This window comes from Ranitomeya variabilis, chromosome 3 (assembly GCF_051348905.1).
Source record: "Ranitomeya variabilis isolate aRanVar5 chromosome 3, aRanVar5.hap1, whole genome shotgun sequence".
Classification (NCBI taxonomy): Eukaryota; Metazoa; Chordata; class Amphibia; order Anura; family Dendrobatidae; genus Ranitomeya; species Ranitomeya variabilis.
In genome coordinates this window covers 443,539,898-443,785,805 of record NC_135234.1, presented here as the reverse complement: position 1 = coordinate 443,785,805, position 245,908 = coordinate 443,539,898, and the positions used below count along the sequence as shown (strand labels likewise).

The following is a 245,908-nucleotide window of genomic DNA, read 5'->3' as shown; positions in this document are numbered from 1 at the left end:
GATACTCTCAATAAATTGTGCTTTTTCTGGGACCAGAAGAAAATGGATTTACTTAGAGTTTTGTTTTCAATGTCGTTTTTTTTAATTCTATGGTTATCACACAATCATGGTTAGCAAACAAATCAATAAATACTAGAGAGTATACAGCAACTTTCTAAAACATTTTAGATTATTTTAGCATCTCAAACCAAAGTTTCCACACTGTATTATGTTGAATAAAATGCGCATGCAAAGCACTTTGCCTAGTATAAGAACAATGACACTTATCGGATGCCTAAGTTTAGTGAATGTGTTTTAAGTAGTTAATTGTTTCCAGTAATTCCTGAATATAATGCCCAAACTATGCCACTAAATCCATGGAATTTCCTGAGTTTAATAATCCAGGAACTCTTTCAAATGTGGAGACCTCTGAAGTGTAATTTGTTGCAGTTGTCTAATTGTGAGAATGGGTGGATGAGGCTGACCTGGAGGCAAACTGCCATATTTTGTATCTATAGAAAGAAAGTAATGAGTATACAAGCAAAACATCTGTGAACTTGGAGTTCATATCTGTATAACACTGTAAGGGGTGATCAGGCCCATTATTGCATGTGTGCCAACAGATGCCCATTACATGCTATTGCGTGGGAACTGAATATTATTCTTTTTATGCACTGTTTGTTAATACTAGTGAAGCTAACTGGACAGTGCTGATACATAAAGTGTTATGCAGAGAGGACACAATCGGTGCAACCAGGCTCCCAAGAGGTAATGGGTCATAAAGTGGTTCAAAATGATGAACTATTGAATTGCAAAGAAAACATGATATAAAATTCGATTTAGTACCTCAACTTACTATTGTCTAAACAGCAAACATATTGTCCCTGATTCATGAAAGCAATTAAGCCAGAGTAATGGCATAAAATGCTGAAAAAATTTGGCGCATCTCACTCTTGGTATCTGACTCAGGACTCCTTGACTGCCCTGTCTCAAGGCTTGTCCGTGAGTAGTGACTCAGTATCACAGTTTATTTTTCACCAGTGTGGATCCTATTTGTATAATGTGCGATCAGGTGATGAATTTGACCCAAGTGGTTCAGGATCTGACCAGGGACGCTAGAAATGTCACAGTCTCAATTGCATGGTGAGTTTTCTAGCAAGATGGGTGTGTTAGGGATCAAGTTCCCACCTCTGCACAGGGGGAATCTCTAACCATCTCCGCTGCGGTCTCCCATTCTTCTACAGCCACAGTGGAGCCTGCTCAGCAGAGACATCTGTCCCAGTGTCTGGCTCAGCCTGATATGGTGCTGATGGTTACTGCTGCCTCTCCAGGTTCAGTAATTGTAGCCAGTACTGGTCAGCGGTGAGCAGGGATCGCTGGGACTAAGTCCTGCTTTTCCCCTTCTGAGCATGCCCAGTGTAAGTCCTCTCATTGGAGGTCGGGGGTCACATGCTCAGGTACTACAGCAGCTCCCATTGGTCCTCTAGGAAGGTCCTGAAGTGGCTCAGGTACTGTAGCAGCTCCCATTGGTCCTCTAGGAAGGTCCTGTAGCTGCTGCAGCTATAAAAGGTTTGCATGGCCGCAACTAAATAATGTGTTCTGCGCCAGTGTGGTCATAAGTATGTGGTTTCAGGGTTCGGCTGAAATAAGCCCCTAGAATACCGGCACCACTGGTGAGGAGTTTTGTGTGAGTGGATTCAGGGCCCAGCTGAAATAAGCCCCTAGAATACCGGCACCTCCGGTGAGGAGTTTTGTGGGTGCTATTCTGACTGCATGACTACTGTTCGCTCTATTTGTCAGCTGTGTTCCTCTGTGAGGTTAACAGGGCACAGCGTTCTCTTGTCTTAAGTGACTCTGTGAAGTAACAGAGTTCACTCATACCGCCATATAGTACCGTCACTTACTAGCAGTGGGTTTTACTCCTGCACGGTGGACCCCGGGTTGCGAACGCACCTATTACTCTATAAACATATATTTGGTGAGTTCCGCCAAACCTTAACAGGGTGCTTCCCTGAACCCTCTGCTGCCAGCAGTAGCTTTGACACCTGAATCTTCTAATCTGCACTTGGTTTCTCCCAGTAATGGTAAATTTCCCCTGATACATTTTGAGGAGAAAGACCAGTTTAGGGTGCATAGGCAGAGCCGCAGGCTCTTTTTTACCCTGCAACCCTTGTCATCAGGGAATGAGTCCCAGCGGGTGGGAATAATGATGTCCTTTCTTTATCCCCACAAACCCCAGAACGGTAAATTGTTGACATCTTTTTTACACCCTAGTGTTAATCTACGATGAACCTGACAGAATCCAGGTTGTGGAGGCAAAGATCATGAACCTAACACAAGGGGGTGCACTGCTGAGGACTATAGTACCAAGTTCTGACAATGGTCCACTGAAGTTCTGAGGAATGATGCTGCTCTCAGCTGTCAGTTCTGCCAATTGCTTTTGGATTCTCTTAAAATTGCAGTGGCTTGGCATACTCCACTATGCGTTTTGTCCATTATTCTCCATATTATCAAGGACTGCTCGATACGGCCTCAAGCACCCAAGCCTTCACCTAAGTCTGGGTGATTGTCAAGGCGGTCACCCAGACTTCCAGGTACTTTTTTACTCTTCAGACAAAGTACTGCTAAACATGGAGCTACTTTTCCAGAACCATTCATTATCAGCATTAGCTTTTATTGACTGTGGGTCTGCAGCCAACTTCAACGATTCAGGACTGGTTCTGAGATTAGGATTAGGGACAGTTAGGTTGGATGGACCCATTCAAATTTTTGCCATTGACAGGAAAATATTACTCCACAATCTTGTACAGCCGGTAATGGTGGAATTCACACTTAGAGTGGCAACTCTTCACACTGAATCCATCTCCTTTTATGTTCTGGACAATTTACCTGCTGGGTTGGTATTGGGGTTTCCATGCCAAAAATGGAAGGCTGATAGGAATCCTTTGATGGGTCCCAGCTTCAAAAAAGGAGATAAGGTTTTTTTATATCATCCAAAAATATTAAGTTCAAAGTACCGCCAGGGAAGTTGTGATCTAAATTTATTGGCCCATCTGAAACTCTGGAAATAGTTAATCTGGTGGCCTTTAGATTAAACTCTTTGAATCCCAAATGTATTCCACAGATCCCTGTTGAGTTTGTTTCGTAAGTGCTGTCTACCTCATTCCCACCTCCTCCTGTTTCTGCCAACAGAGGTTTGGAGTACAAGGTACAGAGGATCGTGGATTCTCGGAGTGTCCAGAACTCTCTTCAATATCTCGTTCATTGGAGGGGATACAGACCCGAGGATAGATCCTACATTCCGGCTCGTTCCGTGAAGACTGATCGACTGGTCAGGGTCTTCCATCGTAGGTTTTCTTTTCAAACCAGTGGGGTCCGTTCGCCCCCTAGAAAAGGGGGTCTATCTAGGTTCCTCCTGTTGGTGTGTCTGGATGCAGTGAGTGAAAGTTTAGCTGTCCAATCTAGGGCAGGGGCATGCTGAGCTGTCAGTATGGTGATGGAGATCCAATTGGAAGCTGGGGTGTGCTCAGCTGTCAGTGTTGTTGAGCGACAGTTCAGCTGTCCAATCAAGGACAGGGCATGTGGGGTTTCCTTCATGTGTCTCATGTTTGGAATGATTATCTGGCTGACTCTCTGCTTCTAATTAGTGCCAGTTGTAGCTTATCTCAAGTGGTGTGTTTGCTCTGAGTTCCTGTATTCTCTTGTTTGTTGCCTGACCTTTGTTGCCCAGCTACTCTTTTGCTTAGCCCCTTTTGTCTTGATCTGATACCTTCTTGGAATTTTGACCCCAGACTCTGACTTGACAGCACCTTTGTAAACACCCCTCTGTTTATGATGATCTCTCTTGATCTCTGACCCTAGACCTCTTGACTAGAAATGAGCGAATATGTTCGGAAAATGATTGCCAAACATACATTTGGCATGAATATAGCACATTCGGATTCATGATTGGAAACAAAGGCATTTTTCTTAAAATTGGAAACAGTGGGTAAAATTCTGTGAAAGTGCAGGAAAATAATTGCGTTGCCACTAAAGTATTTTAAAGTAGATAGATAGATAAAAGGCCGGCAATTCATCTGCCGCATACAGTAATATCACAGCAGGACCAAACAGGAAAGAATAGATGGATTACATACAGTATATACATGTACACATAAAATAGATAGTTATACAGATGTCAGTGACATACAGTTGTGCTCAAAGTTTACATTCCCCGGCAGAATTTTTGCTTTCTTGGCATTTTTTCAGAGAATATGAATGATAACACCAAAATTTTTTCTCCACTCATGGTTAGTGGTTGGGTGAAGCCACTTATTGTCAAAGTGTAAGGAGGAAGACCAGACCGCAGGTACCTGTACTAAACCGGCTCCGGGAACTGTAGAGGCTGCATCCCATGTTGTCCGGGGGAAGGCAAAAGGGCTCGGACAGGTGTCCTGACCCGGAAGCTGGGTCCACAGTTAAAAGTAAAAGTGCGCTCAGCATCAGCCAGTTTCTCGTCAGCAGTGACAGAGGCAAGGTGTGTGCACAGCATGCACCGTGGTGTGCGCAGCCGGGCCGTAGTGACGCACGGCCGACCCATCGCCAGAACACTGCCGGTGCCCACCGCAGTAACAGGCAGAGAGCCCTGTACAGCTTATCACTGCACGTAAGCCTGGGGGCCAGAGAAGGGTGCAGGACTGTACGCTGCTGCTCTTGTTGCCGGACTTTGCCATGGGTTTGAATGGCTACTAAAGGTAAAATCCTCACCTGTGACCTGTTTGCTTGTAATCTGTGTGTGCATAAAAGTTGAGTGAGTTTCTGGGATCCAGACAAACTCTCCCATCTTTCATCCAGCCACTGACATTTCTGGATTGTGAGTCTGGGGGAAAGCAAAAGAATTGTCAATGGATTTACAGGAAAAGGTAGTTGAACTGTATAAAACAGGAAAGGGATGCAAAAAGATATTCAAGGAATTGATAATGCCAGTCAGCAGCGTGCAAACTGTGATCAACAAATGGAAAATCAGGAGCTCTGTAAAAACACAACCACAGTCAGGTATACCAACAAAAATGTTGTCCACAACTGCCAGGAAAATTGTTTGGGATGCAAAGAAAAACCCACAAATAACATCAGCTGAAATACAAGGCTCTCTGAAAACTAGCGGTGTGGCTGTTTCACGATGCACAATAAAGAGACACTTGGAGAAAAATGGGCTGCATGGTTGAGTTGCCAGAAGAAAGCCATTACTGCGCAAATGCCACAAAGTATCTCACCTACAATACGCAAAACAGCACAGAGACAAGCCTCAAAACCTCTGGAACAAGGTAATTTGGAGTGATGAGACCAAAATTGAACTTTTTAGCCACAACCATGACATTTGGAGAGAGAGGTCAACAAGGACTATGATGAAAGGAACACCATTCCTACTGTAAAGTACGGATGTGGATTGCTGATGTTTTGGGGATCTGTGAGCTACAAAAGAACAGCAAACTTGGTCAGAGTTGAAGGAAAGATGAATACAGCATGTTATCCGTAAATACTGGAGGCAAATTTGCACTCATCAGCCTGGAAGCTGCGCATGGAACGTACGTGAACGTTCCAACATGACAATGATCCAAAACACAAGTCCAAGTTGACCTGTCATTCGCTACAGCAGAACAAAGTGACGGATCTGGAGTGACCATCTCAGTCTCCTAACCGCAATATCATTGAGCCACTTTGGGGAGATCTCAAGCGCGCAGTTCATGCTAGACAGCCCAGGTATTTACAGGAACTTGAGGCTTTTTGCCAAGAAGAGTGGGCAGCTTTACCAGCTGAGAAAATAAAGAACCTTATCCACAACTACCACAAAAGACTTCAAGCTGTCATTGATGTTAGAGGGGGCAATACACAGTATTAAGAAATGGGGTACGTAAACTTTTGATCAGGGTCATTTGGATGTTTTGGGTTGGCATTATGATTTAAAAAGAGAAAACACAGTAGTTTGACAATAAATGGCTTCACTCAACCACTAACCGTGAGTGGAGAAAAAGTTTTGGTGTTATCATTCATATTCTCTGAAAAAAGGCCAAGAAAGCAAAAATTCTGCTGGGGTATGTAAACGTTTGAGCACAACTGTATACAATTAGTACAGTGTGTGTGCAGCTTTCTGTATATGTATTTAATTATTAAAAGATGATTTTTCTGAAGAAAAAAAATGGTGTGGGATCCCGCACAATTTTCATAACCAGCAGAGGGAAAGCCGATAGCTGGGGGCAGATGTTTATAGCCTGGGAAAGAGGCAATAACCATGGAGCTTCCCAGGCTATTAATAACAGCTCACAGCTGTATACTTAGCCTTTACGAGCTATTAAAATTGGGGACGCCCTAAAAAAATTAAGTAGGTTCCCCCTATAATTAATAACCAGCAAGGACTAGGCAGACAGCTTCGGGCTGATACTAATAGCCCAAGAATATTGTCCCCTCCCAGACTAAAAACATCAGCTCTCAGCCGCCCCAGAAAAAGTGTATCTATAGGATGCGTCAAATCAGGTGCTTAGCCTTGCTCTTTCCACTTGCCCTGTAGCGGTGGCAAGTGGGGTAATAGTTGGGGGGGTTGATGTCACCTTAGTATTGTCAGGTGACATCAAGCCCACAGGTTAGTAATGGAAAGGCGTCTATAAGTCGCCCTCATTACTAACCCCATAATGATATTATAAAAAAAACACACACCCAGAATAAAGTCTTTTAATTGAAATAATGACACATCCTTTATTCAAACTAAATTTAACCATATTCACCGATGCCTAATCCACTGAAGCCAATGTCTCCTGTAACAAAAATAAAATAATAAACCACAATACTCTTCACCTGTCCGCCGAGAAGATAATAATCCACAATGATCTTGACGACTGATGTGACTGCTCTCAACGACAGCTGGCTACACACTGACACAGGAAGTAATCGCTCCTGTAGTGTATAGCACTGATCTGCTGTGAGAAAGTTCACTTGAGTTCATCAGCTGATCAGCTCAGGTTATCTCCCTTACGGCACCACCGCTGTGTAAGAAAGTTCAACCTGTGTGAACTCTCTCACAGCTGCGCAGCGCTCTACACTCTTGGGGCGATGATGCTCCTGTCAGTGTATCGCCTGCAGCCGGTTAGAGCAGTGACATCTCCCAATGTGATTGTTCTATACGTGAGATCGCCATGGGACACGGAATTAAGTGGACTACGGGACAGGTGAGTATATGGTGGTTTTCTATTTTTTATAGAAGACATGGACATCGGGAATTGGGCATTAAGGTGAGTATATGTTGTTTTTTTTTACTTTTTTATAGGAGACAAGGGCATCAGAGATTTGGTGTTAGGTGAGTATAATGTGTTTCTAATATGTATTTATTTATTTTACATGTTGTTTTTTTTTTAAGTTTGAGCACAGGCATCGCCTGACGAAATACTACTTCTCCCATCTGTGGCTCCAGCTATCGCTGTTATCAGTGAGAGCAGACGTAGCCTGATGGGAGGAGTAGTCTCATCAGCCGACTCCTGCTGACTTGCGGTAAGCTTGGGTCACCGCTGTGGGTCACAGTATCTCTGCATGGTCATGCTGACTTCTGACAGCAAGACCCCGCAGCGCTCTGATGGCGGTAACCCTGAGAAAAAAACGCATACGTGTGAACATACCCTTATAGTTTTGATTAAGGTATTAAACCCATTGTATGTTAAGTACAAGGCTAAATTTGCCAGACACTATTATTAATGAGCAATAAGAAATACTCTTTGTTCTTCTCTTCTATATTGTCATCTTCTTATCTACTATATAATTGTCTAAGGGTCACTTCCGTCTGTCTGTCCTTCTGTCTGTCTGTCTGTCGCGGTTATTCGTTCGCTGATTGGTCTCGCCAGCTGCCTGTCATGGCTACCGCGACCAATCAGCGACTCGCACAGTCCGGAAGAAGATGGCCACACCTTACTCCCCGCACTCACTGCCCGGCACCCGCATACACCCCTCCGCTCACCGCTCACACAGGGTTAATGCCGGTGGTAACGGACCGCGTTATGCCGCGAGTAACGCACTCCGTTACCGCTGCTATTAACCCTGTGTGACCAAGTTTTTTACTATTGACGCAGCCTATGCAGCGCCAATAGTAAAAACATCTAATGTTAAAAATAATTAAAAAAATACAAAATGATTATATACTCACCTACGCCGCCTTTCCCGCTCCTCGCGATGCAACCGGCACGTTCCGTTGTCACGGATGGTCTGGCAGAAGGACCTGCCATGACATCACGGTCATGTGACCGCGACGTCATCGCAAGTCCTACGCGCCTGCGCGGAAAGGACCTGCCGTGACGTCACGGTCATGTGACCGCGACGTCATCACAGGGCCTGCACGAGCAGGACCTGCCGTGACGTCACGGTCATGTGACTGCGACGTCATCACAGGCCCTGCGCGCCTGCGCGAGCAGGCTGGGACCGGAAGCTGCCGCCTGTACCTCGCACAGGCGACAGAACTACAAGTATGGTGAGTATGTTAGAACTACAAGGGGCCCTCGAATCAGAAGGTGAGTATGTTTATTTTTTATTTTTTAACCTGTGACATACGTGGCTGGGCAATATACTATGCGGCTGGGCAATATACTACGTGGCTCTGTGCTGTATACTACGTCACTGGGCAATATACTACGTCACTGGGCAATATACTACATGGCTGGGCTATATCCTACTTGGCTGGGCAATATACTACGTGGCTGGGCAATATACTACATGGCTCTGTGCTGTATACTACGTCACTGGGCAATACACTGTGTTCCAAATTATTATGCAAATAATATTTCCTCATATTTTCTCTAAATTACCTATCTGAATTGCAGTCATTGTTATTTTCCAGTCATCTACTATTCTAGTATAATTGCAATGTTTTGGAAAAAACTGCCTATGAAAACAGTATCTTTAAAAAAAAAAAAATAAACACTCAAAATGCATGTTCCAAATTATTATGCACAGCAGAGTTTTCAACCTTTTTTTTTATTTTGAACAAAAAAATGGTCAATTGTGAAGTTATAAGCATTATCAGCTTATTACAAAATGAAATCAAACAGTTTTCAAGTGAAAACTTTATTCTAGGTGATGTTACATTTGCACATAGGACCCCTTGTTCAAAAGAAGCTTCTGAACTCTCTCCTCCATTGAATTTGTCAGTTTTTGGATGTTTTCTGCTTCAATTGTTTTGCATGTGGACAGAATACCCTCCCAGAGCTGTTGCTTAGATGTGAAGTGCCTCCCGCCATCATAGACACTCCTTTTGATGATGCTCCAGAGGTTCTCAATGGGGTTGAGGCCAGGGGAAGATGGTGGCCACACCATAAGTTTGTCCTCTTTTATGCCCATAGCAGCCAGAGATGCAGATGTGTTTTTTGCAGCATGAGACAGTGCATTATCATGCATGAAAATGATCTTGCTGCGGAAAGCACGGTTCTTCCTCTTGAACCATGGCAGGAAGTGTTGTTTTAGAAACTCCACATAGATTATGGAGTTCATCTTTACCCCTTCAGGGATCATAAAGGGACCGACAATCTCTCTCCCCATGATTCCAGCCCAAAACATTTCTCCACCTCCTCCTTGTTGGCGCCTTAGCCGTGTTTTCATGGGGTGTCCATCCTCCACTCCATCCATCTGGACCATCGAGCGTTGCATGGCACTCATCGGTGAACAAAACAGTTTGGAAATCAGTCTTCATGTATCGTTTGGCCCACTGGAGTCGTTTCTGCTTGCTGCAGTGGATAGAGGTGGTCGACAGGATGGCTTACGCACAGCTGCAAACCTCTGAAGGACCCTGCATCTTGTTGTTCTGGGGACGTTGGAGGCACCAGCAGCTTCAAAAACTTGTCTGCTGCTATGACAAGGCATTTTTGCAGCTGCTCTTTTAACCTTACGCAATTGCCTGTTGGAAAGAGTCCTCAATTTTTCCTTATCAGCACGCACACGTGTGTGCTGGGAATCAGCTACATACTTCTTGATTTCAGTGATATAAAGAGCCCTGACACACATCAACATCAATGAGTTTAAATGACAAACAAAAAAATTCTAACCTTATCACTCCTAAACTCTATGTGCATAATAATTTGGAACACAGTGTATACTACATCGCTGGGCAATATACTACGTCACTGGGCAATATACTACATCACTGGGCAATATACTATGTGGCTGACCAATATACTACGTGGGCTGTGCTATATACTACGTGGACATGCATATTCTAGAATACCCGATGCGTTAGAATCGGGCCACCATCTAGTGTTATTTAATCTTCAATAAAATGTATATATTTTTTTAAAAAGCAAGTAAAATAATGAGACCCTGACAGCTGCTCGAGCACTACTCCCCAAACTGACAGATCTCTCACTACTTGTGTGTATATGGAATGCTTTTGTCTTACAGTATTATAGTGTTTTGTTCTAAACACTACAGCATTTTTTCCAGAGTAAAACACACAGAGATACAATAGAGCCAGAGGCGTAGCTAGGGTTTTGGTTAGGGGGGTGAAGCTTCTGAGTGGGCCCCTAACCAGGTAACCTTGATTACAATTCGGTGACGCGCCCTAGTAGTGGAGGAGAACCTCAGCAGATGACCGCGCTATTACTGAAGATAATCTCTTTATAAAGGCCAACATTGATATTACCGCCATATGGTCAGTTGGAGATACCAGTCCTACAGAACATGTAAGAGATTACAGCACAGTTACAGATAATGACTTACCTCTGACGTTCTCTGATGGAATTGTCACTTTTCCTGTCTTTTCCATCTGGCCCAGACCGACATGACAACTTCTTCAAGCCAGGATTCGTCTGCAGAGAATACAACAAAGACACATTTCACTTCTCATATTCCAGCCATCACCATCTATTCCCAACCTACACAAACTCCTCATCCTGCTGATACCCCGATACTGAGCCGCTGCTGCCGTATGTGTCCCTATTACTACACCTGATACCCCAATACTGAGCCGCTGCTGCTGTATGTGTCCCTATTACTGCACCTGATACCACAATACTGAGCCGCTGCTGCCATATGTGTCCCTATTACTGCACCTGATACCCCGATACTGAGCCGCTGCTGCTGTATGTGTCCCTATTACTGCACCTGATACCCCAATAATGAGCCGCTGCTGCCGTATGTGTCCCTGTTACTGCACCTGCTGTGTAAATTCTAAAGCACCCCTCTATAATATAGTAATGCCGGGTGCAAGTGCCCTAGAAAACAGTGCCCATATTTTGCCCGCTAGAAAGTAATATTGTCCTGTGTGCCCCTTTGATAGTCACAGTAACCCAAGTTCCCCTATAACAATAAGTGCCCACTTTACATTTAATAATGTCCCGAATCTCCCCCTGTACAGCTCCCCTATACACAGTATGATGCTGTATTATACACAGTATAATGCCCTCTCACTGTATAGTACCACCCACATAGTATACTGACCCCTTAGTAGACTCCAAACTGTTTGATGGCTCCAACACTGTATGATGGCCCCTTCACTGTAATCCCCACACTGTATGATGGCCCCATAGATAACCTCCATATAGTATAATGTGCCAGATAGTCCTCAATATAGTACAGGACAGTACCCCTATAGGCAGACCCTGTAGTATAAGACAGTACCCCTACAGGCAGACCCTGTAGTATAAGGCAGTACCCCTATAGGCAGACTCTGTACTATAAGGCAGCACCCCCCATAGGCAGACTCTGTAGTATAAGGCAGCACCCCCCATAGGCAGACTGTAGTTTAAGGCAGCACCCCCCATAGGCAGACTCTGTAGTATAAGGCAGTATCCCCCCATAGGCAGATCCTGTAGTATAAGGCAGCACCCCCCATAGGCAGATCCTGTAGTATAAGGCAGCACTCCCCCATAGGCAGATCCTGTAGTATAAGACAGCACCCCCCATAGGCAGATCCTGTAGTGTATAAGGCAGCACCCCCTATAGGCAGATCCAGTAGTGTATAAGGCAGCACCCCCATAGGCAGATCCTGTAGTGTATAAAGCCCCCCATGGGCAGATCCTGCAGTGTATAAGGCAGCACCCCATAGGCAGATCCTGTAGTGTATAAGGCAGCCCCCCAATAGGCAGATCCTGTAGTGTATAAGGCAGCACCCCCCATAGGCAGATCCTGTAGTGTATAAGGCAGCACCCCCCATAGGCAGATCCTGTAGTGCATAAGGCAGCACCCCCCATAGGCAGATCCTGTAGTGTATAAGGCAGCCCCCCATAGGTAGATCCTGTAGTGTATAAGGCAGCACCCCCATAGGCAGATCCTGTAGTGTATAAGGCAGTGACGTCAGACGCTGACAGGGGAATGATGGGAGAAGGAGCGCAGCGCTCCTTCCCTCACCATTGCAGTGAGCTGTATCGGCTAGATGCCGATACAGCTCACCATGCGATGACTGCTGGCACTGGGCCCCCCGCCTGCTCAGGGGCCCCATAGCGCCGATGCAGTTACAGTAGCGTAGCTCTGGGTGGGACCCCTCAGAGCGCGGGGCTCTGTGCGACTGCCCCCTCTGTCCCCCCGGTAACTACGCTACTGAATAGAGCATCTGGTCTCTGAATCATGCCGGCCGGGATTCAGACAGCATGAATCTCCTGTCAGATTCCCTTTAGAAACAATATCACCTTTATATGTAACATATATTGTCAAATTGAATCTACTGTTGAGTTTTGTAATATGTCATGGCATTTACTAAGTTATTTTAGTTTATTTAAGTTTATACTTTTTTTACTTATTTGAATATGTTACAAATATGAGAATTACCGGCTTTATATAGGAATGATAAAATAATTAATATGTGAGCAGATTCAGCTGTATTGGGACTATTTTTTATCCTTTCCTCTAAGTTAATGAATCATATTGATTCACATAAAACCGAGCCTTTGTTGTTAATATTGTAGACACATTTTCCCATTGTTACACTTTCTTATATTTGGGCCACCTTATTAAGATTCAATAGGATGATCCTAATGTTTGCATAAATTTGGAATCATTTGCATTTCAAAGGCTCATCACTTGGGGTGATGCATGTGATGTTGAGGTGGTATAAAATCCTGAAAACATCCTCACATTTGTTCTTTCATTTTTTGTTTGATGATTAGCATGGTTCCTGTACACAGGTATATGGTATTTTCTGGAGGAAGAGCCCACAGTCCTGTTTGGGAGGCATTAGAAGTCAGTTAAAGTCCCTCTAAACTTTAGATAACTGTTGGACGAACCTTTCGCTTGTAGCTCACCCGGTTCTAGGATGTTTCGCCCCCAGCAGTTTGCCCCCAGCAGTTTGCCCCCAGCAGTTCGCCCCCAGCAGTTCGCCCCTGGGTACATTTTGCCCCCGCACATTTCGTCCCCAGCCTTTGGCCCTCAGGATGTTTCGCCCCCACACATTTCACCCCCGCACATTTCGCCCACAGCAGTTCGCCCCCAGCACTTCACCCCCAGCAGTTCGCCCCCAGCAGTTCGCCCCCAGCAGTTCGTCCCTGGGTAAATTTGGCCCCGCACATTTCGTCCCCAGCATTTGGCCCCTGGATGTTTTGCCCCCGGCAGTTCGCCTCAGATGTTTGCACCCTTGTGGTTCATGAATTCCCATCCGTCATCAATGTTTCCCCAGCATTTGGCCCCCGGATGTTTCGCCCCCAGCAGTTCGCCTCCTGATGTTTATACCCTTGTGGTTCATGAATTCCCATCAGTCATCAATGTTTCCCCAGCATTTGGCCCCCGGATGTTTCACACCCAGCAGTTCGCCCCCAGATGTTTGTACCCTTGTGGTTCATGAATTCCTTTCCGTCATCAATGTTTCACCCCCAGAAGTTTGCCCTCGGCAGTTCGCCATCAGATGTTTGTACCCTTGTGGTTCATGAATTCCCGTCCATCATCAATGTTTCGCCCCCAGCAGTTTGCCCCCGGCAGTTCACCCCCGGATGTTTGTAACCTTGTGGTTCATGAATTCCTGTCCGTCATCAATGTTTCGCCCCCAGCAGTTTGCCCCCGGCAGTTCGCCCCTGGATGTTTGTACCCTTGTGGTTCATGAATTCCCGTCCGTCATCAATGTTTCGCCCCCAACAGTTCGCCTCCGGATGTTTCACCCCCGAATGTTTCTCCTACAGCATTTTGTCCCTGGATGTGTTGCCATCTGGTGTTTCGCACCTAACATTTTGACCCCAGATGTTTCACCCTCAACTTTGGGGGTCAGCATGCAGGGATCAAAACATCTAGGGCTGAACATACCTGGGGGTAAAATATACAGGAGCCTAATTGCTGGGGATTCCTGTGGCTGCCTTTTCAGCAGCTCACCCAGTGTCTCTTCTGGCTGGCCTTAAAGGAGTAGTATCACCCTAGAACAAAAAAATGGACATACTTACCTGTCGCAGCTGCAGCTCCTTGGGTCATGGAGTGCAGTCTAGCAGTTCTCCATGATGTCTTCTCCTGCTTCTGGCTGTCTTTTCATCTTCCCTGGATCACTGATCCATGAAGCATGATGAATGCTGCAGCAGTGAGGCCTGAATGTCTTCAGGCCACTCACTGACATGACCTCACTCCTGCCCCATTCATCAGTCAATCCAGGGGGCAGGATGCCTCTCCTGTCACCAAGGAATTGCATATATAGATCAATAGTTGGCGGTTTGTAAGTAGAGCACTGGCAGTAGTCCCAGGAAGGGGAAGGTAGACAGCCGAGTCCCCGCAGCTCCAGCTGGGCACCCCCAATAGAGGATATAATAACAGGTTATAGAAGAAAAAGCCGGTCCTAGGAGGACAGAAAAAAGGGCTCTGACACCAGGTTGAGTTGAGCCACAACGCGTTTCAACGGCTCTTCATACTAATTGAAACTAGATTGTGACTTTTTTTATAATCTGTATTTCTGATTACAGATTATTGTATTCTGTTTCCTGTACATTTATGGAAGCTGTCGGTGGATATCAGTCTGTGCTCGGACTGCAGTGCATGGACTGGCCGCGGGACTTCAGACTTAAACTCAGCAGCTTCACAGCATGTATGAGGATGTGGGCCTGGAGATCAGCGCCCAGTCCATGGACTGCAGTGCAAGTGCAGATCAATTTCACCTTTCCAATAATTATACTGCCATAAAAATAAATAAATGTGTTTCCCAATCATAGTGTATATAGCCACTTTTTATTTTTTCATCAATATGGCCATGTGAGGGCTTGTTTTTTGTGGGACAAGTTGTACTTTTGAATGACATGATTGGTTTTACCAAATAGTGTACTGGAAAACCAGGAAAAAAAATCAAAGTGCGGTGAAATTGCAAAGAAAGTGCAATTCTACAATTATTATTATTTTTTTTACCATGTTCACTGAATGCTAAAACTAACCTAACGTTATGATTCTCTACGTCATTACAAGTTCATAGATACCAAACATGTATAGGTTCTTTTCTATTTAAGTCGTGTCATGTGTCAGAAAAGGTGTGGGCTCATCGCTGTAGCCCGCTCCAAACCTGGAGGCATCCAATGATGGACACTGCACGACATTGGGTTAATAAATGTAAACAGTGTATGTTATTGCATATAAATTCACCTATTATACACTTCCAAAAAATCTCTTTATTGGTATTCATTAAAAACCTATAAATTCTAGAATATACTGTAAATACACTACAAAACATGAGAACTCAAAAAGTGATAATAGAAAGAAAATATCAAGTAGTCAAGCATAAAGGGGGATCACCCTATTTGTCAACTACTCTTGTTCCTACCTGTCCGCAGAGGTTGGCACCCTTTTAAAATGCAATTGACGCCGCCGCTCCTTGTCGACTAGCCTTGGTCATCCCCACCACCTCCTCAGCTTCACCCTGTCGGACTCACACTCCCCTCATCAGCTTCCCCCTGCTGGACGCAGACTTCCCTCAGCAGCATCTCCTCACTCCCAGGCAAGCAGCCTCCCTCTGCCAGATGCAGCCTCCCCTCACTAGCCTCCCCCTGCCAGATAAGAGAGTCCAGCTCACAACATAGCCAGACCCAAAAGCATCACAGCAGAGAATATTTTAGAATATATATATTTATTTATTTAGTGGTGATTGTCAAACCATAAAAATATACAAAAAATATATAAAATCAGGATTGTTCAATATGTATGTACTTAAAATATTTGTGCACATATCAAATTATATGTTACATATGGCAGGTACCATTATATTATATACTGTATCTTATACCCATAAGGACTCACTACATATCCAGAAAACACCTAATTTTGCATATAAACAAAGAGTGCTATTAATAAAAGCAAAAAATAATTTTTATAAAAACGTGCATACAATGTGCATACAACTGTATTCAATCTGGTGTAAGGAAGGACAATGAAAGTGCATTCAGTGCAAAAAGTGCAAACTATAAGGTGCTATGTGTGGGTAATATCCGGAGTCACTTACTTCTAAATGTAAGGGAGTTGTTCCAAGGACCGCCAAATATTTGATACAGTGCACCCAGACGCACGTTTCAGAGGCACTGTTCCTTCGTCAGGTGAGTATAATATAACTTGTTTGTCTCATCTTTCAGGTTACATCGGGGGGCTTATCTACAGCATTACAGAATGCTGTAGATAAGCCCTCGATGGAGGTGGCCGAAGCTTATATACGAAAAATGAGGTGACAGATTGTATTATATATGGCAATCCTTTCTTCAGATCATTATACAGGGGAACAATACTTTGAAACTTTTTATATTAGGCAAATCTAAGAGCCATTGCTAAAAAAAAGCTTCTGCTCTGCTAAACGTTGTCATGTATCAACTGTAGCCCATCATTTTAGCTGAATTCTTCGTAATACTATATTTCCAAATTGCGGAACCAGACAGGATTTTGTTTTTGAGGGACAAGTAGTTGATTTGGTATGATGGTGCTATTATGGGAATTTAGGGGTGTTGAGGTATTTATTGTGCTCTATATTACTGTATTAGTCTATTTATATTTGAATTTAATTAAGATTTAGGCTATATTTTGTGCCTTCTGCCATTCATTCAACTATGTTGCTTAACCTTTAATCTGGTCTACATGTATAGTATTATAAATATGGTAAATATAATGCTATGCAGCTTACAGAGAGAAGGAAGTAGTGCCACCTAGTGGAATTATGTTAGAGTAACCTAAATGTACACTATAGGTTATTATTATTATTATTATTTATTGTTATAGCGCCATTTATTCCATGGCGCTTTACAAGTGAGGAGGGGTATACATAACAAAAACAAGTACAATAATCTTGAACAATACAAGTCATAACTGGTACAGTAGGAGAGAGGACCCTGCCCGCGAGGGCTCACAATCCACAAGGGATGGGTGAGGATACAGTAGGTGAGGATAGAGCTGGTCATGCAGCGGTTTGGTTGATTGGTGGTTACTGCAGGTTGTAGGCTTGTCGGAAGAGGTGGGTCTTCAGATTCTTTTTGAAGGTTTCGATGGTAGGTGAGAGTCTGATGTGTTGTGGTAGAGAGTTCCAGAGTAGGGGTGATACGCGAGAGAAGTCTTGTATACGATTGTGGGAAGAGGAGATAAGAGGGGAGTAGAGAAGGAGGTCTTGTGAGGATCAGAGGTTGCGTGTAGGAAAGTACCGGGAGATGAGGTCACAGATGTAAGGAGGAGACAGGTTGTGGATGGCTTTGTACGTCATGGTTAGGGTTTTGTACTGGAGTCTCTGGGCAATGAGGAGCCAGTAAAGGGATTGACAGAGGGGAGAGGCCGGAGAATAGCGGGGGGACAGGTGGATTAGTCGGGCAGCAGAGTTTAGAATAGATTGGAGGGGTGCGAGAGTGTTTGAGGGGAGGCCACAGAGCAGGAGGTTGCAGTAGTCAAGGCGAGAGATGATGAGGGCATGGACTAGGGTTTTTGCAGATTCTTGGTTGAGGAATGAACGGATTCGTGAAATATTTTTGAGTTGAAGTCGGCAGGAAGTGGAAAGGGCTTGGATATGTGGTTTGAAGGAGAGATCAGCATCAAGGATAACCCCGAGGCAGCGAGCTTGTGGGACTGGGGAGAGTGGGCAGCCATTTACTGTAATGAATAGGTTCGTTGGGGGGGTCACGTGAGATGGGGGAAAGATGATGAATTCTGTTTTGTCCATGTTAAGTTTCAGAAATCTAGCGGAGAAGAAGGATGAAATAGTGGACAGACATTGAGGGATTCTGGTTAGTAGGGAGGTGATATCTGGTCCAGAGATGTAGATCTGTGTGTCATCAGCGTAGAGGTGATACTGAAAGCCATGAGATTCTATGAGCTGTCCCAGGCCAAAGGTGTAAATGGAGAAGAGCAGGGGCCCAAGGACTGAACCTTGTGGGACTCCGACAGATAGGGGGCGAGGTGAGGAGGTGGTGTGTGAGTGGGAGACGCCGAATGTCTGGTCTGTTAGGTATGATCAGATCCAGGATAGGGCCAAGTCTGTGATGCCAAGGGATGAGAGGGTCTGTCATAATAGGGAATGGTCCACTGTGTCAAAGGCAGCCGACAGGTCGAGGAGGAGGAGAACAGAGTAGTGTCGCTTGCTCTTGGCGGTTAAGAGGTCATTGGTGACCTTAGTTAGGGCAGTTTCAGTGGAATGGTGTGACCGGAAGCCAGATTGTAAGCGGTCAAAGAGGGAGCAAGAAGAGAGATGGGAGGACAGTTCAAGGTAGACGTGTTGTTCCAGTAGTTTTGAGGCATAGGGGAGAAGTGATATAGGGCGATAGCTAGATACAGAGGATGGGTCGAGAGAGGGCTTTTTGAGGATAGGTGTGATGGAGGCATGTTTAAAGCTTGAGGGGAAAACACCAGTTGTTAGTGATAGGTTGAAGAGATGGGTTAGGGTTGGGATGAAGATTGTGGTGAGGTTTGGGATGAGGTGGGATGGGAGCGGGTCAAGAGCACAGGTGGTGAGATGCGATCTTGAGAGTAGAGTGGCGAGTTGATCTTCTGTAATGGTGGAGAAGTTGGTTTTGGAGGTGGAGGGTAGGGAAGTTGGGAGGAAGGGCTCTGGGGCTTGTTGACCAAAACTGTCTCTGATGTTATCAATCTTCTGCTTGAAGAATGAGGCAAAGTCTTCTGCAGAGATAAGGGGAGGGAGGAGGTGCTCGGGGACGGAGGAGAGAATTGAAGGTGTTGAATAACTGTTTAGGGTTGTGAGACAGGGAGGATATGAGAGATGAGAAGTAGGTTTGCTTAGTTGTGGCGAGTGTGGTCTTGAAAGTAGTGAGGGACTGTTTGAATGCGATGAAGTGGTCGTTGGAGTGGGATCTTTTGCATCTGCGCTCAGCAGCCCTGGAAGCTCGCCTCAGTTCTTTGGTCAGGCTGGTGTGCCAGGGCTGTCTGTTGATTTTGCGAGCTTTGGTATGTGTAAGTGGGGCAGCAGATTCCAAAGCTACAGCTATTGTGGTGTTATATAGAGCGGCAGCGTCATCCGCATTGTGTATGGAACTTATGTCTGTGAGAGGGAGGAGGGATTCAGAGAATGAATGTAGGTCAAGATGTTTAACCCCTTCCCGACATGTGACGGAATAGTACATCACATGTCGGGACCCCCGCTTTGATGTGCGCTCCGGCGGTGAGCGCACATCAAAGTCGCGACATGTCAGCTGTTTTTTTACAGCTGACATGTGCGCGCAATAGCGGCGGGTGAAATCGCGATCACCCGCCGCTATTAACTAGTTAAATGCCGCTGTCAAACGCAGACAGCGGCATTTAACTACCGCATCCGGCCGTGCGGCCGGATATGAGCGCATCGCCGACCCCCGTCACATGATCGGGGGTCGGCGATGCTCCTCCATTGTAACCATAGAGGTCCTTGAGACCTCTATGGTTACTGATCGCCGGTGGCTGTGAGCGCCACCCTGTGGTCGGCGCTCACAGCACACCTGCAATTCTCCTACATAACAGCGATCTGATGATCGCTGTTATGTAGCAGAGCCGATCGGGCTGTGCCTGCTTCTAGCCTCCCATGGAGGCTATAGAAGCATGGCAAAAGTAAAAAAAAAAAGTTTTTAAAAATGTGAAAAAAATAAAAAAAATATAAAAGTTTAAATCACCCCCCTTTCGCCCCAATCAAAATAAATCAATAAAAAAAAACCCCAACCTACACATATTTGGTATCGCCGCGTTCAGAATCGCCCGATCTATCAATAAAAAAAAAGCATTAACCTGATCGCTAAATGGCGTAATGAGAAAAAAATTAAAATGCAATAACAGGCGATCAAAAGAACGTATCTACACCAAAATGCTGTCATTAAAAACGCCAGCTCGGCACGCAAAAAATAAGCCCTCACCTGACCCCAGATCACGAAAAATGGAGACGCTACGAGTATCGGAAAATGGCGCAATTTTGTTTTGTTTTGTTTTTTGCAAAGTTTGGAATTTTTTTTCACCACTTAGGTGAAAAATAACGTAGTCATGTTAGGTGTCTATGAACTCGTAGTGACCTGGAGAATCATAATGGCAGGTCAGTTATAGCATTTAGTGAACCTAGCAAAATAGGCAAGCAAAAAACAAGTGTGGGATTGCACTTTTTTTGCAATTTCACTGCACTTGGAATTTTTTTCCCGTTTTCTAGTACACGACATGCTAAAACCAATGATGTCGTTCAAAAGTACAACTCGTCCCGCAAAAAATAAGCCCTCACATGGCCAAATTGACGGAAAAATAAAAAAGTTATGGCTCTGGGAAGGAGGGGAGCGAAAAACGAAAACGGAAAAACGGAAAAAGCTCCGGGGGTGAAGGGGTTAAGATTTCTGCGAGGGTGTGAAAGTTTGTGGGGTGGGGATTCTAGACATGGAGTGGAGAGAGATGAGAATGTGAGAAGGTTGTGGTCAGAGAGAGGAAGAGGTGAGTTAGAGAGGTTAGATAGGGAGCAGAGGCGGGTGAAGATGAGGTCCAGTGTGTGACCATCTTTGTGAGTGGCTGCAGAAGACCATTGAGTGAGGCCGAAGGAGGAAGAGAGAGATAGTAGTTTAGTGGTAGCTGAGAGGGAAGTGTCAATGGGGATGTTGAAATCGCCCATGATAATAGTGGGGATGTCTGCAGAAAGGAAATGAAGTAGCCAGGTGGTGAAGTGGTCAAAGAAGATGGTGGCTGGCCCTGGGGGGCGGTAAATGACAGCCAGTTGGAGGTTGGAGGGGGAGTAGATGCGCACAGAGTGCACCTCAAAGGAAGGGAGAGTAACAGAGGGTGGCAGTGGGATTGGGGTGAAGGAGCAGTTATCTGACAGGAGAAAACCAACTCCTCCGCCATGCTTGCTGCTGGGGCGGGGTGTGTGAGAAAGGTGGAAGCCACCGTAAGAGAGTGCAGCAGGGGAGGCTGTGTCAGAAGGGGTGAGCCAGGTTTCGGTGATGGCGAGGAAGGAAAGTTTGGTAGTAACAAAAAGATCATGAATGTAGGAAAGCTTGTTACAGACAGAGCGAGCATTCCACAGAGCTCCTGTTAGTGGGACTGGGGACTAGGGGACTGGGGACTGGGGACTAGGTTACAGTATGTTACATTTTTTATTAAAACATTTCATATATTGAGAAAGTATACATTAAAAATGTAAACAAAATGGCTAATGGCTCTTGTAACAAAGCAATTATCAAAGGTTATTCCTTGGACAAATTTTTTCTTTAGCGTTGTTTTAGTCTACATCACACCAAATAACCTGTTGAACGAATTCTTCAGGTTGTTACAATTGTTTGGATACCTTATATGCATAGGTTTTTGTTTGTTATATGTTATGTAATATATTTTTTTTTATAGGAAAATAAATCAGATTATAATTCATCCGACAAGTGATAAGAGAAACCATGAAAGATCTGTGGGGATTTTTTTTCTTTATTATTTCTACTGTAATCAAGGCATCAATGAGCCCCAGTTACAGGAGAAGACAGACAATCACAGTGATAACAGTGACCTGCAGTTCTGATTTCTGTCTGCCTAGACCCAGTAGCTCTGCTATGCTGGACAGACACACGGCGATGCTGCTCCTATACACTGCTTAGCATTCAATGAACACTATGTAGCGGGCACGTGAGATAACTGTGACGGGTTCCCTGGCTGTGTCCGACGGTTGGAAGCCTGACCTACCTACTCCTGCAAGAACTTTATCCCTGAACCATAAATGTAATATAGGAAATTAAAGTCCAGAATCAATTTCGGTAAATTTACGTCGTTTTATTCATTATTATCAGTTTAAACAAAATAATGGTATATAAAAATTAATTTGGTTAGGAAAGACTTATACATTTACCATTATTTAACCTAATTTCCAATTTTTGTATTCCCATTTAAGGAGATTGAAACTGCAGTTAATTGATAGCAAACATTTTGCTTTGGCATTCCTGCAGCTCCAAAGCATCATGGCTTGTCATGTATTACAACTGACGGAACAACTTTTACACCATGCCCATGGCAGAATTAGGAAAATAAAACGAAACACGGCACTCTGCTGAGTGTGGGTATTGGTGCTCAAGTAGGGTATCCCACCCTTAATAGCAAACATCCAAAATAACTCGGCACTCAATCATGAAGAGATGAAAATTGAATTCATTTTGCGTCCAGACATAGAACCAATTGTTTTGTTAAACGTTTTCGGTCCGATTTTGGACCTTTCTCAGAACAGTTCAATGTTATCTGGAATATTGTGTATGGTCAGAAGGGAATTGCCCTTGTGGTTTAAAATTTGTTCCCAATTTGGTGTGCAGTATAATGACCCGGGGCTGGTAGCGTGCTATGTTGCCGGGTGATCCGGTGGTCAGCACTCGCTGTGGAGCTGCAGCGCTGGCGGGGTTCTATGTCGCCTGGGGAAGCGCGAAGCCACCAGCGCTGGAGCTCCACAGCGAGTGCTGACCACCGGATCACCCAGCGACATAGCACATTACCAGCCCCGGGTCATTATACTGCACACGAAATAAAAATGGGAAAATGGCCGCGGGATTCCGTGCGTGCGCAGATGGAGATCGCGGCGGCGTGAGTGACAGCAGAAAACGGCGACTTTACAAAGGTATTTCGGCAGCATAGGTGGGTAATAAAGGCACACAAAGACACTAATGTAACGCCCAGCTCTGCCCCTATTTAACGCTATTTTTAGCTCATCTTCAAAAAACGGGGTGACAGGTTCCCTTTAAATTAAAATAAAATATTAAAGTAGTAAAGTATTCTGTTTTTGGGAACATTGGGATTTGGGTTTAGATCATTTAAGTTGAGACCATTTGTCTATGTTTTATTCTATGGAATTACTATGGTACATATTCATGTTATTTGAAAAATGGAAATTCTGTATTTTCAATAAAAATGATTTGATTTAAAACAAATTAAAATAAAAAAGTATTCTAATTGTGATAAAGTTTTTTTTTTAAGAATATGTCTTATGCTACTTTTCTTCTGTTTTTATTTTGATTTTTGCATCTTAATTTGTTACAGGTTTGTGACAACCTAGTTCTTTTTGTCATAAAAGGTGCGTTTTAGTAAAAAAAAAGAAAAAAAAAAGACTTTGATTTTATTATTATTTTTTCAATATACTCTCTGTATCACTTGGTTTTCAAGACCTGTTATTGCATTTATTCAATTGGATCCTCCATTATCAGGGATTATTAAGCAGGGTCAGAAGAAGAGCTCATTCCACACAGTGCAGATGCTCACTATATTAAATAGGTGACATTTGCCTCTAACAGCAGTGATCAGTGGCCTGCTGATCGCTGCTACTAATCTCTTAAATGCTGCTGTCAATCGCTTCCAACCACTGGTGGAGACAGACAGAAAAGGGCTCCTGTGCAAGAACAATATATGGTCCTATTGCAGCCCAAGAGCTCCTAAAAATGCAAATTGCACCTGCTTTAGAGGTAGAAATGGGCCCCTTACCTCTAAGACCCCTGTGCGACTGCACAGGTTGCACCAATGATATGTCCGCCCCTGCTTCCAACGTTTTTTAAGTGCATGATCTGGCCCGCATGTGTGTACAGGTGCCTATTCCCTCCGCAATGTGATTGCAGCGAGTTGATAGGTTGCCTCAAACATCTGTGTTTGAATCATCCCCCTTTTTTCCAGATAACAATAATGAAATGGATAACATAAAGAAAGATAAACATATTTGGTATCACTGTGTCCAGAATAGCCTGATCTGTCAAATTTTTAAATTAATTAATCCGTTCAGAAAGACACTGTAAAAAGGAAAAAAATCTAAATCACAATTACATAAAAAATTGCAATAAGAAGTCATCAAAACATAACGTGTAACCCAAAATGCTATGAATAAAAAGGTCACTTTGGATTGCAAAACGCAAGCCTCCACACAGCTCCACGGTAATATAAGAAAGTTCCGAACCTCAGAAAATGGCGAAACCAACCAATTTTTTTTCACAAAATTTAGAATTTTTTAAGCTAATAAAATAATAAAGAAACGATACATGCTCGTTATCTATAAAATTGTACTGACCTGGAGAATCATATCTCCATTTCATTTTTACTGCACAAATAATGGCGTAAAAAGAGAAATAGAACCAAAAACTCACCCAATTTGGAATTCTTTTTACATTTTCCCTCACCCTATATGGTAAAATGAAGGATGGGATTCAAAACTACAACCCCTCTAGCAAAAAAAAAACAATATGTCTATGTCAGTGCAAACATAGGAAGTTATGACTACTTAAAAAAGAAGCGGAAAAATGAAAACAAGCACAAAAATGACACATTATGATGAACTATTGGACTGCAAACATCCCCTATACTGTTCTTGCACAGGGGCGCTCCTGTGTTTGTGTCCACCAGTGGATAATATAGAATAGTTATCAGAGCTATTTCTCAAGTCAAATTGTACCAAACAATGACATTAAAGGACATCAAATATATGTTGTAAAGGACGGAATCTTGAAAGTCATAAATATTAAGATCACATTTTCATATTATAATATTTTATTATACAATGAATATGTTTGATTTGCTAAAACTGCATTGCCCATTGACAACTACTACTTAATCTTTTATACTTTGTACTGAAATACACAAATTGTATCTGAAATACCATGAGTACAAAATGTTGAGTCTTATATCATTATTTTAAGAAATACATGGTATATAAATATAAAGCATAACACAGGTATGCAAAATTTGGGTTTATGAATTGTTTCAAATCCAATGACTGATGCTTATGTTTTCTTAGCCCTGATTTTCAAAAACACTTCTATTTTTAACCATCACATAGGACTTTGTACAAAACACGCGTAAAATTACATACAAGTGAGATGAATAAGAAAAATCTTTACTGTGACCAAAAATGTACTCAATATTATATTTAAAAATGTATTGAACATTCATTCTGCAACTTTATTGTCAATTAATTTGGTCAGCTTTTCCTTTTCTCTTCAAATCTTCTCTTGATCCATTTTCTTTTAGGCCGGTGTCACACCGGTGTCACCGTATGGAAGATCAGTCCGAGTCTCCCTGCCGAGAGTCGCAGGAGTGTTCTCCATATGGTCATCCGTGTGTAATGTGTTTGCAATGTGATGATGCGATTTCCTCGCATCTATGTATCCGTATGACATCCGTATGGCATCTGTACGTCATGCGTATGGCTTTACTTTTCTCACTGACTTTCCACATTAAAATAAATGGCTCAATGGCCTGAAATGAATAAAAACCTAATCAAGGAGCCTATTTAATGGCTCTGCAACAAGTTCCCCCTCCTCCAATCTTTGCATTAGAGTCCGTGCTGGTGTATTGGTTTTGCTGCTTTGTGTCAAACATGTGTGACAGGCTAACCTTCAACACAACTGAGAGGGTTCTTTTCCACTGGGTTTTGTCCAAACGTTTTTGGGAGCCTTACCCAGTGATTGTGGATCTGAGGAGGCGGAGACGAATGTGGGTACATCCGCTTTTGAGGCGACGGCTGACTAAAAGACATTTCCACTGACTGTATGCTTCTCTATGCAGCCATCCTGACAAGTTCTACCAGTACTGTCAGATGAGCGTGCCTACATTTGACATTCTTCTGGAGAATGTGTGCCCTGGTATCACCTTCAAGGACACCAAGATGTGCAAATGTATTTCGGCAAAGGAGCGTCTTTTACTTACATTACGGTATGTATTCATCCTACCGTATATTTCACTGATATTAAATGTCTTTTGCTTTTTGAAATACACTCTTCCCTTCCTTTTGGTATAAATATTTTCTTTTTCCCTCATCTTAACTTAAATTGCTTTATCACATTTTGTCCTTTCCATTCCTTGCTGTTTGTTAGTATGATCTGTTCCTTAGGCATAGGAATAGTGTTGTCTCTTGTTGAGGCAGGGCTTAGCTTGCTATGTTGATTACTTTTATGTTGTCCTACACTGTTAACATGATGTATGGTTATGTCTTTTTCTAATTTTTTTTTTTATTATTTGTAGCTTCCTATCCACTGGTCTCTCCTATGCAGCCCTTCATCTGGAGTTTTTGATTGGGAAATCCACCATCTCAGGCATTGTACGTTCTACTTGTTCGGAAATATGGTCCCACCTGCATAATTCTGTAATGCCTGAGCCCAAAAAAGAAGACTGGCTGTGGATAGCCCGTGGCTTCGAGAATGTGCCAGTTTCCCAACTGCATAGGATCCCTGGATGGGAAGCACATCCGTGTTCGTAAGCCGCCAAACTCAGGGTCCCAATATTACAATTATAAATAATTTTTTTGTGTAGTGCTGTTGGCCCTGGTTGACAGCACATACAGGTTTATAATTGTAGATATTGGGGACTATGAAAGAACTGGAGACTCCAGAGTCTTCAATTCTTCCATAATGGGTCATCGGCTGCGAACTAATGACTTAGACCTCCCACCCCCATGCCAGCTACCAGGGTCTACTATGAAAGTGGTGCCTTATGTCATGGTTGCTGATGAGGCCTTTCAATTGAACAGCAATGTCATGAGGCCATTTCCACTTAGAGCCTTGGACCACCTACGCAGAATATACTCTGTGCAAAATGGCGGGTCCTGATGTCAGCCATACAACTTAGAAAAGGGAATGTGAATTTGGTAATTAAAGCCTGTGTCATACTTCACAACTTCACGAGGATTCATGACTGTACATCAAATGATGGTGATGATGTAAAGGATGGAAATAATGGCATGGCAACAACACATGTACATCATCCACGTCGTCAGCCCCCTGGCCTTAAAGTGCGGGACATGTTTACTAATTATTTTGTTTTACTAGAGGGATATACTCCATGGCAGGACAATGCCATGCCTATGTTATGATGCAGTTTTTTTTTCAAAATAAACTCATGTTAGTGAATTAAATGTGTGATGTTTTTTAATAATAATATAAAAAAGGGAAATTAAACACATAATCAATATATTGTTCAAAACAGAAATCACACATTGAATTAACATTTTTATTTCCTAACACTTTTTTCTCCCAAAAAAACGTATTCAAAACATATGGCAACTTAGGCTACTATTAGAGTGCAACCTTTAACTTAAAACAAAACAGTTTAGTCATTAGGAGACTTTTTATAACAAATTCTGGTATGAAGGTGGAGGTGATGGCGGGAGGCCAGCATGAGTGGCTTGTGTATTTTGCAGTCCTACCTGATTGTGACCCTGAGAGGTGGATGAGGCTGGATTACGGATGAAGGGAGGGCCCTCTTGTGGAACATGGTACTGCCCACTAGGGTAAGGATTTACATAATCATGTGGATTGGCGTTTGCCATTTGTGTAAACCCCCCAGAATGGCCATGTCAAGCATACCCATGTTATGACCATTCTCCTACAGTGGGTATGTTCAAATGGCCATATTGGGCAGGTGCAGCTGGAGTTGTAAATTGCACATGTTGTGGGCGGTGTTGGTATGGGGCTTGATGTGGCTGTGGTCAGGGCTGGAGTTGCCATCGAGCATTTCTGTCAAATGCCAGAAGGGCTGGTGGCAGTCGTGGGCCGCTCGCCAGGGCCGACTCCCCCCCGACGCCGACTCACCCCCGCCAGCGCCGCCACATTCAACTATACCGGCGTCTATTACACCGATACAGTTAAATGCAATGATGGAGGAGAGAGCGTCTGCACTCTGCTGTCGCTCCCTCTCCCATCATTCCCCGTTCTGCCTCTGACACTGCGGGTGCGTGATGACGTCGTATCATCGCACACCTGCTGTGTGTCGGGCAGACTGCGGCCGCTGAGACCGAAGTCAGGAGCAGCGCGGGCACAAGGAGAGGTAAGGAGAGTGTTTTTTTTAAATATATGAATGACTGATAACTGGATTGTGGGGCTATTGGGGGGGCTGTATTACATTCTATGTGGGGATTTATTACATTCTATGGGGGCTGGCTGCATTACATTCTATGGGAGCTGTGCTGTATTACATTCTATGGGGGGGATTTATTACATTCTGTGGGGGCTGGCTGCATTACATTCTATGGGGGCTGTGCTGCATTACATTCTATGGGGGCTGTGCTGCATTACATTCTATGGGGGCTGTGCTGCATTACATTCTATGGGGCTGTGCTGCATTACATTCTATGGGGGCTGGCTGCATTACATCCTATGGGGGCTGTGCTGCATTAAATTCTATGGGGAGGGCTGTATTACATTCTATGGGGGCTACATTATATTCCATGGGGGTTGTATTATGTTCTAATAGGGCCACCTTGGACAACATCTGCAAGGAGTTTGTATGTTCTCCCCGTGTTTGCGTGGGTTTCCTCCGGGTACTCCGGTTTCCTCCCACATACCAAAGACATACTGAAAGGGAATTTAGATTGTGAGCCCCATCGGGGACAGTGATGATAATGTGTGTGCAAACTGTAAAGCGCTGTGGAATATGTTAGCGCTATATAAAAAATAAAGATTATTATAAAAAAATAAAGATTATTATGGGGAGATGGGCTGTATTACATTCTATGGGGGCTGTATTCCATTCTATGGGGTGCTGTATTATATTCTATGGAGGGGCTACATTATATTCTATGGGGGGTTGCATTATGCTCTATGAGGGGGCTACCATATATTATATATGCAGGGGCTGCATTATACTATATGAGGGGGCTGCATTATATTCTCTGGGGGGTTACATTATACTCAGGGGGCTACAATATATTCTGTGGGGTGGCTGCAGTATACTCTGGGGTGGCATCATTATAATATATGTGGGACTGCATTAGACTGTATCGAGGACTATGGGGAATACATTATACTATATGAAGAACTGTGGGGTGCATTATACTATGGAAAGTGAATTGTACTACATGGATGACAATGGCGGGGCATTATACTATATGGAGCACTATGAGGAATGTATTATACTATTTGGAGGATTGAGGAGTGTATTATACTATATGGAGGACTGTGGCAGTACATTACACTATATGGAGGACTGAGGAGTGTATTATACTATATGGAGGACTGAGAAGTGTATTTTAATATATGGAGGACTATGAGGAGTGTATTATACTATTTGGAGGACTATGGGGTGTGTATTATACTATATGGAGGACTGAGGAGTGTATTATACTATATGGAGGACTGATTAGTGTATTATACTATATGGAGGACTGAGGAGTGTATTATACTATATGGAGGACTGAGGTGCACATTATAATATATGGAGGACTATGGGGTGTATTATACTAAACAAGCAAAATGCTGCCTATTCATCAAGTGATTGGATTGTTTATGTGGGAACAGAAATCCTTGTTCTCAGCAGCACATCACCGGTGTAAGGGTACTGTCACACTAAACGATTTACCAACGATCACGACCAGCGATACGACCTGGCCGTGATCGTTGGTAAGTGGTTGTGTGGTCGCTGGGGAGCTGTCACACAGTCAGCTCTCCAGCGACCAACGATGCCGAGGGCCCCGGGTAACCAGGGTAAACATCGGGTTACTAAGCGCAGGGCCGCGCTTAGTAACCCGATGTTTACCGTGGTTACCAGCGTAATAGTAAAAAAAAAAAACAGTACATACTTACATTCCGGTGTCTGTCCCCCGGCGTTCTGCTTCTCTGCATTGTGTCTGCGCCAGCCGGAAACCACCGCTGTGCTCGCTTTCCGGCTGGCCGGCGCTCACAGTGCAGAGACGCAGAACGCTGGGGGACAGACACCGGAATGTAAGTATGTACTGTTTGTTTTTTTTTACTTTTACGCTGGTAACCACGGTAAACATCGGGTTACTAAGCGCGGCCCTGCGCTTAGTAACCCGATGTTTACTCTGGTTACAAGCGAACGCATCACTGGATCGCTGTCACACACAACGATCCAGCGATGACAGCGGGAGATCCAGCGACGAAAGAAAGTTCCAAACGATCTGCTACGACGTACGATTCTCAGCAGGGTCCCTGATCGCTGCTGCGTGTCAGACACAGCGATATCGTATGGATATCGCTGGAACGTCACGGATTGTACCGTCGTAGCGACAAAAGTGCCACTGTGTGACAGTACCCTTAACTGTAGTTGTGCTGCTGATAACATGATACTGTATGGGGACAGATTGATCTAATTGTGATTGTTCTGTTCCCTTCATTCTTTCTCAGTTGGTGAAAAGAGGCCGGGAAACAAGCGAACGACTTCAGTATTGTAGATCACACTCGTTTAGCGACCTGAGATTAGCGCATGTAAATACAGCAGAAATACTTCGCAGGGAGACCAGGCAAGGATGATAACAGTTGTAGTTAGCACCCGGCGCCTGGGAATAGCGCTAACTCTACTGCTTTTCCCAGCTGCCAGAGCATTTAATTCTGGTATGTGTAATGATTTTTAGGGTTGATGTCAGCTGTGTAATACCAGCTGCTATCAATCCCTGGTGTAAGTAATGGAGAGGTGTCTATCAGACACCCCCACTACTAGCCCAGACCTGGCGAGACCCAGCGACTCTGAAGAGCGGTGACGGTAGTAACAATACCGCTCTTCACAGTCGCCGAGCTCAGCGCAAGACCCGGAATATCTGAAGAGCAGTGACGTTACTGAGTTTCTGATGTCACCGCTCTTCAGAGTCACCGGGTCTCATGCTGCGCAGCAGAACCAAAAGTGGCTGTAGGCAACGTTTATGGAGCATCAGAATGAGGTTACGTAGCCTTTGGTCATCTCAATCCCCCTAAATTATCCACGAGATCCAGTTATGTAGGTAATGTAGCGGCTTTTCTTGGTACTGCAACTAAAAGCAATAAATAGGACTGAGCTGTAATGCTGGATACCGCTGTAATTATATGTTATATAGTCGTGTTACACTCCCCTCACTTCTTGTAACCTACAAGTGTACAAAAATTTTATACAGTCACCATGTGACAAGTGGGCCTGTGTAACTTCAAATGCCAGGGCTGAATTTTAGTCCCAGTCCGGCCCTGGCTGTTGTGATGGGATACGTGGTAGAGGTGGTTCTGTGAGTGCTATTGTATGCTCATCCTGGCTTCCAGGCATGAGTAGGTGGACATCTGCCATCTTTCTAGGTACAAGAAAACCAGAGTAGGATTATTAGGTTCGGTGCATGAATCAATCAAAATTTGTATGGCACCTCTGGCACGCAGCCTCACCTCACACAGAATTGTGTGCAGATACTGTGCAAGACTCCGAGCATTTGCCTCCTCACCATCATCATTAACAGTGTGTGATAGATAGTCCAAAACGCTAGTGTCTACTGGTCGTGCTGGTGGTGGTGGTGGTTGGTTTGCTGATGATGCTGCAGAAGAAGGTCCAGCCACATCTTCAACTTCGCTAGCAGGGTCCAAGTTGACCTCGGAGTCAGATGCTGTTTCTCGTTCAGTAAGGTTGGAGTCAGTTCTGTTTATTTTAACAATGTAAAAAAAAAATTAATTCATGTACTTTAAGGCCATGTCTAAAACGTGGGGTTATGCATGCACTTACGAACGTAGACCCATAATGGGAGCAAGGAAATTCAACCTGTCATAATAGATATATTTGGCCTTTTTAGTGGCCGCTGCACCACTCCTGGTCCCCTGCTGCTGCTCACGGTGGTACTGATCACGGCAGCTGCGCCACTGTCTGGTGACATCACACACTGCAAAGTAGCACAATAAATGTTTCAAAATATGATCACCGTGTTTGCATTTAGAAATATAGGTTAGGCTAGTTTTACACTAGCGTTTTGAGGAGCTGCGGAGGGCTGCGGACTTCCTCCGTGAAGCCTCGCCCTCGGCTGCACCTCCGCCGCTAGCTCCACCTACATTTATATGTCTGGCCATGTTGCTGGTATCCGTGGAGGAGTGTTCCTGGCTTTATTGAGAGGCTGCCATGGAAATTTGCATGCTTAAGTTTCTGGATAATGCATGAGGCAATTTCCTGTCACCTGGAAAATGTTTCCGTATTACACGCAAGCTACACTGATGGTCCGTGTGGTGTCCAATTTTTTTTTGCACCCATAGACTTGCATTGGCGAGACACGGCCAATATACACTGTGTTCCAAATTATTATGCAAATTGGATTTAAGGGTCATAAAGATTTAATTGTTTTGTTTTTCAAACAAACTCGTAGATGGTATTGTGTCTCAGGGCTCAATGGATCACTGAAATCAATCTTAAACACATGTGATAATTGGTTTTCCAGGTGATTCTAATTAAAGGAAAACTACTTAAAAATGATGTTCCACGTTATTAAGCAGGTCACAGTTTTCAAGTAACATGGGAAAGAAAAAGGATCTCTCTGCTGCTGAAAAGCATCAAATAGTGCAATGCCTTGGTGAAGGGATGAAAACATTATAAATTTTCCCAAAATATAAGCGTGATCATCGTACTGTTAAGAGATTTGTGGCTGTATCTGAGCACAAATGTGTTTGTGCTGATAAAGGCATAATGAGGAAGATTTCTGCCAGGCAAGTTCATCGGATTAAGAGAGCAGCTGCTAAAAAGCCATTACAAAGCAGCAAACAGATATTTGAAGCTGATAGTGCCTCTGGAGTCCCTCGAACCTCAAGGTGTAGGCTCCTTCAAAGGCTTGCTGTGGTGCATAAACCTACTATTCCGCCACCCTTAAACAGTGTTCACAAGCAGAAATGGTTGTATTGGGCCCACACATACATGAAGACTAATTTCCAAACAGTCTTGTTTACTGATAAGTGTTGAGCAACTCTGGATGGTCCAGATGGATGGAGTAGTGGATGGTTGGTGGATGGCCACCATGTCCCAACAAGGCTGCAACCTCAGCGAGGAGGTGGAGGAGTCATGTTTTGGGCCAGAATCATGGGAAACAGCTGGTAAGGCCCTTTAAGGTTCCTGACGGTGTGAAAATGACCTCTGCAAAGTATATAGAGTTTCTGACTGACAACTTTCTTCTATGGTCTAAAAAGCAGAAACGTGCCTTCAGGAGCAAAATCATCTTCATGCTGACAATGCCCCATCTCATGCTGCAAAGAATACCTCTGAGTCATTGGCTGCTATGGGCATAAAAGGAGATAAACTCATGGTGTGGCCACCATCTTCCCCTGACCTCAACCCTATAGAGAACCTTTAGAGGATCATTAAGCAAAAGATCTATGAGGGTGGGAGGCAGTTCACATCCAAACAGCAGCTCTGGGAGGCTATTCCAACTTCATGCAAAGAAATACAAGCAGAAACTCTCCAAAATCTCACAAGTTCAATGGATGCAAAAAGTGTGAAGGTGACATCAAAGAAGGGTCTTATGTTAACATGTAACTTGGCCTGTTGGGATGTTTTGGCGTTAAATAACTTTTTTGTTCAGTGAATGTGACCTCCTAATGCTGCAAATTCCACAAATTAACATTTTCAGTTCTTTAAAACACATCAAATGTTTAGAAATTCTACTGTGCATAATAATTTGGAACAGTGTTTTTATTCATTTTGGAGATTATACTGTTATCATTGGGAGGTTTCTTCAATAAAATTTGATGTATAATCTAACGGGTGATGACTTTTATTAGACTGACTGTCATTTGCACCGACCATTTAGGAAAATCTGATAAAAATGTAATTTGCATAATAATTTGGAACATAGTGTATGTGTAAAATGGCAGCCTCCTGCGATTTTACGCGCACGCTGAATACGCCCGAGAAAATAAACGGTAATGTGAGCTACCCCATAGATTAACAGTGGTCCGAGTGCTATGTGATGTTTTCTCACTTAGCACTCGTCTGTATTCTATGCTAGTGTGACCCCGGCCTTATAGAAAGCCAGCGGTTATACTCTGTGAGGCATCCAACAGTAGTCCACCATCACGATCAGGTTCCATCTACCTTGGGATCATCGTTCCATCTCTTTGATATCCTGATGAAATGTCTCTCCTTGCTCTTTGCCAACAGCACCAAGGTTTTCAGGAAAGTAGTCTAAATAGGAATGTAAAAAGTGTAACTTCAAATTCATCAGAGAACCCAAGGCTTTCAAACATTTCAGCATGTTCTCCACGATGGATTTAAATTTTGGATCTTTGTTGTTACCTAGAAATTTCTTCACGACTTCTTTAAAAGAATCTCAAGCCTTATTCTCAACAGCTTTTATTTTGTTTCGAACACTACGTCCTTCATGAGTTTCCAAATATCTGGACCCATAATAATCATCCACCAAAGATCAAGCAAAGAGGACAAAGTATGGTGCAAGAAAAAGCCTATGGAGTCAGTGTTTGTGAAAATTCTGTACGTGATGGATTTTTTTCTATATTTTTACTGAGTTCAGCTATCAACAACATATAAAAATCGCCTTACTTTATAAATAAAAGCCCATGTCAGGCTTTCCTAAATATGATGGTCAAAAAGTTTGACCAAATCCATACTTTTTGTTTTGCTTTGTAAACATAGCTGTGGCTGTAATTACAATGCTCTCAAATCGATGCCTTCTTCTGTACGCGCGGTGATTCCGGATGTGTTCATTGCACACATCCGGAATCTCCGCACCCTATACATAGGGCCCTGTTATTTACCTTGCGGCGACGGAGCGTCGACGCAAGGTAAACAGACATGCTGCGTTCTGAAAATACGCACCGCATGTCTGTAAACGCAGGGCCGCCAGATGCGTGTTCGCATGCAATGTGGAGACGGGATTTCATAAAATCCCCTCCACTATCCTGTAACATCTGGATGCTGTGGGTTGTATGCAGCCTTCAGTCCACAGCTAATCCGGATGTAATCCGGACAGTGGATACGCACCCTTATTGCCTCACATACTCCTCTCTGTTCAAACTTGGGAGGTTGAACACCTGTTACCATACAAGGTCCCCGTGACAGGGTATCTGCCTTTCCTTGGGTCTTCCCAGTTCCATGTTCCACTGAGAAACTAAAGATTTGCAATGACAGAAATCATTTGGTGACTCGAGCATTCCTCTCCTTGGCATTTCCCATCCAGACCAAGGGTGAATGGTCCGTTACCATGCAAATAAAACCTTTTTAGAAGTTGAGGCTGGTGAGGACTGGCTTTCAGCACAACGCCAACTTCATGGATTGGAATAATTCCTCCGCCTGAGTGTTTAACTGAACCATAACCGATCTCTTTCCTTTGACATTGGTCAAGGGTGCCGATCTCCCAGAAAAATTAAGTTTAAATAGTCAGTAGTACCCACCGCATGGACCAGGGAAAAGTGGGTACTAAAGATTATAATATCATCCAAATATGCAGACCCATACTTCTAATGGGACTCTAACACTATGTCCATTAGTCTCTGGAACGTGGCTGTGTAACCCAAAAGACAGGATGATATAGTGATAGAGACCCTCTGGTGTAACAAAGGCGGTCTTCTCTTTCGCTGCCTCTGTCAGAGGCACCTGCTAATAACCCATGGTCAGATCAAGGGCCATGAAGTACTGGGCCTGCCCGAGTCTCTAAATCAGCTCATGCACCCGGGGCATTGGATAAAGGTCAAATATTGACACTTCATTCAATTTCCGGAAACTGTTACAAAATTGTAACGATCTGTTCGGCTTTGAAATCAGTACAATGAGACCAGTGCACTCATTCTTGGACTCCTCAATAACTCTTAGCTGGAACATTCATTTCACCTCAGCCATTATGGCTTGCCTCCAGTACACGGTACGGTTTCATTTGCACCCTTACCTGAGGCTCTGTGACAATGTCATGGTGGATCACAGATGTATGGCCAGGCAGTTCTAAAAATGCAACCGTAGTCTGCTGCACTAATTTTCTGAGTTTCTCATTTCTGCTGTTTGGAGCTAGCGTAGCTTATGTTTACCTTGTTCCAGGCCTCCTCTCGGGCCGGTGGCGGAGGAATCGGATCCACAGTCGACCATACATTCCCAGTCTTTTCACGCCTTTAACAGATTGACATTATATAGTTGCTCAGGTTTCCTTTTCCCCACCTGTCTGTGGCCTTTCTATTGTACGGTTGGCTCTGCGCCACTGGGGCATCCACAAGATGGTCCTGCATATTCGCCAAGTGCTCTATTATGCTTTTATGGGGAGTAGGCTCCTGTTCTCACGCCTCTTTGGCTATATCCAGCAGGCCACTGGGATGACTACTGTATAACAGTTTGAATGGAGAGAACCCTGTTGAGGACAGCAGTACCACTTGGACAGCAAACATTAAATAGGGCAGTAACATATCCAAATCCTTCCCATCTTTCTTTTAGCACAGAATTAAAAGTTTGTTAAATCTTTCCACTAAACCATCTTTCTGTGAGTGGTGCACCAACACGTGCAATTGTTTTATTTGGAGCAGTTTACACAATTCCTTTATAATCTTTGACATAAAAGGAGTCCTCTTATCTGGAAATATCTCTTTAGGTAGCCCAAGGCAACAGAACATGGAAAACAGATGCTGGGCAATAAGTTTAGCCTAGGTGTGACGTAGCGGAATTGCCTCTGTGTAACGAGTAGAGAAGTCTACTACTACAATGTGTTGGTGGCCACGGGCTGACTTTACTATGGGCCCTTCCAGATTCATAGCAATCTGCTCAAAAGGTACCTCTGCTTATCGTACAGAGGATTAAAAAAACTTGCAGTGGGTGTGGTCAGCTGACACTCTAGGCATCACTCACAAAACCTTTGAACCTCGGCATAATTCACGGGCTAAAAGAACCTTTGAAGAATACGCTCTTGCATCTTTTTAGACCACCAAGCACATGTTTGTGGGCCATCTCAAGCACTGCCCGGCGGTAAGATTGGTGTGCTGCCAGCCGATCCACTACTTCGTCCCGGACTTTGTCAACCTGATATAGCAAATACTGGTTGCCCACCATACACAAAAAAAATGCTTCTGCCCCTAGTTGCACACCAATTAGGGTATGTGCACACATTGCGGATTTGGCTGTGGATCCGCAGCGGAGTTGACGCTGTGTATCTGCAGCAGTTTTCCATGTGTTTTACAGTGGCATGTTAACCTATGGAAAACCAAATCTGCTGTGCACATACTGCGGAAAATTCCGCGCAGAAACGCTGCGGATTATTTTCCGCAGCATGTCAATTCTTTGTGTGGATTTGTGAGGAGCGTTTTACACCTATTGCTTAATAGGAATCCACAGGTTTAAAAACGCAGGTGAAATCCGCACAAAAACTGCAGTAAATCCATGGCGTTTTGCCTGCGGATTCTGCAGAATCCGCACTCAAAAATCCACAATGGAATCTGCAACGTGTGCACATACCCTTACCTCTATCACCCTTTCCCATCCCAGGTCAGAGTGCAATTCTGGAGCTCAACTTCCCTTGCCAACACCTCTAGGGGAAACTTGTCAAGTTTACACTCTTTCCCTATAAGGGTGACCCTTACGGCAGGTATCCCAGACTCAGGATCTTCAGGTTCCACTCCCGGACAGACGTTTACACTGGGAGGGTTAATTTTACACTACCACAGAGACCAGAACAGGGACAAGTCCCTTCCCAAAATAGTCCTGTAAGGAAGGGTCTTCACCACTCCAACCACGTTTAACCTCCACGCACGGAGTGAAAAAGGTAACCACTGCCATTGGATATTCGCAGAGTTCACCATGTATACATATGACCCTGACTTTTCCCCCAGTGGGTTCTAAGCCAGATATCAATGACACATGTGTCCTACGAGGAACGGTTAAAGGATCTGGGAATGTTTAGATTCCAAAAAGAAGGCCAAGAAGAGACTTAATAGCTGTCTATAAATATCTGAAGGGATGCCACAGTGTAGAGGGATCATCGTTCTCATTTGCACATGGAAACACGAGAAGCAATGGAATGAAACTGAAAGGGAGAAGATACAGATGTTAGAAAAAACGTTTTGACTGTGAGGGTGATTAATGAGTGGAACAGGCTGCCACAAGAGGTTGTAAGTTCTCCTTCAGTAGAAGTCTTCAAACAGAGGCTGGACAGACATCTGTCTGAGATGGTTTAGTGAATCCTGCTTTGAGCAGGGGGTTGGACCCGATGATCCAGGAGGTCACTTCCAACTCTAACATTCTATGACTCCAAATTTTAGCACAAGAAACCATTATTTCTCCAGATTGCAGTCTAGCCACTGGATTTTGAGAAGTGTTAGATGATCCTTGCCAGATTACACATTACAACACCTGCCCATACATTGTATAAAGCTAAAGACAGGATTGTCAGAACCATGGTGAGACTCTTACTGGATATATGCCACATGTAGGGAATAGTAACTCATTTTGTATTTTTATAATTATTAAACTACGGGAGCAATATTTAAGGTTTTCACCTTATAGGGGTTGGCCACTACTTTTTAATTGATGACCTACCCCTGCCAATCAGCTGTTAATGCCGGCGAAGTTACACTGCAGCTCTATCATTTCTATAGTGGAAGTGACTGGGTACTGTAGAGCCACTAATTATTCAAATGACAGCCTCTATAGCTATGACGGAGCTGCCCTGTTCTGGCAGCATCCAAGAACATCTGTCCGCTGCCAGTAACGGATGATCGGCGGAGGTGCCGGGTGTCACACCCTCACTGATCAGATAATCAATGAAACATATTGGCCAACCACTTTAATTGATATATACTGATACACTTTTGCTATTTAGCAGATAAGAAAATATTTTTTTTGCCCCGATATCATTTCTTGATACCATATTGTTGACAGTGATGTCTTACTATAAATCATTTATCAACAGTTGCCCTCCTGAAGCATATTCATAGAGATTTATAAATTATATTATCCTCTTGTGCTTTAAAACTTAGACTTAAAGACTGCTGATTTTAGCTTTATTGATTCTGTAATAGTAAAAAAAGACATAATCAAACTTATAAAAGCAATATGATGTAGTGTTTTATCGCAAGCTTTTGTAATGACCTGCTGTTTCACCCTGGTAAAGTAAGGTAATATAGTCATTTTCTGTGTTAAGATAAATAAGGAATTACATTTATTTAAAAAGGCATATCTTACACTTTTATTTATTGAACTCTGGCATTTCTCTAACATAAAATATTCTTGGTCAAAAGTTCTATATGCAACATAAAATCAGAAAGACTTAAACCCAAAGACATAATTTAACACAAAGTACCTTAAAACTGTCCATGATTAATCGGCAATATATTCCATATCATTTAGTCATAAATCCATATCCATCATTAGATTAGAACCAAGTTAGCTAATTGCATTTGCCTATTTGTTTATGAACAGCCTTGATTATAACATACATGGCGAAGCATTTTGTATGTGTGGTTAGACAGTGGCCATTGTAACAATAAAATATTTACAAAAAAAAGAAATATAAGTACCTCTTTAATTAAACAATGGCTTTATCTAATAAAACATATGCATGAAGAATTGTAGTCCATGATAAAAGGAAACTTTCATCAATAAAATTTACCTGCAGTTATAGCAGTAAGTTGCAGGAAAATTACATTTTAAACATGTGGAGCACTCTTATTGGTGTGTATCAAAGAAAAAGTTGAGGGTGGCACTCACCGTCCTATAAAATCTGTAATTTATTCAGACAATTAAAACATCTTCAGCAGAGGAGTAATGTGGAGGATACACAGACAATGGCCGTTTCGCGCAATTGCGCGTCTACGGGTCCTGTAATGTGTATTCCAAACATTACTCCCCTGCTGAAAATGTTTTAATTGTCTGAATAAATTATGGATTTTACAGGACGGTGAGTGCCACCCTCATCTTTTTCTTTGATACGGATTTTTGGCTATGTTTCTTCCCTGGGTGAGCACCCGTAAGTCCAGGCATACAAGCCTACAGCGTTTATGACCCTGGAGCTGGGCAGACTAACTTGAGTGGTGCAGCAGTGCGAATTGCTTGTTCCTATGTATGGACTCTTATTGGTGTGGCTGCAGGGGAGAATTGAAGTTATAATCTCCCTGCATCAGCTTGCTTCCAGTTATCGGGGCGGCACTGGAACCATGATCAGTCAGCCATTACTACTCAGTAAGCACACACTAATTTCTCCTTGACTGATGTCCTGCCCTGTACACATGCTACACAGCAGGATATCAGACAAGGATCTGGGGAAGCGTTTACAGCGTGTTCATTGTGTAGTTGTGACACTAGTCACTACGTACGGACAAGATGTGAGGCTGGGTAGTCAAGAGGTCCGGGGTAGATACCAAAGGGGCTGGTTATAAACAAAGGGGTAAGGCAAAGGCATTGTCAGGACACAGTCCGAGTTCAGAATTCTGGGAAGGTAGCATAAAAGAAAAAAGGGCAAGGCAAATGGATGGTCAAAGGCAAGGTTGTGCAACAAAGATCAAATACAGGAACACATAATACACTGCAAGTGCGCACCACTTGAGCTAAGCTCCTACTGGCACTAATTGGAGGCAGAGAGCCAGTTAATTAGCCAGATAATCACTCGAATAGTAGGCACATGGAGGAAGTCCACATCCCTGTCCTAGATTAGACAGCTGAACTGTCACTCACTGCTTCCAGGCACAAGATAGGTGGAATCAAGATAGTAGTAAGCAAAGACTGTTCACAGCCACTGTGACTGAAAGCAAGCAGCTAGAGTGAGAAAATTAACTAATTTTCTCCCTGCAGCCACTCCAATAAGATTGCTACACTTGTTTTAAATGGTATCTACATGTAAATTAGTTCTATGGCTGCAGGTAAATACATATTTTGATAGGTTTCCTTTAAAAAGCAGTACCAAAGAGCCGAAGGACAATCCAGAGTGGCCACAGGAGTGTGCTCCTGGTATTGTTAAGTATAATCTTTTAACATTTATAACATTCATCCATTGCAATATTTTATTGGTCATGGATAGTTGTGGTTAATGTAGCCGAGAAGGTCCGATTCATTATTGCATTTGCTCCTTCTTTTTGCCTAGTTTCTTTTTGTTTTAATCTTTTTCTTGATTTATGCCAATTTCATCTTTTAATTCGTGCCTGTTTTGAACTCTATTTTATATGTGTTTGCTTCATTTTCCTTTTCACATTCGCCATTGTCGACCTTGTTTTTATTTTCCAGATGTTTGCAGCTGATTCACCAAGTGAGAGTTTTTAAAAAGTAGCAACATTTTTGTGCAAATGTACTCCAGTCCCCATTGAAGTGATTTATTTTTGTGCGTCTCCAGATATTTTGCGCACTATTTTTTTATACATTTTAGCGGATCATGTGCCTGCTCAACAAAAGTGCAAAAAATGGTTAAAGACAAAAAAAAGAGCTTTTTTAATTCACAAAGTTAATGAACCATGTGTGCTATGTTGAAGAATGTGGTGCAAAATAAAAAAAATCCCACAAGACAAAAAGAGAAACCTTGACTTAAAAAAATGCAAATGATGAATCAGGCCCTTAGTGTTTAAGCGTCATGTGAATTTCAAAACAGTTTATATAATCCCAACAAGTAGAGAAAATCATTGCGGTGGGGACTTCACACAAAACTGGAAGTTTCCAGTCAGCTCTGTTAGCCAGCCTATGAAGGCCACCGGCAAGATTCTGAGTAAGGATATTATGGTTCCGGGTCTTCCAGACTACAGCTTTTTCCAGAATATAACAGCAGTGACCAGCAGATGATTGTCCTAGGAGGATCTATCAATACAGTTCAACACTGTTCACAAAGGAATACCGCACAAGACTTTCTGATATGTCAGTCCCACTACAGAGAAGATTCTTACAAAAACTTAGAAAGTATATAGTCAGTATTCTTTCTGGACTTCAATGGTTTTCCTAGAAGAAAATAAAAAACATACAAAAAATAAATAATTAATACAAAATCTATTAAATGTCTTGTGTAGCATAGCCATTACAAAAATGCCTTTTTTGATACTTCAGGAGCAACCAAAATCAATTGAAGTTAGTGAAAATCAATTGATTTTAATGGGAGCTGTGCAATAACCGTGCGTAAAGGACGGTGTATGGGTTCAATAGTAAGTCTGTGTGTTTATGCACCTGTTGAAGGCCCCAATGGCTGCCATTGTGAAGCTTCTGTGAGCCTTTATAGGAGAATATTATTTTTACCATATACTGCGATACAAAATGCCAGAAATCCTATTATTCTATCATTATAATCCACTTAAAAAACATCATATGTATAGGACCCCAAAATGATATCAATAAGCCCTCACACGGCTACGTCAACATGGAGTTACTATTATTTATTATTATTATAGCGCCATTTATTCCATGGCGCTTTACATGTGAGGAGGGGTATACATAATAAAAACAAGTACAATAATCTTGAACAATACAAGTCACAACTGGAACAGGAGGAGATGGGTGAGGATAGAGCTGGTCATGCAGTGGTTTGGTCGATCGGTGGTTACTGCAGATTGTAGGCTTGTCGGAAGAGGTAGGTATAGTTATAGTTGTCTTTCACATTTTTTCAGACAGTTTCGAGGTTCCTAGAACTGACACATTTTTATTCTTGCAACTCCGTCATGCACTACTCTGTTTAGTACTGTCATTTTGGATAGGTCAGCAGTTCCCAAAAGTTCCTTGAGCTTCAAGATCCCAACAAACTCCTTACCCATACACGTTCAATGCTGACATATCTGTTTTGACTGAGGAATGGAATGAGATGGAGAGCACCTTCTGCTCTTCATTGGTAAATGCTAGAGTTTGTTTAATCCAGTCTATATTTCTTAATAAGGTTTATTACACCTCTGAAAGACTTAAAAAAAATTGGTGTATTGTCATGTGATTTATGTTTTCGGTGCAAGGCAGCAGAAGGATCCTTTTTGCAATGTTTGGTTATGTCTCAGGATGTCCCCCTTTTGGCCGGAGGAGAGTACCTTGGGGTCCTGCCCTCTCTGGTGTGCTTGTTGGGAGTTTTGGATGATCTTATCACCAGTAAGGTGATGGGTCACCATCATGGAGTATAAATCTATGGATCTCCCATCCCTTTGTCACTGGATTCAACTGGTATATAAAGATTTTCCAATGTACAATGTTTTGTACATTGATAGACACTGTTGTAAAATGTACTGGTTGAATTTAGGGTTGTGAACTGGTTATTTGGGCTATGGGTGCTCTTTATATACATATTGTGCTTGGAGGTTGTGGGGGAGGGGATTTTGGACAGTATGGTTGCTAATGGTGTTGATGTGTGAATGGTGCGACTGTGTGATTGTTCCTATGGATGGAGCGCAGATTTTTCTGATCTATGCACATATGTTGGCATCTATATTTCAATTATATAACCATGTGATTGCTTTACCAAAGGATATTGTATACTAAACTACTACTTTTTGAGTTTTATAATTACTTATTGTAAAACCTGTGATGAAACTGAGCACATGCCAAAATGTTTAACCGTTGTTTTATTGTCATGTATAAATACAAAAAAAGTTTATTACTTTAACTCAAAGTTAATAAAAGATTTAAAAGAAATAACATCCATTGTATATTTATTGCTATCTGAAAATTGGAATACCTCTTGTTTATGTGCTTTGTCTTGCTGATGGATACCATTGGCAGAACCTGAGTTTCCAGTCATCTAACAGAAATTAATAAATAAATAAAATACACAAATTCTGTTAATGCAATAAAAAAGTATAAGCATACAAAAAATCTACTATGAACATTCATAAGAAGGCAATGATATGACAGAATAACCAGGATTGTCATACAGCTTTATAAGGTTTTGAGCGGGCACAGTAAACCAGTCATTTAATTTCTGAAAATGCAAATCACACAAGTTATTTCCTAATCTATGATGAAGAAGAGATGTCTGCTTAAAAACTGTCATTCTGATACTTCTAGCTCATATTATGGTGGTAAAAAAATAAATAATTTCACCATATGATATTCAGAGCCCATATTTTGCTGCTCCAAAATAGTATCACTTTGACCTTTATTAAGTAGGTGTTCCTTATTTTTCAGTAATTTTACAATATAATTGAAGCCAATTAGCTACAAAACCAACTATATCCTTATACAATGTTATGTGAATAGAGTCGATATGTAATTTCGGCTACTGTTTTCTAGCCATAACCATAGTTTACATTTTCTATGCAGAAAAAATAACATAAAACGGTGTGTAGTCATACTCTTAATACACTGATTTTCTTTACTAATGAACTCAAATAAGATTTTATTACTTCAGGGTTTACCTGAAACTTTTCAGCATTGCTTCTCATGGCCTCCATTAACTTCTCCGTTTGTTGACCTTGGTCAAGAGCTATTCGAAGCGCATCTTCAGTACTGACTAGGCGATGCTGCAGCCTTAGCACCTCTGATTCTGTAGCTGGATCGATTAATGAATATCTTCTCTGATCTCCCACCGACTTCTCTTTATCCTGATGTATAGAAATAAACTAAATTACAACAAAGAGCTATTGCGTGAAATATTAAAAAAATCATTCCCCAGATAGTAAGTTATCCTCCATCCAAAAGAGGATCCAGAGCCCCATTATTTGGGATCCCCAGCAGTAGGATCCCCAGAGATCCTGAGAATAGGGCTCTGTAACCTGGGAACTGGACATTACAGAAACCAGTCTTGAATTGACTAGAGATGCGCATGTTTGACCTCCGCTTCAGGCATTGTCTATATGACATTACCTGTCTGACTGGGTCTTAGGTACCAGAACCCTATTTTCAGGATCGCTCAAGTAGTGATCAGTAAGTTATTCCCTTTCCTTTGAATAGAGGTTAACTTGCTATCTTGGGAATAGCCTTTTAAGATGTATTATGGATATTTTGGTTCATTCGAAAGTTAAAAAAATAAATATAAAATCAAATATCAAAATGGAACATTTTTGTTTTTACTCACTAAAACCATCAACTTTTCTCTAAGTGCTTTGATTTCTTCTTTTAATTTCTGTTCTTTTGATCTCCAGTCTGCCTTATGTACCTCTCGGCTCAGGTCTTTCTCTGGTCCCGGAGAATGCCGATTGGCTTCAAGTAGCAAAGCTCGTAGTTCGTTTAGGCTCCTGGTTTGTCAGTGACAAGTAAAAAGTACAAGACCTTCAAAATACTATCAACTGGTGCATTTGCATCCATTTTCTATGAAAACCATAGGCCATACTACTCCACATTTCTTTTACTTATTACTCAGACCTAATACAATATACAAGACTCCCACTGTTTGGTTGGCAAAATAAAGGGACCACTGTGCCACGAGACTACAAAAGTCCCCCAAAACAATGAAAACCTTTTCTACCTGTAACAAGTGCATGCATTATATAGATTCATAAAGCTGTTGATAACTTAAAGGGGTGGTCTCACTTTCAATCTTAAGGAGGAAGTCACTTCTCTGGCTCACTGCTTCCTGCTTGCCGGGGGTGCGGTGCGCTCCTTATGATTGCCACTGCATGATTGGAGGAGCACAGGACCACTGAAGCTTATCCAGCCATCAAGTCAGCTTCAGATCAGCGTTTACAAGCTATATAGCCAACAGTTTGTAAGTACACACTCCCTGCCTAGGAAACCGGCCACTTCTGAGGTGGCCAGTAACCTTCTCAATGACCTGTAAACTATAGGATTAATAAATCCTCCATTCTTTAGAACAGACAGGGTTTTCAAGAAGAAGTAAATAGCAAAGTTGATTATTTTACACAAATATTGTTTACAGATAAATCAATGAAAAATGTGCTATAGATCTGCGTAGTGACCCATGAGAGTGAGGTTGCACTCAGAATATAATTATGAGAATCTGATGTCATAGCCTGGTTCCTCTTACCTCTCTTTCTTGAGTAACTCTTGACTGATCATGACAAATTGACCTGATGCCTCCTGGGACTTTCTGGAAAAAGTCTCAAGTTCCACCTCCAGTTTTTTATTATCTTTTACTAATGAATCCACCTTCTTGTCCCCTGATTTACATTTGCTCTCAAGCGCTGTTGGTTATATAAAAATTTACTAATAAATATAATATCTTCCAGCATTTGCAGATATTTTTTATCCAATAATAACTATATGACAATAGAACGCTATGGGTTGTCTTAGATGACTGTTAGAGGCTATTGCATAGTGTAAACTTTCAAGAAAGTGGCCTTGAAATGCTCTACCTAGTACAACAAACAGAGCAGGTTCTCCCCAGGTTCATCCACTGCTACGGTCTTGGCGTTTTGGCTGCAATGGTGATGTCACACCAACAGCACACATCACCATTGTAGCCAATCATGAAGCTCAGTAGCTGTGCCTAGGTACACAACAGGAGTCACCGGGGTCACTGATTGGTTGCAATGTTAATGAGATGTCACTGCCACAGCAAAAACACTTAGACCCGAGCAGCGGTGGGGAAGCTGGTGCTGGACCCGTGGACAGGGAGTCCCACTCTGCTTGTCGTTTTACAGCGTTTGGAATCCATTTTCCTGAAAGTGTCAAATCCCTTAATGTTCACAATTAACTGGAACCAGTTCAAAGCGACATCCCACATCTCAAAACTTAGTTTGCACCCTCCATATATACTGTGCACTTTAAATAAGGGGAGATCTTCAGACTACTGAAACTCGCCTATTTGTAATACAAGCTATCATCAGAAAATGACCTTTTATTAAATCAGGTTTTTGTGTGAAATATATTTTTTAAAAGTTTTGGCAATGTTTGTTTTTTTTTTTGCTTTTTTACATATCACAGTCTGTGTTAAAAATTAGAAATCTTGCAATTTTCTAACAATACATGTACATTAGCCACAATGGAACAAACTCTGAGCTCACCTTTTGTATTGAAGCAGGTAATAAGGGTGTGCAAAGGTGATTATGAAGGGAGGGGGAGCCGGGTCAGCTGTGATAGCACCTATTGTGACTGCTGGATCCTGTGTTATCAGTTGTGTATAGAGGTGGCATCTGTCTGTGTAATCCTAAAGACTCCTGTAAATGCTTCCTCAAAGGACAGGAAGTACGAGTCTAAAATAGTCCCATTGGCCATTGTGAACATTACAAAATTACGCATTTTGTTCTTTTAATAAAGCTTATGATGTGAACATTTTCTCTCTAAATTACATGTAACACAAAAACCTTATTTAAACAATAAACAATTTTGATGATAGCTTCCCTTTAAATGATTACTCAATTGCATATAAAAAACATAATGGATCTATACATAAAAAAAAAGTTACTGTACTCAAAACTGCTATGTCTCTTTGATAGAAGCCAAAGATAAAAGCTTACCATTTATTTGCGCCCTTAAAGATTCAATATGAACTGACATAGATGATACTTCTTTGTCTCTTTTATTAAGTTTGAGCTGCAGATCTAAATACAGAAAACAAATATTATAAATGAAGGTATGCTACTTAGATAAATGTGCCTGCAAAATACAAAAAATACACATTTTAAATATTGCATACTGCACTTGCTGACTACACATCTCAGCCTATCCAAAATTACGCGGCAGCTGCAAGCTGTGCCACATTCTGCCAAGTCTAGATTGTCACTGTCTATTAGTGTCGCTATACAAGTCCAGTGTCATTGAATTTGCTCACGGTCTTGTGTTTTGTGCACACATCTTTTATGCCAAATATTGTTTACATTATGCCTTCTAAAATTAAAAATGTCTTATGCGAAACTGCATTTCAGTTTATCCAAGCCAATAAAATTTTTTAGCAAGGGTAAAATGTCCTAAATTTTAATGCTTCTCAATAAACATAATAGAGGAAAAAATGTAAACGATTCCTCCAGTATGTAGTGGTGGTCAAGCTGTGGATCACAGGTTACCTGTATATTAAAAAATTCTCCTGGGGTTCTACAGGATTAGCTCCAAGTGTTACTGTACAGTATATAGACGCCGAGGCAACTGAACATTGTTGATTACTTATGTATGTGCTCGCAATTAGCTTTTGATGGCAAGAACAGTGTAGTGTTCACAGTTATTCTTGCTGTCAGAAACTTGCAGATCAAACAGAATTCAATTAGATCCATCAGGATTAGTTGTGATCTGTTTAAAAGTAATGGATATTATGGATCTGTTATAAAGGACCTTTCACCAAATTTTTCAGGTTGAACAGAACACACAATGTAATAGTGGTTTCAGAACGGAATAAAATATTTTCGTTTTTTTAAATCTCACCTTTCTATTGCGGATATATTAGCAATCAAAGCAGTTGGCACCTAATGAGTTAAGTTTTGTTTAAGTCCAAATGGGTGTTATCAACTATTATTCTCTGGTGGCGTGTCCTTTTTCTCCCTGTATGAGATGCCCAACACAGCAGAAAAAAGAATACACCTCAACAATAGCTTAGGTTTCTCAGTGTGTGAGATGTAAGGATATAAGTCTGATCTCTTGGTCTAACCTCCTGCATGATTTGAAAGGGCTGGGAGATTAAAGCACAGATTACATATACCATTCAGATAAGGGCCCTGATCGTTGCAGCAGCACAGCTGAGTTTAACTGTCACATTACAAACCCTTTCATCAGTTTGTTTCCTACTCATACCACTGTCAGCTCTGCTTCATCCACATATAGGCTGTCTGGAGCTGTGTCTGCAATTCTGTTGTGCTCAAAAGTTGTTTTAAGCACAAGAGAAAAAGTGTAACTCCTCTCCGGACAGGTAGTTGCTGCCTGCTTATGATTGGGCAACTTGCGACCAATCACTGAAGCGGTGTTTAAATCCCGTGCCAATATCGCTGATTGGTCGCAGCCGGCCGGGCGCGACCAATCAGCGAAGTGTGGTTTAAATCCTGCGTCAATTCATGGCTGGACTGCGTCTGTCGCTGATTGGTGGCAGGATGTCGGGAGTTCGGGGAGCTGGATGTCGGGGGTTCGGGGTGCAGGATATAGTTCAGCCACGTAGTATATAACACAGCCACGTAGTATATAGCACAGCCACGTAGTATGTAGTATATAGCACAGCCACGTAGTATATAGCACAGCCACATAGTATATAGCACAGCCACGTAGTATATAGCAGCCACGTAGTATATAGCACAGCCCATAGTATACAGCACAGCCACGTAGTATATAGCACAGCCACGTAGTATATAACACAGCCCATGTACTATATAACAGACAGCCACATAGTATATAGCAGAGCCACGTAGTATATAGCACAGCCACGTAGTATATAGCAGCCACGTAGTATGTAGCAGCCACATAGTATATATCAGCCACATAGTATATAGCACAGCCACGTGGTGTATAGCAGCCACGTAGTATATAGCAGCACATAGAATATAGCAGCCACGCAGTAAATAACACAGCCCACGCAGTATATAACACTGCCCACATAGTATATATCAGTCACGCAGTATATGACACAGCCCACGTAGTATCTAGCAGTGTGGGCACTGTATCTCTGTTAAAAAAAAACAATTAAAATAAAAAATAGTTATATACTCACCCTCCGGCGTCCACCGAAGTTGTTCCGATGCGTGTGAGGCTGCCGCTAGCTTCCGTTCCCAGTGATGCATTGCGAAATTACCCAGATGACTTAGCGGTCTCGCGAGACCGCTAAGTCATCTGGGTAATTTTGCAATGCATCACTGGGAAAGGAAGCTGGCGGCAGCCTCGCCACTCGCGCGCATCAGTGGACAGCAGAAGGTGAGAATGGCACCATTTTTTTATTTTTTTTAATTATTTTTAACATTAATTTTTTTTTACTATTGATGCTGCATAGGCAGCATCAATAGTAAAAAGTTTGTCACACAGTGTTAATAGCAGTGTTAACAGACTGCGTTACACCGCATTATGCCGCGGTGTAACGCAGTCAGTTTAATGGACTGCTAAAACGCTATGTGGGCGGCGGACGCTGACTGGGGAGGGAGTATGGAGGGGGCACTAACTGCAAAGGAGTAGGGAGCGGCCATTTCGCGGCCGGACTGTGCCCAATCAGCGACTTGGGATTTCCGTGACAGACAGACAAACAGACGGAAGTGCCCCTTAGACAATTATATATATATAGATACTTGAGATTATTGCAAAGCAATGGCCGTTTGTGTAACAAAAACATTCATTCAGTGGGTAAAAACACTGAATATTTAAAATAAATTAAGGTGAAAAAATACCTTCAACAGTCTTTCTCATTTTAATTTTTTCTTCTGAAATATCATTTGTTTCAATCATCTGCAACACAAAAAAAATACAACTATGTTCAATTGAAATGAACTTCTATTTTTCTCCTGAAGTTCAGCTTAACATTTTAATAACACAAACCATTTCAAATGTTCTGATTTAATTTGACATTTAGGCCCAGATTCATCATTTGCGATTTTGAAAATCACTTATTTTTTTTTAACTTATGGTATTCGTTGACATTTTTTGTGCCAAATTTTCCACACAGTTCATGAATAAGACACAAGATCAAAAATGAAATGCTCTTTTTTTGTTTTTAACCAGTTTTTGCCACATTTTAGCACCAAACGTCACTAACTTTTGAAAAAGTTGCACATTTGTCTAAAAATGCGTCAGCCTTAAAACTTTGCCAGAGTCCTTACACCAGGCTTACACTAGAATGAAATGCATCAAAAAACAACATTTGGTAAAAGTTGTATTTCATCAATCTAAAACATCTGGATAAACAAAGTTGTAGAGGAAAAATGAAAAAAACGTAAAAAGTGGAGCAAAATGAAGAGAGAATAAGGCAATAATACTAAAGCCACTAGTAAGGAGCTAATTACTCCAGAAAAGTGAACAAACAGCAATGATGAACCGATGCCTTCATGTTTAATGGCAGTTGCTGTTTAGAGGTGATATTACAGTTAGTACACATAATGACAAATTGTTAGTTCAAGATCAATTTTATGCTGGCAAACAAATCTTTTTATCTGGTTGCTGATAGTACATACTATGAGGCTCTCACTAAAAACTGAAAGGGATGTAAGGGATTGAGCCCAAATACCTAAAAGATACATCGTGAAATTTCATAGTTACATAGTTACGTAGGTTGGAAAAAAACCTAGATTCTTCAAGTTCTATTATAGCTTTTAAAATTGGAGGTGTACCCACTGAGGTTCAATCCTTTACATCACCTGTGCTGGATTTGTAAGCGTTATATAGCTAAACATGGTTGATAGATGGACCATGGTGTTCTAAAGTCCCCCTCAAATACAATAAATGTCTGCCAAATGATTGGCCGATCATTCCACTGACAGCTATGTCCCCCCTCTCTCCCTTATACATGATCACTTGCCCATAGGCTCATGTGTTCTCTATAAAACAGTCATTACATAGTCATCTGGCAGCAGCCTACATCTCAAAGAACAAAAGGATCAGTGCTCCAAAATCCGACTTGCTGGACCCTTCTTTCCTCTGACTTCATCTGTCAGACAAGAGTCAGGAGGTACCCATATACATTAGACAATTGGCCGATAACATCAAGATCAATGGATTTGGGACCCTTTAGTTAACTAATTTTCCTTTTTTACCACATCTCATCCTGATACATGTTATAATATAAACTGCTTTACTAATGTTAATGCTTAGTCTATGTAAAATTAGGAGAAAATCATAGTATCCTACATTAGGATTTTGTGAAGAGTGAAGAGCCTCTATGGACTGCAATTTGTTTTCCAAGACCAAAATTTTCTCCTGTAGTCTGTGGATCTCTTGGTTATTTTTAGCGTCTGCTTTCTGAAGCATGTCGTAGTCCTTCATTTTCTTTTCAGCAGCAGAAATCTGTTCTTTTAAGAAGGCAATGGCTTGTGTCTGGTCATTATATTCAGCTTGCAGGTGCTCTGACTCTCGATATTTGTCCTTAATATCCTGAAGTTCTTTGAGGTGTTGATTGGTTTTTGATTCTAGCTGTGTCTTCCAGTTGGTATTTCCTTCCTCAAATTCATCCCTAATTTCCTGAAGTTTACTTTTGAGAGTTTCCCTCTCTTTGATATGGACTGCTATTTCAATCTCATTTTTAGTCTTCAGGTTTTCTATTTCAAGCTGATGTTCCATTTTTAGGCTTTCCACACTAGCTTTAAGCTCTACTATTTCTTTGTGTTGAGAGTCAGGACTGGTAACCAAGGAACCTTTCAAATCTTCTAGAGATCTCTGATGGTCAGAAACTAAACTGTCCAATTTAGACTTCCAACTGTCCATCATTCCTATATTCTCTTTTGTGGCCTGCTCTAGCTTTTTCTTCAGCTCTCCAATCTCCTGCACATGCTTCTCATTGGAAGCCTTCAGTTTTTCAACTTCTTGCTGATATCTTTTCATTTTTTCTTCATACTTATCTCTTTGCTGACTACTCTCTTTTTGATGTTCCTTGCTAGCAGAGAGAAGCTGGTCTCGTAATCGCAAGGCTTCAGTTTGAAGCCCAATTTTATGTTCTGGTACATCTGATTGACTAGAGTTTAGTAAACAGTGCTGAAGGTCTTCAATCTCATTGCGTCTGAGGTTAAGCTCCTCTTCCAGCTGCTGAATCCTTGTCTGCTCTTCTACCGTTGTCTGCTGCAGAAAAACATAAATTAGAATAAATAGTTTTAACTTATGGCAGATATCCTAACAATTAAAATGTCTAACTGTTATGGTAAAGTTATATACTTTTAAACATCACATTTTAGAGATTTATTTTACACCAAGGTTAAATGTTGTACTTAAGATTATAAATGTTTTAATTAGTTTTACTGTCTTATATTTTAGCCACATAGTAGTTTTATGAAACTTAGCTATTACACAAAATTTATTTTATTGCAAAAGACAATATGCCCTGGTGTAAAAAGAGATCAACATTGCATGAAGCTTAGGTGTTAGAAGGTGTTTGTTAAGATATGAAGAATATAATCAGTGATCTGCAGTGAATGGCAATTTAAATATTAGCTAGATCTTGACAGAAAGTGGGAAAATACAGAATCACAGAAGTCTCAGTTTTCTCATAAAATGTAGCTTTTTCAACCAAGACTTTTCATAAAGCAGATGGGGTAAGTTCCTAGGCACTGAACTTTAAGTTCAGTCTAATTTTGAATCAGACACTGTTCTAAAATTGTCTATTCCTATATGTACCCAAGATACTAACATGCCTAAAAAATTTAGAAGTTGAAACCAAGCTAATTTATGAAACCAATAGGACTACTCAGCCCTTCTCTGACAGCATCCCATACACCGTAATTAATATTTATGTCTGGGGGGGGATGCAAGCTAGTGATGTTATGAAAAATCAATGACCTATCTTACTAGCCTTATTTCCTTAATTCCTCCCTACGCACTTTAAAGCAGAAAACTAAAGTCAAAACTAAAGGTCATTAACTTGTAGAAGTATTTTGCATATGATATGATTGTTATAAGTCAGAAAATAAATCCTTGTAGCAAAATCTGTTGGAGCTTGCTGGAACACATCTTATTGTTAATATCATGAAAAAGCTGAACTTACAGTTGTATGAACTGAGCCATTCTGTAACTAAAAATGTGCATACATCAAAAAGTTGAATATTTACAACTAAGTCAAGTCACAAGAATATGCACAAAAGCAGAAACATAGAATCACATAGAATGACTACAGAAATGTATGTGGTGCCCAGAAAACCCCTTAAACTGAACCTGTTTAACCAGGTTCAGATTACCGATTGGTTTTATAGTATTACTGAATTATTATAATATAACACAGAGTTATAACGTTTAACCCATAGACATTTTGTTATCTAATAATCTTGTGATCCATTATTCTTATCTGCTAACTTGATTTTTTAATGAACTTTCTTGGCTAAACCAATGAAAATATCTCCTGCAAAGAACATCTTAATGTCTGACTTTTATAACCTACAGATGTGGGTCTTGTGCTGGTTCATCAATAATGTGTCAAAATGAGGGTATAGTAAGCAACATAGATTTGCAAAGTTCTGTTGAGTAACTATCAATGAACTATTAGGGATTATGCATGCGGTAAAGCCATATATAAAGGTTATACAGAAGTGGACAAGGGCCATTAGGCTCCCTAGTATGAAGACCGTGTTGGTCCCAAGTACAGAACAGCATAACCCACATGGTTTCTGAGTCTTAATTTCTTAAGTGATCTAATGTGGGCAGATGGAATTGATCTGGCCTAGCCAGAGCTGCATTAACACCAACTGCATCTAGGGAGTTATACCATTACATTGTGCTTTGGATTCTCATTTTTGTTTTGCCATGAAATACTGGAATAGTTATGGTAAAAAATAGAGGTTGTAGTTCTAACTGGCCCCCAACTGATCAGGTGTAGTGCTTGACTAAAGATGCATAGGTGGGCACTGTCCTAATGACTGACCTATCAAGCCAAATGCATGTTCATTTTATACAGAGCTTCCACACTATAACAATTAATATTGATAACCAGATTCACACACATTTTTTGCCACATATATATTTTCTCAGCACGATCAAGTGAGAATCCAGTCTGATTACACTTTTTCCAGCATACCCTAATCACATTCAGAAGGACAAAATGTAGGCACGTATTATGCTTTATTTAAAGTTCAGGTTTTTATTATTTTAATCTCATAACATATCTTAAAGTGCTTTTCCACAGACTTAGGCTCCTTTCACACATCCGATTTTCTTGTATGTATTCAATCTCAATCTTTCATGAGTTGAACATGTACAAATTATAGTCTATGGGGCTGTTCACTGTCCAAAAAATGGAAACATGTTCAATTTTGATCTTAGTTACAAACATGCAAATCCATGGTCAGTGAAAAACTCTGACAGCACACAGCATCCTAGTTGTATCCTAGTCATGTCCATTTTTCACTGACTGATACAAGAAGCTAAGAAACCTCCATAAGTTTTTTTGCCTGCTAGAAAAACTGTTGAATGACTGGTGATAGAGTACTCTAACTAAACTGATGAAAATCTGATTCAAAAACACTTATGAAACTTGGGATTTTTTTTTCACGTATGAAAAAAACTGTTATGATGCCGGCCTTACTGTAAGTGGCTCCTTTCTGTTCTTTTGGAGAATGGCCATATGACCCACACTCTCCTGTTGTGATCCCGCTGATATTACATCACGTCAGTTAATAACATAATTGTGAGAGCTTTGCAGGCTTCCAACCCTGCCCTGTCGATAGGATGACATCCCGTTTCGAGACGGGCTACAGCGCTATATGTAAAACATATGAACAAAAGAAACAGCTAGCACCTTATTCTGTGGACGTTATTGATGAGGTCCAGAATACCGAAAAGAGGGGGTGCATGGAGGGAGCTAACAAAGGGTACAAGTCTAATGGAGGAAAAAAAAACCTTTAAAATATCACAGTATTCAACTTGGAAAAAATGTAAACCTGATGGAGCCATTACAAATAAAAAGTATAGAAAATCATAACAAAATATAATGAATCCTTCAACAGGATAATAAAGATCTATTGTATCTGTTATGGATCCTGTAAGAAATTGTATCAGACTCCAGTGTGATCAAAGCATTAGGGAAAGCATTTCCAATAGGGCCCCAACTAAACCACACTTCTGCTGCCATGTTTATTAATGTTAGAGACGGTCAAGCATTGGTTTTCATTAACCTGTAATAGAATTTATGCTTGACTGATCTTGGATAGATGAGAATATGTTACTGTGTTACCATCATTTATGATGCAGATATGATAAGGCTGATAAATAGCTATGTAATTCAATTGGTATTAATGCAGTAATGGAAAAAATGTAAAAATGCTTATGCAAAATCCCAATGATTCCATGTGCTTCGTAACAAACTAAAAGCAGCAGTACTGGGTATATTAGCCTGTGTGTTAACTCAAATATATGCAGCATTTGGAATTACACCAAATGTTTATATTTATTCTATGATATATGTATATAAGATTTTACAACAATTTAAAAAATACCAAAAAAAAGTAACTCGATAGAAATGAGCAAATTAAAAGACTACTGCTTTAAGTCTGAAAACAGTCGGCAAATAATAATTTATTTAGGGTGCAAAAAAGTGAATGCAAAAATAAAATGTTTCCAAGCCAAATATGGGAAGAAACATGTGAAGCAAAAAAAAAAAAACAGTCAGGCCAAGGGGGTGTAAATGAAGCTGACAAGCACACTGGACTTCAGGCATGGGTCACTGATTCCATTTTACTGTACCCTCTTGTCCTCTAATTCTTTGAGAAGCTTTGCAGTTTTTGCCTTCTCAAACAGTAGATTCTGCTCGAGCTCCCGAATTCGGGCATGCTCCAACTGCGTCTGTGTCTGCACACGCGGGATAGGAAAGAGAGAGAGCAGAAGTGAAAAGTTGCAGCATCATCCAACATCTACAAGAAAGGATAATGTTGACAGGCTAAAGACTCAGCTGTAAAGTAATTGCCGGCAACTTGCATTGGTATAGAACCAGATGAAATTCTTGTTCATTTCAGTGCAAGCAGTGCTGTTTTATGAAGAACTTACCCTCCTAGCTTGTTTTATAACCCTCAACCACTGGCAAGCAACTAACTAGTTGTGTATGGGAGTATCAAAGTGCTTGTCCACTAATTTTATGTTCATCGATCTTCATGATACATCATCATTATAAAGTTCATGGTGGTCCAACATGCAGCACCCCCCTCTGATTAGTTGTGTGAACACTGTGTAGTGGCCGCTGCCGAAAACTGCAGCTCAGCTCCTTGTCTCTTCATTTTCTACAGTGATCTTTGCTGTAGAAAAGCAAAGATTAGGACTGGTATATCAGCACAGCAGTGAAATAACCTTGAAATGATCCTTCCAACATCTCTCAGTCCTAGAATTGGCACAAACTTACCTTTTTTCAACCACTAGCCTAAACATAATGATATTGATATATCTATAGTTTTGTCTTTCTGCAGAGTCGCGTCATACTGCCAGACTGCAATAATAGCAAATCCTCAGTGGCGGACTATCATCGATCTGTAGACGGTACAGCAGATCAGTTGCTGTCAGCATCAAAGATACAGGGAATATTATGATTTTGGGCTTTAATAAACACAATATTTTGCCATCTGTACATTATCTTTCAAACAATGTGATTTGTTTTTTTAACTTTGTGACCCTGGAATTACTAGAATAAAAATATCTTATTTAGTAAAGTATCTCACTTCTTCAATTAGAAATATGATCATGGTGCCCGGGAACTTTCTTCAGAAAGGCACATGAATGTCATTCCACAATGTGTTCCTATTCAAGTGAATGTCAATGGAAGGGGCCATTGGGGAGGATGAACTACAAAGAATGGGGACATTGTGACAAAGAGCTAATGTGCTGGAATTTTGTGACTAGAAGACCATGATTATAATGCCAAAAAATGTACAGATAAAAGAGTTACTAAGTGCATGGTCCCAAGAACAGAGTAATACATGTTTTACAAGCAGCAATTTTGCGTTGTGATTTACTGTAAGTCTACAATGCAAACAAGCAGTCAAAATAAAATTATATATTAACAAGTCCATTCTTATAATAACTAAAGGAAATCTCCACAGAAATAGAGATGAATGAAATAAGCCATAGTGTGACATAACGGAATATATTGTTACAATGTGGAGTTGATTTTATCTGCCTGCATTCCACTAGCACACCCCAGGAGGTATGAGGTCAAAGCGAACCAGTCACTCGATTAATGTTGCCCAAACTATGTGGAACATGACTCAGAGCCTGGCGGAACAATTGCAGTCAGGTATGTTGTTGGCGTTTCAAAGGAAACAGAGTTTGAAGACCTGGCCAGGTTCCATAGGCAGAGACGAGATTATTCAGGTGCCACCCCCCCCCCCGGCTTCTCCCTACTCTGCACCGGGTGATTGACTGGTTTCTTGGGTCTTAAAAGGGTTGTTCATTTTATTTTTATTTTATTAAATCTGTTGGGAACATTATTTTATTTCACTTACTAATATATAAGTTTTACAGGATCTTCTCCTTTGTGAAATGTCACCTCTTTGTTAGTGCAGCTGTCGTAACAGACTGTAATGCAGGATTGTTTTTAGAATGGCAGTTGACGGATGATCATGTGACCAGAGCAGTCCAATAGCCTCCTCCAATCTAAAAACACGGCACAAGGGAAAGCTCTTTACAAAGAAGCGGGTGGGGAGTAACTCATAACACTTACATATTAGTAAGTGCCACAAAGTCATGTCACCAACATATCTGTCCAAATAAAGATAAGGTGGACAACCCTTTTAATGAGTTAGTCATCCTGTTATGGCCCCTCCACTGTGATTCTTCTACTCATACAAATGAGGCACATAAAAAGCAGTTATCCTACGTTGAATGAGAAATAAATGAGGATCATAAATGTCATATCAATAAAATTGATCTAATGTTCTAACTAGACATATAATAAAGAATCAGGAAGAAAACCAAATGGAGGGTAGATACATCCTTTACATAGGAAGCTTGGAAAGGTCGGTAACCCAGTACAAGTTACAGACATCGTACAGTTGAAAATAAAAAGGAATCCACTGAGGGACAAAATAAGAAACGTATTACTAAGGGATCATCTAGAGTTAAAAAAAGGCCAGCTTTTTTCCCCAAAAAATAGCACCAAACTTCTAATGGAGTTGAGATGCACTGTCTCATACAACCCATAAAAAGATGTGAAATATTTCTGGTAACTGGACAACCCCTTTGTAATATATTACATTAATTTTACCCAAAAGCCTAAAAGATTTTTTTCTCCATTGTTTCACATTTTTTATTGTAAAATACACAAATAATTTTAATGTGTTTATACCACAGAAATGCACTCCTAGCAGAACTCTATGCCTATCCTAATATTGCCAGATATATATTGTTCCTAATGTATACAGGAGAATCTACTCAACAACAACAAAACAATACATTTGTACAGTAACAGAATCCACTTTACTGATCAATCCATGGGTTTAGGTATTTATAGGCAGCTTATGTACTCATACACAGTAATGAATTATCATTATCTGAGGACCTCAAACACTGTAAAGAGTATACAAGTCAATTGTCTATATAACTACAGAATATGAAGGTTCCACAATGTGTTGATGTAGTTAAAATAAGCTGCCGATGGTTTATGTCACTAGATCACTAGAAGAACTGACATATAATATACCGTATATACTCGAGTATAAGCCGAGATTTTCAGCCCAAATTTTTGGGCTGAAAGTGCCCCTCTCGGCTTATACTCGAGTCATGATCGGTGGTGGGGTCGGCGGGTGAGCACTGTCATATACTTACCTGCTTCCGGGGCTCCTGGCGCCCCCCCTGCACGTCCCACTGTCTCCGGGTGCTGCAGCCTCTTCCCCTGAGCGGTCACGTGGGACCGCTCATTAGAGAAATGAATATGGACTCCACCTCCCATAGGGGCGGAGCCGCCTATTCATTTCTCTAATGAAGCGGTGCCGGTGACCGCTGATAGAGGAAGAGGCTGCGGCACCGAAGACCAGCTGTCTGGGGGAAGGAGCGGGACGCCGGGAGCAGGTAAGTATGTCATATTCACCTGTCCTCGTTCCACACGCCGGGCGCCGCGCCATCTTCCCGGCGTCTCTCTGCACTGACTGTGCAGGTCAGAGGGCGCGATGACGCATATAGTGTGCGCGCCGCCCTCTGCCTGATCAGTCAGTGCAGGGAGACGCCGGGACGGGACGCTGAGGAGCTGTAAGCAAGAGAGGTGAGTATGTGTTTTTTTTTTTGTTTTTTTTTATTGCAGCAGCAGCAGCACAGATTTATGTGGAGCATCTATGGGGCAATGGTGCAGAGCACTATATGGCACAGCTATGGGGCAACGGTGCAGAGCACTATATGGCACAGCTATGGGGCAACGGTGCAGAGCACTATATGGCAAAGCTATGGGGCAACGGTGCAGAGCACTATATGGCAAAGCTATGGGGCAACGGTGCAGAGCACTATATGGCACAGCTATGGGGCAACGGTGCAGAGCACTATATGGCACAGCTATGGGGCAATGGTGCAGAGCACTATATGGCACAGCTATGGGGCAACGGTGCAGAGCACTATATGGCACAGCTATGGGGCAACGGTGCAGAGCACTATATGGCAAAGCTATGGGGCAACGGTGCAGAGCACTATATGGCACAGCTATGGGGCAACGGTGCAGAGCACTATATGGCACAGCTATGGGGCAACGGTGCAGAGCACTATATGGCACAGCTATGGGGCAATGGTGCAGAGCACTATATGGCACAGCTATGGGGCAACGGTGCAGAGCACTATATGGCACAGCTATGAGGCAACGGTGCAGAGCACTATATGGCACAGCTATGGGGCAACGGTGCAGAGCACTATATGGCACAGCTATGAGGCAACGGTGCAGAGCACTATATGGCACAGCTATGGGGCAACGGTGCAGAGCACTATATGGCACAGCTATGGGGCAACGGTGCAGAGCACTATATGGCAAAGCTATGGGGCAACGGTGCAGAGCACTATATGGCACAGCTATGGGGCAACGGTGCAGAGCACTATATGGCACAGCTATGGGGCAACGGTGCAGAGCACTATATGGCACAGCTATGAGGCAACTGTGCAGAGCACTATATGGCAGAGCTATGGGGCAACGGTGCAGAGCACTATATGGCACAGCTATGGGGCAATGGTGCAGAGCACTATATGGCACAGCTATGGGGCAACGGTGCAGAGCATTATATATATGGCACAGCTATCTATGGGGCAACGGTGCAGAGCATTGTATATATGGCACAGCTTTATGTGGAGTATCTATGGGGCAACGGTGCAGAGCATTGTATATATGGCACAGCTTTATGTGGAGTATCTATGGGGCCATAATGAACGGTGCAGAGCATTATATATGGCACAGCTTTATGTGGAGCATCTATGGGGCCATAATGAACGGTGCAGAGCATTATATATGGCACAGCTTTATGTGGAGCATCTATGGGGCCATAATGAATGGTATGGAGTATCTATTTCTAATTTTGAAATTCACCGGTACCTGCTGCATTTTCCACCCTAGGCTTATACTCGAGTCAATACGTTTTCCCAGTTTTTTGTGGCAAAATTAGGGGGGTCGGCTTATACTCGTGTCGGCTTATACTCGAGTATATACAGTATGTATAATTGTTGCTTCATAGTGATTCTAAGTTATAAAAAAAACTCTTCCACCAGATTCTAGCCAAGTAACATGTCAGAGTCATAATTCTTTTAACATTACAAAAGAACTGTCGAAAATGCAAGCTACAAACAATACCTCTAAGTCTCCCTTTGTGATAGACTCTTCTTCCACTCTGAACTGAAGATCTTCAACTTTCCTACATTGTGAAAAAGATTATTCGTTATTTCTCCTAATACAGAGATCAGAAATTAAATTAAAATAGTCAATTATTGTTATATGTATTACTGTATTGTTGTTATTATTATTATTATTATTATTATTAATAATAATATTATTAGGGCTATAACCAATTCTGAATTGAAGTGAATGAACCCCTAAATGTTAAAATAATAATTCCATGCAAACAATTTGCTTAATCTTGGTAATAATGATACTAATATTTTCACTGAGCTGTTTTTCAATTACTAACTACCTAACTTCATTGATCTGAATGATAAAGGTCTCAGACCTCTGATTTGATCCTGCTGATTTTGATGAGGAGATGGCCTTGAGTCAGACGATCATGATTCATGAAGAGGAATACGCCTCTTCATGAATCAGAAGCGTCAGACGAGTGGTGTGCACCTCGCCACACATCCTATTCCAGTCCCTGCTGTAGTAAGATTTGTTACTTAGCGAACACCGCCATTTTTCATGAACTTGACGACCAGCAGTAACCATGCTCCTGTCCTCCTGAGCTCCACCGATTTTGTCCATGCTGGGTAAAAGGCATAGAACGTCAAAATTAACAAAATTGTGGACAGTCCTCAAGTTGCGACTTTCTAAAGGTTTTTACACCAGAATATTGGCGCAAAAGCTTTGATGAATAAAACATATTTATTTAAATAATATGTGTGTTCAGCCAAGCCATGGGTGAACTTGTCCCCAGGTTTGTCGCATGTGATATAAGGCCACCACCTTTCTGCCCTGATAGACAGCATTCTAATATGCTGTGTATGTACACTCATTCTGGCCTGCAAGACAAGAAAAAGGCCTTTTATTATATTCACTTACTTGGCAGTCAGGTCCGATGGGTGTCGCAGTCTCGGTCCGGTACCTCACCTCTTCTTGTAATGCTGGCCTCCTTCTATGCTTCATATGGATGGTGTGTCGTACGTCATCCACACAGTTGTCTCTCCGACATTGCGCTCTTGTGCAGGCATACTACTTTGCCCTGACTAGGGCAGAATAAAGAACTGCAGTGCGCATGCGCCTGGGCTCTCTGACCTTTCCCAACCCATGCGCACCGCAGTTCTTTGCTCTGGCCTTGACAGGGCAGAGAGAAGTACGCCTACGCAGGAGTGTGATGCCCAGGGACGCTGTGTGGATGATTTAGAACTCATCATCCATATAAAGCAAGAATGAGAACGGCATCAAAAGAAGAAGGGAGGTGCTGGACCAAGACCAACGATGCCCATCGGACAAGACCGCCCTGCAGGTGAGTATGATAAAAGGTCTTTTTGTGGTCTTGCAGGTTGAGTTGAAGGCAGATATAACAGCATTATAAAATGCTAAATATCAGGGCTGACAGGTTCTGGGACAAACCTGGTGACAGATCTTTAAATTTACTTTAGCAAATATATTTTCTGTGTTTTATTTGCATTGAAATTTTTGGACTTTTGAATATTTTTCTGAGTATCCATCTTTAATGTACAGTGCTATCTCTATGTACTGGATATATCTTTTTTTTACTAAATGAATCTACTATATATATATATATATATATATATATATATATATATATATATATATATAGGAGTCAACTTGCTCATTTAGTTGATATATTTCTTTGTGTGTAAATATTTTTTTTTTTTTCATATATTCTAAACATGTATTAATAAAGAGTAGTTTTTATTTATATTAATTGGTGACTGCACTTTTTTGTACAAGAATTTTGACATTTTGTGCATATCGAATGGTATACTTAGCTGAGAGATACGTATATAGGTTTGAATATAAATTATTGCCTACTACGAATAAAGCAATATCTGATTTTACCTTCTTTCCTCTTCAAGCTGATTAAGTAGCTCAACTTTCTCTTTCTGGGTACTCGCCACCATGGTCCCAGCCCTCTGAAGATTGCCCTCTGCTTCTGCAATGTACTAAAAGACAAAAATATAATAATAATGAAGCTTGCAAGGCAAGCTGAATCTGCTGCGATCGACCAATTATCTCATTGGAACCTCTAATTAAACAGTAAACATGCTTATTTCCTTGCAGGAGGTAGGCTGTCCTTTGTTATATCTGGAAGCAGTCTAATACCCTCTTTCAATGGACATTCAGCTGATCGGTAATTTGTTCAACCCAGAGCTACCTCTTCTGGCAGGTTAGCTGATGGGCACACGGACATGAACGAATAGATGGACCCGACAGAACATCCACCTAAATCAAGCAGGCCAACAACGTATGAAACTCTGTGCTATCCAAAATGCTGTTTCTCAAACAAAACCACTTTGCACCTCCCTGTCCCTTTGCATATAATCTGTAGCCCTGAAACTTGAATTCACCCACAAACAGATTATCATGCCATTCAATTCTTTTTGGACTATTTACTGGTGCCACAGTGTTGGGGTAATCCAGATGACCTGATGTCTTAATAACTATTTTAAGAGTGCTATGTGGCTTTTGAAGAACCGCCTCACCATGCAAAGCAAAGGAAGAGTATGTTCACCCTGCACTGAAGAAGACTGACCAGAGCCTACTCAGAGATTATTTCATCTTGGGCAGTTCAGAAATCAGTGAAGAAAAAGAGACGCACCACTACTCTACAACCCACGCTTCCGTCAAGGGTATATCAGTGGAGGTCAGACTCTCAGTTGCTCCCATCGATCAGCTTTTTGAGATGGCTGCAATGTGTCCCCTTCATAGTGTATCAGGCGCATCTCCATACTTTTAGAAGTAGCGTTACCTTGTATTACAGCCCGCTACATCTCTGTTCTATTGAAATGATCAGGACCAAGCTGTAAAACCAGGCAAAGTTGATATTAAAAGTGCTGATCTGTGTGAGAGGTGTTTTTATTGTCTGGATTTTTGTTGGAATTTTAACTTTCTGAAGACTAAAGCCACATGTTATTTTTATGCCGCTCAAGTGTGCAGGCCTTTGCTTCATAGTTATATCAGCTGTTCTTCGGTAGCCAAATCTGATCTGTGCACCATCGGGAAGCATTCTGTCCATACATTACCAGCTACTATTAAAAGTACAAAGCTGTGTCTGGTAAACAATGAAAGAGATGTGTCACTCAATAGAGAACAATGGTTTCCTCAACCAGCTAATCGCCAAGAGGCACAACGGCGTTCATCTAATATTGATGGCCTATCTTGAGATTGGCCGTTAATTTAAAAGTCCCGGATAACCCCTTTAAGAAATCAGAAAAGTGAACATGTGGTGTGATATACGTGTAGGGAAACCTGTGCTGTATATAGCACAATCATGCCGTGTAATATTTATTCTGTGCAATGTAAAACCAGCTCTGCTCTGCAGTAACGTCAATTTATGTTTTCCACAATTTATCGTAAGAAACTTCAATAGTAGAAAAGTAGGCTATAGGCTCCATGTGATTATTGTATACATATAAAAAGAATATGGTACAAAAAATAATTAAAAATGTACAAAAAACACAAATAAAATGCATTGATTTCTGTATTAGAACCGAATGAAATAGGCTAAAGGCGTAACTTTATCTGGTGCCAAGGATTAGTTTGATGAAAAGCAGCTGTTTGAATGGCCTTAAAAAAAGTCACCAAGATCTACAAAAAGAACATCTGGTGTAGGATATAAACATCAAAAGCTTATATGAGATCTCATGTGACCAGTATAGAAGCTTTCATACTGCAAAAAACTAGTGGACGTTGCTGATCAACAGCACAGTATTTTGTGAGCTGTGAATGTGTCCTTGTAGCAGCAGCATTTCATGACATTCGAAATACTAGATCAAAAAGTTTTGCATAAAATACTTTTTTTTTTAAACCATGTGATATATCAGTCCACATAAAATTGCATAATATAGCGAAGGGACGGAGAAAATAGATGTGGCTGATGTACCATATTCTTATTACATTTAGCATCTTATTTCTGTTAAGAGAAATGACACCTTAAAAATAGCACCAGAAATATTTCTGCTCCTAGAAAATATATTTAACTGAATCAAGGATATGTATTTTTAGGCCTGCTCAGAGAGGTGTAGTATTGCACCTCCTATGTACTTTTGGAGATCCATTTGAAGTTCCACAAACCTTCTCATGTTGAGTTTTCAAATGTGTTAACTCCTTTTCCACTTCACAGATATGACTGGTGGCTTTTGCTACCTCTGCTCGCTCCAGATCTCTCTCAGCCAATAACTGCTCAATATGTTGCTGTTTTTCCTTTAGCGCTTCCTGTAAGGCGGTTGTTCCGGAGATTTTCCGTGCGTAACGTGATGATGTTTCTGTAAGCTAAGGGGTGTTAAAAAACAAAGTTACAAAAAGGAAAAATCAAATGTGTACAATGTCTTTTAGAAACATACAAATCAAAGTAACCCTCCCTAAAATCTCACATAGTAAAGCCCACAAAAGTGCGTTGCTGTCTCATAAAATAGTTTAGTACATGAGCACAAAAAATTGAATCGTGTAAGGATGGATTTGTTTCTATGGCAAGTGGAAGACCCCACACATATTACCACCAATCAGTGGCTTCTGCAGGGGGCGCTCAGAAGGTGATTTCTAAAGCATCCATCATGTACCTTAAGGCTTTGATCTGTCTTTTTAAATAACTAAGGGTAATTAATCAACTTGTCTGAGATCTAAAGGGTTATTCTCAAGTTGTCTCTTGAGCAGCTTAGAGCTATGCAGTCTCCTTCACATCTTGGTTTCTGGCAGGGCAGGCTCTCTTCTTTGAGTTATGGTTAGAAGCAGAGCCGTAGTATTAGTAGAACATATAAAGCTCAGCACAAGTTCTGCTGTAACACATGCAGAGATTTGTTCAGAGTCTCCACTGCTATCACTGTATTTTTATATATATATATATATATATATATATATATATATATATATATAGAGAGAGAGAGAGAGAGAGAGAGAGAGAGAGAGAGAGAGATAACAGGGCATTTGAACAAGCAACAGTTCAGGAAAGTGAGAGCTATGATTAGGAAACCTCCACTGATAGCAGTCAATGGTGGGATCTGGTGATTTTGGAAGATTTATAACCGTAGTTTGTCAGGAGCTGAGAGAAGGGAAGGAAAGTGAGCAGCTAACTGCTGCACAGAAATAAGGACTGGAGAAAGCTGATTGATATGTTAGGAGTTAACCTCTCTTCTCGAATGTAACTGCTGCCAGAGTCTGGGCAGGCACTTGTAGCCAAACTCCTTGTTAACAAGCTGTGCAGTGTGAGAGATAAAAGTTTTCAGAGCTGGAGAATGACAGCAGATAGAAAAAGCAAGTCAATTGCAAACTTGCTTATTTTCATACAGTTTTACTAATTAATGCATTTTAATAATTTAAGAATACCCCTTTAAGATTAGACAATTATATATCTTGACTTCCCCATACACAAAAGTTTGGCTCATTCAAACATTCATGTTTGATCAAAAGAGGTTGTATCTGGTAGCGGTTTATTTACTGAATAACAACAGAATCAGTCATTAAAATTCAAACCTCCCAAATCTTATCCCCCTCCGAGATCATCTGTTGAGATATAATCGGAGGTATCCATGCACCATAAACAGTCGTCCGTTCTTAACAATTCAGTGGGTTCTGCCAACTTAACCTAATGTGTATGGGGACCCTTAGTAGTAGTCTTATACCCTGTTATCATATTTTAAGCACCTTATATTGATTTTGGCACCTGGGGTTCACTGTGTTCCTTTTTGCTTTTTTGGATGACTTGTTCGCAGTTGTTATTGCCTTTTGCCTTCCACAATAAAGCAATTTTATGTGTTATAGACCTCATGTTGTTGTGTTGGATCCGTCCTTCCCCCCAGTTTAGTTACCTGCTATCATACTGCAGTTTTGTTACAGCAATGACAAAAAATAGCCAATTACGACTACTTCTGCGCCATTTCACCTATCTTCAAGATCATTTTCTTCACATATTAGATTATACTAGCAATATGGTTAAGTAGGCACAAACTGAAAGATAATATTGTATATCACAATTTTAATTTAATAGACACAACTGAATAACCTCTTTTTTACAGTTTATCTATACTCTGTTGTGTAGAAAGAAATCTAACAATACACAAAGCATAGTTATAAAAATATAAAGCGGTCAGCAGCCGATAGAATGTTTGTCTCATTGATTACAAACACAGAGAAATCCATAAGGCCATGCTGAATCTGTTGTATGGTAAATCAACATGTCACTGGATACACCTAAATTACTTATAATTGAGTCAATCAAGGTATATTTAATTTATATGGCAATAATATATAACGCAGTGCTATTCATGCTCTCAAGTGACAATACTACTGACAACCCTGGTGTAAAGAAGTGTAAACAGACGCCTATCAACAGAGGATTTTTCTTTCCATACAGAGTAAGAACAAACTGAAAAATAACAAAAAAAACAGAGAAACTGTTATATAGATAAATTGCAAAGATGTTACGTTCCAGGACTACAGAGCCAATGGTAATAGTTGGTGGACCCTCATTTTCATAAACTCAACCCAAGAACATGTTCTTACCAATCCGCTTCTGCTGGGTCTGCCTCCTACAGAGGATGCGACTGAGCTCACTGAACTTATAGAAGAACTGCTAGGACTGTGAGTTAGCGCTGACACTCCCATGGCCATTCTCTTGCTTTTCTTAGCTTTAGCTGGACTGGTTGATGGGAACCCAATGCGGATCACCTTGTGAATTGGGGCAAAAAGACCATATTTTGGTGGGCACTGGAAATATCTAAAAAGAAAAATAAACATAAATTATGTGACAGTTTAAATTAGTAGATATTTCATGTTGTCAAAGTCAGATTTGTTAAGGTGATTGACATCAATAAACAGCAAAAGCTGGGGCATCCTAAATGTAAAAAACATTTGCTTCCTACTTCTCGTAAATATATAGGAACAAATTCATTTAAGATTTTACGCCAGAAATCTGGTGTAAAATGTTTTAAAAAGATGGAACCTGGAGTGGTACAATAATTTTGTGGCTTTTGGCACTTTCATGGCGGTTTGAAGCAGCTCCACCAAAATGAGCAGAAGAGCCTGTGTGGGACAACGTGTGTCCATCAAATTCAGCAAAAGTGTCGGTGTTTCGTACATCAGAAAGGCTGACCGCAGTATCATTTCCGGTGAGACTTATGCCATTGAAAAATACACCTAAAGTGACTTGCTCCTCATTATTCGGAGCATCATACTCCATCGACCACTTCATTAAGACTGACATGTGCAAGGCCAGGGTGAATGAATCGGCCCCATAATATATATCACCTTGTCTTGAATCATTATTTCTTTATAGATTTGTATATTAGGGAAGAGATTTGCTTACATTAGGTATAACAATTTTGTGTTTATAGTAAGGCCTAAAATCGAAATACACGCGCACACACATAGGTACCCACATTTCTTGAGAAAATAAAAAAATGTTTCTACTATTCAGCCAGTAGGTAAAGAAGATTACAAATAAGACTGATTTATCAAAAATGGTGTTCTGTACTCCAATCTTGGTGAAGAGTGTGCTGGGGTCAGATGGGTCACATTAAGAGGTTTACACCTCCTAAATGAATTTGAACCACCTTATAACTGCCATGCCATGTGCTACTTCAAGACTTTTACTTCAGTCATTGATTGGAGTACACGTTTCTAATAACACTGGTATACAGTGATTTTAGTGCCAACGATGTCGGAATGGTTTATATTAAATTTATGGTGCTGATAAAGAACATGACTTCGGTTTTGCCTGATTGACTCTGAGATATTTAATAGTTAATTGATTACGGTAGAATTCTGACTTCAAAAAGTCGCTTTTATAGCATAGTAAGCCTACACATTGAAATACAAAATAATTATATGGGATATTTCATTACCTAAGACACTATTAAATAGTCAAAAGTCCAAAAGCTGTTGCATATGTTATCCCACACAATTCGCATTGGGGGAATGCATTATATTCATGGATGAATTATCTCAAAAACTAGAACCAATTCAGAAAAAGTAACGGGATTTTTTTTAATTCAACGCCCTCAAAATACCCTAAATCCATTAGAAAACCTTGGCACCTGAAAAAAAAATACTTTTTAAAGACCTGTGAAATGTATGCCACTTTTCTGAGGTAAATTATAATGAATTTGTTGTCTGTATTCAGCCATGACCCTCCCAGCTAAGCACCACACAGTTTTCAAAGAGTTGTCGGAGCTAGCTAGGACTAAGTGTAAAAACACTAATGAATTATGAACAAAAGGTTTGCACAACTTACAAAAAGTTTGAGACAGAATTCTGGTGATAAGTGTTTGATGAATCAGGGACTAAGACTAGTTGCTATTTTTAAAGGATTAACTGAAATGATGATGACAAATTGTTAGGCGTCGGGATTTTCCCACTACGCAGGACAGATCCCGAGCATCTGCTCGTGTGGTCTCCCATTCAGGTCCAGCCGAGGGAGGTGCTGCTCAGCACAGACGTCGGTTCCAGCATCTTGCTCAGGCTCATGGTATATGCTGGGTTACTGCTGGGTCTCCAGCCAAGTTTATGGTAACCAGTGATATTCTGGTGCAGCCTTGCGCTCTGGAGTCTAAGTCCAGAGATCACCTTACTGAGCATGTCCGTGATGTGGCGTCTTCTCATTGGTGGTCGGACACTAGCTGCTCTGGTGATGTGGCAGCTCAAGATTGGTCCGCAGGCGATGCCTCGATCGACTGGGCGTGAGTGTTTGGGGTGGAGCCAAGCATTTAAAAAGCTCTCAGCGGCGCCGGTGTGTATGGGTGGATACTCTACCACTCTGTCTACACATTCATGTGGTTTCGTTCCCTTGGCTCAACGCCAGAGTCACTAGTCTGCTACATGCTTTGGGTGGTGGTTAGGTACAGGATCAGTGTGTCAGGACTGGGGCAATTAGCCTCTTGGCTCTGCATCTGTTTCATTCATGTGTGCGGTTAGCACAGTTTAGATATGGAGCAAACTCAACCCTTACGCTTTACTTCTCAGCGGAGGCAACAGGGAATCTTATCTAGCGTCATCATAGTTCTATCTGTTGGCTTAGCATCTGCTTCATTCATGTGTGCGATTGACACAGTTTAGTTGCAGAGCAAGTCTATTCCATGTGCTTAAGTCTCTGTGTTGTGAACAGGGTTTAGCACTTTGCGTTCTTAATGTGGTACCTCTCAGTGAAGAAACTGAGCTTGGTACTCAGTGTTCCGAACACACTGTGTGGCATTAACTCAGTGTGTCTAAGGTATACACTCGCTGCTTGGGTCCGTCATTGTTCACACTAGCAGCAGGTTACATCTCTACACGGTGGACCCCGGGTTGTGATTGTACTTAAATTTATATTTTATTTTGGGCAATCCGCCAACCCTAACAGTAATACCAAAGACCAAGTAATGTAATTTCTTTGAATATGATAGGTTTTGGAAATGACAATTAGAATTTTACCCTAATATACAAACATTGTACAATCAGCACCAGAAATGTCATACCATGCACCACCCCTTAGGATCCATACTAAGCATTACATGGAGTTTTAGTTTTCCGTGGCATGTCCAAATGATAACATATTACACTTACATATTTACTGAGCTTTCCTGCAAAAATAAACAGCTGTTTTTTTGTAAACTGAGCATGTCTAGCTCACAAACTAAGCCAATTTATGAGTCTGCTGTAGTCACAAGCATAAATCTGCCCAATTGTTTCCTCAACCCCTCAAAACAGTATCATGCCAGCTCCTAGATCATTGTCTATAGAAAGGCTGCCGTCTCTCAGACTTGGGATGGTGGCATCAGCGCCAGCCTCACGGATATTGTAGATTCATAAACTTACTCTGCTTCTAAACTATAAAGGCTACAGAAGAGTTTTAGAAGATTAATCTACCAATAGTAATTCCTAAGTGGTGCTCCACATTCTTAATCTTTGTGTAATTCTGTGATAAGGTGCAATGAACACGATAAAAGTGAACGTTTCTTCATACATCAAGACTGCAGGTGTTAGTCTGCTGGCTATATGTAGCCAATGTTACAGGACTTCTAAATAGCATTTATATACTTTCTATTTTTCCCAAAACTTTAAGAAAATTAAATATTCAGATTTCAATTTATACATGAATCTGCCAGAATAAACTTCATCACGTGCGGAACCTCTCGCCAAGTCTGCTAGGCAGCTGTAACATTCAACATCTGCACATTACAGCATTTACTTTCCATTCACCCTGGCCATGACTGTCCTGTAAAATCTATGAGCAGAAAACAAGTCAAGGATGTCTTGGTAATAAGAATGTAACATAATGTTTATAAACAAGAGCCCTTCTCTCAATCAGTGCTTGGTTTAATCCCATCTGCATTGGCTTTCTAGCTGAAGCAACTGTATTTTGTCCTCCCTGTTATCCTTCACTATTGCACTGGCTTTATCTAATACTATGAAAATAAGCCAAATAGCTGAGCACAAATGTTCCAATCCTTGTTCTCTTTCCAGACTTCAGGAATGTAAGCTGGACAAGTGTAATAAGTTAAGAAAGTCTTGGAAAATCCCAACATAGGAAGCAGGTGTTTGACCACAAAATCTTATACTACATAGAAAAAAATGTATTAAGAGAAACCATGATATTTAAAGAAGTCCTGTCATCTTTCCAAACAAGTATGTTTTTGTCACGAGGGTGTCACATCCCCCTGGAAGACCTGGAGTTAGACTGTCATGTCGGGTAATGAATTGCAGGTCTTCATTAGCGATGCTGTGATTTGTGTCCCATATTAAATTTAGTTTCCTCTGGTGCTGAAGAGATTAACGACCCTTTTTATTCAGCTGCTTCTGATCTGATAATTACCTCTTCCTATATAAACTGGTCAGACCTTCTTGTCCCTGCTGGTGAAAGATTTGTCTTCATGTGCTGTGTGCTAAAGCTAAGTGGTTGTAGGAGAGTTGTTCTAGCAGTGTTCTGTGGTTTGCTGTTGTACGAGTGTATTTATCTCCTGGTCCCTGCTCCCATTTAGTTTATTCCTCCCTGTCCCAATCCTCCTCCCTTTTGTTAGTTAGTGCTATTTTATGATATAGGTTTTCTGTTATCCCCATTTTGTCTTTGTGCCTCGTTTACATTACATTTCTGTCCCATGGCTAATGGGGTAGGGGAGGGGACAGATCAGGATTTAACAGGGTTTAACATAGTAAGGTCGGAGACTTGGGCCTCTCTACCTTCAATAGTACCCCCAGGACAGGGATAGTTAAAGTCCCAGTTCCTGGGACAGTTTGAGGCCCCCTTTCCTTCTCAAAAATCGCCACATGGTGACAGTTTTAGTATATACTGCTTTTCTCATAAATTAATAATTCTGGGACTTTTTTTTCTTATAACTCTGCATTGTGCCATTTCTGCTAGAAATGAATTAATAAATTGCCAATTGGTTGGACCAGTTGGGGAGGTGTCCCTATACAATCTGACACTAACCAATTAATACAGAAGGTGCTAGATTATGTAGGGAAACACCCTACTGACAAAGGGAATGGAAACACCCAGTTGGCAGTTTTTTTTGTACATTTCCAGGTAGAATAACAGAAATGGCACACTACTGGTTTCTCAGAAAAGAAGCTTCAAAGATGTTATGTCAATTGAAATATAATCAAACATGTCAGGAAAGATGGCAGTTTATCTATACATTTTATAGCATGACAAGGTTAATCGACCCAGCGCCATTCACAAAAGGCCCATAATGAATTATATTAGTGGCCAGAGGCTATCATTATGCATTTGAAAATGTAGTGCCCAAAGAACATAGTCAAAAAGGGGCAAACTATGCTAAGTGTCATCATTAAAAGGTTATTACCACCCTGAAAAAAAAGTTATCCCTTATCTATAATATATATATATATATATATATATATATATATATATATATATATATTATAAGGAATAACAGTGCTCTGGAACATGAGAGCTGCAGCCCCATCTTGAATGAAACAGAGGTGCATATTCTTGACCTCCATTCATTGTCTATGGGGCCTCTGAAGATATCAAAGTTATCTCTGATTCGGGCCGTTGCCAGTTTATAATGCTTCTGAGATTTGGGCCTGAGGTAATGACACAGTGTGGACAGAGGGCACATTGTTGTAATTTCTGCATATACTTCTAGTTTGCATCCTGAAAGATGAGAAAAAGAGGTTATATTATACTCACCCCGGGGCGGTCCCGCTGCGGTCCGGGTCCAATGGGCGTCGCAGGTCTGGTCCGGGGCCTCCTATCTTCATAGGATGACGTCCTCTTCTTCTCTTCACGCTGCGGCTCCGGCGCAGGTGTACTTTGTCTGCCCTGTTGATGGCAGAGCAAAGTACTGCAGTGCACAGGTGCCGGGACTCTCTGACCTTTTCCTGTGCACTGCAGCACTTTGCTCTGCCCTCAACGGGCAAAGTACGCCTGCGCCAGAGCCGCAGCAAGAAGACAAGAAGAGGACGTCATGGAATGAAGATAGGAGGCGCTGGACCCGAATCATGACGCCCATCAGACCGGACCGCAGCGGGACCGCCCCTGGGTGAGTATAATATAACCTCTTTTTCTCATCTTTCAGGATACATCAGGGGCTTATCTACAGCATTCCAGAATGCTGTAGATAAGCCCCTGATGGCGGTGGGCTTACCTCATCTTCGATTTTGGGGGTGACAGGTTCCCTTTAAAAAATATTAAAAACTGAATCTGATCCTAGTATTAGCATTATGTTACAGAGCATGAGGAGCTTTCTTATTTTATTCATATAAAAGTGTGATCGTTTGGCTTCACTTCTGCTATGTCCATCAATCTGTTCAGCTCCTTCTCCAGATCAAACAACTTATTCAGTGTAAGGCTAGGTTCACATTGCGTTAGGGCAATCCGTTAAGCGCATAGCGCTAGCGAATTGCGCTAACGCAATGCTTCTCTAGGGTCCGCGTTCGGCGTCCCCGCTAGCGCAGATCCCCGATCTGCACTAGCGAGGAACGGACCTCGGGCGCGCCACGGACGCTGCAAGCAGCGTCCGAGGTCCGTCACTCAAATGACGGCACATCGCTAGCGCCCGCCCAATGTGGGCGGGCGCTAGCGACGCGTTCGTCATTACAGGCTATGGCGGCGTTAACGGACTACGTTAACACCGCGTTATGCCGCGGTGTAACGTAGTCCGTTAAACGCGGTCACATAACGCAATGTGACCCTAGCCTAACAGATCGCCTTTAAATGAATTTTTCACCTGGATGCCAGACAAAGAATACAGCTCCCAAACACTTTCAATGGTTTAGAGGGCTTTTTCTATTCATTTTTTTTTTGTTTGTTTTTAAATCTATAATTTTTTTTATTTGGTTTTAACATTTGTATTCAACAAATAGGATCATTACATATAAAAAGGTGAAATACTGAAAACTTTCATACAAAGGATTAGTTTTAACAATACCAAAAATGTATCAGAAACAACATGGTTGAACAGCAACAATACTCGGGGTTTTTGACTATTTACTTCAAGCTCAAAAAGTTACATCTGGATCATATTTTTTGGATTATGGAGCCATAATTTCCAAGTTCTGAGGAAGGCTTATACTCTATTATTTTTAAAAGCATTTTTTTCAAAGGAGCACATTTTGTTAATAGCCAAGGTAACTTCCTCTATGTTGGGAGAGCTAGGTTTATTCCATATTTTGGTGATAGCCATTTTGGTAGCAAATAATATTTGTACAGTAATCACTCGCCCTCTTATAAGCGCTGAATGAATGTTTAATAACACTAAGGCTAAGGAGTGTTAAGATGTTATTCTAACATGGATAAGGGGTAAGATCAGTTGGAAAATGGAGGTCCAAGTGTCGGTTATCACCGGGCAATCCCAGATGATATATACAGTAGCAAAGTACCTTTGTTACCGCAGCCGCACCAAAACAGATGGGAAGTATCAGGGAACATGTGTTTTCATGCAGACATCGTAGTATGCAACACATGTGAAAGTGCGGTTGACAAATGTTAAAGCAGCGTCCATTCTAGGCATGAGATTGTTTTGTTTAGGCCCTTTTTCCATGATGAAAAAGGGGTGGATTTAACAGAGATGTTTCTTCTACCCAACAATGAGTATATGGATTTTAAGCCTTTTTGGGAAGGTGCTGAGTTAGACATTATCTGAAGTAGGTCCATACTAACTTTAATATGGGAGAAGGATGTTTTTTGTAGAAAATTTTCTAATTGTTTTTAATTACATTTTTGTTGGTAGATTTTACAATTTTATTTCCTATATATGATTGTGGCATTTACAGATATGTTTTACAGCAGCCATGTGAACCATAAATTACAATATTCTGGAAATGACTCATTAACTACATCAGGAGAATGTATAAAGCATGTTCTGTGATCTGTGAGGAGGTCAATGTGCGGGAAGGAAAGAAAGTGAGCTGCGACTTTCACCTATAGTATTGTAAATAGTGGATTTATCTATGTAAAGGGGCCATCTCTCATTGTAATTCTGCCTGTGATGATAATGAGAAGACTTTTGAGAACTTATCTCAACAGAAAAAGGAAGTTATAGTCTCTGGAACTGAAAGACTTTAAAGTCTTAATACAAAAAGGACATTTTAAGGATGACAGGGAAAGAAAGATTTAGGAAGTCAAACTGATAAAGATGTTCAAATCTTTGACACTAGGACTCAATTTAACACCTGCATTTATGAGTCACTACATGGATACAATTCACACCTCCACCTTGCGTCTCCGCAAGATAAATAGAGATGCTGCGGTCTGGAAAGACGCACTGCATGTCCGGTTACGCAGGGTCGCCGGATGCGGCCCTGTACACATAGTGGAGACGGGATTTCATAAAATCCCCTCCACTATGCTGTATCATCTGAACGCTGCGGATTGGACGCTGCGGCTGTATGCAGCGTCCAATCCGCAGCAAATCCAGAACGAATCCTTAACGTGGAAACATACCCTAAGAAGTACATTCCCACCACCTCTCCATTTGGAACAAAATGCCTAATTTGATTTCCTTGGCTTATCTTTAGGAGGCATCACACCTCCCACATCGTGAACAAATGTCCTACTGTAGTATCATTTAAATGTTGTGCCTTTTTCTTATTAATCTATTTGTAGTTTTGCCTGAAGGAGCCACTGTGCTCTGACAGCTGCAAACATTATTTTCTTGTTAGCCAATAAAGGTATCACTCCGTGAATACTTTTGTCATCATTGGGCAGATATCTTTATTGCCAGAATTCATAGGCTACGTTCACATTAGCGTTGTGCGACGCAGCGTCGGGCGCCGCAGCGGCGACGCATGCGTCATGCGCCCCTATATTTAACATGGGGGCGCATGGACATGCGTTGCACTTGCGTTTTGTGACGCATGCGTCACTGCGGCGCACGCGTCAGGGCGCAGAGGACGCAGCAAGTTGCATTTTTTGTGCGTGCAAAATCAAGCAAAAAAAGGACGCATGCGTCACAAAACAATGCGTTTTGCATGCGTTGTGCGTTGCGTCGCCGATGCGTCGCCGACGCAACACACAACAATGCAAATGTGAACGTAGCCATAATTTGTCTTGTATATATGCATATGACTGGAGCAGTAAATAGAGATATAGTAAAGCATAGATAAAGAAAGGGGTGTCTTGATTATTGGAATTATTAGTCATCTGGAACCTTGCTGATTTCCACAAGATTTTAGCGGGGCTCAAGAAATTTGCAGACTCTCCCAGGAATGAGGAAACTCTCCATTTTCTAGGAACCTCAGGGATGTTCTAGGAGAGTTGGTTTGAACCAAAAAAACAGACAAACTGTTAGACTAAAAATTTAAAAAGTTTTAACACACTCAAAATGAATAAGTAGATGTTCCCATACATACCAGGATTGTTTGGTTCAGTAATTGGCATATACTGATTATGGGAGATTTTAACTATCCAGATATTTGGTGGTAATCTTTCTCAGGCCAAAGTAATGGGTCCAGAAAATTCTTATCTTCTCTTACTGACAACTTTATCTTTCAAAAGGTAGAAGAGATAACAAGAGGATCTGTGATCTTGTACCTAATTCTTATCAACAGGGAGGAAATGGTTGAGGAAGTAAAGGTGCTTGGGAATTTAGTAGCCTGCGATCATACAATCATCAAATTTTGGATTACAAGAGGAAGAAGTCCAACAAGGACACAGACTTTAAGGTCGGACTTCAGAAAGGCAGATTTTAATGGGCTCAGAAAGAGGGTAGGAAATGTCCAATGGTTGGATGTTCTAAAGCACAGAAATGTCCAAGAAGGATAGGAGATTTTGGTAAATGAAATTCTCATTGCACAATTGGTAAAAATCCCGAAAAGAAGGAAGAATTGAAAGCATTTAAAGAGACCAGGGTAGATGAACACAACTTATACTCTTGTTAAAAAGGAAAACAAAATGTATATTAACCCCTTCATGACCCAGCCTATTTTGGCCTTAATGACCTTGCCGTTTTTTGCAATTCTGACCAGTGTCCCTTTATGAGGTAATAACTCAGGAACGCTTCAACGGATCCTAGCGATTCTGAGATTGTTTTTTCGTGACATATTGGGTTTCATGTTAGTGGTAAATTTAGGTCGATAATTTCTGAGTTTATTTGTGAAAAAAATGGAAATTTGGCAAAAATTTTGAAAATTTTGCAATTTTCACATTTTGAATTTTTATTCTGTTAAACCAGAGAGTTATGTGACACAAAATAGTTAATAAATAACATTTCCCACATGTCTACTTTACATCAGCACAATTTTGGAAACAAATTTTTTTTTTTGCTAGGAAGTTATAAGGGTTAAAATTTGACCAGTGATTTCTCATTTTTACAACAAAATTTACAAAACCATTTTTTTTAGGAACCACCTCACATTTGAAGTCAGTTTGAGGGTTCTATATGGCTGAAAATACCCAAAAGTGACACCATTCTAAAAACTGCACCCCTCAAGGTGCTCAAAACCACATTCAAGAAGTTTATTAACCCTTCAGGTGTTTCACAGCAGCAGAAGCAACATGGAAGTAAAAAATGAACATTTAACTTTTTAGTCACAAAAATGATCTTTTAGCGAAAAATTTTTTATTTTCCCAAGGGTAAAAGGAGAAACTGGACCACGAACGTTGTTGTGCAATTTATCCTGAGTACGCTGATACCTCATATGTGGGGGTAAACCACTGTTTGGGCGCACGGCAGGGCTCGGAAGGGAAGGAGCGCCATTTGACTTTTTCAATTAAAAATTGGCTCCAATCTTTAGCGGACACCATGTCGCGTTTGGAGAGCCCCCGTGTGCCTAAACATTGGAGCTCCCCCACAAGTGACCCCATTTTGTTAACTAGACCCCCCAATGAACTTATCTAGAAGCATAGTGAGCACTTTAAACCCCCAGGTGCTTCACAAATTGATCCGTAAAAATGAAACAGTACTTTTTTTTCACAAAAAAATTATTTTAGCCTCAATTTTTTCATTTTCACATGGGCAACAGGATAAAATGGATCCTAAAATTTGTTGGACAATTTCTCCTGAGTACACCGATACCTCACATGTGGGGGTAAACCACTGTTTGGGCACATGGTAAGGCTCGGAAGGGAAGGAGCGCCATTTGACTTTTTGAATAAAAAATTATCTCCATCGCTAGCAGACACCATGTCACGTTTGGAGAGCCCATGTGTGCCTAAACATTGGAGCGCTCCCACAAGTGACCCCATTTTGGAAACTAGACCCCCCAAGGAACTTATCTAGAAGCATAGTGAGCACTTTTAACTCTCAGGTGCTTCATAAATTGATCCGTAAAAATGAAAAAGTACTTTTTTTTCACACAAAATTTCTTTTAGCCTCAATTTTTTCATTTTCACATGGGCAACAGGATAAAATGGATCCTAAAATTTGTTGGGCAATTTCTGCTGAGTACGTTGATACCTCATATGTGGGGGTAAACCACTGTTTGGGGGCACGGCAAGGCTCGGAAGGGGAGGCGTGCCATTTGACTTTTTGAATGGAAAATTAGCTCCAATCGTTAGCGGACACCATGTCGCGTTTGGAGAGCCCCTGTGTGCCGAAACATTGGAGCTCCCCTACAAGTGACCCCATTTTGGAAACTAGACCCCCCAAGGAACTTATCTAGATGCATAGTGAGCACTTATAACCCCCAGGTGCTTCACAGAAGTTTATAACGCAGAGCTGTGAAAATAAAAAATAATTTTTCTTTCCTCAAAAATGATTTTTAGCCCAGAATTTTTTATTTTCCCAAGGGTAATAGGAGAAATTGGACCCCAAATGTTGTTGTCCAGTTTGTCCTGAGTACGATGATACCCCATATGTGGGGGTAAACCACTGTTTGGGCGCACGGCAGGGCTCGGAAGGGAAGGCATGCCATTTGGCTTTTTGAATGGAAAATTAGCGCCAATCATTAGCGGACACCATGTCACATTTGGAGAGCCCCTGTGTGCCTAAACATTGGAGCTCCCGCACAAGTGACCCCATTTTGGAAACTAGACCTCCCAAGGAACTAATCTAGATGTGTGGTGAGCACTTTGAACCCCCAAGTGCTTCGCAGAAGTTTATAACGCAGAGCCGTGAAAATAAAAAATAATTTTTCTTTTCTCAAAAATGATTTTTTAGCCCACAATTTTTTATTTTCCCAAGGGTAACAGGAGAAATTGGACCCCAAAAGTTGTTGTCCAGTTTCTCCTGAGTACGCTGATACCCCATATGTGGGGGTAAACCACTGTTTTGGCACACGTCGGGGTTCGGAAGGGAAGTAGTGATGTTTTGAAATGCAGACTTTGATGGAATGGTCTGCGGGCGTCACGTTGCATTTGCAGAGCCCCTGATGTGCCTAAACAGTAGAAACACCCCACAAGTGACCCCATTTTGGAAACTAGACCCCCCAAGGAACTTATCTAGATGTGTGATGAGCACGTTCAACCCCCAAGTGCTTCACAGAAGTTTACAACGCAGAGCCGTGAAAATAAAAAATAATTGTTCTTTCCTCAAAAATTATGTCTTAGCAAGTAATTTTTTATTTTTGCAAGGGTAACAGGAGAAATTGGACCCCAACAGTTGTTGCCCAGTTTGTCCTGAGTACGCTGGTACCCCAAATGTGGGGGTAAACCACTGTTTGGGCGCACGTCGGGGCTTGGAAGGGAGGGAGCACCATTTGACTTTTTGAATGCAAGATTGGCTGGAATCAATGGTGGCGCCATGTTGCGTTTGGAGACCCCTGATGTGCCTAAACAGTGGAAACCCCTCAATTCTAACTTCAACACTAACCCCAACACACCCCTAATCCTAATCCCAACTGTAGCCATAACCCTAATCCCAACCCTAACCCCAACACACCCCTAACCACAACCCTAACCCCAACACACCCGTAACCCTAATTCCAACCCTAATCCCAATCCTAACCCTAATCTCAACCCTAACCACAACTGTAACCCCAACACACCCCTAACCCTATCCGTAACCCTAACCACAAGCCTAATCTTAACCCTATTTCCAACCCTAACTCTAATTCCAACCCTAACCCTAAGGGTATGTTCCCACGTTGCGGATTCGTGTGAGATTTTTCCACACGATTTTTGAAAAATCTGCAAGTAAAAGGCACTGCGTTTTACCTGCGGATTTACAGCAGATTTCCAGTGTTTTTTTGTGCGGATTTCACCTGCGGATTCCTATTGAGGAACAGGTGTAAAAACGCTGCGGAATCCGCACAAAGAATTGACATGCTGCGGAAAATACAACGCAGCGTTTCTGCACGGAATTTTCCGCACCATGGGCACAGCGGATTTGGTTTTCCATAGGTGTACACGGCGGCCAATCCGCTGCGGATCCGCGGCCAATCCGCTGCGGATCCGCGGCCAATCCGCTGCGGATCCGCAGCCAAATCCGCACATGCCATAACCCTAACCCTACCCCTAACCCTAACTCTACCTGTAACCCTAACACTACCCCTAACCCTAACCCTACCCGTAACCCTAACCCTAGTTCTAACCCTAACCCTAGTGGAAAAAGAAAAAAAAATATTTTCTTTATTTTATTATTGTCCCTACCTATGGGGGTGATAAAGGGGGGGGTTTATTTATTATTTTTTTTATTTTGATCGCTGTGATAGAACCTACCACAGCGATCAAAATGTACTTGTAATGAATCTGCCGGCTGGCAGATTCGGCGGGCGCACTGAGCATGCGCCCGCCATTTTGGAAGATGGCGGCGCCCAGCGAGGAGACGGACCGACGCCGGGAGCCTCGGTAAGTATAAGGGGGGGGAGATCGGGGCACGGGGGGGGGGGGCGTCGGAGCACCGGGGGGTGACATAGGAGCAGGGGGGGAGCGGGCAGGAGGACGGGGGAGCGGAGCACAGGACGGAGGGGACCGGACCCCATAACGGAGGACTGGGGGGGCGATCGGTGGGGTGGGGGGGGTCACTTCAGGTTTTCCAGCCATGGCCGATGATATTGCAGCATCAGCCATGGCTGGATTGTAATATTTCACCAGTTTTTTAGGTGAAATATTACAAATCGCTCTGATTGGCAGTTTCACTTTCAACAGCCAATCAGAGCGATCGTAGCCACGGGGGGGGGGGGGGGTGAAGCCACCCCCCCTGGGCTGAAGTACCACTCCCCCTGTCTCTGCAGATCGGGTAAAATGGGAGTTAACCCCTTCACCCGATCTGCAGGGACGCGATCATTCCATGACGCCACATAGGCGTCATGGGTCGGATTGGCACGGGTTTTCATGACGCCTACGTGGCGTCATGGGTCGGGAAGGGGTTAAATGGAAAGAATGTCATTGTTGAATCGCATGGAAAATATCATCCAAAGATAACATCCAAATACATAGCTAGATTGCCACTGAGCCTTCAGAAAAGGGCTAGGAAACATTCTGTTTGGCTATCTTTATTTAAACATTAGACATATTTTAAACTTTTGTCAAGAGGCCTTACACTATGGCTGGTCCAAATAACTAAAGCAATTGTTACCATCCACCTCTCGTGTCTCCCCTTTTCCTCGTAGGTTGTAAGCTTGCGAGCAGGGCCCTCATTCCTCCTGGTATCTGTTTTGAACTGTGATTTCTGTTATGCTGTAATGTCTATTGTCTGTACAAGTCCCCTCTATAAGTTGTAAAGCGTTGCGGAATATGTTGGCGCTTTATAAATAAAAATTATTATTATTATTATTATTATTATTAGAGGTGAGAAGGTTGAGAAATGTAGTTCAGTTATATTTTGCAGACACTTACCGTATACTATTATTGAGCTAACTGTTTCACGTAAATGGAATCTGTCACCAGGTTTTTGCTACCTAAGCATGATGTAGGCAAAGAGATGCTGAATCCAACAACTTATCACTTAGTTTACTGGGTGCAGTGGTTGTGGCACAATCAGAGTTCTTAGATGTACCATGAAGCAGAGCTGAGAAAGTTAACCTCCCTACACCACGCTGTGTACATTGACTATTAATAGAGAGCTGCTTATTACAGGAGGGGGCAGATTTAGACCAGGAGGCACGTGCCAGCTATTCACAGCAATGATAATGTCCTGGTGATAAAACCTTTAGTGTAAGTAAACAACAGCCTGATAAGTGACACATCATTGAAATCTGTGGTTTAACCCCTACCTCATGCTGTCCTCAGATTACATAGCAAAACATGCTGACAGATTCCCTTTAAATACAACAGAAACAGTTCAGCCTCCATTGTCCTACGTGCAATATATCCAGAGAGAAAATTAGTAATTTTTTAATCATTATTCATCCTTGATCTTAATTACTCAAGAAGTACTTGCACCAGTGTTTACATAAATAAGAGTTATTCACTGAAAATGTGCACATATTCTAAATGTTAGTCATTTGCAGCAAAACACAATGAAATGTTAGGAAAAACCAGAGAAAAATGCAAATGTATAATAATGAAATTTGAAAGGACAATTTAAATGATACATGACCTATAAATATGAAGAAAGAAACAGGAAGCATAGAATAACAATATCATTTTCATCTGCAAATGACAGCCATGATTATTTTATGAGATTAGATTCATTTTTGATGAAGGTGGCCTGTTACATGTTATTTTAACTCCACAGCTACAACAAAGCTGTTTCCTTACGTGAGTAAATCCAGATACAGTATATACAGAAGGTCATAGCTGCACATCTCAGTCTATTGTTAGAAGTCAATTTTACTACTGTTTAGATTAAAAGAGGAACACAATTATAAATGAGTTAAAAATAACTAAAGCTTTCCTTATTCGGAATTTCATTATTTTAATGCTATTAATAATTTGAAAGTATAATCTAGTGCAGTGCTTCTGAAACTGTAAGCAGGGGTCGCTGGGGAGGTACCCCTGTTATTGGTGACGGACAGCTGGGAAGGCACTCTTGACAAAAGTAGTAAGGGCACAGGCTTTCTCCTGTTGTGCTTATTTTATGTTACAGTGGGTCCAGAAAACATAATACAAAACAAACTGAGATCATTTTTCAAAAACATGTTGGCATTTGTACAAGCAATGGCAAGGTCCAAGCATCACCTTATTCTGGTTGATGAGTGCTCAGTAGAAACAGATTTAGATGCCATGATCCATTGTACTCCAAATACGCTCGTTACCTGAGAGTGCGGCTCTCTACATCTTGACATCGTTTGGAAGCAGAATGTTCATATTCAAGTATTTTAATAGTATCTCAATGTATTTTATTAAACATTAAAGGGGTGGTCCAGGCTGCTCCCGATGCCGTCAGCGGCCAGATATGATCAGTTGCAGAGCGGAACAGCACAGCTCCGTTAACTCTGTAGTGGCCATAGCGGGGTACTGCAGATCCACCCCTTTTTATTGGAATAGGGGTGAATATGCAGGACCCGGCCACAGCCACTCTACCTCTAATTCCTCAACTAATTACATTTGGCCGCCGCCGTCACCAAGAACAACTGATTGGTGGGGATGTCAGGTGTTGCACCATCACCAATCTGATAGTGATGACCTATCCTAAGGATAAGCCATCAATATAAAAGTACTGGACAACCCCTTTAACAGAACTACTTAAAGAGTACCTATCACCAATATGGGGATGCCCTTTTAATTCAATAAAAGAGTGGGAAGTCCCAGACTGGCGATTTTTCGAATAGTTTACCAAGCAGTTACTGAATGACAATATGTTTAGAGTGGTTCTCGTTCAGTCACCATTTTGTAAATGATGCGGCAGCGCTGGGTTAGTGCAAAGAGCCACATAGATTCGTGCAAGAGTTTTGCAAGAAAATTGGGCCCTTTCAGGGGACTTTAAGAAATGTTCTACACACTTTTGTGTGCAACGTTAGTCCACCTCCACGTGGTGCACCCTGGGTAACGCTAAAGGACTAACAATTTTGACAACCAAACAATCAAATTACATCTAGATCTCTTGGTCAATATATTTTACATCATTTTGACTCTGATTTCTGTTTATTCTTATATGATGTTAAAATATATGTTCATACGATTAAATAACCAATCTAGGGCTGCCTATTCTTTTATTAAATAAGAAAGGTAGCCCCAGATTGCTGATAGTTTCTCTTTGACGGGAATCTGTCACCACACTTGCATTAGCTAAACAATTAATATGGGCATACAGGTTATAGACCACTGAAAAAAGTCCTGCCTGTGTGCCACATATCAGATGCCTTGTTATTGGTAAATCATCTTTTATCTCTTTATATACAGTTATATGAAAAAGTTTGGGCACCCCTATTAATCTTAAGCTTAATGTTTTATAAAAATTGTTTTTTTTGCAACAGCTATTTCAGTTTCATATATCTAATAACTGTTGGACACAGTAATGTTTCTGCCTTGAAATTAGGTTTATTGTACTAACAGAAAATGTGCAATCTGCATTCAAACAAAATTTGACAGGTGCATAAGTATGGGCACCCTTATCATTTTCTTGTTTTAAATACTCCTACCTACTTTTTTACTGACTTACTAAAGCACTTTTTTTGGTTTTGTAACCTCATTGAGCTTTGAACTTCATAGCCAGGTGTATGCAATCATGAGAAAAGCTACTTAAAGTGGCCACTTGCAAGTTGTTCTCCTGTTTGAATCTCCTCTGAAGAGTGGCATCATGGGCTCCTCAAAACAACTGTCAAATGATCTGAAAACAAAGATTATTCAACATAGTTGTTCAGGGGAAGGATACAAAAAGCTGTCTAAGAGATTTAACCTGTCAGTTTCCACTGTGAGGAACATAGCAAGGAAATGGAAGAACACAGGTACAGTTCTTGTTAAGGCCAGAAGTGGCAGGCCAAGAAAAACATCAGAAAGGCAGAGAAGAATGGTGAGATCAGTCAAGGACAATCCTCAGACCACCTCCAGAGAGCGGCAGCATCAACTTACTGCAGATGGTGTCACTGTGCATCGGTCAACTATACAACGCACTTTGCACAAGGAGAAGCTGTATGGGAGAGTGATGCGAAAGAAGCCGTTTCTGCAAGCACGCCACAAACAGAGTCAGCTGAGGTATGCAAAAGCACATTTGGAGAAGCCAATTTCTTTTTGGAAGAAGGTCCTGTGGACTGATGAAACCAAGATTGAGTTGTTTGGTCATACAAAAAGGCGTTATGCATGGCGGCAAAAAAAACACAGCATTCCAAGAAAAACACTTGCTACCCACAGTAAAATTTGGTGGAGGTTCCATCATGCTTTGGGGCTGTGTGGCCAATGCCGGCACCGGGAATCTTGTTAAAGTCGAGGGACGCATGGATTCCTCTCAGTATCAGCAGATTCTTGACAATAATGTTCAGGAATCAGTGACAAAGTTGAAGTTACGCAGGGGATGGATCTTTCAGCTAGACAATGATCCAAAACACCGCTCCAAATCTACTCAGGCATTCATGCAGAGGAACAATTACACTGTTCTGGAATGGCCATCCCAGTCCCCAGACCTTAATATCATTGAACATCTGTGGGATCATTTGAAGAGGGCTGTCCATGCTCAGCGACCATCAAACTTAACTGAACTGTATTTGTTTTGTAAAGAGGAATGGTCAAAAATACCTTCATCCAGGATCCAGGAACTCATTAAAAGCTACAGGAAGCGACTAGAGGCTGTTATTTTTGCAAAAGGAGGATCTACTAAATATTAATGTCACTTTTCTGGTGAGGTGCCCATACTTATGCACCTGTCAAATTTTGTTTGAATGCAGATTGCACATTTTCTGTTAGTACAATAAACCTCATTTCAAGGCAGAAACATTACTGTGTCCAACAGTTATTAGATATATGAAACTGAAATAGCTGTTGCAAAAAAAAACTATTTTTATAAAACATTAAGCTTAAGAATAATAGGGGTGCCCAAACTTTTTCATATAACTGTAAATGACCTCTTCCAGGCTGTGGGAAGGACGCTGCCTGGAAGATAACTCTGCCTCCAGAGCTTAGGAAGGGGAAGTTACCAGACAAGTAACTAACACAGAACAGGAAAAATTTAATTTGACTTCTTGCAAACACATTTTTGCAGCTCTCTGAGTACTGCTGTATTGTAACAGCATTGCACCCTGTCTGCCTGTGAGATGGATGCTGAACCTGCAGAGTTCTGCAGTGAGATCAGGAGAGCAGAGAGCGGCCGTTACACATCACACTGGTAACTCCCCTTCATGTATAATGAGCTCTGGAGGCAGAGTTATCTTCCAGGCAGCGTCTCACGATAGCCCGGAAGAGGTAATTTACATAAAGTGATAAAAGATGACTTCTTAACAACAAGGTATCACATATGAGACATAAAGCCATCACTCTAATCAGCAGTCTATAACCTGTATGCCCATATTAATAGTTTAGGTAGGTCAAATGTGATGACAGATTCCCTTTAAAGGTAATGTATTATGATTAATGTATAATGTTATAGTGTATAGGGAAAGTCTAGGGTTCAATTTAGATTACATTAAGCATAGCATAGGATTTTGGGATTAAGTTAGAAAAGGTGAAGATTTAGTTGGGGGCACAGAACTCCCTACAACCATTTCTGCAACGTCTGGAACCTAAAGCTCGAGTCAGGGGCTATGGCGAGCACAGATAACTCTTCTGTACAGTGGAAGATGACCATGGAACCGTGTGAGGGAAATGTTGCAGATCTTGGGCATAATTTGGAGCTAGATTCGGAAACCCTGGGGCTGACAGGAGGATCATGTGTAGGGGTGATTGTGAGAACAAGAGTGAGATGTTCCGTGTGGAGGAAGCAAGTGACGGAAGGTGCTGTGCCCGATACTGCGTGTTAAAGATGGATGTACTTGAACTGTTAAGTAAAGACGAACTTGTTAAAACTCTTTGTCCCCTATTGAATGTGCATCTGGGATCGTGGACACAGAGGAAGCCTGTGGCCAAAATAAGAGTGAACTGCACTACACTTACAGAACATTGGAACTGGGACACCATTTATTTGTGAGGTGCCAGGGTGTGGGAGAACAACAGCCTGTTGCCCATGACCACTTCCCTACGCACGTTACACTGTCTGGCAAAACAAAATTCCATCTTGCGGTGTGTTAATTCTCGGCAAAGAGTTAACCCTTAAAAATAGTGACAAATGGGTATATGTAACTAAATCTTATTGTTATGACTGAGCTCTAACACTAACACAGGGATGAACAAACCAGGGAAGATGTAAAACCTACAAACTACAGGTTCATATATAAACTGGGCAAATCCCTAACCTGACCCTGATTTGTCCCTGTCTGACCGCGGAGGTTGGCTCCCTAAAGTTACACAATGGCGCCTCCAGTCAATGTTGGCACTGACCCTCAGTATCCTTAGCTACGCCCTCGACTATACACAGAGTTTAACCCAAAACCACAACAACAGAACGGAGTGACTCAGACAGAGGGTGCCGCACAGAGCGAAAAAAGACATGTTCACACATTCATACATGACAGACGGAAGGAAAAGAAAGGAACCCAAAAAGACCTTAGGTTTGTATGAATTAAACAAAATAGGAAAAGAGCTCAGAAGGGGGAACACGCAAAGAAACTTCAGGAGAAGCAATAGAGAAAACCTAAGCAAGATAATGCTGAAATGGGAAGCTGGGACTCCAAACATCCATCTAACTTAAAATATAGAGATTAAAGACTGCATATTTCAGGATATTATAAATAAGCCCTCCCAAGATGTGAAACGACAAACCAAAATGAGAAAGTGAAAACACATGCATAGAGGCAACACAGCAAAACAAGGACAAGAGACTTGGAAAGAGACAACACAGGCTGTGGTCAAACAGGGAGGGAAACCCATCCACAGCCAGAGATCACCGGATCGAGTCCCGGAGTTAACCATGACACTTATCAAACAAGTATACACTCACCGGCCACTTTATTAGGTACACCTGTCCAACTTCTTGTTAACACTTAATTTCTAATCAGCCAATCACATGGCGGCAACTCAGTGCATTTAGGCATGTAGACATGGTCAAGACAATCTCCTGCAGTTCAAACCGAGCATCAGTATGGGGAAGAAAGGTGATTTGAGTGCCTTTGAACGTGGAAGGTTGTTGGTGCCAGAAGGGCTGGTCTGAGTATTTCAGAAACTGCTGATCTACTGGGATTTTCACGCACAACCATCTCTAGGGTTTACAGAGAATGGTCCGAAAAAGAAAAAAAATCCAGTGAGCGGCAGTTCTGTGGGCGGAAATGCCTTGTTGATGCCAGAGGTCAGAGGAGAATGGGCAGACTGGTTTGAGCTGATAGAAAGGCAACAGTGACTCAAATCGCCACCTGTTACAACCAAGGTAGGCCTAAGAGCATCTCTGAACGCACAGTGCGTCGAACTTTGAGGCAGATGGGCTACAGCAGCAGAAGACCACACCGGGTACCACTCCTTTCAGCTAAGAACAGGAAACTGAGGCTACAATTTGTACAAGCTCATCGAAATTGGACAGTAGAAGATTGGAAAAACGTTGCTTGGTCTGATGAGTCTCGATTTCTGCTGCGACATTCGGATAGTAGGGTCAGAATTTGGCGTAAACAACATGAAAGCATGGATCCATCCTGCCTTGTATGGAGCATCTTTGGGATGTGCAGCCGACAAATCTGCGGCAACTGTGTGATGCCATCATGTCAATATGGACCAAAATCTCTGAGGAATGCTTCCAGCACCTTGTTGAATCTATGCCACGAAGAATTGAGGCAGTTCTGAAGGCAAAAGGGGGTCCAACCCGTTACTAGCATGGTGTACCTAATAAAGTGGCCGGTGAGTGTATATAACAATACAATGAGGCATCAGTGATACCTATTATTTACACTACCTCAGGTGCATGGTGCCTGACTATTGGTACTCATCATCATCATTGTTGTCCCTTTTGCTGTTGGTTTTTATTAATAAAGTTGTTCATTAACTGTACTTTGAGGTCTTTCTTGTGCAATTTATTATAGGTGTATAACGTTTATCTGTACGGGACCGTTAGGTATAATTGTTTCCTTACGGACACAGGTGTTGATATACCCTGTGTATTGTTCGTCCTATTGGTAATAACAATACAAGAAAGTATACATAAATGTATATGATCAAAATAGAAGAAATGCCTTGTTTATATAATGTAATCATTCCACACAGATAAGGCGATCATAAATAATGGAGAAATATAATGTCACAGTTTACCACTATAGAGAGGGGCCAGAAGACCCCAGCGTCTTATTTCACGTAATCCTCCACTGATTAGAAGTAGTGATGAGCGAGTATACTGTACTCAATGCTCGGGTTTCCCGAGCACGCTCGGGTGGTATCTGAGAATTTGTGACTGCTCGGAGATTTAGTTTTAGTCGCAGCAGCTGCATGATTTGCAACTGTTAGGCAGCTTGATTACATGTGGGGATTCCCTAGCAACCAGGCAACCCCCACATGTACTCAGGCTGGCTAGCAGCCGTAAATCATGCACCTGCATCAACAAAAACTAAATCTCCGAGCACTAACAAATACTCGGAGACTACCTAAGCATGCTTGGGAAAACCCGAGCAATGAGTATACTTGCTCATCATTAGAAGCACTTCTCCTTCATATTAAATGGTGCAGGTTTCTGTTGGCGGTGCAGAGGTTAAATTGTTCAGCTTAGCGTCTCCGGAGCTTTCCTACTTAGATAATCTCAGCTGTTCAGTATTGGCCAGTCCTCTCTCTGATATATACTTGCATCTGGCAATCTGGGTTGCCAATGTTCGTCTTAAACTGCCTGGTGTGGAGTGGGTGTCGGTTGTTGGTAGAGGCATTTGGAGTGTTGATCTGTGACTGTTGCTTGGTGTTTCAGCTGTGTGCAAATCCTCATTCTCTACTAATTGGTTTTACTTCCTTTTCTCACCAGTTTTCCTCTCTGTTATATGTGAGTGCATATTTGTATCATAGGTATTTTCATGTATCTCTGTACTTCCTCCTTTGTTAGTCTGGTTTGTCTATATACTTACACTATAACTGCCCACTTCTCTGGGTGGGAGAGGGATATAGGGCTAATTCAGGAGATCAGCAAGGTACGTGGCCCTAGCGTCTTCACCATCAGAAGTAATCCAGAGAGCAGGGATAGCTAAGGCCCCCCTATCTTTAGGGACAGGGAAAGAACCCATGGCCCCGGTTAATCCAACAACAGAGTTGTGACAAATAACATGGTAAGCTACAAGCAAAAAATGCTGCATGTGAACAGTGGCTAGATTTCAATATGATAGGGAATGTTGCAGAGTGAAATTGTGTCACTATGAGCACAACACCTTTTTTAATTAATCTTGGCCCATCGATAAGGCATGTCTGACCGCAAAGATGATTCAAATTAATTGATGGCCATATGATAAATAGATATATCAGATAATTCAGAGTTGTTCTTTATGGGCGGTTTTCTAGACATAGAAGGGTACCATCATGAGACAAGTAATTTAGTGATATGTACTCAGTAAGGTTAATTATATAAAATACATTATTTATTGTAATTATAACATGGGTGCCATATTTATATTCAGACACCATTATAATTTTTTGCCAACAGTCAATACCTGTTGTGGTCATTTGTAAACCTCTATATTCTTGGAGTTCTCAATGTATGATCCACAGTTATTGACTATTATGTCAGAGAAAACTGAAAATCTCTATAGACAATACTCCCAAGCACTGAAATAGGGCTACATCTCAGTAGGCATACTTACTGATACAACTCTGGAGATGTTATTTATTTCTACTTACGTAAGGATATAATGTAGTCTTACCTGGTACCAGCCACAGCTCCATCATTTTTCCCCAGGGGTTCATCCAGCTCTACTCCACACCACTCTCCTTTTGCAAAATCCGTCTCTCCTACATAACGAACAACGCCAGTTTTTGTACCACCAACCTGCAAAGCAATGCAAACAGCATGTAATTCAGAAATGTAACATCACAACTAACACAACCACTATAGCTTAGATGAGTGCAATATAAACCTGACATCTGATACATGCTGCCTGGTCCAAGGTGACTTGCAGCATGTATTAGGCAGTAGCTGCATGATTCCAGCTATATATGTTTTACACTGAAATGCTGTGGCATTTCTGAGTACAACATAGGCTAATAGATGCTGGGGACTGAGCTGGACTGGAGACTAATCGGACAGGCGGGTCCCCAACTGCTTCTCCCTGCCTGCTATCTAGAAGTTACAGGCTTCTCCTTGCGAGAACGTTTCAAAGTTAAACATATCTGGCTGGGATCGTTCCTGTAGATCAGTCAGCATATACAGTGGGTAAAATAAGTATTTGATACGCTGCCGATTTTGCAAGTTTTCCCATCTACAAAGAATGGAGAGGTCTGTAATTTTTATCGTTGGTACACTTCAACTGTGAGAGATAGAATCTTAAAAAAAAAAATCCAGAAAATCACATTGCATGATTTTTACATAATTAATTTGTACTTTATTGCATAAAATAAGTACTTGATACAATAGAAAAACAGAACTTAATATTTGGTACAGATACCTTTGCTTGCAATTACAGATGTCAGACATTTCTTGTAGTTCTCGACCAAATTTGCACACACTGCAGTAGGGATTTTGGCATCCTCCTCCATACAAATTTTCTCCAGACCTTTCAGGTTTCGGGCATGTCGCTGGGCAACATTGAGTTTCAGTTCCCTCCAAAAATTTTCTACTGGGTTCAGTTCTGGAGACTGGATAGGCCACTCCAGGACCTTGAAATACTTCTTGCAGAGCCACCCCTTAGTTGCCCTGGCTGTGTGTTTCGGGTCATTGTCATGCTGGAAGAATCAGCCATGACCCATCTTCATGCTCTTACTGAGGAAAGGAAGTTGTTGGCCAAAATCTTGCGATACATGACCACAATCAATCATCCCTTCAATAAGGTGTAATCTTCCTGTCCCCTTTGCAGAAAAGCAGCCCCAAAGTACGATGTTTATCCCACCATCATGCTTCATTGTTGCGGTGGTGTTTTTCCAGTTGCACTCATCCTTCTTCTTCCTCCAAACACAGTGAGTGGAGTTAATACCAAAAAGTTATATTTTAGTCTCATCGGACCACATGACCGTCTCCTATGCCTCCTCTGAATCATCTAGATGCTCAATGGCAAACTTACAATGAGCCTGGACCCATGCTGTTGTGAGCAGGGGGACCTTGCGTACCCTGCGGGATTTTAATCCATGACAGCGTAGTGTGTTAATAACGGTAATGTTTGAGACTGTGGTCCCAGCTCTCTTCAGGTCATTGACCATGTCCTCCCATGCAGATCTGTGCTGATTCCTGACCTTTCTCAGAATCATCTTTGCCCCAGGATGTGAGATGTTGCATGGAGCACCAGACCAAGGAAGATTTACAGTCATCTTGTGTTTCTCCCATTTTCTAAGAATTGCACCATCAGTGGTTGCCTTCTCACCAAGCAGCTTGCCTATTGTCCTGCACCCATCCCAGCCTTGTCTATGTCTACAATTATGTCCCTGGTGTCCTTAGACAGCTTGGACATGGACTTGGCCATGGTAAAGAGGTTGGAGTGTGTGTGATTGATTGAGTGTGTGGACAGGTGTCTTTCATACAGGTGACGAGTTCAGACAAGTGCAATTAATACAGGTAATGAGTACAGAGTAGGAGGACTTCTTAAAGAAAAACTAACAGGTCTGAGAGAACCAGAATTCTTGCTGGTTGGTAGGTGATCAAATACTTATTTAATGCAATAAAATGCAATTTAATTATTTAAAAATCAAACAATGTGTTTTTCTGTTTGTTTTTTTTAAAATTTTTAGATTCTGTCTCTCACAGTTGAAGTGTACCTATGATAAAAATTACAGACCTCTCCATTCTTTGTAAGTGGGAAAACTTGCAAAATCGTCAGTGTATCAAATACTTATTTTCCGCACTGTATCCTTTTAACAAAGAGGCAGCTATTCAGTATACCGCCTCATTTATTATCATTTGACCTTTTGTTCTAGCTGAATGTTTACATTTATGTGTTATTATCATATCAGAAAAAGAACTGCTGTATTTAAACTTCCTAAACCAGACAGGAACAGACTTTATGGGACACTCAGACATTAATTTGCTATTCTTTTAATCACATACATGACTATATCTACTTACCTGAACCTGTAATGTCCCCAAACACCCAGTCACCTTCAAAATTATATTAACCTGCAGATATGGGGTTAATTTGCAGGTTAGTAGCATTCTGAAGCTGACCAGCCCTCGTACTGAAAAGCCTGGCTACTAGGAGGAAATTAACATTACTCCTCCCGGAAACGTCCAGCTTTCAGTCGTAGAGGTGCAGCCTGTGCAGGAACAGTCACCGCTCAGTACACAGGTGAGTGGCGGCTGTAACCACACCCCAGCACTGCCTGACAGCCAGCTCTGCACACATACATTGCAGAGACAGCTGTCAGTCAATGTGCTAGCGCTTGGTTACATCCGCCACTCACTGTGTACTGATCAATAGTCATGTGTCATATTTTAATGTTGGACTGAAATAAACTTTTGGCATTTTTTACGGAGCTGGAACTCAACTTCCTTCTTTCCTTGGATTGTACTGATCAATGACTGAAGCTGCAGCGGCCGCACCTCTACAACTGAAAGCCGTACTTTCGACTTGGCTGCCCAAAAGCTTTAGAATGCTGTTAACCTGCAGATTAACACCATATCTTCAGGTTAACATGACAGGTTCTCTTTAAAAGAGATACTTTTAGTAAGAATTAATGTGAATATAGATGAAATAGATGTGAAACCCTACTAGACATCTTGATGATGAACGAAACAGAAATAACATGTCCAATACTCTGGATGGTAGTGTCTGCCAGCACTTATATGTACAGTATATTGTCAAAATTATAAGAACAGAATATGCTTTTAAGAAACTACTGTTTTGTCCTATGGAAGGTTTCAGCCTTGATCCTTCTCCAGTTTTAGCATCTATGCCATCTTTGACTGTAAAAACTATGATAGGAGTGCGTCGGGATAGCGGTCACTTCGTGGACAAGAGGAGACATACCATAGGTAATTAACCCTTGATTTATCTATATATATTTTATGCTATTCATGATTGATACATTGTAATGGTTTTAGCACTGCATGTTGGCACTAGACATGGTGGCGGTTACAGGTGGAACTGATTAGTCTCGGTACTGACAAGTGACTGTTTGTTTCACCTGTTTATGTTACATTGCTTGTATGCATTACTTTCCACACATATATGTAATTTTTTAGCATAATATATCGTCCTGATCTACCCTGTGACTGTTGCTTTCTTTTGGGATCACACTATTTTATTACATCCAATTATATATCTATGTGGTAAATGTCTACCTAAAATATTGATATTTTGAGATACATTATTACTCATGTTCTCCTCATATTTGATTTACGCCTATTTTTGTTGTATTCCATAAAAAGGCACTACATGCTCCAGCCGTTCCATGTGTAACAGGAATGTTTCAAGGGCAAAATATTTCTGTACATATGAAGCCTACTGGAGCCCGGAGAGCAATGCAATGCTGTGCAACCTCGGTGCTGGGGTGACTACATAGGGGCAATGAAAAACATGTGGTTGCACTGAACATTATTTACTCTGATTTGTCAAGACAAAAAAATCAACTTTGGTCTGAGAGAGACATACTCCAGATACTTTGATTATACGTGAGGGCCGCACACTGTGTAATTATGGCAGACAAGTCTACTGCTTAACACTACAGGTAAACAAGTGCTTAAACTGATTAAAGGGATAGTTCACTTTTCAGACAACCCCTTGTCGATCACTATGTCAGCACTGGCTCTCCCAGGGCTCATGTGACATTATGTCACACGATCCATGTGGCCAATCAGCGCTGGCTTCACTTTCCCCTCCTTTGGATGTAACTGACATCTGGATAAAATGAGAATTGCAGATGCTTTCTCTCTTCCTCCTGATACCCGATCTGCCAAAGGAGGGGAGAGTGAATGATTGGCAGCAGGAATTGCGGAACATAACAATGTCATGAAAGCCCCGGGAGAGCCCGTGCTGACACAGCTGGAATGGCGTCCACACCGGAAGTGAGTATTCCCCTGTCCCCCAATAAAAATGATACTGTCACGGTGCCACCCCTCAATATTTCTGGGATACAGTTACTTACAGCTCAGCCATCCAATCTGGTACAGGGGCGTTCTGAAGCTGTCAGTACTTTCATTGATAGCTCAGCCATCCTATCTAGTACATGGACGTGCTGAGCTATCAGTGTGTTGCTTGTCAGCTTGACTATCCAATCTGAGACTGGGTGGTTGTTAAATATTAATTAATTGAATGATTCTTAATCTCAATTCAGTACCGAGCACATTGCTTCTTGCTGACATTACCAAAAGCTATTTCTGTGTATGTATAAGTCAACACCATATACAGGGAGCACGTGGTCTGTAGGAAAGATATATAAACATCTCTTAGGAGCGTGGGGGTGGTCTTTTTGTCACGTGGGGGCTGTCACCTCCTGCTTCACCATCATTCTCCATGGACATCAGTCAAGGAAGCAACAGCTGATAGCTGTAGCCATCATGACCTTCAAATTTCACACAGACAGACGGCTTTTACCATTCAAACTTTGGGAAAGATGAGTATCAAGTGCTGATATCTACACATGGACAATCTATTCGTAACTATTTCATCGATTTTTATGTTTCACTGTTATGTGGTTTTTCTGTGGACAGTTCAATAAACCACTACCTTTTTTATGAGAATATCATGACATTTTTTTCTTTAAGAGTAACGCACCTGGTGAATAGTCTTGATTAAATAAATGTGCAAAATAAGCATATTTAACAGTGGTGCTGGCTGTCTCCAAGTGTTCATAATCCCAGGTGATTGCCATGCTACTTAATTGAGCTGTTTCTCCCAGACCTCTGCCAGACATACAATCAGCTTGATCTTTTGTTGCCTGACCTTGGATTTTATTCTGACCATCCGTCTATTTAACAGTTTCTGCTCTGATCCGTTATCTTCCTGTTATTCTGACCTCGGAACATTACTTGACCATGATTTTGTCTTTTCCTTTTGGTTATGACGTACCCTCCTGGCTCCTGACCTTGGACTTCTTGACTATCCTCACAGATACCTTTTTCATAGTGGTATGATGTGCTAGGCATAAAAAATCTAGCGCACAAGTCATATGCAAATGAGTCTGGAAGTGAAGTGGGGTATGTCAATGCACTTGGAAGAAGCAGTCCACATGCACTAACATACTTATAAAAATCTGTTCAATTTGTTAGAAAACTTACGGTTAATTCTTAAGAAAATCAACATTTCATTTAGAGATGCAGTTTTGAAACTCTGACATACAGTAGTTTTGCATCAGGAACATTTCCTGCCTTATGTGCTCCAGCACAGAGTAACCCGTCAAACCTTCATCTTCCACATTGCAACCGGTAAAAAGTACATATGTGAATTCAGTTCTATAAAGTTTAGACTAAAGCCCTTTTATCCATCAAACAGTTTTATCCTCTTAATATATTGCAGGCATTATATTATATAGCACTGTGTACTTACAATTGCTCATTTTGCCTGTCTACCAAGCTAATTCTAGCTCTATTCTAGGTCTATGACATCACATGATTAAAAACTGACTAGCTGAATCCTTCTAAGCTCTATGTAGAAACTGGGGGTCAATTTTCTCTGCATGAGCAAGGAATCACTGAAAAGGTCCCTGGCAGGGGGAAGGCGGGAGCAGCTGAGTCAGGGGGTGAAAAGGTGATGATTTATGCAGGGAAAAGAGACTTCCTGCTTCTACCTAGAGTAGAGAAAAGAGAAGAATTTACTAAGTAGAAAGGAAAAATTATCAATTGTAAGTACACTGTGCTGTATAATATGATTACTGCAATATATTAAAAGGGTAAAAACTATGATAGGAGTGCTTCTTTTAGGAGGAAAACATCCATGAACTACATTTGTTTATGCAGATAATATTTTTATGTCCGAGACACCTAATAGACAAGCAAATTATTATCTCATGTATATATATGTATTATGGCTTTATACAACCTCCAAGAATGGAAATCCAAATGTAATGTTTCAAAGTAGAAGAAAGGACATAATGTACTAGTAGTAACCAAAATGTTATGGTTAAAGACATTGTTCTTTTAAATACAGATATACACTATTACATATACATTTAACAGACATTAGCAGCTGCAGGAGTTAGGTGACCACTGGCTGGTGAAAAGCAGCAGGCATGCCACATTGTAAAATTAACCAGACGTTAAAACAAAAGGGCACAATGTGAAATATGGGAAAATGAAGAACAAAATCCAAGGAGAGAGAAGATTGACTTTATGTTCATTGTAATTGTTCTGAAATGCAGGTTTATTGTAAGACCCTGCACACAATTACATAAGATCTACGTTGTAATTAAATACCTAAAATAGACCCGTGCAAAAAAAGCACAAAAATACTACAGTCTGTAGAGCAATGCCGACTTTGCAGGTTTCACGGTGTTAAATACTCATGTGCTTATTCCAGCAGATTAATTCTCAATGGCTTTTTATCCATTTAATAAGGTTGTGCCAAGAACTTTATTACAATGCTAGAAACAGGATGTATTAAATATAAGCAGCTCCTTGTATATACTCCACATCTAGATCAGCTAAAGGGACACTAGAAATGAATGACAACATAGCCAGGAAGAATACACACAAACTTGTGCAAGACTTACGGTGACTGTTTCTGACTCTTTTTGGGTATGGGGGCGTTTTTTCACCCAATATCCTTTTATTTCAAAAGGGCATAAAAGTCGTAAAATTTTGAACAAATACCACTTGCAACTAACTTTTGATGACAGACATTATAGATGCTGTAGATCTATCTATTTGACTATCTATATATCTATCTATCCATCTACATAGATATTTTTGCATTGTGGAGGATAACCAGTCATCACAATATTTGTGCAACCTTTTGTTCCCTTTTTGAAATGAAAGTACTGTATGTAGAAAAAGATAGGGAGATTAAAAAAAGACGGTGCCGAATTACAGCCTTGGAATTCACAACCGAGATAACATAATACTAATTTATTAAAATTGAAAGACCCACTGTCTATCCATGTTCTGTTCATATAGTACAAATGTTCAAAGTGATTTCCATTGATGGCACAGCAGCAGATGTCTAGGCAGTAGTCCTGCTCTGTCTGATGTGTACCAACATATCCTCGGATATGGAATCCACTATTTCAACTATGCGTTGTTTCAGGTGAATTCACCAATGTTGCACGATGTCATCACCAGATGTAGCACCCTCCGACTTCTTTCTGTAGAGCTACATCATGGAGTCAATGCATCCACCGGTCTAGCTACAGGCTATGAAAGACCTGAGACAACATATCACTAAGGCCATGTGCACACGCTACGGATTCCATTGCGGAATTTTCCGCAGCGTTTTTGATAAATCCGTAGTGCAAAACCGCTGCGGTTTTTACTGCGGATTTATCGCGGTTTTTATTGCGGTTTCCGCTACGGTTTTCCACCTGCAGTTTCCTATTGGAGCAGGTGAAAAACCGCTGCGGATTCCGCACAAAGAATTGACATGCTGCGGAAAATAAACCACAGCGTTTCCGCGTGTTTTTTTCCGCAGCATGTGCACTACGGATTTCATTTCCCATAGCATTACATGGTACTGTAAATGCATGGGAAACCGCTGCGGATCCACAGCAAAATCCACAGCGTGTGGACATACCCTAAAGCAGAGGAGTCCACTTCGGAGGATATGCTGGCACAAGTTTGGACAGAAATGTCCCACCGCCAAGACATTTACCGTGTCACCAATGGAAATCACTTTAAACATTTGCAGTGTTTAGGTAAAACTTTGATAGCTAGTGAGTCTCTGTTAATAAATTTGCGTTGTGTTCTCTCAGTTGTGAATACTGGGGTTATCATTTTTAATCACCCAGTATATTCCCTTGGCTGTGAATAAGCTGGATCACCCTGCATATACAGTAGATCTGTATTTTTATCAGTTTACAAAACTACAAGATCGTTATAAGTAGAGGTAATTGTATTAAAAAGGTCCATTACAGAACATTTTAATAAAAAAAAATAAAGCACGATAAAGAAAAGTAAATAAACTTTGTGACATTTCCTTGAACCATATCATTTCCGCGATGACATGGGTTTTCAGCAAGAATCTGTTTTTGGAAAAGGAAGTGTTCAATAAATTTTATTTTGAGTAAACAGTTCTCACAAAAGTGAGGATGTCCTTCCCTTCCTGTATTATAGAAAATGTCTAAGTGTAATGTATAGAGTTTATGATAAGTCTTTTTACTGAATAACTGAGAAATATACTGTATTTTTCAAACTATTTAAAGCTAGAAAAAAATCTTGCTATAAAGTGTGTGCATCTTATAGACCAGAAGCAGACAGTGTCTTTCCTGAACGCTGAGAGAATGGCTCAGTCTCCTCCTGATTGACACTGATCTATGTGATCGGTGCAGGGCATAAGTGCCAGCTGCATGTCCTGAGCAGCTGAAGGACCTTCAGCCCAACTAGCTCATGGATCTTTGAGATTATGTGATCAACCACATACTTAGAAGAACCTGCAATATGTGGTAATGTATACAGTGTGTGCGTGTGTAGTGAGCTGGCCGGCTGTGGCTGTTCCGTTATCATTGACATAGAATCTGTGACAGACACTGCCCCCTTGTGGCCAGAAGTTATACCTATGCCGAATGTGATTACAGAGAAACAAACTGTATTGGCTAAACTCCCCCCTGTTATGTCATGTGAACAGGAAGGGGAGGGAGAAGAAAAAGAGCCCGGGAAACCAGTCGGTGCAGAGAGAGGTCTGTGTGTGCTGGCGTCCTCCTGTTGATGCGATATAGAAGATTGCCTGGATGACCCCTCTCTCTTGGAAGCTGACATCCAGATTGTTCCCAGCTCCCACACTGCGGAGCACTCAGCGGTGACATCTTCACAGATCCTGGAGCCCATGAACTGTAAGCGGGTCCTCTGTTGAGAGGCCGAACATTCCACCCTTACCTGCTGAACCCCAAGGATTACAGTCTGGACCTGAGAGACAGAGTTTTGTTTACTCCCTGTTGTTTTCTCTTCGGCTGGAGCGTCTCCCTGCAGTGACAGACAGGCCTGCGACGTGGGAAGATAACCTCCTGGAGCAAAGGAACTGGTAACGTGTGGATAGGGACAGTGAGGGAAAGTTTGTTATTACACGTTATTTCTGTGAATAAGCATACTTTGTACTGTCTATTATTGTGTTCTGCTGTGTTAAGGAAAATGTATAACAGTAAAGATACGTTTGTTAAGATGGAATCTGGGTGTGGAGGTTTTGCTGGGCCAGATCATGGATATGCATGGGCGGCCTTGCCCTCGGACACTTCACGTGTATATAGAGATCTGGCAAAAATTAAGAGACCACCACATCAAAACCCTGTCATGGGCAGCCCAATCTCCAGACCTGAACCCCATTGAAAACCTCTGGAATGTAATGGAGAGGATGATAGATAGTCACCAGCCATCAAACAAAGAAGAACTGCTTACATTTTTGCGCCAGGAGCAGTGTGAAAGACTGGTGGAAAGCATGCCAAGGCGCATGAAAGCTGTGATTAAAAATCATGGTTATTCCACACAATATTGATTTCTGAACTCTTCCTGAATTAAAACATTAGGATTGTTGTTTCTAAATGATTATGAACTTGTTTTCTTTGCATTATTTGAGGTCTGAAAGCACTGGCTTTTTTAATTTTGACCATTTCTCCTTTTCAGAAAAAAAATACAAAATGTATTGCTTGGAAATTCAGAGACATGTTGTCAGAAGTTTATAGAATAAATGATCAATTTACATTTTACTCAAAAATATACCTATAAAGAGAAAAATCACACTAACTGAACATTTTGCAGTGGTCTCTTAATTTTTGCCAGAGCTGTATGTGTATATAAATGTGCATGAATAAAATTTGTGTGCATATAAAAAGCTATGTGTGTATATAAATGTGCATGTAGCAGAGCTGTGTGTCTATATAAATATTCATATAGGAAAACTGTGTGTATAAAAATGTACATATAGTAGAGCTGTGTGTATATAAATGTGCATGTAGCAGAGCTGTGTGTGTATACAGATGTGCATGTAGCAGAGCTGTGTGTATACAGATGTGCATGTAGCAGAGCTGTGTGTATACAGATGTGCATGTAGCAGAGCTGTGTGTATACAGATGTGCATGTAGCAGAGCTGTGTGTATACAGATGTGCATGTAGCAGAGCTGTGTGTATACAGATGTGCATGTAGCAGAGCTGTGTGTATACAGATGTGCATGTAGCAGAGCTGTTTGTTGATGTAGCAGTAATTTTATGTAGCAAAACTGATTGTGCATTTACTGTTCATCTAGCAGTGTTGTTTATATGTTTGTACCAAAAGTGTACATATTGTGTTTGCTGTAAAATCATGTGAGTGTAATAAACAAACTGTAGAGAATTCAACCTCAGTGTGTTCAGGTTAGTGATATTGACCCCTCCACTTTACACCACAAGGGACATTTTAACCCCTTAATTCCATATGACGTACTATCCCGTCAAGGTGACCTTTGACTTAATTCCCAGTGACGGGATAGTACGTCATACGCGATTGGCCGCGCTCACGGGGGGAGCGCGGCCGATCACGGCCGGGTGTCAGCTGCCTATCGCAGCTGACATCCGGCACTATGTGCCAGGAGCGGTCACAGACCGCCCCCGGCACATTAACCCCCGGCACACCGCGATCAAACATGATCGCAGTGTACCGGCGGTATAGGGAAGCATCGCGCAGGGAGGGGGCTCCCTGCGGGCTTCCCTGAGACCCCCGGAGCAACGCGATGTGATCGCGTTGCTGCGAGGGTCTCCTACCTCCTTCCTCGCTGCAGGTCCCGGATCCAAGATGGCCGCGGCATCCGGGTCCTGCAGGGAGAAAGGTGGCTTACCGAGTGCCTGCTCAGAGCAGACACTTGGTAAGCCTGCAGCCCTGCACAGCAGATCGCCGATCTGACAGAGTGCTGTGCACACTGTCAGATCATCGATCTGTGATGTCCCCCCCTGGGACAAAGTAAAAAAGTTAAAAAAAAATTTTTCCACATGTGTAAAAAAAAAAAAAAAACTCCTAAATAAATAATAATAAAAAAATATATATTATTCCCATAAATACATTTCTTTATCTAAATAAAAAAAACAAAACAATAAAAGTACACATATTTAGTATCCCCGCGTCCGTAACGACCCAACCTATAAAACTGCCCCACTAGTTAACCCCTTCAGTAAACACCGTAAGAAAAAAAAAAAAAAACGAGGCAAAAAACAACGCTTTATTACCATACCGCCGAACAAAAAGTGGAATAACACGCGATCAAAAAGACGGATATAAATAATCATGGTACCGCTGAAAACGCCATCTTGTACCGCAAAAAACGAGCCGCCATACAGAATCATCAGCAAAAAAATAAAAAAGTTATAGTCCTGAGAATAAAGCGATACCAAAATAATTATTTTTTCTATAAAATAGTTTTTATCGTATACAAGCTCCAAAACATAAAAAAATGATATAAATGAGGTATCGCTGTAATCGTACTGAAGCAACGAATAAAACTGCTTTATCAATTTTACCAAACGCAGAACGGTATAAACGCCTCTCCCAAAAGAAATTCATGAATAGCAGGTTTTTGGTCATTCTGCCTCACAAAAATCGGAATAAAAAGTGATCAAAAACGGTCACGTGTCCGAAAATGTTACCAATAAAAACGTCAACTCGTCCCGCAAAAAACAAGACCTCAAATGACTCTGTGGAGCAAAATGTGGAAAAATTATAGGTCTCAAAATGTGGAGACGCAAAAACTTTTTTGCTATAAAAAGCGTCGCTGGTTTCACACTTGCGTTTTTGTCTGCAGCGTTTTTTTGCGGTTTTTCCCTATATTTAACATTGAAAACGCATGCGTTTTTTGTACGCGTTTGGTCGCGTTTTCAAACGCATGCGTTTTTTTTCTGCATGCGTTCATTTTCAGAAATACAACCTGCAGTATTTTCTTACGGCGTTTTTTTGCCGCGAAAAAATGCATGCGTTTTTTCGCGGCAAAAAAATGCATTGCGGTCTATGTAAACGCATGCGTTTTTAAGCACATGCGTTTGTTTGCGTTAAAAACGCATGCGTTTTTATCGAAAAAAAAACAGAAAACACACTGAAAAGCCACCCACCACCATCAAGGTGATAAAGGGATCCAAACCCTAACCCTAACTCTACCCCTAACCTCACCCCTAACCGTTTAATGAACATTTTCTGACAGTCATAGTGCCACGTATTTAAGTGCCACGTATTTAAGTGCCACGTATTTCAGTGCCACGTATTTCAGTGCCACGTATCACGTATTTCAGTGCCACGTGTTTCAGTGCCACGTATTTAAGTGCCACGTATCACATATTTCAGTGCCACGTATCACGTATTTCAGTGCCACGTATTTAAGTACCACGTATTTCAGTTGCACGTATTTCAGTGCCACGTATTTCAGTGCCACGTATTTCAGTGCCATGTATTTCAGTCACGTTTAGGGTTAGGGTTAGGGGTAGGGTTAGGGTTTTCTTGTTTTTTCTTGTGTTTTTCTATAAAAACGCATGGGTCTAAAAAACGCATGCGTTTTACCGCGTTTACATGCGTTTTTTCACGCATTCATGCAGATAAAAACGCAAGTGTGAAACAAGCCTTAGTGTGTGACAGCTGCCAATCATAAAAATCAGATATAAAAAACGCTATAAAAGTAAATCAAACCCCCCTTCATCACCCCCTTAGCTAGGGAAAAATAATAAAATTAAAAAAATGTATTTATTTCCATTTTCCCATTAGGGCTAGGGTTAGGGTTAGGGCTAGGGTTAGGGTTGGGGCTAAAGTTAGGGTTAGGGCTAGGGTTGGAGGTAAAGTTAGGGTTAGGGTTGGGGCTAAAGTTAGGGTTGGGGCTAAAGTTAGGGTTAGGGTTTGGATTACATTTACGGTTTGGATTAGGGTTGGGATTAGAATTATGGGTGTGTCAGGGCTAGGGGTGTGGTTAGGGTTACCATTGGGATTAGGGTTAGGGGTGTGTTTGGGTTAGGGTTTCAGGTAGAATTGGGGAGTTTCCACTGTCCAGGCACATCAGGGGCTCTCCAAACGCGACATGGCATCCAAACTCAATTCCAGCCAATTCTGCGTTGAAAAAGTAAAACAGTGCTCCTTCCCTTCCGAGCTCTCCCGTGCGCCCAAAAAGGGGTTTACCCCAACATATGGGTTATCAGCGTACTCGGGACAAATTGAACAACAACCTCTGGGTTCCAAGTTCTCTTGTTATCCTTGGGAAAATAAAAATTTGGGGGGCAAAAAAATCATTTTTGTGGGAAAAAAAGATGTTTTATTTTCACGGCTCTGCGTTATAAACTGTAGTGAAACACTTGGGGGTTCAAAGTTCTCACAACACATCTAGATAAGTTCCTTGGGAGGTCTAGTTTCCAATATGGGGTCACTTGTGGGGGGTTTGTACTGTTTGGGTACATCAGGGCTCTGCAAATGCAACGTGACGGCTGCTGACCAATCCATTTAAGTCTGCATTCCAAATGGCGCTCCTTCCCTTCCGAGCTCTGTCATGCGCCCAAACAGTGGTTCCCCCCACATATGGGGTATCAGCGTACTCAGGACAAATTGGACAACAACTTTTGGGGTCTAATTTATCCTGTTACCCTTGTGAAAATACAAAACTGGGGGCTAAAAAATCATTTTTGTGAAAAAAAAAAGGAATTTTTATTTTCACGGCTTTGCGCTATAAACTTTAGTGAAACACTTGGGGGTTCAAAGTTCTCACAACACATCTAGATAAGTTCCTTGGGAGGTCTAGTTTCCAATATGGGGTCACTTGTGGGGGGTTTGTACTGTCTGGGTACATCAGGGGCTCTGCAAATGCAACGTGACGGCTGCTGACCAATCCATTTAAGTCTGCATTCCAAATGGCGCTCCTTCCCTTCCGAGCTCTGTCATGCGCCCAAACAGTGGTTCCCCCCCACATATGGGGTATCAGCGTACTCAGGACAAATTTGAAAACAAATTTTGGGGTCCAATTTATTCTGTTACCCTTGTAAAAATACAAAGCTGGGGGCTAAAAAATCATTTTGAGAAAAAAAAATATATATTTTCACGGCTCTGCGTTATAATCTGTAGTCAGGGCCGGCGTCAGCACCCGGCGCACCCGGGCAAGTGCCGGGGCCCTGGCGAGACGGGGGGGCCCACTCACGCAGTCATAGATTCCAATTTGCGCTGGCACAAGCATCTTCTCAGTCAGTGCAGGGCCAGGCACATCGGGGTTAAGGACACAGCCAGCGTGACATTGTGGGCGGAGAGAGCACGTTCTCCTGCTCTGCTCTCCCGCCGCTGGCTGCGTGCAGTGCTGAACTTATCAGGCACAGGCAGATTCCGGAGGAGCTCCTACCGGCGCCTGAGTGAGTGCCATGCTATATCGCTGTATATTCTGACAGTCTGGGTGACCTGGGGCGGCCATGGGCTGGTCGGCTGCAGCTGACATATATATATATATATATATATATATATATATATATATATATATACACTACAGCAGCCGCCCAGCCCAGGCCCCCAGCACAGCCTGTATAGATACAGTGTATATAATATATATACAGGACAGGTGCTGGGGGCCTGGGCTGGGCGGCTGTTGAAGTATATACACTGCACAGTACCACTCCCCTGTATATACACACCGCACAGTACCTCTCCCCTGTATATATACACTGCACAGTACCACTCCCCTGTATATATACACTGCACAGTACCACTCCTCCTGTATATATACACCGCACAGTACCTCTCCCCTGTATATATACACTGCACAGTACCACTCCCCTGTATATATACACTGCACAGTACCACTCCTCCTGTATATATACACCGCACAGTACCTCTCCCCTGTATATATACACTGCACAGTACCACTCCCCTGTATATATACACCGCACAGTACCACTCCCCTGTATATATACACCGCACAGTACCACTCCCCTGTATGTATACACCGCACAGTACCTCTCCCCTGTATGTATACACCGCACAGTACCTCTCCCCTGTATATATACACCGCACAGTACCTCCTGTATATATACACCGCACAGTACCTCTCTCCTGTATATATACACTGCACAGTACCGCTCCTCATGTATATATACACTGCACAGTACCCCTCCTGTATATATACACTGTACAGTACCACTCCTGTATATATACACTGTACAGTACCACTTCTGTCCTGTATATATACACTGCAGAATTTACAATAGCTACCACTCATGTAAGAAGTGAAATCTGGCATTGTACTATACCTATACTTCTCTGCTGTATCTGGGCATCATGAATCGTGGTATGTGTTAAAGGACGGGGGGCCCACTGAGACTCTTTCGCCTGGGGCCCTCAAAAACCTGGAGCCGGCCCTGTCTGTAGTGAAACACTTGGGGGTTCAAAGCTCTCAAAACACATCTAGATAAGTTCCTTAGGGGGTCTACTTTCCAAAATGGTGTCACTTGTGGGGGGTTTCAATGTTTAGGCACATCAGGGGCTCTCCAAACGCAACATGGCGTCCCATCTCAATTCCAGTCAATTTTGCATTGAAAAGTCAAATGGCGCTCCTTCCCTTCCAAGCTCTGCCATGCGCCCAAACAATGGTTTACACCCACATATGGGGCATCAGCGTACTCAGGACAAATTGCACAACATTTTTTGGGGTCCAATTTCTTCTCTTACCCTTGGGAAAATAAAAAATTGGGGGCGAAAAGATCATTTTTGTGAAAAAAAAAGGATTTTTTATTTTTACGGCTCTGCATTATAAACTTCTGTGAAGCACTTGGTGGGTCAAAGTGCTCACCACACATCTAGATAAGTTCCTTAGGGGGTCTACTTTCCAAAATGGTGTCACTTGTAGGGGGTTTCAGTGTTTAGGCACATCAGGGGCTCTCCAAACGCAACATGGTGTCCCATCTCAATTCCAGTCAATTTTGCATTGAAAAGTCAAATGGCGCACCTTTCCTTCCAAGCTCTGCCATGCGCCCAAACAATGGTTTACACCCACATATGGAGTATCAGCGTACTTAGGACAAATTGCACAACATTTTTTGGGGTCCAATTTCTTCTCTTACCCTTGGGAAAATAAAAAATTGGGGGCGAAAAGATCATTTTTGTGAAAAAATATGATTTTTTATTTTTACGGCTCTGCATTATAAACTTCTGTGAAGCACTTGGTGGGTCAAAGTGCTCACCACACATCTAGATAAGTTCCTTAGGGGGTCTACTTTCCAAAATGGTGTCACTTGTAGGGGGTTTCAGTGTTTAGGCACATCAGGGGCTCTCCAAACGCAACATGGCATTCCATCTCAATTCCACTCAATTTTGCATTGAAAAGTCAAATGGCGCTCCTTCCCTTCCAAGCTCTGCCATGCGCCCAAACAATGGTTTACACCCACATATGGAGTATCAGCGTACTCAGGACAAATTGCACAACATTTTTTGGGGTCCAATTTCTTCTCTTACCCTTGGGAAAATAAAAAATTGGGGGCGAAAAGATCATTTTTGTGAAAAAATATGATTTTTTATTTTTACGGCTCTGCATTATAAACTTCTGTGAAGCACTTGGTGGGTCAAAGTGCTCACCACACATCTAGATAAGTTCCTTAGGGGGTCTACTTTCCAAAATGGTGTCACTTGTAGGGGATTTCAGTGTTTAGGCACATCAGGGGCTCTCCAAACGCAACATGGCGTCCCATCTCAATTCCAGTCAATTTTGCATTGAAAAGTCAAATGGCGCTCCTTCCCTTCCAAGCTCTGCCATGCGCCCAAACAATGGTTTACACCCACATATGGAGTATCAGCGTACTCAGGACAAATTGCACAACATTTTTTAGGGTCCAATTTCTTCTCTTACCCTTGGGAAAATAAAAAATTTGGGGCGAAAAGATCATTTTTGTGAAAAAATATGATTTTTTATTTTTACGGCTCTGTATTATAAACTTCTGTGAAGCACTTGGTGGGTCAAAGTGCTCACCACACATCTAGATCAGTTCCTTAGGGGGTCTACTTTCCAAAATGGTGTCACTTGTAGGGGGTTTCAGTGTTTAGGCACATCAGGGGCTCTCCAAACGCAACATGGCGTCCCATCTCAATTCCAGTCAATTTTGCATTGAAAAGTCAAATGGCGCTCCTTCCCTTCCAAGCTCTGCCATGCGCCCAAAAAATGGTTTACACCCACATATGGGGTATCGGCGTACTCAGGACAAATTGTACAACAACTTTTGGGGTCCAATTTCTCCTGTTACCCTTGGTAAAATAAAACAAATTGGAGCTGAAGTAAATTTTGTGTGAAAAAAAGTTAAATGTTCATTTTTATTTAAACATTCCAAAAATTCCTGTGAAACACCTGAAGGGTTAATAAACTTCTTGAATGTGGTTTTGAGCACCTTGAGGGGTGCAGTTTTTAGAATGGTGTCACACTTGGGTATTTTCTATCATATAGACCCCTCAAAATGACTTCAAATGAGATGTGGTCCCTAAAAAAAAAATGGTGTTGTAAAAATGAGAAATTTCTGGTCAAATTTTAACCCTTATAACTCCCTAACAAAAAAAATTTTGGTTCCAAAATTGTGCTGATGTAAAGTAGACATGTGGGAAATGTTACTTATTAAGTATTTTGCGTGACATATGTCTGTGATTTAAGGGCATAAAAATTTAAAGTTGGAAAATTGCGAAATTTTCAAAATTTTCGCCAAATTTCCATTTTTTTCACAAATAAACGCAAGTTATATCGAATAAATTTTACCACTAACATGAAGTACAATATGTCACGAGAAAACAATGTCAGAATCGCCAAGATCCGTCAAAGCGTTCCAGAGTTATAGCCTCATAAATGGACAGTGGTCAGAATTGTAAAAATTGGCCCGGTCATTAACGTGCAAACCACCCTCGGGGCTTAAGGGGTTAAATATTAAGATTCATTTTTTTGTTATTTTCTGCTGTAAAAACCTGGGGTGTGTCTGATGGTAAGGTGTGTCTCATAGTACGGTATTTGCATACATTCAAAGTAATTTATGCTAAAACCAAAGTTCTGTGACTTATTTATACAACTGTTTTTGCGATCATTGGATGATATGCATCATTTCCTCTCAATGACTGGTCTCCACCATGTCCAGACACATTGCCACATAGCAATACAGGGCTGTAAGTATAAACATCTGCAGTCCACGTTCGCATCTCAAGAATTTTAAGACTGCAAGTATAAAGCACAAACCAACTAGGAGAATGTGTACAGGCAATTGAAAGACTTTCACACCAAAATTCGAATAGTTGGTAAACAATTGAAAGACTTTCACACCAAAATTCGAATAGTTGGTAAAATCTGTTCCTGACAAAATTGAAAACTTAACAGAGTGGTGAAGGCATCAATTCTATTGCCCTTTTGACTCTTCCAAGAAATGCAAACATTTTCTTTCTTGCTGAAAGCTGCAGCAAAGTTGAGCTACCTGTGTCTGAGATGTGATACCATGTCCTCAGCTTCCTCCTTAGTAGTTGGATAACAGGATATATATACGGTATATACAGTGCAAAAGGGCCGGTATGAGGGATAGGCAGGGTAGTCACCTGCCTAGGGTGCTACTTCCTGCCTCTCTGAGGGGGATGCACTGTGCTGAATGTCTGTGTCCACCCAGCGCTTTTCCCAAGTCGCAGGCATTCAGCACAGTGACGGCCGAGATGCGGTCATACAGGGAAGCGGTGTCAGTCACTGACACCGCTCACCCATCTCTGCCTGTGCCCCAGCCATCGCTCCTTCCCTGCATTCAATTGTATTTGTGTCGGTCAGATGCAAATACAATTGAAGTGAGCACCGCCTGGGACAGGAGCAGACGAGCTGTAATTAGCTCCCTGCTCTGCGGGGAATTCCAGCAGTACACAGGCCTCTCCCAGCCTTTGCCTTGTTGGAAACGGCGCACGAAGGGGACGTCAGATGGTGCGACACACTGACGTCATTGCGCCATCCAGCGTCCACTGCAGCACGTCATAGGAGTTGACGGTGTCTGTGCTGGACAGGGAGCTGGGACTAGGTGAGTATAAGCCTTTTGTTATTTTTCTTACACTATTTAACTAATGAATGGGGCCATCAGGGTTTGTGGGGATATTATACTGGGGGATGTTGGCGGTGTGGATATTATACTGGGAATACTGGCTGTGGGGATATTATACAGGAGGATGTTGGCTGTGGTGATATTATACTGGGGGATGCTGGCTGTGGTGATATTATACTGGGGGATGCTGGCTGTGTGGATATTATACTGGGAATACTGGCTGTGGGGATATTATACTGGGGGATGCTGACTGTGGGGATATTATACTGGAGGATGTTGGCTGTGGTGATATTATACAGGAGGATGCTGGCTGTGGGGATATTATACTGGGGGATGCTGGCTGTGGGGATATTATACTGGGGGATGCTGGCTGTGGGGATATTATACTGGGGAATGCTGACTGTGGCGATATTATACTGGGGGATGCTGACTGTGGGGATATTATACTGGAGGATGTTGGCTGTGGTGATATTATACAGGAGGATGCTGGCTGTGGGGATATTATACTGGGGGATGCTGGCTGTGGGGATATTATACTGGGGGATGCTGGCTGTGTGGATATTATACTGGGGATGCTGGCTGTGTGGATATTATACTGGGAAATGCTGGCTGTGGGGATATACTGGGGGATGCTGGCTGTGGGGATATTATACTGGGGGATGCTGGCTGTGGGGATATTATACTGGGGAATGCTGGCTGTGGGGATATTATACTGGGGAATGCTGACTGTGGGGATATTATACTGAGGGATGCTGGCTGTGGGGATATTATACTGGGGGATGCTGGCTGTGGGGATATTATAGTGGGGGACGCTGGCTGTGGGGATATTATACTGGGGAATGCTGGCTGTGGGGATATTATACTGGGGGATGCTGACTGTGAGGATATTATATTGAGGGATGCTGACTGTGAGGATATTATACTGGGGGATGCTGACTGTGAGGATATTATACTGGGGGATGCTGGCTGTGGGGATATTATCCTGGGGAATGCTGGCTGTGTGGATATTATACTGGGGGATGCTGGCTGTGTGGATATTATACTGGGAAATGCTGGCTGTGGGGATATACTGGGGGATGCTGGCTGTGGGGATATACTGGGGGATGCTGGCTGTGGGGATATTATACTGGGGGATGCTGGCTGTTTGGATATTATACTGGGAAATGCTGGCTGTGGGGATATACTGGGGAATGCTGGCTGTGGGGATATACTGGGGGATGCTGGCTGTGGGGATATTATACTGGGGGATGCTGGCTGTAGGGATATTATACTGGGGGATGCTGGCTGTGGAGATATTATACTGGGGGATGCTGACTGTGGGGATATTATACTGGGGAATGCTGGCTGTGGGGATATTATAGTGGGGAATGCTGACTGTGTGGATATTATACTGGGGATGCTGGCTGTGGGGATATTATAGTGGGGAATGCTGACTGTGTGGATATTATACTGGGGATGCTGGCTGTGGGGATATTATACTGGGAAATGCTGGCTGTGTGGATATACTGGGGGATGCTGGCTGTGGGGATATTATAGTGGGGAATGCTGAGTGTGTGGATATTATACTGGGGGATGCTGACTGTGGGGATATTATACTGGGGACTTGCTGGATGTAGGGATATTATACTGGGGGATGCTGGCTGTGAGGATATTATACTGGGGAATGCTGGCTGTGGGGATATTATCCTGGGGAATTCTGGCTGTGGGGATATTATACTGGGGGATGCTGGCTGTGAGGATATTATACTGGAGGATGCTGGCTGTGGGGATATTATAGTGGAGATGCTGGCTGTGGGGATATTATACTGGGGGATGCTGACTGTGAGGATATTATACTGGGGAATGCTGGCTGTGGGGATATTATACTGGGGGATGCTGGCTGTGTGGATATTATACTGGGGGATGCTGGTTGTGTGGATATTATACTGGGAAATGCTGGCTGTGGGGATATACTGGGGGATGCTGGCTGTGGGGATATTATACTGGGGGATGCTGGCTGTGTGAATATTATACTGGGAAATGCTGGCTGTGGGGATATACTGGGGAATGCTGGCTGTGGGGATATACTGGGGGATGCTGGCTGTGGGGATATTATACTGGGGGATGCTGGCTGTAGGGATATTATACTGGGGGATGCTGGCTGTGGAGATATTATACTGGGGGATGCTGACTGTGGGGATATTATACTGGGGAATGCTGGCTGTGGGGATATTATAGTGGGGAATGCTGACTGTGTGGATATTATACTGGGGATGCTGGCTGTGGGGATATTATAGTGGGGAATGCTGACTGTGTGGCTATTATACTGGGGGATGCTGGCTGTGGGGATATTATACTGGGAAATGCTGGCTGTGTGGATATTATACTGGGGGATGCTGGCTGTGGGGATATTATAGTGGGGAATGCTGAGTGTGTGGATATTATACTGGGGGATGCTGACTGTGGGGATATTATACTGGGGACTTGCTGGACGTAGGGATATTATACTGGGGGATGCTGGCTGTGAGGATATTATACTGAAGGATGCTGGCTGTGGGGATATTATAGTGGAGATGCTGGCTGTGGGGATATTATACTGGGGGATGCTGACTGTGAGGATATTATACTGGGGAATGCTGGCTGTGGGGATATTATACTGGGGGATGCTGGCTGTGTGGATATTATACTGGGGGATGCTGGCTGTGTGGATATTATACTGGGAAATGCTGGCTGTGGGGATATATTGGGGGATGCTGGCTGTGGGGATATACTGGGGGATGCTGGCTGTGGGGATATACTGGGGGATGCTGGCTGTGGGGATATTATACTGGGTGATGCTGGCTGTGTGGATATTATACTGGGAAATGCTGGCTGTGGGGATATACTGGGGAATGCTGGCTGTGGGGATATACTGGGGGATGCTGGCTGTGGGGATATTATACTGGGGGATGCTGGCTGTAGGGATATTATACTGGGGGATGCTGGCTGTGGAGATATTATACTGGGGGATGCTGACTGTGGGGATATTATACTGGGGAATGCTGGCTGTGGCGATATTATAGTGGGGAATGCTGACTGTGTGGATATTATACTGGGGATGCTGGCTGTGGGGATATTATACTGGGAAATGCTGACTGTGTGGATATTATACTGGGGATGCTGGCTGTGGGGATATTATAGTGGGGAATGCTGACTGTGTGGATATTATACTGGGGGATGCTGGCTGTGGGGATATTATACTGGGAAATGCTGGCTGTGTGGATATTATACTGGGGGATGCTGGCTGTGGGGATATTATAGTGGGGAATGCTGAGTGTGTGGATATTATACTGGGGGATGCTGACTGTGGGGATATTATAGTGGGGACTTGCTGGACGTAGGGATATTATACTGGGGAATTCTGGCTGTGGAGTACATTATACCTGAGCTGTAAGGGCATCATATTGTATATTGGGGGTGTGTTGCGAATTTCACATTGTATAAGCGGCTGTGGTGACCATCATACTGTGTAGGTGGACAGAGAGAACAACGTGGTGGGCTGGATGAGGGCATATTGTGAAAAGGGGGCACAGAATGGATATGGAAGCAGGCAGTGTGAAGTGGCAACACAATATGGAGAGAGGTTAGCATGGAGGGGGACAGTATGGAGATATAGAAAGTTTAAGAGAAAACAGTGGAGAGGGGACAGCCATGGTGTAGGCTGTGGTTTGGCAAACAGTAGGGTGATTATAGATCATTAAGGTAGACAGTGTGGTGAGTGTAGCTCATAAGGGAAGACAGTGTGAGGTCATATACCAAAGAAGGGATATTTAGGGCATAATATGGAAAGATACTTTTGTAAAGACGGCATTTTAATAACACTCTTATTTTTAAGGGCACCACGTGGGGGTGTGCTGCAGAAGACCAGAGGAGAGCGAAGTATGTAGAAACGAGCTGTGAATGTGAAAAGTCATCATGGAGTCTGAATAAGATGGAGACGAAAAGGAAGAACAGCTCCAATCAGCTCCAATCAACTCCAAACATCTCCTTACTATTGTTAAGGACATACTGAGAGTTGTAGGCTCATGAGACACAAATGTATATGGGTCAGACTTGACAATACACTTGATTGCTGTGCTATGTTTGGTTATGTAGTCTTGTACTTATGGTGATTTTGGTGATGCATGCATGTACTGATGGTGGTTCTGGTGATGTATTCATGCACTGATGATGGTACTGGTGTATTTATTTACTGATGGTGGTTCTAGTGCCATATTTATGTATTTTATGGTGGTTCTGGTGATTTATTCATGTACTGATGGTGATTCTAGTGACCTATTTATTTACTGATAATGGTTCTGGTGCCTTATTTTTATACTATTGATGCCTCTGGCATTCTATTTATGTATGGTTCCATATTCATGTGCTGATGATGGTTCTGGTGATGAATACAGCACTGAAACAACCGTCACTACTTGAATGTCACCAGAACCAAAATCAGTGTAAGAATAGGACACCAGTTTTTTACTTTTGCTGGAATTTTTTGGGTTAAAAAAGGTAACAATTTTCGTGTAAGTGGTAGTTAGAGCTTGTTCACTGACCCATCGGAGGGGGAGGGTGGAGTGCGTTAAGGGGTCCTGTTACCTTAGCTTCTTTAGGGGTCCTGTTACCTTAGCCTCTGACCCATTCCTTTGCTTGGAGGCTGAGGGTTAATTGGGGAGAGCACCATTGGCTTCATCTGCCTAAGGCACCAAAATTCCTTGTCCCGGCCCTGCAGCGCATCATCACAGAAAATATCACAAAAAACAGAATCTCACTTCTAGACAAAATCTGGATTTAGAACTACTAGCACAATATCATGATTCTATTAAGTGGTAAGACTGATAAGATAAAGGTGCTTCTCATTTCCTTTCAATGCTCCTTCCTGACAGCAGTAAGGGTATTACAGAAACTGTGATTCTTTGCTACAAATGACTTTCAAGGAGGTCATCATCACAGGAAAACAATCTTAAATCCCTATAAAAAACATTCCAGAAGATGTATTGTTTTGCTTTTCTTAGGGTATGTTCACACAGTGCTTTTTTTGCAGCATTTTTTTCTGTATGAAAATCACAAGGTGTTGGCAGGAAAAATGCTGCGTACCTTACACACACTTTTGATGCATTTTTCATTATTTCCTTATATATTTTTTATGCATTCAATTGAAAGAGTAAGAAAACGCAGCGTAAAAACTGAAAGTATTGACATGTTGCAGTTTGAAAAAAAAAATGCACTGCAGCTCAAAAAGCACAAAAATGCACTATATGAATAAGATTTTATTTTGAGGTTACTTTAAAACGCAATGATGCCACCTGTGAATGTACTCTAATTGTGTCTTGGAGTGTGAATTTTCAAAACTACACAAACAATATTTTATATATGACAATAATACCTGAAACATATTTAATACTTAAAAAAGTGACTGACCAGAACACGATCTCCAAGGCGCAGATCCTTGTCCCCCTTTTTCACAGATCCACTGTCCGAAAGGTTAGATCCTGACTCATTTCCTGTTTTCATGGTACTGTTTAGCACACTTTCCCGTAATGGCACAATACGGGTGGTCAGAGGCGGCGTGGCGGTTCCAGAATGTAAAGACAAGTTCTGAGTTGTCAAAGACTCCACTGAATGAGAATCGCTCCCTGTACCGTCAGGTTGTCGCGTCAGCTTAGAAGGCCTGGTAAATATTCCTTGTAGTGGTTGACACTCAAAATAACGTACTCCACCTACAGATCCATCATTTTTCCCAACCGGATCATCCAAGACAACTCCTGCCCATTGACCTGGAGCAAATTGGGTTTCTCCTAGATACTGTACAACTCCAGACTTTATTCCATTGACCCACACACGTTCACCAACTACAAAATCTCCTAGAAACTCATCCCCCACTTCAGTGATCTTGGAACTTGATTTTTCAGCACCCACTGATGAAGTAGAACCCTGTTTATGCAAAGGTGAACCTGTAAAAAAAAAAGAAATTTTATGCATTAAATACCTAAAATTGTATTTATCAGAGAATGAATAAAGTTAACTGGACACAATTTCAGGTATTGCAACTATAAAAAATCTATTCCAATGGGGTGGGAAATCCTGCTGACACATTCCCTTTCATACAATATACACTGCTCAAAAAATAAAGGGAACACTAAAATCCCACATCCTAGATGTCACTGAATGAAATATTCCGGTTGCAAATCTTTATTCATTACATAGTGGAATGAGTTGAGAACAATAAAACCTAAAAATTATGAATGTAAATCACAACTAATATCCCATGGAGGTCTGGAGTTGGAATGATGCTCAAAATCAAAGTGGAAAATCAAATTGCAGGCTGATCCAACTTCAGTGGAAATGCCTCAAGACAAAGAAATGATGCACAGTAGTATGTGTGGCCTTCATGTGCCTGTATGACCTCCCTACAATGCCTGGGCATTGTCCTGATGAGGCGGTGGATGTTATCATGAGGGATCTCTTCCCAGACCTGGATTAAGGCATCAGTCAACTCCTGGACAGTCTGTGGTGCAATGCGGCATTGGTGAATAGAATGAGACATAATGTCCCAGATGTGCTTGATTGGATTCAGTGCTGGGGAATGGGCAGGCCAGTCCATAGCTTCAATGCCTTCATCATGCAGGAACTGCTGACACACTTCAGCCACATGAGGCCTAGCATGGTCATGCATTGGATGGAACCCAGGGTCCACTGCACCTGCATATGGTCTCACAATGGGTCTGAGGATCTCATCCTGGTACCTCCTGGCAGTCAGGGTACCTCAGGCTAGCACATGGAGGGCTGTGCGGCTCTCCAAAGAAAGGCCTCCCCACACCATTCCTGACTCACTGCCAAACCTGTCATGCTAGAGGATGTTGCAGGCAGCAGAATGCTCTCCATGGCATCTCCAGACTCTGTCACTTCTGTCACATGTGCTGAACCTGCTCTCATCTGTGAAGACCACAGGGCGCCAGTGTCGAATCTGCCAATCTTGGTGTTCTCTGGCAAATGGCAATCGCCCTGCATGGTGTTGGGCTGTAAGCACAACACCCACTTGTGGATGTCAGGCCCACATAAGACCCTGATGGAGTCGGTTTCTGAAAGTTTGAGCAGACACATGGGTGTTAGTGGCCTGCTGGAGGTCATTTTGCAGGGCTCTGGCACTGCTCATCCTGTTCCTCCTTGCACAAAGGAGGAGGTAGCAGTCCTGCTGCTGGGTTGTTGCCCTCATATGCCCCCTCCATGTCTCCTGGTGTACTGGCCTGTCTCCTGGTATCTGCTCCATGCTCCGGACACTGTGGTGACTGACACGGCTACCCTTATTACCACAGCTTGCATTGATGTGCAATCCTGGATGAGCTGCACTACCTGAGCAACTTCTGTGGGTTGTAGACAATGCCTCATGTTACTGTACAGGACCTTTAGGGGTGAGAGCAATGACAAAATGCAAAAGTGACAAAAACAGCCAAAAATGGATGAGAACAGAGAAATGATCTGTGGTCACCCCCTGTAAAACCACTCGTTTATAGGGGTTGTCTTGCTAATTGCCTATCATTTCTAACTGCTGTCTGATTACACTTGCACAACAGCAGGGGAAATTAATTCACAATCAGTGTTGCTTCATAACTAGTTGGGTTGATTTCACAGAAGTATGATTGACTTGCAGTTACATTGTGATGTTGACGTGTTCCCTTTATTTTTTGAGCAGTGTATATTCTTATATAAAGGTGAAAATGACTTTTGCTCTGGCCTCACCGAGTCCATTACATCAAATTTTAGGAGAAATTCTTGTATCTAGAAAGAAAATGCATTAGTCTTTGCATTATTTTTGCTTTATGTTTCATGATGTTAGGACACCAATTGAGGTGGCAATAATTTAACATCAGAAGGGTCTTAACATGGAGTCTAAATGCCAAATTTTATAATTGACTTCTCCCTTAAGGACAAGTTCACATATTCAGTATTTGGTCAGTATTTTACCTCAGTATTTGTAAGACAAAACAAGGAGTGGAACAATCAGAGGAAAAGTATAATAGAAACATGTCACCACTTCTGTATTTGTCACCCTCCCTTTCTTTTGACTTACAGATACTGAGGTAAAATACTGACCAAATACTGAATGTGTGAACTTGTCCTAAGGGGAACTCACTTGGTGTAGGTTCTGTGTGGTGGCCATTGCTGTTGTGGTGGTGTGCCTGTGGGGTGGTGTGACATGGAGCCATGAGGACTTTGCCTTTCAGCATGGGTGCTGTGGGGAACTAGGTTGCTCCCCCTGCTAATGTGCTGTTGTGTAATCGGTCATCGGCACATGGTCAAGCACCTAGGGACTCACTGAGAGGTTCGCTGTGACGTGGCAATGGGCTTCATACAGTCTCTGATCAGAATGTTAAACTAAAATCCTCATATTCTGTTTAGTAAATTTTCGTTTAGCGGCATTAGATCAAAGTATCATTTTTGCATGTGTGGTCCTTGTCTTTTGTATCTCCCTTAAAGAGAACCTGTCAACAGAACAAAGGTGGCCAATTTTCCCCTTATTTTATTCCCGCTGCTCCCCTAAGTATTACGTTTTTTGGAGTTTATTTTGGCATCTGCCAAACAGTTTGAAATGTAAGCCTTTCCATTCAGTGGTAATTTTGATGGTCTTTACCCAGGAGGCATAAAGCAGAACAGAAGAAATATAAACCAGCTCACCCGTGATTCATAAGCTGAACTTCGGGAGCACGGACCCGCGCTGTGTCCAGGGGTGTAGAATCCAAAAGAAGAAAATGTCCAGCTTCACCGAATCCGTGAATCTCAACGCGTTTCTGGAGACTAAGCTCCCTTAATCATGAAATGTGTTGTTGTCATGATTAAGGGAGCTTAGTCTCCAGAAACGCTTTGAGATTCACTCCCATATGGTTCGTACTGAAGTTTGTATCCTCTATGTTACAAGTTTGTGAATAAAGAAACCTTATTTTCAGGGATTCGGTGAAGCTGGACATTTTCTTCTTTTGGATAAAGCAGAGCAGCCTAAAGAGGCCCTCTAGATAGTCCTTTGAGCCACAGACCCTTGGTAAAAAAACATAAAAATTAACCCTTAAATAAAAAGCACCATATCTCAGGAACCGAAAGGTGGGCTTGCAAAAACAACAAAACGTAATACTCGGGGGAGAAGTAGTAAGAGTAAAAACTGTCCACTTTTGAGGTGGTGACAGATCTTCTTTAAAAGTAATGACTCCAAAATATTTATGTACACTTCTCCTTGTAAAAAGGATGATTTATTTGGCTAACCAAATAGTGTTTTATTTGATAGGAAGGAAGCCTGATACCATACACAATAGGAAGTCTGTTGTTCTCTTTTACACTTTGTTCTCTTTTATATTTGTTTTTATACTAAAGCCAGACTAGCGATCTGTTGTCAATCGATCAGCTGTTCTCACAGCTGAATATACATCTATATAATACATAGACAGACCAGGTGCCCCCAAGCCACAGCCTCTGTCAATATCGACCCCTCTCATTGAAAGCCATGTCTGAGACAGTGACTGGTGTAATTTGTGAAATCAAGCATTATGTAGCATCATTCTACCATACTGCTTCACTACTTCTAGCACCCAACAATACGCTAAACATTACCACGTGACTGCAATACATGATCTACTTGGACACCTATTGTCATGTAGAACATCAGACAAATGACTCTGATGTGCGCTGCTAGTACGGAAAAGCGTTTCTCTGACTGTTACTATGGCAACTAAAAGAATTTAATCCAAGGTCTATAACAAAAAACGTATTCATTCAGAACACACATCGTCTAATGCAGTCAAATACTAGAGCAAACAAAAGGCTTCCCTCTCTAGGAATGGTATAATACATCTAGAAATGTGTCTGCTGAAATAACCAAACGTCATGGCAGTGAAATCAGAAATACTAAATGTGGGATTTTGTTCGTTGTAAGTGAACGGTGACCAATTCTTGAAGTCCATTTTAGTATAAATATAAATTACCAATGAGAAAATTCACTGCCTGAAACATTTCTTCTTGATAGATTTAATTCTGTGTATCTACTACAACGCAATACTTCTTTAAAGGGAAACTGTCATGTTAAACATGCTGTCTGCTCACTTTAGAGAACAGTTTGGTGTAAATACAGTATAAATTTGTATTTCATTCATTCAAATGACTGCGCTTTTTATGCCCAGGAGTCCAGCGGGCGGTCCCATCCCATCCCTGTACGATTGCCCACACAGACATTGTTGTCTAGATGGGACCACTCACTAAGCACAGAAAAAGCTGGGATTGAAATGAATAAAATGCAAATTATACTAAATATAGTAAATATTTTCCACCAAAGTAATCCCCTGCTTTATATGTTACTACCCAAAAGAAGGACTGCATAAACAACGGACAACAGGACAGTTTCCCTTTATACAACTTTAGGTAAGAGTCACTAAAAATAGCAGGACTAAGAGAAGGTCCTTAGTTGTCAAGGAAACTGCGCCAGCAAGAGTCTTCATCCCCCCCGATGAATTAACTTAGAAAATGAAAAAGTACTAAGCGCCACAAAATCTGTTTCTAACTTACAAGGCTGTATTCTCATCTGTTTCTTTCCATTATGTAGTACAGGCTGAGAAGAAGTGGGAAATTCCTAGCCTTTTTACAGAACAGGGGGGATTAGAGACAATGACCGTGGTGTTAAGGCCTCCATGTTCATTAGATTAACCTTGCGCTTTTTACGAGTCAATGCAGAATGTATGCGCCGGCGGGTCCATAGACCGTAATGGTGACGGTGCTCTGATGCTCACTTCTTACAGGACCGTAGAGGAGGCGAATACGCAGTCTACTACACCTGAGTGTCCTCCTCCTGTAGGCACACAATGTCAAAAATGATGTACGTCAGAGTGCATGTTCGCTCTGCCGACACCATTACAGCCTACGGCCCCATCAGCGCATGTGTCCGGACCCCATTTTGCGGGGGAGTTTGCATGGATGCCCCGTTGGGGACACAGAGCGCAACGTGAAAGCACCCTTTCTGAAATTCTTCCACACCATTACTGGCAGCGTTGTAATCAGACTTGCTATTTGCATTTGAACATTAGGCATTGACTCAAATCAAAAGGAACCACATTTTTGGAATATGTTTGTTGTGACATTACACTCTCGCCTTCTGGACATTTGGGCACCACAGCTTTTCCCTGGCCAAATGAGATCTGCACATTAACCCATGTCTGTGTTAACCCTTTCTACTGCTAAAGAATATCTGTGCAGCCTAAGCCTGCGCAATCAACAGGCCTGTATTTAGTGTAGTACATACTATCCATATACAGTGGCATGTAAAAGTTTCGGCACCCTTAGTTAAAATTACTGTTAAGAAAGGTGAAAATGAAATGATCTGTAAAATACCTAAAGAGTGATGTCCCCTCCTGGCAAAAAATTTGGCGATGTAAAGAGGGTACAGTACTCTGTTCTCCCGCAAGGATTACCTACCATTGTGGGATCTGCTTTTTCAGCTTTTTTCTCTATTCTGGTACTAAGCACTTTGAAGCACTGAGGCACCTTTCTGCTCTATGAGAGAGAGCAATGTGGACCTCATGATTCGGTTGTGCAGAATTTTTTCTCCTGATGAAATCTCGAGACTGAGAAAAGAAACGCGTCGGGAGGACTTTTAATTTGAGGACCATACTTGGGTACTGCCCTTGTCAGGGCGGGAGCACCTACAGAAGGCACCACAGGGAGGATAGGTTTATACAGCGGCTCCTGAGCATCCAGATGAATCTGTCCAATATGGTTACCCTCCACCGATTATATGTGTGAGATTGACACTTTTTTTTGCACTTTTTATGCACTATGACACTTTTTATTCTTGTATGTTCTATTTTGTTGTGGTACTCTTCTGCTAGTGTGATCTCGCTCTAAGCGAATATATTATTTTTACCTAGCAGAATCTGTACTTATAGGTCCAGTTACCGTAACTATTAACGTGTGGCCTATTTACACTCACTTATGGACCTAGAATTTGCTATATCCAGGGTTGTGCATTACTAAAGGTTATATTTTAAATGAATCCTTCCATGCTATAAAATATATTGGATTCAGAAGGATAGAATCTGCAGTAACCAAGCTGGTCGTAGAGCTATATTGGTTCATTTCATCTTCAACTTAACAGGAATTTTGACCAGGGATGCCCAAACTTTTACATGCTACTGTATATGTAATAGAAACTTTATTTTTAAATAATTCCACAGTTGCAAAACAAATAGAAACTATAGCCTAAACTCCAACAAAGTTGTCATATATAATGCCATACAAAGCAATCCATATGGGTAAACAGTCCTGCAAGGTTCAAGTGAAGAATCCACGACCAGAAAATGATGACCAAGTTCTACCAGTGACACAGAATTCCATCTGAGAACAAAAAGTCATTCATTCATTGGGAGGCTTTGTTACTGAGCCAAATGCTCGCCTCAGCTCTGGACTTGTTCAGCACCAGACTAACATCAGCAATGGTCCTGTTGTATTACAGACCATAATCTTAATGCACAAACACATTCCTGGTCACCTTTATATGTATTGTGGCAACTGTTATCTCTGGAAATTATTTACAAAGTATGACAGCGCTCAAAACAAATCAAGCTGCATTCAACACATTAGTTCCCATGTATTTCTCTATGGCTGGTTACTGAGTCCAGGCTAAGAATATTTTTTTTTACCAAGAATGCTCTACATTTGTTGATTTCAATATGTGAATGGGGGAGGTTTGCACTGGTGAGAATTCCACCCAAGAATGTCACATTCCAAACCACAAAGATTATTCTTGCCTCCTCTCAGATTATTCTGGGTTTTTTATTGGCCAGTGTGCTATTTCTTTTTATAGTCAATGGTCCCTTACTATTTATTTTCTAATTAAAATAGCCCCAACTAATTTTAATCTGAGAGCCACAAATGTACAGATATTGTAGTAGAGTTTTTGAAACTGTCTTAATTTTTAGAAAATGCAAACTTAGACTGGACAGTTTCTTATTTTTGATGATAAACCTTTAGACTGTCTAGTCTAAGTTTACACCACCTATTATTTAGCTAACTTTGTGCCAAAATGTTATCGTTTTCGCTAGTTTTTTTATGTACAACATTACAATTAGAAAACAGCCTTCATACAAAGCCATACCAACTTTCGACAAAGCCATGCCCCTTACCAGACTAACCACAGAAAGTGGCATGCAACACATGTTTAGAGTATTTTTGGCATATGTAACATAGCAAATCTTCCCCAATGCCTCGCCTTTATCAAGGTTGTTTTCAGGTATACAATGTGAGCTGATTCATTAAGCATCAGTTTTCTGGCATTAACAAGTTTCAAATTTTTGCTCAATTCAGAGTTGCCCCCAAAAAATGTGATTTATGGTGTTTTTATACACCACTATGCAACACTAACTTTTTGTTGTCAGTTGTCAGGGCTTAGCATTCAGGCGTGGTCAGTATAATTTATACCACAAAAGTGGCGTATAATATAGCATAAACGCAGACAAAAAGAATCTAATACAGTACATACAGATATGTATTTACACGTACCTTCTTTAGAGCTGGTGCTGCCAGTAACACCAGATCCGGCTGAAGATCTTCCCACTGGACTCGAGTGTTTTGCTCCCCTTCCTGGGATTTTTAGTCCACTTGGTTTCAGCATATTTGTAGCAATAGTTTTAAACTCTCTGTAGCTTTACTTCTTTTCTCAGAACCCTTTCACTTGGAATTGTTAGGCTTCCATGTAATGGGTACGGATTTCCATGTTTAGTTACCTAAAATATACAAGTCACATTATTTTTTGATTGCAGTAAATTCTCAGTTCAGATGAAGACAATAGCTAATGACATTGCTATATTGTTAAATCAAGACACTAAGTCATAAGGTACATTCCAAAACCTTCAAAATTACAATAAAAGACACTACAAGAGATACTAAGCCCTGTGCAAGAAGGCACATATGCTGAAAATTGTTAAAAAATGGTTGAAACTTTAATCTAAATTTATATCTATAAAACAGGTTTAAAAAGCAAGTAGGGGTTTCCCAAAATGTAGCAAACAGATACCACTGATCTTCAAATAAGGGTGGATGCACCCAAAATGACAAATGGAATGCACACTACAGGGATAGGCAGTTTAGAGCAGAACTATATAGATAAATGGATAAAGTAGACTGCAAGTAGACCTAATGGGCAACAAAATAATTAACTAGGTAGAAGGGCAAAATGAGCAATTGTAAGTACACAGTGCCATATCATATGACGTATGCAATATATTAAGAGGATATCAACTTTGATGTGAGTGCTTCTTTAAGGTTCACTGGATGTCCTGTAATTCCTCACAGAGAGTAGATTCTAAGTGAGCCACTACTTCAACCAAATATGTGTACAATAGTTAGGACAACAGGCCCACTAGTCTGTCCAACACATCTGATATAATCTTCGGGGAAGGTGTGAACTACTTAAATGGGGTATCTGTGAATTTTGGGAATTTTTGGCTATGGGGCTAAGAATTTACAAGCAACTACATGTTTTGCACCGTAATCTTCTGGTTCAAAGCAGTCACGGACCACTCCTACTGGGATTCTCCTGCTTTCGGTGATGTCACATCAACGGAGCAGTTCTTTCACTTCAATCCGGTCTGGTCTGTCAATATTTCTCCACAAGCACCACCTTGATATATAGAGTGCCGATCCAATTTTTGAATTCTATATTTGCTCTGTTAACAGGCCTCCCTGCCGATATCATCCTAACTGAAAGCTTCCAAACTGAGTGAAACCAGCTGTCAATCAGTATGACATTGGCAGTGATGCACTGTCAACAGTAGGGTTGAGCGAAACGGGTCGTTCATTTTCAAAAGTCGCCGACTTTTGGCTAAGTCGGCGTCTCATGAAACCCGATCCGACCCCTGTGCTTGTCGGCCATGCGGTACGCGACTTTCACGCCAAAGTCGCGTTTCAATGACGCAAAAAGCGCCATTTCTCAGCCAATGAAGGTGAACGCAGAGTGTGGGCAGCGTGATGACATAGGTCCTGGTCCCCACCATCTTAGAGAAGGGCATTGCAGTGATTGGCTTGCTGTCTGCGGCGTCACAGGGGCTATAAAGGGGCGTTCCCGCCGACCGCCATCTTACTGCTGCTGATCTGAGCTTAGGGAGAGGTTGCTGCCGCTTCGTCAGAAGCAGGGAGAGCGTTAGGCAGGGTCCACTAACCACCAAACCGCTTGTGCTGTAGCGATTTCCACTGTCCAACACCACCTTCGGTGTGCAGGGACAGTGGAAGCTATTTTTTTTTTTTTTTTATCTCAGCGCTGTAGCTCATTGGGCTGCCCTAGAAGGCTCCGTGATAGCTGTATTGCTGTGTGTACGCCACTGTGGAAACCAGCTGCTTTTTTCAAAGCACATATCCTCTTGTTCCTTCCTTTCTGCACAGCTATCTTTTTTGTTTGTCCACACTTTTTATTTAATTTGTGCATCAGTCCACTCCTATTGCTGCCTGCCATACCTGGCTGAGATTACTGCAGGGGAGATAGTAATTGTAGGACATTTTTTTTTTTTGTGGGAGATTAAGATTGGCATTTCTGCTACAGTGCCATCCCTGTGTGTGCCATCTCTCATTCAGTGACCAATAGAAAGCCTATTTATTTTTTTGGTTTTTTTAATATTATTGGGTTTCTAAAGTCTCCCTGAAAAAAAAAAAAAATACATAAAAAAACAGTGGGAGAGTAATATTGCCCTTTCAGCTTGTGTGCCAGTCTTGACTCCTGGGTGTGCCACCTCTCTCTCTCTCATTCAGTGGGCCATAGAAAGCATATTTATTATTATTATTATTATTTTTTTTAATATTATTGGGTTTCTAAAGTCATATTGAAAAAAAAAAAAAAATACATAAAAAAACAGTGGGAGAGTAATATTGCCCTTTCAGCTTGTGTGCCAGTCTTGACTCCTGGGTGTGCCACCTCTCTCTCTCTCTCATTCAGTGGGCCATAGAAAGCCTATTTATTTTTTATTTTTTTTTAATATTATTGGGTTTCTAAAGTCTCCCTGAAAAAAAAAAAAAAAACATAAAAAAACAGTGGGAGAGTAATATTGCCCTTTCAGCTTGTGTGCCAGTCTTGACTCCTGGGTGTGCCACCTCTCTCTCTCAAATTGTGGGCCATAGAAAGCCTATTTATTTTTTTGCTTGATTTGGGTTCTAAAATCTACGTTTAAAAAAATCACTACATCAATCAGTGGGAGAAAAATATTGGCCTCAGTCAGTGCTTGTGTGCCACTCCTGACTCCTGTGTGTGCCATCTCTCACTCAGTGGGCCATAGAAAGCTTATTATTTTTTGTTTTTTTATTATTTGGTTTCTAAAGTCTCCCTGAAACAAAAAAAAAAAAATTAAAAAAAACAGTGGGAGATTAATATTGCCCTTTCAGCTTGTGTGCCAGTCTTGACTCCTGGGTGTGCCACCTCTCTCTCTCAAATTGTGGGCCATAGAAAGCCTATTTATTTTTTTGCTTGATTTGGGTTCTAAAATCTACCAGAAAAAAAAAATAAAACATCAATCAGTGGGAGATTAATATTGGCCTCAGGGCTTGTGTGCCACTCCTGACTCCTGTGTGTGCTATCTCTCACTCAGTGGGCCATAGAAAGCCTATTTATTTTTTTGCTTGATTTGGGTTCTAAAATCTACCAGAAAAAAAAATAAAACATCAATCAGTGGGAGATTAATATTGGCCTCAGGGCTTGTGTGCCACTCCTGACTCCTGACTCCTGTGTGTGCCATCTCTCACTCAGTGGGCCATAGAAAGCCTATTTATTTTTTTGCTTGATTTGGGTTCTAAAATCTACCAGAAAAAAAATAAAACATCAATCAGTGGGAGATTAATATTGGCCTCAGGGCTTGTGTGCCACTCCTGACTCCTGACTCCTGTGTGTGCCATCTCTCACTCAGTGGGCCATAGAAAGCTTATTATTTTTTGTTTTTTTATTATTTGGTTTCTAAAGTCTCCCTGAAACAAACAAAAAAAAATTAAAAAAACAGTGGGAGATTAATATTGCCCTTTCAGCTTGTGTGCCAGTCTTGACTCCTGGGTGTGCCACCTCTCTCTCTCAAATTGTGGGCCATAGAAAGCCTATTTATTTTTTTGCTTGATTTGGGTTCTAAAATCTACCTTTAAAAAAATCACTACATAAATCAGTGGGAGAAAAATATTGGCCTCAGGGCTTGTGTGCCACTCCTGACTCCTGTGTGTGCCATCTCTCACTCAGTGGGCCATAGAAAGCCTATTTATTTTTTTGCTTGATTTGGGTTCTAAAATCTACCAGAAAAAAAATAAAACATCAATCAGTGGGAGATTAATATTGGCCTCAGGGCTTGTGTGCCACTCCTGACTCCTGACTCCTGTGTGTGCCATCTCTCACTCAGTGGGCCATAGAAAGCCTATTTATTTTTTTGCTTGATTTGGGTTCTAAAATCTACCAGAAAAAAAAATAAAACATCAATCAGTGGGAGATTAATATTGGCCTCAGGGCTTGTGTGCCACTCCTGACTCCTGACTCCTGTGTGTGCCATCTCTCACTCAGTGGGCCATAGAAAGCCTATTTATTTTTTTGCTTGATTTGGGTTCTAAAATCTACCAGAAAAAAAAATAAAACATCAATCAGTGGGAGATTAATATTGGCCTCAGGGCTTGTGTGCCACTCCTGACTCCTGTGTGTGCTATCTCTCACTCAGTGGGCCCTAAAAAGTCTTTTTATTTTTTTAGTATTTGGTTTCTAAATTGTCCCTGAAAGAAATCATTTGATCTTATTTGGTTTCTAAAGTCTCCCTGAGAAAAAAAAACAAAAAAAAAACGTGTGAGATTAATATTGACATTTGTGCTTGAGTGACAGTCCTGCGTGTGTGGCATCTCTCATTCAGTGGGCCATAAAAAGCCTATTTATTTTTTTGGTTTTTTTAATATTATTGGGTTTCTAAAGTCTCCCTGAAAAAAAAAAAAAACATAAAAAAACAGTGGGAGAGTAATATTGCCCTTTCAGCTTGTGTGCCAGTCTTGACTCCTGGGTGTGCCACCTCTCTCTCTCTCATTCAGTGGGCCATAGAAAGCCTATTTATTTTTTATTTTTTTTTAATATTATTGGGTTTCTAAAGTCTCCCTGAAAAAAAAAACAAAAACATAAAAAAACAGTGGGAGAGTAATATTGCCCTTTCAGCTTGTGTGCCAGTCTTGACTCCTGGGTGTGCCACCTCTCTCTCTCTCATTCAGTGGGCCATAGAAAGCCTATTTATTTTTTTTTCCTTTTTTTAATATTATTTGGTTTCTAAAGTCTCCCTGAAAAAAAAAAAATACATAAAAAAACAGTGGGAGAGTAATATTGCCCTTTCAGCTTGTGTGCCAGTCTTGACTCCTGGGTGTGCCACCTCTCTCTCTCTCATTCAGTGGGCCATAGAAAGCCTGTTTATTTTTTTATTTTTATTTTTTTTTTATTAGTATTTGGTTTCTAAATTGTCCCTGAAAAAAACATTTTATCTTATTTGGTTTCTAAAGTCTCCCTGAGGAAAAAAAAAAAAAATTAGGTGGGAGAATAATATTGACATTAGTGCTTGAGTGACAGTCCTGCGTGTGTGTCATCTCTGTGATTTTGTGCCACAGAAAACAGAGTGTGTAACATTGTGCCTGATTTTCCTTGTGGTCTCACCAACCTGTTAAGGGATATAGAAATCATACTGAAGTTATAGCTCACCGTGTAAGTTGTTTGACAGCAACAAATAAAGTTACTTTGGTTAATTTTTTAAAACAATAAGGAAGTCTGGTGCAAGAGGTCGTGGCCGTGGGCGTTCATTGTCAGCTGGTAATGATGGTAGTGGTAGTGGAGCATCAGGTGGTCGTGGGGATAAAAATATTCCACCTAAGTCTGGAGCTGTGGAGCCAGTTTCGTCGTCTGGCTACACAAGGCCTCGAACGCTCTCTTTTCTGGGAGTAGGAAAAACGCTTTTAAAGCCGGAGCAGCAACAGCAAGTTTTGGCTTACATTGCAGACTCAGCCTCTAGCTCTTTTGCCTCCTCTTCTGAAACTGGTAAATGTAAAAGCAGCGCGTCGCTTGTGGATGTTCACGGTCAGGGACAAGTCGCTTCCTTGTCCTCCTCAGCAAAAACTACAACAAGAGAGAAGGATGCAGCAGGCGACACAACGGGTCACTCCATGGAGCTCTTTACACATACCGTCCCTGGCTTAGAAAGTGAAACACTTAACAGGCCATGCCCATTACAAGTAGAATCTGACATGGAGTGCACTGATGCACAGCCACAGCCAGAGTACTATGCTGCTCCTTTGACTCAGACCACCACATTGCCCTCTCAGGGTACAGATCCACAATCAGACCCTGATGAGACTATGTTGCCCCGCCACGAACGCTATACCACAGACCGACACAGTGACACAGACGAAGTTGCACACGAGCTCGAAGAGGAGGTAATAGATGACCCGGTTGTTGACCCCGATTGGCAGCCATTGGGGGAACAGGGTGCAGGCAGCAGTAGTTCAGAAGCGGAGGTGGAGGAGGGGCCGCAGCAGGCATCAACATCGCAACAGGTTCCATCTGCCGGGCCCCTATCTGGCCCAAAACGCGTGTCAAAGCCAAAACCTGTTGGAGCACAGCGTTGCCATCCGTTTAAAGCTCAGTCTGCAATCCCTGAAAAGGGATCCGATGCTAGGAAGAGTGCAGTCTGGCATTTTTTTAAACAACATCCAATTGATCAGCGCAAAGTCATCTGTCAAAAATGTTCAACTAGCTTAAGCAGAGGTCAGAATCTGAAAAGTCTCAATACTAGTTGCATGCATAGACACTTAACCACCATGCATTTTCAAGCCTGGACTAACTACCAAACGTCCCTTAAGGTTGTAGCACCCTCGGCCAATGAAGCTAGTCATCAACGCAACATCCCTTCCGTCACTGTAAGGCCACCATTTTCCGCACCACCGGCAGTATCTGTGCAGGTTTCTTTGACAGCCAAAAGCAGTCAGGGTCAGGGAATCACCAGTTTTGTAGGAGGAAATATTGCATCTAGGGCACTGGCGGAAACAATACCGTCTCCAACCGTCTCTCAGTCTGCCATGTCCACCGGCACACCCGCAAGTTCCACGATCTCCATCTCTCCAGTTCAGCTCACACTACATGAGACTCTGGTTAGAAAAAGGAAGTACTTATCCTCGCATCCGCGTACACAGGCTTTTAACGCCCACATAGCTAGACTAATCTCGTTAGAGATGATGCCCTACCGGTTAGTTGAAAGCGAAGCTTTCAAAGCCCTAATGGAGTACGCTGAACCACGATACGAGCTACCCAGTCGACACTTTTTTTCCAGAAAAGCCATCCCAGCCCTGCACCAGCATGTTAAACAGCGCATCGTCCATGCACTCAGGCAATCTGTGAGTACAAAGGTGCACCTGACTACAGATGCATGGACCAGTAGGCATGGCCAGGGACGTTATGTGTCCATCACGGCACACTGGGTGAATGTGGTGGATGCAGGGTCCACAGGGGACATCAATTTAGGGACAGTTGTGCCTAGCCCACGGTCTAGGAAACAGTTGACTGTAGGCGTTCGCACCCCCTCCTCCTCCTCGTCCTCCTGCAGAAGCTACAGCTCTTCCACAGACCGCAGTCGGCCAACCACTCCATCGGCAGATGACACTGTTGCACACCAGTTGTCCCATTATGGGCCAGCTACTGGCAAGCGTCAGCAGGCTGTATTGGCTATGAAGTGTTTGGGCGACAACAGACACACCGCGGAAGTTCTGTCCGAGTTCTTGCAACAAGAAACGCAGTCGTGGCTGGGCACAGTAGATCTTGAGGCAGGCAAGGTAGTTAGTGATAACGGAAGGAATTTCATGGCTGCCATCTCCCTTTCCCAACTGAAACACATTCCTTGCCTGGCTCACACCTTAAACCTGGTGGTGCAGTGCTTATTGAAAACTTATCCTGGGTTCTCCGACCTGCTCCTCAAAGTGCGTGGACTTTGCTCACATATCCGACGTTCGCCTGTACACGCCAGCCGTATGCAGAAATATCAGCGGTCTTTGAACCTTCCCCAGCATCGCCTAATCATAGACGTTGCAACAAGGTGGAACTCAACACTGCACATGCTTCAGAGACTGTGCCAACAGAGGCGGGCTGTTATGTTTTTGTGGGAGGATACACATACACTGGCAGGCAGTAGGATGGCAGACATGGAGTTGTCAGGTGTGCAGTGGTCGAAGATACAAGACATGTGTCAAGTCCTTCAGTGTTTTGAGGAATGCACACGGCTGGTTAGTGCAGACAACGCCGTAATAAGCATGAGCATCCCCCTAATGCGTCTGCTGATGCAAAGTTTGACGCACATAAAGGAGCAGGCGTCTGCACCAGAGGAAGAGGAAAGCCTTGATGACAGTCAGCCATTGTCTGGTCAGGGCAGTGTACAGGACGAGGTAGCGGGCGAAGAGGAGGTGGAGGACGAGGAGGATGATGGGGATGAGTATATTTTTAATGCGGAACCTTTCCCGGGGGCACTGGAAATTGGTTGCGTGTCAAGGCCGGGTTCTGGTTTTTTGAGGGACACAAGTGACGTAGATTTGCCTGCAACTGCCCCTCACCCAATCACAACCGGAGATTTGACAACTGGAACTTTGGCCCACATGGCGGATTATGCCTTACGTATCCTAAAAAGGGACACACGCATTACAAAAATGATGAACGATGACGATTACTGGTTGGCCTGCCTCCTTGATCCACGCTATAAAGGCAAATTGCAAAATATTATGCCACATGAGAACTTGGAACTAATATTAGCAACCAAACAATCAACTCTTGTTGACCGTTTGCTTCAGGCATTCCCAGCACACAGCGCACGTGATCGTTCTCACACGAGCTCAAGGGGGCAGCAGACTAGGAGTGTTAGGGGTGCACACATCAGAAGTGGCGTTGGACAGAGGGGTTTTCTGACCAGGTTGTGGAGTGATTTTGCTATGACCGCAGACAGGACAGGTACTGCTGCATCAATTGAAAGTGACAGGAGACAACATTTGTCCAGTATGGTTACTAACTATTTTTCATCCCTTATCGATGTTCTCCCTCAACCGTCATTCCCATTTGATTACTGGGCATCAAAATTAGACACCTGGCCAGAATTGGCAGAATATGCATTGCAGGAGCTTGCTTGCCCGGCAGCAAGTGTCCTATCAGAAAGAGTATTCAGTGCTGCAGGTTCAATATTAACCGAAAAAAGGACTCGTCTGGCTACCCAAAATGTTGACGATCTAACATTCATTAAAATGAACCACAACTGGATTTCGAAATCTTTTGCCCCACCTTGCCCGGCCGACACCTAGCTTTCCAATGAAAAGCTCTTGCCTGTGGACTACTGTGAATTACTTTTCTAATGTCTAATTTACTGCAGCTGATTGTCCAGCATACGACATGTTTACACCTCCCTAAATGGCCAAACTCCCCACACGGGGCCGTGGTATCGCGACTTGGCGCAAGCACCCGTGAGACTGCTGTTTGTCTGAAGAGGTGGGTGTACTCGCTTTTGGTCGACGGCATTGCTACTGGGTTCCTCATAGTACAATAAAGTGTCTCTGGCGGTGGTGGTGGCCACCCAACGTCAGACACACTGTTGTAACATGAGGGGCCTTGGGCCTGTAACGCCGGCCACAAGAGAGTTCACCCACCCCCAGGTCAAACATTGCTCTACCACTTCCACAGTTATCTCTCACACTTCCACCAATGTTAAGTCTATGCGCTGACATCCTTCCATACCTGCCACTGACAATACCATTGTGTTGACATGTATGATGGTACTTAACATAGTCAGGGGCAGTGTCCTCTATTTACCACAGTAAATACTTTGCGCAAAATTAGTAGGTCTGAAACAACGCAGAGGATCCCACCCCTGAACCTAATGATTGCACCCTTTAGTGTTTTTGTTTTGTTTTAATGCGAGACATTCACATTTAGTTGTTGTTTTGGACTACTAACTGGCAGACACTCATTACAATCGGCCTCCGTTGACCAGACCACTGCTGCCCGTGTACCCCTGGAACCAATTATAAAGTGCCTACAGCCAGCCCTTTTTATTATGTTAGGCCTTCGAAGCCTGTCTGCGGTCCCTCCTTCCACTAGGCCTCCACTGACCAGACCACTGTTGCCCGTGTACCCCTGGAACCAATAATAAAGTGCCTACAGCCAGCCCATTTTATTATGTTAGGCCTTCGAAACCTGTCTAAGGTCCCTCCTTCCACTAGGCCTCCACTGACCAGACCACTGCTGCCCGTGTTCCCCTGGAACCAATTATAAAGTGCCTACAGCCAGCCCATTTTTTTATGTTAGGCCTTCGAAGCCTGTCTAAGGTCCCTCCTTCCACTAGGCCTCCACTGACCAGACCACTGCTGCCCGTGTTCCCCTGGAACCAATTATAAAGTGCCTACAGCCAGCCCATTTTATTATGTTAGGCCTTTGAAGCCTGTCTGCGGTCCCTCCTTCCACTAGGCCTCCACTGACCAGACCACTGTTGCCCGTGTACCCCTGGAACCAATAATAAAGTGCCTACAGCCAGCCCATTTTATTATGTTAGGCCTTCGAAGCCTGTCTAAGGTCCCTCCTTCCACTAGGCCTCCACTGACCAGACCACTGCTGCCCGTGTACCCCTGGAACCAATAATAAAGTGCCTACAGCCAGCCCATTTTATTATGTTAGGCCTTTGAAGCCTGTCTGCGGTCCCTCCTTCCACTAGGCCTCCACTGACCAGACCACTGCTGCCCGTGTTCCCCTGGAACCAATTATAAAGTGCCTACAGCCAGCCCATTTTATTATGTTAGGCCTTTGAAGCCTGTCTAAGGTCCCTCCTTCCACTAGGCCTCCACTGACCAGACCACTGCTGCCCGTGTACCCCTGGAACCAATAATAAAGTGCCTACAGCCAGCCCATTTTATTATGTTAGGCCTTTGAAGCCTGTCTGCGGTCCCTCCTTCCACTAGGCCTCCACTGACCAGACCACTGTTGCCCGTGTACCCCTGGAACCAATAATAAAGTGCCTACAGCCAGCCCATTTTATTATGTTAGGCCTTCGAAGCCTGTCTAAGGTCCCTCCTTCCACTAGGCCTCCACTGACCAGACCACTGCTGCCCGTGTTCCCCTGGAACCAATTATAAAGTGCCTACAGCCAGCCCATTTTATTATGTTAGGCCTTTGAAGCCTGTCTGCGGTCCCTCCTTCCACTAGGCCTCCACTGACCAGACCACTGCTGCCCGTGTTCCCCTGGAACCAATTATAAAGTGCCTACAGCCAGCCCATTTTTTTATGTTAGGCCTTCGAAGCCTGTCTGCGGTCCCTCCTTCCACTAGGCCTCCACTGACCAGACCACTGCTGCCCGTGTTCCCCTGGAACCAATTATAAAGTGCCTACAGCCAGCTCATTTTATTATGTTAGGCCTTTGAAGCCTGTCTGCGGTCCCTCCTTCCACTAGGCCTCCACTGACCAGACCACTGTTGCCCGTGTACCCCTGGAACCAATAATAAAGTGCCTACAGCCAGCCCATTTTATTATGTTAGGCCTTCGAAGCCTGTCTAAGGTCCCTCCTTCCACTAGGCCTCCACTGACCAGACCACTGCTGCCCGTGTACCCCTGGAACCAATAATAAAGTGCCTACAGCCAGCCCATTTTATTATGTTAGGCCTTCGAAGCCTGTCTAAGGTCCCTCCTTCCACTAGGCCTCCACTGACCAGACCACTGCTGCCCGTGTTCCCCTGGAACCAATAATAAAGTGCCTACAGCCAGCCCATTTTATTATGTTAGGCCTTTGAAGCCTGTCTGCGGTCCCTCCTTCCACTAGGCCTCCACTGACCAGACCACTGTTGCCCGTGTACCCCTGGAACCAATAATAAAGTGCCTACAGCCAGCCCATTTTATTATGTTAGGCCTTCGAAGCCTGTCTAAGGTCCCTCCTTCCACTAGGCCTCCACTGACCAGACCACTGCTGCCCGTGTTCCCCTGGAACCAATAATAAAGTGCCTACAGCCAGCCCATTTTATTATGTTAGGCCTTTGAAGCCTGTCTGCGGTCCCTCCTTCCACTAGGCCTCCACTGACCAGACCACTGCTGCCCGTGTTCCCCTGGAACCAATTATAAAGTGCCTAGAGCCTATTTTTTTATTTAATTTAATATTAATAAAGCCAGGATGAACTACGATATACCACGCTATGAGCTACCCAGTTGACAATTCTTTTGCGAGAAAAGCCATCCCACCCCTCCACCTGCATGTTAAAGACCGCATTGTCCTTGCATTCTGTCAATTTGTCAGTCCAAAGGTATACCTGACAACAGACACATGGACCTGTAGGCCTGGCCACGGAAGGTTACGTGTCCTTTGTGGCTCAATGGGTTAATGTATTGGATGCATGGTCCACACAGGGGACAGCCTGCAAAGTCTGTCTGCAGTCCCTAATTCAAGTTGTCCTCAACTGAATAAAGCTGAGCTTCTACCTTCTGTTCCAAATTACCATTTTTTAAAATGCAATTGGCTGTTCCGGCCTACTAAAGGGGTCTGTCCCTGCCTGGTGTTGTCCTCAACTGAATAAAGCTGAGCTTCAACCTTCTGTTCCAAATTACCATTTTTAAAAATGCAATTGGCTGTTCCGGCCTACTAAAGGGGTCTGTCTGCCCCTGCCTGGTGTTGTCCTCAACTGAATAAAGCTGAGCTTCAACCTTCAGTTCCAAACATACAACAAAAAACTGGTACAATACAAAAAGTGGCCTCCAGCTACAAAAACTTTCTCCTACAAGTAGTTAACTGACAGTTTTTTTACCAGTGAAAACACAGATATGGCATCCAACGAGTGTTGTCCTGTCTCGTCTTCTTTATATTATTGCCAAGGAGCTGCAACTGAATAAAGCTGTGCTTCAACCTTCTGTTCCAAATTACCATTTTTAAAAATGCAATTGGCTGTTCCGGCCTACTAAAGGGGTCTGTCTGCCCCTGCCTGGTGTTGTCCTCAACTGAATAAAGCTGAGCTTCAACCTTCTGTTCCAAATTACCATTTTTAAAAATGCAATTGGCTGTTCCGGCCTACTAAAGGTGTCTGTCCCTGCCTGGTGTTGTCCTCAACTGAATAAAGCTGAGCTTCAACCTTCTGTTCCAAATTACCATTTTTAAAAATGCAATTGGCTGTTCCGGCCTACTAAAGGTGTCTGTCCCTGCCTGGTGTTGTCCTCAACTGAATAAAGCTGAGCTTCAACCTTCTGTTCCAAATTACCATTTTTAAAAATGCAATTGGCTGTTCCGGCCTACTAAAGGTGTCTGTCTGCCCCTGCCTGGTGTTGTCCTCAACTGAATAAAGCTGAGCTTCAACCTTCTGTTCCAAATTACCATTTTTAAAAATGCAATTGGCTGTTCCGGCCTACTAAAGGGGTCTGTCCCTGCCTGGTGTTGTCCTCAACTGAATAAAGCTGAGCTTCAACCTTCTGTTCCAAATTACCATTTTTAAAAATGCAATTGGCTGTTCCGGCCTACTAAAGGGGTCTGTCTGCCCCTGCCTGGTGTTGTCCTCAACTGAATAAAGCTGAGCTTCAACCTTCAGTTCCAAACATACAACAAAAAACTGGTACAATACAAAAAGTGGCCTCCAGCTACAAAAACTTTCTCCTACAAGTAGTTAACTGAGTTTTTTTACCAGTGAAAACACAGATATGGCATCCAACGAGTGTTGTCCTGTCTCGTTTTCTTTATATTATTGCCAAGAAGCTGCAACTGAATAAAGCTGTGCTTCAACCTTCTGTTCCAAATTACCATTTTTAAAAATGCAATTGGCTGTTCCGGCCTACTAAAGGTGTCTGTCTGCCCCTGCCTGGTGTTGTCCTCAACTGAATAAAGCTGAGCTTCAACCTTCTGTTCCAAATTACCATTTTTAAAAATGCAATTGGCTGTTCCGGCCTACTAAAGGTGTCTGTCTGCCCCTGCCTGGTGTTGTCCTCAACTGAATAAAGCTGAGCTTCAACCTTCTGTTCCAAATTACCATTTTTAAAAATGCAATTGGCTGTTCCGGCCTACTAAAGGTGTCTGTCTGCCCCTGCCTGGTGTTGTCCTCAACTGAATAAAGCTGAGCTTCAACCTTCTGTTCCAAATTACCATTTTTAAAAATGCAATTGGCTGTTCCGGCCTACTAAAGGGGTCTGTCCCTGCCTGGTGTTGTCCTCAACTGAATAAAGCTGAGCTTCAACCTTCTGTTCCAAATTACCATTTTTAAAAATGCAATTGGCTGTTCCGGCCTACTAAAGGTGTCTGTCTGCCCCTGCCTGGTGTTGTCCTCAACTGAATAAAGCTGAGCTTCAACCTTCTGTTCCAAATTACCATTTTTAAAAATGCAATTGGCTGTTCCGGCCTACTAAAGGGGTCTGTCTGCCCCTGCCTGGTGTTGTCCTCAACTGAATAAAGCTGAGCTTCAACCTTCAGTTCCAAACATACAACAAAAAACTGGTACAATACAAAAAGTGGCCTCCAGCTACAAAAACTTTCTCCTACAAGTAGTTAACTGACAGTTTTTTTACCAGTGAAAACACAGATATGGCATCCAACGAGTGTTGTCCTGTCTCGTCTTCTTTATATTATTGCCAAGAAGCTGCAACTGAATAAAGCTGTGCTTCAACCTTCTGTTCCAAATTACCATTTTTAAAAATGCAATTGGCTGTTCCGGCCTACTAAAGGGGTCTGTCCCTGCCTGGTGTTGTCCTCAACTGAATAAAGCTGAGCTTCAACCTTCTGTTCCAAATTACCATTTTTAAAAATGCAATTGGCTGTTCCGGCCTACTAAAGGTGTCTGTCTGCCCCTGCCTGGTGTTGTCCTCAACTGAATAAAGCTGAGCTTCAACCTTCTGTTCCAAATTACCATTTTTAAAAATGCAATTGGCTGTTCCGGCCTACTAAAGGTGTCTGTCCCTGCCTGGTGTTGTCCTCAACTGAATAAAGCTGAGCTTCAACCTTCTGTTCCAAATTACCATTTTTAAAAATGCAATTGGCTGTTCCGGCCTACTAAAGGTGTCTGTCTGCCCCTGCCTGGTGTTGTCCTCAACTGAATAAAGCTGAGCTTCAACCTTCTGTTCCAAATTACCATTTTTAAAAATGCAATTGGCTGTTCCGGCCTACTAAAGGTGTCTGTCTGCCCCTGCCTGGTGTTGTCCTCAACTGAATAAAGCTGAGCTTCAACCTTCTGTTCCAAATTACCATTTTTAAAAATGCAATTGGCTGTTCCGGCCTACTAAAGGGGTCTGTCCCTGCCTGGTGTTGTCCTCAACTGAATAAAGCTGAGCTTCAACCTTCAGTTCCAAACATACAACAAAAAACTGGTACAATACAAAAAGTGGCCTCCAGCTACAAAAACTTTCTCCTACAAGTAGTTAACTGACAGTTTTTTTACCAGTGAAAACACAGATATGGCATCCAACGAGTGTTGTCCTGTCTCGTCTTCTTTATATTATTGCCAAGAAGCTGCAACTGAATAAAGCTGTGCTTCAACCTTCTGTTCCAAATTACCATTTTTAAAAATGCAATTGGCTGTTCCGGCCTACTAAAGGGGTCTGTCCCTGCCTGGTGTTGTCCTCAACTGAATAAAGCTGAGCTTCAACCTTCTGTTCCAAATTACCATTTTTAAAAATGCAATTGGCTGTTCCGGCCTACTAAAGGTGTCTGTCTGCCCCTGCCTGGTGTTGTCCTCAACTGAATAAAGCTGAGCTTCAACCTTCTGTTCCAAATTACCATTTTTAAAAATGCAATTGGCTGTTCCGGCCTACTAAAGGTGTCTGTCCCTGCCTGGTGTTGTCCTCAACTGAATAAAGCTGAGCTTCAACCTTCTGTTCCAAATTACCATTTTTAAAAATGCAATTGGCTGTTCCGGCCTACTAAAGGTGTCTGTCTGCCCCTGCCTGGTGTTGTCCTCAACTGAATAAAGCTGAGCTTCAACCTTCTGTTCCAAATTACCATTTTTAAAAATGCAATTGGCTGTTCCGGCCTACTAAAGGTGTCTGTCTGCCCCTGCCTGGTGTTGTCCTCAACTGAATAAAGCTGAGCTTCAACCTTCTGTTCCAAATTACCATTTTTAAAAATGCAATTGGCTGTTCCGGCCTACTAAAGGGGTCTGTCCCTGCCTGGTGTTGTCCTCAACTGAATAAAGCTGAGCTTCAACCTTCTGTTCCAAATTACCATTTTTAAAAATGCAATTGGCTGTTCCGGCCTACTAAAGGGGTCTGTCTGCCCCTGCCTGGTGTTGTCCTCAACTGAATAAAGCTGAGCTTCAACCTTCAGTTCCAAACATACAACAAAAAACTGGTACAATACAAAAAGTGGCCTCCAGCTACAAAAACTTTCTCCTACAAGTAGTTAACTGACAGTTTTTTTACCAGTGAAAACACAGATATGGCATCCAACGAGTGTTGTCCTGTCTCGTCTTCTTTATATTATTGCCAAGAAGCTGCAACTGAATAAAGCTGTGCTTCAACCTTCTGTTCCAAATTACCATTTTTAAAAATGCAATTGGCTGTTCCGGCCTACTAAAGGGGTCTGTCCCTGCCTGGTGTTGTCCTCAACTGAATAAAGCTGAGCTTCAACCTTCTGTTCCAAATTACCATTTTTAAAAATGCAATTGGCTGTTCCGGCCTACTAAAGGGGTCTGTCCCTGCCTGGTGTTGTCCTCAACTGAATAAAGCTGAGCTTCAACCTTCTGTTCCAAATTACCATTTTTAAAAATGCAATTGGCTGTTCCGGCCTACTAAAGGTGTCTGTCCCTGCCTGGTGTTGTCCTCAACTGAATAAAGCTGAGCTTCAACCTTCTGTTCCAAATTACCATTTTTAAAAATGCAATTGGCTGTTCCGGCCTACTAAAGGGGTCTGTCCCTGCCTGGTGTTGTCCTCAACTGAATAAAGCTGAGCTTCAACCTTCTGTTCCAAATTACCATTTTTAAAAATGCAATTGGCTGTTCCGGCCTACTAAAGGGGTCTGTCCCTGCCTGGTGTTGTCCTCAACTGAATAAAGCTGAGCTTCTACCTTCTGCCTCTTATTAACTGCTGTTTTTTTAAAAAATTGGCTGTTGCGGCCTACTAAAGGTGTCTGCCCCTCCCTGGTGTTGTCCTCAACTGAACAAAGCTGAGCTTCCACATTCTGGCTTTCGCCCTATACTATCAGATATTAAACTGCATTTGGCCTACTAGTGTGGTTAGGCCCTTGAAACAGTGTCTGCTGCTCTTGGGTTTGCTACTCCACTGAACAAAGCAATGCCGCCTGTTTAGTCCTGTTACCAATTTTGAACTGCATTTAGCCTACTTTATTCTTTGGCCCTATATCTGTTTCCTCCTCATCCTGCTCATTGCCCAGCCACTGCTAGATGAGTCTGCTGGTACATTGACCTAGACCACTACATTCCCCTTATACTCTACACAGCCAGAATCTGACCCTGCTGAAAGTAAGGTTCCCCTTCCCGCATGTTATACCACCTTACACAGGGACAAAGAGGAAGGTGCAGATGAAAGTGCAGGTTCCTTCATCAGGTGGGGGGGCATACTCGTTGGCGACGTCACTGGCACAGGGCCCCTCAGAGTACGCAAAAGTGTCGCTGCTGGTGGGAGGCGCCCCCGCCATGCAAACACATCGCCGTACTTTGAGGGGCCCTGTGCCAGTGCCAGTGCCAACGAGTGGGCCCTGGCTGCTTGCTTAGGATCACAGCACTTGCAAACTTTACATACTTACCTCTCACTGCTCCACTGCCGTGACGTAGTTCACGTTTCCTGGGCCCACTAAAACCTTGAACGAGCCCTACCCCGCACAACTTTTGCCAAATGACCCCCAATTTCCAATGCCCAACTATTATTATAAAGTTAATTAAGATTGACAAGCTTCAGAAACAAGAATGGATGTTTTTGGCATTAAAATGGGCACTGTAGGTGTTTTCCTGGCCTCCACTCACTGCCGACTATACTTCCCCATTGACTTGCATTGGGTTCCGTGTTTCGGTCGATCCCCGACTTTTAGCGATAATCGGCCGACTGCACTCGACTCGACTCTGGACAAAATCGGGTTTCACAAAACCCGACTCGATCTTAAAAAAATGAAAGTCGCTCAACTCTAGTCAACAGAGCAGCCCGAAAGTGAAAGAGCTGTTCTGTTGACATGAAAAATTGGCTGGTGAATTGCTGCCTGAGCCTTAACACATCATCGCAGGGCAGAACAGATAGCAACCATCTGCTGGTAAGTTCTTAGCCTCATAGCAAAAAAAAAATCCAAAGTACAGAATATGGGTGTGGGTGAAAGGCAAACAAGAAAATCATGACTCCAGTCTCATGCGAAAAGGTTTCAGAAACTCTTGTAGAAGACTTAGTTCAGACTTACATTCCTTTTTTCATTGCATTTAGGAGCAAGTTTATATATGCTAGCCATGGATACATCAATGCATGATACTGAGCATTGGGCACACAATATAGTATGCATGGCAACTTAGCCTGATTAATTACCAATGATGACCCCTGATGACAGAGACTTTAAAAATATGTAGGGTCTGACTGTTATTTTTAGGTAGAGTCACTAGTCACTAGCAGCTTATCAGCAATCTGGTTCTCATGAGAATTAAACAGAAAGGTTCAGATTTAGCTTACTTAGCACGATTAGAGATTCCTTCAGTGAATCAATAAATGAAGGGTGGCTCCGTTTAATTCCTATGCTGCTAAAAATCAAGAGAATAAAGCAGCATCAAATACATGCACTGTGCACTTTATTTTGGATATTAATGCATATCTAATAACGTATATACATTTTAGATATTAGTATCCTTGTGAATCAGTGAATTAATAAATTACAAGGATAGGCAAAGGCATCTACATTAAAGGGAACCTGTCAGACAGATATATTATTCTCTGAAATGCTCTGGTGTATCAGAGAAAAAATACTTTGAAGATTCTTTCTAGGACCATAGCCGGAGACCAGACAAACTGGGATTTGACCCCGGCTGACTCTTCCCAGCACTGCTGCAGTTGATTAACAAATTTCTCCCTATTTATAATCAAGGGGAAGAGCTGTCAATCAGCTACAGGTGCAGTGGAAAAAACTAGCCAGGAGTGTCGCCAGAAAAGTCTGACCTCGAGCTTTTGTCCCTAGCCGGACTTCAAATTATATTTTCTGTGAAATGTCAGTTTGACACTAGTCACTACTCATGGACAAGCCCCGAGGCTGGGTAGTCAAGAGGTCCGGGGCGAGATACCAATAGAAGTCATCATAAAAAAAGGGTAAAGCAAAGGCATAGTCAGGTCACTATCCAAGGTTAGAATTCCAGTAAGGTAGCAGATCAAGACGAAGGGCAAGGCAAACGTATGGTCAAAGACAAGATCCAAGGTGGGGCAACAAAGATCAAATACAGGAACACAGATAACAGAGCAAGCGAACACTATTTAAGCAAAGCTACACCTGGCACTAATTGGAGGCAGAGAGCCAGCTAAATAGCCAGGTAATCACTTGAATACTTGAATATTAAACACATGGAGGAAGCCCCGGCACACCCTTGCCCTAATTGGACACCTGAACTGTCTCTCAACACACTGACAGCGCAGCACACCCCAGCCTGCGATTGGACGGCTGAGCTGTCCATCACAATGCTGAAAGCTCAGCACGCCTCTGGCCTACATTGGGTGGCTGAACTGTCACTCACTGCTTCTAGACACATCTATAGGCAAATTATGACAGCCAAGCTTCGATTCATGCTGCCCACAGTTTGGGAAGCATGAATCACCTGATAGGTTCTCTTTAAACAGCCTGTACCAGGGCATCTGCTGCCTAGTCATGTCCCCCACTTTATAAATTATTTTACATTTTACTCATTCAAAAGTCAATTGATTTACTTTATCAGAGATGTCTACTAAAATCTGTCTTTGAACCACTCAAAGCAACCACTCAGAGCTCAATTTTTTAATTGTTATTGCGAAATCATTCTTTATTAACCCCTTTCCACATTATCAGATGAGTAATCATCTTGGGCGGGGGTCCGCAGGTGTGAAGCGACTCAGGATCTGAGCTTCCCCTACACATGGTAGATGCCAACTATATTACAAAGCTGGCATCGGGGTCTAACAGCAATGACTGGAGCCTAGGTGTAGAAACAAAACCCAAAAAACAAACGTGGAATTGCATTTTTCACACTATTTCATTGCACTTGGAAAGTTGGAATTTTTTTGCCATTTATCAGTACATTTTAATTTAAAAATAAATAATGTAATTCAAAACTGCAGCATATACCAAAAACAAACAAGCCTTCATACACCTATGTCAAGGACAAAAATGAAAAGGCTACGTCTCCTGGAAGAAGGTGATGAAAAAATTAAAGTGCAAAAGATGAAAGGTTTCTCGATCACTAAAGGGTAAACACTAGAAAGAAAAAGTGCATATCAACCATATACTTAAAACAAATTAATATGACTACATCAATATTCTTGAAGGTCTGAACTTTCATTTTAAAAACACATTTGGTAAGATAAAAGCTGCATTGTGATTGGTTGTTTTGGGAAATTATTTTTTTGACAGCTTTCACAAACCTTCCAATGTCTATAAAATCTAAAGCAAAAATGGAACTAAATGGAACTGAAAACAATCATAGTGGTGGGAAGTGGACTGAGATCTGTTATTTAGTTTCCATATAAAGTGGAGCTACAGTGATTGAACCTGCGAGCGCCAGTAGCCACAGCTGCACATGTATTTAGTGTGAAAAGCATTAGCATTTTACTGGATTATTTTATGGTGAGTGTTACAGCAGATGTCCAAGTACATTGTACTAAGGAGGAATAGCCAAGAAATCTGATATTATGAAATGTTTGCTCCTGTTCTGCATCAGTTTCCACATACAGTATTTCCAGAACTGGTATCTTCTTAGTGAACATTAGGGTGTATAAAAGACAGATAAAATCTGAGGTCCCAATGACTTATTGCCCCTCCATATATCCCTTGTGAGGCCACATCTAGAACATGGAATCCAGTTTTGGGCTCCACGTTTTAAAAAGGATAATAAGTGGGATGGAAGCTCTCTCATACAATGAAGGGTTAGACGAACTGGACTTGTTTAGCTTAGAAAAATTACGCCTCAAAGGTGGTCTCAGAACATGTATTAGTACAAGTGTGGTCAATACAAAGAAATGGCACATGATTTATTCCTTACAAAGGTCAGGGGAGATCCATTACGTGTGTGGCAACTAAAAATGAAAGGGTTCTTTAGGCTATGTGCACACGTTGCGGATTAGGCTTAAGAATTTCTGGTGCGGATTCTGCCTCTCCTGGCAGAAAACGCACCTGCGTTTTTTTGTGCGGTTCCGCAGCGTTTTTCTGTGCGTTTTTGCTGCGGTTTTCTTGCGGATTTGCTGCGGTTTTTACCCCTGCAGTTTTCTATAATGGAGTGGGTACAAAAACGCTGCAGATTCACAAAAAAGAAGGGACATGCTACTTCTTTTAAACCGCAGCGTTTCCGCAGCGGATTTTCCGCAAAGTGTGCACAGCATTTTTTTTTCTCATTGATTTACATTGCACTGTAAATCAATTGCGGATCTGCAGCGTTTCTGCACCTCAAAAAACGCTGCGAATCCGCAGCAAATCCGCAACGTGTGCACATAGCCTTAGGCTACTTTCACACTAGCGTTTTTTGAAATACGTCGCAATGCGTAGTTTTGGCGAAAAAACGCATCCTGCAAAAGTGCTTGCAAGATGCGTTTTTTCACCATTGACTAACATTAGCGACGCATTTGCGACGCATTGCGCCGTGTTGTGGCGGACCGTCGGCTGCAAAAAAACGTTACATGTAACGTTTTTTGCGGCCGACAGACCGCTATTTCCGACCGCGCATGTGCGACCGGAACTCCGCCCCCACCTCCCCGCACCTCACAATGGGGCGGCGGATGCGCTGGAAAAATGCATCCGCTGCCCCCGTTGTGCGGCGTATACAACGCTAGCGTCGGTACGTCGGCCCGACGCTCTGCGACGGGCAGAGTACGACGCTAGTGTGAAACTAGCCTTACAGTCTGACTAGTAAGCCTGAGGAATTCCTTACCGTAAGAGTTAGTAATGACAGACACTATATCAGCATTTATAAGGGCTGGATTATTTTTCTCACAATAAATTACATTGTGGTTTTTACATAATCTAGTGATAGAGAATGTATAACTGGTGGAGAAAGGATGAACTTAATGTAATTATGTCTTTTTTTCACCCTTGTAACTATGTAACTCATACCTCGGAACTGTCACCTCTTGAATTGTAGTATTGCTACTACATAAGGCTATATTCCTCTAAGACAGAGGTCCCCAACATTTCTGACCTTGAGAGCCACATTCAGTTCTGAGAGAGAGTCGGGAGCCACGTTCAGTTCCCACCCCCTCACAATAGTAGCAACCAAAGCCCCCATTACAGGCATAATGGTTAACCAAAGCTTTTCCACAAAAATCACCCCAAAGCAGTATACTAAGATCCATGGGTTCCCACAATACCCCCATTCAGTATTCTCCTATAAAGCACTCCCAAGACACTGTCACATCCAGCTTCAAACATCTCCTCTGACGCTTGTCTCCAGCGTACCATGCTTAAATCATCTCAAAACCCCTAAGACCAGTACAGTATATGTGAGTCCAGATCTGCTCTTCTGTGCAGGGCTGCTCACAAAATTCACCATTTTCAGATTTGCTCTTCATACCTGTTTGCTAGAACTGGAGCTAATTCACCAAGCTGACAGACAGCCGCGAGCCACAATTCATGGGACCGCGAGCCACATGTGGCTCCCGAGCTACAGGTTGGGGACCCCTGCTCTATGATGTTATTCATATATGGCAGATTTGTTGCAGAATTTGATGTGCTTGCAACAAAAACAATCACCTTCATGTGAACAGCAATATCTGACATAAAGCATGTGAATATACCCTCAGTAACAAACTTATTGACACTGTGGAATTTTGGCACTAAATCCACAACAAAACATGCAGTACAATTTGTGGGGAACTTTATGCACACATAGCAAAAAATATCCAGGTATATTTCAGGATATTTCACTCATTGTATTGTATTGTAATATCGAAATAGGAAAGGAAAGGCCAGCTCACCACGAATGTTATGAAACACATATAAAGGAAGAAAATACCAGGAGTCGTGAAGTAAGATGAAGCTGCTCACACTGCTGTCCACTCTGTCTTTCTGATCTATTACTGGAGATATAAGGGGCGCTAAGGTAAGATGAGTCTGCGCACACTGCTGTCCACTCTGTCTTTCTGATCTATTACTGGAGAAATAAGGGGTGCTAAGGTAAGATGAGTCTGCGCACACTGCTGTCCACTCTGTCTTTCTGATCTATTACTAGATATATAAGGGGTGCTAAGGTAAGATGAGTCTGCGCACACTGCTGTCCACTCTGTCTTTCTGATCTATTACTAGATATATAAGGGGTGCTAAGGTAAGATGAGGCTGCTCACACTGCTGTCCACTCTGTCTTTCTGATCTATTACTGGAGATATAAGGGGTGCTAAGGTAAGATGAGTCTGCGCACACTGCTGTCCACTCTGTCTTTCTGATCTATTACTAGATATATAAGGGGTGCTAAGGTAAGATGAGGCTGCTCACACTGCTGTCCACTCTGTCTTTCTGATCTATTACTAGATATATAAGGGGTGCTAAGATAAGATGAGGCTGCTCACACTGCTGTCCACTCTGTCTTTCTGATCTATTACTGGAGATATAAGGGGTGCTAAGGTAAGATGATGCTGCTCACACTGCTGTCCACTCTGTCTTTCTGATCTATTACTGGAGATAAAAGGGGTGCTAAGGTAAGATGAGGCTGCTCACACTGCTGTCCACTCTGTCTTTCCGATCTATTACTGGAGATATAAGGGGTGCTAAGGTAAGATGAGTCTGCGCACACTGCTGTCCACTCTGTCTTTCTGATCTATTACTGGAGATATAAGGGGTGCTAAGGTAAGATGAGTCTGCGCACACTGCTGTCCACTCTGTCTTTCTGATCTATTACTGTTGATATAAGGGGTGCTAAGGTAAGATGAGGCTGCTCAAACTACTGTCTACCATGTCTTTCTGATCATACCAGGAGGAGGGCTAAGATAGGAAGTGGCTGCTCATACTACTCTCCACTACTACAATCTTTCTAGTCTAGAACCAGAGATACCAGGAGTGTAGAAATAAGAAGAGGCTGCTCACACTGCCGTCCTCCATGTCATTCTGATCTAATAGCAGAAATATCAAGGATGGTGAGGTAATAAGAGGCCATTCACACTGCTTATCAGCTTGTAATTGTGAAGGACTACACATGGTATAGGTTTTTTCAGATCACTGCAATGACCCTTCCTACTTCAAATGCTCACAGGCACCTGTCCTAACGTTTTTGGACAGATTTCTGTAAGTGAATCAGGAATTTGTCCTTTTCAATTCTATAGGGATTACCTCCCTACACTATCATGATTGTGATTTGCTAGTTAAATGTCTTTCAGAATTAATTGATAATGACATTTCCTTTAGTTATTTTTTTCTATTCCCTGAGAATACGTTTTAGATGAAGACTATACAGTTTTGTTTTTTTGCTTGTTTTTGGGCTAACAAAAAATAAGATATATCATAAAACCTTACCGATAAATGGAACCACGGACGGACATGACAAGTTTGATAATTTAAGGCAGTTTAGTGAATAAGAGAACCACCTGTTGAATTTAAAGCTGTGGATTAGATGACATCGTCCATCTGCAAAGCAAACGTTAGATGGCTCCTCAGTCTTGTGTGCGCGCAACCGGAAGTGGAAAAGAAACAGAACAACATGAAAAGCTTTGACTTGTGTGGTAGGTAAGGCTGGTTTCACATTTGAGTTGGGCAGAGCTGCGGAGGGCTGCGTATTTCCTCCGTGAAGCCCCGCCCACTGCCACACCTCTTCCATTCAGCTTCGCCTACGTCTGCATGCGTCCTGCGTACCTATCTTTAACATTGGGTACGCAGGCCACGTGGATGTATGCGGATGAATCCGCATGCGTCGTTTTGACGCTGAGCCGACCGCAGCAAAATGCAACATGTTGCGTTCAATGCATTTCGGCGCAGGATCAAAACGAACAGTTCGAACAGTGACTGTAAAGTCCTCAATGGGTTGGACAACAGATGTAATAAACCAAGCCGCCACTAGTTTTACTACCAAATTTGGACTAAAATGGGTTACTGGCTCATCATATACAGTATATTAAAACTATATAAAAATCTATCTAAATATTTGTCTAAGGTCCACTTCAGTCTGTCTGTCTGTTTCTCTGTAACGGAAATCCCGGGTCGCTGATTGGTCGCGGCCGGCTGGGCGCGACCAATCAGCGACAGGCACAGTCCGGCTGCGAATTGGCCCCTCCCTACTTCCCTCCAGTCAGTGCCCCCTCCATACTCTCCTCCAGTCAGCGCCCACATAGCGTTTAAGGACTGCGTTACACCGCGGCATAATGGAGTGTAACGCAGTCTGTTAACGCTGCCGTTAACCCTCTAAGTGTGCCCAACTTTTTACTATTTGATGCTGCCTATTCAGCATCAATAGTAGAAACATATGTTAAAAATAATAATAAAAAAACAAACATTATATTCTCACCTTCCACGCCAACCTTTCCCGCCCCTCGCGACGCTCTGGTCCCAAGAATGCATTGCGGCAATGACCAGAAATGACGTAGCGGTCTCCCGAGACCGCTACATCATCACGTGTTATGGTCGTAAGGCATTACTGGGAACGGAGCTTCGCAAGGAGCATCGCCAAAGACCTGGGCTGGATCCGGGGGCCGCCGGAAGGTAAGTATATAACTATTTTTTATTTTAATTATTTTTTTAACTGGGATATGGTGCCCACATTGCTATATACTACGTGGGCTGTGTTATATACTACGTGGGCTGTGTTATATACTGAGTAGGTTGTGTTATATACTATGTCACTGTGCTATATACTACGTGGGCTGTGCTATATACTACGTGGTTGTGCTATATACTACGTGGGCTGTGCTATATACTACGTGGCTGTGCTATATACTATGTGGGCTGTGCTATATACTACGCGGCTGTGCAATATCCTAAATTGGCTGTGTTATATACTGCGTGGGCTGTGCTATATACTACGTGGCTGTGCAATATCCTAAGTGGGCTGTGTTATATACTATGTGTGCTGTGTTATATACTGCATGGGCGGTGCTATATACTACATGGCTGTGCTATCTACTACGTGGCTGTGCAATATACTACGTGGCTGTGCAATATACTACGTAGCTGTGCTATATACTATGTGGCTGTGCTATATACTACATGTCTGTGCTATATACTACGTGGGCTGTGTTATATGCTATGTGCGCTGTGACACTTTCGCCCGGGGCCCTCAAAACCCTGGAGCTGCCCCTGGCTTCACTGACTGGTCACATCTGGCTGCGAACAATCAGCGACAGACGCAGTCTGGCCGCAAATTGAAGCGGGATTTGCGCCACGCTTCGCTAATTGGTCGAGTCCGGCCAGCCGAATCCTGTGTATTCATTGCTTTATTCTGAAATCTTCATAAATAAACTACATACATATTCTAGAATACCCGATGCGTTAGAAAATCATTTTTTATGTACACATCCAAAAGAGCTATAAAAAAGCGAAGAAGTGCTCACTGCTTGAACACTGGAGATTTTCACATGCTGGCTGAACTGACACAACTTGACAACACAGCATGTGTGTTATTTCATGCTCGCAAAAGTATGAAAACTACATTTTATGGGAAGATCCATCTAACATAATCAGTTCCAAATTCTCTATTGCATGTGGCAGACAGTTGACAGTCACATAATGAAAGACTTAGTGCAGGCCGACAGCATGAGAATGAATCTGCCAGAAAATTAATAGTATAGCTTGAAAAGAAAAAATAAATAAATGTGGCCAGTATCTCTGGCTGACAGAGTGCCACACAAACTAAACTCAAAACGGTATATACTTATAGCACACTCATTTTTACACCTTTTTTAAAGGAGCTGTCCATGACCTTTATATTGATGGTCGAGCTTCAGGATAAGTCATCAATATCTGATGGTGGGGGTGCGACACTGGACACCTCTGACAATCAACTGGTCCCAAGGCCAATGGAGACCGGATGTGATCAGTTTCAAAGTTGCACAGTTCCATCAACTGCATTCTGGCCATATTCTAATCAATAGGGTGCAGATGTGCAGTACCCGGCCACAGCCATTATGTTCTTGATGGAGCTATGCTGTGCAGCTCCGCAAATGATCAAATCTGACAGCCGGATGTAGAAGTCTCACACAACTCTTTTAATAATGCATCAATATAAACCAGCTTATTTCTTAAAGTAATAGCCAAAACTGACAGTGTTACTAATATTATGCTAAAACTATCCACTACTTACATACTGATGGCCTTTCCTTATGGGGCATTAATATCAGATCAGGAGAATTTGACAGCACCCCAACTGAAAGTTGTTAGCAGTCATTCGTGGCTCGTTGGTACAGTAGCTCAGGTACTATTTAAGTACATGGCACCTGAGATACAGAATATGGAGCCATGTGTTGTCCGGTTCTGTGCACTGTTTACTTCCGATTGCTGCCGAAGTTGCAAACAGCTGACGGGTAGGTGTGCCAAATTCCCCCTGATCTGATATTGGTGTCCTTTCCTAATGATGTCAGGGGAGAGGAGGAACTGAACTGTAGAATTTCATTAGCCTATACTTTTGATCAGTGGAAAGATAAGCCTCAGATGAAAACAACAGGTATTGACCTGAGCGTTTCTGTTTAAGAAGAGTGGGGAGCTTTCGGTTAAATTACTCTTTGGTCGACAGCTATCTAATGTGTGTGGGGTCCTATGGAAGCATCATCAAGTAGTAGTGGACAATCTATACTGATATATTATTTTAGATTGGTGGTTTCAGACTTTAGGATACACAATTCCCAACTACACTGCTTTGTTTTGTGGAATTTGTAGCCATATAGCCAATCTCTGCGGGTCTGACTGCTTGGACCCCCACCAGTCCCGAGAAAGAGCCTCCAAATCTGCAAAAAAAAACATACCAATAGTATGCTGTGCAAAAATGACAAAAACATTTTTTATGTAGAAAGTTTTATACTGCACAAGACTTTTAAGTTAAAGTATCTGACAAATAATGCAAGCAAAAAACGGCAATTAAAAATGTCCTGAAAATTTCTCAAACAGGCTGAAAAATGAGCGTTAAACCATACTAAGGCCTCATTCAGATGTCCGTGAGTCACATATGTGTTCAATCTGTGTTTTTCCTGGATAGAACACGTAACCAATAGTCTGTCGGAGTGTTCATATGTCTGTGTTTTTTTTGGACAGAGTGGTCTGAAAAAAGTCGTAGACACATGTCAGTTTTTTTTTAATCAAAATTAACCACACATGTCTATGGGTCAGTGAAAATCAATCAAATTTTTACATACGAGAAAAAAAATCATGGATGTATGAATGAGGTCTAAAGGTGATGAAGTTTGGAAATTAAACAGGTACCCTGCATATCTAGGTGGTTGCTGTCACATTTATAACGTCAGTATAACTTGGTAATAAACTCAACATACGAGTGGTGTATATTGACAAGCTTGAACCACCATTTCTATGTAAACTCTTGCGCAGTTTTTCCGAGTTCAGTATATTCGTTTAGGTCACCTATCAGAGCAAGTCATAAGACCATTTTTTATGTTTGTGGTAAATCTACTATATATTTGTCTATAAGGGTCACTTCCGTCTTTCTGTCTGTCACGGATATTTATTGGTCGCGGCCTCTGTCTGTCATGGAAATCCAAGTCGCTGATTGGTCGTGGCAACACGCCCACGACCATTGCCACAACCAATCAGCGACGGGCGCAGTCCGACGGCAACATGGCCGCTCCTTCCTCCCCGCAGTCAGTGCTCCCTCCATACTCCCCTCCAGTCGCTCACACAGGGTTAATGGCAGCGCTAATGGACCGCGTTATGCCACGGTGTAACGCACTCCATTGATGCTGCTATTAACCCTGTGTGACCAACTTTTTTACTATTGAGGCTGCCGTGGCAGCTTCAATAGTAAAAAAATCTAATGTTAAAAATAAAATAAAAAATTAAAAATCATCATATACTCATCTTCCGGCGCCTTTCCTGCTCCTCGCAACGCTCCGGTAACCGCTCCATGCATTGCAATCTCTCGAGATGATGACGTAGCGGTCTCGCGCAATATACAACGTGGGCTGCGTAATATACTACTTGGGCTGCGCAATATACAACGTGGGCTGCGCAATATACTACGTGGGCTGTGCAATGTACTACGTGGGCTGCGCAATGTACAACGCGGACTGCGCAATATACTACTTGGGCTGCGCAATATACAAAGTGGGCTGCGCAATATACTACGTGGGCTGCGCAATATACTACGTGGGCTGCGCAATGTACAACGCTGGCTGCGCAATGTACTACGTGGGCTGCGCAATATACAACGTGGGCTGCGCAATATACTACGTGGGCTGTGCAATATACAATGTGGGCTGCGCAATGTACTACGTGGGCTGCGCAATGTACTACGTGGGCTGCGCAATGTACTACGTGGGCTGCGTAATATACAATGTGAGCTGCGCAATATACTACTTGGGCTGCGCAATATATAACGTGGGCTGCGCAATATACTATGTGGGCTGCGCAATGTACTACGTGGGCTGCGCAATGTACAACGCGGGCTGCGCAATATACTACGTGGGCTGCGCAATATACTACGTGGGCTGCGCAATATACTACGTGGGCTGCGCAATGTACTACATGGACTGCGCAATGTACTACGTGGGCTGCACAATGTACTACGTGGGCTGCGCAATGTGCTGCGTGGGCTGCGCAATGTACTGCGTGGGCTGCGCAATATACTACGTGGGATGTGCTATACACTACGCATACATATTCTAGAATACCCGATGCGTTAGAATCGGGCCACCATCTAGTAGATGATATATCAATGTACATTACAAAGCTTAAGGCTGTGTGCACACGTTCAGGATTTTTCACTTTTTATTGCTATAAAGACGCTTAAAAAACGCTTAGAAATACATACATATGCATCCCATCATTTATAATGCATTCCGCAATTTTTGTGCATATGTTGCGTTTTTTCCGCGAAAAAAAAAAAAAACGCATCGTGGTAAAAAACGCAGCATGTTCATTAATTTGTGGATTTTTTGCGGATTTCCAACTATATTATTGCATTGGAAACCTCCGGGAAAAAATGCCAAAAATCTGCAAAAAACCCGAGAAAAGCGCGAAAAAAAAGCATGCGGATTTCTTGCAGAAAATGTCTGGTTTTGTTCAGGAAAATTCTGCAAGAAATCCTGATATGTGCACATAGTGTTAAAGTATGTTAATAGTCAGGAGGTGGCATCCGTAGGTACTTACTACAGCCTCAATCTATTGGACACTGATGCTTGGAGATAATCCTGGTTTGTAGTCAGATTTCCAGTTGACCCCAAAGAAGTTTCATGGGGTTTTATCGGGGTTTGAATACCAAAAATTAATCTCGCTGTAGCTAAATTAGGACATAACCATTATTACTTTTACATTTTAAAGTCTATGCTTTTAGGCAGGTGGTGTTTTTATAGTATTCTATAGTCTTCCATCAGACCAGAAGGTTAAATGTGATTTATCTTTCCGGAGTAGGCCGCCACCAGCATGGCAGAACCTGAACGACATTGAAAACTTGTTGAAATAGTTGAATCCTATGTTAGTGAAATACTAAAAGGACAGCTCATATTTCATTTTGGCAATGCATAGAAAAGCACTCCTCAACATTGAAGTTGCAATATCAAGAAGGAAAAGTCTTGGAAGTTATGAAAATCACAGGATCAGTAGACATATTAATAATATGCAAATGAAGAACAATGGAAAAAAAATGTTTCTGCCACGCTGGATGCACCTGGCCATGCAAATTATCAAGATCTGCTGCTGGCAGCTCCCTTTACAATTGCCAACTAATGGCATTCCAAATGTGCTTGATGGAAGACAAGTCTGGAGATCCTGAAGGCTATACTAGCAAATTTAGGTCATGTCGGCTGCTTACAGCAGAATAAGCAACATGTGACCTAGCATTGTCGTGTTGAAAAAAGGCTCCTGGGAGATTTTGGAGGAATAGCCATACTACTGGTTCTACAACTGAATCAATGTAGCGTTTAGCTGTTAGTGTACCTAGAATGAAGACTAAGGGGGTCCAGCTACTGTACATTATGCAACTAGCAGCTACTAGCCAGCTTGAATACATGTGGGGATTCCCTAGCAACCAGGCAACCACCACATGTACTTAGGCTGGCTAGTAGCTGTAAATCATTCAGCTGCTATGATGAAAACTAAATCTCCGAACACTAACAAATACTCGAAGATCACCCGAGCGTGCTCCGGAAAACCCGAGCAACGAGTACACTTGCTCATCACTATTCATGATCTATTAGTATACTCACGTCTTTTTCCCATGTGCTGTTGCTTAGCCCTATTCATCCCATTCTGTATATGCTTTTTTCATTTTTATTGCCCAGATGTAGTACTTTGCATTTTTCCTTGTTAAAAACCATTCTGTTAGTTGCTACCCACTGCTCCAGTTTATTTATATCTTTTTGAATCCTCTCTCTCTCTTCTCTAGTATTAGCTATCCCTCCTAGCTTTATGTCATTAGCAAATTTAATCAGTGTACCCTCAATTCCTTCATCTAAATCTACTATATAATTGTCTAAGGGTCACTTCCGTCTGTCTGTCTGTCCTTCTGTCTGTCTGTCACGGATATTCATTGGTCGCGGCTTCTGTCTGTCATGGAGTTCTAGTCGCTGATTGGTCTCGGCAGCTGCCTGTCATGGCTGCCGCGACCAATCAGCGACGGGCACAGTCCGATTAGTCCCTCCCCTACTTCCCTGCAGTCACTGCCCGGCGCCCGCTCCATAATCCCCTTCCCTTCCAGTCACCGCTCACACAGGGTTAATGGCAGCGGTAACGGGCCGCTGTGTAACGCACTCCATTACCGCTGTTATTAACCCTGTGTGTCCCCAACTATTTACTATTGACGCTGCCTATGCAGAATCAATAGTAAAAATATGTCATGTTAAAAATAATAACAAAAAACCCAACCTGCTATACTCACCATCCGCTGCCTTTCGCGCTCCTCGCGACGCTACGGTGACCGCTCCATGCAAGCGGCAGGTTCCGGTCCCAATTATGGTACGCCAGAAGGACCTTCCATAATGTCACGGTCATGTGACCGCGACGTGAGCACAGGCTCTGCGAGAAGGACCTTCCATGACGTCACGGTCATGTGACCGCGACGTCATCACACCCTGGGACCGGAAGCTGACGCCTGCACCGCGCACAGGACCAGGACTTCAACGGGCCTTCGGAGGGTGAGTATATGTTTATTTTTTATTTTAACTCTGTATACTACGTGGCTCTGTGCTGTATACTCCGTCGCTGTGCAATATACTACGTGGCTGGGCAATATACTACGTACGTGGCTGGGTGTAATAATTATGGGGGATAACTCAGGAGACTCTTTGCATGGAACAAGACAACTACAGGACACAGTTTTATAAGTGGTAAAGTCTATATTATCACACAGTGATTCAAACAGGTGCAGAGAGAAACTCAAGTCCACAAAACTTGGTGCAAATAATAAACGCAGCTTAGCAGTCTATAGGAAACTTCAGAGGAAAATGCAGAAAGTCTATGAAGCACAGTTATTCTTGAGGATACTTGACACAAATAAATCCTTGTCTTAGTCCAGGCACAGATACAGTAGATATGCTTATTAGGCAGTTCAAATCATATCTTAGCTCAACCAGGGAGGCCTGTTTAATAGTCTCAGGTTATTGCAAAGCAGAAACGGCTTACATGTCCAGCAAATGCAGATGGAAGTAAACACGAACAGCAGATGAAGGAGGATTACTGGAAACTTGTGTATGCAGCAGGAACTCAGAGCTGAGTAGCAGGATCACCACACAGGTTCACAGGAGCAGGTGTATAGCCAGGGAGTAATCAGAGGTCAGGAGCTGGATGCAAGGCAGAATACTCTAGCACAGACTGAAGGCTTGGGTGGAGTTTTATAGCAGGAAGACAGTGCACAAGAGACCAAAAGACGCCATCTTGGAAAAGGGCAGTAATGCACAAAAGGTAAAAAATGTTCAGAGTCCTGACACTGGGCAATATACTACGTACGTGGCTGGCCAATATACTACGTGACTGGGCAATATACTACGTGGCTGGGCAATATACTACGTGACTGGGCAATATACTACGTGACTGGGCAATATACTACGTGGCTCAGCAATATACTATGTGACTGGGCAATATACTACGTAACTGGGCAATATACTACGTGACAGGGCAATATACTACGTGACTGAGCAATATACTACGTGGCTGGGCAATATACTACGTGGCTGGGCAATATACTACGTGACTGGGCAATATACTACATGGCTGGCCAATATACTACGTGACTGGGCAATATACTACGTGACTGGCCAATATACTACGTGACTGGGCAATATACTACGTGGCTGGGCAATATACTACGTGGCTGGGCAATATACTACGTGGCTGGGCAATATACTACGTGGCGGGGAAATATACTATGTGGGCTGTGCAATATACTACGTGGCTGGGCAATATACTACGTGGACTGTGCAATATACTACGTGGCTGGCCTATATACTACGTGGACATGCATATTCTAGAATACCCGATGCATTAGAATCGGGCCACCATCTAGTCATTGATAAAGATGTTGAACAATACAGGGCCCAGGACAGAACCCTGTGGTACCCCACTTGAGACATTCTTCCAACTCGATGTGCAGCCATTTACAACCACTCTTTGGGTCCGATCACTAAACCAGTTATGAATCCACCCAACAGTTGCCTTGTCCATTCCATACTTAGTCATTTTTTTTAATAAGGATGGTGTGAGATACTTTGTGAAATGCTTTGCTGAAGTCAAGATATACTATATCTGCAGCATTTCCCTGATCCAACCAGTCAGTGATTCTGTCATAGAATGAAATTAAGTTAGTCTGACATGACTTATTAGTTACAAACCCATGCTGACTCTGGTTAATCACTTCATTCTTATCCAGGTACTTACATACATGTTGTTTATTAATTTGTTCAAAGATCTTTCCTGGTGTAGAAGTCAGACTCACCAGCATATAGTTCCCTGGGTCCACTCTTCTTCAGTCTTCAGGGACTTCTCCTGTTCTCCAAGAATTTTCAAAGATTATGGAGAGTGGTTCAAAATTGTTTTCTGCTATCTCCTTCAGTACACTAGGCTGTAATTCATCTGGACCTGGAGACTTGAATTCATTTATGTTAGCTAAGTGTTTCCTCACTATCTTTCTGTTTATAAATATCCTGGATTCTTCTATTCCTTTAATAGGACAGTGAAGATCAGTTGATGTTACAATTCCTTTCTGAGAGAAAACAGATGCAAAATAGGAATTTAATAGTTCGGCCTTCTCAACATCCTTTCTTCCCATTTCATCATTTTCATCCTGTAAAAATCCTATAGCATCTTTCACTTTTCTTTTACTTTTGACATATCCCCACAATCCTTTTTTATTGCTTTTGACGTCTCTTGCAAGCCTTAATTCATTGTCCGCTTTAGATAATCTGATTCATGCACTGCAGGTTCTGCAGACAGCATTATATTCTTCTTTAGATATGTGTTGTGAATTTACCTTTTAGCTCCCTCTAGTGGTTACTAGTGATTTGACTCTGGGTATGTCATTCATCCCTTGTATGCTCACCTGGGTCGTTAGGTCAGGGGTGTTGCTATATAAGCTCCCTGGACCTTCAGTTCAATGCCTGGCAACGTTGTAATCAGAGCTAATCTGTTGTGCTCTTGTCTACTGATCCTGGTTCCTGCTAAATTAAGCTAAGTCTGCTTTCTTGCTTTTTGCTATTTGTTTTTGTTTGCATTTTTGTCCAGCTTGTACATAATCTGTATCCTAACCTTGCTGGAAGCTCTAGGGAGGCTGGAGTTCTCCCCCCGGGCCGTTAGACGGTTCGGGGGTTCTTGTATCTCCAGTGTGGAATTTTGTTAGGGTTTTTGTTGACCATATAAGTTATCTTACTACATTCTGCTATTAGTAAGTGGGCCTCTCTTTGCTAAACCTAGTTCATCTCTGTGTTTGTCATTTCCTCTTACCTCACCGTTATTATTTGTGGGGGGCTTGTATCCGACTTTTGGGGTCTATTCTCTGGAGGCAAGAGAGGTCTTTGTTTTCCTCTTCTAGGGGTAGTTAGTCCTCCGGCTGGCGCGAGACATCTAGCGACCAACGTAGGCATGTTCCCCGGCTACTTCTAGTGTTGGCGTTAGGAGTAGTTATATGGTCAACCCAGTTACCACTGCCCTATGAGCTGGATTTTTGTACGTCGCAGACTTACTTGTTCCTCTGAGACCCTCGCCATTGGGGTCATAACAGTTTGCCAGGACAGTATTAAATGTTAAATGCATTGCAGAAGCGGGATTATAAGAAAGAAAGTTCTGAGGTTTTTTTTCTCTCTCTCATTTTTTTTTTTCTTGTCCCCTTTACCTCTGAGTGGCTTGTGTTTGCTGCAGACATGAATGTCCAGACCTTGATTACAAGTGTGGATCAGCTTGCTGCTCGTGTGCAGGGCATACAAGATTATGTTATCAGAAATCCTATGTCAGAACCTAAGATACCGATTCCTGAACCGTTTTCCGGAGACCAATTTAAATTTAGAAATTTCAGGAATAATTGTAAATTGTTTTTGTCCCTGAAACCCTGTTCATCTGGAGACTCCGCTCAGCAAGTAAAAATTGTTATTTATTTTTTACGGGGCGACCCTCAGGATTGGGCTTTCTCGCTGGCGCCAGGAGATCCGGCATTGGCTGACATTGATGCGTTTTTTCTGGCGCTTGGTTTGCTTTATGAGGAACCCAATCTTGAGATTCAGGCAGAAAAAGCCTTGCTGGCGATGTCTCAGGGCCAGGACGAGGCTGAAGTGTATTGCCAAAAATTTCGGAAATGGTCCGTGCTGACCCAGTGGAACGAGTGTGCATTGGCTGCAAATTTTAGAAATGGCCTTTCTGAAGCCATTAAGAATGTGATGGTGGGTTTTCCCATTCCCACAGGTCTGAATGATTCTATGGCCCTGGCTATTCAAATCGACCGGCGGTTGCGGGAGCGCAAGACCGCAAATTCCCTCATGGTGTTGTCTGAACAGGCACCTGATTTAATGCAATGTGATAGAATCCTGACTAGAAATGAGCGGAAAATTCATAGACGCCAGAATGGCTTGTGTTACTACTGTGGTGATTCTACACATGTTATCTCAGCATGCTCTAAACGTCTTACTAAGGTTGTTAGTCCGGTCGCCATTGGTAATTTGCAACCTAAGTTTATTCTATCTGTAACTTTGATTTGCTCACTGTCATCGTATCCTGTCATGGCGTTTGTGGACTCAGGTGCTGCCCTGAGCCTTATGGATCTGTCATTTGCCAAGCGCTGCGGATTTGTTCTTGAGCCATTGGAAAATCCTATCCCTCTTAGGGGTATTGATTCTACGCCATTGGCAAAAAATAAACCGCAGTTTTGGACACAGGTTACCATGTGCATGACTCCCGAACATCGGGAGGTAATACGTTTTCTTGTTCTGCATAAAATGCATGATTTGGTTGTTTTGGGTTTGCCATGGTTACAGACCCATAACCCAGTCTTGGACTGGAAGGCTATGTCAGTGTCAAGTTGGGGCTGCCATGGAATTCATGGAGATTCCCTGCCCTTGTCTATTGCTTCTTCTACGCCTTCGGAAGTTCCGGCGTATTTGTCTGATTATCAGGATGTCTTCAGCGAGTCTAAGTCCAGTGCACTGCCTCCTCATAGGGAATGTGACTGTGCAATAGATTTGATTCCTGGCAGTAAGTTTCCTAAGGGGAGACTGTTTAATCTGTCGGTACCTGAACATACCGCGATGCGTTCATATATCAAGGAGTCTCTTGAGAAGGGGCATATCCGTCCTTCTTCTTCCCCTCTTGGTGCGGGATTCTTTTTTGTGGCCAAAAAGGACGGATCGTTGAGGCCTTGTATTGACTATCGGCTTTTAAATAAGATCACTGTCAAATTTCAGTATCCTTTGCCGCTGTTGTCAGATTTGTTTGCCCGGATTAAAGGTGCCAACTGGTTCACCAAGATAGACCTTCGTGGTGCGTACAACCTTGTGCGCATTAGGCAGGGCGATGAATGGAAAACCGCATTCAATACGCCCGAAGGTCATTTTGAGTACTTGGTGATGCCATTTGGGCTCTCTAATGCCCCTTCAGTTTTTCAGTCCTTCATGCATGACATTTTCCGGAAGTATCTGGATAAATTTTTGATTGTTTATCTGGATGATATTCTGGTTTTTTCTGATGATTGGGACTCGCATGTGGAGCAGGTCAGGATGGTTTTTGAGATTCTGCGTGAAAATTCTTTGTTTGTAAAAGGCTCAAAGTGTCTCTTTGGTGTACAGAAGGTTCCCTTTTTGGGGTTCATTTTTTCCCCTTCTGCTGTGGAGATGGATCCAGTCAAGGTCCGAGCTATTCATGATTGGACTCAACCCTCGTCAGTTAAGAGTCTTCAGAAGTTCTTGGGTTTTGCTAACTTCTACCGTCGTTTTATCGCAAATTTCTCTAGCGTTGTTAAACCGCTGACGGATATGACCAAGAAAGGCTCTGATGTAGCTAACTGGGCTCCTGCTGCCGTGGAGGCTTTCCAGGAGTTGAAACGCCGATTTACTTCGGCGCCTGTTTTGTGCCAGCCTGACGTCTCACTTCCCTTTCAGGTTGAGGTGGATGCTTCGGAGATTGGGGCAGGGGCCGTTTTGTCGCAGAGAGGCCCTGGTTGCTCTACTATGAGGCCTTGTGCCTTTTTCTCTAGGAAGTTTTCGCCGGCAGAGCGAAATTATGATGTGGGCAATCGGGAGTTGTTGGCCATGAAGTGGGCATTTGAGGAGTGGCGTCATTGGCTCGAGGGTGCTAAGCATCGTGTGGTGGTCTTGACTGATCACAAAAATCTGATGTATCTCGAGTCTGCTAAACGCCTGAATCCTAGACAGGCCCGCTGGTCATTGTTTTTCTCCCGTTTTGACTTTGTGGTCTCGTATTTACCAGGTTCTAAGAATGTGAAGGCCGATGCTCTGTCTAGGAGCTTTGTGCCTGATGCTCCTGGAGTCGCTGAACCTGTGGGTATTCTTAAGGAAGGAGTTATCGTGTCTGCTATTTCTCCAGATCTGCGACGTGTGTTGCAGAGATTTCAGGCTGGTAGGCCTGACTCTTGTCCACCTGACAGATTGTTTGTCCCTGCTAGATGGACCAGCAGAGTAATTTCCGAGGTTCATTCCTCGGTGTTGGCAGGGCACCCGGGAATTTTTGGCACCAGAGATCTGGTGGCCAGGTCCTTTTGGTGGCCTTCCTTGTCTAGGGATGTGCGGTCATTTGTGCAGTCCTGTGGTACTTGTGCCCGAGCTAAGCCTTGTTGCTCTCGTGCCAGCGGGTTGCTCTTGCCCTTGCCTGTCCCGAAGAGACCTTGGACACACATCTCTATGGATTTCATTTCGGATCTTCCGGTGTCTCAGGGCATGTCTGTCATCTGGGTGATATGTGATCGTTTCTCCAAGATGGTCCATCTGGTTCCTTTGCCTAAGCTGCCTTCCTCTTCTGATCTGGTTCCTGTGTTCTTCCAGAACGTGGTTCGTTTGCACGGCATTCCTGAGAATATTGTGTCGGACAGAGGATCCCAGTTTGTTTCCAGGTTCTGGCGATCCTTTTGTGGTAGGATGGGCATTGATTTGTCGTTTTCGTCCGCTTTCCATCCCCAGACTAACGGACAAACGGAGCGAACTAATCAGACTCTGGAGGCTTATTTGAGGTGTTTTGTCTCTTCTGATCAGGATGATTGGGTGACCTTCTTGCCGTTGGCTGAATTTGCCCTTAATAATCGGGCTAGTTCCGCCACCTTGGTTTCGCCATTTTTCTGCAACTCTGGTTTCCATCCTTGTTTTTCCTCGGGACATGTGGAGCCTTCTGACTGTCCTGGGGTGGATTCCGTGGTGGATAGGTTGCAGCGGATCTGGAGTCATGTGGTGGACAACTTGAAGTTGTCACAGGAGAAGGCTCAGCGTTTTGCCAACCGCCGCCGCGGTGTGGGTCCCCGACTTCGCGTTGGGGATTTGGTATGGCTGTCTTCTCGATTTGTTCCTATGAAGGTCTCCTCTCCCAAATTTAAGCCTTGCTTCATTGGTCCTTACAAGATATTGGAAATCATTAATCCTGTATCCTTTCGCCTGGATCTTCCGGTGTCGTTTGCCATTCACAACGTATTTCATAGGTCCTTGTTGCGGCGGTATGTTGTGCCTGTGGTTCCTTCTGCTGAGCCTCCTGCTCCGGTGTTGGTTGAGGGCGAGTTGGAGTACGTGGTGGAGAAGATCTTAGATTCTCGTCTCTCCAGGCGGAGGCTTCAGTACCTGGTCAAGTGGAAGGGCTATGGTCAGGAGGATAATTCCTGGGTGGTCGCCTCTGATGTACATACGGCCGATTTAGTTCGTGCCTTTCACGCCGCTCATCCTGATCGCCCTGGTGGTCTTGGTGAGGGTTCGGTGACCCCTCACTAAGGGGGGGGTACTGTTGTGAATTTACCTTTTGGCTCCCTCTAGTGGTTACTAGTGATTTGACTCTGGGTATGTCATTCATCCCTTGTATGCTCACCTGGGTCGTTAGGTCAGGGGTGTTGCTATATAAGCTCCCTGGACCTTCAGTTCAATGCCTGGCAACGTTGTAATCAGAGCTAATCTGTTGTGCTCTTGTCTACTGATCCTGGTTCCTGCTAAATTAAGCTAAGTCTGCTTTCTTGCTTTTTGCTATTTGTTTTTGTTTGCATTTTTGTCCAGCTTGTACATAATCTGTATCCTAACCTTGCTGGAAGCTCTAGGGAGGCTGGAGTTCTCCCCCCGGGCCGTTAGACGGTTCGGGGGTTCTTGTATCTCCAGTGTGGAATTTTGTTAGGGTTTTTGTTGACCATATAAGTTATCTTACTACATTCTGCTATTAGTAAGTGGGCCTCTCTTTGCTAAACCTAGTTCATCTCTGTGTTTGTCATTTCCTCTTACCTCACCGTTATTATTTGTGGGGGGCTTGTATCCGACTTTTGGGGTCTATTCTCTGGAGGCAAGAGAGGTCTTTGTTTTCCTCTTCTAGGGGTAGTTAGTCCTCCGGCTGGCGCGAGACATCTAGCGACCAACGTAGGCATGTTCCCCGGCTACTTCTAGTGTTGGCGTTAGGAGTAGTTATATGGTCAACCCAGTTACCACTGCCCTATGAGCTGGATTTTTGTACGTCGCAGACTTACTTGTTCCTCTGAGACCCTCGCCATTGGGGTCATAACAGATATGCCTCCCTCTTTCCATTTATAAACATTTCTTTCTTCCTTTTTAGCATCTCTTTAAGTTCTGTGTTCAACCATCCTGGTTTCTTTAAATGCTTTGTATTCTTCCCTCTTTTTGGAATTGTTAACGATTGTGCTTTGAGAATCTCATTTTTCAAGGTTTCCCTTCCTTCCTGGACATTTTTGTCCTTAAGGATATCCAGCCATTGGATCCCTCCGATTATCTTTCTGAGTCCCTTAAAATCTGCCTTTCTGAAATCTACCCTTGAAGTCTGAGTCTTCACAGGTCTTCCACCTCTAGTTATCCAAAATTCTAAAATAGCATGGTCGCTACCTCCTAGGGTCCCAGCCACTCTTATCTCCTCAACCATTTCCTCCCTGTTTATAAGGATTAGATCCAAGGTAGCAGATCCCCTTGTTTTCTCCCCTACCTTTTGGAAGATAAAGTTGTCAGCAAGAGAGGATAAGAATTTGCTTGACCTGTTAGTTTTTCCTGAGAGATTCCCAACAAATGTCTGGATAGTTGAAATCTCCCATGACCATATGACATTCTATTCTGGATAATTCAAATGCTGTCTAGCAAACTTCAGACAGGCCTAGACATGTACTGGCTTAAGCAGGGGGACAAGTCTGGCACTGCAGGAGCTGAGTCCCTGGTGGCGTAGTGTCTTAAGGCCCCGTCTCACATAGAGATTTACCAACGATCACGACCAGCGATACGACCTGGCCGTGATCGTTGGTAAGTCGTTGTGTGGTCGCTGGGGAGCTGTCACACAGACAGCTCTCTCCAGCGACCAACGATCAGGGGAACGACTTCGGCATCGTTGAAACTGTCTTCAATGATGCCGAAGTCCCCCTGCAGCACCCGGGTAACCAGGGTAAACATCGGGTTACTAAGCACAGGGCCGCGCTTAGTAACCCGATATTTACCCTGGTTACCAAAAAAAAACAAACAGTACATACTCACCATCTGATGTCCGTCAGGTCCCTTGCCGTCTGCTTCCTGCTCTGAGTGCCGCCGTACAGTGAGAGCAGAGCGCAGCGGTGACGTCACTGCTGTGCTGTGCTCTCACTGTACGGCCGGATCTCAGTCAGAGCAGGAAGCAGACGGCAAGGGACCTGACGGACATCAGATGGTGAGTATGTACTGTTTGTTTTTTTTTACATTTACACCGGTAACCAGGGTAAACATCGGGTTACTAAGCGCGGCCCTGCGCTTAGTAACCCGATGTTTACCCTGGTTACCAGTGAAGACATCGCTGGATCGGTGTCACACACACCGATTCAGCGATGTCAGCGGGACCTCAACGACCAAAAAACGGTCCAGGCCATTCCGACACGACCAGCGATCTCACAGCAGGGGCCTGATCGCTGGTACGTGTCACACATAGCGAGATCGCTACTGAGGTCACTGTTGCGTCACAAAACTTGTGACTCAGCAGCGATCTCGCTAGCGATCTCGCTATGTGAGACGGGGCCTTTACTGATGGTAGCCTTTGTTACGGTGGTCCCAACTCTATGCAGGTCATTCACTAGGTCCCCCCGTGGGGTTCTGGGATTTTTGCTCACCGTTCTTGTGATCATTTTGACCCCACAGGGAGAGATCTTGCGTGGAGCGCTTGATCGAGGGAGATTATCAGTGGTCTTGTATTTCTTCCATTTTCTTATTATTGCTCCCACAGTTGATTTCATCACACCAAGCTGCTTGCCTATTGCAGATTCAGTCTTCCCATCCTGGTGCAGGGCTACAATTTTGTTTCTGGTGTCCTTCGACAGCTCTTTGGTCTTCACCATAGTGGAGTTTGGAATGTGACTGTTTAAGGTTGTGGACAGGTGTCTTTTATACTGATAACAAGATCAAACAGGTGCCACTACTACAGGTAATGAGTGGAGGATAGAGGAGCCTTTTTAAAGAATAAGTTACAGGTCCGTGAGAGCCAGAAATCTTGCATGTTTTTAGGTGACCAAATATTTATTTTCTTCCAAAATTTGCAAAATAAATCTTGCCACATCAGACAAGGTGATTTTCTGGATTTGTGTTCTCATTTTGACTCTCATAGTTGTGGTCTACCTATGATGTCAACTTTTTAAGTGGGAGAACTTGAACAATTGGTGGCTGACTAAATACTTTTTTTCCCCACTGTACATGCTGCCCATGGTTCGGGCAGCATTGATGTAGTCACAGGTTACATAGTTATTAAGGTTGAAGGAAGACTTTAAGTCCATCTAGTTCAACCCATAGCCTAACATGCCCTAACATGTTGATCCAGGTTCCCTTTAAGACCAGATTTTTATACGGTGGTCTGAATAAAAAGCATCCTGGAGTATGATGCAACTAATTTATTAATTTTCGTACTTCTCTTATTAAATTAGGGGCATATCTGGCCATCTGTGCATCAGATAATCAAATCTACATGAGCCATGATAGTGTGATTAAAAAAAAAAGAAAATGTTGCTAATTATTGAGCAAATATTGCATTCACCATAATTTTCAGCTTTTGTATGCCAGATAACAGGTATAGGGTAAATGGTAAATTCATCAGAGAGAATTTCTCAAGAAATGCTGGGGGAAAAAAAAGAAGAGGAAAATGGTTTGGCTAGAGAAAAGGAGATATCAGTTGCAGTGAGCTCAGTGGTGTTAGCTCCTTTCTAAGGAGGCATTAATAGAGTGGATGTGATGAAGAATTAGATTTGTACAACGGCAAAAGTGAGGTAATAACATTGAATTATACATCTCATAGCCATAACTTTATAAAAACCTATTTTTGTCAAAGATTTCAAAGATTCTGCTGATCATTTTCAGATTTTAAAATAATGATAAAAAGATTTTATCGCCTCTGTTTTGACTTGGTATATAGGGGAAGAGGAGTGATTTTGGGCTCAGTAGAAGGGACTGTCATATTTGATTTACTGCTAGAGATACAGACTGCTGCGGAGCTTCCAGCTACACTAGGTCTCTCGCTGTATATGACATTTAATCAAGGTGACCCATCACAGCCATCATTTTTCTCTGCTTCAGTACATTCAGTTGTTTTCTGATATTTATATGGTTCTTTATCTGAACCAAATCAATTATTTTGAAAGTAAAACACAATAAATTATTACGATCAAAAGTCAGTCAGTATGTGAAGTGGAAGACCATTAGGTTGCATTCACATATTGCGGTTATTTTTTCAGCTTTTAGCAGCAACAGCTTTCTACCGCTGTGGTCTTTTCACTGTTTCCCTATTAATCTTGAAAGCTTTGTCACCTTTAGGCCGGTTTCACACGTCAGTGTCTCCGGTACGTGTGGTGTCAGTTTTCTCACATACCGGAGACACTGACACACGTAGACACATTAAAATCAATGTGTCTCTGCAGATGTCATTGATTTTTTGCGGACCGTGTGTCCGTGTGCAAAACACGGAGACATGTCAGTGTTCGTGGGAGCGCACGGATCACACGGACCCATTAAAGTCAATGGGTCCGTGTAAAACACGTACCGCACACGGATGCTGTCCGTGTGCAGTCCGTGTGTCGTGCAGGAGACAGCGCTACAGTAGCGCTGTCCCCCCAGCGTGGTGCTGAAGCTGCCATTCATTTCTTCTCTCCAGCAGCGTTCGCTGGAGAGAAGGAATGAAAAATCATTGGGTTTTTTTTTGCGGTTGAAATAAAGTTCCCGGTAACCAACCCCCTCCCACCCCCTGTGCGCCCACCCGCTGGAAATAAAATACTCACCCGGCTCCCTCGATGCTTCCTCTCAGCGTCGCAGCTTGTCCTGTATGTGCGGTCACGTGGTGCCGCTCATTACAGTGATGAATATGCGGCTCCACCTCCCATAGGGGTGAGAAGAAGCATCGAGGGAGCCGGGTGAGTATTTTATTTCCAGCGGGCGGGCGCACAGGGGGTGGGAGGGGGGTGGTGACAAGGATCTTTATTTTAAACACAAAAAAATAAAAAAACAATGATTTTTCATTCCTTCTCTCCAGCGAACGCTGCTGGGAAGAAGGAATGAATTCCGGCTTCAGCACCAGATGCAGGGGACAGCGCTTATCACTAGCGCTGTCTCCTGCACGGTCTGTGTGGTACCCAGTCGGCACATGGTCGGCACACGGCTGCCGCACGTGTGCCACACTGATGTGCCACGTGAGCACACGGACACAGATAACTCCGGTACCGATTTTTCCGGTACCGGAATTATCTGGACGTGTGGGACAGGCCTTAAAGGGACTCTGCCAGCACACAATGACTGTTCAAACTAAGCCTCACCGCTAGGTGCTTCAGGTGGGGCCAATCATTTATATACACCTTCCCACCTGCTTATTGTCCCTCAATCTCCACCACTCCCCCTTATTTGATTGACAGCTCTCGCTTTATAGAGACAGAGAAGGGTGGATATAGATGGAAAACAAGCAGGTGGGAAGGTGTATATAAATGATTGGCTATGCCATGATGCACTGAGCGCCTGTTCTTGGTTTGAACAGTCATTCTGTGCTGACAGTCCCTTTAACACCCATGGGGCCATGGGCTTTGTGTTTACATGGGTCTCCTCCAGGTTCTCCAGTTTCCTCCCACACTTCAAAGCCATACTAAAATATTAGATTGTGTGAGTCCAAATGGTACAAGCCTTGATAATGTCAGTAAAGTGCTGTGGAATATGATGGCACTACTTAAACAACTAAAATAAATATTTAATAGAGAAATCTGACAATTGAGTCCTTAAGGGAACTTGTCAACACATTTTTACATATTGAAGTAATGGTTTTACAGTGTGTGATTATACCCCAGTACCCTGGTACCTTTTTTGAAGAGGTTCGATGAGCTAGTCTTCAGAAATCCAGCCTAAAAAACATTTGGAAATCAGTCTGTAAGGCTACTTTCACACATCAGGTTTTTTGCATCAGGCACAATCTGGCGTCTTTAAAAAAAAAGGATCCGTTTTCTTTCCGCTGGATTAGATTTTTTTCTCATAGAGTTGTATTAGCACCGGATTGCGCCTGATGTCCCAATATTTCATACGTTTTTTGCCGGATCCGTCAAAATTTAGTTTTCCGGCGGACGGAGAAAATGTCCAGAGCAACGTTTTCTCTGTCCGGCGGCAACAACTGATCCGGCCAAAAACATATGAAACACAGGTAGAAATGGCCGAATCTGACGAGCGGATCCAGTTTTTAACAGAAATCATGCATTTTCCAGTCTGGAATAACAAAAAAACGGATCCAGCAGAAAAATGGATCTATCTCATCAGTTTTTCACTATTTGCGATGGATCCGTTTTTTATAAAATTTGCTGGATTGTGCCTAAAACAAAAAACCTGATGTGTGAAAGTGTATTGGAGGTGTGTACTTCCAGATTGATCTACATATGGCTTTTACACTACATTATTCATGCCTGCGAAAAAGTAGATTTTTTATTGGGGGGATTCAATTGCTTGTACAGCAATGGCCGAAAGTGTTGGTACCCTTGAACTGTTCCAGAAAATAAAATATTTCTCCCAGAAAATTATTGCAATTACACATGCTTTGTCATACACATATTTCCTTTGTGTGTATTGGAACAACACAAAAAAAAGCAAATTGGACATAATTTCACACAAAACCCCAAAAATGGGCTGAACAAAATTGTTTGCACCTTTTCAAAATTGTGGGTAAACAACTTTGTTTCAAGCATTTGATGCTCATTCAAACTCACCTGTGGCAAGTAACAGGTGTGTGCAATACGAAACTCATACCTGAAACCAGATAAAAAGGGGAGAAGTTGACTCAATCTTTCTATTGTGTGTCTGTGTGTGCTACACTAAGCTTAGAGAACAGAAAGAGAAGAGAACTGTGTGAGGACTTGAGAACCAAAATTGTTGCAAAATATCAACAATCTCAAGGTAACAAGTCCATCTCCAGAGATCTTGTTGTTCCTTTGCCCACGGTGTGCAATATAGTTAAGAAGTTTACAACCCATGGCACTGTAGCTAATCTCCCTGGACGTGGATGGCAGAAAAAAAAAAATTGATGAAAGGTTGTAACACAGGATTGTCCAGATGGTGAATAAGCAGCCCCAATCAAGTGCCAAGGAAATTTAAGCTGCCCTACAGGCTCAGAGTGCATCGGTGTCAGCGCAAACTATCTTGACATTTGAATGAAATTAAACACTATGGCAGGAGACCCAGGAGAACCGCACTGCTCACACAGAGACATAAAAAACTAGACGGCAGGTTGCCAAAATGTATGTGAGTAAGGCAAAATCCTTCCAGGAAAGCATCTTGAGGACAGATGAGTCCAAGATAGTGTTTTTTGGTAAAGCACATCGTTCTACTGTTTATGTTTACCGAAAATCAAATGAGGCCTACAAAGAAAAGAACAAAATACCTGCAGCAAAATATGGTGGAGGTTTAAAGATGATTTGGGGTTGTCTTGCTGCCTCTGGCACTGGGTGCCTTGACTGTGTGCAAGGCATCATTAAATCAGAACATTACCAAAGGATTTGGGGTCAAAATGTATTGCCAATTGTCAGAAAGCTGGGTTTGCGTTCCAGTTGCACAATGACCCCATACTTCAATAAGCACCAAGTAATGGATGGAAACAAGGTGCTGTAGGGTTCTGACGTAGCCAGTAATGAGTCAGGAGCTAAATCCCATTGAACACCTGTGGACAGATCTTAAAATTGCTATTGGGAGAAGGCACCCTTTAAATATGAAAGACCTGGGGCAATTTGCAAAAGAAGACTGGTTCAAAATTCCAGTTGAGAGGTGCAAGAAGCATGTTAATCCCCAATACCGTCAGTTTTAAGCGTGCCCATTTCTTTAGACTGGATTAGCATGTCAACATACTTATTTAGCTATCCCTGTTTTGTGGGCAATGCTGTATACTACTGTGTGGGCTGTGCTGTATATTACTGTGTGGGCTGTGCTGTATATTACTGTGTGGGCAGTGCTGTATACTACTATGTGGGCTGTGCTGTATACTACTGCAAGGGCTGTGCTATATACTACTATGTGGGCAGTGCTGTATACTGCTATGCGGGCTGTGCTGTATACTGCTATGAGGGCTGTGCTGTATACTGCTATGTGGGCTGTGCTGTATACTACTGTGTGGGGTGTGCTGTATACTACTATGTGGGCAGTGCTGTATACTGCTATGTGGGCGGTGCTGTATACTACTGTGTGGGCGGTGCTGTATACTACTATGCGGGCTGTGCTATATACTACTAAACGGGCTGTGCTGTATACTACTATGTGGGTAGTGCTGTATACTACTGTGTTCCTCAGATTTCTCCACCACATGCAACTGCACCAGGGAAGGGAGGGGATGGGGGCAGAAATCAGGACATTATGGGGGCAGAAATCTGAGGACATTATGGGGGCAGAAAAGTGAGGACATTATAGGGGGCAGAAATCTGAGGGGGGGGGGCGCCGAACTGATCCTCTGCCCCGGATGCAGGAAGAGCTAGATACACCTCTGTTCATGAGTGACTCATTGAGAAGATTTCAAGTGGAAATTATGAAAGATTTTAGCAGAATTTCTTAGACATTTTAAATAGCTGTGCTATATTGCTAACAAATAACAAGTGATAAAGTAGGCAACGCTCATAATTGAGTAGAAGGAACCCGCTGTTTTTTTCTGTATGGATGCCATAATCGTTTAAAAGACTCAAAGCTGACTAGCATCAAAGGGGTGAAGTAGACAGCTGTAAAAGGTTGAGAGTATTTATTTGTCACGTTATGAAGCCATACTACAGCTTTGATGCCTCTGCAGTGCGTGTTCACCCTCCTGCTTTTTATATTGCACTGTAAAGTGAACAGTGAAACTTGCAAAGGCCAAAGGGATGATGATTTACAAGCTCAAAATTGTAAGATGGGTCTCAAGTAAATGCTCTTCACAACAACTTGCAGAACTGCTTTATAGCAACATGCAAACCCACTAATTAATTTTGTAAAATGAAATACCGGTGTGTAAACATTTAATGCAATGTACTATTCATTCTATTCATTTACATATTACAGCAAGATCGACGTAAACTTTACACTTTTTCACATTAAAATATTACCTTTGTCATACAGTGGCTTGCAAAAATATTCACCCCCTTGGCTTTTTTCCTATTTTGTTACATTACAACCTGTGTTTAACCCCTTCATGACCGGAGGTATTTGTGTTTTTGTTTTTTCGCTCCCCTTCTTCCCAGAGTCATAACTTTTTTATTTTTTGGTCAATATGGCCATGCGAGGACTTGTTTTTTTTTTTTGTGGGGCAAGTTGTAATTTGAACGACACCATTGGTTTTAACATATCGTGTACTGGAAAACGGGGAAAAAATTCCAAGTGCGGTGAAATTACAAAAAAAGTGCAATTCCACGGTTGTTGTTTTTTTTTATATCATGTTCACTAAATGCTGAAACTGACTTGCCATTATGGTTCTCCAGGTAATTAAGAGTTCATAGACACCAAACATGTCTAGGTTCTTTAATTAAGTGGTAAAAAAAATCCAATATTTGGTAAAAAAAAATTGCACCATTTTCCAAGACCAGTGGCGTCTCCATTTCTTATGATCTTGGGCTGGGTGAGGGCTTATTTTTTGCATGCCAAGCTGACGTTTTTATTGATACATTTTGGTGTAGATAAGAACTTTTGATTGCCCATAATTGCATTTTATTACAAAATAAATGTAGTGGCGACCAAAAAAATGAAATTCTGACGTTTTGAATTTTTTTCTTGTTACGCAGTTTAGCGATCAGGTTAATTCTTTTCTTATATTGATAACTCAGGCAATTCTGAACGCGGCGATACCAAATATGTGTATACTTGTTTTTTTACTGTTATTTTGAATGGGGCGAAAGGGGGTGATTTGAATTTTTATGTTTTTTAAATTTTTTAAATATTTTTAAAAATGTTTACTTCTTGCATGCTTCAATAGTCTCCATAGGAGAGTAGAAGCTGCAGTTGTCTGATCGGCTCTGCTACACACAGGCGATGATCAGATTGCCTGTGTGTAGCAGAAATGCTCACTTGCAATCTGGCAATGACAACCATAGAGGTCTGCTGGAGACCTCTGGTTGTGATGCCGACCCATCGGTGACGGGGTCACCAATGTGCGGGATTAGTGATGCGCAAGTTAAATGTCGCTGTCAGAGATTGACAGCAGCCTTTAACTAGTTATCAGCCATGGGTGGATCACGATTCAATCCGCAGCTGTTGCGGGTATATGTCAGCTGTATAAATCAGCTGACATGTGCCCGGATAGGTGCGGGCTCAGCGCCAGAGCCTGCACCAAACAGGGGGAGTCTGACATCGGCGTACTATTATGCCCAATGTCGGAAAGGGGGTTAAACATTTTTGTAATGCGATTTGTGTGTGATGCATCAGCACTAAATAGGCTAAGTTGGTGAAGTAAAGTGAGAAAAATATAGGTATAAATTAAATTTATGAGATCAAATAGCTAAAAATTTGCTAGTGCGATGAAACCCCTAAAAAGGTCCGGTGCAAGCAATTCCCTTGATAAGTCACAGGCTTATGAAATTAAGTCCACCTGTGTGCAATCTAAGTGTCATATGGTCTGTCAGTATATAAATACCTTTTCTGAAAGGCCACAGAGGTTGCGACACCATTAAGAGGCACCACTAACCAGACACCATGAAGACCAAGGAGATCGCCAAACAAGTCAGGGAGAAAGTTGCTGAGAAGTACAAGTCAGGGTTGGGTTATAAAAAAAATCCCGATCTCTGATGACCTTCTGGAGCACCATCAAATCCATTATCAAATGGAAAGATCATGGTACCACAAAAAACCTGCCAAGAAAGGGCAGCCCACCAAAACTCTCAGCCTAGGCAAGAAGGGCATTAATCAAAGAGGCAGCACAGAGACCAAAGGTAACCCTGAGCAGCAGTGTTCCCAAGCTGAGACTGGGGTATCTGTCCATATGACAACAATAAGCCATATACTCTATAGAGGTGGCCTTTATTGAAGAGTGGGCAGAAAAATGACTTTTTTCCACACAAAAGTTGTAAGGCTCGTTTTTAATTTGCCAAAAGACATGTGGGCGACTCCCTAAATGTATGGAGGTAAGGTAAACGCTATGTCTGGCGCCAAACCAACACAAATAATCACCCTAAGGCTACTTTCACACTAGCGTCGGGCCCGGCCCGTCGCAGTGCGTCGGGCCGAGGTTACCGACGCTAGCGTTCTCTGCGCCGCACAACGGGGGCAGCGGATGCATTTTTCCAGCGCATCCGCTGCCCCATTGTGAGGTGCGGGGAAGTGCGGGGAGGTGGGGGCGGAGTTCCGGCCGCGCATGCGCGGTCGGAAAAAGCGGACCGTCGGCAGCAAAAAACGTTACATGAAGCGTTTTTTGCAGCCGACGGTCCGCCACAACACGGCGCAACCATCGCACGACGGTTGCGACGTGTGTCAATGCATCGCAAATGCGTCGTTAATGTTAGTCAATGGGAAAAAAACGCATCCTGCAAGCACTTTTGCAGGATGCGTTTTTTTGCCAAAATGACGCATTGCGACGTATTGAAAAAAACGCTAGTGTGAAAGTAGCCTAAGAATACCATTTCCACAGTGAAACATGGTGATGGCAGCATCATGCTCTGGGGATGTTTTTTGTCAGCAGGGACAGGGAAAATGGGCCGAGTCGAGGGAATGATGGATGGTGTGAAATATAGGGATTTTCTTGAGCAAAACCTATTTCAGTCTATCAGTGATTTGAGACTGGCACGGAGGTTCACCTTCCAACAAGACAATGACCCAAAGCATACTGCTAAAGCAACACTCAAGTGGTTTAAGGGGAAATGTGTAAATGGTGGCCTAGTGAAAGCCCAAACCTTAATCCAATAGAGAATCTGTGGTCAGACTTGAAGATTGCCGTTCACCAGAAGAAGCCATCTAACTTGAAATAGCTGGAGCAGTTTTGCCCTGAGGAATGGGCAAAAATCCCAGTGACAAGATGTGGAAAGCTCAGAAAGACTTATCCAAAGTAAATTGCAGTTGTAATTGCTGCAAAAAGGAGGCTCTGCAAAGTACTGACTTCAGGAGGGTAAATAGTTATGCACACTGACGTTTTCAGTTGTTTTGTCCTATTTCTTGTTTGCTAAACAATAAAAAAAAAAAGTTGTAGGCATGTTCTTCACATAAACTGATGCAAACCCTAAAAAAACAGTAAAATTCCAGGTTGTGAGGTAGCAAAACATGAAAAATGCTAAGAGATTGAATACTTTCGCAAGCCACTGTATGTAAATGGCCAGCTTTCAGTTTACTATATAGAACCACATTGCTAGCACATTCAAATCTGTTTTTGTTTTCTAAATTAGTCCATCTTGAGCATAAGAAAAGGAAACATTTACAGGTAGTTAATAAAAACTGTGAAGCATTGATAGGACTTGTCTCATAGTGACAAACACTGTCCATATTATATGCCCTATTAGAGCATATGGAAGTGATTCGGGAGATCCCCACTTAGGTGTCTGCTCTATAAGCCACAATGGAGAATCATGCTGTAAAAAAAGTTCCCGCTTTGTCAGAACCATTCTGTCCATCCATTCCATGATCAGTCTTTAATTTGCCAGGCAGTCCTCCATTGAAAAGATAACCTTTTGGTTCCACAGGAAGCAATGGTAATCATACTTTCCCAATGCATGCGATCTCTTCATTTTAGCTTTCTTTTATTTACCGACAGTCAACTTAGCATGACTGCTTCATTATTATAAAACTTGAATATTAAAAAAACAGAATCGAAAGAGTCTAAGTGAGATACAAAACTATTTTTATTATAGTATCATGTAACAATGTTATTATCAAAAAAGGCAATAAAACTGTAATTACATAAGGAAACAAGATAAATTATGAAGGACTTGGGCAAAGAAGTCTGGAGTCAATACCTTATAATGTATACAATGTGGATCGTGTTCCTAAATCAGACACATCAAGTTTGTAACGGAAGATGAGAGTATATAAAGATGCCTTTAAGAGGTCAAAAAGTTACTATACCAAGACATGTGTCAAACTGGGTATATGTTAAGTGTATAGTGAAAGACTAAAATGAACCTCAAATGGTGGAACTCCAGGGTATCCCTAAAGCTTTGATAAAGCTACACTGGTTATAGACATAACTGGTCAAGAGTTATCCCTGTAAAACCATTTATTACTTAGAAATGTATATTTGCTGGGGTTCTGACCTCACTGATCATGAGTACAGGGGTCCTAAGTCCCTCATGTGAACGGAGTGGTAATTGGTTAGAGTCCAAGTGATTGGACCCCCAGCAATTATACATTTATCAACTTTTATGTAGACAGGTGATAAATATTGCTGGTCTGGTAGCACTTTAAAGGTGAACATCCAAAACACACTTGCTTGGCTGTTCCTGTAACTCTCACTGCAGTAAAGTGAAAGCGAGTACACCCAGCAATCTACTCATTCTTCAACTGGATGTAGTTCACAAGGCAGGTTGGAGTTTGGTGGACCCGTTTGCACATGGTCATTGATGGCATATGCCATAGAATACTGCCTTAAGAAAGTGATCTCTGTCCAAACAGACTCTGTTCATGATATTTACATTCATGGGACACTGTATCGTTTACTAAACTAAATTAGATCTGGCAAAACTGATGATGCATACATATTGTGTAGCTTGACACTGAGATATTACAAAGTAATGTCAGAATAAGTTATTTTAGAAACATCCCACGCTAAAAATGTTATTTTTTATTGTGATTTTCTCATGAATTAGGTTAATATTCTAAGACCAATAATAGTAAGCCAAGGTGATGCTTTCAACATATAGTATCAAAGCCAGAAATGGTAAAGCCTTGAAAAAGCCTAAAAAAAGTAGTGCCTAAATTACAGGTTACAAGGACTAGATGCATGGCTCCCCAACGCCATTACAGTAATAATGTGTAGGTGGCACCTTTATTGGAATATAGACTATCATTAAGTACAAAGCTTTATGATGATATAAAGTAACATTTTGAATATAGCCTTTATGTAACATGTTTTTCCTGTTTATCTCTGTTATATATACATTTTTATTGATGTAATCACTACTGTTTTCTAGCTGACGCAGCAGCCCTGTACTATATGCAGAGATCCTGGTGACTGAACCTTTTGTATGTTGTGATTACACAGGTTAGCTTAGATGTTAAGGATGTCCTAGATATTATTGGTACTAGTAGGATATAAGTGCCTTAAAGAGGATGTCTTTAACAACTGCCGATAGCCTTCACACACAAAGCACTGGTGACAGATGACAGAGAAAGCCATCTCCAGTATCGAAGAAAAGCCAAAGTTGGACTTGGTGGGACCAAAGACATGATATCGGGAGATCGGGGCACCTTAACCCCTTCCCGACCTTTGACGCATACGCTGCGTCATGAAAGTCTGTGCCTTCCCGACCTATGACGCAGCGTATGCGTCATGGAGGGATTGCGTCCCTGCAGATCGGGTGAAGGGGTTAACTCCCATTTTACCCGATCTGCAGAGACAGGGGGAGTGGTGCTTCAGCCCAGGGTGGGTGGCTTCACCCCCCCGTGGCCACGATCGCTCTGATTGGCTGTTGAAAGTGAAACTGCCAATCAGAGCGATTTGTAATATTTCACCTAAAAAACTGGTGAAATATTACAACCCAGCCATGGCCGATGCTGCAATAACATCGGCCATGGCTGGAAAACCTAATATGTCCCCCCCCACACCCACCGATCGCCCCCCCAGTGGTCCGTTATGGGGTCCGGTCCCCTCCGTCCGCCTGCCGGCTCCCCCGTCCTCCTGCCCGCTCCCTCCTTGTTTGAATAAACCCCCCCTGTGGTCCGATCACCCCCCCTGTGCTCCAATCCACCCCCCACCACCCCTTCATACTTACCGATCCTCCCGGTGTCCGTACGTCTCCTCGCTGGGCGCCGCCATCTTGGAAAATGCGGGAGATTCCTTACAGGTACATTTTGATCGCTGTGGTAGGTTCTATCACAGCGATCAAAATAAAAAAAATAATAAATACCCCCCCCCCTTTATCACCCCCATAGGTAGGGACAATAATAAAATAAAGAAAATATATATATATATTTTTTTCGTTTTCCACTAGGGTTAGGGTTAGAACTAGGGTTAGGGTTAGAACTAGGGGTAGGGTTAGGGGTAGGGTTAGGGTTACGGGTAGGGGTAGGGTTAGGGTTATGGCATGTGCGGATTTGGCTGCGGATCCGCAGCGGATTGGCCGCGGATCCGCAGCAGATTGGCCGCGGATCCGCAGCGGATTTGGCCGCGGATCCGCAGCGGATTTGGCTGCGGATCCGCAGCGGATTGGCCGCTGCGAATTCGTTGCAGTTTTCCATCAGGTTTACAGTACCATGTACACCTATGGAAAACCAAATCCACTGTGCCCATGGTGCGGAAAATTCCGTGCAGAAACGCTGCGTTGTATTTTCTGCAGCATGTCAATTTTTTGTGCGGATTCCGCAGCGTTTTACACCTGTTCCTCAATAGGAATCCGCAGGTGAAATCCGCACAAAAAAACACTGGAAATCTGCTGTAAATCTGCAGGTAAAACGCAGTGCCTTTTACCTGCAGATTTTTAAAAAATCGTGCGGAAAAATCTCACACGAATCCGCAACGTGGGCACATAGCCTTAGGGTTAGGGTTGGAATTAGAGTTAGGGTACCGTCTCACAGTGGCACTTTGATCGCTACGACGGTACGATCCGTGACGTTCCAGCGATATCCATACGATATCGCTGTGTCTGACACGCAGCAGCGATCAGGGACCCTGCTGAGAATCGTACGTCGTAGCAGATCGTTTGGAACTTTCTTTCGTCGCTGGATCTCCCGCTGTCATCGCTGGATCGTTGTGACAGCGATCCAGCGATGCGTTCGCTTGTAACCAGGGTAAACATCGGGTTACTAAGCGCAGGGCCGCGCTTAGTAACCCGATGTTTACCGTGGTTACCAGTGTAAAAGTAAAAAAACAAAAACGTACATACTCACATTTCGGTGTCCTTCAGGTCCCTTGCCGTCTGCTTCCCGCTCTGACTGTCTGCCGGCCGGAAACTGAGAGCACAGCACAGCAGTGACATCACCGCTGCGCTCTGCTCTCACTGTACGGCGGCACTCAGTCAGAGCGGGAAGCAGACGGCAAGTGACCTGAAGGACACCGAAATGTGAGTATGTACGGTTTTTTTTTTTTTACTTTTACGCTGGTAACCACGGTAAACATCGGGTTACTAAGCGCGGCCCTGCGCTTAGTAACCCGATGTTTACCCTGGTTACCCGGGACCTTGGCATCGTTGGTCGCTGGAGAGCGGTCTGTGTGACAGCTCCCCAGCGACCACACAACGACTTTCCAACAATCACGGCCAGATCGTATCGCTGGTCGTGATCGTTGGTAAATCGTTATGTGAGACGGTAGCCTTAGGGTTGGAATTAGGGCTAGGGTTGGAAATAGGGTTAAGATTAGGCTTGTGGTTAGGGTTAAGGATAGGGTTAGGGTTGTGTTGGGGTTACAGTTGTGGGTAGGGTTGGGATTAGGGTTAGGATTAGGGTTAGGGTTGGATTTAGGGTTACGGGTGTGTTGGGGTTAGGGTTGTGGTTAGGGGTGTGTTGGGGTTAGGGTTGTGATTAGGGTTATGGCTACAGTTGGGATTAGGGTTAGGGGTGTGTTGGGGTTAGTGTTGAAGTTAGAATTGAGGGGTTTCCACTGTTTAGGCACATCAGGGGTCTCCAAACGCAACATGGCGCCGCCATTGATTCCAGCCAATCTTGCGTTCAAAAAGTCAAATGGTGCGCCCTCCCTTCCAAGCCCCGACGTGCGCCCAAACAGTGGTTTACCCCCACATATGGGATACCAGCGTACTCAAGACAAACTGGGCAACAACTATTGGGGTCCAATTTCTCCTGTTACCCTTGCAAAAATAAAAAATTACTTGCTAGAACATAATTTTTGAGGAAAGAACAATTATTTTTTATTTTCATGGCTCTACGTTATAAACTTATGTGAAGCACTTGGGGGTTGAAAGTGCTCACCACACATCTAGATAAGATCCTTTTGGGGTCTAGTTTCCAAAATGGGGTCACTTATGGGGTGTTTCTACTGTTTAGGCACATCAGGGGCTCTGCAAATGCAACGTGACGCCCGCAGACCATTCCATCAAAGTCTGCATTTCAAATGTCACTACTTCCCTTCCAAGCCCTGACGTGCACCCAAACAGTGGTTTACCCCCACATATGGGGTACCAGCATACTCACAACAAACTGGGCAACAAATATTGGGGTCCAATTTCTCCTGCTACCCTTGTGAAAAAAAAATTGCTTGCTAAAACATCTTTTTTGAGGACAGAAAAATGATTTTTAATTTTCACGGCTCTGCGTTGTAAACTTCTGTGAAGCACTTGGGGGTTGAACGTGCTCACCACACATCTAGATAAGTTCCTTGGGGGGTCTAGTTTCCAAAATGGGGTCACTTGTGGGGGGTTTCTACTGTTTAGGCATATCAGGGGCTCTGCAAACGTAACATGATTCCCGCAGACCATTCCATCAAAGTCTGCATTCCAAATCGTCACTACTTCCCTTCCGAGCCCCGGCATGTGCCCAAACAGTGGTTTACCCCCACATATGGGGTATCAGCGTACTCAGGAGAAACTGCACAACAACTTTTGGGGTCCAATTTCTCCTGTTACCCTTGGGAAAATAAAAAATTGTGGGTTAAAAAATCATTTTTGAGGAAAGAAAAATAATTTTTTATTTTCATGGCTCTGCGTTATAAACTTCTGTGAAGCACTTGAGGGATCAAAGTGCTCACCACACATCTAGATTAGTTCCTTGGGAGGTCTAGTTTCCAATATGGGGTCACTTGTGCGGGAGCTCCAATGTTTAGGCACACAGGGGCTCTCCAAACGCGACATGGTGTCCGCTAATGATTGAAGCTAATTTTCCATTCAAAAAGCCAAATGGCGTGCCTTCCCTTCCGAGCCCTGCCGTGCGCCCAAACAGTGGTTTACCCCCACATATGGGGTATCATCGTACTCAGGACAAACTGGACAACAACATTTGGGGTCCAATTTCTCCTATTATCCTTGGGAAAATAAAAAACTCCGGGCTAAAAATCATTTTTGAGGAAAGAAAAATAATTTTTTTATTTTCATGGCTCTGCGTTATAAACTTCTGTGAAGCACCTGGGGGTTTTAAGTGCTCACTATGCGTCTAGATTAGTTTCTTGGGGGGTCTAGTTTCCAAAATGGGGTCAATTGTAGGGGAGCTCCAATGTTTAGGCACACAGGGGCTCTCCAAACGCGACATGGTGTCCACTAACGATTGGAGCTAATTTTCCATTCAAAAAGTCAAATGGCGCGCCTTCCCTTCCGAGCCTTGCCGTGCACCCAAACAGTGGTTTACCCCCACATATGAGGTATCGGCGTACTCAGGAGAAATTGCCCAACAAATTTTAGGATCCATTTTATCCTGTTGCCCATGTGAAAATGAAAAAATTGAGGCTAAACGAAATTTTGTGTGAAAAAAAAGTACTTTTTCATTTTTACGGCTCAATTTGTGAAGCACCTGAGGGTTTAAAGTGCTCACTATGCATCTAGATAAGTTCCTTGGGGGGTCTAGTTTCCAAAATGGGGTCACTTGTGGGGGAGCTCCAATGTTTAGGCACACAGGGCCTCTCCAAACCTGACATGGTGTCCGCTAACTATGGAGATAATTTTTCATTCAAAAAGTCAAATGGCGCTCCTTCCCTTCCGAGCCTTACCATGTGCCCAAACAGTAGTTTACCCCCACATATGAGGTATTGGCGTACTCAGGAGAAATTGCCCAACCAATTTTAGGATCCATTTTATCCTGTTGCCCATGTGAAAATGAAAAAATTAAGGCTAAAAGAAATTTTGTGTGAAAAAAAAGTACTTTTTCATTTTTACGGATTAATTTGTGAAGCACCTGGGGGTTTTAAGTGCTCACTATGCTTCTAGATAAGTTCCTTGGGGGGTCTAGTTTCCAAAATGGGGTCACTTGTGGGGGAGCTCCAATGTTTAGGCACACGGGGGCTCTCCAAACGCGACATGGTGTCCGCTAAAGATTGGAGCCAATTTTTCATTCAAAAAGTCAAATGGCGCTCCTTCCATTCCGAGCCCTGCCGTGCGCCCAAACAGTGGTTTACCCCCACATATGAGGTATCAGCGTACTCAGGACAAATTGGACAACAACATTCGTGGTCCAGTTTCTCCTTTTACCCTTGGGAAAATAAAAAAATTGTTGCGAAAAGATCATTTTTGTGACTAAAAAGTTAAATGTTAATTTTTCCCCTCCATGTTGCTTCTGCTGCTGTGAAACACCTGAAGGGTTAATAAACTTCTTGAATGTGGTTTTGAGCACCTTGAGGGGTGCAGTTTTTAGAATGGTGTCAATTTTGGGTATTTTCAGCCATATAGAACCCTCAAACTGACTTCAAATGTGAGGTGGTCCCTAAAAAAAATGGTTTTGTAAATTTTGTTGTAAAAATGAGAAATCACTGGTCAAATTTTAACCCTTATAACTTCCTAGCAAAAAAAAAATTTGTTTCCAAAATTGTGCTGATGTAAAGTAGACATGTGGGAAATGTTATTTATTAAGTATTTTGTGTCACATAACTCTCTGGTTTAACAGAATAAAAATTCAAAATGTGAAAATTGCAAAATTTTCAAATTTTTCGCCAAATTTCCGTTTTTTTCACAAATAAACTCAGAAATTATCGACCTAAATTTACCACTAACATGAAGCCCAATATGTCACGAAAAAACAATCTCAGAACCGCAAGGATCCGTTGAAGCGTTCCTGAGTTATTACCTCATAAAGGGACACTGGTCAGAATTGCAAAAAATGGCAAGGTCATTAAGGCCAAAATAGGCTGGGTCATGAAGGGGTTAAAGTGGTTATCTGGTTACATGATATTGATGACAATAACATATGCTTGAAAAGGAGCTGATCTTCAGTACTTGGCAGTGGTCACTACATATTCGAAGGAGCTGCTTGGCATAGCTCCATTCAATGTTTACATGGGGCAGCCGCTGGAGACGGTAGTGACTACTTGGTTGAGATGGCAGGTGCTGGAATTTTTTCAAAGATAATGTACTAAATTAAGGAACCGTCACAATTGACCTAACTAACCTATACTCATGTGATAGAGCAAATGTAGCTCAGCACTTCATCTCCTCTGTCTACCTATGTGATCACTGCAGCCAATCACTCGTCCTAGTAGTCTAGTGCCACACATGGCAATGGTCAGGTGGGTAGATGTGGATATCAACATTGCAGGGCAGTGAATTTATATTATGCTTTATTTAGTACAGTTTCCTCAGATCCTGGAGAACACCTATAATATTTTTTTTCTTTTACTTAATTCATTAGAATGTAATATATATCTTAATATAATAAAGTTACATTTCTTGCTACACAGTGTGAAATATATAATACTTGTAATTTTTGTAATGACAGGTAATTCTTACAGGGATAAAAAATGTGAAAAATAAAAGGTCATGTGTAGCTCAAGTGCCGCATCTTCTTCCTGCCGTGGAAAATTTTAGAGTATTTGTTTTACTGTTGCCACACATGCAAACCATATGTGTTTGTGTTTGGGCTGAAACTAAAGCCCCATAATCCACAAGAGTTGTACTATATTTTACATATGAATGGAACTAAGCCGCAATACCAGACACAACCGTAGACCAATGTAGTGTTGATGTTGCTTCTGGAAAAATTGACTTTTTTTTATCCTAATCATGGAAAAACCTTGTTGAAATGTAACCACGTAATTAACAGATGTCAGCACTCTCCCTGATTATGACATACACATTCATTCTGTTGAGACATTTTGGACTATAGGTTATAATACGGGAAAGGGCAACTTACAAGGATATATGGGTTAAATATATATAAAAAAATTGCAATGAAATGGATGAGCTGAGTAGAAGGAGCAGAGTTTTGTCATCTGGCAGAAGTGTCTACTCTCCAACTCTAGTGTCACTTAGAAAGCCAGAAGTCTGGTTTCCTCATTTTCCACTGCTAAAATTTCCTGTCTCAGATTTGTGTTTTTCTGTGCTTACCTTGATGTATTATTTTAACATTATAACTATTCACCAAAAAGCAAAGTTTTATCACAAACATATATATATACTAGATGGTGGCCCGATTCTAACGCATCGGGTATTCTAGAATATGTATAGTAGTGTATAGCACAGCCCACACAGTATATAACACAGCCACGTAGTATATAACTCAGCCCACGCAGTATATAACACAGCCCACGCAGTATATAACACAGCCCACGCAGTATATAACACAGCCCACGTAGTATATAGCACAGCCCACGTAGTATATAACACAGCCCACGCAGTATATAACACAGCCACGTAGTATATAACACAGCCCACGCAGTATATAACACAGCCCATGCAGTACATAACACAACCCATGTAGTATATAACACAGCCCACCTAGTATATAACACAGCCCACGTAGTATATAACACAGCCCACGTAGTATATAACACAGCCCACGTAGTATATAACACAGCCCACGTAGTATATAACACAGCCACGTAGTATATTGCACAGCCCACATAGTACATAGCACAGAGATGTAGTATATAAATCAGGCCACACAGTATATAATGCAGCCCACTCAGTATCTAACACAGCCCACGTAGTATATAGCAATGTGGGCACCATATCCCTGTTTAAAAAAAGAATTAAAATAAAAAATAGTTATATACTCACCTTCTGGGGGCCCCTGGATCCAGCCCAGGCCTTTAGCGAAGCTCCGTTCCCAGTAATGCCTTGCGGCAATAACATGTGATGATGTAGCGGTCTCGCGAGACCACTACGTCATCTCCGGTCATTGCCGAAATGCATTCTTGGGACCGGAGCATCGCGAGGAGCGGGAAAGGCGCCGGAAGGTGAGAATATAATGATTTTTTATTTTTTTTTATTATTTTTAACATTAGATATTTTTTTACTATAGATGCTGCATAGGCAGCATCAATAGTAAAAAGTTGGTCACACAGGGTTAATAGCAGCGTTAACGGGCTGCGTTACACCGCGTTATGCCGCGGTGTAACGCAGTCTGTTTAACGGACTGCTAAACCGCTATGGGGGCACTGACTGGAGGGCAGCAGGGAAGGGGCACTGACTGGAGGGGAGTAGGGAAGGGCGAATTCGCGGCCGGACTGTGCCTGTTGCTGATTGGTCTGACATACAAACAAACAGACGGAAGTGACCCTAAAGGTACCTTCACACTGAACAACTTAACAACGATAACGATAGCGATCCGTGACGTTGCAGCGTCCTGGATAGCGATATCGTTGTGTTTGACACGCAGCAGCGATCAGGATCCTGCTGTGACATCGTTGGTCGGAGCTAGAAGGCCAGCACCTTATTTCGTCGCTGGCTGACCTGCTGACATCGCAGAGTCGGCGTGTGTGACACCGATTCAGCGATGTCTTCACTGGTAACCAGGGTAAACATTGGGTTACTAAGCGCAGGGCCGCGCTTAGTAACCCGATATTTACCCTGGTTACCATTGTAAATGTAAAAAAAAAAAAACACTACATACTTACATTCCGGTGTCTGTCGCGTCCCCCGGCGTCCGCTTCCCTGCACTGTGTCAGTGCCGGCCGTAAAGCAGAGCACAGCGGTGACGTCACCGCTCTGATTTACAGCCGGCGCTTACACAGTGCAGGGAAGCGGACGCCAGGGAACGCGACAGACACCGGAATGTAAGTATGTAGTGTTTTTTTTTTTTACATTTACACTGGTAACCAGGGTAAACATCGGGTTACTAAGCGTGGCCCTGCGCTTAGTAACCCGATGTTTAACCTGGTTACCCGGGGACTTTGGCATCGTTGGTCGCTGGAGAGCTGTCTGTGTGACAGCTCTCCAGCGACCACACGACGAAACAGCGACGATGCAGCGATCGGCATCGTTGTCTATATCGCTGCAGCGTCGCTTAATGTGACGGTACCCTTAGACGATTATATAGATAGAGATAGATATATTTATAGATATGAATACATACTCCAAAACATTGAAAATTTGAAGAAAAAGTCGTAGAATTATGGAAATCAAAGAATTGATAGACATGTTATTGACATGCAAATGATGAAGTAATGAAAACAAAACTGCTCCATTAATTCATTGCTACATAATAACATGCAGAAGTACTGGCCGTTACACGCTTTAGCATTCTATCAGTGTGGTTATTAAAGGGGTGGTCCGAAACTAAACTGTATTTTAATCCTAAATGCCTGTTTAATGTCATATTCTAATCTCTTTTGTAATATACTTTAATTATAAAGCCCCTACCGTTCCCTCACTACTCTGTTTAATTTTTTTTGCCAACTTCTTCTTTGATGGCGCTTAGTTTGAGAATCCAAGTACATGCTGGGATAGTAAAACAAGACGACATCAGGTGGCATGTCACTGGCGCAGCCCCTGCCTCCCTTCTTGAAATGAAACGTCATCAGTGATGTCCGTTTCAGGGACTGGGCTAGTGGCGGCTACTGAGCATGCGTCAGGTGTCAATTCTGACGTATGTTCAGAAGATTGTTGTCACTGTGAAATGGTCTCTGCTTTTTCTGCACGTCGAGTATTCTTACAACGCTTACTGACAGTGAACTCTCTTGCTGACTCATTACTTCTGATCAGAGCTGAGAAGAGTGCAATATGCACAGTGACAAGAATCTACTGAGCATACGTAGCAATTGACAACTGATGCATGCTCAGCAGAGCAGGGACTAGCCCAGCCTATGTCACTGAGGCAGAGGTGTAGCTAGGGTTTTGGTTCAGGGGGGGCGAAACTTCTGAGTGGGCCCCTAACCAGGTAACCTTGATTATAACTCGGTGACGCACCCTAATAGTGGAGGAGAACCTCAGCAGATGACCGCGCTATTACTGAAGATAATCTCTATATAAAGACCAACATGGATATTACCGCCATATGGTCAGTGGTAGATACCAGTCCTACAGAACATATAAGAGATCACAGCACAGTTACAGATAATGACTTACCGCTGACGTCCTTTCTGATGGAATCGTTCATTTTTCCCATCTTTTCCATCTGGCCCAGACCGACATGAAAACTTTTTCCAGCTACAACTCGTCTGCAGAAAATACAACAAAGACACGTTTCACTTCTCACATTCCAGCCATCACCATCTATTCTCAACCTGCACAAACTCCTCATCCTGCTGATACCCCAACACTGAGCCGCTGCTGCCATATGTGTCCCTATTACTGCACCTGATACCCCAATACTGAGCCGCTGCTGATGTATGTGTCCCTATTACTGCCCCTGATACCCCAATACTGAGCCCCTGCTGCCGTATGTGTCCCTATTACTACACCTGATACCTCAATACTGAGCCGCTGCTGCTGTATGTGTCCCTATTACTGCACCTGATACCCCAATACTGAGCCACTGCTGCTGTATGTGTCCCTATTACTACACCTGATACCCCAATACTGAGCCGCTGCTGCCATATGTGTCCCTATTACTGCCCCTGATACCCCAATACTGAGCCGCTGCTGCCATATGTGTCCCTATTACTGCCCCTGATACCCCATTACTGAGCCGCTGCTGCCATATGTGTCCCTATTACTGCCCCTGATACCCCAATACTGAGCCGCTGCTGCCGTATGTGTCCCTATTACTGCACCTGCTGTGTGGTTCTCTGTGCCCTCTAAATTCTAAAGCACCCCTCTATAATATAGTAATGCCGGGTGCAAGTGCCCTAGAAAACAGTGCCCATATTTTGCCCCCTAGAAAGTAATATTGCCATGTGTGCCCCTTTGATAGCCACAATAACCTAAGTTCCCCTATAACAATAAGTGCCCACTTTACATTTAATAATGTCCCGAGTCTCCCCCTGTACATTTACCCTATACACAGTATGATGCTCTCTTATACACAGTATAATGCCCCCTCACTGTATAGTACCACCCACACAGTATACTGACTCCTTAGTAGCCTCCAAACTGTTTGAAGGCTCCAACAATGTATAATGACCCCCACACTGTAATCTCCATACTGTATGATAGCCTCCATATACAGTAGCATAATGCACCAAATAGTCCACAATATAGTATAATGCACTCCCCATAGGCAGACTCTACAGCATAAGGCAGCCCCCATAGGCAGACACTGTAATAAGGCAGCACCCCCATATAGGCAGACCCTGTAATAAGGCAGTACCCCCATAGGCAGACTCTGTAGTATAAGGCAGCACCCCCATAGTCAGACCCTGTAATAAGGCAGCCCCCCATAGTCAGACCCTGTAACAAGGAGGCCCCCATATTCAGACCCTGTAATAAGGCAGCACCCACATAGTCAGACCCTGCAATAAGGCAGCACCCCTATAGGCAGACCCTGTAATAAGGTAGCCCCCATAGTCAGACCCTGTAATAAGGCAGCACCCCCATAGTCAGACCCTGTAATAAGGCAGTCCCCATAGTCAGACCCTGTAATAAGGCAGCCCCCCATAGGCAGACCCTGTAATAAGGCGGCAGATCCCCATAGGCAGACCCTGTAATAAGGCGGCACACCCATAGTCATAGTCAGACTCTGTAATAAGGCAGCCCCCATTAGGCAGAGCCTGTAATAAGGCGGCAGATCCCTATAGTCAGACCCTGTAATAAGGCGGCACCCCCATAGTCATAGTCAAACTCTGTAATAAGGCAGCCCCCATTAGGCAGACCCTGTAATAAGGCGGCAGACCCCTATAGTCAGACCCTGTAATTAGGCGGCACCCCCATAGTCAGACCCTGTAATAAGGCGGCAGATCCCTATAGTCAGACCCTGTGATAAGGTGGCACCCATAGTCAGACCCTGTAATAAGGCAGCACCCCCATAGTCAGACCCTGTAATAAGGCAGTCCCCATAGTCAGACCCTGTAATAAGGCAGCCCCCCATAGGCAGACCCTGTAATAAGGCGGCAGATCCCCATAGGCAGACCCTGTAATAAGGCGGCACACCCATAGTCATAGTCAGACTCTGTAATAAGGCAGCCCCCATTAGGCAGAGCCTGTAATAAGGCGGCAGATCCCTATAGTCAGACCCTGTAATAAGGCGGCACCCCCATAGTCATAGTCAAACTCTGTAATAAGGCAGCCCCCATTAGGCAGACCCTGTAATAAGGCAGCAGACCCCTATAGTCAGACCCTGTAATTAGGCGGCACCCCCATAGTCAGACCCTGTAATAAGGCGGCAGATCCCTATAGTCAGACCCTGTAATAAGGTGGCACCCCCATAGTCAGACCCTGTAATAAGGCAGCACCCCCATAGGCAGACCCTGTAATAAGGCGGCAGCACCCATAAAAAAATAAATAAATGCTCACCTCTCTTCTTCCTGGTTCCTGCGCTGCTCCTGCTGATCTCCTGACACCGGGCGCCGTGCAGTGACTTCATCAAGCCCGCTGTCAGTGTCGGCGACGTCAGACGCCGACACTGACAGGGGGATGATGGGAGAAGGAGCGTAGCGCTCCTTCTCCCATCAATGCGATCAGCGGTATCGGTTAAATGCCGGTACAACTGATCTTCCGATGACGGCGGGGGGCCGACGGCGGGGGGCCCACTGCTGGCACCGGGCCCCCGCCTGCTCAGGGGCCCCATAGCGGCAGAGCAGGGAGATGGATTCTCCCTGTTCTGGCGCAGAATGTAACTGTATCGGTGTGCTGCGCCGATACAGTTACAGTAGTGTAGCTCCGGGTGGGCCCCCTCAGAGCTCTGGGCCCGGGGTGCCAGCACCCTCTGCCGCCCCGGTAGCAACGCTACTGCACTGAGGTCAATGATGACGCTTTGTTTCAGGGATGGGGCAGAAGCTGCGACAATTACTGCAGCCTGTACCCTCTGATGATTACTCGTTTGACTATCCCAGCATGCACTGGGATTCTCAATCGAAGAGTCAAAGAGGAAGTAGTAAAAAAAAATAAAACAGGGTAATGCGAGCATGGTAGGGACGTTTTAATTAAAATGTATCAAAGTGTATTGGAAAAGAGATTAGATTATGATATTAAATAGATAGGAATTTAGGATTAAAATACATTTTATTTTTGGACCACCCCATTCATTGTTGTCTGAGGGACGCTCTACCGAGATGAATGCACTTGGGCACACAAATCATCAAGAACTGCTGCTTACAGCTCCCGATGCAATTGCTGATACATTAAAGGGAACCTGTCACCACTTTTTTGCTCTATCAGCTAAAAATATCATTCAATTGCTTGTCAGGTATGCATTCCACATCTACATCTAAGATTGAGACAGAGAGACTCATTGCCAGAGAGAGTAAAAAGAACCCCCAAATATTCTTTAACTACGTAAATAGTAAGAAACTAAAAAATGACAGTGTTGGCCCCCTTAAAAATAGTCTTGGTGAAATTGTGGATGAGGATGAGGAAAAAGCCAATATGCTAAATGACTTTTTTCATCAGTATTTACACAAGAAAATTCCATGGCAGAAAATCCCATGGCAGACAATATGATCAGTGATAACAAAAATTCCCGATTAAGTGTCACCTGCTTAACCCAGCAGGAAGTATGTCGGCGTCTAAAAATCACTAAAATTGACAAATCCCCAGGCCCGGATGGGATACACCCCCGAGTACTGCAGGAATTAAGTACAGTCATTGATAGACCATTATTTTTAATCTTTAAAAAGTCCATTATAACAGGGTCTGTACCACAGGACTGGCGTATAGCAAATGTGGTGCCAATATTCAAAAAGGGGACAAAAACTGAACTTGGAAATTATAGGCCAGTAAGCTTAACCTCTACTGTGGGTAAAATCCTGGAGGGTTTTCTAAGGGATGCTATACTGGAGTATCTGAAGAGGAATAACCTCATGACCCAGTATCAGCATGGGTTTACTAGGGACCGTTCCTGTCAGACTAATCTCATCAATTTCTATGAAGAGGTAAGTTCCGGACTGGACCAAGGGAACGCAGTAGATGTACTGTATATGGACTTTTCAAAAGCTTTTGATACGGTACCACACAAAAGGTTGATACATAAAATGAGAATAATGGGGATAGGGTAAAATATGTGTAAGTGGGTTAAGAGCTGGCTCAGGGATAGGAAACAAAGGGTGGTTATTAATGGAGCACACTCGGACTGGGTCGCAGTTAGCAGTGGGGTACCCCAGGGGTCAGTATTGGGCCCTCTTCTTTTTAACATATTTATTAATTACCTTGTAGGGGGCATTCAGAGTAGAATTTCAATATTTGCAGATGACACTAAACTCTGCAGGGTAATCAATACAGAGGAGGACTATTTTATATTACAGGAGGATTTATGTAAACTAGAAGCTTGGGCTGATAAATGGCAAATGAGCTTTAATGGGGATAAATGTAAGGTCATGCACTTGGGTAGAAGTAATAAGATGTGTAACTATGTGCTTAATTCTAAAACTCTGGGCAAAACCGTCAATAAAAAAGACCTGGGTGTATGGGTGGATGACAAACTCACATTTAGTGGCCAGTGTCAGGCAGCTGCTACAAAGGCAAATAAAATAATGGGATGCATTAAAAGAGGCATAGATGCTCATGAGGAGAACATAATTTTACCTCTATACAAGTCACTAGTGTGACTACACTTAGAATACTGTGCACAGTTCTGGTCTCTGGTGTACAGGAAAGACATAGCTGAACTAGAGCGTGTGCAGAGAAGAGCGACCAAGGTTATTAGAGGTCTGGGGGGTCTGCAATACCAAGATCGGTTATTACACTTGGGGCTGTTTAGTTTGGAAAAACGAAGACTAAGGGGTGATCTTATGTTAATGTATAAATATATGAGGGGACAGTACAAAGACCTTTCTGATGATCTTTTTAATCATAGACCTGAGACAGGGACAAGGGGGCATCCTCTACGTCTGGAGGAAAGAAGGTTTAAGCATAATAACAGATGCGGATTCTTTACTGTAAGAGCAGTGAGACTATGGAACTCTCTGCCGTATGATGTTGTAATTCAGTGATTCATTACTTAAATTTAAGAGAGGACTGGATGCCTTTCTTGAAAAGTATAATGTTACAGGGTATATACACTAGATTCCTTGATAGGGCGTTGATCCAGGGAACTAGTCTGATTGCCTTATGTGGAGTCGAGAAGGAATTTTTTTCCCCATTGTGGAGCTTACTCTTTGCCACATGGTTTTTTTTTGCCTTCCTCTAGATTAACATGTTAGGGCATGTTAGGTTAGGCTATGGGTTGACTTAAAGTCTTCCTTCAACCTTAAAAACTATGTTACTATGTTACATTTGAAATCTCCCGACACCCCATGCATCACCCATAAAAACCTTTTTAATTTGTCCCGCGCTGTATGTTAATCTGTTAAGTCCGGTCCGATGGGCGTTGCCTCTGTTCCCTCACTCCACCCCTCCTCGGCTTGCTGTACGCATTCTTTGCCGTGAATCATGCAGAGCGCGTACAGACTTTGCGCGTGCGCACTGCAATGTGACCTCGCGCGTGCGCAGTATGCTTGCCCAAAGGAAGGCAAAGCCGAAAAGCAGTACGGCGCAGTACTGGTGCATGCGCCATACTGCTTTTTGGCTTTGCCCGCAATATACTTCAGGATGGTGCTGTATACAGGGGCAGAAAGAAGAGGTATACTTCTGGAAGGGGCTTTGTACATTGGGTACAAAAAGGAGAGATGTACTGAAGGATGGACTGTATATAGAGGGGACATAAAGTTGAGATATACTATATAATGCACTGTATATAGTAGGTACAAAAAAGACAGATATACAGCAGGATGGGTTAGATATGCAGGAGACAGAAAGTACAGATATACTGCATGATGGGATCTATATGGTGGGGACAGAAAGAAGAGTTATACAACAGGATGTGGCTCTGTGTACAGTAGCTGAGATTAGTTCAGCAGGGGTCTGTAGCACTTTGGGAACTCAAGTACTAATCGGAATTGTAGTTTTAGCAGATAACAATAGGACGTTACCTTCTGCTATGTGAAGCTGGATGCAAAACGATACAAATGCACAAAAAAGAAACTTTATGTTGTACATAGTTTGTATGTTAATGATAAGTATGTATTTTTTTGTGCTTTATAAAAAATATAATTATGGGAATAACTCTTTAATGTCATGAACATGTATGATTGGTCTAGTGATTTTTAAAGTGAACACTATATGAAATTGTAAGGACGGGATACAATGGTGAAAAAAATGATTTATACCTACATGAAATGGCAGTATAGGAGTTATGACATCCACAAATGACCAAGAGATCATGAAAACACTTCTGACATTGCTTGACATAAATAACAAAAGTACATGACCTTTCATTAGCTGGTTGAATAAAAAAACAAACAAAAAAAAACTAAATATAAATTACTTGAACCTGATATTATGACCTGATTATTATGAAATGTAGTCATGACGCAACAAATGGGATATATCATACATTCAAATCATGTCCTCTACAGCCAATTCTTAGGGTGTTTCCCTGAAAAAAGAAACAAGTTGTTCAATATGCTGATGACAATTCCCAACAGAGGAATATTCTATAAAGGCCGGTTACCAAAATGTCATCATTCCAAACAGTATAAATAAGCTGCATGTAACAATTATTCCCTACGTAGTGATGACTTTTTTCAGCAGCACCTATTTTAGCATATTCCTTATCCCCTGACCACAAAGATCAGCACACCACATCAAGCACGCCACATATCATCTCCAGCAAGACAAAGACTTAGAAGAGCTCATTTCTTCTCATCCCTCTCTGAAAGTTCCCAGGAAGTGATCATATACAGTAACAGTTCATTAGCATTAGGCTAAACAGAACAATTATAAGTTATTAAACTTTTCAAGATGGCCATACTCCTTAGAAGTTGGTTGAACAACTATTGAATGAAGATGTTTCTGGAGGGCAATAATTCTTCTTCATACTTAGAAGGACAAAAGATCTTTTGCACATAGAGAGGTCCTTCGTTCACGCACTGGACAAAATTTTCAGTCACGTCTGGATTCTTTTCAAACAATTACACTCTTTCACCAGTTGACTAAAAAGACTGTTCTTAGAAAAATTTTACCAGTTCTGACTGAAATTATCTATTTTCCTCAACTTTAGACTAACACACCTTTAGTAGTTTTCAATCAAAAAAGTAGCCAACAGCTAAAAGATTATGCCAGGGGAAAAAGGGATCAGTTGTGTTGAATATCAACACCTAATCTTTCTTCTTTCCCTACTGAAAATACATGCATGCTCAGCATACCGGGAAAAAAAAAATAAAGATTAGGTTTTGAAATCCAACATGCTTATCCTTTCATCCCCTGACATCATTTGTTAGAGTAGAAACGCGAGGCCTCCAAATACATAAAGCCTCGATCAGACATCTGTGTATCACAGGAATACGGACTGTGATGCAGGGACATCAGAACAAGGCCCTAAATCAGGGATGTCAAACTCAAATACACAGAAGGCCAAAATTCAAAATGTAGATATTTGTTAAAAAAAAAGTCTACAACTCAGGAAGTTTTACCTTATCATCAAATATACTGATGAACCTTTTCATACGGAAACAAACATAAAGGGGTTTGAACAAAGTACATTTTAATTAATAGATCTTAGAATAAAATAAATACACAATCACAAATGGGGCATACTAGAATAATATAATATGTTATCCAAGAGCAGTAAAAGCCCAATGGCCTAACTTAAATATGTAATAACAAAGGATAAAAAACCTTGAATTAATAAATCAATAATCGTTAATCATTTACATCAATAAAATGTAAAAATACAGGAAGATTGTGATGGTGAACCCCTGGATGTTTGGCTCCGGCAGAACAGTTAAAAAAAGTTTGGTTCGTATACCAGATCAGTACCCGAACCCAGACCCCATACAGATGAATTGGGGGCCAGAACATTCAGTGTTTGCCATGCTGTCATGTGCATGATAATGCGGCAAACACTGCCTCTGATCGGCAGTAAAATCATTACCGCCGGTCAGGTACGGACTGGGGCTGAAATTAATGGGGCATTCGAAATCACACAGGCCCATGTTGTGCCCGTCCCCAAGCACCAGATGGGATATATTACTAATATTACCCTGGATAGAGGAAAGCAAGATTTCCTACAAGACCAATATTTCTAATGATACCTGTGGCCGGCTGGGGTAAGTAACGGAGTCAGCAACTTTGTGCTCCATCACAACTCTTAACAGTATGGGTGTCTTCAGAACACCGACTTTTTTTAACAACATAGCAGACAAGGCAGCCCATGACCAGACAGGCCCTTCTGGCATTTGCCAGAATTGCCAGATGGCCAGTCCGGCCCTGCCGCCGGTCATAGAGCTGCAGTTCCCATGCTGTCAGTTGACAGCGTGAGCCCGCAAGTGAACGAAGGTAAAATGTTTTCCTATGGTTGCAGGTGTCGGCTGATCAGCCTACGTCTGCTGCCGCTAATAACAGAGAGAGTAGGCGGCAGCTGATGGGAGTATTCATCAGCCAGTGCCTGCGCTATAAATAAATAAATACAAAAAATGATGTCAGTTCCCCTGTATTTTCACTAACCAGAAAGGCAAAACTGACAGCTGTGGGCTGGAACCCTCAGTTGTCAGCTTTATCATGGCTGGTTATCAAGAATAGAGGAGTCCCCACGCCGTTTAAAAAAAAAAAAAATTTAACCCCTTCCCGACATGCGCCGTACTAGTACTGCTCTGCGGGAACTGAGTTCCCGCAAACCGCAGTACTAGTACGTACGGCGGCACGATCGCGCGGCCTCACAGTAAGCATTGCGGCGATCGCGTGCGGGTGTCAGCTGTATATGACAGCTGACACCCCGCAGCAAAGCCCACGATCGGCGCTAGCGCTGATCGTGGGCATTTAACCCCTCTGATGCCGTTGTTAGTTACAGCGACATAGAGGGGCATCACTCAGGGACGGGGGCTCCCTGCGCTCTCCCACCAGAACAACGCGATGCGATCGCGTTGTTCCGGTATTCCAGAAGGAGTCTCCGGATCCAAGATGGCCGCGGGACTCCTTCCGGGTTATGAAGTGAGGTGGCTAGCCGGCGCCTGCTCAGAGCAGGTGCCGGAAAGCCTCCTGCACTGCCTGTCAGATCGCTGATCTGACACAGTGCTATGCAGTGTCAGATCAGCGATCTGATCTAATATAGTGATGTCCCACCCTGGGACAATGTTAGAAAGTAAAAAAAAAAATAGAATGTATTTAAAAAAAAAAAAATCCCCAAATAAAGAAAAAAAAATAAAATTTCCCAATAAATCCATTTATTTATGTAAATAAAAAAAACAAACAATAAAAGTACACATATTTGGTATCGCCGCGTCCGTAACGACCCGCTCTATAAAACTATCCCACTAGTTAACCCCTTCAGTGAACACCGCAAAAAAAAAAAAAAAAAACGAGGCAAAAAACAACGCTTTATTATCATACCGGCGAACAAAAACTGGAATAACATGCGATCAAAAAGACGGATATAAATAAACATGGTACCGATGAAAACGTCATCTTGTCCCGCAAAAAAAAAGCCGCCAAACAGCATCATCAGCAGAAAAATTAAAAAGTTATAGCTCTCAGAATAAAGCGACGCAAAAACAATTATTTTTTATATAAAATAGTTTTTATTGTGTAAAAGTGCCAAAACATTTAAAAAATGATATAAATGAGGTATCGCTGTAATCGTACTGACCTGTAGAATAAAACTGCTTTATCAATTTTACCACACGTGGAACGGTATAAACGCCCCCCTAAAAGAAATTCAGGAATTGCTGGTTTTTGTTCATTCTGCCTCCCAAAAATCAGAATAAAAAACGATAAAAAAATGTCATGTGCCCGAAAATGGTACCAATAAAAACGTCAACTCGTCCCACAAAAAACAAGACCTCATATGACTCTGTGGGCCAAAATATGGATAAATTATAGCTCTCAAAATGTGGTGATGCAAAAACTATTTTTTGCAATAAAATGCGTCCTTTAGTGTGTGACGGCTGTCAATCATAAAAATCCGCCAAAAAAACGCTAAAAAAGTAAATCAAACCCCCCTTCATCACCCCCTTAGTTAGGGAAAAATAATAAAATTTTAAAAAATGTATTTATTTCCATTTTCCCATTAGGGTTAAGGCTAGGGTTAGGGTTAGGCTTGGGGTTAGGGTTGGGGCTAAAGTTAGGGTTGGGGCTAAAGTTAGGGTTTGGATTACATTTACGGTTGGGATTAGGGTTAGGGCTGTGGTTAGGGTTATGGTTGGGATTAGGGTTCGGGGTGTGTTTGGGTTAGGGTTTCAGTTAGAATTGGGGGGTTTGCACTGTTTAGGCACATCAGGGGCTCTCCAAACGCGACATGGCGTCCGATCTCAATTCCAGCCAATTCTGCTTTGAAAAACTAAAACAGTGCTACTTCCCTTCCGAGCTCTCCCGTGCACCCAAACAGTGGTTTACCCCCACATATGGAGTATCAGCGTACTCAGGACAAATTGGACAACAAATTTTGGGGTCCAATTTCTCCTGTTACCCTTGGGAAAATACAAAATCGGGGGCTAAAAAATAATTTTTGTGGAAAAAAAAGGATTTTTTATTTTCACGGCTCTGTGTTATAAACTGTAGTGAAACACTTGTGGGTTCAAAGTTCTCACAACACATCTAGATAAATTCCTTGGGGGGTCTAGTTTCCAATATGGGGTCACTTGTGGGGGGTTTCTACTGTTTAGGTACATCAGGGGCTCTGCAAATGCAATGTGACGCCTCAGCGTACTCAGGACAAATTGAACAACAACTTTTGGGGTCCAATTTGTCCTGTTACCCTTGGGAAAATAAAAAATTTGGGGCGAAAAGATCATTTTTGTGAAAAAAAATCTGATTTTTTTTTTTTACTGCTCTACATTATAAACTTCTGTGAAGCACTCGGAGGATCAAAGTGCTCACCACACATCTAGATTAGTTCCTTAGGGGGTCTACTTTCCAAAATGGTGTCACTTGTGGGGGTTTCTACTGTTTAGGCACACCAGGGGCTCTCTAAGGCTACGTTCACATTTGCGGTCAGCGCCGCAGCGTCGGGCGCCGCAGCGGCGCCGCATACGTCATGCGCCCCTATATTTAACATGGGGGCGCATGGACATGCGTTGTGCTGCGTTTTGCGCCGCATGGCCGCAAGCGTTGGACGCAAGAAACGCATCAAGTTGCATTTTTTTTGCGTCCAACTTTCGGCCAAAAACGACGCATGCGGCGCAAAACGCAGCGTTTTAGCGTGCGTTTTGCCGCGTTTTTGTTTGCGTTGTGCGCTGCGGCGCCGACGCTGCGGCGCACAACGCATATGTGAACGTAGCCATAATGCGACATGGTGTCCGATCTCAATTCCAGCAAATTTTGCATTGAAAAGTCAAATGGCGCTACTTCCCTTCCGAACTCTGCCATGTGCCCAAACAATGGTTTACCCCAACATATGGGGTATCAGCGTACTCAGGACAAATTGTACAATGACTTTTGTGGTCCAATTTCTCCTGTTACCCTTGGTAAAATAAAACAAATTGGATCTGAAGTAAAAATTTTGTGAAAAAAAGTTAAATGTTCAATTTTTTTTAAACATTTCAAAAATTCCTGTGAAGCACCTGAAGGGTTAATAAACTTTTTGAGTACATTGAGGGGTGCAGTTTTTAGAATGGTGTCACTTTTGGGCACTTTCTGTCACATAGACCCCTCAAAGTCACTTCAAGTGTGAGGTGGTCCCTAAAAAAAATGGTTTTGCAAATTTTGTTGTAAAAATGGGAAATCGCTGGTCAATTTTTAACCCTTATAACTTCCTAACAAAAAAATTATGTTTCCAAAATTGTGCTAATGTAAAGCAGACATGTGGGTAATGTTATTTATTAACTATTTTGTATGATATGACTCTCTAATTTAAGGGCATAAAAACTAAAAGTTTAAAAATTGCAAAATTTTCAACATTTTCACCAAATTTCCATTTTTTTCACAAATAAACGCAGGTCAAATCGAAGAAATTTTACCACTATCATAAAGTACAATATGTCACGAGAAAAGAATCTCAGAATCACCAGGATCCGTTGAAGCGTTTCAGAGTTATGACCTCATTAAGTGACGGTGGTCAGAATTGAAAAAAATGGCCTGGTCAGGAATTTGAAAACAGGCTTCGGGGTGAAGGGGTTAAATAGATAATTGGAAAAAATAAACACATTGGTCACCCCCATTTTTGATAATCAGCCAAGCTTAAGCAGACAGCTGGCGGCTGATATTCTCAGGCTGGTATGGGGCCATGGATATTGCCCCCCCCCCCAGCCTAAAAATAGCAAGTGGGGTTCATATTTGTGGCATTGATGTTACCTTTGTATTATCCGGTGACATTAAGTCCACGGCTTAGAAATAGAGAAGAATCTATAAGAAGCCTCTACATTACTAATCCTATTTGTATGCATTAGTGTCTTATAAATATTAGTAATGGGAGGAACTTATTAGCTATCCCTTGAACCTTAATTTGCTCTATGCACTTTTTGAAACAGACTTCACATGGATAGATCTGCAGGGTGCTATTATATGTGTATGTATGCAAGTTAACCCTCTCCTGCTCTGGATGTACCTTGTCTTTTATAGTCTGTACATTACTTTATGTGTATATTTTGGGAATAAAATTTAATGTATTTTACTTACATGAGGATTCGACTGTTTACTCCATGAGTTATTTGTAGGATTCATAGAATCAAGAAGAGACCTGAGTAGTCTTGAAAGCTTGCAATTTGTTACCAACTTTTCAGTTAGTCATTAAAAGGTATCAACCAATGAGGACTCTCAAATTTTAATATTTTTATATTTACTGGCTAACATGGTATAAAGATATATATTTTTCCTGTATAATAAAACAACAATTATAACTATTCAGTCCCCATTGCAGATTAGATTTATTAGCAAAATTACAAATATTCTGCTGGAAGAACAATTTAAATAGATGAACACAGCTGATAAAACACATGGTTTACTCAAATAAGCCACAAAATGCCACTTTTAATAACTACTACAGTCTCAGAATTATTAAACCCATGGCAAGCAACTTAAATAATTAGCAGATCTCCTTTGGCTGTTGTGACCTGCTGAAAACATGATGCATAGCCAGACCAGCTTCTGGCAGTGTTTCTGTGGAACATTAGCCCATTCTTCATGGGCAATGACTTTCAGTTCACTAATATTCTTGGATTTGCATCCTGCAATCACCTTCTTCAAATCCAACTGAAACCCTGCCTTGGTGGATTTAGTATTGCGTTATTAGCAAGGTTCAATGATGCCCAAAGATTCAGATTTCTAATGCCAGATGAAGCAAAACAAACACAATGCATCACTGTGACACTGCCATGCTGAACTGTAGGTAGGAAGTTCTTTTTAGCACATATTTCATTCCTCTTCATCCAGACATACAACTGATCCACAGTTCAAAAACATTCCAGTTTTATTTCATCTTTCCATCGAACAGAATTCCAAATCTACTGTAGCTTATTTATGTTTTTGAGCATATTGGAGCCTACTTTCTTTCTGTCTTTGACCATAAGCTTTTGACCTCCAATTCATCAAAGATTTTTCGCCAGCATTCTGGCATATAAATTGAGCACATGGGTGGCGCACATGGATCGTGGACCCACTGTGTTACAGTGCTGGGCTTACCTAGGAAGAGCCAAGCTAAGCGGGTACTCCTGGTGGTGGAGTCAGACTTGAGTTACAGGTAGCTGCCAGGTACCATTCTAGGCATTCCCTGGTACTACAGCTGCTGACCCCACAAGGGTCCGGATTGCAGTTACGATCACAGACTCGTAGTGACAGGAATGACTGGATTTGGAACCTGTTCAGACACTACAATTCGGAAATCACCAGACAGTTGTGGCTTCAGGATTCAGATACCATACGTGCGGCTTCAGGGTTCAGGCACTGCCTGTGTGGCTACAGAGTTCAGGTACCACCGGTGTGGTTTCAGGTTTCAGGCTGGGGGCATTCTAAAGGTGTGTGCATTGCCTCTTTAAGAACAGGGGAGCACGTGCAGGGCAGCCACGCCACCGGTAGGCACGCGCCACGTGCACAGGAAGCAGGAGACATGCCAGGAGGCAGGGAGGTCACCACGCGGCCGGGGAAGTGAGTATATCAGTGTCCCGGTAATGTTTCGACCCCGTGATGGGTCTTTATCAAATCACAGCACCACAGATCTCTGCTAGACGGGACCCGCAGCTCCCACCAGGACCAATGTCCTTTTCCGTGCCTTTCCGGACGTATTCAATTTTGTCATTTAGCTTTGTTCGTGAGCCCTTAAATTCTACTGTGGCTCCTCTTTTCTTACCCCTATCTCTTTAAAGTGTGGTTTGATAAAGACCCATCACGAAAAGTTACCTTAACACTTTTTCTACTTCTGTGGTGACTCAAATAAATATCTGACTTTTTGTTACGCATTTTGAAAACTTACACTTTGAGTGCGGCTGTTTTTTCTAATCTATGATTTCGACTGGATTAACTCCAGGTCCAGCCTGCACCTACCTCATATCCAGCTGAGTGCACACCATTTCTGTAGATCTATATCAGTGTCCCTGCATGGAGGGGGAAGAGGGACCATGCAAGAGCACCAACATTAGTGTTATATAAAGTTTTGAAAATTTGCTAAATTCTGGCACAATGTGGGTTTAGCAAAAATGTTGTAGCGTTTAGAATTTTCACGTCATTTTTGCCCAACTACGACAAAGTGGGCAGAGCTGGAGCAGGACAGGAATATAGTAACCTCTGTTTGTCAAATTCATGACCAGCGGCACGAGGCATTGAAGTGCATGCCACTTTGCGCTCCACCTGATTCATTAATAAATCAGAAGCCTGGCACTCCACCATGCCCACTCAATAATATAGATGTGAAAAATACCGGTCTTGATGAATCGGGGCCTCATTTCTTATTATACCAACTGAAACCTCAGTGTCTGCTGCCTCCTAATTCTGATGCATGTTTTTTGCAGTCACTCAAGACTCTTAAACCATTTGCCTCATCAGGAATCTGGTGTCGGCTGATTGCTTCCACATTTTGCCACGTCCAGGTAGTATATTCAGTGTGCCTTTAACTTTGAAATTGCAAACTATGCTTCCAACTGTATATATGGAGTGATGATGGGTGGTTACAGTTTGAGGGACACTGCAGCATATTTGGCTGCTGTCCCCTGACTGCTGGGCCCCCTTTTCAGGCTGTAATGAGGTCTCCCATGCAGTGATGCCATTGGAGGGATGATCCCTCGCCCCGCTGTGATGCTTAACCCCGTGACCGGCAGTACATCCTGTCTCTCCAAGTCACCCGGACCTGTTCCCGCCCTCCCTGTTTTATGTTGTATGTTCAAGTTGCAGCTGCGGAATCAGTGGAGACTTTGGTGGTGATGAAACCTGCACCAGGAGACCGGAAGGCAGATAATCTCCCTACACCCAGTTGGTTGGCAAATTATTGCCTGGTTTTGAGCTGCGACCATAATCTTATGCCATGTAAAAGACGAGAGTTCTTGTTTAAATCTCTCCCCATAATAAAGCAGTTATGTTTAAGAAGAAATGGTGTGGCGTCACTTCATGCGAGTCAAGGGTTTGGGTCACAGAAGTCTTGCTAATGGGTATCTATAGTAGTCTGTGTTCCACTTACTAATCAGATGCTTTATCCCTCTCTTATATTTTACACCACAGCTAGGTGTCTTCCTGTTGGCTTTGGAATACCTCCTAGAAGTCAGTGCATGGAGTGTTTATTTCCAATAATTCCAAAACGGAATGCCTGCAAGCTATGGGCAACATAACCAATCAGTGAGAGATGATCATCGCACTTACAGGAACTCGGGGACACCAGATATAATAGTAAGCTTATTAAGTCATGTGGCTTGAATCACATTTTTGCTACAGTACTGTATTATGGGTACAGCAGACTTAGTGGTGACATACGGATCTGGTTTGCAAACTAAATTTAGAAGGGTTCAAGCATTCCAGGAAAACATGCCTTGGCCTTTCTTCAACAGGAAATAATAGCTTATCGTTGCTTCTAACCCTCATGTACTATTATACCCTGTATGTGCCATAGACTGTCATTTGGGCAAAGCAAATTAAAACAGTTTTTACATCCAGAAATATAAATAATGAGTCACATGCATTTAATTTAAAGCAGTGATAGCACTAACAGGAAGTCTGAGAACCCAAACTACGGTACTCAATTATTGTATGTGTGAGTCACAGATGTGGTGCAATCCTGTGAAAATTACAGCTGGATGTCATATCCAGTCATTCTCTTTGGCTCTGGATACAAACTCAGAACTAATAACAGAGATTAAAAAATGATTTTCATGATGTAAAAAGCAAAAAGAAAGACAATATCTATTTATTCATATAAATATACAAATATAAATCCACTCCCCAATTCTATTTATTAAAATAAAAAGGCTCATTCAATTGAATTAAACAATGATACTAAATATTCCTCACCAGCACTGAAACTGTGGGATGATTGAGGAACCCTATAGGAGAGGTCTATGGAGAGAGTAACTGGCAGCTGGGACTATGTAGTGCAGACTGCATCCTCACTGAATACAAATGAGGCGATCTGGAGCTGCACTAGTTTTGTATCAATGCCTATTTAGAGGAAACACATTCTCTCATTGACAAACATCAATGCAGCCTGTCTATCTGCTTGGACTCAGTTCTGCCTCTAACAAAGAGATGTATTCCACATTACACGTTTACTATGACAGACCAATGATACAAAGTGTTCAGTAGAAGGCAGAAATGATGACCTTCATCACACCTTGTGACGTCCCTCTCTAATGTATGATTAATACATATGAAGCACCCCCCGTGGGAAAACCTACAAATCTGGACAGAGAAATAAACACATGCTTAGCAAAACTCTGACCAATGAAGGTGCTGCCCAAGCATCGGTGCACTCGATTTACTATCTGGTGGACTGTACATGACATGAGCCTGATTCAGGTACTGTTCTCCAGATTACTGGAATAACATCCCTTCCATGATAAAGCACAATCCTAATAGAGCAAACTTAAAAGACAATGGCCCTAACTTATCAAAGCTTTTATTCCACAAAACTAGCATAAAAAGCTTTGAAAAGAACGCAACGCTGTGCAAAAATTTTGCAATTTTTGACATTTTCACCCTATTGGAGTGGGATAATGGCGTGGCGATGTCAAATTCATGATGAGCACAAATGGCCCACGTCACTTCACACTTTGCCTGAATAAGAGGTGCGCGTCTCTCAATGAATCAGGCGTCTCGCATTCTATCCCGCCCCATCGTCAAGACCGGTGTGAAAACTGCTGGCCTTGATGAATTGGGGCCAAAGTGTTTTGTGGTGACACATAACGTTAAATGCTGAGAATCATGTATAATGTACTAAAGGGGTCACACACATAATGGCTTATCATTAGGAATCAGGATCCAACCTAGTTCTAGCAGTTAGGCATTAATGCCATATCCTAGTGATTTGCAATTGCCACCAATGTCAGTGATGAACCAACCCTGTGACAGAGCATAATCTGAAAGTGTTAGTCCGCCTCACCTGAAATTTGATCTAGTTAATTTGTTGTTACTAAATTCTAGTGAACGTCTTCCTTTAAAAATCATATCTGTCTGACCTTCTCTGATAAGAAGAGTTCAATATACTGCATGAAATATAGAGAGTTTATAGAAGGACACAGTGCAGCTCAGAAGCTGCCTTGATGTCCAGACAGTTGCCTTTCTCACACACTGACAACAAGATTAAGGGCGAGACTGGTAATATCTACTAAAAATATTTTATGATCCAGTAGCTTTGGGTCAAATCAACAACGCAACATGATGAATAAAAACAGACACGTGTCTATACACAGGATTTCCCGGCATCACAGAAACTAGTGGTAGAATGACTAAGGTGACTAATGCCCACCCAATGTCCAAGGTATCTCTTAATGGAGTTGTCTTCCAGTTCATTTTTCCTACTGATTGGGATTCAATCAAATCAATAGCCTTTTTTTTTACAAAATTGGTAGATCCCTCTTATTGACCAACGAGCAAAAAGCATGAGCTTCTCCATCGCAATTAATAACTGCGCTCATTTTCAGGAACAACTGAGTGAGCAGCATCTTTGGCTGTTTAAGAAACTATTCATCTCGGTGAAGGCAGACACAGCATGCTCATCCTGCTCTCACAAACAGGAATTTGGAGCCCCTTGTTTTTAGAAAGGGTGGACATCACATAGGTCATCAGTGCACCTATCCAATGTAAATGCATTCCTACTCCTGATTATTCACAGTTCAATATACAGGAGATTATTACTATTTTATGACAGTACAATATGTTCCCTACAATTATCACTTATATGGCTTGGTGATTTGCTCCAGTATAAAAGAGGTTGTTAGTTTGCTGGCTCATGGTAGCTCATTTTTTACTTAAGGTACCTTCACATTAAGCGACGCTGCAGCGATAGCGACAACGATGCCGATCGCTGCAGCGTCGCTGTTTGGTCGCTGGAGAGCTGTCACACAGACCGCTCTCCAGCGACCAACGATGCCGAGGTCCCCGGGTAACCAGGGTAAACATCGGGTTACTAAGCGCAGGGCCACGCTTAGCAACCCGATGTTTACCCTGGTTACCAGCGTAAAATGTTAAAAAAACAAACAGTACATACTTACATTCGCGTCCCCCGGCGTCCGCTTCCTGCACTGACTGAGCGCCGGCCCTAACAGCAGAGCGGTGACGTCACCGCTGTGCTGTACTTTCACTTTCACTTTACGGCGCTCAGTCAGTGTGGGAAGCGGACGCCGAGGGACGCGAAGGTGAGTATGTACTGTTTGTTTTTTTACATTTTACACTGGTAACCAGGGTAAACATCGGGTTACTAAGCGCGGCCCTGCGCTTAGTAACCCGATGTTTACCCTGGTTACCAGTGTAAAACATCGCTGGTATCGTTGCTTTTGGTGTCAAACACGACGATATACGCTGGTCTGACGACCAAATAAAGTTCTGAACTTTGTTCAACGACCAGCGATATCACAGCAGGATCCAGATCGCTGCTGCGTGTCAAACACAACGATATCGCTAGCCAGGACGCTGCAAAGTCACGGATCGCTAGCGATATCGTTTAGTGTGAAGGTACCTTTAGTTGTCACATAAGGCCAAAAAATTATGCCGTGCATGTACAGCTATCAAAAAGGACATGTCTGAACGAAGATTATACTTCTCCAATATGAAAAGCTCAGAATGGTGGCTCAGAGGTTAGCACTCTAGTCTTGCAGTACTGAGTTCCTGGATTCAAATCCCACCAAGGACAACATCTGCAAAATGTTTGCGTGGGTTTCCTCCAGGTACTCTGGTTTTCCTCCCAAACTCCAAATGCAGCACATACTGATAGGGAATTTAGATTGTGAGCCCTAATAGGGACATATTCAGTGGGTACAGAAAGTATTCAAACCCTTTTAAATTGTTCAATCTTTGTTTCATTGCAGCCATTTGGTAAATTAAAAAAAAGTTCATTTTTTCGCATTAATGTACACTCTACACCCCATCTTGACTGAAAAAAAACAGAAATGTAGAAATTTTTGCAAATGTAATCAAATAGAAAAGCTGAAATATCACATGGTCATAAGTATTCAGACTCTTTGCTCAGACACTCATATTTAAGTAACATGCTGTCCATTTCCTTGTGATCCTCCTTGAGATGGTTCTACTCCTTCATTGAAATCCAGCTGTGTTTAATGAAATTGATAGGACTTGATTTGGAAAGGCACACACCTGTCTATATAAGACCTCAGAACTCACAGTGCATGTCAGACCAAATGAGAATCATGAGATTAAAGGAACTGGCCAAGGAGCTCAGAGACAGAATTGTGGCAAGCCACAGATCTGGCCAAGGTTACAACAGAATTTCTGCAGTACTCAAGGTTCCTAAGGGCAAGTGGCCTCCATAATGCTTAAATGGAAGAAGTTTGGGACCACAAGAAGTCTTCCTAGACCTGGCCGTCCAGCCAAACTGAGCAATCGTGGGAGAAGAACCTTGGTGAGAGAGGTAAAGAAGAACCCCAAGATCACTGTGGCTGAGCTTCAGAGATGCATTAGGGAGATTTGAGAAAGTTCCACAAAGTCAACTATCACTACAGCCCTCCACCAGTCGGGCCTTTATGGCAGAGTGGCTCAACGGAAGCCTCTCCTTAGTGCAAGACATATGAAACCAGCACAGAGTTTGCTAAAAAACACATGAAGGACTCCCAGAGTATGAGAAATAAGATTCTCTGGTCTAATAAGACGAAGATAGACCTTTTTGGTGATAATTCAAAGCGGTATGTGTGGAGAAAACCAGGCACTGCTCATCATCTGCCCAATACAATCCCAACAGTGAAACATAGTGGTGGCAGCATCATGCTATGGAGGGTGTTTTTCAGCTGTAGGGACAGGATGACTGGTTGTCATTGAAGGAAACATGAATGCGGCCAAGTACAGAGATATCCTGGATGAAAACCTTTTCCAGAGTGCTCTGGACCTCAGACTTGGCCGAAGGTTCACCTTCCAACAAGACAATGACCCTAAGCACACAGCTAACATAACAAAGGAGTGACTTCAGAACAACTCTGTGACTATTCTTGACTGGCCCAGCCAGAGCCCTGACCTAAGCCCAATTGAGAATCTCTGGAGAGACCTGAAAATGGCTGTCCACCAACGTTCACCATTCAACCTGACGGAACTGGAGAGGATCTGCAAGGAAGAATGGCAGAGGATCCCCAAATCAAGGTGTGAAAAACTTGTTGCATCTTTCCCAAGAAGACTCATGGCTGTACTAGCTCAAAAGGGCGCTTCTGCTCAATACTGAGCAAAGGGTCTGAACACTTATGACCATGTGATATTTCAGTTTTCTTTTTTTTGTTTAAGAAGTTTTTTATTGAAGGATACAATATTCATGTACATAAATTATGCAATACAGTGATCCATGTATTAATGTACAATTCTGCGCCTCATGGGCATCATATAGTTGAAACATGTGTAATTACAATCAAGGTCCATGAGATCATTAAGCTCAACAGTATCACACATTCAAAAAAAAGGAAATGACCTTCATTTTTAACTTATTTTGTTTCTTTTTTAAACAGCAAAATAAAGATTATAAAATGAACAGTGACTTTTCATTATTGAAACCATATTAACCTACTGGTAACAGTTATTTAGTGTATTGTCGCTTCCGTCACACCCCATCATGTCCATTAGATCGAATCGGGGGATCTCCTGCCACCATCCTAGTGATATACCATGGGGACTGTTCAAAACAAGCTATAAGATGATTTCTTATCTCTTCAGAGAACATATCAATAAAACTCTCCCAAGTATCAAAAAAACGGGGCACCATGCGATCTTCCCCCAACTGTGCCTCTATCCATTCCATACGGAACACATGTTTTAGTTTATTTAAAAACATTGTCAGCGTTGGAGGTTCCGCCGTGATCCATTGTTGTAATATACATTTTTTCCCTACCATGGACACTATAGATGTCAGACGTTTGGCCCCTCTTGTAATTCTTGATACCTCCTCAGGCCATATTCCCAATATCGCCCACTCTGCCGTGAAGGGTACATAATTCAAGAGGTGATCTAGACAAAAGCTTTTTACCTCCCTCCAAAACCCCATAATTGCCGGGCAATCCCAAAATTGGTGGTAAAGGTCTGCCTCGGGAGCTGCACATTTCAGACAATTAGCCGATTGAGATAGGCCCATGAGAAATGAACGATGTGGGGATACATACGTGCCATGGTACAATCTAAGCAACATTTCCCTATAAGAAGAGGCCGGTAAAGCCTTCCAAGCATAAAACATTGCCTTAAGGATATGTTCTGGGGTTAAGGCTGGGAAACGAGCGAGCCATCTTGGAAGGCCTGCTTTTCGTTTAGTGTAGTCCATCTCCTCTCTCAAAAAGAGATAGAATCTGGAAGTAGAGTGGAATAGCGAAGACCTATTTCGTAACATGGTGTCAAATGGGTTTTCCCAATCTGTATCCGATAACCGCTCTCCCACCCTTGTAGCATAGACCTCTAAGATTGCACAATTCGCGAGGCACCCCATTGTCAAGGGAAGATATTTCCGAGTGAATGTCCAGGAGTGTGGTCTGCGTGTCGAAGAGTCCAATATGCAGCCCACTATCACAGCCCGATACCTAGCACCTAAGCTCTCTGTCTCCAGTCTCAACCCGACATCTCAATTCCCAAATATTGGTAAGAAAAGTGAAGAATGTGAATTAAGAGAAAATCTATGGCGTAGCTTATGCCATATCTTCCATATCACCATTAACAAAGGATTATCCGTCACTGAGGAGGGTAACAGTTCTTTATATGTATGTAGGAGATATAATAAGTTGGTATGGGGTATCAGATTCTGGTCTACTTGAGTGTTAGTGAATATGGAAGTATCATGAATCCAGTCTTTAAGATAACGAAGCAGCGCCGCCAGGTTGTAATTTTCTAAATTTGGAAAGTTAATGCCTCCATTCGATGGGCGCTGTTCCAATATGGCCATGCTAATAGCATGATGCTTCTTTCCCCAGATGAAAGTGCGAAACATACCATTTATTACCCGCAATTCACTAGGAGAAAGCAATATTGGAAGGGATTGTATAAAATATAATATCTGCGGGATAGCAATCATTTTTAACAAATATGCCCGACCCAAATATGAAAGGGTTAAATGCTGCCATCCTTCTAGTTCCTTTTTAATTTTTTGCATAAGAGGAAAAAGATTACTTCTCTGGAGATCATGAGGGTTTTTAGTTATAAGTACCCCCAAGTAGGGCAATGCCTCTTTGCACCATTCAAAAGTATATAGCCCTGCCCATGGTGGTTTGCGCGAAGCGCGTAGATTAAGTGCCTTGGATTTAGTAGGATTAATAGAGTATCCAGACATGGTCCCCAGTTTATCCATAAGGGCTATAATTTCAGGGAGGGCCTCCTCTGGGTTGGCAATATAGAGCAAGATGTCATCTGCAAATGCTGTGAGCTTCAGGCTGAGTCTCCCTACCCGTATCCCTCTAAACAACGGCAGGGACTCTAAAGCACGTATAAGAGGATCAAGGGCAAGGTTAAATAGAATGGGGGAAAGTGGGCAGCCCTGACGAGTGCCTCTGGTTAACTCCACCCCCTCTGTTAGTTGTTGATTAACTATAATTTTAGACTTAGGTGAATTATATAATAGTCTGATCAATGCCGCAAATCTCTCACCGAATCCCTGGCTCTCAAGCACCGCATGTATCCAATGCCACTCTACACTATCAAACGCAGCCTCCGCGTCGAGACTAAGCAAGATGTTAGAAGAGTTCTTGTTTCTAGCTGACACTATGGTGGCCGCAATTGCCGTGCGGATAGCAATGGTCGAGTGTCTATTTCGGGTGAAACCATATTGGCTCGGTGAGAGAATCTCGGGAAGAAACATCTGTATTCTGTTAGCCATAATCTTTGCCAGCAGTTTATAATCCAAATTTAACAAGGATATGGGTCTGTATGATGTTATCTGCGTTGGGTTTCTACCCGGCTTTAAAATTAGGGAAGTTAATGCAGAGTTAAAAGAGGTTGGGGATGCGCCCCCCTCCAAATAATAGTTGAGTAGGTCCTTAAGGAGAGGATCTATATCAGGAGAGAGCAATTTATAATATTCTACAGGTAAACCATCCGGTCCTGGTGATTTATGATTTGCCATTGTTTTAATAGCGGAGCGTATCTCTGTTAATGTAATAGGCATCTCAAGGGTTGTGCGCTGGGAGTCTGTCAACATAGGTAGCTGCAAAGAATTTAAAGAATGTGTTATGGAGGATATGTCTCCTCCCCGTGTGGAGTAAAGGGCCGTGTAGTGGGTATGAACAGCCTGTAGTATGTCCTCGCTATTAGTCAAGTGAGTCCCTGAAATAGGGTCCACTAGAAGCGGGATTTTCTGTCTGGGACCTTTCGGATTTGCCAGTCTAGCCAGTAGGGTTCCTATTTTATTACCCCATCGGAAGAAATGCTGTTTGTCAAAGTCTACTTTCTGTTGGGCTATCTTAGTCAAATGTGCATTTAGTAACGATAGAGCATCCTGCCATTGTGACCAGTCCTCTGGATCATTAGATCCCAGGTACCGTCTATAGGCTAGTATGGCCATATTCTGGAGGTCCCTCGTTTCCTGTCCAGCCTTACGCCTTTTCCCTGTCACATATGCTATAATTCTCCCTCTCATAACTGCCTTGCCCGTCTCCCACATGAGTACAGGGTCATCCCAATGCTGTATATTGTCGTCAACAAAGTTACCCCACTCCTGTTTCAGGAATGTCTCAAACTCTCTATTCCTAGTCAAGTAGGTTGGGAATCTCCATGGGCCCGGCTGGTGTGGGTTACGGCCGCAGCGGAGAAGCAAAGTAATAGGTGTGTGGTCAGAGATCCCAGCATCCCCTATAGCTGCTTCCATCACTTCCGACAAAAGGGACTCACCAACCAGGAACATATCAATGCGTGAGAGGGACTTGTGCGCCTTAGATGTGCAGGTGTAATCTCTCTCCGTCGGATGCAGCACTCGCCATATGTCCACCAAAGGGGTGTTACGCATGAGATTAATCAAGCCAGGTCCCGATCCGGAGCAGGGAGTGGGCAGGCCCGCCGACCTATCCAATTGAGGATCTAGCACAGCATTGAAATCACCCCCCACCACCAAGTTAGGCAAATTTTCCGTTAAGATCATCTGGGAGACGGAGGCAAAAAAGGCAGCGTTGTCAACATTCGGGGCATAAATATTCAATAATGAGTAAGGGGTATCTTCAATTGTCACTTTCATAAGAAGAAATCTGCTCTGAGGGTCATTAACTATGTCTCCCGGGATAACCCGCAAGTGTCTAGCAAACGCTATGGCCACTCCCCGTTTTTTTGAAGAGTATGTGGTAGCATAAGTCTGGCCTAACCAGTTATCTCTCAAATGCAGTGTATCCTTATGTGACCAATGGGTTTCCTGTAAGAATATAACATCAGGTTTGGCTCGTTTGAGTGCCTGTAATACGCGACGCCGTTTTACCGGCGAATTGAGGCCCGCCACATTCCATGATAAGATTTTTAAAGGATTACCTTTCCCTTTCCGGCCAGGCATTTGCGAAGTTGTCATCATGGTGGATAGAAGTGGCGTAAAGGCAGAGCGTATCCAACGTACAGTAACCTGTAGGGTTTCGGAGTCCCAGCTGCTCCGCGACCCTCTAAATTAGATAGGTGCGTGACATCATTAGCAACAATACACTTATGCAAAAACACAGTAACCAATTTCTTGTTTTCATAAAAAATTAATTTTAACCAAAATATATACAATATTACTATGTATCTCATGTTCCTTGTCATTTTGACTTATTTAAAGAAGGATCTGTCGGTATCATATCTGGTCTCATCCTAGATGTTAAGATGTGCTATCAAGTGTCTGGGGGAGCAAGGTCTCGTCTCAACTGATCTAGAGCAAGCTTAGGGTCTTCAAACCACTTTGTCTCTGTGCCCAGGGTTACTCGGAGTCTAGTCGGGTAAGCCAAAGCAAAACGAACCCCTTGATCAATGAGGAGTCGACAAACCGGGCTAAACTCCTTTCTACGCTGGGAGACAGCTGCCGAGAAATCTTGGAACACCAAGATCTTTGTCCCTTGGATAGTAACATTTCTAAGTTTCCTGGCTGCTGACAGAACTCTCTCTTTGTCATGGTAATGGAAATATTTAGTAATGACCGGGCGAGGCCTCGCACCAGGCTCTCTCCTCTCCGGTCCCACCCGGTGTGCCCTCTCAATTTGTCTAAGAGAGCCAGGCTCCAGCTGGAGGGCCTCCATCAGGTCGACCGTGAGGAACCGAAGGAGGTCCGCACCCCTGCAACTCTCAGGGATGCCGATGAACCTGAGGTTGGATCTCCTGCTACGATTCTCAAGGTCCTCAACCTTATCTAGCAAAGAGCCAATGAGAATCTTTTGTGCCTCCACCGTGGTCTGAGTATTCGTCACGGTGTCCTCCATATCACTAATCCGCTGCTCAGCTTCTGTAATCCGAGATGTATTTGCCGACACAGCGGTCACTGTTGCCTCGAGGGCCTTATTCCAAGTTTCAAATTTTTTGTCAAAATATGGGAGGAGAATATTCGATACTGCTTGAGCCGTAGCGGTGTGGGGTCCGGGTGGGAGCTGTGGATCAGAGGTGTCCTGCGACCCTTCCTCCGGACACATCTGATCAGGAGACCCCCCAGCCGGAAGTCCACCTGCCTGTTTGTTTTTATTTTTAGTCCGTCTAGATGTAGCCCCTTTCTGTGAGGGCGTCTGTGTTATTCCAAGGTACCTCTCCATGATGCGGTAGCACAAAGGCTCCCCCAACACTAGGGGCCCCAATAGTAGGCTTTGGTTTTGGACCAATTGGTCTCAGCTGCCACTATCGTTCAAGTGAGCGAGATTGGGGTCCTAGATTAGCAATAGTGGGGACAGGGGGTTTGATCTGTCCAGCAAAGAGGAGCCACGCCAAAAATATGGCGAATAAATGCGTCACCCCTCCACGGACAAAGAGTCAGCTAAAGATGTGCTCACAACTGTAGGCGGGAAATAGGGTAGTCAGTCGTTATGGACAAAGTTAGGGTGTTGTCGCCTATTGTGTGCTTTCGGTGCTGCTATATCAGTGCAGTATCAAACAATTATGCAGCTGAGTGCTATCAAAACGTTGAAATATAAAGAAGATGAATATATATGTGAGTAGCTTTTTCCCCAATGATATGTATCCACAATACTGGTCTAATACTGATAAGTAGTGGTAACACTGCTACTACTAACCAACAGGTAGTATCAAAGAGAATCACAAATAAGTACAATAGGTGTCAATCTTGCAATGACAGAAAATGTCCATTTGTGACATAAAAAAAAAAAAAAAAAAATTAAAAGAATAAGTTCAATAGGAGATGAGATTAGCTCTGCCTGTGCTTCCCAACGCTAAGGAAGTCCTTATCCTTTCTCCAGGTGGATCCCAAGAAGACTTCACTCTGGGCTGAGATATGGTCTCGGCTGAAACGATGGGGCCTGGGGGCCACACTACGGGCAGCTGGCAAACTAGCAAGGGCCTAGTGATTCAGGAGGGCCGTTTACTCACTGGGGCCACAATGTCCAACTTGTTGAGCAGGACGACTCCGCTCACCTCCACTTTGTCAGCCACTTCGCCTCCTATGGTGTCTCCCGGATCAAGGCGGACTCAGGACTCCGGTATCAGCTGCCAAATTAGAGGGCCAGATGTCCGGCTCCAAACTGAGGCCGAATATGGCGGGAAGGAGCCTCTACACCGCGGCCGCGATGTCCCGCTGTCATCGGCTCAGACAGAGCCTCTCGCCGCCACCTCGTCTGTCGGGTGCTCCGCTCCAATGATCTCGCCCAAGGCTGGCCGGGTCCGTCTGGTAAGTGTGTCGTTCAGGTGTAACACCCTCGTGTCCTCCGGCTCCTGTTCGTCGCTCGGTGGAGCCGCGACTCCTCCGCGGCTCTCTCAGTCACTCTCCGGCCGCAACCAGAGCACGATCGTTCCGGAATCACAGATCCTGTCCCCCAGCCAGGTATTTCTGGGCATCACTAGCAATGCGGTCAGAATGGCTATAATCTGCCTCGTCGCCGCGTGGCCCTCTCTCAGGCCGCAGGTCGGGTCTCACCCACCGGGAAGGATAGCAAACAGCAGGGACTCCCGGGCAAGAAAATGCGCATACCCCTGTAATCCTCTTTTCGTGATGAATCACAGCCAATAAAATCAGTCAGTGTTTGAGGGTTGTAATCGGGGATGACTCCAGATTAGATTTCTCATTAACAGGGAGCGCTTCTAAAATGCGGCCATCTTAGTTGGCTCCGCCCCCGGAAGTCTCCAGTTTTCTTTTTTAATAAATTTGCAAAAATTACTAAATTTCTGGTTTTTTTCCAGTCAAGATGGGGTGCAGAGTGTACATTAATGAGAAAAAATGACCTTTTTTGAATTTACGAAATGGCTGCAATGAAACAAAGAGTGAAAAATGTAAAGGGGTTTGAATACTTTCCGTATCCGCTGCACATAATAAGTGTAAAGTGTTGTGGAATATGGTGGTGCTATAAGCAAAACAATAGAATAACAGTAAATCTAAAAAAATTATATATTCACAACTAATAAGTTACTAAAATTCCTTGATGATATATTGATGATATAAGCAGAAGTTATGATGACAATTAATAAGTGACAATTACTTTTTTTTTAATATAGCTGTATTGGCCCACAGCGCCCAATGCCCCTCTTAGCTGCTCAACCCTGTTCCTCCAAAACCAGCTTCTCCACCATGACAGAAGATCAGCTCTCCACCCTCCTGTCAAGATCACACATCACCACTTGCATGCTTGATCTGCTCCCATCCCACCTCATCCCTTACCTCGCCACAGTCTTCATCCCAACCCTAACACATCTCTTCAACCTCTCACTCACAACTGGTCTCTTCCCCTCATCCTTCAAACATGCCAAGGTCACACCCATCCTCAAAAAGCCCTCGCTCAACCCATCCTCTGTGTCTAGCTATCGCCCGATATCTCTTCTCCCTTATGCCTCAAAACTACTGGAACAGCATGTCCATCTTGAACTGTCCTCCCACCTCTCCTCCTGCTCCCTCTTTGACTGGTTACAATCTGGCTTCCGACCACATCACTCAACTGAAACTGTCCTAACTAAAGTCATCAATGACCTACTAACCTCCAAAAGCAAGCAACACTACTCTGTCCTCCTTCTCCTGGACCTGTCTTCTGCCTTTGACACTGTGGACCACTCCCTCCTGCTACAGATTCTTTCATCCCTTGGCATCAGAGACTTGGCCCTATCCTGGATCTCATCATATCTAACAGACCGAACCTCTCCCACACCACCTCCTCACCTCGCCCTTTGTCTGTCGGTGTTCTTCAAGGCTCAGTTCTAAGACCCCTACTCTTCTGATAATAATAATAATAATTTTATTTATATAGCGCCAACATATTCCGCAGCGCTTTACAACTTATAGAGGGGACTTGTACAGACAATAGACATTACAGCATAACAGAAATCACAGTTCAAAACAGATACCAGGAGGAATGATGGCCCTGCTCGCAAGCTTACAAACTATGAGGAAAAGGGGAGACATGAGAGGTGGATGGTAACAATTGCTTTAGTTATTTGGACCAGCCATAGTGTAAGGCTCGGGTGTTCATGTAAAGCTGCATGAACCAGTTAACAGCCTAAGTATGTAGCAGTACAGACACAGAGGCTATTGACTGCATAGAGTGTATGAGAACATGATGCGAGGAACCTCTTTTTTTTTTTTTTTTTTTAGGCCACACAGGGATAGTTAGGTTAATGCGTTGAGGCGGTAGGCCAGCCTGAACAAATGCGTTTTTAGGTCACGCTTAAAACTGTGGGGATTGGGGATTAATCGTATTAACCTAGGTAGTGCATTCCAAAGAATCGGCGCAGCACGTGTAAAGTCTTGGAGACGGGAATGGGAGGTTCTGATTATTGAGGATGCTAGCCTGAGGTCATCAGCGGAGCGGAGGGCACGGGTAGGGTGGTAGACTGAGACCAGAGAGGAGATGTAGGGTGGTGCTGAGCCATGGAGTGCTTTGTGGATGAGGGTAGTAGTTTTGTACTGGATTCTGGAGTGGATGGGTAGCCAGTGTAATGACTGGCACAAGGTAGAGGCATCGGTGTAACGGTTGGTGAGGAATATGATCCTGGTAGCAGCATTCAGGACAGATTGGAGAGGGGAGAGTTTGGCAAGAGGGAGGCCGATTAGTAGAGAGTTACAATAGTCCAGACGAGAATGAATAAGTGAGACAGTAAGAGTTTTTGCAGAGTCGAAAGTAAGAAAAGGGCGAATTCTAGAAATATTTTTGAGATGCAGATAAGAAGAGCGAGCCAGTGATCGGATGTGGGGGGTGAACGAAAGCTCGGAATCAAGGATGACCCCAAGGCAGCGGGCATGTTGCTTTGGAGTAATGATTGAACCGCACACGGAGATGGCAATGTCAGGCAAAGGTAGGTTAGTAGAGGGAGAACACGAGGAGTTCAGTTTTTGACAGGTTCAGTTTCAGATAGAGGGAGGACATGATGTTAGAGACAGCGGTAAGACAATCACTGGTGTTTTCTAAGAAGGTCGGAGTGAAAGCAGGAGAAGAGGTGTATAATTGGGTGTCGTCAGCATAGAGATGGTACTGGAAACCAAATCTACTGATTGTTTGTCCAATAGGGGCAGTATACAAAGAGTAGAGGAGGGGGCCTCTTCTCCATCCACACCTTTGGCCTGGCACAGCTCATAGAATCCCACGGTTTGCAGTATCATCTCTACGCCGATGACACGCAGATCTACCTATCTGGACCTGACCTCACGTCCTTACTCACCAAAATCCCAGACTGTCTGTCTGCTATCTCAACCTTCTTTTCTGCTCGCTTTCTAAAACTGAACATGGACAAAACAGAATTCATCATCTTTCCCCCATCTCACACTACCCCTCCACCAGACCTATCCATCAATGTCAATGGCTGCTCACTTTCCCCAGTCCCACATGCTCGGGGTGATCCTCGACTCTGCCCTATCTTTCAAGCCACATATCCAAGCCCTTGCCTCCTCCTGCCGTCTCAAACTCAAAAATATTTCCCAGATCCACGCATTCCTTGACCACTAAACCAGAAAAACACTATTGCACGCCCTTATAATCTCCCGCCTTGACTACTGCAACCTCCTACTCTCTGGCCTCCCCTCTAGCACTCTGGCACCACTCCAATCCATCCTACACTCTGCTGCCTCCCCACTATTCCCCAGCCTCTCCCCTATGCCAAACCCTTCACTGGCTTTCTATCGTCCAGAGACTCCAGTTCAAAACACTAACTATGACATACAAAGCCATCCACAACCAGGTCTCCTCCATACATCTGTGACATGGTCTCCCGGTACTTACCTACACGCAACCTTCGATCTTCACAAGATCTCCTTTTCTACTCCCCTCTTATCTCTTCTTCCCACAACCGCATCCAAGACTCCTCCCGTGCTTCCCCCATACTCTGGAACTCTCTACCCCAACACATCAGACTCTCGTCTACCATAGAATCCTTCAAAAAGAACCTGAAGACTCATCTTTTCCGACAAGCCTACAGCCTGCAGTGATCCTCAACCTACTAAACCACCGCACAACCAGCTCTACCCTCTCCTAGTGTATCCTCACCCATCCCCTGCAGACTGTGAGCCCTCGCGGGCAGGGTCCTCCCTCCTTCTGTACCTGTTAGCAGGGTCGGACTGGCCCACCGGAGAACCGGAGGATTCTCCGGTGGGCCCAGGCACTGACACCTGCTGGCATATTGGCCAGCAGCTGCCTAGGGCCCCCACTCCCCCAGTCAGTGGAGTGTCGCTAACAGCGGCACACCCAGCTGCTATGGGGCCCCTGAGTCAAGGGGGGCCCTTCTGGTGCCATAGAGCAGCAGATAGACAGGAGTCTGTCCCCGCTGCTAAAGAGAAATGAATATTCACGCTTCCCCACGCCCCCATGGGCGTGGAGAGGCGTGAATACCATTTCACTTTAATGGCGGGCAGCGTTAGCCGCTTGCTGAGGCTAACACTGCCCGCCGCTGCTGCTGAATGGGGGGCCCCGGAGGTGGGCCCCTAAAGGGCGGCGATCCTTGATTGCGATCCCTGCAGCTTGGGACCAGAGCGGAGCTGCAGGGATCCACGCCGTCCACCTTCCTGCCCGGCACTTCCTGTCTGAATCAGCGCGGCTGGATGACGTCATCATTCAGCACGGCTGTTTCAGGCAGAAAGTTGCCGGGATGTGCTGCGGCTGCTGGGAACGTGCGGAGAGGTGAGTGGGTGCTGTATGTGTGCGCGAGTGCGGCTGTGTGTGTGTATGTGTGCCTGCGTCTGTGTGTGTGCGGCTGTGTGTGTGTGTGCCTGCATGTGTGCGGCTGTGTGTGTGTCTGTGTGTGCGTCTCTGCCTGCGTGTGTCCCTGCCTCCGTGTGTGCAGCTGTGTGTGTGGGGGGAGGCAATGATGGTGCTGGAGGCAATGATGATGGTGGTGGGGCAATGATGATGGTGGTGGGGCAATGATAATTGTGCTGGAGGCAATGATGATGATGGTGGTGGGGGCAATGAAGATGGTGCTGGAGGCAATGATGATGATGATGGTGGTGGGGCAATGATGATGGTGCTGGAGGCGATGATGATGGTGGTGGGGACAATGATGATAGTGCTGGAGGCAATGATGATGGTGCTGGAGGCAATGATGATGGTGCTGGAGGCAATGATGATGGTGGTGGGGGCAATGATGATGGTGGTGGGGCAATGATGATGGTGGTGGGGGCAATGATGATGGTGGTGGGGGCAATGATGATGGTGGTGGGGGCAATGATGGTCGTAGGGGCAATGATGATGATGGTGGTGGGGGAAGCAGTGATGATGGTGGTGGGGGCAATGATGATGATGGTGGTGGGGGAGGCAATGATGATGGTGGGGAAGAAAGCAATGATGGTTGTGGTGTAAAGGACAAAGATGGTAGTGGTGGAAAGGACAATGGTGGTGGGGAGGAGGCAATGATGGAGGTGGTAATGAGTACAATGGTGGAGGGGGAGAACAATGATGATGGTGGAGGGGGCTGCATTATACCGTTTCAGGGGGGCTGCATTATACCCTATGAGATGGCTACATTAAAATTCTGTTGGGGCTGCATTATTCTCTGAGGGGGCTGCATCTTACTATATGAGGGGAGCTGCATTATGCCCTATGAGGGGCTACAATATATTCTATGGGGGGCTGCCTTATGAGGGGTTGCATTATACTCTGAGGGGGCTATATTATATTCTGTGGAGGGGCTGCATTATATTATATGTGGGGGCTGCATTATTCTCTCAGGTGGCTACATCATACTGTATGAGGGGAACTGCATTATGCCCTATGAGGGGGCTACAGTATATTCTATGGGGGGTTGTATTATACTCTGAGGGGCTACATTATATTCTATGGGGGGTGGCTGCATTATATTTTGTGGGGTGCTGTATTATATTCTATGAGGGGGGCTGCATTATATTCTATGGGGTGCTGCATTAAATTCTGTGGGAGGCTACATTATATTCTATGAGGGGGGCTACTTTATATTCTATGAGGGGGCTACCCCAACCCCTGCTACATAATTAAGATGTGTACTACCTTATATTATGCCCTGATATTAGCGTGTTTTACCGCACAATTGATGGTCTTGAATGTATTTCTATGTAGCTACATAGTGGGCCCCAAGAATGATTTTCTCTGGTGGGCCCAAGGAGCTCCAGTCCGACGCTGCCTGTTAGTGCCTTGTTTTTTGCTCATGTTTATTGTATTTGTCTATGTTTGCCCCCTTTTTCACATGTAAATCACCATGGAATAAATGGCGCTATAAAAAATGTATAATAATAATAATATTGTAGGCAGTGGCGTAACTACAAAGTTATGGGCCCCGGTGCGAACTTCCAAATGGGCCCCCCCCCCTGCAGCCCTGCCATACAACTCAATGTAACCCCCATAGAATACAACGCAGCCCCCCTCATAGTGTAATGCAGCCCCTCCATACAGGGGCAGTGAGAAAGACACGAGCACATGGTGACGAGGGGGCAGGGGAGAGGGCACAAGGGGGCTAGGGGAGACAGGCACAAGGGTAACATAGGGGGGATAACATAGATGGATAACATAGGGGGGTAACATAGATGCTCCATAGAAAGCTGTGCCACATATAATGCTCCATACCGTTGATTATTGCCCCATAGATGCTCCATAGAAAGCTGTGCCATATATAATGCTCTGCACCGTTCATTATGGCCCCATAGATGCTCCATAGAAAGCTGTGCCATATATAATGTTCTGCACCATTCAGTATGGCCCCATAGATGCTCCATAGAAAGCTGTGCCATATATAATGCTCTGCACCGTTCAGTATGGCCCCATAGATGCTCCATAGAAAGCTGTGCCATATATAATGCTCTGCACCGTTCAGTATGGCCCCATAGATGCTCCATAGAAAGCTGTGCAACATATAATGCTCTGCACCGTTGATTATTGCCCCATAGATGCTCCATAGAAAGCTGTGCCATATATAATGCTCTGCACCGTTGATTATTGCCCCATAGATGCTCCATAGAAAGCTGTGCCATATAAAATGCTCTGCAGCGTTGATTATTGCCCCATAGAAAGCTGTGCCATATACAATGCTCTGCACCGTTGATTATTGCCCCATAGATACTCCATATAAAGCTGTGCAATATATAATGCTGCTGCTGCTGCAATAAAAAAAAAAAATCACATACTCACCTCTCTTCGCTCAGGACACCGGCGCTTTACCAGCTCCTCGTGCGGCTCCGTCTCCAGCACTGACGCTCAGCAGAGGGCGCGAACTGACTACGCCACCGCGCCCTCTGACCTGAGCGTCACGCTGATGACGGAGCCGCACCGGAACGAGGAGCGGTAAATATCGCGCAGCGCTGTATACTCACCTACTGCTGGCGTGGTCCCTGCGCGTCCTTGCTTCTTCCAGCGCTGCATATTCTTCCTGTACTGAGCGGTCACATGGTCCCGCTCATTACCGAAATGAATATGCGGCTCCACCTCTATGGGAGGTGGAGCCGCATATTCATTTCGGTAATGAGCGGGACCATGTGACCGCTCAGTACAGGAAGAATATGCAGCGCTGGAAGAAGCAGGGACGTGCAGGGACCGCGCCAGCAGTAGGTGAGTATAATTAGATAGCAAATCTCCTGCACTGCAACATGGTGTTGGGTGCCTCTGACCTGCCGGGCCCCTGACCTGCCGGGCCCGGTCGCACTGCCAACCGCTGCGACCGCGGTAGTTACGCCCCTGATTGTAGGGTTTGGTCCTCTGTAGTGTTTACTCCAGTTGGTTCAAGGAATCTCAGTGCGGCTGTGCTGCAAATCCATTAGCCACATGCATTATTAACAGAAAAGTGGCAGGAAATTTCAAGTTCTTGATTACCGCTTAATTAATATATTCTATGTGCAATTATTCATGCAAATTGCTAATATATTAGTGTAAATGCACTAAATACGAGCCTACACTTTGAGCATAAACAAACAAGCCAACAGAGAAACCGAAACATATCACTGCATGGAAAAAGGTAGTTATTGCTTAAAGGATGTAGCTACTGCTGCTTTTCAAATTCATGGTGTTAGCGTTTATTAGGAGACAAATCTTCCTCCAGTAGGGACTGGTGTAGGATTTCTGACAAGGCACACAATGAGGTGCACGCTACTCGCTCCATGCTACTGATTCACGATTACGCATACGCACATCTCCTCATTCACACCAGTCTTGATGAATCGGGCCCAAAATATTTACTCCTCATACTCTTTTGTGTCAGCTGAATCTTCTTTCTTGAGCTGCATTTACATTGCACGACAACCATGAATGAGCGTTCTTAAAAACGCTTGTTTCACAGCTACCTTATGTCACGATCAGCTGCAGCCGCTGGTGCGGCCCAGCCCATAGACGCCCCCATGCGACCGAACATGAGGGCGTGAATCGCGCGTCCCCCGGGGATGCAATACGGACCCTTTATACCGCAGAGGGGGACCCGGGCGTACCCGAACTAGGGGAGGGCAGAGACCGGGGCTCTGGGGCAGCTGAGCATGTGGACAAGGAAAGAGACACGTAGGACTTGATTACACCGCACAACTTCAGGTATAGAGAAAGTAAAGTTTACTAAAGTAAAGTCACACAGTACATAAACGAAACATAATGATGTCAGGACATCAGGGTACACGAGGTCATCAGGACGCAGGCAAGACATCAGGACACACGAGGTCATCGGGACATCAGGGTACACGAGGTCATCAGGGCATCAGGGTACATCAAGTCATCAGGACATCTGGACCCAGGGTCACCGGCAGACATCAGACAGGAGTCGTTCGGCTCCGGACATCCGACATGACCTACAGGCACCATCACAGTCATCAGGCTCCAAGCTCCAAACAGCAGTCATACTGCGGTCGTCAGGCTCCGGGCATCGGACCTAGGAAGGAACTCAAGCGGGATGGTGCTAGATCCGCAGGATTGCTGGGCCTGCCAGGAGCTAGCACCGCATGGTATCCAGAGCACAGAGTAGATACTCAGCAGAAACACCGGTTACCAGAGACTCAAAGTCATTGGATGTGAGGCTCCATATGCAGAGGGATTCCAGGAACATAATCACAGCAGACACAGTTCAGACAGGTTCAGGTACAGGACAGGTACAGGATAAAGGATTCAGGCCTGGATATACCGCCTCCAGGACAGGCGCAAGAACAGGACAAAACAGGAATCAAGGCAAGGACTTTGGTACCAAAACATAGACAGGAGAGATGCAGGAACACAAACACACATAGGTTCAGGAGCTTCATAGTTCAGGAGCTTTGTGAGTAGCTCAGGCCCTGCCCAAAGGGCAGGGGAACTTTATATAGGAGCTACCCCTCAGCAATTGGCTGGGGACAGCATTTCAAGTACACACCCTAACCCTGATAAAAGAAGGGGAGGTGTGGCAGCGCATGCCCTTAGCACACACAGAAACCATTACAGCACAATCAGTGCAGGAACTGAGGCTCAGGGCACCAGGCTGTGACTGCACGCACTGACACACATGGAAAGTCATGCACCAGCTGCAAATGACCTCACAACCCGCGGACAGCTTCCACAGCAGCAACCAGGCACCGCACATGCGGATGGTCAAGCAATAGAAAAGACCTAACCACCCATGTACGGCTGCGCAGCAGAGCAGGGAACTGAGAAGGCTCCATCCAGGTAACAGCCAACAGTATCCCAGCTCAAATTAGGGGGAAAAGAGTAAAGGGTTAAAGCAAACATATGCATTGTCACGCCGAAAACCAGATACAGACAGAACGGCGTGACGCCTTACAGTGTAAACAGGCTGCTAGTCACTCATGTGAGGCAGTGACCGGTGTCAAAGGTAGGGCTCGCTGTGTGTTCTCCCCAGGATGGGCACGGAGGTGTACTGAGGCGATGGGGGTGCACTGTAGTCACAGACGTAGCTGTGATTGCAATTGTGAGGCAGTGACAAATGTCGCAAATAGAGGTCGCTGTGGGTTCTCCCCAGGATGTGCACGGAGGCATATGGAGGCCATGAGAGTGCATTGCAGTCACAGGCGTAGCTGTGATTGCAATGCAGACTATTATTTGGTCACTATATGGTGGTAATACATTATCCGGTGATGGTGTGATTTTATTTTTTCCTCGCATGTGGCATTATTCATCATTTTATAAATGTATGTGACACATTCCCTTAAAGAAAAATATACCTAAAAAGAGTATTGTGTATTTTAACTAATGTTTAACAGGTTGGAGTAGAGTAGGGGGTCTTCCAAAAGAGTCTACCGTGTCATGGTGGCAGGCTTAAAAATTTTGGGTGAAATCAAAAGCTGCTGGCTATACATGTGATATGGTGTTCGATGGAAACTGTTAATGTGTGATTGGTGAGGACGTGGTACAAAAGTGGAGTTTTCCAAGAGTGGGTGGTGGGACTGTGGAAGGTTCGTGGGATGGAGGTGGAGCATGGCCAGAGTCTCAAGGGGGGCTTAAAATTTTGCCAGTATAGGGCCCAGAAATTCCTGATGGCAGCCCTGATGCTCACTGAGAAATCACTGAGTATAGATCGCTCAGTGAGTATCATTTACTTTGGTTACCCATGTTAAGCTTTCAATGACTTCCGATGTTTTTAAAGGTTTACCGATCGGCGATCGTATCGGTCTGCATAAATGCACCCTAAAGTTATGTGATAGTAAACATTGTCTAATAACCCTGTTTATCCTGCTTCTACTGAAAACACTTTAAGATAATACACTAGACGTCAATAAACTAAAGAATGCAGCATTATGCTAAACAAAAGTTGAATTTCCTTGATTGGATTTGGCACTTGAGAAGGGTATAGAGAGAGGAAGTAATTACACCATTTATTGCAGATTGTGGAGCTTAGCCTGTATTCCCAATCTAAGGAATTAACTGTTTAAAAACATTTTCCTTCCTCCACCAGAAGTGAATTACAACATAACCCCCTGTGAGTCCCACTATTTCCAGCAAAAACTCATAGTTTGTGATGTGTATTTCTGTGCTGTGTAGACTATCATCTAAGTTTCACACTCTAAAAATATGGGGACCAGGACAAAGATCTGCTGTTAGCAGTAATGCCAATTGGGATGTCCCAGCAGCCTTCAGTCTATTAGACATCCTCATCTAAATGGCCCTGGAAGTTGGCACTGATATCTGCTTACTCATGGAGAAAATAGACAAGGAGAGATTTGCCTCCTTGACAATTGTGTGGCTATACAGTCACCCAGGTGGTGATGTCAGTGTCCCCATACTCATTATGTTTTGATACAGGATCAAAAGGTTTGGAAAATAAAAAATTAAAGTAGAAAGTGATGAACTTCAGAGAGGAATGTCCAAATGACAACTGCTGCAATATGGGCCAAGAGACAGCCATTCGAACGGCCACATTTTCCCACGAAGCTTTGTCCGAAGGTCAAAAAATTACCGACATTCTCAATCAAAATAAAGCAATAAAACATATGTCTGGGTTACAAGATGATGAAATATAGAGATGTTGCCAGTCTCAACAGGAAAAATGCTGCACACCAGTGGGATGGACTACATAATAGAAGTCACACTGGAACATGAGACCGCCACATGAGCTATGCCACATTTTCAAGAAAATTGGTAAAAAGCCATTCTACTATGGTCTCCACAACGGAAATATTGGGTATACTCTACCTTCTATTGTCCTCCACAAATCGGAGCCACGCTAGAAGTGCATCTATTCTTTTTTCGGAGCTGCACATACTGTAAGCCTGCCCGCCAGTCTGTGCCTTTCCCCAGCCATCCACCTATCTCATTATCTACTATGACTCCATCTGGTCTCTCACATCCCTTAATTATGTACATTACCTATGGAATTCATTTCCCCATATCTCATGATTGACTTCCAATGTGTCAGAAATTCCACGCTCTTCCTGCCAATGACGATAACAGATGCATTGTCTTTTAACCACACATCTCCCTTATTCCAGCAGAAATTCAAAATGTCACTTGGATTCTTCTATGGTAGAAAAAAAAATCCACTCCCCATCAGTGGGAGCAAATCCTAATATGTTACTTCATTTCATTAACACCCCCAGATGCCACCCAGTTGGCCAGCAACGTGCCCAGTCCATCGACCAGGCAGCATGGAGCAGATCACCGGTGCCTCCTTTGTTGCAGATCTCCAAGGAGTTGCTGGTAACTCCCCTACACACCCTTCCCATGCCACCCCAGTACCAGAGAAATGCCAATGCCGGCAGATTATGCCCTTACCTCCTGACATGTCAGCATCCACTAAAGCCTGGGTATCAGATGTTGTAAATCCCAGCCCAGCCCTGCAGTCAGCTCTCAGCCCAGCCACTCCCTGCAGGCAAAGGACTCAACGTGGGGGAGGAAGCAGTGGCCAGAGTGGGCACAGCAGTGACAGCAGCAGAGTTCAGATCATACCTTGTCCTTCCTGGGCTTGGTGAAGGGCACATCCAGAAGCCATGCAGCAGCAGTCAGGAGCTGTGCACAGCAGCAGCAGCAGCAGCCCTGTGCGGCATCCCATTCATTGTAGTAGTGCCCTGTGTCTAGCCACTTGTCCTCCTAGTGGATGTGCAGGCTGAGCTGGGCTGTGCAGGCTGAGCTGGGCTGTGCAGGCTGAGCTGGGCTGTGGATGCCTCCCCGGCTGTCTCACAAGCACTCAGGCTGCATTACTGAATGGAGGAAACAAAAGAGGAAGCAGAGGGGAGATCGCCAGTCACAGAGAGGAGGAGGAGGAGGGGAAATCCAGCTGTTTTTATGAGGCAGCACAGAATGGAGACTTCTGTTTCCCAGACCGGCAGTTTTTTTTTAAAGCCAGGAGGGAGGGCAGATTTCTTTGAGGCTCAGATTTCCTCTAAGGGAATATAGCTGCTCCTCCCATGTGCCATGGCCATGATGCCATGTAACAGTAGCACTGGGCATGGCTGAGAGAACAGAACTCTGCCCTGTGGTTAGACTGAGAAGAACATGATACTATGGAAGGGAAATTTTCATTACAGATAGAAGTTGATTTGATTAACCATTTTTAAATATGGTATTAGAATCCGATATTAAATCAATGCAAAAGTTATTGTTTGTTTTGTAATGTGAAACAATCATTTCTAGCACGTAAAGTGTTACATAAAATAGTTTAGTAACCTACATTATCTTCCTTATGCCTTAATGGTGCAATTCCTTCGCTACGGCTGGCGTCTCGCTTGGACCTTGAATTGGCAGTGACGATCAGGGCCGTCATCAGGGCATTACTGCCCTTACTGCTGTATGGGGCCTGGTGAGCAGCAGTACACAGAGGGGCCCATAGGTCCGGGGCCCCGCTCTTGTGCTTCTGCTGATCGGAACCCATCCTGCTCTAAAATACTGGGCTCTGCGGTGCACATGTCGGCGCTGGGCCCCGGGAGCCTTTCTGGATCTGTCCACAGCTGTCTAATCTTGACAGCTGCACAGCTCCTGCTCGGTTGTCACTAAAATATATGGGCTTCCTCTAGGTCCTGACTACAGCCCATACACTCTAGCTGTCTCAGTAGTGAATGCGCTAGAATGCATTGGCTCCTTCCAGGTAATACGAACAGGGATAAAGGAAAATACCAAGGCTGAGTGATGTCAGGCTGTATGTTCTGAGAATTGGCACAGATGTAAAATACTCATTCAAAGTATCGAATGCCTCCCTGGCCGGACTGCACCACTTGGAAAAGTCTGCCCCTTTCTTCGTCATATCCGTCAGAGGTTTGGCGACTACCGAAAAGTTTTTGATGACCTTATGGTAGTAGTTGACGAAACCCTTCAAATCCTCAGGATGATCCCAATCCAGTACTGCCCAGACTTTTGCCAGATCCATGTGAAAACCGGTGGACGATAAAACATATCCTACAAAAGCCATCTCCTGAACCGAGCACATACATTTCTCAGGTTTGACAAATAATTTATTGTCTCTGAGTATCTGTAAGACCTGCCTGACATGTACCTGATATGACTCAAGGTCAGATGAATAAATTGTTATGTCATCAAGATAGATTATGACAAATCTACCTACCAGGTGAATAAAGATATCATTTACAAAGTGCTGAAAAACAGAGGAAGCATGTCAGCCCAAATTACATCACAAGGTTCTCATAGTGTCCTTCAGGAATATTGAAAGCTGTTTTCCACTCATCCCCCTCTTTAATACGAATGAGATTATATGCGCCTCTGAGATCCATTTTAGAAAACCATTTTGCCCCTACAATCTGATTAAAGAGGTCTGGGATGAGTGGGAGCAGATACGGATCCCAGACCATGATCTGATTGGCTTTCGCTTAAATTTAGGCAGGAACGTAACCCCCGTCTTTCTTCTTTACAAAGGAAAACCCCACATCAATGGGGGATGAGGATGGTCTGATATGACCCTTTGCCAAAGTTTCCGCGATGTAGTCCTTCATGGCCTGCTTCTCTGGATCAGAGATATTATATAGTCTGCTCTTTGGCAGCTGGGCCTCAGGGACAAGATTAAAGGGAACCTGTCACCCCCCTCAGGCGTTTGTAACTAAAAGAGCCACCTTGTGCAGCACAAATGCTGCATTCTGACAAGGTGGCTCTTTTAGTTATGATGCCTGCACACGCTGAAATAAATGTTTATAAAATGTGCCGCCTCATACCCTCAAATCGTCCCGGGGGCGGGACTTTCCTTCCTAATCTAACGCAGCACAGCCGTCACTCCGGGCCTGTGGGCGCCGCCTCCTCTTGCTGCATTATCGTCCCCGGCGCCTGCGCTGTAAGTACAAAGGGCAGCACAATTGCGCATGCCCGAAAAAAAAAACGTAATGGGCAGGCGCCGGGGACGATAATGCAGCAAGAGGAGGCGGCGCCCACAGGCCCGGACTGTGCTGCGTCTGATTAGGAAGGAAAGTCCCGCCCCCGGGACAATTTCAGGGTATGAGGGGGCACATTTTATAAACGTTTATTTCAGCGTTTGCAGGGAGCATAACTAAAAGAGCCACCTTGTCAGAATGCAGCATTTGTGCTGCACAAGGTGGCTCTTTTAGTTACAAACGCCTGAGGGGGGTGATAGGTTCCCTTTAACGACGCAGTCATGAGAACAATGGGGATGAAGTTCTTGGCACCTCTACTCCGAAAACACATCCCCAAAAATCAGACTTGAATTTAAAGCACAGACTGAGTATCCATCCTTGCAAGCCGTGTACCCAAGCGGTGTCCTTGACAATACTCACTCCACTTAACCACCTCCCGAATCTGATACAGTTGTGCTCAAAAATTTACATAGTAACATAGTAAAATAGTTAGCAAGGCCTAAAAAAGACATTTGTCCATCCAGTTCAGCCTATATTCCGTCAGAATAAATCCCCAGATCTGTGTCCTTCTAAAGAACCTAATAACTGTACATACCCTGGCAGAAGTTTTACTTTCTTGGCCTTTTTGTGTCAACTTCTGTGCATGTTATCAGGCCAAAATCACCAGGGTATGTGAACTTTTGATCATGGTCATTTGGATGTTTTGGGTTGTCATAATGATTTAAAAAGAGAAAACACAGTAGTCTGACAATAAATGGCTTCACCCAACCACTAACCATGAGTGGAGAAAAAGTTTTGGTGCTATTATTCATATTCTCTGAAAAAAGGCCAAGAAAGCAAAAATTCTGCCGACGTATGTAAAGTTTTGATCACAACTGTACACCAACTAATTATCCTATCTTAATGGCTGCAAAGTAAACCCATGCATAGAAACACCAAAGTAACAAACTTTACAACAAACCAGGGTGTAGATAATAAACAAATATAAAGTTTATTGAATATATTAAAAACAGTATAAAAGGAAGACACTGCAGATAACAGAAACAAGGTGGGTATCACCAGAAAGCAAGTAGATGTAAACAGGTACTCAAAGGAAGTCCTAAATATACTATATTCCCATTAACTCATATGTACAAGTATATATCATTAACCAAAAGAAAGAGCAACATTGATTAGTGCAATGATCGTTGCCATAGTAATATATCTAGTATGAAGAGTTTCAGGCAACAGGATACAGTGTGTTCCTTTAGAGCTAATGGCTCTGCATCAGAGTTATACAGATATAAAAGCAAAATTGCCAAAGTATTGTAGCATGTCACATACTACGTGTCTTGGGGGGACACTCTATTGGCTGCAGTAGTCAAGCACTCAGGCACGGTTTTCCACTTAAAGCAGTCTGTTTGGTTTATTCTCTCCATAAACCATAGAAAGATGAACAAACGATAAACAATCTTACATCAGACAGATGAATCCTCAATGTCCATAGTAGAGCTCCGCTCTCTCAGACCTGTAGGCACACAGGCTGTGCCATGTCCAGCACGCAGGCTCTCCAGCCTAAATATGGTCTCTGTGTGTTGTTCAGGACGTCTGTCCCCACTTGGAACCGTCCAACACACAGGCCACTCTGCAGTGTCCAGCCAGGACACCTGGAAGTGTGTCCACCCTGACACACACCCACACACTCCCTCCATGTGCTACACACACCTCCTTACATAGGTGTAACCACACCCAGGTACCTGTCACATGGCCCGTCAGGTGAGCGTGACATCACCACAGGTCCTTACACAAAAAACCATCTTAGGCTGCGTGTCCACGCTCAGGATGGCCGGTGGTATCGCCGCAGCGGCGAAGCCGCTCGGCGCTAAGCCCCGCCCCTTTTCTGGGACGCGATCATGCCGGATGTGTACTGTACACATCCGGGATCATCGCACCCCTCGCCATAGGGCCCTGTGATATTACCTGCGGCGACGCAGCGTCGCCGCAGGTAGCACGGACATGCTGCGATCTGAAAAGATGCGCAGCATGTCCGGAGTCGCAGGGCCGCCGCGTGCGGGTTTCCACGCATAGTGGACACGGGATTTCACAAAATCCCCTCCACTATGCTGGAACATCTGGACGCTGCGTGTTTGACTCTGCAGCGTCAATCACGCAGCGTTTACTTACCGTGGACACTCACCCTAACATGTTCAGACACGCCTCTTTGGGTGGGTTTGTAGGTGACTGGACCCACCCATCTCTCCAATCACCTGGAAGCCTTCCCAATGTAAACAAATCCCTCAGCAGTAGATCTGCTTGTGCAAAACATACCCAGGCTTCCATCACAGGGCCACCCACCTCTGCGATACATACCGCCCATTAATCACATGACCAGACGCTATGCCACAGTATGAAAAAATATATTTAAATGGATGCAGCGCCATGAGCTTCACATATAGTGGAAAAACATGGAGATTATATATAAGTATAAGATATCCTAGGTAATATAAAGATATATGCAAAAAAATACAAAGGAAGATGCATATATACATGCTCTATAAAGATAAAGCTCTTAAACAATGCAAGAGTACATGATGGATGGTCCAATACCTAAGAGGTGATAACTGGGGACCCTCCACACCCGACACACGTTTCACAATGAAATGCTTCGCCCAGGGGTTTCAATGTTGAGGACTTTAATAATAATAATTTTTATTTCTATAGTGCTAACATATTTCCGACAATTCAGAGGGGATATGAACAAACAAGATAAGACATTACAGAGTTATGTTTATAGTCACAAATTCATCAATAGGTGAGAGCCAACACCGGCAATGGCTCCAAAAACAGAATAGGTGAAACAGAGGCGTAGCTAGGGGTTCAGCTCAGGGGGGGCGAAACATGTGAATGGGCCCCTAACAGGCGGACATATCATTAGTGCAAACTATGCGGCAGCACATGGGCCCAAGAGTTAGGGGGGTCCATTTCTACCTCTAAATAAGGTGCAATTTTGTATTTTTAGAAGTTCTTGGGCTGCAAAGGGCCCATATATTGTTCTTGCACATGGGCCCTTTTCTGTCTGTGTCCACCTGTGGCCCTTAACCAGGTAACCATGATTGTAACTACGGTGGGTATAGGGGAACCTCAGGAAATGCCGCACTGTTATTGAAAATAAATCTCTATACAATAACCAGCACTGATATTACCGCCATACGGTAATACCATATAGTGGTAGCTACCAGTCCTGCATGACATAGGGAGATCACAGTACAGTTATAGATGGTGACTTACAGAGGACGTTCTTTCCGGTGGAGCCATTCACTTTTCCCACCTTTTCCACCTGGCCCAGACTGACAAACTGTGTATACTATTACTTCAACATTTTTCAGTCACCACTCTGTGTATAGAGAGTGGCGGCTGTAACTGATGCCCCGGGACAGACTGACAGACGCTACAGCACTATCTGCCACCCAGTAGTTAGGCTTCAATGCTTCGTAAGTGCCTACTTAATATTTAGGAGTCCCCCTATGTACAGTAATAATGGCCCCAGCATCGCTGATGAGATTAGGAGGTCAAGTGACGATTTTCTTCTATTAGAGAAGTCAAACTTGTTTAGTCAACACGTGCAAATAGCAAACATGGTCGCATGACCGCCTGATCACACCAGTGGTCTTGGGGTCTCATCATGACGGCAGGTGCACCCCATCATGATTTGGCAGTCTGTAGAGTGACTGCAGACAATTATCCCAATCCTTTAATAACTTAAAGGGAACCTGTCACCCCCCCAGGGCCTATTAAGGTAAAAGAGCCACCTTCTTCAGCACTAAGGCTGCATTCTGTGAAGGTGGCTCTTATGTTTTTTATCCCTAATAACAGCAACTATTAGGGTATGTTTCCAAGGGGCGTATTGCTTGGGTTTTTGCTGGGTATTGGACGCTGTGTACATCCGCAGCGTCGAAACCGCAGCTTCCAGATGTTACAGCATAGTGGAGGGGATTTTATGAAATCCCATCTCCACTATGCGTACATAGACGCAGGTGGCAGACCCCCGTAACCGGACATGTGGCTCGTCTTTCTAGACAGCAGCATGTCTATTTATCTTGTGGAGATGCTCCGTCTCCACAAGATAAATAAAACAGTCTATGAATAGGATGCGGTGATTCCACCTGTGTTCAATGAATATATGTGGAATCACCGCGCGTACAACAGGGGGCGGCGCTTTGGGTGGAGCGGGGTATCTGCTGCGTCCAAAGCGCTGCCAATACACCTCGAGGACACATACCCTCACATATGATGGAGTGAATATGTCAGAACATTAAACAGCATAATAATAATCAGCCCCCCCGTGCCCCCTCACCCACGTCAGCCCTCACAATACCCTCAAACTCTCCCATTCACTCCCAGTACCCTGTCCCCCTCCCACAATACCACCATCCTCTCTCATTCACCCCCACAGTGCCCTGTCCCCCTGCACACCCACAATAACCCCCATCGTTTCACATTTACCCCACACTGCTCTGTCCTCCTCTCCCACTTCAGCCCCTACAATACCACAATCCTCTCACATTCACCCCCACAGTGACCTTGATGTGCCTAAATCGAATTACTCTAATAAATTCCATCCCCACTTACTGATGAAGTTTTCAGGCAGACAGTGAGGGGAACCAGGAAGTGTCCAGATAGATGCAAAGAGGGCACTAGGATCCAGCGTGCCTCAGCCCAACCAAGCGTGCACACACTGCACAGCCAGAAAGTAACTGCAGCTAGAAAGTAACTGCAGCTGCTGCTGCCAGCCAGGAAGAGATTCCTCGGGTGAGACCACATTGCACTCTGCACGGAGTGAGGCTCTGCAGCTGGCATTGTGCTGCTCTCTCCCTGACACCTCAGACTCGGCAGTGGATCTCCCGGAGGGCCCCTTCAGGTGACTGGGCCCGGGGCAATGGACCCCTCTGCCCCCCCAGTAGCTACGCTACTGAGGTGAAACCTTCCATTAAAGATTTTCTCTCTATTGGTTTCGATCCTGATTTTGGCCTACAAATACTGAGGCAAAATAGTGATCAAATACTGAATGTGCGAATAGGGCCTAACACAAAGTTTAAAGCATTGCAAGGAGTTAGGGCACTGCTTGCAATCGTTCAAATGTTTAGGGTCACCCAGACAATTTTGTGTTTTCCATGAAAATTCATACTTTTATTAATCAAATGAGTTGCCAAATTAATTTAAAATCTAGTCCAGACATTGACAAGGTTCGAAAAGAAAGATTTTTATTTGAAATAAGAATTTTCTCCTTCAAACTTTGCTTTCGTCAAAGAATGCTCCTTTTGCAGCAATTACAGCATTGCAGACCTTTGGCATTCTAGCAGTTAATTTGCTGAGGTAATCTGGAGAAATTTCACCCCATGCTTCCAGGAGCCCCTCCCACAAGTTGGTTTGGCTTGATGAGCACATTTTGCGTACCATACAATCAATCTGCTCCCACAACAGCTCAATGGGGTTGAGCTCTGGTGACTGCGCTGGCCACTCCATTACAGGTAGAATACCAGCTGCCTGCTTCTTCCCTAAATAGTTCTTGCATAATTTGGAAATGTGCTTTGGGTCATTGTCCTGTTGTAGGATGAAATTGGCTCCAATCAAGCCCTGTCCACAGGGTATGGCATGGTGTTGCAAAATGGAATGATAGACTTCCTTACTCAGAATCCCTTTTACCTTGCACAAATCTCCCACTTTACAAGCACCAAAGCAACCCCAGACCATCACATTACCTCCACCATGCTTGACAGATGGCGTCAGGCACTCTTCCAGCATCTTTTCAGTTGTTCTGCGTCTCACAAATGTTCTTCTGTATGATCCAAACACCTCAAACTTGGATACGTCTATCCACAACACTTTTTTCCAATCTTCCTCTGTCCAATGTCTGTGTTCTTTTGCCCATATTAATCTTTTCCTTTTAATAGCCAGTCTCAGATATGGCTTTTTCTTTGCCACTCTGCCCTGAAGTCCAGCATCCCGGAGTCGCCTCTTCACTGTAGATGTTGACACTGGCGTTTTGCGTGTACTAGTTAATGAAGCTGCCAGCTGAGGACCTATGAGGCGTCGATTTCTCAAACTACAGACTGTAATGTACTTGTCTTGTTGCTCAGTTGTGCAGCTGGGCCTCCCACTTCTCTTTCTACTCTGGTTAGAGCCTGTTTGTGCTCTCCTCTGAAGGGAGTAGTACACACCATTGTAGGAAATCTTCAGTTCCTTGGCAATTTTTCGCATGGAATAGCCTTCATCTCTAAGAACAAGAATAGACTGTCGAGTTTCACATGAACGTTCTTTTTTTCTGGCCATTTTGAGAGTTTAATGGAACCAACAAATGTAATGCTCCAGATTCTCAACTAGCTCAAAGGAAGGTCAGGTCTATAGGTTCTCTAATCAGCCAAATGGTTTTCAGCTGTGCTAACCTACTTGCACAAGGGTTTTCAAGGGTATTCTAACCATTCATTAGCCTTCTTACACAGTTAGCAAACACAAAGTACCATAAGAACACTGGTGTGATGGTTGTTGGAAATGGGCCTCTATACATCTATGAAGATATTGCATTACAAACCAGACGTTTGCAGCTAGAATTGTCATTTACCACATTAACAATGTATAGCGTGTATTTCTGAATAATTTAATGTTAGCTTCATTGGAAAAAAACTGTGCTTTTCTTTCAAAAATAAGGACATTTCTAAGTGAACCTAAACATTTGAATGGTAGTGTAAGTATATCAAAGTTTTGTTCAAGCCAAATACCAGGAAGTATCAAAAACAAAACAGCTTTATTTAAGGCCGGTTTCACATTTGCGGTTGTGTCCGCAGCGTTTCTGCTGCAAATATCCGCATGCGTTGTGTATTCCTATATTTAACATTAAAAACGCATGCGTTTATGTTTGTTCGCGTTTAGCCGCGTTTGACGACGCATGTGTCGTCTCGTCGTCTGCGGCTTGGTGCGGAAATGCAACATGTAGTAATTTTTAGAGGCGTCAATTTGCCGCCTGGAAACGTATGCGGTCGATTGCGCAAGGATTGCGACAAAAAAACGCATTGCTGTCTATTTAAACGCATGCGTTTTTAGCACATGCGTTTGGATGCGTTTTTGAACGCATACGTTTCAATTGAGAAAAACATGTCTAGACACTGATAAGCCACCTCCCACATACAAGGTGATAAAGGGAGGTAGTGGACATTTGCAGGTCACTAGTCAGCAGACTGCCTTGCAGACGAGACGCCCCACAGCCCCTTGGAGCGGCAAACAAGCCTCTAAACAATGTGAGTATATCCTATCCAAATGCCTTTCTTTTCAATTTTCTGTCTCTACATGCCCTAATTTCTGCCATTTCTTTCTTTCTGCACGCATCAGAATGTCTTCTTCTTCTGATGATGAGCAAACGCCTGGGTCTGCACAAGGGGAAAATGTCAGCGAAGTGAGTATTCACCTCCACAGATTGGTAAGCATTCACTGTCACATCTACACATATGACAATGTATATTTTCCTTTTTTTCAGAGCACTTCTTCTACAGCGGAAGAGACTGGGCAGGAGACTGGGCAGGAGCAGCGGAGTCACGGTCGGGTGGCACAGCGGCAGCGTGTAAGTATACCTGGCTGACTGTTTATTGTATCCTCACTTTACAATTCTTGAATCTTCATTTCTTTTTACTTCTCTCTTTCTTTCCCTTTTGCTTCAGCACTAATTTTTTTTTTTACTTTCAATATTCATGCCATTCCTCTGCTTCTGTTTTTTGTCTTCCTTATGTTAATGTCTCCAATATTAATGTCCTTTTTGTTTTTTAGGTTCCAGAACGGGATGAGGACATCATAGAGAATGAGCACCTCATCTCCCTGGTCCATGAGCGAGTCCCGTTGTGGGACACCCGGGATCCACTGCACGCCAACAACGTGACGATCCGGCGGCTTTGGAATGAGGTGGCCACAGCGTTGTGGGATGGCTGGGCCAATGCCCCGACTCGGGTCCGTTCTGCATTTGGTAAGTATCGCAATGCAGTGTGATGCAGCCAAGACCTTGGCCATGCTCACACAACTGTGTATGATGATAGAAAGTCATTACTTTTTGTCAGCACACACAGTTGTGTGACCACGGTCAAAAGACCATTGTCCTAACTATTATGTTTTGTTTTGTCAACAGTGTCAAAAGTCAAAACACGTTGGCGATCGATGAAAGACCGCTTCAACAAGGACCTGCGCCAAGAGAGCCGGCTTCCAAGTGGTTCTGGAGCAAGGATCCAAAAATACAAGTACCACCACATCCTTGCGTTTTTGAGACCGGTCCTTGCCTGGAGAACGTAAGTATATTGGTTAAAAAAAAAGAAATGTTTTGTAATGCTAGCATTTTTTGGTCACTATTTTGAATCAGTATTTGGAATACAAAACCAGGAGTGATTGATACATGCAGAAGTGGGGCATGTGTTTTTTGAATACTTTTCCTCACATAGTTCCACTCCAGGTTTTGGCTTGGAGATGTGAAATACTGAGCAAATACTGTCAGTGTGACGGCAGCCTACACAACAGATCTATAGTCATCAAGTCAGGTGTCAGAAATAATGAATTCATGATGCACAAATAAATGGCTCCTGAATTCATTTTTCCTGACACTTGTCCTGAGTATAGATGTGCCTTGTATGACCTCCATCGTCCATTCATATTTTCCATCAGTATTTGAAATCCAAAACCAGGAGTGACTGATACATGCAGAAGTGGGGCCCGTGTTTTTTGAATACTTTTCCTCACATAGTTCCACTCCAGGTTTTGGCTTACAAATAGTGATGTAAAATACTGAGCAAATGCAGCGCCCCAGAGTCCTGGTCGTTGCAGTAACGTCACTCTGCCACTAAGGGGAGTGATGTTACGTCTGATTGCACTAAAGGAGTTCACCTGATCAGGTAACACACACTACACTTCACACTCCGGCCACCAGTGGGGGTGGTTCTATCTAGTAGGCCACTCCTCACACTCTGGTAAAACTGGGGGTTGGACAGGAAGAGGGTGAGAAGTAACTGGGGAGAGCTGGAGAGAGGACCTGTCAGGGATGGGATCCTGGCAGACTCCTTAGAGCAGAACAAACCAGTGAGCAACGGGAGTACAGTTAAGAGGCATTAGGACCAGAAGGAGTCGTGCTGTTAGACCGAGGCAACTTCCTTCTGAGGCGCAACAGTCGGTGGCCGGAATGCCGAGCAAGTAAGAGACTCTAAGCCATACTGCAAACCACGGCCGGACAGCCAATTATAGGTTGGCTGTCTCACACATATCACCTAAGCAGACAACGGAGGCAGTTGTGGGAGAGGGGCGACTCTAGGGTCCCGGAAGAACTCCAGGCCTACCCCGTCATACGGGTGCGTCCTACCATACCATCTGAGGGGACGGAGAGAACGAAGATCAGAGACAGACAGAACCAGTTGTGAGGACTATCCCGGGAGCTCAGCAGGGAAGGACTACAACACACAGGCGCTCGAAGGTAGACACTGATTCCCACCTGTTAAGGGAACTCCGGATGTGCTCTCGGACCGGCCAGTCTCAAGCAGCCCTGTTGGCAGCGTATTCCGGACTGAGAACCCTGAATTCATCAGTAAAGAGGTAAAGAGACTGCAACCTGGTGTCCTCGTTATTTACTGCAACCTACACTGCACCGCAACATCACCACCATACAACAACCCTACCACTGGACGTCCCGTGCAGGCAGGACCACGGACCGGGTCTAGCCACCGTGACAACCCCAGAGCAGAGACTCAGAGGCCCGGTACCGGGTACCCCTTGGCCATGCGGCAGCGGGGGCGCTCCAACTTGGCGTCACGAACAGGATCTACTTAAGCCTGAAGAATCAGGTCATGTGTGCCTTGGAACTGTGATTTACTGTGCTTAATTGCAAAGATTGTGTATTGCCACTTGCCGCCAAGAGTTCCCGCCACGATTTGCCATTGCCGGGCACGGAGGGAGGAGCCTTAGTTTTGTGGGCGGAACCGGCCAAAAGAAGCGTGGAACAAGAAAGCGTGGTAACGTACCCATCCCGGAAGAGGAACTCCGACCCCAGCAGGTTAGTGGAGGAAGGGCCAGCCATGTCCGAGTCGGAAGGAGCGGAGGTGGGGGCCGCAGCCGGGGACGCAGGGGCACCTCCGGGCCCTGCAGTGGGCGAAGCCGCGGCTCTAGTACAACCACCGGCTGCTGCAGAACCTGCTGCCCCCCTCAGCCAGTCGGACACTACCACAAAAGCCATAATGCCCTTCTCTATGCCGTACCTGCCTGGAGCGGCCTGGCTCCCACGCTACTCTGGGGAGTCACATACCTTCACTGACTTTAAAGAAGGGATCTGCAGCCTGCTCGAGTTCTATCCTCTGACAGAGCCTTAGAAGGTTCATATGATAGTAGGCCAACTCTTTGGGGCGGCTTTGAGAGAAGTGAAGTCCTGGCCCGCTGCGGATAAGAGAACGGCACAGCAGGTTTTTGCAAAGCTTAAAGCCACCTTCGATACCCGTACTGCTACAGAAATTAAATTGACTTTCTATGGATGCAAACAGAAGCCGCAGGATAGCTTACGGGATTATGCCCTTAATCTCCAGGAGGCGATGCGGGCCATTAAGCAGAGTGACCCCGACAGCATGCAAGATGAGGATAAAATTTTGAAGGAGCGGTTCATTGAGGGGCTCCTGTGCAGTCACCAACGGGGCCAGTTGCACTTCCTGGCCATGCAGAATCCAGACTTGACTTTTGTGCAATTCAAGGATAAAGCTATCCAGGCATTGCAGGAGCGACAACCCAGCCGCGCAGTACCACCCAGGCGTCCCGCTCTCACGTACCACCAGGAGGTGGCGTCGGATGCCCCAGTCACCGCCGAGGCCGATGCCCAGAGCCTAGAGGACGACTCCCCTGCAGGGTTTCGCCTCCAGATGCAGGAGCTAACCAAGAGCGTTGCTGCCCTGGCCCGGACGGTGCAGTCCCTACAGGAGGCCCCCAAGGAGAAGATCCAGCTGGCCTCCAGACCAGAGGATGTCCCTTGGATGCGACAGAGGAGGACTCCGCCGACCAGAGGCCGGAACGACGACCGCTTCCACCAGGACGGACGACCCATCTGCCGCCGCTGTCACCAGGTGGGCCACCTTGCAAGGTACTGTCCTTTAAACGAGCAACCCCTGGGGCAAAGGGCCAACCCCCAGGAGTAGGACGGTCAGGCCCGCAGCATTGGAGAACCAAATACATTGGAGGACGACCAGTTCTCCCTGTAGTGGTTGATGGAATCCCCTTTGAACGCTTTGCTGGACACCGGTTCTCAGGTGACGACTATACCTTACGTGCTTTATAAACGGTATTGGGAGGACACCGATATTACCCGTGGCCCTGACAATGATTTCACCATAATAGCCAGTAATGGTCAGCCGTTGCCACAAGTGGGGTATAAGGAGGTTACCATCAAGGTGGGGCGGGTGGAATTGAAAGCCCAAGGGATTGTGATTGTTGATATTGATCGTCGAGAATGTAATCCCATGATGACTCTTGGTACTAATGTTATAGAAAATTGTCTTGCAGAAGTTATTGTTTTGTTGCAACAGGTGGCAGAAACTGCTGGCCACAGTGAACAACGCGCCCTGCAGAAGGAAATCAGAGCTCTGATGCAGAGACAGCAGGTAGAACTGACTGGCGGTGAGATTGGTCGTGTCACTGTGAGTGATTCAAACCCCATCGCGATACCCCCCAGGAGTGAAATGTTAATATGGTGTCGGGCAGCCATAGGCCTCAGGGGAAAGGACTACCAGGCCTTAGTAGAACCCGTATATTCAGACAATAGGCCTACGTTCGCCAGGGGAGGGTGCCTGTACGTGTCCTCAATTGTGGGGAGGAAGAAGTTCACCTCACCAAGTATGCCACACTCGCCAAATTGTTCACTGTTAATAATAGTGTGATACAGACACCTGAACCCTTGGTCCCGTCAAACGTGGCGGAGGACAATGCTTCTGCAGAGCACCCGAAAGACTGGTGTCGGGAATTGCATGTGGGCACTGATTCTACCCCATTCCATCAAAAACAGGGGGCCTACAGGGTGGTACACAAGTACGAGCAGGTATTCAGCAAACACCCCTTAGATTTTGGGCAGCTGAAAGGGATCCAACATCATAGCCCCACAGGAGATCACCGACCCATAAAAGAGAGATATCGTCCCGTACCCCCAGCTCATTACCAGTGTGCCAAAGACATGTTGCGAGAAATGAAGGAGGCTGGGGTGGTGAGAGACAGCTGTAGCCCCTGGGCAGCTCCGTTAGTCCTTGTTAAAAAGAAAGATGGTACAATGAGGATGTGTGTAGACTACAGGCAGTTGAATCGCATTACACATAAGGACGCATACCCACTGCCCAGGATAGAGGAGTCTCTGGCTGCTTTAAAATCTGCTAACTATTTCTCTACCTTAGATCTCACCAGTGGGTACTGGCAGGTTCCTGTGGCGGAGGCGGACAAAGAGAAGACGGCCTTCACGACATCAATGGGTCTCTGCGAATTCAATTACATGCCCTTCGGATTGTGCAATGCTCCAGGGACGTTCCAGAGGATGATGGAGTGCTGCCTGGGACACATGAACTTTGAAACCGTACTGCTGTATTTGGATGATGTTATTGTTTTCTCTAAGACCTACGAAGACCATCTGAAGCACCTGGCCGAGGTGTTTGAAGCTCTGTCCAACTTTGGCTTAAAGGTGAAACCGTCCAAGTGTCATCTGCTGAAACCTAAAGTGCAGTACCAGGGCCATGTGGTGAGCATTGAAGGAGTGGCCCCAGACCCAGACAAGGTCACGGTGATAAAGGACTGGCCAAAGCCCAGTGACCTCCATGAAGTCCGGCAGTTTCTCGGGCTGGTAGGCTATTACCGGAGGTTCATTAAGGACTTCACCAAGAAGGCCGCGCCCTTGCAAAACCTGTTGGTGGGCCAACCAAAGAAGACCAAGGGGAGGAACACCCCATTTGATTGGAACGAGGAGCTGGAGGGATCCTTCACTTGTTTGAAGTCGGCACTGACGGACGAAGAGGTACTGGCCTACCCCGAATACGACCAGCCGTTTGTGCTGTACACAGATGCCAGCAATGTGGGATTGGGAGCCGTGCTGTCCCAGGTCCAGAAAGGCAAAGAGAGGGTGATCGCTTATGCCAGCAGGAAACTCCGTCCCACGGAAAGAAACCCTGACAACTACAGTTCTTTTAAGCTGGAATTCCTTGCCATAGTCTGGGCAGTGACAGAGAGGTTCAAACACTACCTGGCCTCCGCGAAATTCACCGTCTTCACGGACAACAATCCGCTAACGCATCTGGATACTGCTAAACTCGGGGCCTTGGAACAGCGGTGGATGGCCCGGCTGTCCAACTACGATTTCACCATCAAGTACCGGGCAGGACACAAGAACGCCAATGCCGATGCCTTGTCCCGAATGCCCAATTTGCCCGAAACGGGAGAAGACCCGGAGGCACTTGAAGAGGTGGAGCTGCCTGCATTCCATCGCCCCAAAGCCACTCAGAACTCTCATCATGTGAAGAACAGGCACAAGAACCAACCGGATGCCACGCTGAATCCCCTGCCCCATCACGGATGGGCGGAAACCCAGGATGGTGACCCCGCGGTCCGTCGGGTGAAAGAGCTCTTGACGCAGGCAGGGTTGCACCCCGGCCCAGATGATCCACAGGAGACCCAACAGCTGTGGAAGGGGAGAAGCAAACTGTTTATCCATGATGGCAAGCTGTGCCGGAGGAGCATCGACCCACGTACTCATGAATTGGTGTGGCAGATAGTGGTGCCAAGGCGAGATGCGCCCATGGTTCTGGGAGCCTACCACGATGGAGCCGGACACTTCAGATGGAGGAAGCTAGAGAGGCTACTCTGAGGGAGGTTCTATTGGATTGGCATGAAGAGAGCCATTGAGAAGTGGTGTCGGGAGTGTGGTCCATGTAGTCTACGCAGGAAGGACCGTGGTAGTCAACGGGCTCCCCTGCGGCTTATCATCACCAAACGGCCGCTCGAACTGGTCGCACTGGATCATGTGAAGCTGACACCTAGCCGGTCAGGCTATATCTACGCCCTTACCATCGTAGATCACTACTCCAGATTTTTGGTGGTCGTACCTGTCAAGGATCTAACGGCAAGGACTGCCGCCAAAGCCTTCCAGCAGTACTTTTGTAGGCCCCATGGCTACCCGGAGAAGGTACTGACCGATCAGGGACCAGCATTCGAAGCAGAAGTGTTCCAAGAGTTCTGCCAATTGTACGGGTGTAAGAAGATCAGAACCACACCGTACCATCCCCAAACCAATGGGATGTGCGAAAAGATGAACCAAGTGGTGATCGACTTATTGAAGACCTTACCCGTAGAGGAACGGAACATGTGGCCTACCAAGTTGCCTGACTTGGTGGATATGTACAACCACATCCCAGTAAATTCCACCAACTGCACTCCAGCGTACCTGATGCGAGGAAGGTCTAGCCAGTTACCTGTTGATTTGGACATGGGGGTCCTGGTCCCCGAAGATACCTCGTCGGATGCAGATTGGGATGCAGAAAGGCAGCGAAGGTACCGTCAAGTACAGGAGTGTGTGGAAAGAAGTCTCGCCCAGGCTAGGCAAAAACAAGAAAGGGACTACAACCAGCATGCTCCTGCGATTCCCCTGTCACCTGGTGAGCAAGTACTCAAACGAAAGAGGAGGCTACACAAGCTCGATGACCCATGGGAAGCGGAACCGTATACCATCCTGCCATCCGATTTTGACAACACGAAGGTCTGTCTCATTAGCAAGGACGGAGGGGAGACCTCGACAGCGATATCCAGGGATCACCTCAAGGTCTGCCCCGATAAATTGAGAGAGAGGGATGCGGCCCCAGGAATCTCCCCACCGGTGGAAAAGGAGAAGATGATCCACACCGTCCTTGGAGACTTCCCCCAGTCCTGGACTCAGATAAATCAGGCCATTGTGGTACCTGTTCTAACGTTTCACCAGCCGGACCCACCAGAAACAATAGCGGTATCAGATCATCCGGACCCGCTACCTCAACAAGCCCTACCTGAAGATGCCGCGCCGACTGTTGAACTGGCAAATCCTACCTCTGCTATCGGCGAGCCTGCCGTACCCACTGTTGCTAGTAGCAGCCCCGAGAGCTCTAGCCTGCCCGTGCTACCCAGACTCACTAGAAGTGTAGCTAGGAGGCAGTACACTACACCAGCGGTAGCAAGCATAGTGGGCCCGGTTAGGCCAATAGCAACCCCTGCGCTGCGAAGGTCCACGCGCAGCACTCAGAATCAAACTCCCCTCCGCTACAAAACTTGGAGGTATTAATAAGGGCTGCTATTTAGTTGGAAATGTTTGTGTACATATCTTTTGTTACAGGTTGTAAAATGGACAATAGAGTAATGGACGGTGAATTGCTCAAAAACTTTCAAAAGGGGGACCCCTTTGTTTACCCGGGGTCCCCGCTGTTTCAACCACTTAACTGAGAGTCATAAACTGTGCATGACCTAATTTTTGCAACGTTCAAGAGTCCTCACCTCCCATAAAGGGAAGCTCTGTTATGTTGGATTGTTTACACTATGTCAAAATGTGGTGTGTTTTCTGTTAACATGTGTTGTTGTTTTTGTTTTTTCCCAGTCCGGGAGTACTGGATTTAACCGGGGGGGGAGTGCAGCGCCCCAGAGTCCTGGTCGTTGCAGTAACGTCGCTCTGCCACTAAGGGGAGTGATGTTACGTCTGATTGCACTAAAGGAGTTCACCTGATCAGGTAACACACACTACACTTCACACTCCGGCCACCAGGGGTGTGGTTCTATCTAGTAGGCCACTCCTCACACTCTGGTAAAACTGGGGGTTGGACAGGAAGAGGGTGAGAAGTAACTGGGGAGAGCTGGAGAGAGGACCTGTCAGGGATGGGATCCTGGCAGACTCCTTAGAGCAGAACAAACCAGTGAGCAACGGGAATACAGTTAAGAGGCATTAGGACCAGAAGGAGTCGTGCTGTTAGACCGAGGCAACTTCCTTCTGAGGCGCAACAGTCGGTGGCCGGAACGCCGAGCAAGTAAGAGACTCTAAGCCATACTGCAAACCACGGCCGGACAGCCAATTATAGGTTGGCTGTCTCACACATATCACCTAAGCAGACAACGGAGGCAGTTGTGGGAGAGGGGCGACTCTAGGGTCCCGGAAGAACTCCAGGCCTACCCCGTCATACGGGTGCGTCCTACCATACCATCTGGGGGGACGGAGAGAACGAAGATCAGAGACAGACAGAACCAGTTGTGAGGACTATCCCGGGAGCTCAGCAGGGAAGGACTACAACACACAGGCGCTCGAAGGTAGACACTGATTCCCACCTGTTAAGGGAACTCCGGATGTGCTCTCGGACCGGCCAGTCTCAGGCAGCCCTGTTGGCAGCGTATTCCGGACTGAGGACCCTGAATTCATCAGTAAAGAGGTAAAGAGACTGCAACCTGGTGTCCTCGTTATTTACTGCAACCTACACTGCACCGCAACATCACCACCATACAACAACCCTACCCCTGGACGTCCCGTGCAGGCAGGACCACGGACCGGGTTTAGCCACCGTGACAACCCCAGAGCAGAGACTCAGAGGCCCGGTACCGGGTACCCCTTGGCCCTGCGGCAGCGGGGGCGCTCCACAAATACTGACAGTGTGACGGCAGCCTACACAACAGATCTATAGCCATCAAGTCAGGTGTCAGAAATTATGAATTCATGATGCACAAATAAATGGCTCCTGAATTCATTTTTTCTGACACTTGTCCTGGTGAGTATAGATATGGCTTGTATATAGATATCTCTTGTATCGCCTCCATCGTCCCTTCATATTTTACATCAGTATTTTGAATCCAAAACAAGGAGTGGTTGATGTATGCAGAAGTGGAGCATATGGTTTTATTACACTTTTCTGCGTACTGTTGTACTCCTGATTTAGGCTTGCAAACTCTGATGTAAA

The 245,908-nt window shown here is 43.4% G+C and overlaps 1 protein-coding gene across 4 annotated transcripts; it reads right to left on the bottom strand.

Annotated features, from left to right (window-relative positions):
- Positions 1 to 39,124: 39,124 nt before the first annotated feature.
- Positions 39,125 to 226,988, bottom strand: CLIP2 (CAP-Gly domain containing linker protein 2). Of its 4 annotated transcripts, none has more exons than XM_077296459.1 (17): positions 226,408 to 226,988; positions 124,213 to 124,436; positions 116,101 to 116,633; positions 91,313 to 91,437; positions 67,718 to 67,931; positions 65,294 to 65,491; positions 63,059 to 63,162; positions 61,157 to 61,217; positions 56,101 to 56,205; positions 51,571 to 52,494; positions 50,118 to 50,175; positions 47,286 to 47,369; positions 45,854 to 46,010; positions 44,945 to 45,104; positions 44,286 to 44,471; positions 43,607 to 43,669; positions 39,125 to 41,901 (listed from the first exon to the last, which is right to left on the bottom strand). In XM_077296459.1, exons 2-17 carry the CDS (start codon positions 124,322 to 124,324, stop codon positions 41,890 to 41,892), a joined length of 3,096 nt encoding a protein of 1,031 aa, XP_077152574.1. In that variant the 5' UTR covers positions 124,325 to 124,436; positions 226,408 to 226,988; the 3' UTR covers positions 39,125 to 41,889. The 4 variants fall into 4 exon arrangements, with proteins under 4 accessions (XP_077152574.1, XP_077152575.1, XP_077152576.1 ...); XM_077296460.1 differs by having other exon boundaries at positions 226,582 to 226,771; XM_077296461.1 differs by lacking the exon at positions 56,101 to 56,205 and having other exon boundaries at positions 226,408 to 226,886.
- Positions 226,989 to 245,908: the final 18,920 nt, after the last annotated feature.

What these genes read in the sequence shown, in the direction of transcription:
- CLIP2 (XM_077296459.1), bottom strand. Translation starts at nt 124,324, where the DNA reads ATGCTGAAACCAAGTGGACTAAAAATCCCAGGAAGGGGAGCAAAACAC. An exon ending in GCCTTGGAGATCGTGTTCTG is followed by an intron (nt 91,438 to 116,100) that starts GTCAGTCACTTT and finishes ATTGCTTTGCAG; the next exon opens with GTTGGTGGTACAAAAACTGG. An exon ending in ACTCTTCACAAAATCCTAAT is followed by an intron (nt 50,176 to 51,570) that starts GTAGGATACTAT and finishes TTTGTGTTGCAG; the next exon opens with ATGATTGAAACAAATGATAT.